Source organism: Bos taurus, chromosome 21 (genome assembly GCF_002263795.3).
Source record: "Bos taurus isolate L1 Dominette 01449 registration number 42190680 breed Hereford chromosome 21, ARS-UCD2.0, whole genome shotgun sequence".
Classification (NCBI taxonomy): domain Eukaryota; kingdom Metazoa; phylum Chordata; class Mammalia; order Artiodactyla; family Bovidae; genus Bos; species Bos taurus.
The window spans coordinates 30,637,811-30,926,168 of record NC_037348.1 but is presented as its reverse complement, the minus strand read 5'-3'; the positions used below and the strand labels follow the sequence as shown (position 1 = coordinate 30,926,168).

At 44.0% G+C, this 288,358-nt stretch overlaps 6 protein-coding genes, 1 long non-coding RNA gene, 1 other non-coding gene and 1 pseudogene across 19 annotated transcripts in view; 3 read left to right on the top strand and 6 right to left on the bottom strand.

Annotated features, from left to right (window-relative positions):
- The window catches only part of PSMA4 (proteasome 20S subunit alpha 4), a 7,851-nt gene extending 1,685 nt beyond the window's left edge, over positions 1 to 6,166 (bottom strand). Inside the window, exons 1-8 of the mRNA NM_001034381.2 lie at positions 6,105 to 6,166; positions 4,085 to 4,111; positions 3,541 to 3,583; positions 3,122 to 3,284; positions 1,785 to 1,862; positions 1,328 to 1,416; positions 731 to 861; positions 118 to 241 (exon numbers count right to left, since the gene is read on the bottom strand). Of these exons, the coding sequence (NP_001029553.1) occupies positions 118 to 241; positions 731 to 861; positions 1,328 to 1,416; positions 1,785 to 1,862; positions 3,122 to 3,284; positions 3,541 to 3,583; positions 4,085 to 4,087 (631 nt within the window). The 5' untranslated portion in view covers positions 4,088 to 4,111; positions 6,105 to 6,166. The remainder of the gene's footprint in view (positions 1 to 117; positions 242 to 730; positions 862 to 1,327; positions 1,417 to 1,784; positions 1,863 to 3,121; positions 3,285 to 3,540; positions 3,584 to 4,084; positions 4,112 to 6,104) is intronic.
- Positions 6,167 to 11,113: 4,947 nt separating this feature from the next.
- HYKK (hydroxylysine kinase) lies at positions 11,114 to 40,167 on the bottom strand. Of its 7 annotated transcripts, none has more exons than XM_059879086.1 (8): positions 40,071 to 40,167; positions 37,119 to 39,913; positions 36,304 to 36,387; positions 35,791 to 35,955; positions 33,736 to 34,086; positions 32,048 to 32,187; positions 23,143 to 23,326; positions 11,114 to 13,107 (listed from the first exon to the last, which is right to left on the bottom strand). In XM_059879086.1, exons 5-8 carry the CDS (start codon positions 34,079 to 34,081, stop codon positions 12,647 to 12,649), a joined length of 1,131 nt encoding a protein of 376 aa, XP_059735069.1. In that variant the 5' UTR covers positions 34,082 to 34,086; positions 35,791 to 35,955; positions 36,304 to 36,387; positions 37,119 to 39,913; positions 40,071 to 40,167; the 3' UTR covers positions 11,114 to 12,646.
- A 4,150-nt stretch (positions 40,168 to 44,317) lies between these two features.
- Positions 44,318 to 97,517, bottom strand: IREB2 (iron responsive element binding protein 2). Its single transcript, XM_024982032.2, has 22 exons — positions 97,475 to 97,517; positions 95,906 to 95,995; positions 77,515 to 77,680; positions 74,358 to 74,495; positions 73,252 to 73,470; positions 70,880 to 70,949; positions 70,193 to 70,376; positions 69,073 to 69,212; positions 66,763 to 66,934; positions 64,609 to 64,709; positions 62,722 to 62,838; positions 61,486 to 61,645; positions 60,132 to 60,267; positions 57,398 to 57,482; positions 56,895 to 57,051; positions 56,460 to 56,584; positions 54,409 to 54,513; positions 54,168 to 54,310; positions 51,624 to 51,771; positions 51,417 to 51,539; positions 48,147 to 48,332; positions 44,318 to 47,418 (listed from the first exon to the last, which is right to left on the bottom strand). The coding sequence occupies exons 1-22, from the start codon at positions 97,491 to 97,493 to the stop codon at positions 47,308 to 47,310; spliced, it is 2,895 nt and encodes a 964-aa protein (XP_024837800.1). The 5' UTR covers positions 97,494 to 97,517; the 3' UTR covers positions 44,318 to 47,307.
- TRNAC-GCA (transfer RNA cysteine (anticodon GCA)) lies at positions 90,937 to 91,008 on the bottom strand. The gene has a single exon. It is a non-coding gene; the product is annotated as a tRNA-Cys (tRNA).
- Positions 97,518 to 127,899: 30,382 nt separating the features above from the next.
- Positions 127,900 to 175,887, top strand: LOC786346 (POU domain, class 5, transcription factor 1-like; annotated as a pseudogene).
- Positions 175,888 to 185,576: 9,689 nt separating this feature from the next.
- CRABP1 (cellular retinoic acid binding protein 1) lies at positions 185,577 to 192,772 on the bottom strand. The gene is given in 4 exon segments (NM_181028.2): positions 185,577 to 185,854; positions 189,535 to 189,648; positions 191,696 to 191,874; positions 192,416 to 192,772. Coding segments are annotated over 4 exon segments (414 nt in total). The 5' UTR covers positions 192,486 to 192,772; the 3' UTR covers positions 185,577 to 185,803.
- Positions 192,773 to 235,544: 42,772 nt separating this feature from the next.
- On the top strand, positions 235,545 to 254,625 carry SKIC8 (SKI8 subunit of superkiller complex). Of its 2 annotated transcripts, none has more exons than XM_005221931.5 (11): positions 235,545 to 235,658; positions 238,555 to 238,605; positions 239,302 to 239,329; positions 241,142 to 241,247; positions 241,614 to 241,786; positions 248,302 to 248,450; positions 248,667 to 248,760; positions 249,870 to 249,963; positions 251,746 to 251,838; positions 252,578 to 252,656; positions 254,409 to 254,612. In XM_005221931.5, exons 2-11 carry the CDS (start codon positions 238,594 to 238,596, stop codon positions 254,496 to 254,498), a joined length of 918 nt encoding a protein of 305 aa, XP_005221988.1. In that variant the 5' UTR covers positions 235,545 to 235,658; positions 238,555 to 238,593; the 3' UTR covers positions 254,499 to 254,612.
- Positions 254,626 to 256,298: 1,673 nt separating this feature from the next.
- On the bottom strand, positions 256,299 to 273,018 carry DNAJA4 (DnaJ heat shock protein family (Hsp40) member A4). Of its 4 annotated transcripts, none has more exon segments than NM_001102120.2 (8): positions 256,299 to 258,272; positions 258,453 to 258,553; positions 261,882 to 262,112; positions 263,045 to 263,272; positions 264,180 to 264,284; positions 266,231 to 266,411; positions 272,254 to 272,392; positions 272,770 to 273,018. In NM_001102120.2, coding segments are annotated over 8 exon segments (1,281 nt in total). In that variant the 5' UTR covers positions 272,850 to 273,018; the 3' UTR covers positions 256,299 to 258,056.
- A 235-nt stretch (positions 273,019 to 273,253) lies between these two features.
- LOC132343357 (uncharacterized) lies at positions 273,254 to 284,371 on the top strand. 2 transcript variants are annotated; one of them, XR_009492150.1, is made up of 3 exons: positions 273,254 to 273,338; positions 274,656 to 284,022; positions 284,165 to 284,371. It is a non-coding gene; the product is annotated as an uncharacterized lncRNA (long non-coding RNA). The 2 variants fall into 2 exon arrangements; XR_009492149.1 differs by having other exon boundaries at positions 273,292 to 273,373.
- The last annotated feature ends 3,987 nt before the right edge of the window (positions 284,372 to 288,358 follow it).

Genomic DNA, 288,358 nt, shown 5'->3' with positions numbered 1-288,358 from the left:
TAACTTAAAAAGGCTGCTGTTTCAATGAACTACATAACATGTTAAAGGCCTAACACAAGAGCCACTCAATTACTTCTCTCACTAAACAAACAAGTTATAGGAGCGCACATAAATTACCTTTTTCAGCAGACAGCTTACTAACATCCATGGTCTTATTTAGGACTTTGATAGCTAAAGCAAGTGCTGACTTCAAAGTCATTTCTCCTTCTTTGTAGTCTTGTTTTAACATTGATACAGCTGCCTATAAAACATAAAGAAGAATCAACATAGAGAATTTCCTTTAAAACTGTACATTTTTAGGAACACGAATAATGCCAAATTATTATTGGCATTATAACCAATATAAACAATTTCGATGGCAGGGAGGGTAGACATGGGATAGGGGTGTGAAGGAGGGAGGGTGATGATCTATGAATGGACCCCAGGGATCCGTGACAGAATTCAGGGAGTCTGTGACTATTCTGTGGGAAAAACCCAAAAAAACTAGATCTTATTTTCACAACTTCTAACTGAAAACTGGTACTTCCTTTCGTTATTATTGTAGGTAATAAATCCTAGCAGTATTAGTACTACCTGTGACTTTATCACCAATAGAAATCACGGAGATTTTCATATCATGTTAAGTTTGTTGCAGCTACTTTAAAATGTTGTTTACACTCATCACTACTTTGTAATTATGGCAGTGATTAGACCTTTTGCTAGATTTTTATAGCAACACAAAAATACTCACAGCACTATTGTTTCCAATGCATGTGGCTTTCCAACCTCCATAATTTCCACTAGGATCGCTCTGATAGAGCTGAAAGCCATAGTGCTTATCCCAGCCAATGTAAAGCAATGAAACACCAAAAGGACGTTTTCCTTTAACAGAGAAAACAAAGTCACACATATCAACACTCTAAATTTAACATCACTATGGTTACTTGAGCTCAGTGAATGTGGCTAACCCCTCTCCTGTGAAGTTAAGCATTCATAAACTGCTCATGTTCTGGCCACCACAGATAAGCTCCATCAGAAATTCCACTTTTGTTTCTAGGATTTGGATGCGGTGAGGAGAGGGAATACACAGATGACCAGTGCTGAATACCATTACTATTACGTAAAAAGTCATTTGTTTTCTGATTTTAACATGTTATTTTGGCCTTTCAGTAGTCTATTAATAAAATGTTTGATAGTCTACATAGTAGAAGCCAGTTAGTTCATGAAGCTGGAATGTATGAAAAGTGTCTACTTATTTCATTTTCAATTTCTTTTTACTGTTTCAAAAAGGTTATTACTCATAAAACGTTTTAACTCTTGGGAATAAAATTTCCAAAGGTTTCAGTACCTCCAAACTGTGTATAAGCTTGTTTGATATCACACAGTGCTGTGACCAACTGCTCACAAGGAATTGGCTCCTGATACTGTAATAAATACCTAGGATAAAGAAACTGGCATATTAATAGTTTTCTCTGAAACACTACACACACTAAGCAAAATATCCTTTTAAAAATATCTCTGCCATGGGGACAACATAATAGTTGTAATCTGAAGGGGGAAGGCAGAGGGTATGGCAACGCTTAATAACCTTACCGTAAACAATACTGGGTTGGCCAAAAAGTTCGTTCAGGTTTTCCATAAGATGAATGATCTTTTTGGCCAACCAAATATTTTACAAGTTTGGTTAAAGAAATAAACTGTAATTTTCAGTTAATAGGTTTTTAATTACTTTAATCTTTAAAAAAAATGCATTCTTCTTAGAAACATCAAAATTAACTTTACATATCAATTATTTATGACCATACCTTTGCGCAATGAGCCTCAGTTCATTGGTCAGAACATTAGCATCAGAAGTTATGCCTGCCACGCTACAGGCCATATCCCTTGCAGAAAAGAAAGACATTTATCTGTAATTAGGGAGGATGCTTGCCAGAGGTATTTTACAAGTTTTACAATACACTAAATTCTATTAGAAATTCACCATGCTTACTCACAGGTGCTACACCCTTCAGGCAAAAACTACATGAGTTTTATCTTTGTTGGAAACTTTCAACTTGTTGTCATTCAACACATAAGATAAAAAATGCACCCTTGAGTTCTTCACAACAGATGCATTTACCATCACCACCCTGTGAACAGGGCAAGAGAATAAACACTAGGAAGCTAGGGTAAATCCCAAGAAGATTCAACCGCAAGGAAGAAAAATGTTTAGCCAGACAGGAAGACAGACTACTTCACATTCTTGGGAATAAGTATTCTTACTTTCAAAGGCTTCACTTGATGGGGGTGAAGATGAAGGGACCCGAAGGGCAGGATATTTTTGAGCCTGACAAGGAAGCCCAGGGCTAGGCTCACTGGGAGAGTGCATTTTCTTTATCTACCCTCCGTTTCCTGAAGGCTGCCCCGGCTCTCCTACAGCCTTGACTCCTCTGGCACTGTGCCCAATCAAGCCTGCAGGCTGCTTGAGAGGGCCCGACAGTGACTGTGGAGGGATGACACTTTCCAGGGTGGGTGTATCAAAAAGGCCCTACAGCCAACATTCACATGGCGCACCACAGAAGGGAGGGTCTCCAATCAGCAAATCCACTCTGCTAGCTGCAGTCCTGTACACCCAAGTATAGCAGAAATTTCACTAGTGTACAGGCCCTGTCTAAACTTTTCTAAGACCTCCAGGAGGCATGGTCTTTGTTAAGATTCAGTATAATTAAAACTAATTCCTCCTAACCATTCTAAACAATACCTCGAAGTCCTCCTATATTCCTAACACTGTGCTAGCTTATTTCACTCATTCATTTTATTTCACTGAACTGCCACAATGACTCCAGTAGGCTCTACTGGAGGCCCAGAGAAGTTAAACAATGGGTGTGAAGTCACAGCTTGTATTGGTGGAACCTAGATTAAACCCAAAGCTGAGTGACCGCCATGCCTGTACTCTCATCACTGTACAACGTTTCTCCACTGAGTACCTGGCCCTGCATTTATGGTCGTGGGCTTCAAGGAGGTTTCAAGCAGGTTACGTTAAAACCAGGAATTTTCAAAAGTAAAAACACAACAAACTGTTCAATTGTACCGTGTCATAGTGCATAGCCCTCCCAAAATATGATGAGATGTTTTCAACTCTCTTCCCTAAGATTGCACTTACTCATTCAGTTTATAAATTTTTTCAGAAAAAAAGACTTCATCAAGAAGCTTGTGGATGTTGCGTCTCTCTGCTGCAAGCAGAACACCATCGTTTGCTAAAATTCCCAAACAGGTGCCTGCGTGTCCAATAGCTTCCATGGCATATTCAACTTGGTACAAGCGACCTACAAGACACAAGCAGAAAGAAACCAAGACTCTCCTCCTTGTTCTCGCACCACTGGTTCAAGAGCAATCAGCAACAACACTAGAGAGCTACAAACAACTGTCCCATTTTTACTAATAGTCCTATGAAGCCTAGTGACCATAACTATTAACCTAGTGACCATAACTACCTCAAAGTACAAAAAGGATGAACAACTTAACACTTAAAAAAATTTTTTTTTTTTTTTTTTGAGACAGATCAAATAATTTATATTTTACCTTCTGGAGAAAATATAGTGGTCCTGGAGTCATATCTTCGAGACTGCAAAGGAAAAACATACAAATGATTTCTACCCACTAAAAAAAGTCAACCCCTGCTGCTGCTAAGTCGCTTCAGTCATGTTCGACTCTGTGCGACCCCATAAACGGCAGCCCACCAGGCTCCCCTGTCCCTGGGATTCTCCAGGCAAGAACACTGGAGTGGGTTGCCATTTCCTTCTCCAATGCGTAAAAGTGAAAGTGAAGTCGCTCAGTCGTGTCCGACCCCTAGCGACCCCGTGGACTGCAGCCTACCAGGCTCCTCCGTCCATGGGATTTTCCAGGCAAAAGTACTGGAGTGGGATGCCATCGTGTTCTCTGAGTCAACCCCTGCAAACCCACAAATCATTTTACAGAACACATCCTGGCATGCAAAATTCAGCATATGGGAGGAAACTGATACGAAGACATCATTCCATTTCAATTTTCTCATGCAAGTTGGTAAGATGAGTACAAGCAATTTGATGTATCAGGCAACAGTTTATTGTCATGTATATTAACTCACCATGTTTTCTTAAGTTTATGATAATTCCTGTAAAAAGAAAATAAGGTAATTATTAAATGAAACCTACAGTTTAAAAAGCATTTCTTGACTTGAAAAAAATCTGTTTTGTCCACTGTCTTCATTCAGCCAACATTATGGTGCACCCAGGCACTATGCTAAATGCTGAAATACCAAGATCCTACCTATGTACGACCAATCCCTTTCCTGAAGAGTTTACAGTGAGGGAAGCAGACACAGAAGGACAATTATAAAGCAGTGTGGAAACAGAGGCACCAAGGGTAGAGTGGGAACAGGTTGGAGAAAATCCAGGAAGTAGTTTTTGTGAAACAAATACAGAATATGAGCCCATATTAGAGGCAGGAAAGGCAGAAATAAGGCTGAGAACATTCAGGTCTAAGAGGAAGAATGGGGGAAGAAAGAAGGAAAAGGCATTCCAGGCAGAGGAGAAAGCATGAACAAAGGGCACTGAGGCAGGATAGCTCAATGGGTAAGACAAGTTGCTGAAGTTAAAAAAAACATACATATGACATGGAAGCAACCTAGATGTCCATCTACAGATGAATGAGTAAAGAAGCTGTATTCATAGACACAATGAACTATTAGTCGGTCATAGTAAGGAACTAATTGGAGTAGGTTGAACCCAGGTGGATGAATCTAGAGCCTGTTATACAGAGTGAAGTGAGTCACAAAGTGAAAAACAAATATTGTATATTAACACATATACAGGAATCCAGGAAAATGGTACAGATGAACCTATTTGCAGGGCAGGGATAGACACAGATGTAGAGAAGGGACTTGTGGGCACAGTGAGGGGCAGGAGGAAGAGGTTGGGACGAATTGAGAGTAGCACTGAAATACACACACCATCATGTGTAAAACAGGTTAACTAGTGGGAAGCTGCTGTATAGCACAGGGAGCTCAGCCTAGTGCTCTGTCAACCTAGAAAGGTGGGATGGGAGTAGGTGGGATGGGAGTGAAGGGCTCAAGAGGGAGGGGATATATGCATACTTATGGCTGATTCACAACTTGTAGAGCAGAAACCAATACAACATTGTTAAGCAATTATCCTCCAATTAAAATTTTTTTAAAATATACAGATATATGAAAAAACTAAAGAACTAAACAAGTATCTAGATCATGTAGAGCTTTGAATGCCAAGCTAAGAGACTTAGGCTTTCTCCACAGGATGATACCGGGGTCCTGAACCATGAAAGGGAGAAGCGGGACAGCAATCTTGGGCATTATTACTATTTCTACAGAAGACAACATTGGGGCTCTGCGTGACTTGGTTGAAAAGCCAAACTTCGGCTTCCAGAGCCAATTTTCCCAAATCCTGGAATATTGAGAATTAAGAATGGAAAAATAAGCAGGGATCAGGCCCCGAAGGCCCGCATGCCCAGGTAAAAACTGTGAATTTTATCTCTTAAGCAATGGGGCTCCAAAGAATAATGCTGGGCCAAAGAGCCACAGAAGCTGACTGGCATTTTAGAAAGATCGCTCTGGCTGGTGAAGACTGGGGCAGAATAACCAGTTATGAGGGTACTGCAACAGGCAGCTGAAAGGTAAGTGTGGCCCTGAGCAAAGAGCCAGGAGGGCACAGAGAGGAGACCCGCCGGGCTTCTGATTCGCGCGAGAACACAACTTTCTCATCTCCACGCCGGTCAACCGCCCGAGGCGAGTCACCCGCACCTCCTCTCCCGCAGCTTCATTTTCGCATACGAACTCTTCCTGGGACCGAGGCAGCCCTACCACTCTGTCCTGCCCACCAGGCCCGCGCCCGCCCCGCCGCCCGAGCGTCCCCGGCCCCGCGATGCCCGCTCAGCGCAGGGAAGCCCGATGGAGGCCGGCCGGGGCCAGTTCCCCGGCGGGTCCGTCACTGACGAGCCGGTGCAGAGTCATCGTGCCCACGGCTCCTCGGCGGCCGCTGCAGGCCGGGACCCGCTCTGCCGCGAGGCTCACGGCTCCGGCCTGCAGGGAGAGCGGCCAAGCTTCCGAGGATGCGCAACGGGTAAAGGCTCACCGGAGGGAAGACGCTGAAGAGTGGAGACCGACACCGAGCACCTTTCTCCACGGGAAAGACACTACTGTGCCCGAGTATCCGCTGCTAATATGGCCCCCGCGCGTGCGCAGAACCGCCGGGGGTGGGGCAGCCGAGGACGCGGAAGTTCTTCTGGCGGGGCGGAGCGAGAGTCTATTGCCCTAACGGGCGCTGGGGAATTGGGGTACGAAGGCACTGGTAGGGGTCTCAGCCCAACGAAGGGGCACTAGAACATGAGGAGGAGGGCAGGAAGACGCTGGCCAAGGAGGAAGTGGAATTATGGCTCATGACCCTTTCCCACGCTTTGCGTTCTATTTTCACTTTCACTTTCGGTTCAGCACTAAGTCATAACCTCCAGCAAAGCAATGGTGTTCAGTTCAGTCAGTTCAGTCAGATCAGTCGCTCAGTCGTGTCCGACTCTTCGCCCCCATGGACTGCAGCACGCCGGGCTTCCCTGTCCATCACCAACTCCAGGAGCTTACTCAAACTCATGTCCATTGAATCGGTGATGCCATCCAACCATCTTATCCTCTGTCATCGCCTTTTCCTCCCGCCTTCAGTCTTTCCCAGCATCAGGGTCTTTCCCAATGAGTCAGTTCTTCGCATCAGGTGGTCAAAGTATTGGAGTTTCAGCTTCAGCATCAGTCCTTCCAGTGGATATTCAGGACTGATTTCCTTTAGGATGGACTGGTTGGATCTCCTTGCAGTCCAAGGGACTCTCAAGAGTCTTCTCCAACACCACAGTTCAAAATTATCAATTCTTCAGTACTCAGCTTTCTTTATAGTCCAACTCTCACATCCATACATGACTACTGGAAAAACCATAGCTTTGACTAGACGGACCTTTGTTGGCAAAGTAATGTCTCTGTTTCTTAATATGCTGTCTAGGTTGGTCATAACTTTTCTTCTCAGATGGTAAAGAATCTTCCTGCAATGCAATGCAGGAGACCTGGGTTTAATCCCTGGGTTAGGAAGATCCCCTGGAGACGGGAATATGAACCCACCCCAGTATTCTTGCCTGGAGAATTCCCTGGACAGAGGAGCCTGGTGGCCATAGACTTTGGGGTCGCAGAGAGTCGGACAAAACGACTGAGCAACTTAACACTTTTACTTTGCCTTCCCTGGTGGCAATGGTGTGGGATTGCCTGTTAATTGCTTGCTTTTCCTGCCCTGTTCTCAAAACGGGCCCAAGCACCTCAGATTTTACCCTTCACCCTCCCTCTTATCATCTCCCTTCTTGAATATACCTTCCACTTTCATTGCTAATACATGTATTTTTATACATATAAAGCAAATTATCATGAGGTTTACATCTTTGGGAGAACTTTCACCTTAGTATCCTCCTCTGCCTTTGACGTCATTGGAAAGGATTCCTCTGACCAATCTTGTTAAAGCAATAACCTACCATAAGCATACACACCTGTTATGTTCTGTACAGAAACTATGTTTATTTGCGTTTTCATTATCCATCTCTCTGTTCCACCACTTTTTAAAATATGGCTTCAGTCCCTATGTAAACTATCTACTATTTATGTTTTAAGTTTCTTCAAGGGAGACGATTGACTAGGTCTGGATTAACGTGTAGTCATTTGCTCAGTCTCCTCCAAGAAAAGGTCCACAGGGTAGGGACTTTGTCCTCTTCATGTAGGTAAAAAATTTATTATTCAGAGTTCTGGGCTTTGAAAAGGAGGTAGCTTGAGAATGAGTTGTGGTTTGAGGTCTCTCCATTTCTGCTTCCCAGGCACATAGGAAGGAGAGCCAAGGCAAGATGGCAAGAGCCACATCCAGACGGTGTTCTGAAAGCATGCTTAGGTGGCAGCGTAACTTTTGCGATCTCTGAGGATCCCTGCCACCTTAGTTCATCCTGCAGAATTAAGCATTAAGAATTTTAAGTGAGAGGTAGAATTTATTAGGTCAAAAGAAGAGGGAGCCATTGAGATAAAAGGGCAGAAGTAAAAATGAGTTTAACAAGTGGCTGACAGAGTAGTTCGGTCTGGCCAGAGTGAAGCAGGCAGTAAACGAAGGAAAAGAGGAAAGGTATTTTAGGCCAAATTTAGAACACTCTCAATGATAGAATTTTTTCTCTATAGGTAGTGGGAAAAGAGGATTAAATTGATGTTTTAGGATGATGAAGCCTCATGATCTTCCATCCCACATGTTCCTCCTACAATGTGGCATGGATGCTTCCCACTGAGAGGTGCTGTGTCCCCTTGCCCTGAATCTGGGTGGGCGTGTGACTTCAATGGAAGTAATATCATATGACTTTCAAAGGCAGGTCATAAAATATATGTTCCTGTCTTGTTCTCTTGGGCAGGTGTTTCTTGGAACCCCAGCACCATGCTGTGAGGGAGCAGAGACCAAACGGAGAGATGTTCCACCAACAGCCCAGATGAGGTTCCAGCGTGTCCCGCAGATTTGTGAGTGAGGATTCCTCCAGATGATTTTAGTCCTCTGTCACTGAATCTCCCCCAGCCATGAAACCTTCCCCAGCATTCAGGTTTTCCCAGCTAAGGCCTCCGACATCGTGGAGCAGAGACAAGCTGTCCTAATGCCTGTCTGAATTCATGACCTGAAGACACCATAAGATTAAAAAACATTATTGAGCTTTTAAGCCACTAAGTTTTTGGTTAAATTGTCACACAGCAATATAATGTAATTAGAGTTTTTATCTGCCCCTACCTAATATGAAGGATATAGCCCGCCAGGCTCTTCTGTCCACGGAATTCTCCAGGCAAGAAGACTGGAGTGGGTGGACATTCCCTTCTCCAGGGGATCTTCCCGACCCAAGAATCGAACCCAGGTCTCTTGCAATGCAGGCAGATTCTTTACTGTCTGAGCCAACCAGGAAACCTTAATATGAAGGATGTAGGTTGGATAATAAGACCAGAAACTAAAGCCCTGTTGCAGTCGAGAGGGGCTAAAAGCCTGGACAGGAAAAGATACTTGCAAGAGTAGAGTCTTTGCTGGACAAATGGTATTAATTCCCAAACCTAGAACTGGATTTTCTCCTCATTGGTGGAAAGAACCAAAGACTGGCACCTGTAGATGTGCGTTCATTCTAACAGTTCATCAGAGAGACCTTTATTAAGGGTGTGCTAGGGGCTGGGCAGGGAACTTGGTTCTGAAGATAATGAAATAAATATTATTCAGTTTATGCCACCAAAGAGTTTATAAGCCACATTGAACTGATTGACTGGAGATAAGCTGCAGCAAACCCCAAATAGTAAAATAGCAATGCAAGGCAGCACATATTTAATTGAAAGGGTGCTCAGTAATATTTGTATACATAATTCAAGGAAAGAGAACCCATGTTAACTGGAGGACCAAACAAGTAGGAAATCTTGAACTCTCAGAAACCTAAGAGTTTCACGGTGTAAGAAAATGAATAGTGGTCTGGGAGTGAAATACAAGTTTTAGTTCAGTTTTCTAGTCCCCAGTTTCCTGAATGGTCAAACCAGATAAAAATCACAACCCCTTAAATTTGGGAAGCATAAGTATCTTTCTGTAAATCATCTCATTTGATTGTTCTAACACAGGGTGTGTGTTAGGTGGGCCCACAGGGAGGAGAGGAAGGGGGAGAGAGGAAGTGGTGTGGGTACCTGGTTCTCTTGGAGTAAACTCCTTCAACTTTTTAAGCATCTATTTCCTCATCTGAAAATGGGAATTAATCATAAGAGTACTTCTCTCATGGGTTTATAGTGGAGATTAAGTGAGATAATGCATGTAAAGTACTGTGATATAACATAAAATATATGTTTGGTCTTTGTCCCCTGTTTTAAAGCCTTTAAAACTCTTGTAATTTTCTGAGTGGTAGGGGAGAGAGGAGTGTCTTTTTTATTCATAATAAGCTGCTTTCAGCTACATCTGAATTTATGCTAACGAGGTGAGTCATGAAGGATGGGGGCTGGTTATGAACAGAACCAACCAAGGGACTAGAGGACTGGAACTTTCCCCCTGCCTTCTGGGGAGGGGGAGGGGAGGGAGATTGATTTAACCACCAGTGGTCAATGATTTGATCAACGATACCTACATAATGAAGTCACTATAAAAGCCCTAACCAAAGAGGTTCAGGAGCTTCTGGGTTGGTGAGCAGATCCACATGCCAGGAGCATGGTCCTCTGCAACTCGAGACAGACAGAGCTTCAGTGCTTAGGCCCCTTCTGGACCTCATCTTATACGCTTCTTCCTCTGTTCATCTTTTATTATTATACCCTTTATAATAAATTAATAAACATAAGTAAGCATTTCCCTGAGTTCTGTGAGCTGTCCTAGCAAATTATAGAACCCGAGGAGGGGGTCATGAGAACCCCCAACTTACAGCCAGTTGGTCAGAAGCACAACTTGGGACTTGAGGCTAGCATCTGAAGTGGAGGCAGTTTTGAGGGACTGGGCCCTTAACCTGGGGGGTCTGCTCTAGCTCCAAATCAGATCAGTCGCTCAGTCGTGTCCGACTCTTTGCGACCCCATGAATTGCAGCACGCCAGGCCTCCCTGTCCATCACCATCTCCTGGAGTTCACTCAGACTCACGCCCTTCGAGTCAGTGATGCCATTCAGCCATCTCATCCTCTGTCGTCCCCTTCTCTTGCCCCCAATCCCTCCCAGCATCAGAGTCTTTTCCAATGAGTCAACTCTTCGCATGAGGTGGCCAAAGTACTGGAGTTTCAGCTTTAGCATCATTCCTTCCAAAGAAATCCCAGGGCTGATCTCCTTCAGAATGGACTGGTTGGACCTCCTTGCAGTCCAAGGGACTCTCAAGAGTCTTCTCCAACACCACAGTTCAAAAGCATCAATTCTTCGGCGCTCAGCCTTCTTCACAGTCCAACTCTCACATCCATACATGACCACAGGAAAAACCATAGCCTTGACTAGACGGACCTTTGTTGGCTGCAAATAGTTAGTGTCAAATTGCTTAATGTGAGGGGAAAACCCCACATGTTTAGAGTGAGAATTATTGTGAGAGTAGAAAGAGTTTTCTTTTAAATACTTAATACTCAATAAATATTGGTTTTTATTGTACACTGCTAAACAGTACAGCAGGAAGGATATGGATTTGATCGTCATTTACTGATCTAAAATTCTGATTCCTAAGAATCAGATCACTGACTGAATATGAGAGGCAAAAAGAAAGGTACTCCAGTATTCTGAGTTTGGGTAACCTGGTTCATTCACTTAGTAGACATTTATTAAGTCTTTTATATGTGCCAAGCCCTGTGCTGAGAACTTTGCATTAATCGCTAAGAAATCCTCACACTTACTCCTTCAAGTAAGTGTTACAGGAACTGTAAGATAGGTGCTACTTCACCTTCACAGACAAGGAAACTGAGGCACAGAGAAGTTAAAGATGAACATAAGAATGATACAAATGAGTGATACAAAATTCAGAGACCTAGTTTGGAGAGAATAGATAGCTCTGTAGGTAGGTGGTTAGATGGTTTTACATATATATTCTCATATATATCAAAAGAGATAACTACCAAAAAGGTGTTTGAATGGCCAGGGTTCTAGACTTGAGTCGTCCACAGAGAATGGAGAGCTACAAACGACAAGACTAAGTAAATGACTATTTACTGTTTATCACACTAAGGGAGACATGACCAGAAATCAGTGAAGGAAATACAGTGTATGAATAAAGTCAGGTTTACATAAGCTATGTTCTCCAATATTATATATTCATATGAAAAGAAACATAAATGGTAGAGGATTTTAAAATATCTGCTTGGGGTCTTTCTTGGTATCAGCGTGAAAACTGTTTAGATACCTCATGAGTTAGTGGCCTTGTCTGGGTGTCTTATTTGCTTACTTGCAGTTCCAGTGAGTGCTGGCATCTGCCTCTGGAGTTTCAGTTTCAACTGCCCTCTCAGACAAGTTAAAGCTTTCTCTTATGAATACTACATCTGTTTTCTCCTAAGGCCTCTTAGTGTGTGCCTTATTTTCTCCAGCCTTTCTTCTAGGATACATTAATTTGAAAATATTTTTAAAGACCATGGGAAAGGCACTATACCAGTGTAAGAATGGATGAAAGACAAAAAAACAATGTACATGGTTTCTGCCCTCAAATAGCTCTTAGACTAGATGATTATACAGCCATCACCCATGACACCAAGTGATGTACTGTACAAAAGGCAGAGTTCAAAGAGATTCTGAACAATGAAGAGATGGGAGAAGGCTTCACAGAACTGGTGATATGTTAACTAGGTCTGTATGTTGCATTCACTTATCTAAAATATGTGAATATATCTATACATATATAGTCCTTTCAAAGTTAAAAAAAATCATTGATCTTGAGAGATTATTTGATTCAAAATATCACTCTGCATGTTTGATACACAAGGTAAGTGAAACCCATAGAAAGACATGCTTTCTCATGCAGTACTTTCTTAGGTTAAAAAAATGGTCATGAAATTATTAGAAGACCTTAGTGGTTACATGTGCATTGATATGTTTCATCAATTCATCTTTAACTGTGCAGGAAAACGGTCCTATTGGCTCTTCATTACCCAAGTTAATGTGAATTTTTATCTAGTCACATGGAGATCCCAGATTCATAGGATTTGGCAGTTTCAAACCAGATTTCTTCTACAGCTTTCCGGCCCATGTCAAACATTTGCTGTAAGTGCTTCCACCCGGTTTTTGCAGTAATCATGAGATATTCTTCATTCTCTGGGTATAGCTGGCAAGAGTATGCAGCTAGGACAAGTGACTGACAAAAACGACTGCATACAAGTAGAAACAAAGCACCTCTCTCCACAGGAGTCAGTGGGACCACACTTTCAAACCCAGCAAGGACATGGCCTCCTACTTGTATAGGAGTCTTGCTTTCAATCATCATGTACATGATGGTGATCGCCACTTCAAACACGTAGTAACCGTAGCTCATGTCATCAAAATCTAAAATCCCAGACACCTGATATACGGCATCTCCAAAGGCTGACTCGCTGGACACTATTAAAATGTTGTGGTCGTTAAGATCTCCGTGATTGATACCTGAAAGGAGAAAAATTAAGCCAAGTAAAAACAGTTGTTTAATACCCGAATTCATTCTCTTTCCATTACTCTTTCTCAGATGGTGATGGTGGTTTTGTTACTAAGTCATGTCCAACTCTGCGACCCCATGGACTGTAGCCCACCAGGCTCCTCTGTCCGTGGGATTTCCCAGGCAAGAATGTTGGAGTGGTCTGCCATTTCCTTCTCCACTTTCTCAGGTTTGGGCATTCAAATAATTTGATGAGCAATCAGAGATGAAGAGCTAAACCCTCTTTTTCTTGAGAAATAAAACAACTTCCTCTGAAAAGGATAAAAGCAGTTAATTTGGTGGTTGCTTTTGCTTTTCATCAATACAACAACAGAAGAGGGAGACTGTAGTCATTGCAAACACCTAATTTTGGCTCTGAGCCAATGAAAATTGAAATGTTTCATCAATTCATCTTTAAGTTCTTTACCCTTTACTTGTCTAATATATATAGATATATGCATATATACATTCATGTTATTATAAGAAGCAAAGAGTCCTAGAATGGACCAGATGTGCCTTTATTTTAACCTAGAAAAGAAATTTCTGATGACAAAGTAATTCTGAATTTCTCTAGTCTTCTGATAACTGGAATAGATGATGTTATTTTAAGTCAGTACCACTCAAAGTGGGGGCCTGTGGCTAGTGCTGGCCCACAAACTGTTATTAGTCTGCATTAGAATAAAAACAGACATTAAGACTGTTTTATTTTTCATCAAAGAGTATGACGGGGCCTTATCTCATTAACAGTATAGCCCAGTTTGGATGTTGTCAAACTCGCATGGTAAATCATGTGTGGTATGAGCCATGAACTAATCTTGAACAGTAGGGCCAAATGTATCAGGCTTCAGGGAGTTGGGAGAAAAACCCAAACTTGTCTTTTACAATGGAGAGTTTGAGAAGCACTGATTTAAACCACTGAGTGAGGACTGGGAGGAGATGGGGATGTCTGTGCACACTGTCACGTACTTTATAATAAGTACATGATACAAAGTCCAGAATATTAGCTTTTAAATATAACACTGATTTCTTCTCTATGACTTCAGATCAGATCAGTCGCTCAGTCGTGTCCGACTCTTTGCGACCTCATGAATCGCAGCACGCCAGGCCTCCCTGTCCCTCACCAACTCCCGGAGTTCACTGAGACTCACATCCATCGAGTCAGTGATGCCATCCAGCCATCTCATCCTCTGTTGTCCCCTTCTCCTCTTGCCCCCAATCCCTCCCAGCATCAGAGTCTTAGGGTTGTGTAAATCATGCTTAAGTGATGTAGTACAGTTGGTGGCCTGTAGAAGCAATGAATATTAGTGTAAACTACATGTTTCTGATATGATGGTGGGCAAGAATCCCTTAGAAGAAATGGAGTAGCCATCATAATCAACAAAAGAGTCCAAAATGCAGTACCTGGATGCAATCTCAAAAATGACAGAATGATCTCTGTTCATTTCCAAGGCAAACCATTCAATATCACGGTAATCCAAATCTAAGCCCTGACCAATAATGCTGAAGAAGCTGAAGTTGAATGGTTCTATGAAGACCTACAAGACCTTTTAGAACTAACACCCAAAAAAGATCTCCTTTTCATTATAGGGGACTGGAACGCAAAAGTAGGAAGTCAAGAAACACCTGGAGTAACAGGCGAATTTGGCCTTGGCGTACAGAATGAAGCAGGGCAAAGGTTAATAGAGTTTTGCCAAGAAAACTCATTGGTCATAGCAAACATCCTCTTCCAACAACACAAGAGAAGACTCTATACATGGACATCACCAGATGGTCAACCTCGAAATCAGATTGATTATATTCTTTGCAGCCAAAGATGGAGAAGCTCTATACAGTCAGCAAAAACAAGACCGGGAGCTGACTGTGGCTCAGATCATGAACTCTTTTTTGCCAAATTCAGACTTAAATTGAAGAAACTAGGGAAAACCACTAGACCATTCAGGTATGACCTAAATCAAATCTCTTACAATTATACAGTGGAAGTGAGAAATAGATTTAAGTAAGAAATAGATTTAATCTAGAAATAGATTAGATCTGATAGAGTGCCTGATGAACTATGGATGGAGGTTTGTGACATTGTACAGGAGACAGGGATCAAGACCATCCCCAAGATAAAGAAATGCAAAAAAGCAAAATGGCTGTCTGAGGAGACCTTACAAATAGCTGTGAAAAGAAGAGAGGCGAAAAGCAAAGGAGAAAAGGAAAGATATACCCATGTGAATGCAGAGTTCCAAAGAATAGCAAAGAGAGATAAGAAAGCCTTCCTCAGTGATCAGAGCAAAGAAATAGAGAAAAACAATAGAATGGGAAAGACTAGAGATCTCTTCAAGAAAATTAGAGATACCAAGGGAACATTTCATGCAAAGATAGGCTCAAAAAAAGAACAGAAATGGTGTGGACCTAACAGAAGCAGAAGAGGTGGCAAGAATACACAGAAGAACTATACAAAAAAGATCTTCACAACCCGGGCCACAGGACTGGAAAAGGTCACTTTTCATTCCAATCCCAAAGAAAGGCAATGCCAAAGAATGCTCAAACTATCACACAATTGCACTCATCTCACACGCTACTAAAGTAATGCTCAAAATTCTCCAAGCCAGGCTTCAGCAATACGTGAACCATGATCTTCCAGATGTTTAAGCTGGTTTTAGAAAAGGCAGAGGAACCAGAGATCAAATTGCCAACATCTGCTGGATCATCAAAAAAGCAAGAGAGTCCCAGAAAAACATCCATTTTTCCTTTATTGACTATGCCAAAGCCTTTGACTGTGTGGATCACAACAAACTGTGGAAAATTCTGAAAGAGATGAGAATACCAGACCACCTGACCTGCCTCTTGAGAAATCTGTATGCAGGTCAAGAAGCAACAGTTAGAACTGGACATGGAACAACAGACTGGTTCCAAATAGTGAAAGGAGTACGTCAAGGCTGTATATTGTCACCCTGCTTATTTAACTTACATGCAGAGTACATCATGAGAAACGCTGGACTGGAAGAAGCACAAGCTGGAATCAAGATTGCCGGGAGAAATTTCAATAACCTCAGATATGCATATGACCTAGATAGCATACTGAAGAGCAGAAACATTACTTTGCCAACAAAGGTCCGTCTAGTCAAGGCTATGGTTTTTCCAGTGGTCATGTATGGATGTGAGAGTTGGACTGTGAAGAAAGCTGAGAGCCAAAGAATTGATGCTTTTGAACTGTGGTGTTGGAGAATACTCTTGACAGTCCCTTGGACTGCAAGGAGATCCAACCAGTCCATTCTAAAGGAGATCAGCCCTGGGTGTTCTTTGGAAAGAATGATGCTAAAGCTGAAACTCCAGTACTTTGGCCACCTCATGCGAAGAGTTGACTCATTGGAAAAGACTCTGATGCTGGGAGGGATTGGGGGCAGGAGGAGAAGGGGATGACAGGGGATGAGATGGCTGGATGGCATCACCGACTCGATGGACGTGAGTCTGAGTGAACTCCGGGAGTTGGTGATGGACAGGGAGGCCTGGCGTGCTGCGATTCATGGGGTCGCAAAGAGTCGGACATGACTGAGCGACTGAACTGAACTGATGCAGATGACACCACTCTTAAAGCAGAAAGTGAAGAAGAACTAAAAAGCCTCCAGATGAAAATGAAAGAGGAGAGTAAAAAGTTGGCTTAAAGCTCAACATTCAGAAAACTAAGATCCTGGCATCCGGTCCCATCACTGCATGGCAAATAGATGGGGAAACAAAGGAAACAGTGGCAAACTTAATATTTTTTGGCTCCAAAATCACTGCAGATGGTAACAGCAGCCGTGAAATTAAAAGATGCTTACTCCTTGGAAGGAAAGTTATGGCCAACCTAGACAGCATATTAAAAAGCAGAGACATTACTTTGCCAACAAAGGTCTGTCTAGTCAAGGCTATATAGTTTTTCCAGTGGTCATGTATGGATCTGAGAGTTGGGCTATAAAGAGAGCTGAGCACCAAAGAATTGATGCTTTTGAACTGTTGTGTTGGAAAAGACTCTTGAGAGTCCCTTGGACTGCAAGGAGATCCGACTAGTCCATCCTAAAGGAAATCAGTCTGTTGCTGAAGCTGAAACTCCAATACTTTGGCCACCTGATGCGAAGAACCGAGTCATTGGGAAAGACCCTGATGCTGGGAAAGACTGAAGGCAGGAGGAGAAGGGGATAACAGAGAATGAGATGGTTGGATGGTATCACTGACTCAATGGACATAAGTTTGGGTAGACTCTGGGAGTTGCTGATGGACAGGGAGGCCTGGCATGCTGCAGTCCATGGGGTTGCAAAGAGTTGGACACAACTGAGCAACTGAACTGAATTGAACATGTTTCTGATACGGGGATTCATCATGATTGATGGTATGTCATAGTTTCACTGACAATATTTTTTCTTCCCTAGAGGTTCATAAAACAATTTGATATTTGTACAGTGAACCGGTATTTTAGAATCAATGAAATAAATTACTTCATGAATGCAATCTGTATATGTGGAAACCTCTCTTATTTCATTGCTTTTTTTTCACATGTCCAGTGGCCTATTAAGAAATGATACAGCTACTTAGTGCTTGGAATAAAATAACAGAAGTAGCTGAATTTGAGAATTAATAAAAGGAAAGAGTTCTGATCAAGGTGGCAGAGTGAATTCATACTTTGATGACCCCAATATACATATCAATGATAAAAATAAAAAGAGAAATCAATAGATATACAGCCAGCCTCAAAACCAAGATAGATTTATACACTACAAACAGAAGAGAAATGCCCAGCACAAGTGAGCAGTCAGCGGGAATAAAGCCGCAGGCTTGCCTATTGTGTTCCAGATCAGCACTATGCCTTCCCCTTTGAGAGAAGGAACTTAAAATGCTACCTGCTGGGTGGGAAACACGCTCACCACATGAAACTGGAGGCAGTGAAGAGGGCCTCCTGACTCAGAAAAGCAGGACCCGATCTGCTGCCAGCCCACTGCTTAGACTGCTGCAGTTCCAAGGAGGGAGGAGGACGGAAATAGAGCCTTGAAACCCGATGCCAAACCTGGGTGCTATGTGAGTACATCCTGTGCCCAGTTACTGAAGTTACTGAAGTCTTTGGTTTAGTGTCTATGGTCAGTTTCTTGTTCTTGCTCATGGTAACTTATTTACCTGTGCTGATATAGAGTATGGCCCAAGGCAGTTACTGTAGAAAAGTAATCAAGAAGAACTTCTAAAACTGAAAAATACAATGAATAGATTAAGAACGCAATGCTTGGGTTTAAGAGATTAGACATAGCTAAAGAGATTCAATAAGCTACAGAATAGGATAGAAACTTATCCAAATGCAGCATGGGCAGAGAAAAAGAGAAGGTAATATACACAGAGGATTCAATGAGAAGGCGTAATATGAGCTTAATTGGAGTCTCAAAAGGAGAAAAAAGGGATGAAGATGCAGAGGCAAGAATTTTCTATAAATGATGAAAGACAATGTTCACACACAGGTTTGAAAAACCCAAGTAAGGTTTAAAAAAAAAAAAATCTGAAAAGCAACTCAAAGGAGAAAAAGACACATTATCTTCAGAGAAACAACAGACTGAGAGCTGGCCTCTCAGCAGCGATGGAAGCTAAAAGACAGCAGAATTCTAAAATTCTAAACCCATGAGATCTAAAATTCTATAGGCTGTGAAAATATCCTTCAGGAATGAAGACCAAATAAAAACATTCTCAGACAAAATCAGAGAAAGTTCACCATTAGAGAACTGCATCAAAGGAAATTCAGAAAGATGTATTTTGGGCAGGAAGAAAATGATTCCAGACAGAAGGTTTGGGGTGCTGGAAGATAAACAGTGAATTTATAAGTAAATCTAAATAAACTTGACTCTAAAACAAAAATAATAATGTTTTTGGTGGTGAAAATATATAGAATGAAAGTTTACTAAAACAGTAGCATATGAGTCAGGAAAGAGATAAATGAAATTAAATTATTTTAAGGTCCCTGTATCAGACTTTGATAAGTTGAAGTAGCATGTTAGACTTTATAAGGTAATCATTCAAAGCATATAATTTTCTGGAGAGAGAGGAAAAAAAGACAAAAATAATTAGCACAAAAACAATTCACTCAAAAGAAGGGAGAAAGAAAAGAAAAAATGTGAAAGAGAGAAAAAATCAAGTGAACAAAAAATAAGATGGGATAGCTATATAATGTCAGATGGAGTGGATATTAAGGCAAAAAAACAAGATAAATAAAGAAGGATACTTTATATTGATAAAAGATTCAGTTTTCTAATAAGATGACAATTCTAATTTTAGGTGCACAGTGCCTTGAAATATATAAAGCAAAATTTGACAGAAATACAAATAAAAATAGGCAATTCACAGTTAGAGTGGGAGATTTTAAACACACTTGTCTTGATCATTGTTAGAGCAAGCAGACAAAAAGGTAAGCCAATGGTATAGAAAATTTAAACAACAAGATTAATGATTTGACCTACTGGACATATTTGTACCCAACACCTACTGAATACATTCTGTTTAGCATACAGGGAGCACTTAAAAAAATTACCAAATGCTTCACTATGAAGTAAATGTTAAGAAATTTCAAAGTACTGAAATCATATAGAGCTGTTCTGCCCCACATGATAGCCACTGGTCGTAAGTTGCCTTTTAAATAAAATTGAAAGTTCAGTTCCTTAGTTGCACTAGCCAGATTTCAAGTGCTCAGTAGCCACACAGAAGCTATTATATTAGATAGCACAGATACAGAACATTTCCATTTGTTGAAGAAAATTCTACTGGACAGCACTGATACAAAGGATATTCTCTGACCATAATGCAACAGTAGAAATCAACAGTAAAAGCATAACTAAAATTTTCATCACATGTATCTTTTATTGGTCTATATAAATGGAGAGATAGACCAATGTTCATGGATTAGATTACTCAATCTTATAAACACACACATTTTCTCCAAATATATATATATTATATTTATTCAGTCCACATCTAGCCAAAATCTCAACAAAATTTTTCTTTAAACATGACAAGCTGATTTCAAAATTGATATGGAAATGTAAAAAGACCAAAAAAAAAAGTCAAGACCCTCTTAAAGAAGAACAAGAAAATGAAAGGACATGTTTTATCAGGTATGAAGACTTTAAAAGTTAAAGAAATTAAGATAGTGTAGTAATCTTTAGGGATGCTCAAAGATTCCAGTTATCTTCCTTCCAGTAACATGCTGGGTTGTCAGTTCCCTGTTTTCCAAAAGTTGTTAGCAGCAGTGTGGTATTTTTTGGCCACTACATGTAACAGAAGTGACATCACTTCAGGGCAGATGCTTTAAGATTCAGCATATAATCTGCTACATTCTCTTTCTCCATACTAATATCCCAGCTGGTGAAAGTTTTATCAGTCTAACTCCCAAAGTAAGAATACACATAGACCCCGTCAATCAAGACCTGCAGCTTGTGTTGGAACTAAACCTTTGTTATTTAAGTCCACAAGAATTTGGGGGTTATTTGTTACTGCAGCATAACCTAGCCTAGCTGATACACAATGTGTTATGGGTGCAGAGATAGACAAATAGACCAATAGGGCAAAATGCAGTCCAAAATCATATTTGATTTACAATAGAGCTGGTACTGGAAAATAAGGGGAAAACTGCTTTTCAATAAACGTTGGTGAGAAAATTTATCAGGCTTAAGAAAAATCACACTATATAAAAACAAATTCCAGATGTATTAGAGTCCTATTATAAAGGAAAAAAAATTTTTAATTTTTTTGGGCTCCAAAATCACTGCAGATGGTGACTGCAGCCATGAAATTAAAAGATGCTTGCTCCTTGGAAGAAAAGCTATGACCAACCTAGACAGCATATTAAAAAGCAGAGATATTACTTTGCCAGCAAAAGATCTGAATAGGCACTTCACAAAATAATTTATCCAAATGGCCAGTAAATTGGGAACTACACATTAAAACCACAATAAGCAAACATTAACACATCAGATCGGCAAAATTGAAGTCTGATGGTGCCAAGATTGTAGAGGAATAAACTCTGCTAGTAGTAGTACAAAGTCATAAAGTGGTTTGGCATATCTCTGAAGTTGAATATGGACATGAACTATGGACCTAGCAATCCTACCCCTGAGCTCATGAAGTCATATACCCAAAGAACTCATGAACACATATACCAAGAGACACAAGAAGATTCATAGAGCACTGTTCTTAACAGACTAGAACTGGAAACAACTCAAATATCTTTGAAGAGAGGAATAGCTAATGTGTGGTATATTTATGAATCACGTGCTCTACAATAATAAAAGTCACATGCGATAATGCAGTAATAGTGCAGTCACAATGCAGTAATAAATGGTCACATGCAACAACATGGATAGTCTTAGAGAAGTAATTTTAAGCAAAAAAAAAAAAAAAAAGGCGGGGAGGAAGACACAAGTGACTATATACTGTAGGGAGACAGACAAGAGCAGGGAGACCAGTTAGGAGGCTACAGCAATAATCCTTAGTCTTTGGTGTTTTTTTAATGGCAGCCTGAGCCAACTAATACAGAAAGCAGAGGACGAAAGGATGTGCACTGCCTAGCCTCAGCTTTGCAAGAGACGCCCCCTTTGTTCTTTGCCCTTTGACTAGTACTTCATGTTGGGTCAGAAAGCTCATTACACCCCAAAGAAATTGTTGCCCATGTACTTAAGGAGATATGCCTTGGCATGCTCATTGCAGCATCATATATATATATATATTCACTACTGTATCCCCACATTAAGAACAGTGCCTGGTATATAGAATGCACTGCTCAAGCAATATCTGCTGAATAGATGAATGCTCTTAATATAGAAAATTCTAGAATTGGAAAGGCCTTTAGACATTGACCACACTATCTAAAGTTCTAAATGACTTTGACCATCAATGAACAAATGGGGAAGAGCTCAGAGAAAAATGACAAGTTGCCACTATCAGGCTGAGAGAGGACCCCTGACTCCAGTCCAGACCTCTTTCACATAGTATGTGTCTGAAAGTGACTTGATGGCCATCCAGAGGAGTAGCTCTCAATTTTTTTTCCTTTAAAAAAAAAAAAAAAATATATATATATATATATATATAAAGGAACCAACCTAAAAATCCACTAACAAGAGAATAGACTCCAAAAATTACATTCAAACAAATCAGAGTATACACACACACACACACAATGGAATATTATTCAGCAGTTAAAACTCATCAACTAAATGAACTAGAACTACATCTGTTAAATGGATCAATCTGAAAAACATAATGTTGAATAAAAAACCAGTTTGCAGGACGATAATATACAGCATGATGCCATTTATCTAAAGTCTGAAAGTATGCAAAATACTATAAAGGTAATTTATAAATACATATGTTATAATATTAAAGGGCTTCCCTTGTGGCTCAGCTGGTAAAGAAGCTGCCTGCAATGCGGGAGACCTGGGTTCGATCCCTGGGTTGGGAAGATCCCCTGGCGAAGGGAAAGGCTACCCACTCCAGTATTCTGGCCTGGGGAATACATGGACTGTATGAGTCCATGGGGTAGCAAAGAGTTGGATACAACTGAGTAATGTGAAAAGATGTATGCAAATTTAGTAGGGAGGGGAGAGGCAGAATCATGTAAATTTAGAGGGGCTTCAAATTTAGCAATTTTAAGGGAGATGAAAGTGTTATTCTTTAAAAGCAATAGGACCAAATATGACAAAGTCATTTGAAAAGACCCTGATGCCGGGAAAGATTGAGGACAGGAGGAGAAGGGAGCGACAGAGGATGAGATGGTTGGATGGCATCACCGACTCGATGGACATGAGTTTGGGTGAACCATGGGAGCTGGGGATGGACAGGGAGGCCTGGCGTGCTGCGGTTCATGGGGTCGCAAAGAGTCGGACACACTGAGCAACTGAACTGAACTGATTAAGACTGATAAAGCTAAGTTGTACCTCCATACTTTTCTGATTGTTTGAAATTTGACACTTTAAAAATTAAGAAATACACTTACTTGATTGGGGGGGTGGGGTACTCACATTCTCTAAAATGACTTAGACTGGTCATCACTTCGTCCTTGAACAGCTGAATGACCTGTTCAACAATCTCTCGATTCCGATTCTGGCCCAAGGCATAGAGGTATTTCTCCAGAAGAGGAACACTTTTCAGATTCCAGATGAAGTTCTCCCGATGAAGACTACTTAGCTTTGGGTGATGGAATTTCTAAATCAAAAGCAAAGAAACTCTTAGACTCTTTGCCAACACAAGCACTGCTGAAGAGTTTTGCTGTGGGCTAGAAGACTACACCCTCTGAAGGGTGGGCCACGTGGGCCTTTGGAAGAGGGTTGGCATTCTCTCATGGTCACTGACTTGCTTAATTTACCTTAATCCACAAAGTGGTCAAAATATATTTGCCCAGGATCTCACAGTTTTGAGAGCACATTCCCCTCCCCTCACTGCCCATCCTCATAAGTGGGAGAAGGTAGGATTACCATCTGCAGACTACAAAGGAATGGAAGCAGCTCTAAAGAGATCTGCCCCGGGCCTCTGGTTCCCTGTTGGACTTCATCTTTGACAATGTTTTTCCACTCTCCTTCAACCACACTGACCCTGACCTCCCTGCTTTTCAAGGAACACTCCAGGCACTTTCCCATCCCTTTTGTATCTGCTGTTCCCTCCACCTGGGGATCCCAGGAATCCATATGGCTAGTGAGGGGCTTTCCTGATGGCCCAGTGGTCAAGAATCCACCCATCAATGCAGGAGGCTCGAGTTGGATCCCTGATCCAGGAGGATCCCACATGCTGTGCAGCAACTCAGCCCGTTGGCCGTAACTATTACGCCTGTGCTCTAGAGCCTGGGAACCGTAACTACTGAGCCCACGTGCTGCAACTACTGAAGTTTGGCGCCCTTGAGTCTGTGCTCCGCAACAAAAGAAGCCACTGCGAGAAGCCTGCACAACGCAATGAAGAGTAACCCCTGCTCGCTGAGAGAAAAGCCAGTGCAGCAACAAAGACCCAGCACAACCAAAACCAAATAAAATTTTTAAATTATTAAAAAAAAAAAACAAAGACACGAAGTAAATAAAGATTTCATACATAATAGGTTCTCAGTAAATGTTTGTTGAATGTGAACTTTGCAGCTGATGTGCTTGACTTCTCTGGCCTTTCCATGTTCTGGCTCGATGCCACACCAACCTGAATTTCTGGTAGTTTAATCACTACTCTTTATTAGTCTGTCTAAATCTACCTCTTGTCATCTTCCTCACTCTACCTCTCATCCCAATTCCCATTTTTCAAACACCTTGTTTCCTCTACCATAAATCTGTGACTATACTTTTAAGCCTGCCCAGCATTTTCTTCTTTCTTGTACTTAAATGAATCTCCTGAGACTAACCTCCAGCTCATCTGTGAACAAAGCAATCAAATTCCAGTACAGGTCAGTTGGTGTCTTTACTTGTGAATGCCTTGACTTTGGCAATGACCACCCAAGCGCTCCTTGTACTCTGGGCCCCCTAAGCCTACCCACCTGCTGGAAGCTTCAATGCCCCAGCCACCTCCCCAGCAAAATAAAACAGTCACAGTCTCTGCCACCCCTATGGGATTAAAATTCTTCACCTAAATGATATCTTGGGCAGACTCCATGGTTCCTAGTGTTTGTACAGAAAGTAAGAACCTACCACCTGCAAAGCCCTGGGGTGAGGTTAGGTGAGGGCATGAACAATGGGAATAAAGCATGATAAAATGCGTTATAATACCTAGTGAGGAATGCTTCTCTTGGTTTCCTCTAGAACTCTCCTGTCCTATATGAGACAACTTAAGTTGCACAGCAGAACAGAAGGTGGTTAACTACACATCAGAACTCACTGTCAGCAATGGTGTGGTGCTATCTCCGTCTTAGAACCGTAATTGTGATTTCAGAATTTAGAGGTAAAAATTGAAACCTCAACCGCAACAGGCACAACAATGCAGGCCACAGGGAGCGTAGAAAGAGAGGTCAATGATAAAGAACTCTTATGGAACAGATGCTCATTTCAACAGCTCATTTTATAGATTTTATTATGGGGGTGGTTGAGAGACTTTCCTGAGCATTCCAATCAGTTCAGAGGTTTCTCTAAATAAAAGTAATATCTGAAAACAATTCCTAAATATATACTGAGTTGAGGAGGCAGAGCAAGTTGCCACAGGTTGCTACAGAGACAGAGAGAACTTTACAGATCTGTAGATGTCTGCCTTGAAACCTGGCAGATATGTATGATCAGTACAGAGGATGAGGAAAGGTACTCAAAGCTGGGGAGAGAACCACCTGAAAGATTAGAGGGAATGGTACTTGGACAACACAGGGTCAGGAATACTGCCTGTTCCACCAATCAGGCTCACAGTTCATGGGACATTAGGTAGAGACTCAGAAGGGTCTTGCATTAATAGTGGGAATAACCATCCTACACTAAACCCATTCCTGGTCCCACCCATAAAGTATGAAGTTCAGTTCAAATTCAGTCGCTCAGTTGTGTCTGACTCCTTGTGACCCCATGGACTGCAGCATGCCAGGCTTCCCTGTCCATCTCCAGCTCCTGGAGCTCACTCAAACTCATGTCCATAGAGTCAGTGATGCTATCCAACCATCTCATCCTCTGTTGTCCTCTGCTCCTCCTGCCTTCAATCTTTCCCAGCATCAGGGTCTTTTCCAATGAGTCAGTTCTTCTCATCAGGTAGCCAAAATATTGGAGTTTCAGCTTAAGCATCAGTCCTTCCAATGGATATTCAGGACTGATTTCCTTTAGGATGGGCTGGTTGCATCTCCTTGCAGTCCAAGGGACTCTCAAGAGTCTTCTCCAACACCACAGTTCAAAAGCATCAATTCTTCAGCGCTCAGCTTTCTTTATAGTCCAACTCTCACATCTATACATGACCGCTGGAAAAACCTTGCTTTGACTAGATGGACCTTTGTTGGCAAAGTAATGTCTCTGCTTTTTACCATGCTGTCTAGGTTGGTCATAACTTTCCTTCCAAGGAGTCAGTGTCTTTTAATTTCATGGCTACAATCACCATCTGCAGTGATTTTGGAGCCCCCCCAAAATAAATTATCTCACACTTTTCATTGTTTCCCCATCTATTTACCATGAAGTGATGGGACCGGATGCCATGATCTTAGTTTTCTGAAGGTTGAGCTTTAAGCCAACTTTTTCACTCTCCTCTTTCACTTTCATCAAGAGGTTCTTTAGTTCTTCTTCACTTTCTGCCTTAAGGGTGGTGTCATCTGCATATCTGAGGTTATTGATATTTCTCCCGGCAATCTTGATTCCAGCTTGTGCTTCCTCCAGCCTGGCATTTCTCATGATGTACTCTGCATATAAGTTAAATAAGCAGGGTGACCATATGCAGCCTTGACATACTCCTTTCAAGATTTGGAACCAGTCTGTTTTTCCATGTCCAGTTCTAATTGTTGCTTCTTGACCTGCATACAGATTTCTCAGGAGGCAGGTCAGGTGATCTGGTATTCCCATCTCTTGAAGAATTTTCCACAGTTTGTTGTGATCCACACAAAGGCTTTGGTGTAGTCAATAAAGCAGAAGTAGATGTTTTTCTGGAACTCTCTTGCTTTTTCAATGATCCAACAGATGTTGGCAATTTGATCTCTGGTTTCTCTGCATTTTCTAAATCCAGCTTGAACATCTGGAAGTTTTGAGCATTACTTTGCTAGCCTGTGAGATGAGTGCAATTGTGCGGTAGTTTGAGCATTCTTTGGCATTGCCTTTCTTTGGGATTGGAATAAAAACTGACCTTTTCCAGTCCTGTGGCCACTGCTGAGTTTTCCAAATGTGCTGGCATACTGAGTGCAGCACTTTCACAGCATCATCTTTTAGGACTTGAAATAGCTCAACTGGAATTCCACCACCTCCACTAGCTTTGTTCATAATGATGTTTCCTAAGGCCCACTTGACTTCGCATTCCAGGATGTCTGCCTCTAGGTGAGTGATCACACCATTGTGGTTATCTGGGTCATGAAGATCTTTTTTTGTATAGTTTTGTGTATTCTTGCCACCTCTTTTTAAAATCTTCTGCTTCTGTTAGGTCCATACCATTTCTGTCCTCTGTTGTGCCCATCTTTGCATAACATGTTCCCTTGGTATCTCATTTTCTTAAAGAGATCTCTAGTCTTTCCCATTCTATTGTTTTCCTCTACTTCTTTGCACTGATCACTGAGGAAGGCTTTCTTATCTCTCCTTGCTATTCTTTGGAACTCTGCATTCAAATGGGTATTTCTTTCCTTTTCTTCTTTGCCTTTAGCGTCTCTTCTTTTCTCAGCTATTTGTAAGGCCTCCTCAGACAACCATTTTGCCTTTTTGCATTTCTTTTTCTTGGGGTTGGTCTTAATCACAGCCTCTTGCACAATGTCACGAACCTCCATCCACAGTTCTTCAGGCACTCTATCTATCAGATCTAGTCCCTTGAATCTATTTGTCACTTTTACTGTATAATCATAAGGGATTTGACTTAGGTCATACTTGAATGGTCTAGTGGTTTTCCCTAATTTCTTCCATTTAAGTCTGAATTTGGCAATAACGAGTTCATGATCTGAGCCACAGTCAGCTCAGATGTATTAAGACACAAACTATGAAATATTAAGACAGAAAATCACCAAACTGCTTCCAAGTGACTTAACCGCACCACTCAAGAAAGCTCAATGAACACCAAGCACAGGAAACATCATGATCAAATTGCTCAAAAGTAGAGACAGAGACAATCTTAAGACACACACACACACACACACACACATACACATGACATACATATTAAATTCAGAGGAACGATCTGACAGCGGATTTCTTGTCAGAAACAATGCAAAAGAAGAAAGTAGTGGCGTGTGTTTAAAGCACATTGGAAAAGACAGTCAACCTGAAAGTTTATGTCCAATGAAAATATCTTTCAAAAATGAAGGTGAAACAAAGATATACAAAAGCTGAAAAAATTCATTATCAGCAGCCCCACACTATAGGAAATGTTAAATGAAGTCTTTTAGGTAGATGGGAATAATAAGGATGGACAAAAAGTGTGAAGAGCACTGAAAAAGGGAACCGTACAGGCAAATATATAATTTTTTCCTGATTAAATCTCTTAGAAGATAATCAAAAGTTTAAACAAAAATAACAATATATAAGTAAAAAGTATGACAACAAAGGTATAGGGCTTCCTGGGTGGCGCTAGAGGTAAAGAGTCCACCTGGCAATGCAAGAGACACAGGGAGCTGGGTTTGATCCCTGGGTCAGGAAGATCCCCCTAGGATAGGAAATGGCACCCCACTCCAGTATTCTTGCCTGGAAAATTCCATGGACAGAGGAGCCTGGTGGGCTACAGTCCATGAGGCTACAAAGGGTCAGACATGACTGAGTAACTGAGCATGACAACAACAGAATAAGGACAGGAAGGAAGAAGCAGAAGTGTACTATGTCAGGTACATATACCACACATGAAGTGATAAACTTGAAGGCAGACCGTGATCAGTTAAAGATGTAGTCTATAAACCCTAAAGTTACCACTAAAGTCAACAGTTATAGCTAATAAGCCCACAAAGGAGGTTAAATGAAATCATAAAAAATACACAAGCCAAAAGAAGGCAGAAAAAAAAAAGCAAATTAGAGAATAAAGAACTGATGTGACAAAAAAAAAGCAGATATCAAGATGACAGGCTTAAACCTAACCATACAAAAATCACAGTAGATATAAATGCTCTAAACATCCCAACTAGAGAGCACAGATTATCAGACTGGATTTAAAAAAAAAACAAGATTCATATATATGCTGCCTATAAGAAACACACTTTTACTATAAAGCAGAAAAGAATTTCTTCCCTCATTCCCAGAAAATAGTAAATATCAAGTCTTTTGGGGTAGAGAGAATTAAAAAACCCTCCTAAAACTTCTTGTTAAAGTGTTCTCGGCCCTGTCTCATCTCTCACTTAACTCATCTAAAGGCTCTGTCTTACTCTTCTCTAAAGCACCGACCAGATAGAAAAAAGACAGACAGACAGAATCAAGGAATGGAGTAGGCAAGCTGATCCCAGCAGACCCTAGTGGAGCACATGTGGAATGCATAGAGGCTGATCTGCTTTTCTGTATGGCTGCTGCTGCTGCTGCTAAGTCGCTTTAGTCGTGTCCGCTCTGTGTGACCCCATAGACGGCAGCCCACCAGGCTCCCCCGTCCCTGGGATTCTCCAGGCAAGAACACTGGAGTGGGATGCCATTTCCTTCTCCGATGCATGAAAGTGAAAAGTGAAAGTGAAGTCGCTCAGTCGTGTCTGACTCTAGCGACCCCATGGACTACAGCCCACCAGGCTCCACCATCCATGGGATTTTCCAGGCAAAAGTACTGGAGTGGGGTGTCATTGCCTTCTCCGTTCTGTATGGCAGGAAGCCTTAAAAAACTTTCACAGATTTCAACACCTTCTAAACCCATGTCTGATACTCTTCCCCGTCCCATCCCTCCAGTCCTTTGTTCCAGGCTGTGCAGGTGACTCCAGGATGGCTACAAGGGGAGAATCCTGCCTATTTCAGAATGGAGTTTTGTCCCAGCAGATCCAGATTAGAATCCATGTCCTGCTCAGCCCTTTCCTCTCCTCCATCCTTAACATTAAATCAATCATCAAATTCAGTTGGCTCTGTCGCCTAAATATATTTTGAACCTTTTCTTTGTTCCAGTCCTCAAACAGCTTTTTCTTGATTACTGCATTAGCTCCCTAGATGCAGTCCCTGCCTCCATTCTGGCTTTCTGCCAATCAAGCCATCATATTGGCACTAATTGGGCTATAAATTAGAATGTTTTTCCTGTTTAAAAAGCCTCCAAGTCTCCCTACTGTCCAAGAAAATAAAACAAAGTCCAAACTCCTTATGATAACATATTTTATAATCTGACTCCACTCTATGTTTCCAACTTCAGCTCCTATCTCTCTCAGGTGTAAACCCTATGTTCCAGCCACAGTAAATTATTCAGAGGTTCTGGAACATGGTCATTGTTCTGCCATGATTTCTTGCATGCTCTTTCCTTTCACTGAATACCCTTCCTCCTTTTCTCTGACTGACTGATGGATTCAAGACTTTTAAAACCAGCTCATAAGCTTTTTTAAATTAAAAACTTTTTATGAAGCCCTCCTTGAATATCTAATATGTATTTGACACTGCTAGACACCAAGGAAAAAAAACAAATAATTAAGATGTAGACCAATTTCTCTTAAGATCATTGTTTCTTATGTAGCATATGTAACAGGAAGTACAAGCAACTAAATTACAATACCATCATGGTAGACTGTTACCCCAGTGGCCTCCCATGAACCATGCCTCCTGGTGTGCATGCCCTTGTGCAGCTTCTCCTACTTGGGATTAGACATGTCACTTGCTTTGGCTAATGAAATGTAAGCTAACATGAATCAAGTAGAGTCTTGATAAGCAGTCGTCCACTCGGGGCTTGTCATTTTGAATCTGTCTCAGAAGCCAGCAGTCACGTTGCAAGGATGCGCAAGACCATCCTGGAGGATGAGACACCACATGAAGAAAAAAGGACACATGGAAAGGATCTGAAGCACTGCAGCCAAATAGAGCTGCATGAGTGACCCCAATTAATACCACGAAGAGCAGAGGGACCCTGTCAGTCAACCCATGGAATCATGTGAGTTGATGGATGCACAAGTTCCAATGGAGCAAACAGCAGGAAGTGATCCTCTTTGCACAGCCTGGGAAGAGAAAGGGACCAGGGAAGATTTCACAGGGGAAGTGATTCCTGAGCTGTGTGTTCAAGGATAATCAGGAATTTTGCAGAGCAGGGGAAAAGGTATTAACGGTTGAGAAGATAACAAAGGCAGAGATGCATGAAAGAGAAAGGCACATTCGGGGGACGATGAGAAGTTCTACTTTGGTGAGAGAAGCATGAAAGGGAAGACACGGACAGCGAGACTGAGGGGGCAGAGGCAGGGATGAGGCCAGCGGGGCCTTGTCTGAAAGACGCTGAGGGCCTTGGCCTTTACTTTGAAAGCAGTGAGAGGCCACTGAAAGATTTTAATTATGGAACTGACATGGTCGGATCTGTAATTTTAAAAAGTAACTCTGATTGGTATAAAAAATAAACTGAAGGTGAAAAAGATCTGAATGCAGGGAGGGATAGTCAAGGCAGGAATGGAAAGGAGATGGATTGTAGACATCTGAGAGGTAGACTGGCCAGGATTCAGTGGGTAATTGCAAATGTTTTACTCATACAAACTGCGGTTACTTTTTCAAGTGTCTGTGTGTCCCTTGGAACACACTCCTCTAGGACAGGGGAATCCCTATTGTCTCCCCCGTTCCTGGCATAGAATGGGTTCTCAATGAACATTTGTTCATTAAATGAAGATGTTTTGTGGGTACCTTTGGAAAAATATTTGTCCAACAATGTATCTTTTCTATACAACAAAAACATTTTTAATACAAGTCATTTCAATCCATTTGTAACATAGCTATTGTTTCATACAGAGCTCTGGCTGATTATGTCTTGTGAAAACTTTGGATTTTAATTTGTGAATGCAGACTGTTTTCAGTGAGCAGCATAGAGGATATCATGAATTTCTAAAGATGTAGGTAATCTTGCCACGAAGCTAATAAAGTACAGACCTGGGCAAAAATAAACCTGTCAATATTCATGCATCTAATATCTTATTTTCTTCCTAATATCAGATTGGGTTGGCCAAAAAATTCATTCATGAATTTCATTCATTCATTTAGACCTATACAGAAAGGTCACATTTTTCATATTCACCAAGAACTGTATTGAACAACATATTCACTAACCAAAACTTTCTGGCCAACCCCAATACATGTTAAGAGGCACCAAATAAAAAGAGTCTGAGCCTGGGTGTATTTAAAATAAATCAAAACCAACAAAGAACAATTCTGATAAACAAAATAAAATCCCAAATCTTACCTCCAGTGTTTTATCCAACTTAGCAGCTAGCCTTCCAATTTCATATAAGAGCTGAGGGCCAATGGGAATCTCAGCTATGGGTCTTCCTGGGAGGTAAGTCAGCAGCCTCACCAAGTAGCTTTTGACTTCAGAGCCGCTATCTAGATGGATGGAAAGATATATTCTGTCAACTATTCTTGGGGGGAAAAAAAGATTAGAGGCTATTCTGCCTTTGCAATTATTATAGCAAGGAGTAATACAGAACAAGCTTTTTTAAAAAAAGGTGCTAACACAGGACAAGTCAGCAGAATTCTATGAGGCAGGACTGGATGGATCAAGCCAGCAAGGAGAACAGATAGACTTCAGAACACTGGGGCCAGCCATTTACATTCTAACATGACTGTAGCCCCAAGTCTGCTGGCCTTAACTCTAAATGTAAATTATCTACTCTGGCAAATGAATGCTTAAAATACATTTTTAATACATTTACAGTGGGGGAAGTTGTGATAAAGAAATGACTTCCAGAATCACAGACTTATTTAGGGACAAACTGTTGCTTGGAAAATTCTATGAGATACATCTTAGCACTTAGAATTGAAAGGGACCAAAATTCACAGATGAGAGCTCATAGCCTTAAGAATTTAAGTCATGTAAACCATAGAAAACTAAGATCATGGCATCTGGTCCCATCACTTCATGGGAAATAGATAGGGAAACAGTGGAAACAGTGTCAGACTTTAGTTTTGGGGGCTCCAAAATCACTGCAGATGGTGACTGCAGCCATGAAATTAAAAGGTGCTTACTCCTTGAAAGGAAAGTTATGACCAACCTAGATGGCATATTCAAAAGCAGAGACATTACTTTGCCAACAAAGATCCGTCTAGTCAAGGCTATGGTTTTTCCAGTGGTCATGTATGGATGTGAGAGTTGGACTGTGAAGAAGGCTGAGTGCCGAAGAATTGATGCTTTTGAACTGTGGTGTTGGAGAAGACTCTTGAGAGTCCCTTGGATTGCAAGGAGATCCAACTAGTCCATTCTGAAGAAGATCAGCCCTGGGATTTCTTTGGAAGGAATGATGCTAAAGCTGAAACTCCAGTACTTTGGCCACCTCATGCGAAGAGTTGACTCATTGGAAAAGACTCTGATGCTGGGAGGGATTGGGAGCAGGAGGAGAAGGGGACGACAGAGGATGAGAAGGCTGGATGGCATCACCGACTAGATGGACATGAGTTTGAGTGAACTCCGGGAGTTGGTGATGGACAGGGAGCCCTGGCGTGCTACAATTCATGGGGTCGCAAAGAGTCGGACACAACTGAGCAACTGAACTGAAATGAAACCATAATTACAGAGCTGGGATCTAAAATTCCTGATTCTGTGTGCTTTCTACTATATCACAGCACCAAAATACACAGCTGATCTGATAAATAAAACTATGTAATTATTTTTCTAATTAAAAATAAAATTTCCCCTAGTGTTCACACATCCCCTTAGTTACTCATCCATCAGATCCTTTGCAGGCAGAAGAGTTACGCAAATCCCAGCCCTAACCACAGCCCCAGTTTCCACTTTGGTGATGCCGTAGCTTCTCCCAGCTGCTGAAAAAGATAACCATCTTCACCTTGGAGTGACGTACCTGTTCCTGACATTTCTACTGTAGTCAAAATGCAGTAATGTACATGGACAGGCGATGGCCGTTGGTGGTCTCTTACCTACAGACACGAGAGAGCTTACGTTGTCTCCTTTAGTACGACACACAGAGGCTGTTGGAAATCCAGCCGCTCTCAGAAACATGATGATATGAGTCTGCACTTCAATCAGGTCTGGAGTTTTGCTAGATTCAGTGTTGCTTATTTTGAGGACACATTCATTTGGGCCATCTGTAGTGACTTTGGTTCTTGCAATGCATACATGGAAGTTTTGGTCATCATAGCTAGGAAGTGGCTGGATCTTGGAAACTTTTAACCCAAACACTGATTCCACTAATGCAGAGGCTTGTACCTCACTGAAAGAGGGCTTGGTGAGAGCCTGTGATTGCTGACCATCTCCACTTGACATTATTTCTAAGGAAACAAACAAACAAACAAACTGGAAAGGGGACTTATATTGAATATACTTACTTAAAAGAGTTTTCTTAAGACAAACCAATAATGTTTTCCAATACTGATTCGGTACGTCTCTTGTGAATTTTCACTCATAAAGTTAAAAAAATCAAATGAGTAATGAGATTTAAAAAGTAGATTAAAAGCATAGTCCTGCCTCATCCCTTCATATTTATGCAATAACTTTGTTCTTTAATTTCCAAGAGGCATGGTAGGCTAGCTGGTCCTGATGTCATCTACTTTATATCTATTTCTCTAAGATTCCAGGCTTTCTATTAAAGGTAAAGAGGGTCTTTTTAATTTGTTGTTTTAGTATTTATTATCTAGTGTTTGAGGATCCATATTTTAACATACATAGATTGGTAACATAGATTGGTAAATATATTTATTTTGATTACAAATAGCCCTAAATTACAAATAGCTTAAACCACTGTGACTTTTGGATATTCTGGAAGGAAAACTCAATTCTAAAACAAGTTTTCACAAGCTCAAAACCATAATGTAAAAATAATATATATCCTTTAAATGTAAAATTAGGTAGTCAAGGGTGACATTTGGTAAGGGCAGGCAACAGGTCAAGGACAAGAAACTTGACCTGGTTAGGACTTTATCAGACATCTAATCTCATTATAATAAATCAATGAAATCAATTAACAGAATACTTATATTAATAAGCTACATGTTACAATAAACATGCAGACTTGCATCATTCTATATTCAGTATCCCACTTAATTTTCAGTACAAACTGGAAAGTAAAATTTCTCATACCTATTTACAGATTAGAAACCCAAAACTTATCCATAAGTCTACAAGCAATAAATGCTGGAGAGGGTGTGGAGAAAAGGGAACCCTCTTACACTGTTGGTGGGAATGCAAACTAGTACAGCCACTATGGAGAACAGTGTGGAGATTCCTTAAAAATCTGGAAAGAGAACTGCCTTATGATCCAGCAATCCCACTGCTGGGCATACACACTGAGGAAACCAGAAGGGAAAGAGACACGTGTACCCCAATGTTCATCGCAGCACTGTTTATAATAGCCAGGACATGGAAGCAACCTAGATGCCCATCAGCAGATGAATGGATAAGAAAGCTGTGGTACATATACACAATGGAGTATTACTCAGCCATTAAAAAGAATTCATTTGAATCAGTTCTAATGAGGTGGATGAAACTGGAACCTATTATACAGAGTGAAGTAAGCCAGAAAGAAAAACACCAATACAGCATACTAACGCATATATATGCAATTTAGAAAGATGGTAACAATAACCCTGTGTACGAGACAGCAAAAGAGACACTGATGTATAGATCAGTCTTATGGACTCTGTGGGAGAGGGAGAGGGTGGGGAGATTTGGGAGAATGGCATTGAAACATGTATAATATCATGTATGAAACGAGTCACCAGTCCAGGTTCGATGCACGATACTGGATGCTTGGGGCTGGTGCACTGGGACGACCCAGAGGGAGGGTATGGGGAGGGTGGAGGGAGGAGGGTTCAGGATGGGGAACACAGGTATACCTGTAGTGGATTCATTTCGATATTTGGCAAAACTAATACAATATTGTAAAGTTTAAAAATAAAATAAAATTTAAAAAAAAGAAAAGAAAAAAAAAAGAAAAAGAAAAGAAACCCAAAACTTAGAAAAATTGAGTAACTTGCCCCAGCTTGCACAGGTAGTAAACTGTAAAGCTCAAATTCAAATCAGATTTGCTTGAGTCCACTGTTGATGCCTTTTCTCTTATAGTGACTGTGGTTTATTAAAATAATTTATTCTTCATATTTCTTTGTATAAATGTGAAATTTTCCATTTTTGAATTTAAAAACCTAAAAAAAAACACACAAATAGATTTAAAAAAGTAGCAACTCAAAGTCCTTGTACCATAAATAATGTCTAAACTCACCTCACAAGCTAAATGTATGATTCCAGGCACAAAATGCACACTGGGAAAGCACCTTGGTATCACCGGTTTCTCCACCCCTCCCAGCAATATCAACTTTATTTAAAGGAGGAATGTAGGTCCTAGGAGGTTAAGTGTCTGGCCCAAAGTTATATATAAAGTTACAGTGAGAACTCAGCACTCGACTCCTAATTCTTAAGTACGTCCTTTGGGTTTAACCCTTTATTACCATCACATTGGGTTTAAAATGTAAATTCAAATACAGTGATCTTACTTTTCTGTGTTACAAGTATCATCATCTAGCTTATTGCTCATAAGTCAAAGGGTGGGCTGATGTGCAAAGCATTCCCGAGAAGCCCTGTGGGAGATAGGAAATTCAATTAGAGGGCTCTGAAGTTAGCTCACTGTCACAGATATCCTGAACAATGAAAAACTTAAAAGGTGCCCAAAACAAGTTACAAGGCAGTAACTGATAAACTAATAGAATGCCAAAGAAAACACTGAATTAAGTATAAACTTGATGAAGTGACCGAGTTTGCCTTAAATTGTGAAGAATAAATTTTCTGGGATTTCCCTGGTGGTCTAGTGGTTAAGAATCTGTCTTGCAATGCAAGGGATGTGGGTTCTATCCCTGGCGGGGGATCTATTAATAAGATCCTACATGTTATGGAGCAAGAAAGCCCATGTACCATAACTAGTGAGCCCACACGTCAGAGCCCGTGCACTGCAACTATGTCTAAGACCCAAGGCAGCCAAATAAATAAATACTGGATTTATTTTTCTACTGCTAAGCAGAACAGGGGCTTAAAAATTAAGATTGCTTACAGAAAGTAAAGGCACATCTGAGTTTATGACCTATGAAATTAATATCTGCCAAAACTATGACAGAAATTTAGAGAAGAGAGAAATTACTACAGCCTAATGATACTCTTGAGAAGATGGATTTGAATTGAGCTATAAATATGAATTGGATAAACAGGATGGGGGAGACTGTTTTCTTCCCCTTGATAATGCCACTCTCTGCTACACATATTTTGCATATTTCCTGAGTGTGTGTGTGTGTGTGTGTGTGTGTGTACACATACTCACCATATATATATGGTGGTGGTGGTTGTCGCTATGTCATGTCCAATTCTTCAACCCCATGGACTGTAGCCCACCAGGCTCCTCTGTCCATGGAATTTTTCAGGCAAGAATACTGGAGTGAGTTGCCATTTCCTTCTCCAGGGAATCTTCCCAACCCAGGGATCAAACCTGGGTCTTCTGCATTGTAGGTGGATTCTTTACCCAATGAGCTACTAGGAAAGCCCATATATATATGGAAGGCAATGTTGGGCTTCTAAATATCCTTTAGGAACCAAATATTTAAGATCCTTGCAATTTCACTTCCCCCTTTTCCCAAGATAGCTTTATTCCAATCCTTTCTTCATACTAAATTGTAAATAATTAACAACATCTTGGGGATGGATTGCATTTTGGGCTGCATGCGATTTCTGTTCAAAGGATGTAGTGTTATATAAAAAGAATCTCATGAACAGTTAGTGCTTGTTGATAGAAATCAGCACAGCTGTTGCTTCTGGCAAGACGGTGGCATGAGGGAACTTTTTGGGAGGAAAATGTTCTATATCTTGACTAGGCTTTGGTTACATGGGTGTAAACATTTGTCAAAACTTAGCTTAAAACTTAAGTCAGCATAAGATCTGTGAATCTCACTGAATGTAAATTTTACTTTAAAAAAAAAAGAAAAGCTTTGTGAGAGACTGGCTAGGACAGGCGGTATGGGTGGGGTCTTAGGACTTCCTTTTGTGCGTTAGAGCTCCCCAAATCAGACCATATGCCTGTTAATGTCTAATCACTTCAGATCTATGACAGCCAAAGTCCAACTTAGTCCAGTGAGGGAAAGGGGATAAATTCAGGGAGGTACACTAGGACTCTCCTATATGGCCCCGTTTCTGATTCAGCTCCAAGGCTATAGTCTGATGACTTGTGATAAGATTATAACCCCCAAACGCCAGTCTCCTTCCCAGACTCTCCTAACCTAAGTGATTTCTCCTGCCTTTAAACTTTCATAGCCCCTGTGCTGCTGGTAGATTTCCACCACGTGTTATTGCATTCTTGCCAGTCACTCTCCATATCTACTTTCTGACTAGGGCATATGCTTTCAGAAGCAAATTAAGTCGTTCAGATTTTGTTTTCTAAAGACACTGTGACAAAGCCTGAATGGAGTTTAAAACAATCTCTGCACCTGAAACTTCTGGGAACCAGTACGTCCTGTCACACTGCATATGGGTTTAAGGCTTTACATGGGATTTTAACATTCTTTCTGCAGATTTATAAACAGGTGTCAGGCCCAGATTCAGAATGTAATATGAACTAAAGCTTTACATTCAAGACAAAATCCCAGAGTAATTTTTTAACACCTAAAGCTTTAAAGATATCAGGATAATTTTGAATTCAATATGAATTAGAAATCCTTACAGTTGGAAGGACACTTAGAAGCAATTAGTGAAGGCCAATCTGCTTTCCAGTCTAGAAAATGTCCCTGTAACATTCTTGAATGGGGTTTGTTAACCCTCTACTTAAAGCACTCTGTTTTCTACAGTAATGTTGGCAGCTCTAGCCATTAAAGACAGCCTGTGTAATAAAAAGTTGTGCTGGCTAAGTGTATTTTATCACATTAAAAAAAATAGAATAAAATAGTTTATATGCTGGGAGAGATAAGACATTTTATAGGGAACCTCTGAAACTTTGCACTATTCACATCTCCTCTAACAGGGAGTTGGACTAGATTATCCCTAAAAAGTCCTTCTAGTGCTAACATGGTTTCTAAAGCTCTTTCTTTTTGAGCTTAAATTTGTTTTTTTTTTTTTTTTCTTTGTATACAAATACTCCAAATATGGAACTAATGCCACAGATCAAGTCAGCACTCGTGCACCCCCTGGGAAGCCCAGGTGAGTAAATCCGGAGAAAGAAAGGTGTTGATCAGAGATGGCTGTCTTAACCAAATGTCTTTTGTATGGGTGGAGGGGGTGAGGAAGGGGACTCAAATCCTATAGGTAGTTGCACTGTATTTCCTGCCAGCAGTGTTTTACTTGGCTTCTGAGAAAGTGCTCAGGAAGCAAATGTTTTCCAACTCCAGGGCTTATGCCAGAATCTCAAAACCTTTGTCCTACAACCTGGGGGACTGGACCCTAAACTCTGCACTTGGTGTGAGGTATACCGGACAAGAAACAGAAATCATTCTTGATTCTTTCTTCTCCCTCACTCTCAAAGTTTTACAAAGTCTAGTAAATTCTACCTTAGCATGTCTTCCAAATCTGCCCTTCTTGTCCTGTAATTCCTTCTGCTGTGTCCTACCAAGGTTGGAGAGCAAGGATTATATTCAGTAAATCTCCGTATCCCCAGCCCAGATTCTAGCCTAGATTATTATTAACTATCAAGAGGAATTAATGACAGAAGGGTTACTTTCATTCCACAGGCTCATGAGGGCAGTTTACCCTCAAAGGGTTTCAGGAAACAGAACGGTAGGGAACTAGAGTCTGTAGTTTTTAAAAAACAACAACAGTGGGTGCCCTGAGTGTTTTCCTTCTGGGTGAGAAGGAACAGGTGGTAGAAGAGCGGCTGCAAAGGGGTTGCTGATCCAAGAGACAGGAAAATAAGGGAGGAAGAGGGCACATTAGTCGGGTTCAGAGTGTTATTATGCTAGTGAGGTCCAGTGGAGCCCAAGAAATGGGGAACACCCACTAGACACCTGGCCGGGAGTGCCAGGCGCCGCACAGGTTGGACCAGATGGCTTCTCAGGTGCCACACTCCAATTCTGGGATCTCAGCCCAGCCTTCTGGGTTGTAGGTGCGATCCAGCGAGGAAGGTGACTTGCGCATCACCTGAACAGAGAGTATGAAGTGGATTAGGGGCTGGAGGCGCTGGAGGGGCCGGAGGCTCACGACTCCTGGCCCCGACTCTCAGTGAACCTCCTTGCTCACAGGGCCGCCCCCTCCAGAGGGTTCTAGGGTTTGTCTCTGCTTTCCCCACCCGGCTCACCCGCAACGACCCGAGGTCCTGACGTGGATCCCGCTCTCGAGCAGCCGGGGACTGCGACCGCGGTCCTGCGCTCCCGCTGGGAAGTCGCGCCCAACTTGTCGCGTCTGGGTCCGCCCCTCCTCCGAGCGCGTGAGTCCTGACTTCTGATTGGCTCCTCGAGACCCCCCCGCCGCCAATAAGCGAAGACTCTTGGAAGGCGAGGCTCCGCCAGGTCGTTCGGGGCTATTCCCGCCCAGTCCCTGGGCTGCAGAAGAGGCTACGAATAGAGAAATTCAAAGATCAGGCTTTGGATGGATCTGCAATCCCGTCCCGCCTTCTCTCAGCGGTCACCCCAGTCAGAACGCGACTATCTCCCTGTCACTGGACTTCTTCTTTCTGATTGGCTCTTAGAAATTCCGCCCCGCCCCTTGGAGGCTTTCAGCTCTTGAGTGGCATCTTGCAGTTCCTCCCAGTCCATGAAGCTGTGCAGGCGTCGTGGCCTGCTTCACTCGGGATTCTCTTGTTTGGGTAGAATTCGCGTCCTCAATTTTCTCCCTTCCCTCCCTTTTGTTGGAAACACGTATGCCAGAGGCTTCGCAAGCGTTGCCGAGGTGGCCTCGAGCCCCTCCAGTCCCCTAGAACTGCAAGAGGACTGAGGACCTGGGAGTTTGGCCTGGCAGCGTTCTGCACGGGACCTAGCTCTCCCGGCATGCAGTTAGTAATGTTAGAACGTAAAATTGTCTAAGTTATAGGATAGATCCACACGTTCCTTGTACTGATGGGGAAACTTAAGTCAAAAGGGCACAGAGCCTCAGCCAGACCTGGTCACCCAACTTCGAGTTTAAGGTCTTGTACGGTGCCGAGTTTTCTACTCTCGAGCCATTAAATTCAATATAATAGATGTAAAGGAAGCGTGAAGGCCCCTCAGGGGGCTGCGATGACCACAGTTCAGGTCTGGTGTGATAAGTGATTCATTTACACTGAGAAAATGAACTGGTAATTGGGTCAGAATCCTGAATTGGGAGTCGATTCTCTCTCTGCAACGAAGCGCAGAAACCACATGACTATCAGAACGCTGCCTCCTGATCAAAGTGTTAGTCACTTAATTGTGTCGGATTCTTTGCGACTGTAGCCTACCAGGCTCCTCTGTCCATAGAATTCTCCAGGGAAGAATACTGGAGTGGGTTGCCATTCCCTTCTCCAAGGATCTTCCCAAACCTGGAATTGAAGCCAGGTCTTCGCATTGCAGGCAGATTCTTTTCCGTTTCAAGCCACCAGAGAAGCCCATCTTGGGAATCCTGGCATTAACAGCCAGGTTAGTTGCCAGATCTTAATTGTCAAGGGCATCAGGCTCAGGTAGCAAGTTTCATATACGTCTGCAGCCAAGGCGAACCTCTCTGATAGTACAGAGCACTCTCTATATTGGAGGAGAATTCTAGACATCACTCATTACTGCAAGTCGGTCTGTTTCAATCCCTGCGCATCTCACTCTCTCACTATGCCCACCCCCCACCCCCCACAGAATATAGCACAGTCGGCATGTTTAGTCACCTTGATTGATTGATGTTTCCCAAACTTCCATCAACCACATATTGAGAGATCTCCTCTTATCTGCTTCAGTTCTAACTTCCAAGTACCGGGGCTTTTTTATGCCCCAGGGTGGAATTCTTACTATGTTGTTTTCCTTTAGGGTGTTAAAGATTTGATTTCCATTATCTGTAGCCAGAATTTGACTCCATTGGTCCTCTTAGGCATCTCTGTATGCTCTTTCCTCAGGCAGATCCTGAATTCTCTCCACCCTCTCACTATTCCACCTCTATTAGTCCAGTTTTTTTTTTTTTTTTTTTTACTTTTAATTGAAGGATAATGGCTTTACAATAATGGCTTGATTTCTGCCTTACATTGGTATGAATTAGCCATAGGTGTACCTATTGTCCCCTCCCTCTTGAACCTTCCTTCACCCTTTCCCACCCCTCTAGGTTGTTACAGAGCCTCTCTCCATTCATCTCACCCTCTCCTTCCTCCCCATCACCCTTGTGCATGTTTGTTCTCTATGTCTGCATCTGCACTGCTGCCCTGCAAATAGGTTCATCAGTACCATCTTTCTAGATTCCATATATATGAGTTAATAGACAAAATTTTTCTCTGACTTACTTCACTCTGTATAATAGGCTCTAGGTTCATCCACCTCATTAGAACTCACTCAAATGCATTCCTTTTTATGGCTGAGTAGTATTCCAGTGTATATATGTACCACAGCTTCTTTATCCATCTGTCGACGGACATCTAGGTTGCTTCCGTATCCTAGCGGTTGTAAATAGTGCTGCAATGTTTGTTGTTTCTACTTTTCTTAGGATTAAGAGATGGGAATGAAGATCAAATCTGGAAGGTATGGTGAGAATTGAAGAGACGGGACTCTAGATCCACAATTACTTCCTCCAGCAAGCATCTTTCCACTCACTGAACCTTTTTTAGAAATACATTTTGCCACTTGCCTTTTTCACTTTAAACAAGATTTCCTTGTCTTTAAGAATAATATTCTTACACATAAATTTTTTGTCCTTTATGAGTCTTTAAGATACACTGCTCAGTCATACACTGAGTATGAGAGAATGACCATTTCTAAGGCTCTTAATACATGTGTTTTTTTTTTTTTAATAATGCCAAAATTGGATACCATGATAATGAATAAAGCTCCAATCCGATAGACAAGAAATGTCATCACTGTTGTACTAACAATTTTTTTCATGTTCCACCTGGCCACTAGGACACTTAGGTAGTGGTTCTCAAAAAATTCAGTGCAAAAAATTGGAGTGAAACAAAATGAACAATGTGCAGGGTGAGATTATATATATGGTTTTATATTATGATATCCTATAAAATGGCCCACTAGTCTTATGACACAACTATATACCTACATTGTCTAAAATGCTAAAACCTAGTGCCGTCCCGTGAACACAAATTCACAGACAACACAGTTATCAGTATACAAGCAAGTTTTGTGGGGATTAGACACACATCTGCTTCTGCAATAAATGCTCCATTTTTGAAGTATATAAACCACAAGCTTTATAATCTGATATTTTGGAAAACTTATGAGCTAAACTCACATTAAATCAAAACAAGCTGAAGCTAAATTATTTTATAATTAAAAACCGGCATCAAGTGGAAACCATAAATTAACAAAGTACAACACTGGTGTTGCACTAGGCTTCCTTGAACTCTGGGTATTCAAACTACACCATGTGCCTGTCTTGGTACTGAGCAAACAAATTTCTTAGGATACTGGAGTCCTTAGAATACTCCTAATAATGTACCAGTTTTAATTTATGAATATCAAGTTTTAACAAACTTTACTCATTTAGGTTGCTGTTGAGGAAAAGGGCAGTATTTTTAGGTCAATGGGCAGCTGACCATATTTACAAAACATTTATCATAGAGACTCATGGTCCTGGTTCCCTGCTCCAGATGACTCACTTCACGGGTGCTTCATCAGTGCTGATGAATGGCCAGTGGAAGGAGGAAGTGACGCCATCAGCTAGATCTAAAGCATGGAGGCTCATACAAACATAGCACTTCCATCCTGCACCTCTCAAGGAAAGGCCCTTTCCTCCAGTAATACACAACTTCGTAGCATGAGATGAATTTAGTCCTAAATGTTCACTTTAACATAAGTTACCATTAAAAAAAAGATCTATAGTATGAAGGTTATGTTCAGAGCAATTTGTGGAGGGTCTAACTTATTCATTAAATTTGTATTTTATATATAGTTGTACTAAAGCACTTTAAGAGGCAAAGACAAATTAGGGAGAACTAGAATCAGTAGGTATAAGCTACAAGGAGGTGAGTTCAGCTTGAAATAAAATTTAACCATCAAAACTCAGTCAGTGGGCTACCAAGTGCAGTAGACAGTCTCCCATCTCTTGAATGTTCAAGAAAGGATTGCCCAGTTACATGATGTTATTTGTACAAAGGATCCTGCTTTGGGTGAGAGATGTCTTTTCAACTGTAAAATGTGATTTTATGAATCAAAGTACCTGTTAGAATGACCTTTGAATCAACTTCAACTTAATTGTTTCCTCAAGGCGATCCCTATTGCAAGCTTTATCTTGGCTTTCCTTCTCATTTACCAGTCATACTGGGAATAAATCATATCTGAACAGCTAGATAACATGTTTGAAGAGAAATTTCTGGATGGCATCCTATTTCTTAAGTTACGGTATTTTATTTTCAATTATCACAAAGTATTTTATAATAAGAGTCAAATATGTGATAATACAATTTTCTTTATTAAAAATAATTTACAGCATCAGTAACATATACACAATTGTCATCAACTGAACTTTGCCTCCAATATATTTCTATACAATACTTAACATTACTGAACTTAAAACTGTTATACTGTTTTGTTGGCTTTAAATAATAGACAATGATTTATAGTTACTTAAGTGAGATATATGGTTTCATAATGACATACTATGTGTAAAACTGATAAACATCGGCACTATCACACTTCAGGAAAAAAGTCACTAAAGAAGACTAAGTCCACCTCCTTCCCCTCTCTTTTATTTAGTATTCCAAATCAAACTAAGATAGGGTCAACATCCAGTATCTTAGCACTTTCTGCTAAACCTAAAGGCAAAAGAACGATGTCTTTTAATTCAACTACAGAAAAACGTTAGTCAAATAATTTCTCCTCATCCTGTCACTTAACACTGAGCGGGTGAATGCGCACAACACTGTTTCCCTAGCTGTAAACAACTAGAATTTTCATTTAGGTCTTAGCTGTGCTTTTTGTCCTTTAGTACCAATGAAGTTTGATTCCCAGTGAAACACTGAGCACTTTGCTAAAGGGATTCTAATACCTCTCATTCAAATGTCAGCTTGGAGATACAACAGGAAATAACAACTACTATCTCCGAAACTTTTTAGGTATATTAATGGCATCCAGTGACTGGATGACATTTTCACCAATTAGAAAAACCAAAGGCATGAAATAGTGCAATGGTATGTAGCATAATGTTTTTTAAAATATGACATAAATGCTGTTGTTGATAATGACCTTTGAAATTTTACTTTTAAGTTCATAGCACTAATTTGCTTATTTCATGGGCCTATATTTCTTCCCACAATATCTGTGTATTTTTTTAAAAACACAAAATTATCCAAATATAGTCAATAAAGGAGATATGAAAAACAATAAAAACCAAGAGGTGCCACATTTTTGCAAACACAATTTGGCTGGAGGAAGAATTACAGGTGCACTCAGGGTCATACACCCACAAGTCTCTCCCCAATTGATAGCCACTGCTTATCAAGTTTTTTGGTTCACTGTATATTAACAAGAGATTTTAAGAGAACCTTTTTTTTTTTTTCCTGAAATAAAAGATCTGCTTGTACTTTTACTGGACTAGGTAGACTGGAAACATAAATCCTTAATTCATAGCTTGCTAGCTTTATCATCTCTTCATTTCCTGGATCTGATGTCCAGGCCTCTGACCACAGGCTACACATTGTATTACAGAATGGCTTAGAAATAATACAGATGTTTTCCCCACACACAATCTGGATTATCATCTCCTCAAAAGCCTATAACTGATATTTTAACTTTCAACTTGTAAATTCTCCAACCTTAATTCATGTTTTCATGTAAATTAAAAACACATGCACTGACAAATACACAGCATAATAAAATATCAAGAACACAATCTGACTTGAAAGTACCAAAGAAAATACTTATAAAAATTTTTAAATAAAAGGGAAATCGTTTTACCAAACTCTAGTCCATCTAATTGTCTAAACACAGAATATTTTCGAAAGATTGTATGACGGATTATGTGCAAAGTTCTCAGTGGTCTTTACCCACTGGTTTGGTAGTTTCAGCATTTTAGCTTAAAACAATTTATTTTGTGCAATGTAAGCTAATTCTGAATTGCAGTAACTTAACCAGGTCATATGATGATCTCCATGTGGGGGTTGGGGGCGGAAATCACTACAATGAACCTTCTGCCTGCTAACTTTAACTTCTTAATTTTTTAAAAAAGGTATAGGACTTTCGGAATTAATTATCCAACCTTTTCTTAAAAGTCACCAAACTTTTTGTTAACAGAACATTTGATGTGGTAAACAAACATGCATACAGAGAAAATATGGTATTCAGACAGCAATAATGTAAGTGTTTTATCCTAACGGTCAGCAAAAGCATATATAATTAATAGTATCATGCATCCCAGGTAAAATGATGACTCAAAATGACAGGAAATTGATTTATATAATTAAGAAGAAACCAACATTTAAAAAATGTTTAGGGTTGAACAACCATATAATTTAGGGTGGAAAATTTTAAAATCTAGAGGAAATCATGTTAGTGTTTAATGATTAAATAAAGTTCTCCTTAGCAACTGTAAATGAGTGTGGAATTTTGGTTAATGATACCTAAAATATAGGTCATAGAAGTTACAGTATCACATAAAGTGAGCAAAGTAATCTAATCCAATTAACATAATGCCATCTGAGACTTGCCAGGGTCACAGGAGCAAATTACTGAAAAAATAAGGGCTGCATATGTGGTACATATTTTCACGGCTAATACATGGTGCTGCACAATCAATTGTATTCTGTAACAGTCCATCTTCAGATGTGGAGGGAACCTCGACTGGATTGGACAGAATGATTGTGTCCAGGGCAAGTTCTATCCTTTGACTGAGACTTAGGAAAACCCTGGCTTATATTACAAATTAAGAATGCCACTACATCCAGCTCAATTCTGGAAAGGAATGAACATATCTGAAAGTCCATTTATAAATCAGATTTCACTTTCCACAATTTTAGAATTATCTGGCTTCTTAAATTTCCATCCACTACTCTTAAACCAACAAACAGTAGTATACAGTTTTATAGGTGCAAAACTAAACAGGAGACTTCAGGAAGGTTATTCATATAAGAATCTTCAACACAAGTTCAAATTCTGCCTTTATTTACAAAATGGTCTGATAAAATATTCCCCCTTACTTATAAGCCTCTTCCACAACACACTTCACACACTGATTTTAGCAATGTTATTAGCACCATTCGTATATTATTTAAAATCAAGATTTCATTTCAGTCACTACGTTGATTCATAATCATTTACATCCATGGATGAGATAAGTGGGCATACTGGGACTATCTGCAGCTCCATGGTAAGGATTCCTGGGTCCAGCACAAAAGGCTTTGTTTGCAGTCACCAGTTATGAAAGGTATTCACGGTGAGTAGATACTATGAGAATTTCCGTGCCACAAAGTTTAATAATCCTCCATGTTTGTACAATGTTATCTCCACATCATTTTCAAATGAAGCAATCACGCTGAATACTTTTCCAGTGCTTGTCTTTAAACAAACAAAAACATCTCACATGAGTGGTAAAATCTTGTAATGTTACTTAGTGGTTAAGACTATTTGTCTTCCTATTCAATGACTATACTCATCACATATTCTGTCTGAGAAACATTTCTCTTGCTTGAGAAACAAGTAAGATACCTAATTATAGGCTTCACAGCTAAGTAGAAAAACAAATATTTCATCCCTAATTCTAAAGAACAAGTACTGTTATCATTTAAAGTATTAAATCATTCAGATTTTGACTTACTAGTTAGGGATGTTATACTAATTACTCATGTTCATTTTGTTAAAAATCAAATATTCACTGCATATAATATCTGCTACTCATTTTCCTTTTTTCTTAGTTGTAAAGTCTGTGATACTCTAACCATGAACACTCAACTCTGGCTTCTAATGAAGTGGTGTACATGCCTGGACTAAAAATTACATTATCACAGAGAGCTGATAACAAGGAAAAGGAAGTTGAAACATGTAACTGGAAGTTCATGGTTTTTTTTTTTCTGGACTAAGTATATACATTTTCTACTTTTCCTCAGAGACCAACTATATTAACACAGGTTTAAGTACCAACAAAATAAAGCCTTCTTAAACTACAATTTGTTTACTAGCTGACATTAATATGTAATTTACAGACATTGTTTATTACTCAGTTTACAACCATCTAGTTAAACATATAGTACTGTACATGATCATATATTTGAGAAATTTAGGTATACCTTTATATTTAATGTAACTCCAGGAGACAGTTCTTCAGGAAATGTTAAAGAAAATGTTTCTCTGCCAGAGAGGCCCAGGGAATCTGCACTTTCTCCTGGAAGGAACTGAAGTGGAGCTATGCCAATTCCAATCAAATGATCTTTGTGAATTTTTTCATAACTTTCAGCTAAAACAGCTTTCACACCCTGTAACAAACATGCATTTTATTTCCTTCATTCTACTACACAATTTTAAAAGGGAAAAAACTCTACTTTTGGCTTTTCTGTAAAAACTTCAAACCCATTACCCCATATGAAGGTCAATGTTATATCAAAGTATTTAAAGAAACCTTTTACAGATTATTTTCCTGTATCTCTAAGTAGCTCCTTAACTCTAACTGCCCCTCTGCCACTCCAGGATTAAGTACCGCCAGTGCCTACCACATACTAAATGTTCTCCATAACTGGGGGCAGTTGCTTGAAACTCAAAAAGGGCTAAAGCGGATTTCTGTTTAATTATGGTAGATCTAACATATGTGTTTATCAACACTCCCTCTTAAACTGCCATTAAAATAAGGGAATAGAGAAGTATAAATCCACAGCAACAAAGAGAACAGGATGTGCAAATTCTGTAAATATTTAGAAAACAGAGATGGGTGACTGACTTAGCAGAGAATGTTGAAACTACAGATTGACAAACTGAAATTAGAGTGATACCCAATCTAAGGTTTGAGTCACTCTGCAACAAAGAACCTAGAAATGGCTTGAGGCTCAGAGGCATAAGGTTCTCAGAATACTGGGATACTAGTGAGAAGTCTGTAAAAAGAAGTAAGATCTCCAGCTCAGTCCCCACTCAGAAAGAGTGGAGGTTATTCTCTGGAGAAAATAAGCTGAAGACTTGTGTATCTCTCCTTTTTTCCATTATCCTCCTCCTAAGGAGCCTTTTTTTTTTCTTTTTTAAGACATTTCCCTTCTAAACACATCTTTCTCCTATCTGCCCACCTCCCAAAATTTAATGTCACAAAGATACTGTGTATCTGTTTAAGTATATATATGTGTGTGTACTTTACACATACAAAGAGTAAGATTTTGTGTCACCCCTTGGGAGTGCACCACCCTGTAGAGCAGGGGTGCTCTCCACTGAGGAGGAACACCAGGCTCACAGGAAGGCCAGGTGAGAATATTATCAGATTCGGGGCAGGAGTAAGTCTGTTTCTTCAGTGGGTCTCCTTCCATGAAGAAACTGCATGGCCTCAAGTGAAAATATTTACAGATACTGATATACAGGGCTCTCTCAATGAAAAAGGTAGCTTATAATTAGTAAGGCCCACTAACAAAACCCAGCCCACAATCCCAGCTTGTAATCATTTTTTTTTTTTTAACATCTAACTGAATAGACAGCCAGGATCAACAACTATATGAGGAAAGCCTGAAATATTAAAAAACAAAAAAGGGGGGGGGGGCTAAAAAACTCCAGAAAAAGAGAACTTATAATTAATATTTGTGATACAGGAGATACCACCTTTTTACCGAGCTTTCCCAATAGTGCTTTTTTGTTCTATTTTTAAAAATTGAAGTTTTGTGGCAACTCTATGTCAATCAAGTCTACAGGTTCCATTTTTCTAAGAGCATCTGCTCACTTGTCTTTGTCACATTTTGATAATTCTTATACTACAAATATTTTCATTATTATTTTATTTGTTGTAGTGATCTGTGATAACTGATCTTTGATGTTACCAAACGACGCTCAAATGATGGTCAGCGTTATCATTATTTTTTAATTAAATGTACAGTTTTTTTGATTCAATGCTGTTATACACTTAGTAGACCACAGTATAGTGTAAACAATTTTTATATGCACTGGGAAACAGAAAAACTTGTGCAACTTGCTTTATTGCGATAACTGCTTTACTGCAATGGTTAAGAACCAAAACTGGACTATTTCTGAATTATGTTGGTACTTAAAATTATTATTTTACAAAGATGAAAGAATTAGGCTTATTCCTGCAACTCCTTAAGAGTATCCACATTTTAAGGAGGGAGAGGTTAAAGATTAAAACCAAATGACATTTGTACGATTATGAGAGCTAAGAAGGCTATATCTTGACCAGCCTTTTTCACAAATACAACTGTAAAGAGAAACACAGATAAGGAATGGCAGAAAGCACGTATCACACGACCATTCTCCCCAGCAGATCCCCTATTTGCCCAACAAAGAAATGGTCTCAAGAGAGAGGTCTTTTAGCTGATAGCCAGGGACCATCATCCTCTATTTGAAAACAAAACTAAATTTTGGCTCACTATCTCTAAGTCTGTTAACCCTTCATGGAGCAAATCAGAGAAAATTAAATGAAAAAGGGGCAAGTAAAACTACCAATAGGTATAATTATTATTATAAAGCAGTAAGCTGAGACAGAATCTCCTTTCCCTCTATTATATTTATTTTCACAAATAAGACTGATGTAGGTTTAATCAAATTCAGAGTACTAAGATGCAATTAGGGACTTCCCTGATGGTTCAATGGTTAAGAATCCACCTGCTAATGCAGGGGACACAGATTCAATCCTTGGTCTGGGAAGATTCCACATGCCAGGGGGCAACAAAGCCTGTGCACCACCAGTGCTGAGCCTACGCTCTCGAGTCCTCATGCTGCAACTACATAATCCCTGCTGCTGCTGCTGAGTCGCTTCAGTCGTGTCCAACTCTGTGCGACCCCATAGACGGCAGCCCACCAGGCTCCCCCGTCCCTGGGATTCTCCAGGCAAGAACACTGGAGTGGGTTGTCATTTCCTTCTCCAATGCATGAAAGTGAAAAGTGAAAGTGAAGTCGCTCAGTCGTGTCCGACTCCTAGCAATCCCATGGACTGCAGCCTACAAGGCTCCTCCGTCCATGGGATTTTCCAGGCAAGAGTACTGGAGTGGGGTGCCATTGCCTTCTCTGACATAAGCCCTAGAGTCCTGCAAAAAGAAAAGCCACGGCAATGAGAAGCCCACACACAGCAACTAGAGTGCCCCCCATTTGCCACAACTAGCGAAAAGCATGCACAACAACCAAGATCCAGTGCAGCTAAAAAGAAAATAATAAAATACATGAATAAAATCTAAAAATTTTTAAAGCACTAGTACAATGCATATAAGATCACCTAAAAAAAAAAAAACCTATAAATGAGATCCAAGTAGACATAAAAATAAAAAGTCTAAATAAGCAAAATAAACTTTGATAGAATGTTACTGACAAAAAGGAATATTTAAAACTCTTTGAACTTTAAGATAAAATTTAAGAAGCAATACCAGCAGGTATGGTCCTTTGGCAGCCCAATCTCTTGAATTTCCTGAACCATATTTCTTCCCTGCTAAAATAATCAGTGGGATACCTTCCTTCTGGTACAGCTCTGCAGCCTCAAATACATCCAGCTGTAGATTAAAACAAACATAAAAATTTTAATACAAATTTTAATCTAGTTAGCAACTGCTTAAACACTCTGTATGTATCCTTACCGTCTGTCCTGATGGAAAATGAATTGTTTTGGGAGCTGGTTTTCCAATAAACTTATTAAAAAGCTTGATATTTGCAAAAGTGCCTCTTGTCATTACAGCATCGTTACCTCTTCGGGCTCCGTAAGAGTTGAATTCACGAGGGGTAAGGCTGCAAGAGTGTTAGTTTTTATTTCAGATGGAAAATAATCACATTATTTAACTGTAAAACATTTAAAAAAACCACTTTTTTATCAAGATATCACATTTTAACTGGACATGTTTCAGTTTGTTTCTCTAAAAGATATGGACTTAAAAATACTACCTTGATACAAATAAACAAAACCTCTAAACTTCTTAGTATCAGCTAGCCAGTAAATACTCAAATCTCCCTGGTTTTCCTTTTTAGCTGTTGGTTTGCTCAAATCAGATCCAGGTATGTTTTATAAATTCCTTCAGTTTTCTCAAGACTTTTTTATAATCTGTATGTTCCTTTTCCCTCTTTGTCCCCTTATATACTTTATGTAAAGACATAAGGTCATTTGTAGTACAGTTCCTATATCTAGACTGCACTGACTACATCGCCACACTATCATTTCATATGTTGTTTTCCCTCCTGTATTTCTTGTTAACCAGATGTCAAATCTAGTGACCTGCTAAGAGTCAGGGTTTATATTTTTGCAATGATGCTTTATAGATCTTACTTCCATTGCTTCCATGATACCCACTTTTCTTTCTGAAATGCTACCAGTGACTGATCATCATCATCTAGACTGCATTAGGGACTGCAAAATGATGATGTTGTATTTCCATTATTCCTTCATTTTTCAAGCTGGAAAACCTCTATAAAGACAAACTTTCCTTCATCAATGATTTGGTTATATTGAAATACATTCCATACACAAAAGCCTTTATTGTTAAATAATGAGATGGTTCCTCATCATCTTCCAAAGGTAACTTGGTGTTTTTAATTTTTTTTCTTCTAGTATCATTATGAACTCATGGATTTAAACATATTCATTATGTTTCAATCCACTCCAGTTATTCTTTATTGATGCTCAATATATCCCATCTTTGAGCAGTGACAGATTTCAAGTTGGGTCCTGAGACCTTTTGACAGAAAGCCTGGTAGTTTTTCATAGCTCTTGCTCTTTCTTGGTTTAAGACATAGAATCAGCTTGTACATTTTCCAGTGCCAAATCTGGAATCAACCATTTCTACACGAAGAACTGGTTGCCTGTACTAAGAATTGGTATTTAGACAGCATAATCTGTGTGCTGTGGGTGTTTTTTTGCTACTGGATTGGTCACTATATAAATGAACTTTTAAGGACAAGAGAAAACTAGGCACAAGCATCTCAGCAACCAACAAGCAACTTCCATCTATCTTTAATTTCCTCTTTTATGTTAAGACAACAACTGTTCTTCTAATTTAAATATCTTACCTCAGGATGTGCATTTAAACATTGGTGGTGGGGGGTTTGAGTGTCTTTTAAAAATAAAAATTCAAACTGACGACTACTGTATTAACTATGCTAAGAAATCCATACCAGAAATTACAAAAAATATAAAAATTGTGTATTTGAGAGACTTTTTTTGGGGGGTGGGGGGAGATGGAATCTATATCACAATTATGACCAAGATGGAAATTACAACCTATTAAACAATATTTGGGAGAAAGAAAATTTTTATTTCTCACCATATAAAAAGCCATATGTAAAACAATCTGATTTGTTTTCACTAAATCACACCAAACAGAGTTGCTATTAGCGATTTCTACCAAAGTGCTTTAATTTACACCAAACTACAATTAACTAGAAATTCAAACACAGATTTCACAATAGGACTAATGAGATTATAATAAGAGCTATGCAGTATTACATGTCAAATCAAGCTGTCAAATGTAGCACTGATTTTTATTAAGATATTTTCAATGAAAATGTCGTTTGCATAGCTCAGGCATCAAAAAGCTGATCAGGCAGTGGTACCACAAGTTCTACCTTTACCAAAACTTTATCTCTGGTGTCAAAATAATTCTTTGAAGAGGGAGCAACTCTTACGTTATTAACCATGTAGAAATGAAACAAAACGTTTCTAGTTTTGGGTTTATATATCCTATGTAAACGATTTTTACATTCACATTTATTATTCTTGTGAAATTTTTCAGCTCAAGAAGATCAAGCCTAGCCTATGCATGTATATTTTTATAGCCCCCAATACACATTTAAACTGTGCAGTCCAACAATGGAAGATGGTTAGCACCATCAGGCTTTATTTGGTAGGTGAAACCAATTCGACTTTTCAACAAAGTAGCACTGAAAAAGAAAAATCTTGTTTCCAATCATTTGTTTACTTGAGGACAAGGGCTCAATTTAAGATCGGAACTTCAATTTCTAAAGTTACAAGCAAAAGCAAATACAACAGGTATTCCAGTTATTGCTTAGGTCAAATACACTGACAATCAGACACCCATGATAGCATGTAATTTTCTGAATAAAGGAACATGACGCAGTAGAAGTCTCTTAATAAGGATGATAAAACAAAACAGTCTATAAGCATACACACATACCCTCTGTTTGTCAAATACTTAGCAGCAGCACTACTCCTAGCGATGCTTCCAGCAGGTGATATGTGATCTGTTGTGATAGAGTCTCCCAGGTATAATAAGACATGGGCATTTTCAATAGGCTGGAGTGCAACTGGCTCTTTGGTCTAAAAAGTAAAAAAATGTTGAAGGCGATTAACTCTTCATGAGGTTTTTTCAACTTCCTAACAATTTTTTAAAGATTAAATAGTAAAGCAGTACTTACAAGCTTATCAAAAAATGAAGGACATCTGATATAAGTAGATTTTAAATCCCATGGAAACAAAACTGAATCTGGTGCTTCTAAAGAATTCCACCGCTTATTTCCCATCTGTGAATATGGTTTTCATTGATAAACCAAAAGAAAGATAAAATGGAGTCAGAAAATGAGGGTTATGAAAACAATCAAGAAAATTAAAACAGTACTTAAGCTAGAACGAAAAAAAGAAAACAGGCCTCATCCATTTGCAAAGAAAGCCAAGATGGTGCATTCTATAGAATTATGACATCTTTGGACAGAATGGATAAAATCTGCTCATCAAATGCCAGCACATCAGATTTTCAGGAATACCCAAAGAAATAAATTTCAATACAAAGTGAATGTGAAAGGCTTCACAGAACTCCAGAAAATCCAAAGAATTTAGAAAGATCTAAACATGTTGCTAAAGAGATTAAGTGTGTTTTGAGGTATACTTTCAATCTTTAAGAATATTATCATGGAGAAGAACTTGTGTTTTTCAAAATATCTGTCCTATATCACTGCATTATTAGTCCTGCCTTCAAACTATATTCACAACTTCACCATTCACCACCTCCATTTGGTACCTAAAATGTTCCATCCTATTACCATTTTTTATTTTGGACTACTACATACAACAGGTTCTCCTGATTCTATCCTTCTCATCACCCAACCCTCCTGCCCCAAGATATTTTCAATTTCAAGACAGCAATCTTTTTTGATTATGACACACCTGTTCCACACTTTCCAATGACTACCCATCTCTCTTCAATCAGAGTAAAAGACTAAATTTTAATAATGGCCTGTAATTCCATATATAATCTGGACATCATTTCCTATCACCATCTTTCCTATTCCCTATGTTCTAGTCACACTGCCTTCACTACGGTTCCCTCCCTAAGGCCTTTTACACTGGTCCCTCTATCTGCTTAGTCCCATTCTTTGTTTAAATATATGACTAACTGTTTACCTCTTAAAAACTTTGCTCCAATACCATGTTTTCAACTATCCTATATATAAAACTGCAATCTACTTTCTGAATTTTACACAATTGGTTCTTTTTACCCTGCTCTTTAATTTTCTACAGCACTGATTACTTTCTAACATGCTGTATAATTTACCTAATTATTCTGTCTACAGTTTGCTACCTGCCTCTCCCCTTCAGAACTTTGTGTTTTCTTCACTGATACACTGCAAACAGCTAGAAGAGTGCCTGGCACATAGTAGGGGCTCAATAAGTATTTGTTAACTGACTAAATATCATTTTTGCTCTCATATTTATATTCTAAGTTCTTTTTAAAAAGTATGAACATACGTATTTGCTTGTAGATACACAAAACATCTCTGAAACAACGCTTAAGAAACTGACATAAACTTGTTGCCTTTGAGGAGGTAAACTAGATGGCTAAGGAATGGGTGGGAGAGAGACTTCACTGTCTGCTCGTATTTCTTTTGAACTTTGAATCATGTAAATGGGAACAATAAACAAGGGCAGTTTCTATGAAGTGTGTCCATGTTCAGGATGCCAAATATAAATGGTTGCTATACATTTCTAATAAGTAAATAAAATCAATTCTGATACTCTAAGTCTCTTAGATATTAGAGATTTCAGATACAAAATGACCATCATTCATCAAAAACTGTGTATTCAAAATAATATAATTTTAATTTTGATCCTATTCAGAAAGATGTATAAAATAAACACACACTGCCACTTCACTACGGAGAAGGCAATGGCAACCCACTCCAGTACTCTTGCCTAGAGAATCCCATGGATGGAGGAGCCTGGAAGACTATAGTCCATGGGGTCGCTAAGAGTCCGACACCACTGAGCGATTTTACTTTCATTTTTCACTTTCATGCCCTGGAGAAGGAAATAGCAACCCACTCCAGTATTCTTGCCTGGAGAACCCCAAGGACAGAGGAGCCTGTTGGGCTGCCATCTGTGGGGTCGCACAGAGTCAGACACGACTGATGTGACTTAGCAGCAGCAGCAGCAGCCACTTCACTAAACTATTTAAGAAACAAGTGAGTCTTACCTCTATCTTCTCTTTTAATGCTTTAAACATGGATAATACAACATGTTCTTCCTCTATCTGATGAACTTCTTCTCGACTAGGCCAAATATCATGCAGGTAAATGTTCTTGCCAGTAGGGTCAGTACCTGGTTAAAATTTTTTAGTATGAAATTCAGTATAAAAAGTAATTACATCAAAATGTTCACATCTTTTCAGACATATAGAAACCAAGTATATTATTCAACAGAGTGCTTCAGGCATACACAGCTAAAAAAACTGATTACTTGTACATTTTATATTCTTCATATGAATCAAAAATTAATAATGCATGCATTGTGATAAGATTTCTTGAAATAGTTCAAAGAATGAATGGTCTAGGAAACATTTCAAAAATATAACTTTTGGGGAAAAAAGTATGTGCAGGGTATATATGCATACATACAAAGGAAAACATACCTAAAGGCTCTGTCTGGAAATCTATATTCACTGTGCCTGCTATGGCATAAGCTACCACTAAGGGTGGAGAGGCAAGATAATTGGCACGAACACAATCACAAAGACGACCTTCAAAATTTTTATTTCCAGATAAAACCCCACAAGTAACCAAATCACCCTAAAAAAGAAAAACACACACACAAACAAATATATTCAAGAGATGGTACAAATGTGGATACACACATATAAGCAATCTCAAAATATTATATTTCTGAGGAAAAGATAACCAAAAGTCTATTTCTAATTATTAGGCACAGAACTATCAATTCTGTAAACCAGGAAGGAATTATTTCAAGGATCTAAAAATGATTTCAAAGAATCATTTTATGATTGATAAGTTACTTTTCTCAAGAGATGCAAAGACTACAGAAATATAAATACATCAATATGTATATGTGATAATTTAATAGTGAAATACAGTTAAGGAAAACCATTTGGATGTCCTAGTGATCCACATAGTTTACCTGTTTTACTGCATTTAAAACTGCTTCTGATAAGGGTGCTGTATTTCCCACACATGTTGAACATCCATAGCCAATGATTTCAAATCTGCATTTCAAAAAATACAATGTGATTGGATAGAAAAATCACAACATTTTCTGGTAAAGAAAGGACCAGTCTTATCTTTCATTTGCAGCACTATAATAAGATTGTTGAAGAGAATATTAACAACACATGAACCTTCATCAACATGTTCATTTCAGAGCTCCTGAATAATCCAATCAGACTCTCAGGCATGCTGTCTGTACTGAATGCAAACTTCTAAAGAGCTGATACTTAGGACTCGCCCTAGTTAGATTTGGTTAACTAAATCTGACACAGAAATTAGCACACTACACAAGAAAATTCCTCAAATATTACCTGCTAGGAATATAACGTGACCATTCAAAAAATGGATATTCTACTTCCCTACAAAGAGGTTTAACTGTCAAATATCAAGAGAACCTGTCTGCAAAAATTTGACCAAAGGACCCAAAGAGGCACTGTAATTGGGTACTCTGATAGGAGTAATTTTCTAATTCTCAACCAACTAAACTCAAGGAAGTCCCTGACAAAAATTCCACGATGATACTAGGTTGGCACAAAAGTAACTGCAGTTTCAGACTGTGAATTTTAAATCATTACAACTAGGCTTAAACACATTTTTATTAAAATCAAAATAGGAACAATTATACCAACACATTTTTGCCTATGAGAAATAAGTTGGCTTATTCCTGCAGTGTAAAAATCCATGTTTCAGGATTTGACGAACTGGAAGCATTTTCCCTGTAAAAAGTTGTCAAGATGTTTGAAGAAGTGGCAGTCAGTTGGCAAGAGGTCAGGTGAATATGGCTGATGAGGCAAAACTTCATAACCCTATTGGCTCAACTTTTGAAGCACGTGGCAGGATGTTGTTGTGGAGAATTGGGCCTCTTCTGTTGACCAATGCCAGCTGCAGGCGTTGCAGTTTTCAGTACATCTTATTGATTTGCTGAGCATACTTCTCTGATGTAATGATTTCACCAAGATTCAGCAAGCTGTAGTGGATCTGATGGGCAGCAGACCACTAGTGACCATGATCTTTTTTTTCAGAAAAGTGCAAGTTTGGCTTTGGAAAGAGCTTTGGAGCTTCTTCTTGGTCCAACCACTGAGCTGGGCGTCACTGGCTATCGTATAAAATCTACTTTTCGTCACACGTCGTAATCCAATCGAGAAATGGTTCGCTGTTGTGTAGAATAAGAGAAGATGACCTTCAAAATGACAATATTTTTGATTTGCAGTCAGCTCATGAGGTACCCAGGAGAAGGTAATGACACCCCACTCCAGTACTCTTGCCTGGAAAATCCCATGGACGGAGGAGCCTGGTAGGCTGCAGTCCGTGGGGTCGCTAAGAGTTGGACATGACTCTGCGACTTCAGTTTCACTTTTCACTTTCATGCACTGGAGCAGGAAATGGCAACCCACTCCAGTGTTCTTGCCTGGAGAATCCCAGGGATGGCAGGGCCTGATGGGCTGTGTCTATGGGGTCGCACAGAGTCGGACACGACTGAAGCGACTTAGCAGCAGCAGCAGCATGAGGTACCAACTTAGCCTAGCTTTATCACCTTTCCAACTTGCTTAAAATGCTCAATGATTGTACAATGGTCGATGTTGATTTTTTTTGGCAACTTCTGGTGTAGTTGTAAGAGGATCAGCTCTGATGACTTGCACTCAGTTGGTCACTATCAACTTCTGTTCCTCATCTTCAAGGCTCTTGTCTCCTTTACAAAACTTCTTGAACCATCACTCCACTGTATGTTCATTAGCAGTTACTGGGCCAAATGCATTGTTGATATTGCGAGTTGTCTCCACTGCTCTATAATCCATTTTGAATTCGAATAAGAAAATCATTTGAATTTGCTTTTTGTCTAACATCATTTCCACAGTCCAAAATAAATATAAACAGCAAGTACAAGTCATTAGAAAAAAAATGAAGCAAGAAATGTGCATTAAATGATGTATAACATAACCATATTTATTTAAGAATGTATTCCAATATCGAATGGCAAATTTCAACAATGTAAAAACTGCAATTACATTTGCACCAATAACTGAAAAACTGTACATATAATCCTCAAAATTACTTCCAGCTACTCTTCTAAACAAAGAAAAAACCCTAAAACCCTATCAGTTTTGCTTTATGTAAGACCATATGTTTCTTGATACACAGTGAAAACATTGCTAGCATCAATTATTTTTTTGAAGTACTTAAGAAATATAAGAAAAGTTATTTTCTCCAATGTTCAGGGACAACTTAACCTATGCTTAATGGATCAAATAATCTCACAAAACCACAATTAAGACAATTTACTCATTAATAATGCAACCTATTAGATTTCACTCAGTTCTGAAAACTGATCTACATGACTCACAGAAATCATGCCATACTGTTACCATCCCTTATCCTGTCATTGTTACTTGGCTTTACTTGTCTGTCTTGTGTTTCTATCCTTAAACTAGAGATCACATCTACTTCTCTGTAGCCAACACACTGCCTTGTTGACTAAATACACCCAGTAAATGCTGCATGATACAGCCTCAAGGATTTTCAAGCAATGGCAAGGCAACAAGTAGAACCCTAAGTGTTTTTTCCAATCTTCTTTTTGCATAAAAAAGCCCTAACAAGTAGCTTCAATCACTGCTGAATACTAATATTAAAAAGTGGTAACCATCACTTACCCAAGCTTACTAAGATACGGTAATACTCCACTTGAACTGAGGTAATGTGTAACCATCCCACTGCCTGGAGATAAACTTGTTCTTATATAAGGTTTAACCTGTAGACCAGCTTCAACAGCTTTTTTAGCCAAAAGACCTGCAACAGTAAATAAACAATAATTTATTATGGCAAAGTTTCTCTCCCTCTTTCCCTCATATTAAAGTACAAAGTAAGAACGGGTTCATTCTACAGGTAACCTCCAATATAGGTTAGGGTGAAAGTCTGACATTCACAAAATTACTGTCATTATCCTGTCCATTTTATTCTACTGATTTATTTCATTTAAACAAAAGTTGTGGTAGATATACTAGTGCCTTTATGTTATACATTGTTAAGATATGGTTGGATATCAAGGCATCATGCACACAAATGGAAGAATATATAATAATATCATCCACACATGATATTAATGTGTATCATGATTTAATGGTTCCAATTTAATTGGATATCAAGGCATCATGCACACAAATGGAAGAATATATAATAATATCATGTACACATGATATTAATGTGTATCATGATTTAATGGTCCATTAAATGAACCATTTTAAATGCTATAATCATAATGCAGAAATGGCAATTTAACATTTATTATACTTGATTTTATAAAATTTGTGAACTGTTCTATGTATATAGTTGATTTCATGTATATTCCTTGACAATGATCTTTTAATTCCTTTATATCTCAGTGGAATCTAGCACACTGCTATGGTAAATGTCTAACAGATTATCAAGAGATTTACTAATTAAATACACTTCTAAACTGATAGAAAAAGTAGATATAACCTAAAACTCAGATACATAAGTTACAATTTTGAAAATTTACCTTCTTCGTAATAAAAATAAAATAACATAAATCAATCTTAGGCTCCTTTAGACCTAATTAAAACCTCAGAAAGGCTCTCAAAATCAAACATAGAGGACTTCCCTGGTGGTCCACTGGTTAAGAATCCAGCTGCCAATGGAGAAGACATGGGGTTGATCCCTGGTCCTGCAAGGTTCCACATGCTGCAGGGCGACTAAGCCTGTGCACCACAACTACTCAGCCTGTGCTCTAGAGAGCATGCTCCACAAGAGAAGCCACTGCAATGAGAAGCCTGAGCATTGCAACTAGAGTAGTCCCTGCTCACTGCAACTAGATAAGAGTCTACATGCAGCAATGAAGACCCAGCACAGCCAAAAGAGTAAATAAAAATTATAAAAAAAGAAAAGCATCTTCAAGAAAACAAAATCAAGACACCTATACTTATGCATAATCTAAGAAACAGAATATGAACATAACAGAACACTGTCTGGATATAAACCACAACCTACCTGCAGCAAGCATGACAGATGGATTGCAATTATTGGTACAACTGATGACGGCAGCAATGACCACAGATCCGTGAGCCAGCTTATAGTCACTTCCTTCATAATGAATAGAGACGATATCATTTTGCTTTTCAGCTGCAATTTGGAAGCCTTTAAATCCAACCTACACAAATTTGCACATAAATATATAAACTAAATATTCTTGATATGTATAGAAAAAAAAGATGGGTAGAAAATATAGCAGATCCTTGACATCTGATAAGTTCTGACTATTTGGGAGTGATGCTGAAGGCCATGACTTTCAGTAGTTATAATTCAGTTGAAGCATGAATTTGAATAATTGTGACAGGAGTCTGGTGGTACTCCTAAGCTTTTATCTACTGAGTGAGTCCAGCCAGCTACTCAGGACCCAGGTTCTACTTGGCTTTGCTGTTCTTTATTTATTCTAATTAACAGGAATTCTCAAAAGATGGTAAACATTTTTTCTTTGTTTGAAAATGGCCCTGAAGATTTGCTTCAAAAGATCCTTATGTCTACAGGTGTGTAGAACAGATGAGGTAAGATGGTAATTGTTTAAGGGAGGTACATGGGAATTCATTACACTATTTTATTCCTGTAAAGTTTTAACATTTTCCACCAAAAAAAAAAGGAAGAAAATAAAGAAATTACAAAAGGCTCTGAAAATAAAGCCAGCTATTAGTTCTCATAATAGAGAAAGTGACAAGATTAAAGCCATGATTCTTAAGACAGAAAGTACAAACCCCAAAAGTCAAAGAGGTCACCTGGTATCCAGTTACTTTACCAGATTTAAAGACAGTCATTGCAACAATATGGTAGTTTTTTCCTAGTCTGGGAAATCACAGAAAGTCTAGACCACTGCTGCCCAACAGAACTTTCTGTGATGATATAAATATTCAATTGTTATGCTGTCCAATACAAGAGCCATGGCTACATGAAGCTATTCAACTTAAAATGAAGCTATAGTGACTAAGAAACTCAGTTTTTAATTAACTGAAATTTTTATTTAAATATACCCAATCAACCTCTGGTCCTCACAGTGAATCTGGGAACAATCTCATGAGATGTCTGACTGACTTACATTTTGGACAGAGGAACAGTGAGCTGCTGGTGTGTGCCATAATATATAAAAATATAGCAGTAGATTGAGTTCATAGATCATCCTGCTAGTTCCTGGCTACTTACTTAGCACAAGGTGTACTGACAAATAAGGTAATCTACCTTTTCATTTAAGCAAGCTTGGAAATCACTTTTCATATCTGTCAAAGCAACTCTATCCTGAGGTCTTTTTGGACCACTGACAGATGGAACTATTGAATTCAGATTAATCTGGATCACCTAGAAAATGAGAGAGAGAGGGAGAAAAGGAATTAGAATTCATAAGTACAGATTCCAACTTGAGTGCTACTTTCTGATGCAGAATGAGTATATTCATACTCGTTTTAATATAATCTGTTTCAATGATGACATACACTCCCAAGAAATAAATACATTAAAACCTAATTTATGAAACGTATAAAAATTTGCTAAAAGACTAGACCAGTACACAAACTACCGCAACACCAACTGTATATAGTCTACATAAAATATTTTGTTTCTCAAATGTTTTTCCCCCGACAAAGGTAAGACTGTCTTCACAGATGCCTGGTGATAAAGTAGATGCTTGTGCCAGCTGTCACTTTATTGCTTCTGATGTCCAAATTCATCCTTTGCCTACTCTGTGATAACATGGGTAGCCTTGGTAAACATTTTTCTGTTCTCAGCTTGCATGATGTTAAGTCTGGTCTACAGAGGGTTCTGGGGGAACATAGCAGAAAAAGGGGTTTGCTAATCCTGGTTCTAATGCATCTAGCCAGCCAGGCCCCTGCAGACCATGCTTTTATTCCTTTTTTTTTTTTTAAGTCATATTTTATAAAAATCCCACCTCCCAGCTAGGTTTCTGTTTAATTTCTTCTGGTATTTCTACCATTTTCCAATATACATTTCATTTGGTATAATAAATTCAAATTAAATTTCTCTTCACTATGGCTTTCATCATTATTTAACAGCCCTGTTTATTCTGGTTTATCACAACTGAAACATCTGCTTTTTTTACACCTTTGTTTCACCAACCCAGGTGATCCTAGTCTGTGCCTTTAGTATGTGAATTTCTCTTGAAATGAACATTCTGATGAATTTTAATTCTATTTCTTATAATATGCTCAAGTTTTTTAATAGGCAAATTTATCCCATTTCACTATACCACCAAAATTTTTCCTTTAATTACGTCTCTAAAAAAAATGTGGACAAAGCACTAGATTCAATAAACAAAGCAGAAAGGGACCAGAAAATAATCAAAGAAGTTCAAAGATTTACCCAAATGTCCCACAAATTCAATTCCGATGGGTTCTATCCAGCATTCAATATACCTATATATATTCACTAATTCACCTGTTACTGAACATCCGGCATTTATGTGCCAGGCATTTTTTTAGGAGCTAGGGATAGAGTGCCAAACAAAACAGGTGAAGTTCCTGTCCTCATGGGGCCTACTTGTATTCTGGCAATGGAAAGACAGGCAAATAATCATACAATTTAACAGACACAAGCTAGGAAGCAGGGACACAAGCTATGAAGAAATTAAAGCTAAGAGAGAAAACGGATTTCCCAACAAAAAAGAGCTTAATAGTTAACCATACCAATGATAACACCAACCTGATTTAGATCCCTGACACACTTTTAGAAAGTGAATTTTATTAAAACTTTCCTGCAAGTAAATTCTACCTACCTCAATAGAAGTTTCCAACAGAGAAACATTTGCTTAGACTATAAAGATATGTTTAACATTAAAGGCTACATAACTATCTTCTTATTAGATAATAATTGTTATCATTTATTGAGTACTTACTATGTTCTTAAAACTGTTATAATGAATTTGCATTTAACCTCTTAAAAATCCTGAGGCAGATACTATCCTCATGTTTCAGAGATAAGGAACTGAGGCAAAGAAGCTAAAAAAGTACCCAGGTTGCATAGCTGGTAAGTCTTAGAGCTGGGATTCAAACCCAGGAGGACAGGCTCTAGAATTTACAGTCTTAACTACTATTAGGTGGGTTATTTTGTAGATACCTGGGAATATTCAGGTTCTCCTAAATTATCTTGCTCATTTCGAAACAATTTCACAGCTTTAAGGTATGCTTCCATTGACTCGAGTTTGGCTTTGTCAAAACCTAAAAAGACGATTAAAACAAAAAAAACCCTGTCAGGAATTTCTGAATCTTTAGGAGTAAGGATGCTGAACTTCAATGATGAGTAAGAAACAGATGTTACTTATAACTAAGCACTCAGAAAAGATTTCTTTACAAATTTATAATATTACAATTACAATATTGATATTATAAATTGATAATAACAATAGCAAAAATTTTGCTCTTCATGAAAACTCTACTTTATAAAATACATACCAGAACCCCCTTTTAAAAGTTACTCAATCACTCTGGTGGTCCAGTAGCTAAAACTCTGTGCTCCCCATGTAGGGGGCCCAGGTTTGATCCCTGGTCAGGGAACTAGATCCCGCACACTGCAACTCAAGATCCTGCATGCTGTAACTAAGATCCAGCACAGCCAAACAAATAAATATTTTTTAAAAAGAGCTACTCATCACAGACAAGGTAAAAAATACTGAGCCAGTTATATAATACTCACAAAAATATTGTTTGCAAGAGAAAAACCAGTGATGAAATTGAACCTAATAAATTACTCATAACCACCACGAAAGATGAAATTCCGTACTTTCCCTAAACAACAAACACCGCTAGTGTACCAGTCAAAACGAAACCAAGTAAATGAAAGAACAGTTTTAGAGAGCAGAGAGATTTAACAGCATCTTCCAAAGGGTTCAAATAATTTAGATGTTAAGAATAAAAGCTTCCGATTAAACATTTTGGTAGTTATCCGTAAGCCTGATGAAAAGTAACTGTGGTAGATTATATTTGCCAATTACTACCACAATATATATCCCAAGATATATGTTCTCTTACAATGTGACAGAGGCAGAAAATATGTTCATTCTCCAAATGCAGGCAATGTGATTTCTAGCTGGCTAATGCATCCTCTCTCTCTCCCCCAACCCTCCTCTCTCGGGTTACTAACCCTTGAAAAGCCACCATGAGAGAAAGCCCAAATTACATGCAGAAACCACATATGGGTGTTCTGGCTGACAGTCCCGGCCAAGTTCCCAGCTGACAGCTAGCATTCACAGCCAGACATGCACGTGAACAAGCCGTCAGGATTCCTGGCCCTGGCTTTTTAAGTCTTACAGCTGAGGCTCCAGACATCACCAAGCAGAGACAAGCCATCCTGGCTGTGCCCTGTCTGAATTACTGATCCACTGAAACTGTGTAGCAATAAATGATCATTGCTGTTTTAAGCCACTAGTTTTAGGACAATTTGTTACTCAGTAATAGTCATTACTACATTAATTCATATTAATGTGAAGAATGAGGCATTTCTCTCTTGAACCACACTATAACCCAAAGAACAGTTTAGAGAAAACTCTGCATTCTATGAGAACCATTCCCTCCAAGGTTTCAAATGACCAACCATCCATTTTGCCATTTGATTCAAAACTTAAAATAATCCACCCCCAAACTGAATACTAGAACATATCTCCCCAATATACTTAATGATTAGAGATTAGTATCAATAGTTTAGTAATGACCTCTTGAAAAATACAGAAACTGACTTTTAAAGAACAGGGGTCTTATAAAACCAACACGTTCTCATTTTGTACGTATTTTCTATATTAAATGGTCAACAGAAGAGTGGTCAAAGTTGCCAGTCAAGTAGGCTACAATAAGAATTTGGAACCTGTAACCCTATGCTGTTTTACACAAAATTAAGTGCTGCTTATTCTTTAGAGACAGCACTGGTTCTCAAATAATCTTGTCTTGTGACTCCTCTCTTCCTGGATGTAGAAGACAACAATGGTGAATGTGGGAAAGCATGACTTACATTAAACTGCAACGTCTGATCACTAACAGGGTGAAGGTATCCATTATTATGGGGAAAAAGTGAAGCAAAGAGCAGCAGTTTGAATAATTTCTCTAAACTGTTGTAATGGGTCACAGTGGACTAGTTTGAGGATACAACACTCTTTAAGCACAGCTGATGCAGTTTATTTCAAACTTGCTATTTCAAAATAAGATCATATCATGAATATTAAATAACATGTACACGGTAGTAATTTATTGTAAAATATTTCCTAGTCATCTTACATCTTACCTGTATGTTCTAAATGTTTTAATGTCACATTGTCAACAGGGAAAAAGCTGAGGATAGCACCATATTCTGGACACATGTTTGCTATTGTAGTTCGATCTACTATAGATAATTGTGAAACTCCACTTCCAAAAAACTCAACAAACTTTCCAGCCACTCCTACTTGCCTGAGATGCTATATAAAGAGATAGATAGAAACACATACAAAATTAGCATGGATTCTCTGAAAACCATAAAATCTAATTTTTAACCCATTACTAGTGACAGTGAAGGAAAGAGGTCCTCTGTTATTTTTATGAAACATCAACTCACTCTGGTTTCCAGCTAAAAGCAAATAGTCAATAGAAGAGTGGTCCAAAGTTACTAGTAGGATAAAAAGCGCTTGAAAATTCAAAATGTCTCTGATATCAGGGTATACCATAGACTCTATTATATATCTGCTAACTGGCAGTCTTCTTTTTTTCTTAGCTTCTAGCCAATGAAAGCATCTTAGATTTAGTGAAATACTAATATACTGATGAAACTGTGTATTTAAGTTTTAAAAATTATATACTGCTATAAAGATTCTTCAAATTCCAAATACTGGTCCAAATATTTACAGCATCATTAATTATAGGTAAATTTCATTTTGACAGAATTTAACATATGGCTTCAAACTTAATTCCTTCTAAAATTATTTTTATTACCAGGTAACCAAAACAGCTACCCAGCTTTTCTGAATTGTAAAATGGTTGCAGAATGGCAGGGAGTGTGCTCAGGACAATGACTAAGTATGAAACAACCTTCAGTCTATGAATAATATTAAGCTCTAACATTTTAGAAGCACTAAGGATCATTTAATCCTAACCTTTTTATACATGCAGAAACTCAACCCTAAAAGAAACATGTTTATTTTCACTGTTGTATTTTTGATGGTAAAAGCAATATAGATTAGAAATACCAAGTCAAATGCTGCTTTCACCAAATTTATGAGGTACCACAATATACATTTTGAAAAACAATGATTAATTCTATAAAGATATGACTAGAACAGGACCTCCAAAAAGGGACAAAATATTCAAAAAAGTACACACACATATAGATTTAACTTTCATTATCAATAAGCAAAAATGTCTAAAGTAGATGTATAACACTGTTAAGAAAAAATACAGCCAGAGCAATCTAAAAAGCAGCATTAGTTTTCAGGATATGCGAAGGAAAAGAATTGATTTTTCTAAAAACATAATGGGCTATTCCTTTCCTCTAGGAATAATCCTTCAATTCTCAATTTAACTTCTTGATCTTTTGTTACCATACACTGAATCAATCATTTCTGCAAGATGTCAATTTTTTTTCTAATTAGGGAAGAAGGATCAATATTAAATGGTGAGAAGGAGGCAATACCGTTTTCTTTCCCTGCGGAGTATTCTAAAAGCCTTCAGCCCAGAAATCTAACCAAAAATGCTGAGACTCTGGGATCCAAATATGAATTCTATTTGGAACATTTGCCAGGTTCCTTCATTTAATGAAATGGGACTTAATCATAACAATAAAGTTAGTGAAAATGAAATTTAGGGTGGAGAGTTACAAATTATTGTCTTTAAGAAACCCTAGATTACATGTATTAAACGCATGCAGCCAACATTTTAAAAATTCAGAGAAAAAGTTTCTATAGTTTCTTTTTATATTGAAATACAGTTGATTTATAATGTGTTAGTTTCAGGTGTAGGGCAAAGTGACTTTATAAAAATGTTGAAACAGTCAACAGAAAAATTTGACACTACCACACTTTTACCCATAGTTTTTAGTATTATCTAACACAGTAATAGTTCCCAGAAGACAAATGATTCAATTAAATATTAAAGGAGATGCAATTAGACATTTCCTAAGTGGGATTTTTTAAAATTCAAGTAGGCAACAAGTATTTACTGAGGCAATAAGGCATAATGGTTAAGAGCATGGACTTAACAACCTGACTGCTTCGATTAGAATTCTTGTTCTATACTTAATATTCAACCCTATGACCCTCTGGTTAAGTCACTAATCCTTACCTTGTCTCAGAATTAAAATGAGGATACTAACAGTACAATCTCATAGGCTTGTAACGAAGAATAAATGAGTTAACACTTCAAGGGAACGATGACACAACAAACTGCTTTGTACTTACCAGTATAAAGTATTACTATGGTGACAACTACAATGACAAAGCTAATACCAGCACCAGAGTGCTGAGGATAAGGGGATAAACTGAAATGCCTGCTCGCATGGGGCTCTTCCACTTACAAAACAAAATCATGTCTACTGAGTTATACAGCTAGTAAAATTCTAGCTTACCTTTGTAATACCAAGAACAACATCTATGGACGTAACAAAAGGATTCGATGAACCAGTTAATTCACATCCAACCACCTCTGGTAAAGTAAGAGAAACTGGCAGGCCAAGCATAACTGCTTCTGTTTCAATGCCTCCAACCCCTAATGTAATAAACACAGGTATATGAGTATGGTGCATTGAAAGATAAGTCATCTTTTCAACATCTAAATCTCTAGTGTCTCACGAGTTTGTCTTAACACAGTACCTTACACAGAATTGCTATAATGCTATCATTGTAGATAATGAAACTCAAGTCCTCTCAAAAGAATGACTTCACTCACAAGGTTGAAAAAATTTTACTTTTACCATTATTTTAAATTCAGAAAACACTTAGTGTCTACAATGCTAGTTACTGTACTGTGCTCAAGATACAGATATGAATAGAACCCAGCCCCCCTCAATCTCAAGAAGCTAAAAGCCAACAATTTAAAAACCCTGTAAAAGAGTAAATGCACTCTGAAAAAGGGAACAGCTGGCACAAAGCCATGAGGTGTAAGAGCACAGCCTACTCAGAGAAATAAACAAGCCTTTAAGATGTGTTTGGGTAAATGGCTAGGGGCACCAAGTTGCCAAGGACCCTATTAAAAACGTGAAGAAATTTGGATTTATAAAGAAGGCCAGGAAAAACCACTTGAAGGACTTTGAACAAAGGAGTAGCCACATCGCCTTCACAGACATCATCATCATTAGAAAAGTGAAGTGTTTCTCGCTCAGTCCTGTCCAGCTCTTTGCCACCCCTTGTACTGTAGCCCACGAGGCTCCTCTGGCCATGGGATTCTCTAGGCAAAGATACTGGAATGGCTTGCCATTCCTTTCTCCAGGGCATCTTCCCGACCACCATCACTAATCACACCACAAACGGCAGTGCTGTGCTGGTCACCGTGCACTGTTCTTTTCATAAATTCTCTCTTACGCCACACTGTCCACAAACACTTGAATTTAGATTTAATTTTTGTTGTTAACTGTTATAGGTGAAAAAACAGCCTCAAATAGGCTATAAAGACCCTGCTATTTACGTTCTTTTATAATGTTCCTGACATCCTCTCTCAAAAGAATTAAATGTATTTAGTCATTTACTTACCCCACCCCAGAATCCCCAAACCATTCACCATGGTTATATGAGAATCTGTGCCAACAACACTGTCTGGGAAGAGGAGGTCCTTCTCTTCAAAAACCACTCTTGACAAATACTCTAAGTTTACTTGATGAGCCATTCCGGTTCCAGGAGGGATCACAGCCACATTCTTAAAAACTCTTGAACTCCACTATATTTTATTCAAATTTAAGAAATCAACTGTTAGCATATATCTGAATTCAGTTCACAATTAACATATAAATAAATATTGAAATGGAAAATATTTTACCAATGTTCATTATGGTCCAAGTTTACAATACATAAAAACAAATATGCAGATACTAAACCTACATGTATTCATTTTGCAGATTATTCAGACAAAATAAAGTCAAAGAATAATGTTCTAACAGTCCAGATAAACAGCAGCTTTCAACTATGTTCCAAGGATTTTGAGGGATAGAAAAAGGGGAAGGCTCAAGTAGAAGACTCTGCAGGCTCACCTGAACTAGAGCCACTGTTTTTAATATTTTATTATATACTAGGGTTTCTGATTAAGATTTTACTTGAAGGAAAAAGGCAAAAAAGGGTTCTACTGCTAATATTTAAAATTTTCTGGTCTAAAGATATTAAAAAATTGTACCTTTCAATATTTTATAAACTTCTATTAAAAAATTTCCCCCAAATCATTTATACCTTGAAAAATTGAAGCCTCTCTCGATTTCTGCCAAATTCTACTTCTTGGTTTTTTAATACTGTTTCAGGTCTAAAAAGAAAAAAAACTGGCATTAAATGGATGTATTATAGAAAAGAGCTGTCTTGTTTCTAAGTCTTCATTCTTATGCACTTACATACAAACACATTTTTAAAATTCTAGAATAGTAATTTACTAGACTTTTCAGAATCAGTTATTTTCTTTTCAACAATGAAGTTCTGCTTTAAATAAGACCAGAAAGCTATTGCAAGGGCTTAATATTTAAGTCACGTCCACACCAGTGTCCCAAACTGTACTTAATATGCATCACTGTGAGATTTGGCTAAAATATTAGAAGTAGCATGGTAAGCTTTGTTGGATTTTCTAGTGCAAGGAAAAAGGAGAGTAGTTACCTTAATGAATATACAATAAGCATGTATGTTTCCACCCACTTGACACTTATACCACTTTAACTAGGAGATGATTGTTAATTATCACTATGTGGCAGTGACAAACAACATCATTTTATAAGTTTAAAAAGAGTTTTGGGCAAAAATCTTGTATTCATCCCACCACAAATTGAAGGTTCTACTTTATGTAAAGTTTTAGTTTAGTTTACATGGATTATATTTTATATAAATTATTTAAACTAAGAGATAAAAACAATTCACTGCCAAGCAGTAAACATACTGCCATTTTTAGGAAACTATTTTTATCTAATGGATATTTTAAAAAAATGATTTCTAACGGCTTTAAGTTGTTTATTTCATCTGCCAGCTGGTGATTTAAGTTTTGACTAGAATATCAATATAACCTAAATTATACATGTCCTCCAGGGTTCAGATAATTATAGTTGTTTAATTGTCAACTTTTTTTAAAACAAAGATTAATAATTCATTGCTGAGTGATCATCTGAAGCCATAGCAGACCTTAATGAGATTTTTCTTAGGACCTCAGGGAACAAAGCTTTCTAGAGCCATTCCAATTATTTTAGCTTTCCATAGTACATGAAAGCTACAAAGTACTTTACCAACATTTATTAGCTCATAACCTGACTCCAAATTAAGCAATGATTTCAAGTGCCAGGTGTATGCTCTGAATTCTCTACCCCTCCATTTTCTGTCTACAATACTTCATTGATGCATTAAAGCACGTGAAAAGAGTTACTATTTTCATACAGCGAGACAATATCTAGTTTTAATATTTTGCAATTTAGAGTTAAAATTAAACAGAAATGTTATACCAGATTGGATTTTTAGAAATAAAAACATACCACCTTAGGGCTTCATACCATTTATAAAAAGATAACCAAGAAAAATCAATGGTTTTTTGAATTAATAAATTTTCCTTTTCAGAAAATTAATTTCTAAACAAGAGACATCAATCTCAAAAGTTCAACAAGTCCCTAAAAACCAGGAAAATTAGGTAAGAGGAATAGAGTACTTACATAGAATTGACATAGCAAAGGACCCACAGACTATACTCAATTCTTAGGAAGAGCATCTGAGGTCACTTATAACCCAAGGTTTTATAACAATACTGAGCATAAAACTGAGAACCACCTAAACTTGAAAGATCTAGTTTAGGGACAAATGACTTAAATGTTACTATTTGGCACTTATGATGAAATATGCATTCATAATATCCTTAACCTATACCTTAAATTTGCTGAATTTTTTAAACCTGAAAAAGTCTAAGTTATTTTTAACTAACCTTTAAAAGATTTGATAGTATAATAACAATGGGACAAACAACATAACTCTCTTGAAGACTTTGGAAACTTTATAGTATACAAAAACATATCACGGAGCTTTTATTACTTTGAAAAAATTACATAGTAGGAAATTTAACCAACTCTTAAGAAAAGGATTCTTTTCCAGGCTGGTTTACTACTTTCCATAGTACCATTTAGGAAACTGCTTTTCTAAAACAGCTCAGTAAGTCTGTGACATGTGATAATGAGAATATTCTTAACACAGAGGTCCCAATGCAATAAGAAAGAATAAGAAATCTCCTAGAAGGAAAATAAAGCTAAAAAATATAAGTAGGGATTTCTACAAAAGAAATGTGAATGAATAATGAGCATGTGAATGAATGGTATAAATTCACTAAAATAAAAAACTCAGTTTAAGATATTTCTCTGCCTACATTAGTTACAAAAATTAAATATATTTATAGAAAATTCTTAAAAGTTTTCTTCTGAAGAAACAGAAATAGATTATGGTATTTGGAGACTACCATTTTAATTATTTTTGCTTCTTTCAGTACAACAGGAAGCACAATAAATATGAAGGCAATGTAACTGGGATCAGGAGGAGAAGGAGAACTGAAAAATAACTTGGCACTAACAAATATTTTAAAAAATATGTCATACTCAGGCACTGGTTGCAAATGAAAAGGACATAGGATGGGTGTGTTTTCAATCTGTGAAGAAAATTTTCCTGAGTTTCGGCCTAGTTCTCCAGAATCACACGATCCTCGGCAGGTAGTCTGGCCTCTGCAGGGAAGCTTCTTAGGCTGCACTCTAAGTGGAGAGAGCTTTCCTGCTTTCTGTAGGTCACCACCTCCAGGATTTGGAGCATTCTGTATTGCACTATCATTCCAAAAAAAAAGGAGACAAAATAAAACCATTTAAAAGTGACAGAAATTTAGCTCTTCAAAAAGCACACACCAGCAATGCTATCTGGAAGTAACAACTGAATGTTATTCAAAGGTTAAAGTATCATTTAAATCAGGTTTTAAAAGCAAATCTCAGATTACAAAAAGGAGGGGAGTTAATTTACGACGATTAAAAAAATAATTCTAAGTGCCCATTAAAATCATTTTCCTACAATAACTTGTGGCAAGTAGCAAAATTGATCTTCCCCCCCATCTAACAACTTAAAAGAATCTGGGAGCCAGAGTTTAACCTACAGCAAAAGCTTTAATGAATTGTCTTATTCCATTACTCCAGGGAAACTAAATAAGCTGGTGCATGAAAACATAATCATGTCTTCTCAAGTTTGATTTTGATCAAAAGGATCATTTAAATGTAAGAAAATTTATTTCAGTGGAAGGAAAATACAACTGTAGTAAGCTCAGTGTTTACAATCATCAATTTAATATAATTAAAGACGTCCATCACTCATATCTTTAGAGTCTCTCTGGAAGGGAAATTAAAAAACAAAAAGGAAATGAAGGCTTTTTTCAGATACCCACTCTTTGAAAAGCAGGTTCTAGGCTGATACATTTCTATAAAAATGGCAGCAGAATACACAAACAGGAAAATCACTTTAAACTCAGACTTAGTTAAATATAAATTTCACCAATCCATCAATTTTCACCAATTTTTCTTTTTGTATATTAGTCAGTATTAAATGTTGCAAACTTTACTCTGGCACAAATTATCTCTATTCCCTTTCCTCTATACCATATACTCCTAGTGGACTGGCTGGCAGTCAACTTGCATGTCTGTTTTTATAAATATCAGTATTAAAGTACCATTTGTTGAAGTCAATTTGCAAGGAATGGTCAACCGTGAGATCTGTCGGACAGGCAGGATGGACTTTCTTAGGGTCACCTCCAAGAGTTTTCACTGCCTCCCTCATAGCAGCAAAATCCACCATTGCCGGTATTCCACTAAAAAATAAGGAATAATTAACTTCTAAGTCTTCTTTTATATGTGCTCAAGTGACCAATATGCATTTATTCATTTTTAAATTTAAAAAGTATCCCTTTTTAGTTTGCACTCATGTTTGATAATGTATCCAAAGTTATATGTAGCTTAGTTTCATGAGAATATTAAATATTATCTGAGAACTTGGGTGCTAAAAGGTCATGTGCCAAAGGTAATACAACAGATGATTCTTAGAGGCATAAGGTAACTTCAAGGAAACTGCTGACGCGAGTCCTTTTTCTTGTCTTAAATTTTAAGATATCCCGTCCCTTTTCCCCAGCTCCAGCCTCTTCACTCCCAGTGCCTTGTCTCCAAAGTTATTCACTAAACATAGCAATCTATAGATAAGATCTGTATCTGCATACGTATCTCCAGCCAACTATATAACAAGCATTTACCAAATGACTTTGAGGTGCTAGACACCAATAGTACAAGGCTAAATAAATAAGGGAGAGTAACTGTTCTCAAGGAATTTGTAGGAAAGATACAGTAGCAATTACAGAAGAGTATTTATACACAGGGTACACAGAGAAGTAACATACTAACCAGATACAGGTGAGTGGGTAAAGAAAATGTTCTTATTTGTTTAGCCAACTCCTACGCCTCCTTCAAAACTCAGCTAATGGTTAAGTCTTCCAATAAATAATTCTTGGACACCCAAATTAGGCAAAGTCTTTCAAGCTATAGTAAAGACTTCAGATTTTATTCTAAGTGTGATGGAAGCCTACTGGAGAATGGAGGAATGATATGACCTTTATCAACATTTTTTAACCAAGTCACTTCACCTACTGCGAAAAGATAAAACTATCCAATCCAACTGTGGAAGCAGGGATACTTGTTCAGAGACTATTATAGTCATAGTCCAGGTAAGTGAGAATGGGGTTAGAATGAGAACAACGGAGGTGTAGATGGTAAAAAGCATTTGGATTAAGGACATGTGTACTTCAAAGGTAAAGCTCACAGAACCTGCTGATAGACTGGATGATGTATGAAGGAAAGAGTGGAAGCAAGGTTAACTTCTAGGTTTTTGCTCTAAACAGCATTATTCACTATGATAGAAAAAACTTGAAAAGGAGTAAGTGAGGGGGCTGGGCAATGACGTTTAGGACATATTAAGTCTGAGAAGCCTATTGGCTATGACAAGTAGCTTATTGGGATGACAAGTAGCTTATTGGGATGACAAGTAGGCAGTTAGGTAGAAGCAGTTTTTAAAATAAATGGCTACAGGAAAATAAGCTTCTAATTTTTTGAAAAAACTTTTAATTTAGCATTGGAATATAGCTGATTAACAATGGAGTGAACAGTGAAGGGATATATGTGTGCGTGTGTGTGTGGTTGTGTGTATCCATTCCCCCAAACTTCCCTCATCCAGGTTGCACATAACATTGGGCACAGTTCCACGTGCTATACAGTAGGTCCTTACTGATTATCCATTTCAAATATGCAGTGTGCACATGTCCATCCCAAACTTACTCTCTCTTCCCCTCAGCAACTGTAATTTTGTTCTCTAAGTCTGTTGAGTCTGCTTCTAAGTTCATTTGTTCATTTCTTCTTAGATTCCACTTATAAGGGATGTCATACGATATTTCTCCTGCTCTGTCTGACTTACTTCACAAGTGAGACAAATTGCTTTAGTTTCAGTTCAGTTCAGTGGCTCAGTCGTGTCCAACTCTGCGAGCCCATGAATCGCAACATGCCAAGTCTCCTTGTTTATCACCAGCTCCCAGAGTTTACCCAAACTCATGTGCATCGAGTCAGTGATGCTATTCTAGCCAACTCATCCTCTGTCATTCCCTTCTCCTCCTGCCACCAATCCCTCCCAGCATCAGGGTCTCTTCCAATGAGTCTACTCTTTGCATCAGGTGGCCAAAGTATTGGAGTTTCAGCTTAAGCATCAGTCCTTCCAATGAACACCCAGGACTGATCTCCTTTAGAATGGACTGGTTGGATCTCCTTGCAGTCCAAGGGACTCTCAAGAGTCTTCTCCAACACCACAGTTCAAAAGCATCAATTCTTCGGCACTCAGCTTTCTTCACAGTACAACTCTCACATCCATACATGACCACTGGAAAAACCATAGCCTTGACTAGACGGACCTTTGTGGCAAAGTAATGTCTCTGCTTTTGAATATGCTATCTAGGTTGGTCTTAACTTTCCTTCCAAGGAGTAAGCATCTTTTAATTTCATGGCTGCAGTCACTATCTGCTGTGATTTTGGAGCCCCCAAAAATAAAGTCTGACACTGTTTCCCCATCTATTTGTCATGAAGAGATGGGACCAGATGCCATGATCTTAAGTTTTCTGAATGTTGAGCTTTAAGCCAACTTTTTCACTCTCCTCTTTCACTTTCATCAAAAGGCTTTTTAGTTCCTCTTCACTTTCTGCCATAAGGGTGGTGGTCATCTGCATATCTGAGGTTATTGATATTTCTCCTGGCAATCTTGATTCCAGCTTGTGCTTCTTCCAGTCCAGCGTTTCTCATGATGTACTCTGCATATAAGTTAAATAAGCAGGGTGACAATATACAGCCTTGACGTACTCCTTTTCCTATTTGGAACCAGGCTGTTATTCCATGTCCAGTTCTAACTGTTGCTTCCTGACCTGCATATAAGTTTCTCAAGACGCAGGTCAGGTGGTCTGGTATTCTCATCTCTTTCAGAATTTTCCACAGTTTATTGTGATCCACACAGTCAAAGGCTTTGGCATAGTCAATAAAAGCAGAAATAGATGTTTTTCTGGAACTCTCTTGCTTTTTCGATGATCCAACAGATGTTGGCAATTTGATCTCTGGTTCCTCTGCCTTTTCTAAAACCAGCTTAAACATCTGAAAGTTCATGGTTCACGTATTGCTGAAGCTTTAGTTTAGAGAAGGAAAATTTTAAAATTTATAAATTAATCTTTACAATTAAGAGACATCTAGGAGTATGACTCTAGAAAGAAAACGCTCTGAAAATTCATCATGAAAAATAAACCTACTACTCACGTAAAATCTTGAAGAAGAACACGGGCAGGGAAAAAGGGCACTTCAACATTGCTCTGTTTGGTTTTCCAGTCTAAAATGTTCATAACATCTTCCTTTTTCATTAAAAAGCCATCACAATTTCGCACAGCAGCTTCCAAGAGGACCCGTATCGAGTAAGGCAGAACATCTGATTCAAGAGAAAATATTACTATTAATAAGGGAATAATCTTAACTACATACTGTAAAAATTATAATAGCAAAATGTCAGATAAAGACACAGATGTACTGTTTCTCAATTTAAAAAATTTTAGTCAATAAGAAATAACGATTTGCTGTAGAGTACAGGGAATTATAATATTCAATATCATATAATAAACTACAATGGAATATAATCTGAAACATATATATAAAACTGAATCACATATATAAAACTCTGTATACCTGAAACCAACAAAATACTGGAAATCAACTATACTCCAATATAAAAGAAGTTTTTAGTCCAGTAAACAGGAAGTAAAACACCATTCTTGTTAATATGAGGCTTTCTATAAATCTGACTTTCCTGTATGTAAGCTAAGACCCTGAAAAGGCAGAGATAAAGCCTTTACCTATACTTTAATAAAATAACTGGAAAATTAATTAATTAAAGAAAACCTTTACACAAGAGCTGCACTAACTTGGGCATATAAGATTGACAAATACTTAATTCAGGAAAGACACAGAAAAACTGAAAAGCACAGATAATTAGAATGAATACAATAATGAAAACATTTCTATTATGTTAAAAAATTGTTAGTTTGTAATAAATTTAAAAGAATCTTTATAAAAAATAGTTAAGGTTTAAAAATAAATCAGGGTGCTTAAGTGAGCAAAATTCATTTCACGAAAATTGTCACTTAACTCTTGATTACTAGTTTAAGAATACTAGAGAGAAATAAATTTCAATATTTAAAAAATTTTTGATTATATTAAATTCTCACAACAGATTTTGCCACTTGGAAAGTATTTCCTTAATACTGAAAGGAAAGACTGAATCAGTATGAAATTAAGGAATTATGCTAAGCCACGGTAACCCACACAATGGATTACTATGCAGCTGTTTAAAGGAATGATAATCTCTAAATACTAAGAAGTGATCTCCAGACTACATATTCATTAAGAGAAAATTAATGCAAAACCATGTTTATAATATATACCTTTACAGTAAGAGTAAAAAATCAAGTATAAGAATATGAATGTATTAAATATAAAATTAAAAATTATATAATTTAAGTGTATTATATCTAATTTAAAATATTACCTATTAAAAATGTAATAATGTACATACACCCCCCCAGAAAGAACAATGAAAAGATAAACTAAAAAAACTCAGTATGTATTCCACACAGTATTTTGGTTGCACAGTATTTCATTGTGGAACATATACTAGGGGCAAAAACATCCATAAAGAAAAAATTATATTCAGTTATTAGTATTGTTATCTGCAATTTTGAAATTCTCATATATAAGAGAAGAAAGTAAAAAGTTACTTTCTTTTTACCATTTTTACTATGGTTGGGAACCAAGATTTAAGAGTAATGACACAAGTGTAAAATCAGAGTAGCTAAGTTAAAAAAAAAAGAAAAAACCTTACATTTTAATTTGTATCATCAGTACAAATTCATGATTGTTTCTTTAAAAAGAACATGTACTGCTTACCTCTGATCAATGAAAATGCCTAAAATGATGACAATCCAATAGTAATGAACCGCTAGCAACTCAGCCTGCTGTTTCTAAATATTATTTCCCATTATAAAAAAAAAGAGTTCCTTGCAGAAATGATTGGTTCCATATTCGGAAAAGGACATGCACAAAATGAGCCTGGAACATTTGGTATCAGAAACCAAAGAAGTTATCAAAAGCTAACAGGGACACTAATGGGTCAATCTGAGCAATAAAATGAGTAATGACTGTAACACATTAAAATATATCAAATATATAAATAGCCCTTAGTTCATAATGACTCTTTTGCTACAGAGAATACTCCAAAAACTGACAAAGAGGGGAAAATAAATCGTCAACCCCATCTTTCCTGATTTCAAATAACAAAATAGTTAAGAAGAGAAAGTTTCTTGTAATAGAAGAATTGCAGCTAATAAATGTAGAAGGGCAGTGATATAATTAGAAAAATCACCAATGTGAAGCATCTAATGAAATAATAGATCTATACAAGGATCATAAGTGGATGATAAAATCATGAGGTAATATACGAATGGGGAACTTATAATGGATGGATCAAGCTGAGAACAATTACACCCAACTCAGCATCACCAAAAGTAGGACATTATAGATGTTAAATGCCTCTTGATTTAGCAAGAAGTACAAGCCCCCAACTATGAAATATTCTTTGCAAAAATAATAGAAACATGAATCTAATCAAACATCCAGTTACCAAGAAACATGGGAGATAGTACGACAATAAAATGAAACCATGAAGAAGCAATCAAATCTACAATGTAGTACATTCTACAGAACAAAGAACCTGTTTTTTTCAACATAAAAATGGCATGGAAAAAAGAGAGAGGATGAATATTTTTATTAAAAGAGATTTAAGAAACACAAAGACCAAGTGCCATGTGTGGACCCTATTTGGATACTGTGTGAATAAACCAACATTTACATATTTCTTATAGAAATATATAAGAATATACTTACATAATTATATAAGAATATATTTATACCAGGGAATCCACATTAAACCAGAGAAATGTGAATATGGACTGGATTTTAGAGCATAATAAAGAATTATTGTTAATTTTGTTAGTTACAAGTCCTTTTGTACATCGGAGATACATACTGGAGTACGTTTACAGATTTTTTAAAATGGTGGAATATTTGAAACAAAAGACTGACAAATGTTGTAAGTAAAGAGGATAAAGGACTACATAATCAGAAATACTAAATTCAAAGCCACTATTTGCTATCTGCAATAGGTATGACTTTTGGAAAGTGACTCAAATTGATGCATTTTCTCATTTAAAATGGGGATGCCAGCTACATAGCAGATGTGAAGAATACCTTACTTCATCATCTATCTAGTACATGTAAAACCCTCTAACAAACATATGACAAATAGTAAGTACTTAACAAATATTCATTTCCATTTTTCCTCAATCAAAAATAATGAAGCCCACCCCCCATCTCCCCCGCCTCCAAACCAAGAGAAATTACAGAGGGGACATTTTTACAACAGAGCATTTGGAAATAACAAGAAGTAAAATTTATCACAGAAGCCAACACACAAAATTAACTTTGGTTAATTATTCTGGAAAAATATATCCTCAGGAAGCTTTTTTGTTTCAGGTATCTTCATAAAAAGCATTTTGTCAGATTACTAGCAAAATACGGTAAAAATAAACACCAGTAATTATCTCCACTCTCTCCTGAAATCCACTAGGGTTAACAGTAAAGAAAGTTATAAACCCACAAGAACAAAGAAACAGAAGCAAAGCTAACAAAAATTTTGGAAGATGGTCCTTAATTGACTGGTAATAGACTGAGCAGATGGAGAAGGCAATGGCACCCCACTCCAGTACTCTTGCCTGGAAAATCCCATGGATGGAGGAACCTGGTAGGCTGCAGACCATGGGGTCGAGAAGAGTCGGACACGACTGAGCGACTTCACTTTCACTTTTCCCTTTCATGCATTGGAGAAGGAAATGGCAACCCACTCCAGTGTTCTTGCCTGGAGAATCCCAGGGACGGGGGAGCCTGGTGGGCCGCCATCTATGGGGTTGCACAGAGTCGGACACGACTGAAGCGACTTAGCAGCAGCAGCAGACTGAGCAGAAAAGAGAAAGCCGAAACTAAATGCCCACAAAAGGAAAAGGCAATCAGAAACAAAGACTAGGAATCAGGATAGCCTGCAATAAAAGAGGAATGTGAAAAACTAGAAGGCAAAATCCCTTCAAAATCCCAAGTGAAAATAACTTTCAGCCTAGAAATCTGTAAATAGATAAACTATCAATTAATTAGGCAAGGTCTCTGTACAGCACAGGAAACTGCTCAATGTTATGTGGCAGCCTGGATGGGAGGGGAGTTTGGGGGAGAGTGGATATATGTCTATGTATGGCTGAGTCCCTTTGCTGTCCACCTGAAACTATTACAACATTGTTAATCAGCTATACATACGCCAATACAAAATAAAGTTTTGAAAAAGAAAAACAGCCAAGCAGTGGCAAATTAAAAAAAAATTAGTCACAGGCACCCTTATGTAGGAAGCTATCAGGATATGGTCTATAAAATAAGGAACTGGAGAGTAAAAAATCATGAAATTTAGGAAACAGTCTAACATAAGAAAGAGCAGAGACTCTTCTAGGGCAATACTGTAAGTGAGCCACAGTGCGGTCAGCCTCAAATGCAGCATAAAATGAAGTCCAGATGGTATGCTGCCAAGAGATGGTTATACTTGGTTATACCAGGAGTTTAGTTCTTCTGGAGAGCATGGAGATGAATTATTGATAAGGACACAGAAAACTAAGCAAACAAAAAAGGACAATCATTAATTCCAGAAAAAAAAAATATACAAAGTTGTAGGAGAAACGAGATGCAATCGTCATTTACTACATGGACTGGTTGAGAATATTTATAGTTATAAGTACCAAAATCACTGCAGATGGTGATTGCAGCCATGAAATTAAAAGACGCTTACTCCTCGGAAGGAAAGTTACGACTAACCTAGATAGCATATTAAAAAGCAGAGACATTACTTTGCCAACAAAGGTCCATCTAGTTAAGGCTATGGTTTTTCCAGTGGTCATGTATGATGTGAGAACTGGACTGTGAAGAAAGCTGAACGCTGAAGAATTGATGCTTTTGAACTGTGGTGTTAGACTCTTAAGAGTGCCTTGGACTGCAAGGAGATCCAACCAATCCATCCTAAAGGAGATCAGTCCTGGGTGGTCAACGGAAGGACTGATGCTGAAGCTGAAATTCCAATACTTTGGCCACCTGATGCAAAGAGTTGACTCACTGGAAAAGACCCTGATGCTGGGAGGGATTGGTGGCAGGAGGAGAAGGGGACGACAGAGGATGAGATGGCTGGATGGCATCACTGACTCGATGGACATGAGTCTGAGTGAACTCCGGGAGTCGGTGATGGACAGGGAGGCCTGGCGTGCTGCGATTCATGGGGTCGCAAAGAGTCGGACACGATTGAGCAACTGAACTGAACTGAACTGACTGAGTATTGTTTTAACCAAAATTATAACTATATTAGGAAGAGGTACGTGGTATATACGCAGAAGAAAAGTGCCAAATTCTCATTTTCCACAGTAAAAAGTCAGTAAAGTCTAAAACTGAAAGATCAAGAAACAGCTGTATAGGCAAGGGTATTTAATAATATGGAGGAAATTATTAAAAGAAATGACCAAAAGGATTAAAAATAGTATTCTCTGCAGAATAAAAATTTAGGGCAGAGCTACTCTTTCAGTTATAGTTTCAGTGGTCTTACTGTTTTTTAACTCTCCCATTTGAAAACTAGCATTAAAGTAAAAAGCAATTATCAAATAAAGAGTGTGCTAAGAGTAGACATTTCATCATTAAGGAGTACTGACTTGCAGATCTGTCTAATTTCATGAAAACTACTAGAGGCCCACAGCAAGGAAAGATGCAAACAACGCCTTCTCCCACAAACAAAACAATTTATTTCTTATTTCTCTCTGCAGTCACCAGCCTCCAAGATGATACCAGTAATCTTCACCTCTCAGCATTCATGCTCTCACACAACCTACACTGAAAATCAGCTGTTTGTGTTACCAAGAGTATGGCAGAGATGACAGTGGGTTTTTCTTTCTTTCTTGCATTGAAGTACAGTTAATTTACAATGTTGAGTTAGTTTCTGGTATACAGCAAAATGACTCAGATACACACACACACCATTATGGTTTATTGTAAAATACTGAATCTAGTTACCTATGCTATACAGTAGGTCCCTCTTGTTTATCTATTTTATAAATAGCAGTATATATCTGCTAATACTAAACTCCTGATTTATCCCTCCCCCGTCCCCTTCCCCACTAGTAACCATAAGTTTGTTTTCTATGTCTGTGAGTCTATTTTTGTTTTGTAAATACGTTCATTTGTATCATTCTTTTAGATTTCATATACAAGCAATAACATTCTGTACTTGTCTTTCTCTGCCTGACTCACCTCCCTTAGTATATATAACTGCTAGGTTCATGACAGTGCATGACTTCTAATGCTAGGTTACAAGTATTTCAGCATCAGCCTTCTTCTCTTGGATAGCTCACTCTGGGAGAAATTGGCAGTCTGTTATAAGGACAATCAAGAAGCACTGAGGAGAGGCTCATGTGGAATAAAACTGAGGCCTCTGTGCCAACAGTAAGCCCGACTTGCCAGTCATGTGAATGGGCTGCACTAAAAGCGGGTCCTCTAGCCCATCAGGCCTTTAGATAACCGCTGCCCCAACTAACACCTAGCTGTAACTTCATGAGAGATCCTGAGCCAGAACTATTCAACTAAGACATTTTTAAATTCCTGACCCATAGAAACTGTGGGATAATGTTTACTTAATGCTTTAACCACAAAGCCTTTTGATTTAAAATGTATTATGCAGTAACAGAAAACCAATACAATTTTCTTCTTCAACTTTTTAGACAGTAATATCTATAGTTATTCATTTAAGATCTACTATGGCTGTATATTGTCACCCTATTTATTTAACTTATATGCAGAGTACATCATGAGAAACGCTGGACTGGAAGGAACACAAACTGGAATCAAGATTGCCGGGAGAAATATCAATAACCTCAGATATGCAGATGACACCACCCTTATGGCAGAAAGTGAAGAGGAACTCAAAAGCCTCTTGATGAAAGTGAAAGTGGAGAGTGAAAAAGTTGGCTTAAAGCTCAACATTCAGAAAACAAAGATCATGGTATCCGGTCCCATCACTTCATGGGAAATAGATGGGGAAACAATGGAAACAGTGTCAGACTTTATTTTTCCGGGCTCCAAAATCACTGCAGATGGTGATTGCAGCCATGAAATTAAAAGACGCTTACTCCTTAGAAGGAAAGTTATGACCAACCTAGATAGCATATTCAAAAGCAGAGACATTACTTTGCCAACAAAGGTTCGTCTAGTCAAGGCTTGGTTTTTCCTATGGTCATGTATGGATGTGAGAGTTGGACTGTGAAGAAGGCTGAGCACCGAAGAATTGATGCTTTTGAACTGTGGTGTTGGAGAAGACTCTTGAGAGTCCCTTGGACTGCAAGGAGATCCAACCAGTCTATTCTGAAGGAGATCAGCCCTGGGATTTCTTTGGAAGGAATGATGCTGAAGCTGAAACTCCAGTACTTTGGCCACCTCATGCAAAGAGTTGACTCATTGGAGAAGACTCTGATGCTGGGAGGGATTGGGGGCAGCAGGAGAAGGGGACGACAGAGGATGAGATGGCTGGATGGCATCACGGACTCGATGGACGTGAGTCTCAGTGAACTCCGGGAGTTGGTGATGGACAGGGAGGCCTGGCGTGCTGCAATTCATGGGGTCGCAAAGAGTCGGACACGACTGAGTGACTGATCTGATCTGATCTGATCTGATGGCATATGTATCAAGGTGTTTTATATACATTACCTCATTTAATTCTTAAAGTATATCTATAGGTGGATACTCCAGAGCCCTAACAGCACAGACTAGCTACCTCGGCTTCTTCCTACTTTACACATAAGCCTAGATACCTCTGGATTTATCCTTTTCCCAATTAAGAAGGCAGCTGTGGACCTCTTCCTACCAAATGCCAACTTACTATAGGAGCTCTGTATGCAATTCCCAGTTACACATTAGGACTCATCTGAGATGAGTCTAACAATTTTCTCACCTTTCCTCTCCTTTTCTATCCTTGAACTGGATTTTTCCCATCATCATTTAAAGTTCCTACCTCCAGTTTCACACAAACTTGTGTACACAAGTACACACACAGTTTCCAAGTACTGCTTTCTTCAAACTCTCAACCAAGTTTTTTGAGTCCCTCATATTCCCAATGTCCACTTTCCTACACATTTCCTCTTATACTTCTAAACTTCAGCCCAGACTAATCTGATTTCTCAAAGTATCAATGAAAGAGTTCTAACTAGAATTACAATATCTTCTCTACAATATTCAACGGAGCTAACAATTTCCTCCTCTTTGAAACATTCTTTTTCTACTGACTTTCACAATACCATTTTCCATGTCTCCTATCTCACATTTCTGCACCACTTGCAAGCAGAAGCGATGACTGGCTTTGTTCCAGACTGTCTTTAAAAAGATGTTAATATAATGACTAGCCTTGGGAGATAAACACAGTGTCTCTTATTGGAGCAAAGGGCAGGCATGCAACCGTCCGTTGTGAAAGATTTGGGTTCCCTAAGTCAGATTTCCTCTTCGTTAACACAACCTCGTGTGCAGGTTTTACCTGGCCCTCTTCAACAAATGCTGGTACCAAGCACACCGCTTTGCTATGGGTAATAAACTATCCATTGTCTCTGATCCAACAGTTTTGTGTCTTCTGCCAGCATTTAGCAAACTGTCAGTTTAACTTGCAAGGACAGCAAACTGTTCGCTCCTTTACAGTTCTTAACATTTTCTGGCAGCCCTGTTTTGGTTTCCTGGCCGACCTCTACTCCTTTGTCGTTGTTAAGTCACTAAGTCACGTCCAACTCTTAGCGACCCCACGGACCCCAAGCCACGGCTCCTCTGTCTACTATCTCTCGGAGTTTGCTCTAATTCATGTCCATTGAGTCAGTGATGCTAACTAACCGGCTCATCCTCTGATGCCCCCTTCTCCTTTTGCCTTCAATCTTTCCTTTACCTGATCTTCAAATGTAGGAGTTCTTCAGAGTTCACATCTAGGCTCACTTCTTTTCTCACTCCATACTGTCTCCTCTTAGGAGCTTCAGTTGATCCCGTGGCTTCAACATACTATCTCCACAGTAATACCAAAATATTCTTCTGCAGTCCAGGTCTGTCGCCTGAGCTCTAGAACCATGCAGCTAACTGCCTCACAAACATCTTTACCTGAATACTGGTATGTGCCCAAGCTCACTAGTACCTAAACGGGACTCAATGATCTTCCCTCTGCCCTGTCCCATATCACTATCATCTTCTGTGTTCCGAAGCTCAGTGAACAGCACCACCATCCACCCACATGCTTATGCCAAAGCATCTAGGCATCATCCTTAAGTTATTTGCTTTTCCCACCATTTTGACATATGTACTGAAGGTTCAAAAACAATGGTGGATAAAACTGCTGGTGCCTTACAGGACTCAGAGCAATGGCACCAACTGTACTTGTACTCACTGTCTTCTTCATTTTCACTGTATTGTTCACTTTCATACAAAATACCAGGTTCACTTAAGAATGTCCTTGATGAAGCAGAAAAAGTATTAATTGTATTAAATCTCAATCACTGAGGTCAAGTCTCAATATTCTGTGTGGCAACAATTAAGTGTATAAAAGCATTTCCGCTCAAAACCAAAGTACAATAGTTGCTTGAGGGAAAAACACTTGTGTGACTGAATTACAAGCTAAATTAGCCAGTTTTCCCAAAGAATACTATTTTTACTTGAAACAACAACTGACAAACTCTGGTTATTCAAACATGGATATCTGGCTGACCTTTTTTCAAAAATGAATGAAGTAAGCCTGTCTGTCTCTTATCTAGTCCCATCAACATCTACTCACTGTGTGCACTGAAGATCTTTGAGAAATAAAGTTTCACTGAGTTATACAGATCTGTCAAATGCAGACACATTTTATTATACAATATATAAAAAATGCAGACATACATCTTTATTAGTATCACCACAGCCCCCCTTTAACATGGGCACCGAGAGCCCCCAGGCAGCTATGCACTCTGAAAGACTCCTGCCTGTGCCAGTACCTGGATCAAGAAGCTCCACACAGAACAGCCTTTGCCTTGCCACTGCCTGCACTTTCCCTGCAAGCTGCCTGCAGGGTCACACAATGAGCAGCTGCTGCTTCTGCAAGCCCCCATGTGTCCCATGACTCTGAAGGACTCTTGCCCCCACCAGCATCTGTTATCCATACACATCTCCACACCACCAGATGCGGCTTGCCCAGTCCCCTGCCTGATCGAGGATGGCCAACTGCTTGTGCAGCAACTCCAGACCAGCTCCAGCCTGACCAAAGCAGCAAACGTCTCTGCTATCTAATGAGTTAAACCACAACTTCTCCAGTGATCTCTGACTCGCTTCCAATCTGCTGTTCCTTGGGTATTCTCTGTCAGCCTTACAGTAACATATAATACAGCATTTCCGAACATCTTACAGTTACTCTTGTATCACAGTTAATAATTATTTATATTATATTTCCCTTTCCATTACTAAACTGTGTGCTTTCTTAAGCACAAAGATACCATCTTAGCCATCTTTCACTCGCCAAGAACATGTCAGTACTCCATGCTAACTGAATAAATTAAACAGGGTTGTTGAGAGATACATGCACCAAGCAGAGAACTGGGCTGGATTAATGCCACCTGTTCTAACCAGGAATTTCTAGAATCCTATCAATCTGGAAAGCTAATCCTTTAAGGATAGGTAATCAAAAAGACACCTGGGGAACCAGAACAAGCTGGTGACTTAAACTGAAAAAGTACAATAATGTGTGTTATCATACTTCTGAAATGAACTGATAACAATAGATATCCTTTTGATCAATTACTCAGTAGATCTCAGAGGTGGTTCAACCTTTAAAAAAAAGATGCTGAGGCCTGCTGTTTTACATGGGAGGCGGCTGATGAAAAGCGTCTCCAGGACTGCAGATCTTACCACTGAAGGTTAAGTGGCTGCTACCAAGATTAGGCAATATAATGCATCTCTCAGTGCCGGGCTCAGAAACCGGCCTACAGATACGTTTTGTTTTACACAGAGTTTTAACATTTTAAAGTTCAACTGCCAACACTGAAATATTAGAGATTTTTTTAAACAGGAAAACCCAAATTTCTGGCTCCTTAAGATAAAGAGAAAATTTTATAACTCCAATCTCACATTTTTGCTGGAACTGAGTAGCATTTACTCCTTTATATAGGGCATCTGCTCTCCAGTGTAACACAATTACAGCCAGAGCCACTCTGCTTGTATATGGTGCCTCAACAGTCCTGTAAGCGCGAGCATACAACCCCCAGCACAGCAGTTTTACACACACAGGCTTTGGATTCACAGGTCTCTGTTCAAACTTCTCCTCCACCGCTTATTACGTAATACTTAGGAGCAGTATCTTGGCCAAGTGGATAATAACAGAACTTATCCTAGAGTGAACACAGTAAATAATAAACACTAACTAGCACTTTATTAATGCCATTAAATTGGGAAACAGAATGGTATTAAGGGAGGTGGACACTGGTCTGAAATCAGAAGATACAAGTCTAAGACTAAATCTTCTCACTTAGAAGATATGTGATCTTAGGCAATTTATTCAGATTTTTAGTCTAATTTCTTTATCTGCATAAAACTATCTTCCCTGCCAACCACAAAGCAATGTGGTGAAGACAGATAATGTAAAAGGGTTTTGTTATTTCTCAAAAGTGATCATTCCAGGTTTAAACAGTAGATGGAGAAATTACCCATAGGAGATACCAGTATTAACAACAGGCTTTAGGTAAACTAAATATGAAAGAGTAATATACTGAAGACTGAAGCAAGGAGAAATTACTCAAACACTCTAGGCCTGCCTAAAGCCTCATAGAGGGTATCTTTGGAGTCCAGACTAAGAGAGTAAGGGGACTGGTAAGAACCTGCTTGAGTAGCTTTAGGGTAAACCTAAAATCCCTGTTTGAGGCCAGGAGCCTGGAGAAAAGATTAAGAAACTCTTTTAGAAGGCCCTGTAACCCCAGGTCTAAGAGGTGGTTCAACAACAATGATTTTGCAACAGTATTAACTCACCCCCATGTCTCATTAGTCAAGGTATTGTTTCTCTCTCCCTAACCAGTACCAGGCTGGATGGGATTGATTTCCAATAAACAACTCTGACCTTTGCTGCTGTTGTTTTAATTTTGCTATGGAGCACCTAAGGCGGCGGAAAGAGAAAACAGATTCCTGCTTCTTTAAGATTTTTTTCTTGGCACTCACTGACAAAGGTAGAGAAAACCAAACAAAACAGTATCTATTATTGACAAAGGTACAAGCAAACTCACTCTTCTCATCTGCTCCTGGTAAGCATGTGATCTTGCACTATCTGCTAACACAACAGGCGGACTTCATGATGCCTGTCCAAACTGCCAGCTGTGGAATGGAGAGTGCTCAGTGTCCCATTACCTCCCTGGCTATAGCACTGAAGCAAGAGCCAACCCCTTGGCAGGTAAATGACCAATGGCCTAGTGGAAAAAATACACTAGGACAATTAGATTCCTCTCTCAGGAATTTGCAGTCAGGACACAGACTGAACCAGAAAGTTGTTAAGCACTAAGCTAGAGACAGAGGCTGCCATTTGTGGCCGTGTATCAATGTAGCAAGCGGAGGCAGCTTGTCTGCAGTGGAGCAGAAGAGTGGAGAGGGGTCAGGAAGCACTGAGAGGAACATTAAAGAGCTCTCTTAATTCCAGGCCCACTGCCCATTTTCTTGAGATACAGCCACCTTTCATTGCCTGGGAGCTCTGTAATATCAGAATAAATCTTTCTTCACTTGAGCTAGTGGGTGTCTGTTCTCTGCTACCAAAAGGACCCAATCCAGAACAGAAACTATCTACAAAAGCACAGTTAAAACCAACAGACCACTGGACAAAATATGGAAGGCTGGTGAATGCATGGTTATAGATGGAATAGAATCACATTGTGCTAAGTCGCTTCAGTCGTGTCCGACTCTGTGTGACCCCGTAGACGGCAGCCCACCAAGCTCCCCCGTCCCTGGGATTCTCCAGGCAAGAACACTGGAGTGGGTTGCCATTTCCTTCTCCAATGCATGAAAGTGAAAAAGTGAAAGTGAAGTCGCTCAGTCGTGTCCAACTCTTAGCGACCCCATGGACTGCAGCCTACCAGGCTCCTCCGTCCATGGGAGTTTCCAGGCAAGAGTACTGGAGTGGGGTGCCATTGCCTTCTCCTGAATCACATTAGGTAAAGGTAATCCTTAGCAAGTTATGCCTTGTGTATAAACATTATAAGCAAACTATTTCATTGCTTACCCAACTTACTGCCCTTTCCAGAGTCCATGGGAGAGACAAGATTAGAAAACAAGGATTTGTGCTCCTGTCAGTAAGATAACTGACCAGCAACAGATGTCTGATTTGCCCAGTCAAACTATAGGTTAACTGTAGTCGCTCAGTTGTGTCCGACTCTTTGCGACCCCATGGACTGTAGCCTACCAGGCTCTGAGGAGCCTCTCAGTCCATGGAATTTTCCAGGCAAGAGTACTGGAGTGGGTTGCCATTTCCTTCTCCAGGGGATCTTCCCAGCCCAGGGATCAAACCTGGGTCTCCCGCACTGCAGGCGGACGCTTTACCATCTAAGCCACCAGGGAAGCCCTTAAAACAATAGGTGAAAAAGTCATTTGGGGATATAGGCATTAGCGGGCTGGTAAGCCCAGCATAACATACAGAGAGGGCTGGCAGTGGGAATACTGTCTATTACACAATACCAGTAAGTAAAGTGGGCTACAGAGAGAGAAGACTGGAGAGCAGACATTCAAAAAGAAACAAGGATCCATCAACAGAAGCATGGATAAGGAAGATGTGGTATATGGAGTACTACACTTAGCCATAAAAAGAACAAAATCTTGCCATTTGCAACAATATGGATGGACTTGGAAACTATTATGTTAAGTGAAATAAGTCAGGAAAGATAAATACTGAATGATATCACTTATATGTGGACTATCTACGCTAGAGAATACAACTAAAACAAAACAAGAAACAGACTCAAAGGCAGAGAACAAATTAGTGGTTACCAGTTGGGAGGGTGACGTGGATAGGGGCAAGATAGGAGAAGGGGATTAGGAGTCACAAATTTAAAACAGAGGAAATATGGCCAGTATGTTACATTAACTATTAATGGAATGTAACTTTTAAAAACTGAATCACTATGGGGTACACTTGTAACTTATATAATTCTGTGTATCATCTATTCATCAATAAAAAATGTATAAATAAATATTTTAGAATAAAAAAAAAAAAAAAAGAAAAAAAAAAAAGAAACAAGGGTAAAGAGAACAGGCAATCTCCACATGACAGAACGAACAGCCTCTGGCTTAGAAATTCTAGTTCCCATGAGGCCTGACTGAGCTTTCTTCCTTTGCCATTGGATGTCTGGAAACTGCAACAGCATCTTCTTTCTTGAATGCTGAGTTAAGTGAGTTTTTGTTCCTTATATTGACTGAAGGGCAATGACTGGAAGAGACAGTACATATACAGTACCAGTGAAAAAGAAAAGTACCTGATGGGGATGGAGGAAACAATAATGTCAATCCAATAATGCTATATAATGAGCTGGCATCAAAACTTAACTACCTCACACACAGCTTTGTTTATAAATACAGAAAAGATGGTAACAACTTCAATATTCAAAGATCTGGTAACTAAACCATGAGGCTTTCATATAGACAATACTGTGCAGCCCTGAGAAGCTGTAGAAAAGTGTATATAACCCTTTCTACTCAAAACTCACACTCCCTGGTTCATAAACCACACAGACTGAGAGAGCAAGGGATACTTGTATTCAATGACAAACAAAGATGTTCGTGATATATTAAATTAAAAAAGATTACAAAATAATACACACTGTATTTTTGTTAAAGTAGCACATTTACATATATTTATATATGCACATAAAAATGAAACTGTCTCTACACTGCTTATAATGTTTCTGTCTGTGATTTTCAATCCCAACCTAACTTCTTATAATCAATAAAAACTCTCCTAAAAAATTAAATACAGATTTTCTTTTGGAAATTGTAAGGTAGGATTTGGAAAACCAAGTCCTAGCTCCACTACAGGATTGAGCAGTACTACGGTTACAAAGGAAGCAATTAGGAAGGGAAAGAGAAAGATGAATGAGATAAAATGAGATAAAGAAGGCAGCCTGAGGCTTTATACCAGCCTGAAAGCCCTTTTGCCCAATAACAGCCACTTGCTAAAATATGTTTCACTAGAGCCAGGCCAGTGTCTTCACCGCCCTCCTCCTCACTCATTTTCATTTATGTCTTCCATTATGCTTGCCAGCCATTCTAAATCCCCCAAGTGTTAACTGGCCTCTGTAATCCCTCTGCCATTCCAAGCAACAGTGATTTCTCTCTTCCTGGGAACCAGGTATATTTTCAAATTCAGAGATCTACTTAAGAAAATCACTCAAAATTTCTAAGGTTGTAGTCAGTGCACTCAAGTGCCAGGTAAACAGCTCCAGATGGTTAAAACAGCATTTTGCCACTAGTGAGATTATATAAGTTTAAAATGTGATCAATATGCATGACGTGCATATTCCACTACTGTAAGGTAGTCGCCAAGTTGTGTCCGACTCATTTGCAACCCCGTTTGCTAGTCCTGGCAGGACTAGCCTGCCAGGCTCCTCTGACAATGGGATTTTCCACTCAAGCATACTGGAGTGGGTTGCCATTTCCTTCTAATGGGGATCTTCCCCACCCAGGGATCCAACCTGAATCTCTTGCACTGGCAGGCAGATTCTTTACCACTGAGCCACCCAAGGAAGCCCTTCCATAAGGATCCGTTGAGTATAAACTAGAGAAGCAAAAAGGTAAAATGGCAATAAAAAAGCAAAAATCAAATAATTTGTGTTGTATTCTATCTAAGAACAGACTTAATAAAGGGAAGCATTGTTAGTGAGTCAGACAGCCTAGGCTAGTTCACTCACCACTCACTCCCAACCACTTTTCCCTTGTCTTTCCCTATTGCAAAAGTCAGAAAACGGAATCTTTCAGGCTTTAAAGTTGAGAGAGGTAAGAAAATTTTGGCCAAGGAGATAAGCTCCTGGGGAGGGTTTTTCTTCCTGTTTTGCCCTTCCACCTGCTTATAATATGTACATAATGCCTGGAGGTACAACAGCTATTTGCAACCCGCAAAATGAAAGCAAACAGAAAAAAAGAGAAAAGCCTAAGTCCCTGCTGATGTTGGTGCTATACAGTCCCAGTATGTCCACACCCAGACTTCTTATTAGATGAGAAAAATAAACCCCTATTTGTTAGAGTCACTGTACAGGAGGATTCTGGTTCCTGCAGCTGCAGGCATTCCTGACACAGTTAGCAGGGAGCTTAGAAGAGTGTTCTAGACTACCTTTTCTCCCCAACACGTAAGAGAGCCAGAACGTTTTCCCTTCATTAAGTTACTCATTACAGCCATGATTCTCAGCCTGGTAGGTATTCGAACGTGGGAATCAGAGAACACAGTGGTCGGGAACCGTCGTGATCACCAAAGTGAAAGTGAAGTCCCTCAGTCGAATCCAACTCTTTGCGACCCCATGGACTGCAGCCTACCAGGCTCCTCCATCCATGGGATTTTCCAGGCAAGAGTTCTGGAGTGCGTTGCCATTGCCTTCTCCGGGTGACCACCAAAGCAATGTCTCTTAAGCACAGGTCTGGGAGGCCATTCAATTTGGTCCCTCCACAAAAATCCAACAAGGATTTTTCTGTTTTTCTACTCAAGTTTCTCCTTTCTTTCAATATCAATTCTTCCAAATTTTATTCCCTATTAAACACTCATTAAGAAATTATTTTGGTAACTATACAATAAACCTCTCATAGTAACCATTCTATTAAAAAAAACAACAACAATATCTTAACCCCAGAGAAATAAAACCCAAATTTCTGTTTTAAAGGCATTTATATATACAGGCGTTCTATTATTATATTTATCATGGTTATAAAAACCCTGGTACTCTGGAATTCAATTATGTACAGATGCTCACAACAGCTTATTTTCCAGAGATAATATAGCTCTTACACTATTGATCATTCTCTCAACGTATTTTATAGTTGTTTTGATTTCCTGCATTTGGGAAATACAGGCTATCTTCAAGTAGGCACATTTCCACAAATTATCCACAGAAAGAACTTATACTCAAAACTAAAAACATCCCCACATATGTTCTTTTACTTTACTAAGCTATAAAATGTGGGTTAAGAAATTTCCAGGCCAGAATCACTAGATATTTGAGATAAGTGAAAGTCACTCAGTCATGTCCAACTCTTTTTGACCCCATGGACTACAGTCCATGGAATTCTCCAGCCCAGATCAGAATACTGGAGTGGGTAGTGTTTCCCTTCTCCAGGGGATCTTCCCAACCCAGGGATCGAACCCAAGTCTCCCACATTGCAGGTGGATTCACCAGCTGAACCACAAGGGAAGCCCAGATATTTGAGATAAGTACAGTGGGAAAAAAAAGATCTTTCATGTATATAATCAACTTAGCTGTTCCCTTTTCAAAATTAATACAAACTCATCAGTGAAAAGATAAAATAAATGTGAATGAACAACACATGGCACTAAGAAAAGATAACCTCTCAAATCACAGCAACTAAATAGGCAGAGTAAAAGATTTTGGTGAAATGTTTATTTTTAAATGGCAACCTAATTCTCAGACAGGCATCTTCTCCAAAATACACTCTAAAATATCTAAATCTTCTCAGAATACACAAGAAAATACTGCTAGAGTATAAAACCTACAGAAAAATCAAAAGCAATCTTCTTAACCAACACAAGAAGGGAAAAAACAAAAATAAAAAATCCCAAGGTTAAAGAAAACTTTCCAAAACTACAACAGATTTGGCATTTAATTTCTCTTTTCACTGAAAAGTCAGAAAAGAATAATCTAAATTACTCTTTCAAACATGTCTTCCCTTTAGTAGCCTGGTTGAGAAAGTTACTCAGTTGTCAATAAAGTCAAGGCTTCATCCAATACTATGCGGTTCCGCCAAATTCACTCTTCTGAGGCTTCAGTGAAAGGTTTGATCCTGATCAGGAGCCTGCAAAGGTCTGCCAAGAGGGCTGGTGCACAAGCCTGGGCAAACCATGCCCTGGTCAACAACTCAAATCAGTGGGCCCTATTGATGATTCCTAATAAAAGGACACTAGATAAAGAACTCTTGGAACTGTTCACTTGAAAAATTAAAATATACATTTAATAGCTCTAGAATATCATCAGTCAGGTTTTTATTGCTTTTAAAAATGTATTAGTAGTTTCTTCAGGGAAAGAAAAAATCATTACAAAACTAACTTAAGATTTGAAAATAAGAAGCTACGGTATGGGCTTACATCCTCCTCTCACGAAAGCTGTCCCAATGTTAGAGATATGTGTAGGTGTGCCTACTATGACATGGTGGGAATAAACTTAAAATTTCTTCAACTCAGCTTGACAAATGCATTTTTATTATTAGAAACTAAATAAACCCAAGAAAATGTAAGCAACATTACCATACTTGGTGCCTCCAAGTCTAGGAACATTGAAGAACTTCTTATGTGAACTGTCATTTAATGTTTCAATAAGGTACTCAAAGGCATATCCTGGGAAGAAAAAAAAAAAAACCTTTCATTATACACTGTTACAAAGTGCCTTATTCAAAGTGAAAACACCTAGAAACCAGATTTGTCCAACAGAATTTTCTCCAATGGCACAAATGTTCTGTATCTGAGCTGTTCAATAAGGTAGTCATTAGACACATGGGGCCCCTGACCACTTAAAATGTGGTTACAGAGACAGAGGAATCCTTTCAAATTTTATTTAATTAATTTAAATAGTCACACGTGCCTTGTGTCCACTCTACTGGACAGTACAACTCTAAACCATGACTCTGTCAAACAAAAACTGGCAAAATAATTAACTCCTGAAACGCGATAATAAAGAATACCTGGAAAGGGACAATAAGAATGATTTAAATGATGTATACACACGTTTGTGAAGACATGTCCTGAAAATTGCATAAATACAAACAGGGCAATTTGAGAACACCACAATTATGTTAGAACTGATTTTTTTTAAATAATCAAAAGATAGACATTTACACAGCATTCAACAACATGAACAAAATCAAAAGCAAACCAAACAACTTATCAGATAAGACCTTAATAGGCCTTACGCCTAAAGGTAAAAGTGAACAACAAAATATCTGGGTAAAATAGCAGATTTTCCCTAAAAGACCCGTCTTTCTGGTTATGCACGAATTGAAGCTTATCTACGAGGACCCACGGGTCTCATCTGAATGTGCCCCTGCTTCTAAGGTTCTTGGGGGAAGTGGCAGAGAGGCACCCTTGAGGTTACAGAACCTTGAGATCTTTTGTGCAGACTCACTGCGGTGGGTGGGCAGGACCCCCAACACTGTTAGGACCTTGGTCTGAAATGAGATGCGATAAGCATAGCCCACTTTCTGAGAGTACATAATGTTTTTCTTTTTCTGCTGAGGGGGAAGAGAGGAAGGTGGATGGTGGGGGAGGAGACCGAGCTCTGCAATAATTAATGGTCAGAGAACCGGCTGACCAGTGATCGGCCTTGACCACCCCCGACCCTGCTACTAGAGGCAAAGAAAGACGGAGGGGCTTGAGTCTGGACAGCGGAATAAACAACTAGCTGCGTGAGACCCAAGCGATGAGACACTGGCCCCCATCCTCATCTCTTACAAATGGGGGCGGGGGAGGGCGGGGAGAAGAAGATGGTGGGCCTTTCCTCGACCTTAGGGCCACTAAGGAACATAGGGAAGCCCTGGCAGCCAACAGCGGCGCCAACAAGCTGAGGCCGCCAAGGGTCAAAGCCAGCGGCGGAGCAGACGTCCCCGGCGGGGTCACGCTGAGGGGCGAGGGCTGCGAGGCCGGACTCTCGCGGCCTAGGCGCAGAGAGTGCGGCCCAGCAGGCAGGCCCCTGGGGAGCAGGACCTGAGCTCGGAGGGCCCCCGCGCCGGCCAAGCGACTCCAGGCGACAGAAGCAAAGAACTCGGAGCCCGGGTAGCGCGCGTCTCCACTGCCAGATCCAGTTGGCGGACTGAAACTAACCTGCACTTGGGGCGTCCATCGCCGGAGACCATATTATCCCTGCGGGGAGGGGGCCCGCGGGGGAAGGAGGGGGAGGCCGGGCGGGGAAGAGGGGGAGGAAGGCAAGCGGACCGGCACGGGAGGAAGGAAAAGAGCAGTCTCGCGCAAACACCGCGAGAGCTGCAGAGCCGGCCCCAGGTCTCAGCTCGCGGGATTTGCCTCCCAACTCTCGCGAGATCCTAGGACGTGGAAACAAAGAGAAGGGGCGGAGCGAGGCGGAAGGCTAGTCTTTGCGCAGTAGCTTCTGTTCGCGCAATTTGGGGCAAAAGGCTGGAGAGGCGGTGGCGTAGGCGTCACTGGCTCTGCCGTCTTAAAGATCTGTTATATAGTTGTAGCCTCAAGTGTCCAGTTGAGGTTGTGAGGTCCAGCGGTGTATGGGCTCCTACAGGGTATCCGGTGGGGTGTATGTGTGGAGGAGGAGGAAGGTCGGAATTGGGACTCTTAAGAAAAACAACAGGGAGAACCGCTTTCTCCTGAAGATAAAGCTTTAGGTTAAATCTGTCACATGTGTAGCTTGTAGGTCACTGGAGAGGGGGGTAGGACTGATAGGCACGTAGGAAGCGCTCAACTAATTGTTGAGTGAGTTTTCCTTACATTCTTGTAGCTTCAATCTCTCCCATTCTACTGACTTCTTCCTAGTGGCACCTACATGCTTAAGTCTATCCCTCTTCTGCCTCAGCTCCTCAAGTCCCTACGTTCTTGTCTTATCTCGTCTTATCTCCCGTTGGCAGCCAACTTGACGGAAAGAGCTGTTTGTGCTTGCCGTTGCCCTCCCACTCCTTATCCCTCTCCAATCTGCCTTTCACCCCCTAGAAACACCTCTGGTCAAAGTCAGCCACAACTCCATTTGCTAATCTCACGTTTCTCAATCTTTACTTGACCTCTCCCCTTGTTGAGAAATATTCTTCCGTCAGCTTTTGTGATCTCAGACGCCTATTCTGTTATTTTTTTCTTCCTATCCTTTAAGGGTGCTCCAGCTCAGTTTCCTCTTCAGGCCCCTCCTTCTCTTCCCTAGCACATCCCATCTTCTCCTTTGACTTCAGTGATTGTATACTGTTGCTTCCCTGTCTACCTGCAACTTAAACACAGCGCCTGAGCCCAGAGGTGTATATTTTAGTACCTACTACATGCCTCCACCTCCCACAGGCACCCAGACTCAAAATCTCCAAAATGGAACTCATCATTTCCTCCTTAAACTCCACTGCTCCTTTTGTATTGCCTGTATCAGTGAATGGCACGTCAACCACTCAGTTACCTGTGCCAGATACACATCATTCTTGATACTGTACCCTCTACATTTAATCACTGATGCAACAAGCCCTGTGGAAGTAGACCCCTTTATGCTTCCTCTATTGATGTGGGGGCTTCCCAGGTGGAGCTAGTGGTAAAGAAACTGCCTGCCAATGCAGGAGATATAAGAGATGTGGATTCCATTCCTGGGTTTGGAAGATCCCCTGGAAGAGGGCATGACAACCCACTCCAGTATTCTTGCCTGGAGAACCCCAGGGACAGAGGAGCCTGGAGGGCTAGAGTCCATAGGTCGCAAAGAGACCTGATTGAAGCTACTTAGCACAAACGTACAGCTTAAAAGCTGATTCTGGGCTTTCTGTACCCAGCCATTTTAGATTAACATGTTATTATAGGCTTCCCTGGAGGAGGAAATGGCAACCCACTCCAGTATTCTTGCCTGGAGAATTCCATGGACAGAGGAGCATGGTGGGCTACCGTCCATCGAGTTGCAAAGAGTCGGACACGACTGAGCGACTTGGCACACATTTATGTACCTTTCTAACCATTTCTCCTGCCATCACCCAAGTCTAGATTTGAACATTTCCTGTATAGGTGATTATGACAGTTATCCTCTCAAAAAGAGCCTAGGACACGAGTACTACCATAATCATCGTTTTCATGATGATGAAACCGAAAACTTAGGAATGGTCAGTGGTTAGTTACCAAGTGACTGAGTCAGGACTTGATCTTGTATCTCATACCTATCGTTAATAACCTTTTTGGAAAACTTCCTTTAGGCAGAATCACTTCTATGTGACTCTCTAGTATCTCTCTTGCTGTTCCCTCTTTATGAAACACCCTACTGTGCCCTATCCTGCTAACCCCATACTCATACTTCAGGTCTTGGTCCAAATATTTCCTACAGGAAATAGTCACAGCCCTGCAGCCCCCAATTTGGGTTGGGAATGTGATGAAATGCTTCCCTATCTTCCCATAGTTCAATTAGATCTCTTTATTACACTCCGTTGTAATTGCCCATTTACTGTATTCTCATATCCTGGTTAGATATATACTTTAAGTTGCATGCAAGAGAATACCCAACTAACAGTGACTTAAACAATACAGACCTACAATTATCCACGGGTGGCAGTTCGAGGATTAGTGCAACAGATCGATGACACCATCGAAAACCCAGGCTCTTTCCTTGTTTTGGTCCCATGCTCCTCAGCAATTTGTTTTGTTTTGTTCCCTAGCATTTTAATTTTTATTTCTCAGACTTGTTGCCACCTGGTTGCAAGATGAGTGCCTCATACAAAAGCATCATGTTGTCCTAGAACTTCTGAAAGAGTGAGGGAAAGTCATGCAGAGTCCCTCTCTTTTTTAAGCAAAGAAAGAATTTTCCTAAGGATTCTCCACAGACCTCTCGTTGAACAGAAATTAGACCAGTAGTTCTCCCCTCTGTCCCAACACCCCCTTTTCAAGACAGATATTTTGTAATATCTCCTTTACTATCCTGGCATGAAATCATAGATAATATCATCTTCAAAAACAAAAAATAATCTCTATAATAATCCATGTATGCCCTAATGGCAATATAGAGGAGAAATAAAATGAATTTATTAGAAAATAATATGTATCACAATATGCAGGCACACAGGCATATCTATACTATACAAAAAGATGTAGTCAGATGCTTGCACCTGTTTATAATGATTTCACAGAACATAATATTTAACCAAATGTAGTCAATGTTTTTTTCTTTTATTTTGACATTTCAAAATATATCATGCAAAAATATATATCATGAATGCATATGTATAATAAATGCATTTATATAATTATATGTGCATATATATTGCAAATGACTATATTAAGTTGAGGCTAATGGACTGTATTGGTGACTCAAATATTATTGGAAGCACTGCCACTGCTAATTTTCTGGAATGATAAACAATTCTTGGCAAAGTTCCAAATAAAACAATAATCTCTCTTCTTTTAATAGGATATTTGCATTCCTGGAAAATTCAGAGTATATTAAAACCATACAGAAATTACCTTTGCAGTTATTTGTAAATGGGATTAAGGTCTAGGTTCAGATAAGTATACATGTTACTGTTTTTGTTTGTGTGTGTGTTATTTACATGTTGTTACTGTTTTTATGTTTGTGTGTGTATGTGTGTTATAAATAAAACTGAGCACTGAAGAATTGACGCTTTTGAACTGTGGTGTTGGAGAAGACTCTTGAGAGTCCCTTGGACTGCAAGGAGATGCAACCAGTCCATCCTAAAGGAAATCAGTCCTGAATATCCATTGGAAGGACTGATGTTGAAGCTGAAACTCCAATACTTTGGCCACCTGATGCAAAGAACTGACTCATTGGAAAAGACCCTGATGCTGGGAAAGATTGAAGGTAGGAGGAGAAGGGGATAACAGAGGATGAGATGGTTGGATGACATCATCGACTCAATGGACATGAGTTTGAGCAAGCTCTGGGAGTTGGTGATGGACAGGGAAGCCTGACGGGCTGCAGTCCATGGGGTCACAAAGAGTCAGACAACTGTGTGTTATCTCCCTGAATATCTGGCAGCATGTTCAGTGGGGGAGGCTGTCTTATTCTTCGTTGTGAAATTCTTTCCTATGCAATATGGGAATCTCATCCTTTAGTTGCTAAAAGTGCTCCCCTCCTATGGTGACAATCAACACACCTTCCCCATTTTCTGTTGTGCATTTTTTAACAGCTTTATTGAGATTTAATTCACCCATTTAAAAACCTTTTTATTTTGTGATAATTGTAGGTTTACATGCAGTTATAAGAAGTAAAGGAACTAAAGAGCCTCTTGATGAAAGTGAAAGAGGAGAGTGAAAAAGTTGGCTTAAAACTCAACATTCAAAAAAAGATCATGGCATCCAGTCCCATCCCTTCATGGCAGATAGAAGGCAAAAAAGTAGAAGCAGTGACAGATTTTCTTGGGCTTCAATATCACTGCCAATGGTGAGTGCAGCCATGAGATTAGAAGATGATTGCTTCTTGGAAGGAAAACTATTACAATCCTAGACAGCATATTAAAAAGCAGAGTCATCACTTTGCCGACAAAGGTCTGCATAATCAAATCTACAGTTTTTCCAGTAGTCGTGTATGGATGTGAGAGTTGAACCATAAAAAAGTCTGAGCCCTGAAGAATTAATGCCTTCAAATTGTGTTGGTAGAGAAGACTCTTGAGAGTCCCTTGGACTGCAAGGAGATCCAACCAGTCCATCCTAAAGGAAATCAGTCCTGAATATTCATTGAAAGGACTGATGCTGAGGCTGACGCTCCGATACTTTGACCACCTGATGGGAAAAGCCAACTCATTGGAAAAACCCTTGATGCTGGGAAAGATTGAAGGCAAAAGGAGAAGGGGGAGATAGAAGATGAAATAGTTAGGTAGCATCGCTGACTCAGTGGACATAAACTTGAGCAAACTCCAGGAAATAGTGGAGGACAGAGAAGCCTGGTGTGCTACAATCCATGGGGTGGCAAAGAGTCAGACACAACTTAGTGACAGAACAACAACAAATAAGAAGTAATGGAGATTTCATACAACTCTTCGCCCAGTCTTCCCCAGTGCTTACACAGATTTAAGAAGTTTTACAAGTGCTCCTTTGTTGGGAGCATATATATATTTAATTTTTATATCACATGTGTAGGGTTGTGTGACCACCACCATAGTGAAGATACAGAATATTTCCAAGGATCCCTCCTGTTTCTGTTTTATAACCATATCCACATTCCTTCTAGGCTGTACTTCATCATCCCCTAACCCTGATCATGGAGTGTGATCTCAGGTGGGCCTTAGGAAGCATCACTATGAACAAAGCTAGTGGAGGTGATGGAATTCCAGCTGAGCTATATCAGATCCTGAAAGATGATGCTGTGAAAGTGCTGCACTCAATATGCCAGAAAATTTGAAAAACTCAGCAGTGGCCATAGGATTGGAAAAGGTCAGTTATCACTCCAATCCCAAAGAAAGGCAATGCCAAAGAATGTTCAAACTACCGCACAATTGCACTCATCTCACACACTAGCAAAGTAATGCTCAATATTCTCCAAGCCAGGCTTCAACAGTATGTGAACCGAGAACTTCCAGATGTTCAAGCTGGATTTAGAAAAGGCAGAGAGGGGAGGAGCTAAGATGGCGGAGGAGTAGGACGGGGAGAACACTTTCTCCCCCACAAATTCATCAAAAGAACATTTAAACGCTGAGTAAATTCCACAAAACAACTTCTGAATGCCGGCAGAGGACATCAGGCACCCAGAAAAGCAACCCAAGTCTTCGAAAGGAGGTAGGAAAAAATATAAAAGACAAAAAAAAGAGACAAAAGAGGGAGGGACAGAGTTCCGTCCTGGGAAGGGAGTCTTAAAAAGAGAGAAGTTTCCAAACACCAGGAAACCTTCTCACTGCCGAATCTGTGCGGAGCTTTGGAAGCACAGAGGGCAAAGTAACTGGGAGGAAAAATAAACAAACAATTAAAACCCGCAGATTACAAGCCCTACGGTAACTCCCCCAGCGGAGAAGCGGCGCAGACGCCTGCACACGCCATTAGCAAGCGGGGGCTGGGCAGGGAGGCGCGGCGCAGGCTGCATCGCTTAGAGTAAGGATCTGGCCTGAATACCCCGAGAGCTATCTGAGCGAAATAATTTGGGCTAGCAAACCAGACTGTGGGATATCTACCACGCGAAAAGCCAGCCCTAACCTAAGACACCGCCAGGCCCGCGCACAGAACAAAGGACTGAACAGAGATAGCTGGCTGCAGACCATCCCCCTCCGGTGACAGGCAAGCCAGAGCCGGAAGGGGGCAATCACAGCCCCAGAGAGACATTATCTATAAAACTGTAAGCAGGCTTCTTTGCTAACTAAGACTTCTTGGGGGTCTGGACGGTCAACATCTGCCTGAGAATGTGCTCCGGTTGTACATCTAGATAACTGAGTGGCGGGGAGGCGATAAGTCACAGCAATCGTGCTCGCCAAACACCTCATCACCTGAGCTGCTCGGACCTGGGAAGGGCACAAAACGCAGGCCCAACCGAGTCTGCGCCTCTGAGAACTACCCGAGTGCCTGAACCTGAGCGGCTTGGACCTGGGGGTGCAAGCAGCCCAGGGCCGGCCACGGACGGTTCCCAGCGGAGCAGCCTAGAGCCTGAGCAGTGTGGGCAGGGAGGCTACACGCGCCGTGAGCGGGGGCCGACCCAGTGTGGCTGAGGCACTGTGAGCACACGCCAGTGTTATTTGTTTGCAGCATCCCTCCCTCCCCACAGCGCGACTGAACAAGTGAGCCTAAGAAAAAAAAAAAAGTGTCCTCCACTGTCCCCTTTGTGTCAGGGCAGAAACCAGACACTGAAGAGACCAGCAAACAGAAGAAGCTTTAACAGAGGGAACCGCCTTGGAAGCTACAGGCAATAGATTAAAACCCTGTGGTTAGTACCGTCTACATAGGAAGGGGCCTATAGATCTTGAGAAATATAAGTCGGACCAAGGAACTAGCCGAAAATGAACTGAACCCACAATACCGACAACAAAACCAGAGAAAGTCCTAGATATATTTTTACTATTTTTACGATCATTCTTTTTTTTAATTAAAAAAAATTTTAAGTCCTCTATTATTCCTTTAATTTTCACTTTTATAACCTATTACTTTGCAAAAAAAAAAAGACCCTATTTTTTTTTAAAGCAAACTTCATATATATATTTTTATAATTTTTTTTGACCTTGTTTTTTTTTTTTTCTTCTTTTCTTTAACATTGTATTTTTGAAATTCCAAACTCTACTCTAGATTTTTAATTTTAGCTTTTTGGTATTTGTTATCAATTTTGTACCTATATATATATATATATTTATAATTTTTGTGACTTTTTTTTCTCTCTTTCTTTCTCTTCCTCTTTTATATAACATTGTATACCTGAAATTCCAAACTCAATTCTAGATTTTTAATTTATGCTTTTTGGTATTTGTTATCAATTTTTTACCTATATTTTCTTTATAATTTTTGCGACTTTGTTTGTTTGTTTGTTTGTTTTCTCTCTCTTTCTTTTCTTCTTTTTTTTTAACATTGTATTTTTGAAATTCCAAACTCTACTCTAGATTTTTAACTTTTGCTTTTTGGTATTTGTTATCAATTTTATACCTATATTTTCTTTATAATTTTTGCGACTTTGTTTTTGTTTGTTTGTTTCTTTCTTTCTTTCTTTTCCTTCTTTTCTTTAACATTGTATTTTTGAAATTTGAAACTCTACTCTAGATTTTTAATTTTTGCTATTATGTATTTGTTACCAATTTCATACCTTTAAGAACCCAATCTTCAGTACCCATTTTTCACTAGGGAGTGAGATTACTGGCTTGACTGCTCTCTCTCCTTTTGGACTCTCCTTTTTCTCCACCAGGTCGCCTGTGTCTCCTCCCTAACCCCTCTCTACTCTACCCAACTCTGTGAATTTCTGTGTGTTCCAGACGATGGAGAACACTTAGGGAACTGATTACTGGCTGGATCCGTCTCTCTCCTTTTCATTCCCCGCTTTTATCCTCCTGGCCACCTCTGCCTCCTTCCTCCTTCTTCTCTTCTCTTTATAACTCTGTGAACAACTCTGAGCAGTCCACTTGTGGAGTGCACATAAGGAAGTGACTACTGGCTAGCCCACTCTCTCCTCTATTGATTCCACCTCATCTCATCCGGGTCACCTCTAACTCCCTCCTCCCTCTTCTTTTCTCCATGTAACGCTGTGAACCTCTCTGGCTGACCCTCACGGCAGAGAAACTTTTCATCTTTAACGTAGATGTTTTATCAATGGTGCTGTATAGAAGGAGAAGTTTTGAAACTACTGTAAAAATAAGACCGATAACTGGAAGCAGGAGGCTTAAGTCCAAACCCTGACTCCAGGGAACTCCTGACTCCAGGGAACATTAATTGACAGGAGCTCATCAAACGCCTCCATACCTACACTGAAACCAAGCACCACACAAGGGCCAACAAGTTCCAGGGCAAGACATACCAAACAAATTCTCCAGCAACAAAGGAACACAGCCCTGAGCTCCAAGATACAGGCTGCCCAAAGTCACCCCAAAACCATAGACATCTCATAACTCATTACTGGACACTTCATTGCACTCCAGAGAGAAGAAATACAGCTCCACCCACCAGAACACCGACACAAGCTTCCCCAACCAAGAAACCTTGACAAGCCACCTGTACAAACCCACACACAGTGAGGAAACGCCACAATAAAGAGAACTCCACAAACTGCCAGAATACAGAAAGGATACCCCAAACTCAGCAATTTAAACAAGATGAAGAGACAGAGGAATACCCAGCAGATAAAGGAACAGGATAAATGCCCACCAAACCAAACAAAAGAGGAAGAGATAGGGAATCTACCTGATAAAGAATTCCGAATAATGATAGTGAAATTGATCCAAAATCTTGAAATCAAAATGGAATCACAGATAAATAGCCTGGAGACAAGGATTGAGAAGATGCAAGAAAGGTTTAACAAGGACCTAGAAGAAATAAAAAAGAGTCAATATATAATGAATAATGCAATAAATTAAATTAAAAACACTCTGGAGGCAACAAATAGTAGAATAACAGAGGCAGAAGATAGGATTAGTGAATTAGAAGATAGAATGGTAGAAATAAATGAATCAGGAACAAAGAAAAATGAGTTAAAAGAAATGAGGACAATCTCAGAGACCTCCAGGACAATATTAAATGCTACAACATTCGAATCATAGGGGTCCCAGAAGAAAAAGACAAAAAGAAAGATCATGAGAAAATACTTGAGGAGATAATAGTTGAAAACTTCCCTAAAATGGGGAAGGAAATAATCACCCAAGTCCAAGAAACCCGGAGAGTCCCAAACAGGATAAACCCAAGGTGAAACACCCCAAGACATATATTAATCAAATTAACAAAGATCAAACACAAAGAACAAATATTAAAAGCACCAAGGGAAAAACAACAAATAACACACAAGGGAATTCCCATAAGGATAACAGCTGATCTTTCAATAGAAACTCTTCAAGCCAGGAGGGAATGGCAAGACATACTTAAAATGATGAAAGAAAATAACCTACAGCCCAGATTATTGTACCCAGCAAGGATCTCATTCAAATATGAAGGAGAAATCAAAAGCTTTACAGACAAGCAAAAGCTGAGAGAATTCAGCACCACCAAACCAGCTCTCCAACAAATACTAAAGGATATTCTCTAGACAGGAAACACAAAAACGGTGTATAAATTCGAACCCAAAACAATAAAGTAAATGGCAACGGGATCATACTTATCAGTAATTACCTTAAACGTAAATGGGTTGAATGCCCCAACCAAAAGACAAAGACTGGCTGAATGGATACAAAATCAAGACCCCTACATATGTTGTCTACAAGAGACCCACCTCAAAACAGGGGACACATACAGACTGAAAGTGAAGGGCTGGAAAAAGATTTTCCATGCAAATAGGGACCAAAAGAAAGCAGGAGTAGCAATACTCATATCAGATAAAATAGACTTTAAAACAAAGGCTGTGAAGAGAGACAAAGATGGTCACTACATAATAATCAAAGGATCAATCCAAGAAGAAGATATAACAATTATAAATATATATGCACCCAACATGGGAGCACCACAATATGTAAGACAAATGCTAACAAGTATGAAAGGAGAAATTAACAATAACACAATAATAGTGGGAGACTTTAATACCCCACTCACACCTATGGATAGATCAACTAAACAGAAAATTAACAAGGAAACACAAACTTTAAATGATGCAATAGACCAGTTAGACCTAATTGATATCTATAGGACATTTCATCCCAAAACAATGAATTTCATCTTTTTCTCAAGCTCACATGGAACCTTCTCCAGGATAGATCACATTCTGGGCCATAAATCTAGCCTTGGTAAATTCAAAAAAATAAAAATCATTCCAACCATCTTCTCTGACCACAATGCAGTAAGATTAGATCTCAATTACAGAAGAAAAACTATTAAAAATTCCAACATATGGAGGCTGAACAACACGCTGCTGAATAACCAACAAATCATAGAAGAAATCAAAAAAGAAATAAAAATTTGCATAGAAATGAATGAAAATGAAAACACAACAACCCAAAACTTGTGGGACACTGTAAAAGCAGTCCTAAGGGGAAAGTTCATAGCAATACAGGCATACCTCAAGAAACAAGAAAAAAGTCAAATAAATAACCTAACTCTACACCTAAAGCAACTAGAAAAGGAAGAAGTGAAGAACCCCAGGGTTAGTAGAAGGAAAGAAATCTTAAAAATTAGGGCAGAAATAAATGCAAAAGAAACAAAAGAGACCATAGCAAAAATCAACAAAGCCAAAAGTTGGTTCTTTGAAAGGATAAATAAAATTGACAAACCATTAGCCAGACTCATCAAGAAACAAAGGGAGAAAAATCAAATCAATAAAATTAGAAATGAAAATGGAGAGATCACAACAGACAACACGAAATACAAAGGATCATAAGAGACTACTATACAATTATATGCCAATAAAATGGACAACGTGGAAGAAATGGACAAATTTTTAGAAAAGTACAATTTTCCAAAACTGGACCAGGAAGAAATAGAAAATCTTAACAGACCCATCACAAGCACGGAAATTGAAACTGTAATCAGGAATCTTCCAGTAAACAAAAGCCCAGGTCCAGACGGCTTCACAGCTGAATTCTATCAAAAATTTCGAGAAGAGCTAACACCTATCCTACTCAAACTTCCAGAAAATTGCAGAGGAAGGTAAACTTCCAAACTCATTCTATGAGGCCACCATCACCCTAATACCAAAACCTGACAAAGATCCCACAAAAAAAGAAAACTACAGGCCAATATCACTGATGAACATAGATGCAAAAATCCTTAACAAAATTCTAGCAATCAGAATCCAACAACACATTAAAAAGATCATACACCATGACCAAGTGGGCTTTATCCCAGGGATGCAAGGATTCTTTAATATCTGCAAATCAATCAATGTAATACACCACATTAACAAATTGAAAAATAAAAGCCATATGATTATCTCAATAGATGCAGAGAAAGCCTTTGACAAAATTCAACATCCATTTATGATAAAAACTCTCCAGAAAGCAGGAATAGAAGGAACATACCTCAACATAATAAAAGCTATATATGACAAACCCTCAGCAAACATTATCCTCAATGGTGAAAAATTGAAAGCATTTCCTCTAAAGTCAGGAACAAGACAAGGGTGCCCACTTTCACCATTACTATTCAACATAGTTTTGGAAGTTTTGGCCACAGCAATCAGAGCAGAAAAAGAAATAAAAGGAATCCATATTGGAAAAGAAGAAGTAAAACTCTCACTATTTGCAGATGACATGATCCTCTACATAGAAAACCCTAAAGACTCCACCAGAAAATTACTAGAACTAATCAATGATTATAGTAAAGTTGTAGGATATAAAATCAACACACAGAAATCCCTTGCATTCCTATACACTAATAATGAGAAAACAGAAAGAGAAATTAAGGAAACAATTCCATTCACCATTGCAACGGAAAGAATAAAATACTTAGGAATATATCTACCTAAAGAAACTAAAGACCTATATATAGAAAACTATAAAACACTGGTGAAAGAAATCAAAGAGGACACTAATAGATGGAGAAATATGCCATGTTCATGGATTGGAAGAATCAATATAGTGAAAATGAGTATACTACCCAAAGCAATTTATAGATTCAATGCAATCCCTATCAAGCTACCAACGGTATTCTTCACAGAGCTAGAACAAATAATTTCACAATTTGTATGGAAATACAAAAAACCTCGATTAGCCAAAGCTATCTTGAGAAAGAAGAATGGAACTGGAGGAATCAACCTACCTGACTTCAGGCTCTACTACAAAGCCACAGTCATCAAGACAGTATGGTACTGGCACAAAGACAGAAATATAGATCAATGGAACAAAATAGAAAGCCCAGAGATAAATCCACGCACATATGGACACCTTATCTTTGACAAAGGAGGCAAGAATATACAATGGATTAAAGACAATCTCTTTAACAAGTGGTGCTGGGAAAACTGGTCAACCACTTGTAAAAGAATGAGACTAGAACAGTTTCTAACACCATACACAAAAATAAACTCAAAATGGATTAAAGATCTAAACGTAAGACCAGAAACTATAAAACTCCTAGAGAACATAGGCAAAACACTTTCCGACATACATCACAGCAGGATCCTCTATGACCCACCTCCCAGAATATTGGAAATAAAAGCAAAAATAAACAAATGGGACCTAATTAAACTTAAAAGCTTCTGCACAACAAAGGAAACTATTAGCAAGGTGAAAAGACAGCCTTCAGAATGGGAGAAAATAATAGCAAATGAAGCAACTGACAAACAACTAATCTCAAAAATATACAAGCAACTCCTACACCTCAATTCCAGAAAAATAAATGACCCAATCAAAAAATGGGCCAAAGAACTAAATAGACATTTCTCCAAAGAAGACATACAGATGGCTAACAAACACATGAAAAGATGCTCAACATCACTCACTATCAGAGAAATGCAAATCAAAACCACTATGAGGTACCATTTCATGCCAGTCAGAATGGCTGTGATCCAAAAGTCTACAAGCAATAAATGCTGGAGAGGGTGTGGAGAAAAGGGAACCCTCTTACACTGTTGGTGGGAATGCAAACTAGTACAGCCACTATGGAGAACAGTGTGGAGATTCCTTAAAAAAAACTGGAAATAGAACTGCCTTATGATCCAGCAATCCCACTGCTGGGCATACACACTGAGGAAACCAGAAGGGAAAGAGACACGTGTACCCCAATGTTCATCACAGCACTGTTTATAATAGCCAGGACATGGAAGCAACCTACATGCCCATCAGCAGATGAATGGATAAGAAAGTTGTGGTACATATACATAATGGAGTATTACTCAGCCATTAAAAAGAATTCATTTGAATCAGTTCTAATAAGATGGATGAAACTGGAGCCTATTATACAGAGTGAAGTAAGCCAGAAAGAAAAACACCAATACAGTATACTAACACATATATATGGAATTTAGAAAGATGGTAACAATAACCCTGTATACGAGACAGCAAAAGAGACACTGATGTATAGAACAGTCTTTTGGACTCTGTGGGAGAGGGAGAGGGTGGGAAGATTTGGGAGAATGGCATTGAAACATGTATACTATCATGTATGAAATGAGTCGCCAGTCCAGATTCGATGCACGATACTGGATGCTTGGGGCTGGTGCACTGGGACGACCCAGAGGGATGGTATGGGGAGGGAGGAGGGAGGAGGGTTCAGGATGGGGAACACATGTATACCTGTGGTGGATTCATTTCGATATTTGGCAAAACCAATACAATATTGTAAAATTTAAAAATAAAATTAAAAAAAAAAAGGCAGAGGAACCAGAGATCAAATTGCCAACATTTGTTGGATCATCAAAAAAGCAAGAGAATGCCTGAAAAACATATACTTCTGCTTTATTGATTATGCCAAAGCCTTTGTCTGTGTGGATCACAACAAACTGGAAAATTCTTTAAGATATGGGAATACCAGACCGCCTTAACTTGCCTCCTGAGAAATCTGTATGCAGGTCAAGAAGCAAGACTTAGAACCGGACATAGAACAACAGAGTGGTTCCAAATGTTGAAAGGAGTACGTCAAGGCTGTATATCGTCACCCTATTTATTTAACTTATGCGTAGAGTACATCATGCGAAATGCCAGGCTGGATGAAGCACAAGCTGGAAAAAAGATTGCAGGGAGAAATATCATTAACCTCAGATATGCAGATGACACCACATTTATGGCAGAAATCGAAGAGGAACTAAAGAGCCTCTTGATGAAAGTGAAAGGGGAGAGTGAAAAAGCTGATTTAAAACTCACCATTCCAAAAACTAAGATCATGGCATCCGGTCCCTTCACTTCATGGCAAATAAATGGGGAAACAATGGAAACAGTGAGAGACTTTATTTTCTTGGGCTCCAAAATCACTGCAGATGGTGACTGCAGCCATGAAATTAAAAGATGCTTGCTCCTTGGAAGAAAAGCTATGATCAACCTAGACAGTGTATTAAAAAGTAGAGACATTACTTTGTCAACAAATGTCCATCTAGTCAAAACTATGATTTTTCCAGTAGTCATGTATGGATGTGAGAGTTGGACCATGAAGAAAGCTGATCGCCGAAGAATTGATGCTTTTGAACTGTGGCATTGGAGAAGACACTTGAGAATCCTTTGGACAGCAAGGAGATTCAACCAGTCAATCCTAAAGAAAATCAGTCCTGAATATTCATTGGAAGGACTGATGCTGAAGCTGAAACCAATACTTTGGCCACCTGATGCAAAGAACTGACTCACTGGAAAAGACCCTGATGTTGGGAAAGATTGAAGGCAGGAGGAGAAGGAGATGACAAACGATGAAATGGTTGGATGGCATCACCGACTCGATGGACATGAGTTTGAGCAATTTCCGGGAGTTGGTGATGGACAGGGAAGCCTGGCGGGCTGCAGTCCATGGGGTCACAAAGAGTCAGACATGACTGAGCAACTGAACTGAACTGATACAGATGGAATCACACTATTTTATAACCTTTAGAGATTGGCTTTTTTTTTTTTCACACAGCATCATTCCCTGGGGATCCATCCAGGTTGTATCACTAGGTGGTTCCTTTTTTATTGCTGAGTGTATTCCATGGTATGGTTGTGCCATAGCTCGTTCAACCATCACTGAAAAGCATTTAGGTTGACTTACTTGAGTTTGGGGCTATTTATGAATAAAGCTGCTATGAAAATTCATGTACAGGTTTTAGTGTAAACATAAATGCTCACATTTCGTAAATGCCCAAGAGTGCAGTTGTTGACTTGTATGGTAGTTGCATATTTAGTGCTTAAAGAAACAACCAAACTGTTCTAAAGTGACTATACCATTTTACATGCCCTCCAGCAGCATCTGAGTGGTCCGCTGATCCAGTTTTCCTACTTCCTTACCAGCATTTGACGATGCCATTATTTTTTATTTTAGCTATTCTGATAAGGATGAAGTGATATTTCATTGTGGTTATAATTTCCAGTTCCCTAGTGACTAAGGAGATTGAACACCTTTTCGTGTGCTTATTGCCATCTCTATATCCTCTTTGGTGAAATGTATGTTCATGTCTTTTGCCAATTTTCTAATTGGAGTGATTTTTCTTTCTTTTTTTATTAATACTTTTGAGAGTTCCTTATACATTCTAGATATTTCAAATCCTGAAAGATGATGCTGTGAAAGTGCTGCACTCAATATGCCAGCAAATTTGGAAAACTCAGCAGTGGCCACAGGACTGGAAAAGGTCAGTTTTTATTCCAATCCCAAAAAAGGGCAATGCCAAAGAATGCTCAAACTACCGCACAATTGCACTCATCTCACATGCTAGTAAAGTAATGCTCAAAATTCTCCAAGCCAGGCTTCAGCAATACGTGAACCATGAACTTCCAGATGTTCAAGCTGGTTTTAGAAAACACAGAGGAACCAGAGACCAAATTGCCAACATCCGCTGGATCATCGAAAAAGCAAGAGAGTTCCAGTAAAACATCTATTTCTGCTTTATTGACTATGCCAAAGCCTTTGACTATGTGGATCACAATAAACTGTGGAAAATCCTGAAAGCGATGGGAATACCAGACCACCTGACCTGCCTCTTGAGAAATTTGTATGCAGGTCAGGAAGCAACAGTTAGAACTGGACATGGAACAACAGACTGGTTCCAAATAGGAGAAGGAGTACGTCAAGGCTGTATATTGTCACCCTGCTTATTTAACTTATATGCAGAGTACATCATGAGAAATGCTGGGCTGGAAGAAGCACAAGCTGGAATCAAGATTGCCGGGAGAAATATCAATAACCTCAGATATGCAGATGACACCACCCTTATGGCAGAAAGTGAAGAAGAACTAAAGAACCTCTTGATGAAAGTGAAAGAGGAGAGTGAAAAAGTTGGCTTAAAGCTCAACATTCAGAAAACGAAGATCATGGCATCTGGTCCCATCACTTCATGGGAAATAGATCGGGAAACAGTGGAAACAGTGTCAGACTTTATTTTTTTGGGCTCCAAAATCACTGCAGATGGTGACTGCAGCCATGAAATTAAAAGACGCTTACTCCTTGGAAGGAAAGTTATGACCAACCTAGATAGCATATTCAAAAGCAGAGACATTACTTTGCCAACAAAGGTCCATCTAGTCAAGGCTATGGTTTTTCCTGTGGTCATGTATGGATGTGAGAGTTGGACTGTGAAGAAAGCTGAGTGCTGAAGAATTGAACTGTCTTGAGAGTCCCTTGGACTGCAAGGAGATCCAACCAGTCCTTTCTGAAGGAGATGAGCCCTGGGATTTCTTTGGAAGGAATGATGCTAAAGCTGAAACTCCAGTACTTTGGCCACCTCATGCGAAGAGTTGACTCATTGGAAAAGACTCTGATGCTGGGAGGGATTGGGGGCGGGAGGAGAAGGGGACGACAGAGGATGAGATGGCTGGATGGTATCACTGATTCGATGGACGTGAGCCTGAGTGAACTCTGGGAGTTGGTGATGGACAGGGAGGCCTGGCGTGCTACGATTCATGGGGTTGCAAAGAGTCGGACATGACTGAGCGATTGAACTGAACTATACATTCTAGATACTAGTCCTTTGTCAGATATGTAGTTTGCAAATATTTTCTCAGCCTTTAGCACACATGGCTTCCCCTCCCCACATACATTGCTCTTTGCACAAAATTGGAGTCTTATTAACAAGGAAAAAGAGGAAATTTCTGTAATGTTGGCAATCCCTAGTGTCTGCCACATATCACTGCTCTGTAAACTTCATGTAGGCAGGTGCCATATTTGTGTTAGTCCTTGCCAAGTCTCCAGCATGTAAACAGTACCTGGCACCAAGTAGGTACTAAGTAAATGTTTTTGAAAAGTATGAAGTGACATTCAAAGTTGTACAACTGGCAGAACCAGATTAAAAAGAGAGACTAGTAATTTGGTTCTCTTTTAAACATTAAAAAAAAAAAAGTAATTAGTTTCTATTTAGAAAAGAGACCAGGGAAGTGCAGAGAAGGAGGACCTTCCCAAAGAATCCAAAAATGATGGTAACTATCTATGGATCCTTCACTTTGTCCTTAAGAACTTCATCTCTTGAACACAAGTGAGTTGTCCAAGAGTTTTTTTGCAACCACATTTGTAGTCTCTGAAGAGAAGTTTTCACAATACATTGTTTCCAAGTTACATTTCTAATTAGATTTTAAACACTCCAGTGATATTTCAGCACCTTTTTAGATCACTGTCTTGGGTAATGTCTAGGCTGGTTCACCTCTTCTTTTTTAATTCAACTTTTTATTTGAAAAATTCAAAGATACAGAAAAGTTGTAAGAAAATTATAATATATTTTCTTATACATATTTCACCTTGATTTATTTAATGTTAACACTTTGCTACATTTGTTTTCTCCCTCTGTTTACATATGACATAAAATCCTCATTATTTTGGGGGAGGTTATTTCATTGAGATACAATTGACATACAGCACTGTGTAAGTTTAAAGTGTGCAATGTGATGATTTAATTATATCTATCTATCTATCTATATGGAACTTCCCTGGTGGTACGGTGGATAAGAATCTGCCTCTCAATGCAGGGGACACAGGTTTGATCCCTGGTCTGGGAAGATTCCATGTGCCTCGGAGCAACTAGGCCCACGGACCACAACCACTGAAGCCCACACACCTACAGCCTGTGCTCCACACGAGAGGAGCCACCTCAATGAGAAGGTTGCGCATCGCAATGAACACCCAGCACAACCACAAAGAAAATAAATAGAATCATAAAAAATGATATATACATTGTAAAATTATTACTATGATAAAGTTGTTTAACACATCCATCACCTCACATAGTTACTTTTTTTTCTCCTGTGGTGAGAGCCATTAAGATTTACTCTCTCAGTGATTTTCAAATATCAATATAGTACTGTTAAGTATAATTACCAATCCTCATTATTTTTAATTCTAGTTTTCTTTCTGAACAATTTAAGAGTAAATTACAGAGATTAAAACCCTTCAACCCTAAATACAATATGTATCTCCCAAGAACAAGGAAAATCTCTTATACAACCAGAATACAGTGATCAACTTCAGGAAACTTAAAATTGCTACAGTGCTATCATCTAATTTATAGCCCATATTCAAATTTGACCTATTATCCCAATATTGCTTTTTAAAGAAACGTTTCCCACAATTCAGAATCTAACTCAGGATTGAATGATGCATTAGATGTCACGTCTCTTCAGTGTCCTGTGATCTGAGACACTTCCTCTGCCTTTCGTTTTCTTGTATGACATCGACATTTTTGAAGAATACTGGCCTGTTATTATGCAGCACTTTAATTCGGGCTTGCCTGGTTGTTTCTTTATGATTAAATTTAGAGTATGCGCTTTTGGCTGGACATGAATTGGAGCAAACGCTGTGAGACAGTGAAAGACAGAGGGTCCTGGCATACTGCGGTCCATGGGGTCGCGAAGAGTCAGACACAATGTAGCAACTGAACACCAATGTGCTTTTGGCAGGGGTACTGTATATGCAATGCTGTGTCCTTTGCAGTGCATCATATCAGGAGACACCTGATTTTATTCAGTTCTCTTTTTGGTGACTGAGGCAACCGTAAAATCAGGGCAGGTTTCAAGCCCAAGTCTGCGGGACTCTAGCAATGGTCTTTTTACCCTTCCACAGTTTTGTGGTTAAACATGTTCTCAGTTACTGTGAACGGAGGGGGGTCATGCAGGCTCCCACATCTTTCTAAATCTTCTCAGTAAGGCCTCCCACTAGCTAAGTCCTGAGTATCCTTCTAATCCACACTTTAATTCTAAACAGGAACACCTCTTTGATTATTAATGGCTCTGAAATAAAGACCATGTCTTAGAAAACCAGCATCATGATGAAGATGAACACTTGCCATTCGGCAGCTCACCTTGGAAGCCACAGCTGAGCCTGATGACAGGTAAAGTAAGAGCAGTTGGCTGCCTGCCCTTGGGATAAGAAATCGAAGGGAGCCATTGTACACCCAAAGCAGGTAACCACGTGTTCTACCCATCTAGTCAAATGGAACACAGTTAAGAGTTTCTTACCTTCAGCTGACAAGAGTAGACCACACAGTAAAAGTTTTTGGAAAACTCACCCGTATTCTTGTCTCTTGCCAGCAGGTGGTTAAGAATATCAGTGCAGGCTTGCAAGGGCAGAACCCTATCCTTGGAACTGAGATAAGACATAAAATAAAAAGAAAAGACTCTTATTCCTCAGATCCATATTTCCTTTTCCAAGGGAAAAGGCAGAATTGCCATCAGTAGAATGACATAGGACTTTCAGAAGTAGTGTTATGAGTTGAATTGTGCCCTGCTCTCCAAATTCGTATATTAAGTCCTAACCCCTAGTACCTCAGAGTGTGACCTGATTTGGAAATAGGGTCATTGAAGAAGAAATTAGTTAAGATGATGTCGGGCATGGTAACCTACTCCAATATTCTTGCCTGGAGAATCCCCATGGACAGAGGACCCTGGCTGGCTGCAGTCCATGGGGTCGCAAAAAGTCAGACACAACTGAGTGGCTTACAAGCACACACGCATGCACGCACACATTCTGGGGTGGGTCTTATGATTGTGTCCTAATGACTATGTCTCCTGTGGGGACCCCAATGACTGGTGTCCTTATGAGAAAACAGGGACGTGGATAAACACAGGGGAGGCAGCCGTATGAAGAGAGGGACACACACAGGGAGAACGCCACGTGACAGGAAGGCAGAGATCAGGACGATGTGCCTACGAGCTAAGGAGAAAGGCTGGGAACAGATTTCTGCTTCACAGCCCTCTGAAGGGACCCATCCCCTCAACACCTTCTTTTCAGGTTTCCAGCCTCCAGAACCGTGAGACAATACATTTCTCTTGTGGAAGCCATCCTGTTTGCTGTAGTTTGTTATGGTAGCTGCTGGACACTAACACAAATACCTTCTTGGAATATCCAAGGTGCAGTGGAACCAGCACAGGAGAATAGTCAGGAGACTAGGATTTCAGTCCCAGCTCAGCCCCAAACCCACTGTGTTGTCATATCCAAATGAATGAATCTATCAGGCCTCAGGTGTAAAACTGATTGGTTGAAGCAAGTGCTCTTCCAGGTTAAAGAATTATTTTACATAGTCTGTGACTGTATGTTTCCTCTTAGGACATATACACTTTCCTTTGTTCCTCTCACAAAAGGAATCAGGGTGTCCTATCATATTAGACTTCCTAAAGGTCTCTGCTTTCAAACTGTGGTGCTGGAGAAGACTCAGAGTCCCTTGGACTGCAAGGAGATCCAACCAGTCCATCCTAAAGAAAATCAGTCCTGAATATTCACATTCATTGGAAGGATTGATGCTGAAGCTGAAGCTCCAATACTTTGACCACCTGATGCAAAGAGCTGACTCATTGGAGAAGACCCTGATGCTGGGAAAGATTGAAGGCAGGAAGAGAAGGGGACGACAGAGGATAAGATGGTTACATAGCATCACTGACTCAATGGACATGAATTTGAGCAAACCCCAGGAGGTAGTGGAGAACAGAGGAACCTGGCAAGCCATCTAGTCCATAGGGTTGCAAAGAGTCAGACACGACTTAGTGAACAACAACTATTTGGATTATGAAATGACTCAGCTTTCAAAAGTAATTTTCTCCAGGAATTTTGTAAATAGCAAGCTATCCTATAAATTCGAAACTATAACTCACATTTAAAAATTCAACTGATGGAAACGAGCCTTATAAAGTGGTGCCCTGGATACTTTCATTTGGTTCAACCATTATTTAAGTATTACTTACCGCATTCAAGAGTGGGGAGGAGGACTTCCCTGGTGGTCCAGTGGCTAGTACTCTGTGCTCCCAATGCAGGGACACAAGTTCCATCCCTGGACAGGGAACTAGATACCACATGCCACAACTACGAGCTCACATGCTGCAACAAGGATGTGGTGCAGCCCAATAAATAAATAATAAAAAAGAAAAAAGAGGGGGATGGATTCAACCTGCCCTTGAGAAGCTCGTAAATAGATAATGTCACTGTAAATGGTAATAAAAGTCATAATAACTAATACCCATTAAAACTTGTTAAGTAGTTTACATACATTAGCTCACTTATATTTTCAGAACATCCCTATAAGGCATTTGTATCAGTTAGGATGTTTTTGTATGCACATGTGCTAAGTCGATCCAGTAGTGTTCAACTCTTTGTGACTCCATGGACTGTAGCCTGCCAGGCTCCTCTGTCCATGGGATTTTCCAGGCAAGAATACTGGAGTGGGTTGCGATGCCCGCCTGCAGGGGGTCTTCCCAACCCAGGGATCGAACCCACATCTCATGTCTCCTGCAATGGCAGGTGGGTTCTTTACCAATAGCGCCACCTGGGAAGCCCCAGAATGTTTCTACATGCAAACAAAAGAAACCTCCAACGCAAACTGGGTTAAATTCAAGCCACTGCTTATACCCATTGAAGTACTTGCATTTTCTCAGAAACATTTAGCCTGCGTGGGCGTCATCATGACTCCATACAGAATCAGAAAAAGGTAGCACTTCCTGAACGGTTCACAACTCTGGAGCGAGCAGCCCCAGTGACCAACAAACATTTATCTGGTGGTTGCTGTCAGCCAGGCCCTGGGCTAGAAGCTGGGGACAGATGACAGACAAGCCTAGGATGACTCCAGGCTTGTCCCTTAGTCTCACTGAAAGGTAAACAGACAATGACCAAGTTCCCAGAGTCAGAAAATGACTTCACTGGAAGACAGTAGTGTTTGAACTCAGAGACTTTGTGATGGACCTTTCCCAGTCAGCGTTGTTGATATTTGGTATCCATTTCCTGGCTCTCCTGCCCAGATGACTCTGACCTCCTTTTGGGCAATTCAACCCTTCCCCACCACCCCCATTCATAGGTCCACCGTGAGGCTCAGTATTTAGTCCGGAAATTGAGGATTAACATAATGAGAAGCAACAAATCACTACAAGAGTTTTGCTGGGCTATCTGAAAAAAGGAAGCTTTCTTTTTTCCTCTAGAAGTTACAGGGAGTGAGGTTGTGACATCTGGAACTGCTGCAGCCATTTTTTGCCACCACAGTGGTGATCCTGGAGCCATGGGGTTCGCTGTGTGAAACCTGAGAATAAAGCCAAGACTGTGGAAAACAGACACAAGAGACAGAAATACTGAATCTTGGTGTCATCCATTTGGGTTGTGGATCAAGCCCGGCCTGTTCTCCACAATTGCCTCCTCCGGAAATTTTTTCGGTTATGTGAGCCAATAACCCCCTCTTCATAGGTTGAAGCAATCTGTGTTTTGTTTGTTTGTTGTAACGTGCATTGAAAGACCTGATAGCTATTTATTAGCTGTGTAACTTTGGACAAATTACTTCCCTGAGTGGCAGCCTTTCCAGTTGTAAACTGGGAACAATAACAACAAGGACTTGGATACTTGTGCCAATTAGATGTATGTGAGGGATTGTATTAGTTCCTAACAGAGGCTGTAACAAATTACTACAGACGTTGTGGCTTAAACAACACAATTTTATTGTCTTAAAGTTCTGGAGTCCAGAAATCTGAAATGGATTTCACTGGGCTCAAATCAAGGAAATGGTAGGGCTGCGTTCCTGTTGGAGACACTAGGGAAGAATCAATTTTCTCACCTTTTGCAGTTTCTAGAGGCTGCTCTCGGAGAAGGCAATGGCACCCCACCCCAGTACTCTTGCCTGGGAAATCCCATGGACAGAGGAGCCTGGTGGGCTGCAGTCCATGGGGTCGCTAAGAGTTGGACACAATTGAGCGACTTCACTTTAACTTTTCACTTTCATGCACTGGGGAAGGAAATGGCAACTCACTCTGGTGTTCTTGCCTGGAGAATCCCAGGGACAGGGGAGCCTGGTGGGCTGCCGTCTATGGGGTCACACAGAGTCAGGCACAACTGAAGTGACTTAGTAGCAGCAGCAGCAGAGGCTGCTCTCATTCCTTAGCTAGGGGGTTCCCTTGCATCTTTAAGGCCAGCAATGGTCTCACTCAGACTTCTGGCTTCTATCATCACATCTCTTCCTCTCACTCTCCTGTACCCCTCTTTCACTTTTTAAGCAGATTTGTGATTATATTGGGCCAACTGGATAATCCAGGATAATCTCCCCATTTTAAGGTCAGCTGATTAACAACTTAATTCCATCTGCAGCCTTCATTCCCTCTTGCCATGTAATATAACGGGTTCTAGGGATTAGCATGTGGGCATCTTGGGAGGTAGGGTGGAGGGGATTATTCTGCTGACCACAGGAGTCTACCCTGTTGTGGGCGTATATCCAGTACTCAGTGAATTACTTCCATAGACTCTGAAGCACAGATGCTAAACATTTAACCCCACTTGGTGGGAATCAAAGATTTCTTAGAGAAGATGACATATAAGCTGAGTCCATTCTAAACTAATGTCTGCCATTTATCAAATACCTCAGATGTTCTGCCAGATGGTTTGCATAAAGAATTTTGAATCCTCATAATAATATTGAAGATAAATCTTATCATTAGCCCTGTTGTACAGATTTAAAAACCGAGGTTCCAGAAAAGTAGAAAAATAAGATTCCTTGTTGTCACTCATTAACTGATGGAACTAAGAGTGGTCAGTTTTGATGCAAGCAAAAGAAGAAAAAAATGCTCCAAAAATCTTGGGGGCACAAGACAATCTCTGGGCATGCCAGGAAAGGCAAGCCCAGAAGGAGCCTTGTAGTGTGGTTTTGCAGGTTTCCTTGGATGCCAGAAGGGATGTTTGGGGAAAGAGTGAGGAAGGGTGTAGGGATGTAAAAGGAATCAGGAATGATATGGAGACCATATTCTATTTAATATATAGATTTCATAAGCCGTTTTACCAGGTCAGAGGAAGAAGGGAAAATGGAAAACTGTCCAGTTTAAGGGCTTGCTGTTTGAGCATGGGTCTTACTGGAGTTCCACCAGTGAGTTATCCAGTGAGATGAGAGCCTAGCAAAATGGGAAAACAGGGTCCCCATTCCCACATCCCTTCTGGAAAAGCAGGCCAGGTGCCCTGGGGCTGGGCATCTTAGAGTCACCCAGGGCTCTGCTGTGCTGCTCTGCACATGGATCCGATGGTTTGCGCCCAGAGAACACACGGTGTCGTTCTGGAGGCGTGTCGTTCTGGAGGCACGACGTAGGCTGCAGTTAGGCAAGTAGCCTCTGGGGGGCAGCAGCATGAGGCATTGTCTGCGAATGCTACAGCGACAGTAAGATCTTGGCATCAGTGGTGAATGAAACACTGAGGGAACAATCAAGGAATGGAGTTCCCAGTTGTATCCTCTAATCCTCTAACACGGCAATGAATACTGCTTTTTTTTTTTTTTTACACTTAGGACACCCAAATGGCCCATTCAAAGCAGCCATCCTACTAGGCTTGATAATCTATTCTAAGAGTTTGTCCCCACTCGAAACACTGCATCAACCCTTCTTGCAGAATGGCTTTCAGAGCCCAGGGCTGGACTAGATGGGTCAGATTTAAGGGAGAGCATTCATCTGGGGGGTGTTCATCTAAAGCTCATGTTGTTAAAAGCTAACCTTTCCTCCCTAAGTCCCAGGCCCCCTGGGCCTTACTCCTGCAAACGTCTGTTCTTGCCCCACTGATAAGAACTACCACCAGATTATTGTAGTGGGCTCCTGACTGGTCTCAAAACAACAGCCGGAGGGAGTCTGTCCAGAGGGAGCTAGCTCTTGTCACCCTCTGCTCAGAAGTCTGCACTGGCTCCCATCTCGGGGTAAAAGCCAAAGTCCTCACTGTGGCCTCCAAGGTCCTATGTGATCTGCCCCCCACCTTTCTAAGAATTATTTATTTGACTGTGCCAAGCTTAGTTGCCACACAAAGAATTTTCAAGCTTGGTTGCCACGTGCAGTATTCTTTTTTTTTTTTAGTTGCAGCAGTGCTAACTCTTGGTTGTAGCATATGGGATCTAGTTCCCTGACCGGGGATCGGATCCCAGGCCCCATGGAGTCTTAGTCACTGGACCACCAGGGAAGACCCTGCTCCCTTTCTTGACCTCCCCACCTCTCTCCTCCCCCATCGCTCCACATCAGCCTCACTGGTTTCTTTGCAATTTTTCAAACACCAAGCACAGTCCATTCTCCAGGCCTTTGCTCTTAAAGGTCTCTCTGCCTGGATCACTCCTCCCAGATATCCGTATGAGTTGCCCTTCACTTTCTCTGGCTCCTTGCTCCATTTGACCTGCTCAGTGAGGTTCTTCCTGACCACCCAACACATTTGGCATATCCCAGCTCTCCTGATGCTCATTACTCTGCTTTATTCCTCTCTGTAGCACTTATAATGATCTCACATGCCATACATTTAACTCACTGTTTCTATCTGCTGCTAGAATGTGGGCTCCATGGGGGCAGGGACTTGATCCCTGGTGCCTAGACTTGGCACATGGGAGGGGTTCAGTTAATATTTGTGGAGTGGATGCATGAATCAATTCACTGCACAGGCGAACTCGAAGAGCATACTTAACTTGTTTTTCTGAATGCAGAGTGGAGAACATCAGAGGCAGGGACCTCCACTGATCTCTGGTCGAATCCATCTCTGTGTCTTCAGTTAGCTGAGCACTTAAAGGTTCAAATTGGAAAGGTTTTTACCAATTGAAGGTATGCCTTGTGGTGTCAGCAACAGCGATTCTGGGAGATTGTTTAAAAACAGAAGCTAGGGACTGCCCTAGTGGCCTAGTGGTTAAGAATCTGCCTTGCAGTGCAGGGGATTAGGGTTTGATCCTTGGTCCGGGAACTAAGATCCCAGGTGTCTTGGGGCAGCTAAGCCACAACTACTGAGCCTGCACTCTAGAGCCTGTATCGACAATAAGAAAAGCCCACATGCCTCAAGGAAGACCCAGCCAAAATAAAAAAATAAATAAAAGCAGAAGCCAGACAAGCTCCCCAAATCCATGCAGCAGAGAGCCCCAGAGCTCGAGGAAAGGCATCTCAGTTCTGGGCCACATGAAAACTCACACTGCCCCCTAGTTTTAGGACCCAGAATACCTTTGTATGTCTCGGAAATGGGGTGACTTGGTCCTGACATTCAGAAAGAGCTCTAGGGAATCAATATAGTGTTGCATGGTAGGAACTGAAGTTTGACTTCCAGGTCCCTGGGACCTGACTGATCTCTAACCTGAGTTCCAACTTGGCCTTCTAACCTGGCATCCACCTGCACCCCACTGCCCAGGGTTCCAGAATCGACTTTGATTACAGTAATTTTCCTGCTTAAAGTTCCTAGTCTCTACACAAAGGCCAAAGTCTCTAGTCTGATATTTGAGCCCTCTGGTACAGTTCGGAACACCTGTTTCCATTCTTGTTAATGTCTCACCTTTCCGGCTGCATCATCTCACATGGCCATCTAACAGGTCCCCAAGCTTCCCCACCTCAGCATTTCTGCTTTGGCTCTGTTTCCCCACCTCCCACTTGTCTCCCATGCCAGAACACCACCCCCATCCTCCCCAGCTATCCAGACTCACCCAGCGCCCAGTGTCCTTGATTTTCTGAAGTCTTCCCAATCTTCCACATCTCAATAGGATCACTTCTCCCTCAACATGGATGACATCCTTTTCTGAGCCTTTTCTAAAAGATCTCTTTGCAGACTTAGGGGAAGGGCCCTTTAAGCCCAGACAGTGCTGTGAGGAAGGGTGGTTGGATTGAGAGGGCTTGACAGGGTGGCCGAAGAACTCTTCGGCATGGCTGCTTCACTTTGGCCTGATCTCTGGAATCCCTCTTCCAACATGCTGGCCTTTGACCTTTTGGAGCCCCACTGTACACATTCCCCCTGCTTCTGGCATCAAGCACCATTCCCTGTCCTTCCTCTGGTCTTTGCTTTGCCTGCCCAGCCCTGGGTCTATCCCCTCAGTGGAACTCAGTACTGTGAGTATCAATATCCCAGCACTACGTGTGTTTATAGCCCTGAACATTTTCTATTTTCATACAACACAGTCCCCAGACACAAGACCACTACTGTATCTGGTGTTCAAATATTCCAAACTAGAAGAAAAATTGGCTGTACTGATATTATTGGAAGATGATCTTGTCATGCAATGAGTACATAACTAGGGATTTTCAAGGGTAATTCTGACTGCAGAGGATTTTACTTTGTGCTGACTTTAGAAACTAGACCTATACAAGCTGTCAGTCCAATGTGTATAGATCATGGGATCATTAGGGATAAGACTCTGGACAAACAGCTGCTCTGCACAGGCAGGTGCCTTTGTATATTGTCTCCTGAGTCGCAGGATGTCTTTCCCTTAGAGGGTGAGCCCACTGCTAAGTCTCAGAATCATAGATCTGAGCGCTGGGAGGGAGATGGGGGCTTGCACCAGGATAGAGAGTCTTCTATCCTTTTTTTTTCTTGGTGTGGCACAGGGGACCTGTCCTCCCTGCAGTGGAAGTGCAGAGTCTTAACCCCTGGACCTCCAGGGAAGTCCCTCCAGCTCTTTTTGTTAGATGAGGCAGCTGAGGCCCAGAGAGAGAGAAAAGGGGAGGGGGGACCCAGTTTTCCAGTGATTCTTGGGGCACATCTCTTTTCTCTGAGCCCCACCAGTTGTCCCTGGAAAGAATAAGAAAGAAGACAGGATTGGGAGAGCACGTGTTCCCCATGGGAAGCATCAAACTGCCCTAAGTTAAAGGCTTCCTGTGGTTTAGCTCCAAGTCATACCTCTTCGGAGCAATCTCAGCCAGTGTGTGCTCCTGCGACAGGTCCTGATGGGCCTCTCTTCTGCTTCATAATGAATCAACACCAAAGTTTTGGAAGGCACTAAACTTGCCCAGGATTCTCACCCTCGGCAGAGCTGACACTGGGGCATTTGCCTGAAAAATTGCCAACATCAGAATGGGCCTGGAGATGCTTGCAGGCTTACACAGCAACTCAAGGGTTAAGTTTCCATGGCAAAATCAGAATTCTTTTTTTTTTTAATGTAATTTTATTTATTTATGGCTCTGCCGGGTCTTCATTGACATTCAAGGGCTTTCTCCAGTTCTAGAGAGTGGGGGCTACTTCTCTGTTGGGGGCCCTAGGGCACACAGATTTCAGAAGTTGTGGCTCACGGGTTTCAGCTGTGAGCTGTGGCTCACAACATGTGGGCTCTTCCTGGACCAGGGATGGAACCTACATCCTCTGCATTGGCGGGCAGATTCTTATCCACTGTACCACCTGGGAAATCCAAAATCTGAGTATTCTTAATTCTCTTGCTCTTTAAGGAAATACTTTCATATTGCACAAAAATGTAATTCCTTGTTAACTGAATACCAAAGAGCTGGGAATCACAGGACTAACATTTATTGAATACTTACGTGCCAGGTGCTTTTGACATGTTAGTCGTTGCAAAAAACAATTAAAACAGGTGTTAGGAGGAGGAAACTGAAGCTCAGAGAGGGTTAGTGACTTGTCTAAGGCCACACAGGCAACAGGTAGCAGTCAGGATTTGAAACCAGGTTAGCCTAACTCAGAGGAAAGAAGTTTTCCAAATCCCATAGTTTCTTCTTTTTGGAAAAACATTATAGATACCAGGACCCTGGTTTTATGTGGTCTAGACTCCAAACAAATGCAGGAATTTCTTCCAGAACTGCAGACGGAGAAAGTGGAGCAGGTAGACAGGGCACTGAGATGGATGTCTGTATTCATGGATTATGATTTTTGACTCCGTCTTGGACAACCCAAGTTCATCTGTCTCTGAAGGCTGAACTAGTCTCCTAAGAGGTCTCCCAGCCCTAAAAGTCGGTGATTCTGTAGCAAACACTGTGGACTGACTCACGTGATTCCTTTCTGGACTGTAGGGGCTGAACCACCAATGATTACATTTCCAAGCTCTTCTGTAAGGCAGGATCTGGTTATAATTTACAGTCTGCTGGTCAAATGCATTCATCTGAGACTCATTCAGAACTGAATCATGGGGAGAAAGAGGTGGGGCAAGGACATCTGTTTTGCTGGCACAGAAAGGGGTACAGTTGGCCTGATTCTGGGGCGAGCAGGGGAGGACAGCGTCCTGATTGTCACGTAATAACAATGCCCGCAGTTGCTCAGCTCTGCAGAGTAGTTTTGTGAATTGCACTTGTAAACTCAGACTAGACAGCATCCCAGTGGTTCATTAGGCTTTATGTATCTCTTTGTATCAGCAAGCACTCTCTAGTAGAGGACAGAATCCCTTCGAGTTCATTTAAGCAGAAAATGGCTCACTACAGGGTAGGAAAGGGCTTAGAGCTGAAAATACCTCATAGGTTGAAGTCACGTGAATGACTCCGAGAGGGTCCGGGGGAGCTGCTACCTCGTCGATCAGGACGCCAATGACTCCAGCACCACACGGATGCTGCCACCGTCCAGAAGCCTCTATGGTTATCAAACTGTCACAACCAGGAGGCCACCATGATCAGAAACCACAACCACAGTTGCAGCTTCAGAGGAGGCACACTGTGCCCACTAGCCTCTGCCAGTGAATTTGTCATACTCTGCTTCCCAATACTTAACAAAGTTAGTGATTGGACACCGAAATTTCTGCAAGGGCTGCTGAAAAAATCGGTAGACCCAGCAAACTTGTGGCTTCCTCCTCATCTCTACCTTCTGTGCCAGCCCACCTGCAAGCCTGGCAAACACAGACTAGCTTTCCAGTCTCGTCATTAGAGGAAGACAAAGAAGACGGCGGAACTGATGCTAAGCACAGTCTACCATTATCAACCCTTTTCTGTTAAAACTCACTGGAGGACATTCAGATGTCTACACACCAAGACCCCTCACCAAGCAGGCTCTGTCTCTGGTGCCAGGGCACTGACCACGAGATGCCTGTTGATTATGTGAGTGTGATTTTGGAAACGTTTTCTTTTATGTTTTAATTTTTTTTAATTAAACATCTTACTTTGTATTGGGAGTATAGTCGATGAACAATGTGGTGATAGTAAAACATTTACTTTTTCTGTTGTGCTGAAACCTGCACTCCTTTGCCTCACCTGGCCCTGGTTTGCTTTCTGGCACCAAACAGGATGAGTCAGCCCCCTATGTTCGCATCCAGAGATCTAAGGATGGTGACGATGACATTCCCCACGCTGCACAGCAGCACCAAAAAGCCTGACTTTCAAATGAAAAACTGTCGAGGAGAGCCAAGCACCAAAGCAAAGGCAGAGATGGCCCAGGATGAAAGAGATGGCAAGGCTGACCACCAAGAGATGTATCCATGGCAGCTCAGAAGGCAAAACCACAGCCATTTGGCAACTCCCAGTCTTTTGAGAGGCTGAAGAAACCAATTAATTCAAAATGTATTATATACTGTATGCTAAATTGGTCACTAGAGGGAGTCTAGATATAACAAGTTCTTTGGCTAAAACCGTCATTATAACGGTTAGTATCTGGAGAGCTTTCCCCCTCTTCTTTCAACTAAAGTGCTCCAAGCACCTTGCCACCCCTGGTCTCATTACAAACAAGTGCCTCCGTGAGCTAGGCAGGTGGCCAGTCTCATTATCCCACTTTTTAAAGAAGGGCACCTAGAGGTCAAGTGACTTTTTTCCACATCATGCTAATTAAAACCTTCTGTAGCTGTTTTTGAAAGTTCATGGGCTCCTTAAAAGCTTTGTCAGTGATTTAAAAAGCCAAATTCACTCACGGACTGCTTTGACACTCTCATTAAGGAGAGGAGTCAAAAATGAAGAGAAAGGAGGCAACTTCCCCTCATTTTGGGTATGCTTAAAGGTTAAATAATTTGGTAAAGTAAACTAACCACCTTTAGAGCTAGAAATTATTTATTCATACTTCTTGATTTCCCATGTTGAATAAATATTATGGACTATATAGAGATTGAAAACTTGATCCCTCAAGACACACAATCCAGCTGGGAAGGGCTGTATGCGTGAGCCATTTCTGGCTGGGCTGATGCAGAAAAGCTTCATTAAGAGATGGCAAAGGATAGGAAACACAACATGATACAAAGTGGTGGACCTGCTCTCCTTGCTGCAGGAGCCTTCTCAGGAAGTGACCAAGGAATTCTGGATGCCCTGGTCCTTCTCCTGGCCCTTGCTCTGCTCCCAGTGTTCCCATAGATTCAGGGGCAGTTCAATATCTTTCCAGTAAATTCCATTTTGGCTTAAGCTCGCTGATTCTCTGGCTGATAAGGAATACTTTCTGGGCAAAAGCAGGGAGTGAATCATGTCCTGGAGAAAGGAAAGACCAGGCTTTTCAGGGAGGGATGAAACATAAGATTTGAATGACAAGGTTTGAACCACTAAATCTTCTTTTTATACTAGATCCTTGCCAGATGGTACAAGTACCAAACACATATTTTAGAAGTGTGCTACCCAAATGTCAAATATTACCATGAGAGGAAGCTGGGTAGAGGGTACACAGGACCTCTGTATTATTTTTGCAACTTTCTGTGAGATTACAATTATTTTAAAATAAAAGCGTTTTTTGTTTGTCTGTTTGCTTGTTTGTTTTTAAAGCACATTGTTTTTGATATGACTAGTGGAGACTGAATTCCCACCTCTTCTCCTAAGGTGTGTGGTTGGGGGAGGTTCACAGTCAGGGAAAGGAAGAAGCCGACACCAGAGTTGTAAGCTTAACCAAAACCACACTGGGGAGCTGGCTGGGGGCCATGTCAGGAAGTGGAGGAAATCCAGGAGCCTAAGGTCAGGATCAAGCCAACTCAGCGTGCCAGGCATTCAGGACCCGGGGGAGAAGGGGAGGGCAGAATAGTTTGGAGCTTCAGGCTGAGACGTGAGCAATTACCTCCTGGGTCCGCTACTGTCTGAAATTTGCTCTTCCAGGCTGCTGGGGTGTGATGCAGGGGTGTGTTAGCCACAACTTAAAAAAAAAAAAAAAAGCAGCAGAGAGATGAAGACACAAAGATAGGAAGAAGGATACAAGGATAAACTGGAGAAGAGAATGCTTGCTGACCAGACACGAGACACTGAGCCAGGTCATCCTGTGGATTTCATTTAACCTTCATGTCACCTCTTCATGGAAGGTGATACCATCTTCAGCGAATAGATGGAGAAAAGCAGCTCAAAATGACTTGCGTTAGACAGTACAGCTAATAGGTGGCAGAGCAGATCTGCCAGACTCTAAGCCCTCTGGAGTGATGCTCTTGAAGCCAGGAGCTGCTCCCCACCCCAACCTCTCTGCAACTCTAGTGGCATAGAACTCTTTCCCCTCAGGGTACTAACGATGTCCGTCACCTCACCCACAGCACAACCGGTTCTCGGTGAAGAGGCCTCTTGTCCACTCTGCCCTCAAGTGGGCGTGCTGTGTTTTATACAAAGAAACCCCGGGGTGGTTACTTTACTGGAAGATAGGCCGTCTACAACTGGCTATGGCTAGAGCAATTGCTGGACCCAAGGGCATGTACATCACTGATTCTGATGAATCTTGCCAAGCTGCCCTCCTCAGAGTTTGCACCAGATGCTCCCACACCCTTTGATACCCACTGTCATCAGGGTTTTTGATCTTTTCCAATCTTGGGATAATTTTTTTAAAAATCAGCATTATTGAGGTATAATTCACGTCTGAGACTCAGGGCAGTTTTGATCACACTTTCCCCCTTTAATGGGCTTCCCGGGTGGAACAGTTGTCAAGAGTCTACCAGCAATGCAGGAGTCACACTCAGTTTCCATCCCTGGGTCTGAAAGATCCCCTGGAGGAAGAAATGGCAACCCACTTCAGTATTCTTGCCTGAGAAATCTCATAGACAGAGGAGCCTGGAGGGCTCCATGGGGTTGCAAAGAGTCGGACATGACTGAACACACATGCACTCTCCCTCTTTACAAGTGTGGCTTCCATATCTTCATATGGTTAAATGATGGGGCAGGCATTTAAGGTCCCTTCAGTGAAGAGAGTTCTGCCCTGCTTGGTATCTTACTTTAGCACAAATCCCCCATTTGTGTGAGACAATCATACTTCCTCTCTATCCCCATTAAAGTGCCAGCAGTTGTCACTTGGGTCTTTTCTGGTTTTAAACCAAAGACCGCATGAGCGTCATGTACATTATCCTGTCTGATGCTCACAGTTCTATGAGGTGTTTATTATTTCCATTCTAGGAATAAGGAAGTGGAGGAGACACAGTAAGCCAGTGGCAGTGCTGGCTTTAAATTCAGGTCAGAATCCATAGCCCAGACTCTTCTGACTCTCTCTCACTGTGATTGTTGGACTTGGTGTCAGACCACCAGGACTTGCATCCCAGTTCAGCCATCAGTTGCTGCAAAACACAGAAAATCTTGTCCCCTCTCCAGGCCTCTATGCAAAGAGTGGTTGGAGTTGCCAACTTCCAGGACCTGAGTGGGAGAATGGGGCAGGCAATAATCTAAGATTGTCTAGACCCCAATCTATTTCATTACTCATCAGAGTGAGTGAGCTGCAAAGCAGAGGAAAAAGCAAAACCTCTGCTCCTGCAACACAAAACAGCAGCACTTCTCGATGCATTCAGTCTTGAACCCTGGGGACGGGTGGCTAAAGGGGGAGAAGGTCCATATTTCAAGTATTTATGCAACACATGTGAGGCAGTCCAGCTTGTCAAGAGGCTTTTCTTGTCCCAGGAACCAATTATGAAGGCAGGTGGAAGTAGTTATGCTTGTTGAGAGAAACAGGGCACAGGAACTCGCTCAGAGGCCCTGAAAGATGATGAGAATGAAAACCAGATTCCACGGGGTTATGGGAGAGAGTAAACTAGAGCTGCCATTTAGTTTTAGAACCTGGGGTAGGGAGAGGGGGGCACGCACTTAAAGGGGAGAATGAAGCATAGACAGTCAAGTGTTTCGCTCAAGTTCGCACAAGCGTTACGACTTGAACACAGATTCCCAATGCAATTCTTACCATCTCCCTACACCCCCCTGCGACCAGCCAATCTGCTTTCCCACCAACCCACAAGGAGACTTGGGAAGGCCTATCAGGCTGGAGAGGAGACAGGGAATGGAGTTAAGTCGTGGTGATGCTAATAGGATACATCTGCCGTTGTATAATTACCTTTGGATATTTGGTTACAATGACTCTGTGTTTTTTGCTCCACAATTTGCTGGAATCTGCAGAGACAGAACTTTACTATAAAGAAGATAAATGAAACATTCCAAAGATGTGGTTCAGCCTAGGACCACGTGATTTTTACCCAGAGCTTGTAAAACATCTCTGTCCTTTTAAACCCCTCTCAGCTGTGCAGCACACGAACTTTGCTTCCTTAGGGAAGCTTGGAGACCAGCAGTCTCTGAAATGTGCTGGTCTCCACGTTGGTCACAGTTCTGGTTATATTTTACCACTGGACTGGGTGAGGGAGCTATGCTGGGCAAAGTCTGGTGGTGCTTAACAGTCAGTCGTGAAGTATATTGTGAGAAATGGGGGTAGGGAAGGAGAAACGGCAGCAGGAAAGCCAGCCCACAGGCTGCTGAACATTGGCTTGGCCACCTTCTGTTGTTACTATCCATTCCTTAGGTCGCTAACACCTGGGAAAAAAGATATAGATTTTTACTGCAGTTCTGAACCAAGATACAAAGGTAGAACCCCAAGGCTTTGGAGTCACAGTTCTGCTTATCAGCTTATCAGTTGACCCTGGGCAAGTTACTTCACTTCTGAATCTGTTTATTCAAAAGCAAAATATGAACAACAGTACATACATTATAGGGCTATTAAGAGGATCACATGAGATAATATAAGTAATCTTTTTAGCACATTATGAGGACTCAGAAAATGACAGTATCATTACATGTTTCATCAAAGCAATGATGTCATCAATTGTAAGAGGCACCATTTTCTGGACCACTAAAAAAAAGAAGAAATTCTACCTTTAACACAAGGCTTTCTCATGTAGAATTTTAAACATGTCTGTAATAAAAAAATCTCTATTTAGACATGGATGTTTGATAATATATTACTTTTGTACCTGCTGCTGCTGCTAAGTCGCTTCAGTCGTGTCCCACTCTGTGCGACCCCATAGACGGCAGCCAACCAGGCTCCCCTGTCCCTGGGATTCTCCAGGCAAGAACACTGGAATGGGTTTCCATTTCCTTCTCCAATGCATGAAAGTGAAAAGTGAAAGTGAAGTCGATCAGTCGTGTCCGACTCTTAGCAACCTCATGGACTGCAGCCTACCAGGCTCCTCCATCCATGGGATCTTCCAGGCAAGAGTACTGGAGTAGGGTGCCATTGCCTTCTCTGACTTTTGTACCTACATAAGGGGAAAAAAAGTAAGCAAAATGAATTCCCTTCAGAAGAGAGTCACTTGTTAATTCAGCATCACTAATGACCATATTTTCACATAATATTGTCCTCTGAGCCATCAAGAATGAGTGACACACCATTTCTTTAAAAAGGTGGAGAATCTTCTCTACTGTCTCTAGAATTTCCTTCCAAGCCAAAGATCCCCATGCCCAAGGTTTATGCACGTGTGAGGACAGAGAGAGCTGTGTGTAATGGCCTGCCAACCATGATTGTATTGTGTATCCAGAGTGCAGACACATCAAAGTGTGCGGAAAGTGTGCATCTGAGAATTCATAACATCTGGTATCCCCAATGTGTTACAGTCAGTTGTGACGTATATTGTGAAATATTTGTAACTATTAAAGCTTTAAGCTTGTGAAGGCTTCCTTAAAATATATCACTGTGTCCAATATAACTATTCTTCATGGCAGAGTTACTACCAATTATTATTACACCAACATAACAGTCTCTGAGTGCCATTCACTGACATGAATTATTAATGTATTTAATTATTAATGCATTTAATTCTCACAGCAACCACGTGAGGTAGATACAATTGTTATGCTCTTTTTACAGATAAGGACTCTGTAAACTGACACATAGAGAGGTGGAGTAACTCAGCTGAGGTCACGGAGCTTGTCTTTCTAGAGTCTATGCTTAACTACTAGACTGGGGTTTCTCAACTTTGGCACTATGGACACTGGACTAGATGAATATTTATTGTAGGAGGGTTGTCCTGTGCTTGTAGGCTGTTCAGCGGCATCCCTGGTATCTTCCCTCTGGAGACCAGTGGTGCCCCCACACACCCAGGTATAATGACTGAAAATGTCTCTGCTGCTGCTACTGCTGCTAAGTCGCTTCAGTCGTATCCGACTCTATGCGACCCCATAGACGGCAGCCCACCAGGCTCCCCCATCCCTGGGATTCTCCAAGCAAGAACACTGGAATGGGTTGCCATTTCCTTCTCCAATGCATGAAAGGGGAAAGGGAAAGCGAAGTCGCTCAGTCGCAATCCCATGGACATTACCAGATGTGACCCCCGGGGCAACATCGCCCCAGGTGAGAACTACTGCATTATACCTGGTCCCTCAAGGTCGCCACTGAGGAAGCCAGATCCCAGGTCCTGTTTCATTCAAGCCCTGAAATGATGGGAGGCCCAAGATTCTGGGCGAGTGACCGGTCAGCCTCAGGTAGAACTGTGGATCTGTGGAGGGTGGATTGCTGTGTAGTGCCAATGGCAGAGCAAGTGTTAAGAGTTTGGGACCAGAAAGTCAAGAGAGTCTCAGAGATGCATCAGATGCAACTGACATGACAGCCTCACTTCCGGAGAAAATGAAGTTCTCTTTGTCCTTGAAACCCCTCCTCACTCCTTTTCCGCCTTCTTAAGGACAACCTCTGTCACGAATGTGGCATGCTCCTTTCAGTTTGTTTGTTTTGCTTTTAACATTTATATACATCTGTGATAAATACATAATACTGATTTTTCTATTTGAGAATTTATATAATTACAATTTAAAATTTATACCAAATATCAATTTTTGTTTTAATTCAACAATATATTTTGGAAATCTATTCAAAATGACACATATAGATTTAATCCGTTCCTTTTAACTGCTGCGGACTATTCCATTATGTGAATATACTATATTTTGCTTAGTCTCTCTCCTATTGATGGACAATTGAGTTGTTTCCAGTTTGACATGAATACCAACATCCTGTACTGAATCTCCTTGGAGGTATTTCCTGTGTACATGCTGAACTCCTCTCTGGCACATCCTTCAAGATGGAATTGCAGGCTTATAGGAAATTGCAGGCTTATAGGAAATACATGTTCCATTTCATCAGGTGCAGCCAAATTGTTCTCTATTGGGTTTATATCAGTTTATACTCTTGGGGATTTCCCTGGTGGCCCAGTGGCTAAGATTCCACATTCCCAATGCAGGAGGCCCAGGTTTGATCCCTGCTCAGGGAACTCTAGATCCCACATGCCACAACTAAAGATCCTGCTGCAACTAAGACCCATTATAGCCAAATAAGTACATAAATAAAAATAAATATTTTTATAAATTTATCCTCTCACTGTGCCGTGCTGTGCTTAGCTGCTCAGTTGTGTCCACCTCTTTGCGACCCCATGGACTGTAGCTGGCCAGGCTCCTTCTGTCCACGGGGATTCTCTAGGCAGGGATACTCTCACTTGCAATGTATAAAAGTTAACCTTTCCCATCAACACTTGGTGCAGCCATTTTTTTTTTTACCATTTTTGCTGATCCGAGGGAGTCTATTCCCATTGCGGGTGGGTCCAGCATGTGGATAAACAACATCCATCATGTGTGTCTCAAAGGGGAAAAGGTTGGGAGTCACTCGGTCTGTGAGAATAGTCGTGTTTGACCACAAACATCATACCGAGGTTCAAAAGTTGATGAATTGCCTAACAGCTCCTCAGAGTAATTCACCTTAGCCAGTGAAACACAAACTGCTCTTAAAACAAAGCAGTCATCAAATTAACTGCTGTGCTGAAAGAACTTCCCGGTGGACTTCATAAATTCGGTCTGAAGTCTGTGCAGTGGGTCCCTGTGGCTGTGCCTTGGCAATGGAATCACACTGAGCCTGGAGGTCCACCCTGCATTCCATGCGGCTCTGCATGTGGGCAGGTGTGAGATGAGGGGCCTTGGCAGTTCCTCTGGGATACTCCTCCCGCATCCCCCACTGCTTGACCAAGATTGGTGGGCAGACGGTTGATGGCCTGCCAGTCAGCCCACCAGCGGAGAGGCCAGGACTGGCCCAGCAAGGCTGCTTCAGAAAGGGAGGTTTGCCAGGGTGGGAGCTTGTCTGTACTGAGACCCCCCTCCCCCAGGCCTTTCAGACCTTCCTTGCTCACCTGTTCCCTCCTAGTCACGTACCTCCACCCCTCTAGAGTCACAGTCTTCAGGGTGTAGATAAAATTCAGCAGGAAGCCAAGGAATCCAATCTGGGCTCTACTCTGCCCATCACCCAGTGACCAGGGAACTGCTGTGTTCAATGGGGAGGGTCCCTTTCCTGGGGACTTCTCAGGGTTAGTGTGAGGAGTACCACTGGTGACAGGTGAAGTGGGGAGTACTTGGTTTAGCAGAGGAGGCTCCAGTTGGGCTGTTCAGCAGCCTAGGCTTCATCACGTAACCAGCTGAGTAACTTCAGGAAGCCTCCTCTGTTCTCTGGGCCTCCGTTTGCCCATCTGTGACATTACTGCACTGGGTCAGATCAGCACTTCTGAAACTGTATTCCACCCAATGTTCCACATGCTCCATGGAAAAGGGATTCCGTTGTCTGCTAAGTCTGGGGACACTGACTGCCATAACTGCCCTGGTAATCACATTGCTGCTGCTGCTGCTAAATCGCTTCAGTCGTGTCCGACTCTGTGCGACACCATAGACGGCAGCCCACCAGCCTCCCCCTTCCCTGGGATTCTCCAGGCAAGAACACTGGAGTGGGTTGCCATTTCCTTCTCCAGTGCATGAAGGTGAAAAGTGAAAGTGAAGTCGCTCAGTCGTGTCTGACTCTTCACGACTCCATGGACTGCAGCCCACCAGGCTCCTCCGTCCATGGGATTTTCCAGGCAAGAGTACTGGACTGGGGTGCCATTGCCTTCTCCGATATGAACTTATAGAATAGTATTTATTATAGTATGCTAAGTCGCTTCAGTCGTGTCTGACTCTGTGAGACCCCATAGATGTCAGCCCACCAGGCTCCCCCGTCCCTGGGATTCTCCAGGCAAGAACACTGGAGTGGGTTGCCATTTCCTTCTCCAAGGTAATCACATTAGAAGGTAGCATTTGAAGGTTTGGAGATATCTGGCAGGAAAGAAACATGACATTTCCCAAACATCTTTGGTTTTGGAACACTTTTCCTGTTGAATGAATAAAGCTTTTTTAACATCTCTGAAATTACAGATGTGTCTCACAATTGATGCATTTTGAGAGACTTTGAAATATGGTTTAATAAATAATAGCTATTGGGTAGCAACTAAATGTTGGCACTCGTTAAGTACTTAACATGTAGAATTGATTTAATGTTCCCAGTAATCCTGTAAATTCGGGACTATTATTATTCCCACTTTGCAAATGAGGGAACTGAATCACAGAGCAATTAAGAAACTCAAAATCAGAAAGAGAAAAACAAATATATTATGTTAACATGTATATGGAATCTAGAAAGATGGCACTGCTGAACCTATCTGCAGGGCAACATTGGAGACGCAGACACAGAGAACAGACCTAAGGACATGGGGTCAGTGCGGAGGAGAGGGTGAGATGAATGGAGAGAGTAGAGGAAACATATGCACTACCGTATGCAAAATAGATGGCCTGTGGGAATTTGCTGTATGACTCAGGGAACTCAAATTAGGGCTCTGTGACAACCCAGAGGGTTGGGATGGGGTGGGAGGGAGGAGACATGTATACCTATGGCTGATTCCTGTTGGTACATGGCAGAAACCAACACAATATCGTAAAGCAATTATCCTTCAATTAAAAATAAATTAATTTAAAAAAACTCACTCAGGATCATACATCTAATAAATAGGGAAGCTGGGACTTAAGCCCTGATGATCCTGAACGCTTAACCACATACCCCTGATCTTTGGAATCAGATTTATGATGCAGTGACTATGAAGGACATAGGCAAGGTCATCAATGGCCTTGAAGGGACTGCTTTCCATGAGAAAGAGCAGAATCATAAACGGGCAGAGGCTATTTTAGTGCAAGTATCAGAAGAGAGGAAGCTGCTTCAGGAATGTCTTTGAGTGAGTGTGAAGAGAAGAGGGGACCGAAGTTGGGAGAGCTCTGAGAGGGGTCCAGATATGATCTTTCAGCAGATTTCATATTGCAGTCTTGCAGGGTAGAGAGATCAGACACCTGGTCGACCTCATAATAAGGACTGTGCCTAGACTTGTGGTCTGCTCGGAATCCTGCAAATCCTGGCAGGCCTTAAATCACACCTGCAGGGGAGGTGGGCAGGATTATGACCCTCATCAGAGAAGGCTGCTGAGGCCCAAGGAAAGTGAATTTCAGACATGTTTTCTTGCGGCTTTTTCTCACTGGAGTCTGTGGGAGCCGTCAGTTCTCCAGACTCTGCAACATGCAGGAGACAAGGCAGGCAGAACTTCACCCTGAGAAGGTGAATTTCTAGGCCAGTGTGTTTCTAAGGAAGGCACACACTGCTTCCTCTCTTCCCCTCCTTCATGGTCCCTTTAGAACCTGGTGCCCTCCCTGGGTTCCTAACATCCTGTCCCCCAAAACAATCTAAAACTCACTCCTGTTGGAGTGTCTCTGACTGATGTCAGCTGTCTTCCTCCTTCGAAGGGGATTTGCATCATTGCAAGGGAATGCAGCACTTATAACCAGACATGTTTCTCAAACTATAATGTGCAGACCAATCCAGGGGGGTCTCGTTAAAATGCCGAGTCTGAGTTGGTAAGTCTGGGTCATACATAATGAGCTTCCAAATGGATGCTGAAGCTGCTGGCCCAAGGACCACACTCTGAGTGACAGACAGTGGTTTGGTGGAGACTCTGGGGTCAGGATGGCTGCCCACTTTTCTATCCAGCTGACTTTTGGAAAGCTACTTACTTGCTCCTCGTGTTAGTTTCCCCATCTGAGTAGTTGTAGTAACTACAAAGAGCTGACTCACTGGAAAAGACCCCTGATGCTGGGAAAGATTGAAGGCAAAAGAAGAGGGCAGCAGAGGATGAGGTGGTTGGATGGCATCACCAACTGAATGGACTTGAATTTGAGCAAACTCTGGGAGGTAGTGAAGGACAGAGGAGCCTGATGTGTTACAGTCCATGGGGTCACAGAGATTTAGCAACTGAACAACAATAAATGAGTAGCAAATACCTAATAGGATTTAATAAATGCCTAGTTATTATTGAAAACCCCAAATAGTGCTATCTACTTAATGGAATTGTTAAAAAGGATTAAGTGAAAACAGTAGGTACATAGTACTTAATCCAGAGCCTGGCATGTAGTAAACCCTCACTAAATAATAATTAGCAGATGTTATTAATGGGTATGGAAAGACTAAACAACAACAACACGGAAAGGCTAGTCTGGTAGAATCAGGCACTGGGAAGCCAGCAGGAAGATGGGGGAGAAAGCCATTCTTTCTGGTGTCATGAGGATAAAGCTATTTGTATTCTGGTTTAGAACCATCGGAGGCGAGTTTCTCTCCTGTACTTCATCACCACTGCTGCCCTGCTGGTTTCCCTGGAAAGAATGAGAGCCCAGGTCACCCTGGGCAGATGGGATGACAGGTCACGGATCCAGCCTCCTGTCTCAGCAGCTTTGTCTTCCCAGGAGTGTCTCTGCGGGTCTTTCACTTACTTGCAGCCACCCTCAGCTGCTTCTCCTTAAATCATCTCTGCATCGCAGAGGGTTGGGAGCCTGCCTGCATCTCAGGGGCTCCAGCTGTCTGCTGTGGACTATGAATAGTGCCTGTCGGGCTATTTGTCTCGTCACCTTTGCAATCTGCTTTCTGCACAATGTCTAGATGGGGCATGTTTGCAGGCTTGGTGAAGCCATTGTTTTTCTCAGTGACATTTTCTGGGAGAAGCATGGATTCATGAAGAGATAAGGACAGTCCTTGTTTATGATGGGAACTGTGTGGCCCACTTGTCATCTGCATCTATTTGTCCTACATACCTGTGCACACTCAGACTGCAGAATCAAAGGGTTGGAGCTCAGCAGTCAAACTGCAAGGTACAAGTGAACCTCCTGGGGATCTTGTTAAACTGCAGTCTGGTTCAGCAGGTCTGGGGTCAAGCCTGAGATTTTTGCATTTCTAACAAGCTTACAGGTGACCCAATGATGCTGGTCCATGGACCACACTTTGAGTAGCCAATGGATCTCAAACTTTAGCATGCATCCAAATCACCTGTAAGCTGGTGTAAAACACACACTACTGGGCCCCACTCCCAGATTTTCTGTTTCTGTAGACCTAGGGTGTGGAGAAGGAAATGGCAACCCACTCCAGTGTTCTTGCCTGGAGAATCCCAGGGACAGGGGAGCCTGGTGGGCTGCCGTCTCTGGGGTCGCACAGAGTCGGACACGACTGAAGCGACTTAGCAGCAGCAGAAGCAGATCTAGGGTGGGACCTAATACTTTGCATGTCTAAGAATTTCTCAAGAGAACCTAATGCTGCAAATATAGGCAATGCACTTTGAGAACCAAAGTCTCCCAATCTTTTCATTACTTTTATTGGTGTCTTTTGAGTTCTGTTAGTCTGTAGTCCTACCTGCTTGTGACAATGTAATGGTACTAGTCTGTCATATGCATAGCTGGCAATGCCCCAGACTTGGCCAGTGATGCCCTTGCGTTCGTTACGACTCTGCCTTGAACTGGTTGCTTCGACTTGCCTTACACTCTGCAAGTTTGCTGGCCTCATTTCCCGACAGCCTCTCCTGGTCCTTTTGACAACAGCAGCTCCAGCCTCGGTCTTTGTACCACTGCTCTGCCACGCCTAGACCTCCTGCCTTGGCTGCCCTGGGCAAGCAATGCTCTCCTGTCTGCACCCACTCACTGCCTTAGGGTACCCCTTCTCCTTTCCTGGTTCCTTTAAGGACACCAGGCAGCTGCCAGGGGCCTGGCATGTGAGGCTGTGCCCAAGGAAAGCAGAAATCATGTTGTTAATTAAACCAGCATGGACATACTGCCCCGGAACTCAGGAGCCTGCCCTCTCCTGCCCCCTCTGACCAGAGCCTCACAGAGCTGGAACGAGTTAGTTCAACCTTCTCAGTTGATGTCATTTACGAGGTGGTTGTGCAATCCTTTGTTTAACAGGACTGGTTTCTGGGCCCGGCCCAAGGCTAAGCTGGACTCTGGCAGGCATCCATGTCCCCAGCCCTTCCTGCTCCCTTGAACTTCCAGACCCTGGCCATTGCCCCCTGTATACCAGGCTGGCATTATCTTGTTGCCAGCATCCCTGAACTCCTTTGCCTCCCCGGAGGAATCCAAGGACAATGCCTCTGACCTTTCCCTGAAGCCCTGACTCTGTGGAGCTTTCTGTTTTATGAGCTGTCCTTTCTTGTCTAGAGAATCCGTTTCTGTGTTTGTAGTCAGAGCAGGAAAAAACTGCCCAGAGAGGCTACATGGCTGTCTGGGGGTCTGGTAGCCATATCTCTGTGATTAAGAGTCTTTGGCCTCCAGGATGCAATCTTCTCTCTCTTCCTTGCTATAGTTCCCAAAGTTCTTCCTAACCTTGTGTGACAGCTTCTGCCTCAACTGTAGCAGGCTATCTTTCCTGAGCCCAGCACACTGGAAGGGCAAAGGCTCGGTGTCAGATTGGCCTGGGTTCAAATCACTTCTTCACTGCTTTTCAGCTGTGTGACTTTGAGCAAGTGACTTCTTTGAGCCGCAGCTGCCTTGTCTGTAAACTAAAGAACACGATTCCCACCGCCTCTGGGGGCAGTCTAGGGAGAGGATGTGGTGAAGGACGGGCACAGTGACCAGCAGACAAGGTTGTCACTGGTCCCCACAACCCAGCCCTAGCCCCCATCGAGGTCTAGGCTTCCAGTGGCTCAGTTCTTCAGACAAGGAATGAGTGGGTGCAATTCCAGGCCGGCTTGGTTCCCTCTTGGCACTAAACCGGCTGAGGACGGCTGGGTGGGCTACCACCACCAGGACAGAGGGCCTGAGACCCAGGCCTGGCTGAGCCCCTCCCAGCCTGTATGATGTCAGGTAACCCACCTCCTCCCTCTCTTTCGTGTAATGTAATGAGGCAGCTCGAATGTGAAACCCAAGTTCTCTCCAGCTCCATGATTTTAAAATAGGTAAACTCAATAAACACATTCAGGCAGGGAGATGGGCCTTGCAAGAGATGTGGGGTTGCTAGGGTGGACTCTGGGCCCTTCTCAAGCCTCACCTCTTGGAGAATGCTGAAAACTAAGACCTGATCTCTCTTCCCCTGGGCTCACCCTTCAGGGTCCCCATCCCCATCACAGAATTCTCAAGCCCCGCCCTGCTGAACTGTGCTGTGATGGAATCTGTGTTTTGCATCTTTCTCCTCTAAGTGCAGCTTCCTGGTGAGCCCAACATCTTTCGAGCCACATGTGGGACAGCGGTGAAAGGTTTCAGGGCCTGTAGGTGGTCCCTCCCCAGTGGGCTGGTAATCACTTCCCGGATTCCAGAGGCTCATTATGTGAAATCTAAGCTGGACGCCCCAGCCGGGGTTTGCCTCTCCCATCTCAGCTGTCAGCGGGTGCTTGAATTGTTTACAATTATTCCAGGGTCGAGAAAGGAGGACTGAGGCTCAGGAAGGTCTGTTTGCAACCCCCTCCCTCATGCTCTCCCTGTTGATGTTGGCCCCACTGGAGTCTCCCCCAGAGCGGTGGTCCCACCCCCTGGGTGCACCTGCTATGGGGGCCTGCCAGCCCCGCTGGGCTCGGGGGTTTGGGGGGGATGTGTGTGGGTGAGGGTGGAGTATTTGACTTGGGCTTGACCTTCCCATTGGGAGGTGGGGGCTGCGGGGCAGAACAGGGGATTCATCAGCCAAGAGCTGTTTGACAGTGTGTTCACAATCCTAGAATTGAACTTGAAATGGGTCTGCAACCCTTTCTACCATTTCTTCCATTTTTCCTTTACATAAAGAGGGTGAAAAGACTCTCACAAACCCAGAGGCAAGTACTGGGATGGGGGAAGAATTACCACGCACAGATCTTGCCTGTAAGGAAAGAACAATCTAGAGAGAGGTCAGAGAGAGTCGTTCCTCCATTCATTCTTTTGTGTTCTGGGTGAGTAATTAGCCACCAAGGCCCTTTCCTCCCCTCGAGCCTCAGGTGGAAATGGGTAAGTTTGGGGGTGGATGTGGAAATTCTGAAGCTGAAGAGAGGCTGTTTTCCTACTTCCACTCCTTTCCTGGGGGCTGGTGCAGACAGGAGACACTGAGATGGGAAGCACAGCCCCTGCCTGGGGTTGCACAAGGCCTAGTAAGTACAGGAAGAGCTACAATACAAGGCTGACTCCTATCAGAGCCTTCATGAGGCAGAGAAAGAGAACCAGGAGTTCCCAGGAGGAAAGGGCCACACCCAACTAGTGCTCCCAGAAAGCCTCCCTGGAGAAGGCCATGAGCTGGGCCTGGAAAGATGAAGGGTTTCCACAGCTAGAGATGGAAAGGGCGGGATTAAGGGTACTGGCAGTGTGTGAGAAACCCATGGGAAGGCTGGAAAAAGCAGGAGATACTCAGGGAACAAGTTCACTGGAAATTAACTAGGGGAGATTCCCTTTCTTTTAATGGCTGTGTGGTCTTGGACAAGTCCCCTAACCTCTCTGGGCTTGACAGCTTTGTGTACACAACACAGAGAAGGCAGAGAGCTGCTGTGAGGCCTTTTCATCTCATCTTTCTTTCCTAAAGCAGTGAATAAGACTGACAAAATCCCTGCCCTCATGGGGTGGGGAGAAAGAGAATAAACAAATAGGACAGATGGTACTAAATGCCTTGGAGAATAATAAATTAGGGAAGGGAATGGAGAATAGGGGATTGGATAACAAATTGAAATAAGATAATTAAGGAAAAACAGTGGTAAGATAACAATTGGTCCAAGATCTGAAGGACCCAGCCATGTGGATACCTGGGGAAAGAGCTATAGAACAGAAGAAACAGCTAGTGCAAAGGCCCTGGGGTGGTTGCAAGCTTGGTGTGCTCGAGGCCCAGGAAAGAGGACAGTCTTTCTTCCCGAGAAAGGAAGAGCAGTAGGTTTCCATAGAAACTGGTTCTAGGAGGATGTATATAGCTGGCTCTCTCTCTGCCATGGCTAAGTACCATTGTGTAATCAGAATCAGCTTGATAGGGCTTGTTAGCAGGAAGCACTCGCAATGCTAGCACCAGCAGCTGGCAGAGTGCCCAGGGCACCTGGCGGCAATCAGCTGGACCAATTGGCTGTGCTGAGAGCATGCTTCCTGACCCACCAACTGCAGGGATTCTCAAGTGCTCCTGTCTTTGGTCTAAAGGGCTCTGAAGCTTTATCTGGAGTGTATCAGGGGTACAGCGTGGTCCTGCAGCAGCAGGCCTCCAGCACAAACAGTGCTATCCCCACAACCAGACACTAGCCCTGAGTGCAATCTCCAGTAAGGCGACAACAGGTTGGGAGGAAAACCACTGACATCATAGCTGGGCCCATTTTCCCCAACCCCCAACACTTCCATCTCTTGATCCTTCCCCTTCCACCAGTCAAAGGAGTCCTCCCTTGCTCCCTGATGGAAGAGGTGATACAGTAGAACCCCCAAAACAGTCCTTTCAGCTACTGAGTCACAAATACTAAGGTCCTGGAGATATTTATGGGACTAAGGCATGAGGATAGAGGAGAAGTAAGTTCATGGTTGGGAGGTGGGAGGGGAGGGAGAGGAAAATGAAGATTGGATACGGGGAGGGGGAGGGGCCATTGAAAGGGGTCTGTGTTCTGCCCTCCTCTAGATCAAGTGCCCAGTGTGGAATGGGGGCAGAAGGGGTGACTGTGGGGTATGTCCAGGCCAAATGGGGTTCAGGAGAGTCTTCCCCAAGCTCTCTGGGTCCAGCTTGATGCTGGTACCACATTTAGCCCCGTGTGATTAAAAATGGCCTGGGTGGGGTCATGGAAACCAGAAAGACCCACCAGGAATGGTGGGAACACATCAATGTCAAACTTCCATATAAAGAGGCTGCTGCTGCTGCTAAGTCGCTTCAGTCATGTCCAACTCTGTGCGACCCCATAGACAGCAGCCCACCAGGCTCCCCCGTCCCTGGGATTCTCCAGGCAAGAACACTGGAGTGGGTTGCCATTTCCTTCTCCAATGCATGAAAGTGAAAAGTGAAAGCGAAGTCGCCCAGCCATGTCCAGTGACCCCATGGACTGCAGCCTACCAGACTCCTCCATCCATGGGACTCTCCAGGCAAGAGTACTGGAGTGGGGTGCCATTGCCTTCTCCACCATATAAAGAGGAGTAGGTATTTATTGTATATAGCATTTATTCTAAAGCATTAACTCATTTAGTCCTCAGAACAATTCAGTAAGGTAGGCACTTAATCATCCCCATCTCATAGATGAGGAAACTGAGAGGTTAAAGAAGGTCCCACCGCCAGTCAGAGACATGGCTAGGTTTTGAACAGGTAGTTTGGCTCTGGAATCTGTTCCCTTAATAACCACTCCACTATATTGCTAAGATCAGGCCGCCTTGCTGGATGATGCCCACGTGGATCCTTGACCACACTGAGGATCAGATTCCATACCAACCCCCTCCCCACTCCCCTCACCACCACTGGTTCTCCATAAACCTCCCCAGAGCTTAGGCACCGTTCAGATAAAACAGGGAGGGAAAATTCCAAATTGACTGCGATTAAATTTCTACCACCTGATAGAAGAGGGCTCATCAGTGAAACTTAGTTCAGTTACAGACCACTGTCAGTTATGGACTAAGTTCACCCTCATTACGATAACCTCCTAGGACCGGAGTGCCTCTCCCTGCTATTGCTGCTTCTCCTGCACTGTCACCACCATCAGGCCACCTGCCGAGGAGCAGGAAAGGGTGCCACCTCACCTAGGGTGAGAACAAAGATATACCTACTACTGGGGATGTGGCTTCCTCTTCCTTGGTCAAGGGTTTCTGATTTTTAGGTTGAGCCATTCCAAGTGGGTCGGGTTGGGGCATTTCTCTTGACTCCAGCAGAAAGCGCTCTCTGATTGGCTGGAGCCATCAATCACCCCACTCACTCATCCAATTATGCCTGCAGTTCTACCCTCATCTGGAAAGAATGAAGGCAGCAAAGCACTATGGTCGTCTAATGCAAACCATTTGTGTAGTCAGAAGGAAAATGGGACGTGATTCACACGGACTTTCCAGCTTCTTTTTTAAGAGGCCTGCTGTCAATAAAGTGAAGGCAGGGCATTTTGCAGAAAAAAGGGACATTTCTGGTCAGCCTGGGTTCATTCTCCCGCAACCATCTCTGGACTTCTTTGGGAAGCAGGGTCTGATCCATTCTTGGTTCCCTGCAGATGAGCTATGTGTGTGTATAAAAGGTCAGGAGTTTTAGAAATTCCAAGTGTGTGAGTTTCACATCATCTTAATTTCTCACAAGCCATGTGCCAAGATGCAATGATGTATTTCACACACCAAAGAACACAAAGGAAACATTTAACAGTTATCATGTTTTAGTAGATTGTAAGCTCCTTGAGGGCAGACATGTTTATGATTGGTTTGACCTCCCAGACCTAGCACAGGCCCCTAGGAGGCAGATGCAGAGTTTTATCTCAACACCCCTTCCAGCCTCTCATCCCTCCATGTATCCTCTGCCTCAACCATCCTTGGACTGCCACTCTTCTGCCACAGGACCTTTGCACATACCTTCCTTAAGCCTGGCGTGTCCTCCCTCCCTTACTTACCTAGTTAACCTCTGTAACTTCTGAGCTCTCAGCTCAGACATCACATCTTCAGAGAAGTCAGCCTCCCTAATTAGGCCAGTTTCTGCAAGACAGATTCTCATTCCAGGCTGTCACCTTCCTTGTTGAATCTGCCACGGTTGTCATTTTATGCTTTTTCACGTGTCTCTTTGATGAAGGTCTGTCTCCCTCTCCACTTTGCCAAGTCTAGGAGGACTTACCACCATCTCCCCCACTGTCCTGCCTAGCTCCTGGCACTTGGTAAGTATGGAATGTGTTGGTCAGCCTTCACTGAGCACCTGGTCCTATGTACCAAATGCTGAATAACCCCCCCCAATGGGTATTACCCTCCCTTTGCAGAGAAGCAAACTGAGGCCCAGAGAGGAAAGAAGAATTGCTCAAAGTTCCATGCTTTGTAAGGGCCAGAGGCAGGCTTTGAATCCAGTTTTTCTGACCCAGGTCCCAGCATTCTTTCTGCTGCCTCTCTATGGGTTGGCTGAAGGACTGACCTGACTACTTGGGATGGACGGCATCAATCTTGCATGTGAAGCTATTGAGGAAAGGCTGCGGTTCCAATGCAAATTAGCAGAGGTTTTGCCCAAGGAAGGAGGCTGCTTGGGTTCAGCTCCAGGCCAGCCTTTCCCTGCTTAGCTGGAGACAGCAGTTCCCCAGCCAGACAGCCCCGTTCTCTGGTCCTTTCCTGCCCTGCTGGGCCATGAACTCTGTGGGCGGTGAGGGAGGCATTTCCGGGGCCCCGGGTTATACGCCTCTCGGGGGTGATAGCTACAGCTGGCCACATGTTCACCAACTGCACTTTGGTCAATTGCCCCAGGTCCTGGTTCACAGAATTGCCGGGAAAATGACAGCTCTGGGCCCACATGAAAGGCATTCTTGAAAAATCTCTCTCCCCTCCCTCCTTCCCCTGCTGGAGAATTTTGTGCTGTGAGTTATTGCAGCAATTGGCAGTCCGGATGGGTTTGAGTAGAGGGGGCTGGGCTTTCTCGTTGCTTTATTGCTCCAATGTGTGCGGAATCAACTCAGTCCTCTGGCAATCTTTCCTCCCAGCCTCTTCATGGAATGAAGATGCTCAGAGAAGTGGAAGCCATAGACAAAGAGCCTCAGTTTCTTTGCAGTTTGTCCTGTAAAGCAGGGGTCCCCAACCTCCAGGATCTAATGCCTGATGATATGAGGTGAGGCTGATGTAATCATAATACAAGCAAAGTGCACAATAAATGTAATACACTTGAATCATCCTGAAACCATCCCCTGCTACCCTGGTCTGTGGAAAAATTGTCTTCCACAAATCTGGTCCCTGGTGCTAAAAAGGTTGGGACCACTGCGGTAAAGCTCCCCTGCACATTGCAGACCTCCTAGCAAATAGAGAGGGTGAGGGAAGAGACTGGGGTTGGGGGGGCAGGTTGCAAATCTTTGCACTGAATCCCTGCTCCATGTCTCCCAGAAGTGACGGCCATGGTCATGACCAAGGTGCATCCACAGTAGTGGGCCTGGCCATGAGGAAGAGAAACCTGCAATGTCAGACCAAGGACTTCATCTGGACAAGAACGATACTTAATGCTTATGCATTTGATCTCAAGTAGATTTTTATCTGTCCGTGGCCACTCCAGGGGTGTCAGGGAATGTCACATATCACACATTGCAGGGGGGCAGGGGGGGGTAATTGTATTTCCAACACCTTCCTGTCTGAAGAGCAGGGCTATCCAATAGGACTTCTTCGAGGAAGAAAATGTTCAATATCTGTGTCCTCTTAGGATGGAAGGCCCTGGTCACATGTGGCCCCTGAGCACTTGAAATGTGGCTAGTTTACACTATGTCTTGAATTTCAACTAATTTTAATTAGTTTGAATTTAAATAGCCACACATGGCTAGGGGCTATCATATTGGAGAGGGTGGTTCTAATGACTAGCAACATCAGCATCACCTGAGAGCTTATTAGAACTAAGCCCCACCCTAGATCTGTTGAATCAGACTGAGCATTGTCACAGGATCCCAGGTGAAGCATATTAGCAATTGAGAAGGGTTTCTCTGGAGCACAGTCAAGAACAAAGGAGGTGAGAAAACAGAAAGCAAGGAATAAAGCTAGTGGACAGAAAGAACAACTATCATCAAATCTTTGTATCTTTCACACAGCATTTATCTGGGGGGTATTGATGCTTACTTTGGAGTCCATTCTCACAGCACTGGCTGTGGGATTTTTTTTTTTTTCCCCAGTCTGCAGTAGATTGGAAGCAGCAGTAGAGGCACCATGGGAGCATCTTTGCCGTCTCTAATGCCACTTGTTTAATCAGCATAAAGTGTCTGTGAATATAAGGATCACGATAACCAGAGCCATTTGGGAAGGTGAGGTCTGGACCATCTCCCTAAGACCACACTGGAGTCTCTCAGCTTGAATTCTGCAAGCCAGGGCAGCATTTCAGAATCTCATTTTTAAGTGCACGTTAGTGTCTGCTGTAATGAAACACATGCCGTAGACTGATGAAATTTAATGTTCAAGCTAAATAATAAAATCTTTTATTTATGGGCAAGTTTTACGTCTCCCTGAGGGGAGATAAGCTAGTGTACAAGTCTTTCCCACTTTCCCTGGGTCTGATGTGAAGCCAGCTTGTTCCCCCTTGACATCACAGGGGAAATATGAGTCGGAGGGAGGTGGAAGGTCGGGGGAGAGGAGGCTCTATATTTACAAGCCTGTGGTATGATGCAGCCAGATGCAGATTCTACTGGGTTTGTGGGTGTGAGGACATTGAGGGAAGTAGTTAAATAGGACTTACCTTTCTGACCTCAGCCAAGTCTCCAGAAGGACTCATGGGGAGGGTCGCACTGGAGAAATTTTAACTCTAAAGAGACCACAGATGATCAGACAATGCTAGAAAGGGCTCCCAGCCCTCACAGACCCCATCCTTCACTGATAAGCTTGCTCTTTCATTCCAGGAGTCTATCAGCAAATAAGAATTGAGCTCCTTCCATGTGCCAGGCACTATTCTAGGTGGTAGGGGATTAAACAGTGTGAAACAAATCAGAGAAGCCCTGTCCTCAATGAGTCTGCCTCTGAGTGGGACACAGACATGTACACAAGTAATTTCAGGAACTGAGAAGGGTTGTCAGGAGGATAAAATTAGTAGAGAGGCATGACAGCAGTCCAAGAGGGCTTCATGGAGGAAGTGACATTTGCATTATATCCTTAGAGGTAGTGAGAAGAAGGCAGTCCCTGAAGGTGTGAGGGAAAGGCACTTCAAGGAGGATAGGAGTGGGGGTCGGGGGGATGGAGTGAATCATGCCAGGCCAGAGTGGTGGGATTTTATTCTAAGCGAAATGGGAAACCATTAGAAGGCCATGTCTTAAGAAGAGGAGTGGTATTTCCTACGCTTACTGTGGTTGCCATATAGAGACAGGACTATAACTTTGGGGGGAAGAGCAGCAGCAAGGAGAACAGGGAAGAGGCTGTTGTGTTCCAGATGACAGAGGATGGAGACTGGGTTGAGGGTTCATAGTGGAGGTATAAGAAGAGGCTGGATTTAAGATATATCCTGAAAGAGGGGCAGACAGGTCTTCCTGTGACCTGGATGCGTGTGGGAAGGTCAAGCTCAGGTGCCTGAATAAACGGGTGAATGATGCCATCACCTCTGGAAAGGAAAATGTTTGGAAGAGGAAATCAGTGTTTCTCTAAATCTGAGATGCCATTAGGATATCCAGGTGGATTAACATTTAGGAGTCTGGTGTGCAAGTTCTTGAGATTTTTAAAATGTGGTCGTAGTCAGAATATAGAAAAGATTGGGAGCTACAGGACTACCAGAAAACAAAGAATGCCTAGGGAGGGATAAGATTAAAGACTGAGCCTAGAGGGACACCACCACCTAGAAATCTAAATGAGATGGAGGAGCCCACAAAGGAGACTGGGAAAAAAATGGCCAGAGAGAAAAAGGGAGAAAAGATAGTGGAAATAGTAGACCACATCAAATGCTGCTGAAAACTTGAGTAAGATGGAGACAGAGCTGGTCTTTGACTCTGGCCTGAGAGAGGTCACTGTTATGGGTGGACATAAAAGTAGATTTAGAGTGAATTGAGGTATTAATATTTACTTCTACAAGGAATAAGAAGAGAGGCCTATCAGTTGCCTCTAGGGAGGGAAACTGGGTTGTTGGAAGAAGGGAAAGGGGACTGCCTGCTTTTTCACTAGATATCACTTTGTGTGTTTTATACCCTTGTTATAAGCACCTATTCAAAATGCCCCAGCAGATTGAGGAAAGAATGGGCAGTAAAACGAGTGGGGATATCAAATATAAATGACACTTGGGAGATATTTTGCTGCAAAAAGGAAGAGAAAAATGGGTCGTTGTGGGGTCAAGGAAAGGTTTCTTTAAAGGATGTTTATACATTGGTGAGCGTGGTCAAGCTCACAAGTGGGAAATGGGTAAGACAGGAAGGGGAGGGGATGGCTGCAAGGGCAGGATCCTTAAAGAGGCCACAGCGAGGAGACGAGCTTTGAAAGTGGGAGCTGGCCTGAGACTGACAGTTCATTTCATGGAACAGGAAGGAAGGTGGGGGTGTAGGTTTAAGCACAGTGGGATGATGAATAGATGGGAGGATGGTGAGACTTAAATGTCAGTTAAGGGTGATGGGGGGTGTGACAGAAGATACTGGAGGGTCAAGGAGAATGTATGAAATGGTTATTCTAGGGAGTGGAAAAGTAAATTCCGAGGAAAACAGTGACAGTTTTGCTCGGCAGTACTGAGCACCCACTTGAAGTCTGGGGTCGTAAAACTAGAGTGAAATAGTTGAGGGGAGGGTGTGTCTGGAGCAAGGAAGTGGAATGACTTTATTTGCGTCTCTCTGCATTTGGAGGCCTGCTTTGATTCTTCTTTGGCAGAAAAGTCTTTCATCTGTGCTCTTTTGGCACATTGGATACTTTTTGGTGGGAAGGCATTGTCAGAAAGTGGGGTGCCATCGAAACACATGAATGTCATAGAGCTGGGATTACCAGGCATTTAGAAGAGCAGCTGGCGGCAAAGGACCAGCTAGTTCCTGGAAGAACTGTTGGTGATGGGGCAGTGGAACATATTGGTAATGGGATGGATGTGTGGATCTGGGAAAGCTGGCTTTGGATACTGGTGCTAGCTTGGTGGTGATGGCGTGTGGGCAAAGAGGTGTTGGCACTGGGGTGTTAAAGGGGCAAGAATAGCTGAGGGACAACAAGAAGGGCTGCCATTATGAGGTACAACCCAAACTGTGACTTTGAAGAAAGAGATCAGAATGAAGCTTAATCTACAGAGACAGAATAGCTTAGTGGTGGTCTGGGGCTAGAGGTGGGGCCAGAGATTAACTGTAAATGAGATCTTATTGGGGGTGATGAAAATGTTCTAAGACCGGATGACGTTGATAGTTACACAACTCACTAAATCTACTAAATATCATTGAATTGTATACTTGAAATGGGTGAATGTCATGGTATGAAAATTATACTTCCATAAAACTGAAAACAAAAAGAATGACAAGATAATGCTTGGCACATAGCAGGTCCGCAATAAATAATTGTTGAATGAATGGACTATCTCTTCACCAACAAGTGAAAGAAAGTCAGAGTTCAGTCGCTTAGTCGCATCCGACACTTTGTGACCCCGGGCTCCTCTGTCCGTGGGATTTTCCAAGCAAGAATATTGGAATGGGTTGTCATTTCCTTCTCCGGGGAATCTTCCCAGCCCAAGGATTGAACGCAGGTCTCCTGCATTGCAGACAGATGCTTTACCATCTGAGACACCGGGGAAGCCCCTCACCAACAAGGAGAGATGCCAAAACACTGGCCACGTTTGTTAAAAGGAGCATGTATTATGCTTACCATCAGAAGATAATGGAGGGTTTTTTAAAACGGTGGGGGCCCTTGGCATTCTCAGTCCTCTATTCTCATTACAAGGTTCCCTTCCCGTGCCGAGCCCTTCGGACCTGGGTTTCCACTTGTACCTGCCTGCTATCAGCACCATGTAACTCAGCCGGGTCTCTGCTCTTGAAATCTCATGTTCCCAGGCTCCATGTTTCAAACATACCCATCGTCTCCATCCCTTCCACCCCACCCCCACCTGCTCCTTTTCCTCTTCTCCGCCTCAGTGACTATTCTCACCCTCCACCCTGTGGTCGAACCTGGAATACTCCTGGACTCCTCCCAGCGCATCCAACACACCACCATGCCCTGACATCCACCTCACACCCGCCCTCCCCTCCCCACTGCCACCCTTGGTCTAGGGCACCCTCTCCTCCCCACCGTCTCATTCCTTCTCCTGGTGTCTGCCTCAGCTGCCTCTGCATATACTCCTGCCTTAGCCAACCCCTCCTCCACACTTCAGCCAGAGTGATCAGCCCAACGTGTAAATGTGGCCACCTGACACCCCTTCTTCAATTTCTCTGATCCTCACAGCCCACAGGATAAACTCCAAATTTCACCCCAGGGCTATTCAGGGTTCTCCACCTCCATCTCCTCTCTAGTTCAGTCCAGTTCAGTCTCTCAGTCATGTCTGACTCTTTGCGACCCCTTGGACTACAGCATGCCAGTCTTCCCTGTCCATCACCAACTCCTGGAGCTTACTCAAACTCATGTCCATTAAGTTGGTGATGCCATCCAACCATCTCATCCTCTTTCGTCCCCTTCTCTTCCCACCTTTAATCTTTCCCAGCATCAGGGTCTTTTCCAATGAGTCAGTTCTTTGCATCAGATGGCCAAAGTATTGGAGTCTCAGCTTCAGCATCAGTCCTTCCAATGAATATTCAGGACTGACTTCCTTTAGGATAGACTGATTGTATCTCCTTGCAGTCCAAGGGACTCTCAAGAGTCTTCACCAACACCAAAGTTCAAAAGCATCAATTCTTTGGCACTCAGCCTTCTTTATAGTCCAACTCTCACATCCATACATGCTGCGGCTGCTGCTGCTGCTGCTGCTGCTAAGTCGCTTCAGTCGTGTCCCACTCTGTGCGACCCCATAGATGGCAGCCCACCAGGCTTCCCCGTCCCTGGGATTCTCCAGGCAAGAACACTGGAGTGGGTTGCCATTTCCTTCTCCAATGCATGAAAGTAAAAAGTTAAAGTGAAGTCGCTCAGTCATGTCCGACTTTAGCGACCCCATGGACTGCAGCCTACCAGGCTCCTCCGTCCATGGGATCCATACATGACTACTGGAAAAACCATAGCTTTGACTAGATGGACCTTTGTTGGCAAAGTAATGTCTCTGCTTTTTAATAGGCTGTCTAGATTGGTCATAACTTTTCTTTCAAGGAGCAATTTTAATTTCATGGCTACAGTCACCATCTGCTGAGATTTTATTTACCGCTCTCCAGATCCTCCCCTGCGAGGAACGCCTCCAAGCCTTTGTGTCCTGTCTGCCTGGAACTCCCTTTCCCTGTCCAACTGGGAAACTCCCAGCCTTCAGGGGCTCAGCTCTGTGAACCTTCCACAGCCCATTTGCATGGAAGCCCGATGCTCTCCTCTGGGTTCCCTATCACCGTGCAGCCTTGTATATGTGTCCCTACCCCAGCCTCAACTGTGAGCCATCTCAAGGACAGGGGCCCTGCCTCCTACTTGAGCAGCCTAAACACCTGGTACTGGGCCTGGCCCAGACTTGAATCCCGACTTCCTGGGAACCTGCGTTAGCTGCCCACAGCCAGGCTGCCCAGTGACTCTGGGAAGAAGAGAGTATTAGCACCTTGGAGGGGGCCTCAGGTCTGCACCCTATAGGTAGATCACACCGCCTTGTTGTCTGCCACATCCCATTGCCCAGTACAGGGCCTGACCATAGCTATTGTTCAGTCACTAAGTCACGTCCTGCTCTTTGCAACCCCATGGACTGCAGCACGCCAGGCTCCTCTGTCCTTCACTACCTCCCAGAGTCTGTTCAAATTCATGTCCATTGAGTCACTGATGCTATCTAATCATCTCAGCCTCTGCCACCCCCTTCTCCTTTTGCCTTCAATCTTTCCCAGCATCAGGATCTTTTCCAATGAGTCAGCTCTTCACATCTGGTAGCCAAAGTATTAAACTTCAGCTTCAGCAACAATCCTTCCAGTGACTTAGGGTTGATCTTCTTTAGGATTGACTGGTTTGATCTCCTTGCTGTCCAAGGGACTCTCAAGAGTCTTCTCCAGCACCATAATTTGAAAGCATCAATTCTTCGGCGCTCAGTCTTCTTTATGCACCAGCTCTTACATCCATACATGACCATTGGAAAAACCATGACTCTGACTGTACAGACCATCGTCAGCAAAGTGATGTATGTTTTTTAATACACTGTCTAGGTTTGTCATGGGCTTTCCAGGTGGCTCAGTGGTAAAGAATCCATCTGCCAATGCAGGAGCCACAGGAGATGTGAGTTTGATCCCTGGGTCAGGAAGATCCTTGGGAGGAAGCAATGGCAACCCACTTTAGTATTCTTGCCTAGAGAATCCCATGGACAGAAGAGCCTGGCAGTCTACAGTCCATAGACTGTAAAGAGTTGGACATGACTGAGCATGCACACACATCTAGGTTTGTCATAGCTTTCTTTCCAAGGAGCAAGTGTCTTTTAATTTCATGGCTGCAGTCACCATCTGCAGTGATTTTGGAGCTCAGGGAAAGAAAATCTGTCACTGCTTCCACTTTTTCCCCTTCTATTTGCCATGAAGTGATGTGAGCAGATGCCATGATCTTAGTGTTTTTTTATGTTGAATTTCAAGTCAGCTTTTTCACTCTCCTCTTTCACCTTCATCAAGAGGCTCTTTAGTCCCTCTTCACTTTCTGCCATTAGAGTGGTATCATCTATGTATCTGAGGTTATTGCTATTTCTCCTGGCAATCTTGATTCCAGCTTGTGATTCATCCAGCCTGGCATTTTGCATGATGTACTCTGCATAGAAGTTAAAAAAGCAAGGTGACAATATACAGCCTTGTTGTACTCCTTTCCTAATTTTGAACTAGTCCATTGTTTCGTGTCCAGTTCTAATTGTTGCTTCTTGACCTGCATATAGGTTTCCCATGGTAAAGTGGCCTGATACGCCCATCTCTTTAAGAATTTTCCAGTTGGTTGTGATCCAAAACATTCAAAGGCTTTAGCATAGTCAATGAGGCAGAGGTAGATTTTTTTTCTGGAATTCTCTTGCTTTTTCCATGATCTGATGAATGTTGGCAATTTGATCTGGGGTTCCTCTGCCTCTTTGAAACCCAGCTTGTGCATCTGGAAATTCTCAGTTCATGTACTGCTGAATCACTTGTACTGCTCAATAACCACTTGTCAAAGGGACAGAGGTTTACAGGCATGAATGAAACAAACCCTCATGCCTGGAAAGACCCAGGGGTCATTTGGCCTGACCTGTACCACCCACATGTGTCCCAAACAAAGAAGCTGAAGTCCCCCATGGAGCAGAGGCTTGCTCAAGGAGAAGTAGTGGCCTCTCCCCACCAAAAGACTAAAACCCAGATATCCTTTCCTTCAAATGCAAGATGGTTTCCTCTCCAAACTCTATAAAGGAGAAGGCTTCAGGAGCAGGTGGGGTCTGCTACTAACGCTGCCCACCATGTCTGAGCACATGCTGCGTGCCAGCTTGGTGCTGGGTGTCTTCATATATCTACTCACATAATCCCACGTGAGCCCAGAGGGAGGCACTTTTGTTACCATTTTACAGCTGAGGAACTGGAGACTCAGACAACCGAAGCTGGTGAGAGAGACCTAAAGAGAGAATTTGAATCCTGATTTATCTGCCCCGATGATTGATATTCTCAGAAACCACGTCCTGCACCAGGATGGTTTGGAAAGGAGTGCCTGAGGGGTGGAGTTGGCTGAGCAGTGTGTCCTGTGTGAGGCAAAAAGGCCCAGCAGGGTGATGACCCCTCGAGGACATGGCCCCTGGCCCCTGACCCCTGGCCCTTGGGGGCAGAGTTGGGAGGAGGTAACACTTAGAACCCAGGAGACAAGGCCTCCCTTTCTGAAATACTAACTGCACAGGTGCAGGCCTTTCTTCACTCTGGCCTCTGATGGTCTTAAAACTGGAGCGGATTTTTAGGGGGTTATCCTAAAGGACTTCATTTGGGTGCAGAAAAGATAGATTCTAAAGGAGAAGTCAGGTCATGGCCTGAGCTGACACCCCAAAACCATGACATTTGAGACCTTTGTCAGGGGCTATGGGGGCTCTTCTTCTATGTGCTTTGCTTCCATCCAATTCCTTCTTAACAAGCTAAACAGGCCCACTTCTGGCCCCAAACTAGCAATGGTTGTTGGCTGTCAACTAGCCCAGATATCTTACTCTGGCATTCACGGTGCTCTTTGGCCCCATCCTTGACTATCTGTCCTACCTCATCTCTCTCCCCAGTCTCTTAAACAAGCTCTTTGCAAAATTACACTGCTTACTATGCCTCTAAACCTTCCTGCTGCCTTTCTATCTCTGAGCCTTTGTCCACACTATTCCCTCTGCCTGGAATGCCCTCCATTCCCATCTTCTCCTATGGAAATCTTACCCTCTTTTCAAAGTCCAGTTTTATTGGCACCACCTCCTTTCATGGATTTTTCCTTCAGCTCTCAAACCTGTTGTTGTTATTGTTTAGTTGCTCAGTTTATCCGACTCTTTGTGACCCCATGGAGCCTGCCAGGCTCCTCTGTCCATGGGATTTTCCAGGCAAGAATGCTGGAGTGGGTTGCCATTTCCTTCTCCAGGGGATCTTGAAGGGCTATTTTTCTCTGACTTTCTTAGGACCCTTAACTCACTGCCTCAAGTGTAGATTATCTCTGTGTGTGGCCTTCTCTTTCTGGACAGTGTATGTGCAAGGGTCTTATCCATCTGCCTACCCTCGAGGGCCATGCACACAGCAAGTGCTCGATGAATGCATACTGGCCAAATAAAGGCATGAATGGTCTTCTAAAATCAGTCAGAAGTATTTCTGGTCCAGGGGTATTTGCATCTTAATAGAGATCACCACTTACCCTAAATTAGAGAAATTATCCAAAACCTAGAATTAAGACAAAAATGTGCCCTTTAAAAATCCTCCTAGATCTAGAAACAGAGAAGGCAATGGCACCCCACTCCAATACTCTTGCCTGGAAAATCCCATGGATGGAGGAGCCTGGTAGGCTGCAGTCCATGGGGTCACTAAGAGTCAGACACGACTGAGTGACTTCCCTTTCACTTTTCACTTTCATGCATTGGAGAAGGAAATGGCAACCCACTCCAGTGTTCTTGCCTGGAGAATCCCAGGGACGGGGGAGCCTGGTGGGCTGCCGTCTCTGGGGTCACACAGAATCCGACACGACTGAAGCGACTTAGCAACAGCAGCAGCAGGTCTAGAAAGATGGTACTGATGAACCCATTTGCAAAGCAGCGATGGAGACACAGACACAGAAAACAGACTTGTGCACGTGGGGGGGGAGGGGGAGGGGGTAGGAAGGAGAGGGTGGGGTGAATGGAGAGGTTAGTATGGAAACATACACACTACCACATGTAAAGTAGACAGCCAGTGGGGATTTGCTGTATGACTCAGGGGACTCAAACTGGGCTCTGTGACAACCTACAGGGGTGGGATGGGGTGGGAGGTGGGAGGTAGGAGGGAAGCTCAAGAGGGAGGGGACATATATAGACCTATGGCCGATGCATGTTGATATAGGACAGAAACCAACACAATATTGTAATTGTCCTTCAATTAAAAAAAAATAAGGGAAAAAAGCATTTTCTAAGGATTGCCTAAGGGTTACTGACTCTAGGGATGTAACCTCATTTGAATTACTATTTATCATTAGTCAGGGCCCAGATTTTATAAACACTGATGTTAACTATAGAAAATTGATAAGCTACAAAGGATTTCCAGACATTCAGAAAAAAAAAAAAAAAAAAAACAGCCCTACAGGCTATGGTTTGACTGTCCTGTGGGACATGAAGCAGTTTTGTATCTAATTTAGCCACCTTATTGCAGCTTTCTTTCTTTCAGTAACTATATATACCCCCGTGTCTAGTGCCTTCCTTTGAACCAGCTTTGCCATTCTGCTGGTTTCAATTCTTCCCCCATTGCCCTCATTCATGAATTCAACAAATCTTTGACATATGTCCATTACATGTTTGTATGAAAGCTCTGTGTTATAGATTTTTGTTATAAGTTTTGTGTACATTGACTCAACCTTGGGGGCATATTAGAATGATCTGTGGGGGCAATTAAAACTTTTAGATACCCAGGCTGCACCTCTGTATTCCGATTCAGAAAGTCTTGGGTGAGGTGCTCATGTCTATCTATTCTTTTGACACTCTAAGGGACTTCTAATTAATATTCAGAGTTGAGGACCTCTCTGCCAAAGGGTGTTGACCAGATGGTCAACACCGAAATCAGATTGATTACATTCTTTGCAGCCAAAGATAGAGAACCTCTATACAGTCAGCAAAAACAAGACCGGGAGCAGACTGTGGCTCAGATCATGAACTCCTTATTGCCAAATTCAGACTTAAATTGAAGAAACTAGGGAAAACCACTAGACCATTCAGGTATGCTGCTGCTGCTGCTAAGTCACTTCAGTCGTGTCCGACTCTGTGACCCCATAGATGGCAGCCCACCGGGCTTCCCCATCCCCGGGATTCTCCAGGCAAGAACACTGGAGTGGGTTGCCATTTCCTTCTCCAATGCTTGAAAGTGAAAAGTGAAAGTGAAGTTGCTCAGTCATGTCTGACTCTAGCAACCCCATGGACTACAGCCTACCAGGCTCCTCCATCCATAGGATTTTCTAGGCAAAAGTACTGGAGTGGGGTGCCATTGCCTTCTCCCATTCAGGTATGACCTAAATCAAATCCCTTATGACTATACAGTAGAAGTGAGAAATAGATTTAAGGGACTAGATCTGATAGAGTGCCTGATGAACTATGGATGGAGGTTCATGACATTGTACAGGAAACAGGGAGCAAGACCATCCCCAAGAAAAAGAAATGCAAAAAAGCAAAATGGCTGTCTGAGGAGGCCTTACAAATAGCTGTGAAAAGAAGAGAAGCGAAAAGCAAAGGAGAAAAGGAAAGATATAAGCATCTGAAAGCAGAGTTCCAAAGAATAGCAAGGAGAGACAAGAAAGCCTTCCTCAGCGATTAATGCAAAGAAATAGAGGAAAACAACAGAATGGGAAAGACTAGAGATCTCGTCAAGAAAATTAGAGATACCAAGGGATCATTTCATGCAAAGATGGGCTCAATAAAGGACAGAAATTGTGTGGACAGAAGCAGAAGATATTAAGAAGAGGTGGCAAGAATACACAGAAGAACTGTACAAAAAAGATCTTCACAACCCAGATAATCATGAAGGTGTGATCACTCACACTCACCTAGAGCCGGACATCCTGGAATGTGAAGTCAGGTGGGCCTTAGGAAGCATCACTACAAACAAAGCTAGTGGAGGTGATGGAATTCCAGTTGAGCTATTTCAAATCCTGAAAGATGATGCTGTGAAAGTGCTGCACTCAATATGTCAGCAAATTTGGAAAACTCAGCAGTGGCCACAGGACTGGAAAAGGTCAGTTTTCATTCCAATCCCAAAGAAAGGCAATGCCAAAGAATGCTCAAACTACCACACAATTGCACTCATCTCACACACTAGTAAAGTAATGCTCAAAATTCTCCAAGCCAGGCTTCAGCAATATGTGAACTGTGAACTTCCAGAAGTTCAAGCTGGTTTTAGAAGAGGCAGAGGAACCAGAGATCAAATTGCCAACATCTGCTGGATCATCAAAAAAGCAAGAAAGTTCCAGAAACACACCTATTTCTGCTTTATTGACTATGCCAAAACCTTTGACTATGTGAATCACAATAAACTGTGGAAAATTCTGAAAGAGATGGGAATACCAGACCACCTGACCTGCCTCTTGAGAAATCTGTATGCAGGTCAGGAAGCAACAGAACTGGACATGGAACAACAGGGTGGTTCCAAATAGGAAAAGGAGTAAGTCAAGGCTGTATATTGTCACCCTGCTTATTTAACATATATGCAGAGTACATTATGAGAAACGCTGGGCTGGAGGAAGCACAAACTGGAATCAAGATTGCTGGGAGAAATATCAATAACCTCAGATATGCAGATAACACTACCCTTATGGCAAAAAGTGAAGAAGAACTAAAGAGCCTCTTGATGAAGGTGAAAGAGGAGAGTGAAAAAGTTGGCTTAAAGCTCAACATTCAGAAAACGAGGATCATGGCATCTGGTCTTATCTCTTCATGGCAAATAGATGGGGAAACAGTGGAAACAGTGGCTGACTTTATTTTTCTGGGCTCCAAAATCACTGTGGATGGGATTGCAGCCATCAAATTTAAAGACACTTGCTCCTTGGAAGGAAAGTTATGACCAATCTAGACAGCCTATTAAAAAGCAGAGACATTACTTTGCCAACAAAGTTTCACCTAGTCAAGGCTATGGTTTTTCCAGTAGTCATGTATGGATGGAGAGTTGGACTATATAGAAAGCTGAGCACCAAAGAATTGATGCTTTTGAACTGTGGTGTTGGAGAAGACTCTTGAGAGTCCCTTGGACAGCAAGGAGATCCAACCAGTCCATCCTAAAGGAGACCAATCCCAGATGTTCATTGGAGGGACTGATGTTGAAGCTTATACTCCAATACTTTGGCCATCTGATGAGGAGAGCTGACTCATTTGAAAAGACCCTGATGCTGGGAAAGATTGAGAGGAGGAGAAGGGGACAACAGAGGATGAGATGGCTGGATGACATCACCGACTCGATGGATGTGAGTTTGAGTGAACTCCGGGAGTTGGTGATGGACAGGGAGGCCTGGCGTGCTGCAGTTCGTGGTGTCGCAAAGAGTCGGATGTGACTGAGTGACTGAACTGAACTGAACTACCAAAGGGAGACAGGCTTTAAATTAAAGCACTTAACCACAAGCCTGGCACATAGTAAGTGCTTATTAAAGTTAGCTATTATTTCTGGTAGCCTTAACAATCGAATTTTAGACACTGTGAGTGAAGGTTTGCCATAGGGCCACCATCGGTGTTCCTGAAGTCATACTACCTCCGACCTCTTAGATTATGATGTGCAGCCAGGTTTATCACTGTGTTTTTGTTTCTTATTGCAGCTGTAACGAATTATCACAAACTTAGTGGTTTAAAACAGCACAAATGTATTCTCTTACAGTTCTGAAGTTCAGACGTCTAGAATGAGCCTTGTTCAGTTGCTAAGTCTTGAGTCCAAGTGTTTGCGACCCCATGGACTGCAGCACATCAGGCTTACTTGTCCTTCACCGTCTCCCAGAGTTTGTTCAAACACATGTCCATAGAGTAGGAGATGCCATCTCATCCTCTATCACCCCCTTCTCCTCCTGCCCTTAATCCTTCCCAGCATCAGGGTCTTTTCCAGTGAGTCAGCTTTTTGCATCTGGTCAAAGTATTGGAGCTTCAGCATCAGACCTTCCAATGAATATTCAGGATTGGTTTCCTTTAGGATTAACTGGTTTGATCTCCTTGCAGTCCAAGGGACTCTCAAGAGTTTTTTGCAGCACCACAATTCAAAACCATCAATTCTTTGGCAGTCAGCCTTCTTTATGGTCCAACTCTCACATCCATACACGACTACTGGAAAATCTAAAGCTTGGACTATACGGATCTTTGTCGGCAAAGTGATGTCTTTGCTTTTAAATACATTGTCTAGGTTTGTCATAGCTTTCCTTCCAAGAAGCAAGCATCTTTTAATTCCATGGCTAAAATCACCAGGGCCATTTCTTCCTGCAGACCAGGGGAGAATACATTCCTTGTCTCTTCCCATTCCGGTGGCTTCCAGCACTACTTTGCTCAAGGCCTCATCCCTCCCATCTCTGCTTCCACGTTTATATGACCTTTTCCTTTTACCTACTCATTCTGATCTCCTGCCTCTTCCTCCTATAGGATTACATCAGGCCCATCTGAATAAACTGGATAATTTTCCCATCTTAAAATCCTTAATGTAATCACATCTTCCAATTCCTTTTGCCATAAAAGGTAACATTCACAGGTTCCAGGGATTAGGATATGGATATCTGGGGGGAACGTCATTCAATCTACTGTAGTTCCCAACCCCCTGAGCCCCTGGGACCCAAGGAATCACCACTTGCTGAGCACCAGCTGCTGTTTCCCCCAACCACCACAACCCCTATAACCATGGGGGACTGAGTCTGTTCTGTGTTGGGGGTCAGAGAAGGCAAGTGGAAGCTGTGCAAACCTCCCAAACTAGGATTTTTATACTGAAAACTATAATATATTTGGGACTCAGGAAGTCAGGAAGGAGAAGTTAAGGCAGCTCTGATGCTCAAGTTGCCTGTGGGTTGTCCACAAAGCAAATGTGACATCTCCCTGCCACACAGCCAGGTCAGGGCCACCTCTCTTCAGTACTGGACGCTCTGCTGCCTGGACTGCAGCTGCGTTTACTGTGTATTAAGCTGTTAAAACCTATCTACTTTTTTTTTTTTTAATTATCTCTATAGATAATAATAGACACAAGTTGAGATTGTTGCTGTTATGTGTCCATTAAACAATTATAATCTAAGAGCTCCGCAAAAGTCCATTAGAGAAAAGGTGGAGGAGGTTCATTTCCTTCCCTCTAGCTGGACATGGCCTAGGTTTGCAAGGGTAGGCAGGGACACTCTGCACCATGAAAAGGCATGCCCTTCACGGTCCTGTGCCAGGGTGAATGACTCGGCAAGCAGAAGACGCTGGATGTCTGGTGAGACTCCCTTGAAGAGTCAACAACATGTAGATTCGGACATAGCAGCCCTGCTCACCCAGCTGCATCCATCTCCCCCTACGCCCACCATATGTGAATTTATTTCACAGAAGCTCAGTCTTTACAAACTCTCAAAGCTTTCCCCCACATCCTCTCACTCAGTCCTCACAACAACCCTAAGACATTGGCCATGTTGGTACTACCGTCCCATTCTAGACACGAATGACTTGCCAATGTCAGTGGGTGAGTACGTGCTGCTGGATGTAGAAGCGCCACCTGTGTGACATCACTCAGTCTAAGGGGGCCCTGGGGCAGGGAATGGGGCATGCATTTCAGCAGGCAAGGTTTCCATCTTGTCACCTGCTACCAGAGGCCCAGCCTTTAGGAGGTTCCTTTTTAGGAAGCTACCCACATTCTCCACCCCTCCCTGCCCTCCTCAGCATTCTCACTTTTTCCACTTCTGATGGATCACACCTCTAAGACACTCAGCAAACACTCCCTGCTGCCCCCAACCATCATTACATCAGTTTCCACACTACAGGCCTCAGGGCAGATAAATCACAATTACTTACTCAAAGGAGTAAGGGAATTAACATGCTCTGAATGGATTTTGCCTTTAATTGAAGAAGCCAGTACATTTGCTGTGGGTCTAACTAAAGAGCCTCTTGATGAGGGTAAAAGGAGTGAAAAAGCAGACTTAAAACTCAACATTTAAAAAACTAAGATCGAGATATAAAAAAATAAAATAAAATAAATAAGTAACTAAGATCATGGCATCTGGTCTCATCATTGCAAATAGATGGGAAGAAAGTGGAAACACTGGCAAATTTTATTTTATTGGGCTCCAAAATGACTGTGGGTGGCGACTGCAGGCACAAAATTAAAAGACATTTGCTCCTTGGAAGAAAAACGATGACAAACCTAGACAGTGTATTAAAGAGCAGAGACATCATTTGGCCAAAAAATGTCTGTATAATCAAAGCTATGTTTTTCCCAGCTATGTTTTTCCTGCATATGTTTTTTTACATGCAGTTGTGAGAGTTGGACCATAAAGAAGGGTGAGCACTGAAGAATTGATGGTTTCAACTGTGGCGCTGGAGAAGATTCCTGAAAGTCCCCTGGACTTCAAGGAGATCAAAGCAGTCAATCCTAAAGGAAATCAACCCTGAATATTCACTGGAAGGACTGATGCTGAAACTGAAGCTCCAATACTTTGGCCACCTGATGCAAAGAGATGACTCATTGGAAGAGACCCTGATGCTGGGAAAGATTGACAGCAGGAGAAGAGGGTGACAGAAAACAGAGGATGAGATGGTTGGATGCCATCACCGACATAAGTTTGGACATGAGTTTTCGCAAACTCCAGGAGATAGTGAAGGACAGGTAAGCCTGGAGTGCTGCAGCCCATGGGGTCACAAAGAGTCGGACACAACTGAGTGGCTGAACAATGAACAACAACTAGACTGAGGCCTGTCCCATCAGGGCAGCAGCTGGCTGGCCTTTCACGGGGCATCAGGGCCAAAAGCAGATGAAGCTCAACTGCACTGACAGGAGGAATAGGCAGCCAGGTTGGAGGACTTGGAAAACAACTTGGTCCTTTGTTTCAGCATAACTGGAAACTTCTCAAACTGGGAGGCCTGGGTGCCCCCGCTTTGCTGAGCAATGCTGATTTAATGATGCTTTCTCTACCTGCACCTCATGAAGGCAGAGATTAGAGAGGCATCCCACCCACCCTTTGCTTAAAAACCTTTTGCCCTCAGGTTGGCAGTAGATCCTACCTGGAGACTTGTAGTAAGAACAGACCAAGGAATCCTGTCCAGGGGTCCCCAACCTCCAGAATCTAATACCTGATGATCTGAGGTGCTAGGGGCTCAGTCACTTCAGTTGTGTCGGATCCTTGTGAACCAATGGACTGTAGCTTGCCAGGCTCCTCTGTCCATGGGAGTCTCCAGGCAAGAATACTGGTGTGGGTTGCCATGACCTCCTCCAGGGGATCTTCCAGACCCAGGGATCAAACCTCCGTGTCCTGCATTGGGAGGTGGATTCTTTACCACTGAGCCACCAGGAAAACCCAATGGTCTGAGGTGGAACTGATGTAATAATAATAGAAATGAAGTGCACAGTAAATTTAATGTGCTTGAATTATCTCAAAACCATCCCTTCCTCCCCTGGTCCATGGAAAAACTGTCTTCCATAAAACCAGTCCTTGGTGCCAAAAAGGTTAGGAACCGCTGCAATGATTAGACAAGGGACCCACTGGAGCAGGTTGCTCACTGGACCACAGACTTGCAGATAGAATTCAGGGGGGTCTGTAGACTTAGACACACAAAAATGACACCTTTGTTTTCTCTAACCTCTAAATGTAATTCAGCATTTCACCCTATGGTGAATGCAAGCAACAAACCCCAATAATATTGGCAGCACTTGGAATTCTGTCCCCACAGAAATCACCCATATTTTCATATCATATTACAGTGGTCACAGGTATCTTAAGATACAGTTTGTGCTCTTCACTACTTCAAAATTAGGGTAGTTGTTGGATGCACTGCTAGGTCCTAGTGGATGGCTTAAAAAGAAACATGCATGACATCTCAGAATTCAAAAAATATTTTGATTTACCATATTCCAATATAATTGATTTTCATTTACAATCCTATGTATTTTATTTTAGGTATTTAAAGACATTACGCTGAGAAGGGGTCTATGGCACCAAGAAAATAAAAGCATTAAGACCTCATACGTCCAAAGTAACCACAGTGGACAGAAGTTGCAGATCACATCACCAAGGTGGAGGGGTTAGAATACAGATTCACAAGATGGGTTCTCTGGGAATCTTACTCTGAGAAGGGGTTTAGAGTTCAGAGTTCAAAAGGAAGTACCTTTGGGATCCATACCTGAGGAAGGGAGAGCGAGGAAGAGGGACTGGGCAGAGGGAGAAAATGTAGTCTCCATGGAGGTCTCGGCCTGCCCCTTGTGCAGTTCTGGGCCTGGGACGACTCTGCAGATTTGTTGGGGTGTCGGGGCCAAGCCAACTGTTGACTACTTATTAGAAACAATCATTCCTGGAAAGGGATAAGATCTTGGGCAAGGCTGCTCTTGCAGCCAAGACATTTTCCAAAGGGAGCCTGCAGCTGAGGGCTCCCTGCCAGCAGAAGCCACCCATCCTTGAGGGGACCTGGTGATGGCTCACAATCCGCCAGGGCCTCTACCTCAGGCCCACGGCAGCTGGATCCCCGCATGGAGCCCAGGACCTGTCATTTTTAAAGCTCTTCCAATGATTCTGATGCTCTACACAGTTTGGAAGTCCTTGATCCCAGAACTGGAAGGGTGGTGGCGGGGGGAGGGAGGGTTGGATTCTGAGATCCTGGCATCCAAGGGACTTGTTCAAGGCCAGGAGGCTGCTGATCTGGCCTAGTCTATTGGCAAATTTCCATTTACTAGTTGTACTACGCTGGGCCCTGGGGGTCCGTCAGTGAGCAAAAGAGACACAGTCTGCCCTCAGGACGCTTATAGTCCAGGGTCTCACAAACCTCTCAGTACAGGAGGCTGTATGGGGAACTGAGCTGGCACAACTTCTCTGCAGGGCAAGTTGGCAATATTATCAAAATTATAAAGGAACCTACTCAGCATATCTACTTCTAGGTATTTATCCTGCAGATAGATTTCCACATGGGTGAAGTGACAAATGTAAAGGATATTCACCAAGAAATTATTTATAGTAACAAACAACTGGAAAACCTCAGTGTTCAATAGAGGCTGGTTGAATAAATGTAGTGCACACAAAGGAATCCTATGTTGCTATTTTAAAGACAGGTAGCTCTGTATATGTATACATATGAAGAAAACCAACAACAACACTACAAGACATATTAGTAAACGAAAAATAATAATAAAAAGGAAGATGCAGAACCATATATGATGTCAAATTTGGGGTGGGAAAAAAGGGGAAATATTTATGTGGATCCATGAGTTCTCAGGCTTCCCTAGTGGCACAGTGGTAAAGAGTCCGCCTGCCAGTGCAGGAGAGGTGGGTTCAACCCCTGGGTCGGGAATATCCCCTGGAGGGGAGGAGGAAATGTCAACCCACTCCAGTATTCTTGCCTGGAAAATTCCATGGACAGAGTAGCCTGGTGGGCTACAGTCCTGGGGTTGCAAAGAGTCAGACGCAACTGAGCGGCTGAGCACGTACGCCTGAGTTCTCAGTTGCCCAAGAGTTTTTCATTTTAATGAGGGAATCAGTCTGTCCAGTTAGAAAAACAAACCACCAAAGGTTTCTCAGACAGAGAGAATTTAAATCAGGGAATTGACTAGACAAGTGATGTAAGAGCTGAGAAGCCACACAGGGGAAGGCAAGGCAGCTCAGAAACTACCAACTCAAAGAAGCCGCTGCACCTGTCCCCTGGAAGGACCAAGGGATGAGGCTGTTCCTGGGCTGGAGGAGCTGGAGTCCCAATGGGTCTGGAACCCTGGCAGATGCATCCCTCATCCACGGAAGAGACACAGCTGCTGCTGAGAATCCACACACAGCAGAGAAGGAGGGGAACAGAGGACCTTTTTTCTCCTCTGTCTGCCCTTTATTTCCTGCTGGGTGCCTGCCCTTGACTTGTGCTCCACCTGAAGACAGCCAACCCAGGATCTTAGAAACGGTAGCCTGTGAAGAACAGCGTCTTCCATTACAGAGAAGAGCAGGGTAGGCGGGATGTGGACTTGTGGGCTGGCGTAACAATGGATGAGCATAATGAAAATCAAAAGTGTTAGTCACTCAATCATGTCCAACTCTTTGTGACCCCATGGACTGTAGCCTGCCAAGCTCCTCTGTCCACGGGATTCTCCAGGCAAGAATACTGGAGTGCGTAGCCGTTCCCTTCTCCAGGGGTCAAACCCGGGTCTCCCGCATGGCAGGCGAATTCTTTACCATCTGAGCCACAGCAGTACGTGCTTATAAAATGCACATAAGAAGTAGTAACAGCATGGCCTCTAGTTGCTGGGGATTGGGAGGGAAACTTTACATTAAGTTCCCCTGGTACTTTTCAATTTTGTCCATGTGCTCGCATTGCCTTTTTGAAACAAGATGCCTGCCTGACATTCCCTGGAGGCACAGGGAATATTTTGTACATCAGAAAGGGCAAGGCTGTTAAATTTTTTCATTGAAAAACATCCAGGAAAAATAGTGCCAGCAAAATCTCCCCCCAAATCTCCTGTGATTACACCACCCACCTCCTGCCAAGAGAGCACAGCCTTTATTCTGTGGGTCTTTCTTACAAGTGTCCTCTTCCAATCCCTCCTTTCACGGCCCCATCCCTGAGAGGAAGAAGCATGGCCCTGAGCGGAGGCAGAGCAGTGGGGAGAGCGAAGAGATGTGGGGAATATCTTTGCCTCTCATCAGCAGCTAGCCGGCTGCATGATCTCACACCACAGCTGTAGCCACTTAGAAAACTGCCAGCGGAAGACCTCAGCTCACGGCTTAGAGCTGCGCCTGCCTGCCAGAGCACCGGGCTTACCACCTCCTGGCAGTGGCGGCTGCTCCAGAGTGGGGCTCTCACCCTCCCCCGGGGAACAGCACACACTGGCTGCCGCCACCAAAGCCCCAGATGCCTACAGGGAGGATGGCACAGGTCCCTGTGCTCTTGGGCTCTGCCCTTGATGGATGTCACATTCTACATTCAATACTCCATAAAGAAGGGCAATGGAAGAAGGGAGGGGCCCCTTCTTCTCTGAAAATTTACCCTCGTTGAACTCTGTGACGGGAAAGCAGAAGCACACGAAGTGTAAGTGACTTTCCCGAGGTCACACTGCTTGAGTGTGGCAGAGACAGGATGCAACCCGATTCTGGGTGGGACGATGAGTCCAGCCCTCTCACTGAAGGACAGGAACTCCAAGGCCACCAGGGAACTCACAGAGATGTCGGCCCAGGGTCTGTGCCCTTCTCTGCTGCCTCCCTTGACCCTTTTGTTGTTCAGTCGCTCAGTTGTGTCCAACTCTTTGCAGACCCCATGGACTGTTACATGCCAGGCTTCCCTGACTTTCACTGTCTCCTGGAGTTTGCCCAAGTTCATGTCCATTGAGTTGGTGATGCCATCCAACCGTCTCATCCTCTGCTGCCCTCTTCTCCTTTCTCCTTCAATCTCTTCCAGCATCAGGGTCTTTTCTAATGAGTTGGCTCTTTACATCAGATGGAACTTCAGCATCAATCCTTCTAATGAGTATTCAGGGTTTGATCTCCTTGTAGTCCAAGGGACTCTCAAAAGTCTTCTCCAGCACGACAGTAGCAATTTCTCACTAAAGCTCTCTGAATCTTAGTTTTCTTGGCTATAAGATGGGACCACTAATACACATCTAAAAGGTTTTGATGAGGATTGTTTGCCGAAGACAGTAATGCTTCAGGCACATATGTCTCAACAAATATGAGTGCCCTTCTTCCTTCTTTTTAGCTTGTCCTGAAACCTCACAGATGGCTTGAGGCTCAGACAAGAACACTGCCCTCCCTCCAGAAACCTCGGGTTTTGCCAAAATCCCTGGGCAGGCCTGGGAGCTAGGCTCTGCATCCTGCATGCTTCTGCCCTGAAACCCAGATCCAAATTTGCTTGGCTTGCCATCCTAACTCAAGGCAGCGAGTGCAAAAGTTGGGTTAACTTTCCCTGTTATTAACATTTCCAGGACTGTGTTCCCAAGTAAATTCTGAAAAATTTTCCAAAAAAAAGAAAAAGAGATGAAATGCTCTGTCATCTTGAGCCTCCGACTCCTCAAAGGCAGGGCTAAGTGGGTTCTCTGGCAGATGGACTTGCATTAGCACATCTGGGACTCTGCTCAGCTCCCCCATATCTGCCCCTCTTCCCCAACCCCCACCCCCAATCATGATGATCTAAATAAGCAACCGGATCTATTACTGAATGGAATGGCTTATACCTGTGCTTCTAAGACAAGTCTCTCTGGCGAATGTCCCAGGCCTGGCTCCTGGCCCCAGAGTTCTCCTTTCTTTTTTTTTTTTCTTCTTAAGTATTTTTATTATTATTATCTATTTTCTGACATTTTTAAAAATATAAATTTATTTATTTTAATTGGAGGCTAATTACTTTACAATATTGTATTGGTTTTGCCATACATCAACATGAATCCGCCACGGGTATACACGTGTTCTCCAACCTGAACCCCCCTCCCACCTCCCTCCCTGTACCATCCCTCTGGGTCTCCTTTCTTTATGACGGAGCCTGCTCTCATCGTGGGCTCCACCCCCTCCAGCCTCTGAGACTGAGGTTGTCAATGGTTGGTACCAATGGAAGGAGCCCGAGGCTGCTACTTACCTGGGGGCTTAATTTCAGATCTTCCTTGCTACGGGCCTCACTGTGACCTCCCACCTGGAGTGCTACCTCTACTGTGTCAGCTCCCATAGCATCCTGCAGCTGCTCACTTGGCTAGACTTCCCTTGTTGCCTGTAACAGTTGGGCCGGCTGTCAGCTTCCCTGAGCCATCCTCATTCTCTCTTTCTCTCATCTGCTAATGTCTGCTCTGTGCAGCTCCTGGGCATGGAGATTTGGAAATGAAGGAGATACAGCCCCTGGTCCCCTAAGTCCCCAGGACTAGCAGAAGAGACAGGCATTAATGAGACAGCTACAGCCCAGGGTGGCCAGTGCTCTGTTGGAGCAATGCACGAGGAACTCTGGAAAAAAACAAAACAAATAAGGGAAGAAGCACTGAAGTTCTCTCAGAGGAGTCAAAGGTGGTGTTCCAGTTATTTCTTGCTCCAAAACAAACCACTCTAAAACTTAGTGGCACAAAAATCCATGCACAATTACAGATTATAGAGGTCAGGAATTTGGACAGGGTGCTGTGAGGCTAGCACTTCCCTGTTCTATGATAGCATATTCAAAAGCAGAGACATTACTTTGCCAACAAAGGTTCATCTAGTCAAGGCTATGGTTTTTCCTGTGGTCATGTATGGCTGTGAGAGTTGGACTGTGAAGAAGGCTGAGCGCTGAAGAATTGATGCTTTTGAACTGTGGTGTTGGAGAAGACTCTTGAGAGTCCCTTGGACTGCAAGGAGATCCAACCAGTCCATTCTGAAGGAGATCAGCCCTGGGATTTCTTTGGAAGGAATGATGCTAAAGCTGAAACTCCAGTACTTTGGCCACCTCATGCGAAGAGTTGACTCGTTGGAAAAGACTCTGATGCTGGGAGGGATTGGGGGCAGGAGGAGAAGGGGATGACAGAGGATGAGATGGCTGGATGGCATCACTGACTCGATGGACGTTAAGTGAACTCCGGGAGTTGGTGATGGACAGGGAGGCCTGGTGTGCTGCGATTCATGGGTTCGCAAAGAGTCGGACACGACTGAGCGACTGAACTGAACTGATGATACATTGGGCTTCAGCTGGGGTGACTCTGAAGGCTGGACGTGACCTGAAGATTGGGTGTCTGGGCTGGGCTGGCTGAAGAATGGGCTCAGCTGGGACTGTTGGCCAGAGCACCTACTTGCGGCTTCTCCAGCTTGGTGGTCTCAGGGAAGTTGGGTTTTTTACATGGTGTCTCCGGGATTCCAGAGTGAGTGTTCTCAGTGAACAAGGTGGAAGCTTCATAGACTTTTTGACCTAGCCTCAAAAGGAATGCAGTATTACTCCCGACTTTTCTATGGGTCAAGCAGTCATAAGATGGGTCATAGAATCCATTTCTTCATGGGAGGAGAAGCAAAAAAAAAAAAAAAAATTGCAGCTGTGTTTCAAACTGCTACAGAAGGTCTTCTGAAAAAAAAAAAGAAGGTCTTCTGGAAGAGACACTCTTTGAGCTAAATTTTAAAGGCAGAGTAGAAATTCGCCAGACAGACAAAGTGGAGAGGGTGTCCCAGACTGAGATATCAGCATATGCAAAGGCCCAGGGACACAAGAGTAGGTTGTATTGCATGAAGTAAATCAGATTTCCTAGGGGCTCAGCAACATATCCTGCCTGTCTCTCACCAAGCGGTTATTCTCTGCTGGTCCTCCCCAGACTGCCAGGGCCCACTGTGCCCCAGAGTTCAGACACCAGCTCCCCAACTGAGGGCTCATCTCAATTAGGGATTTAAATGGCATATCTACATCCCAGTGATCCCACCTGGCTCCCCAGGCCATTGTGAGCACGCAGGGAGATGCCACCTGGAAGAGGCTGGAATACAGTCTAGCCATTCCCCACACGCATGTTCTCATCTTCAGCTCTTGATTTAGAAGCCCTTGCAGCTCAGCCAAAACTTTCTTGGTTTGGTTTCTTAAAGCACTGAAGGCTCTGTGTCTGTTGGCTTGAATCCCAGCAATTCTTTCCATAATGGTTATTCCTTTTGATTGTGGGCATAAAAACTCAGACTAGATTAAACAAAAAGGGGAAAATATTGGTTCTTGTAACTAAAATGTTCTAGAAGTGAACTGTGGAGTTTAAACAGTATCAGCATTCTCTCTCTTCCTCTAAGCTTCTTAACTGTACATTTTCTGTATTGACTATTTTCAGGCAGCATCTCCACAAAAGTAATGACCATTGGCTTGAAAGCTCTAGGCTTAATAAATTCTGAGAGCCAGAAAACCCAGCCAAAAGAGGGTTCCTCTTCCCTGGGGCCCCTTCCTTCCCAAAGAGGGTTCTGATTGGCCCAGCTCTGATCACATGCCCTGTCCCAGAACCAATCACTGGAGCCAAGAACATGTCATCTTCTGACTAGCTATGACTGAATCAAGCTAAATAGGGGTTAAGGGTTACCCCTGCAGTAACCACATAGAATCACTTCATTTCAAAAAATAAGGTTTCTTTAACTAGAATGGAAAAGGAAAATGTGAAGGGCAGGCAAAATTTAGCTGCGATGGTCCCAGGGCCACTAGAACAGTTGCCCAGTTTGTGCACTGTGCAAGGGAGGATGGGGTGCCTTCTGTATTTGCCCAGAGAGCATTTCTTTCTCTAATTCACACAAAAGTGGACATGTGGACTACTGCCAGGCTTTGCAAAGTCGATCACACACTCTGCATTTCCCAGTGTTTCAATACTGCCTGGAAAATCCCTCCTTCTTCTTCATGTCCTTGTTCAAATGCCTTCTCCCCCCTGAACTGACTGTGATGAATCATGAGTTTTCCATTTGTGCTAAGCTGCTTCAGTCATGTCCAACTCTTTGCAACCCCATGGACTGTAACCCATCAGGCTCCTTTGTCCATGGGATTCCATAGGCAAGAATACTGGAGTGGGCTGCCATTTCCTACTCCAGGGGATCTTCCCAACCTGAATTCCCCACAGGCTCTCAGAATTATGGCTTCTGCCTCAGTTCAGGGTCATACAGTTGAACAGTTTTTTCCTCACCTGTATCTCCTCACCTGGCCAAAGACGGGCTCCAGGAAAACAGGGAGTGGGTGTGAGCTCCCCTCTCTGGCAGGCAGGAGGGCTGCAAAGGTGGGATCTGTTCAGTGGATGGGAAGAGACCAGAACAATCCTCCTTGCTGCCTAGTCTCTCTCCTAGCTGTGGCTGCAGCAGCCAATTACAGGGGAATGCAAGTCTGGCACTTTGGTTATAAAATGACTGTTGGCCTAATCCGTGCATCTTCCATCTCCCCTCTCCTAGCCCCTGGAAACCTTGCCCAAAGGAAGGGGCCTTGAATGGTGCGTCCAAAGGGCCACCACCCAAAGCAGGGGCTCCAGAAATCTAGCACCTTTCTCCAGGAGGCCTCTGAGGAAGAAAAGGTGGCTGGGCTCCATCGGGGCCTCACTGAGGACTGCCAGGCCACTGCTCCAGGGTTCAGCTCTAGCTCCTGATTAAAACCAGATCCAGGAGCTTGGAACCTTTGGTGAAACTAGATACCTATCGATGGAGGCAAAGGAAATATACTGTGGGAGGGAGGGAATCTGGCCAGCAGCCCAGCAGCCCCGGGCTGGGCAGCAGGTTGAGCTTTCCTTCGGAAAGGTCCCCAGGAGCCCTTGCTATGTGAGGTGATGACAGCTCTAAGAAACTGGAGACAAGAGGAACACACCCACTGCTCTGTCACTTGCTTACCGCTTCTTCTCTTTGTCTGCTTTTCTTCTTCAGACAGAAGGCCTGGGCTCAAACCCACTACCAACATTTGGGGTAGAGTTCTTTAACCTCTCTGAGGTTAAATAAACCCACTACCATCCATTTGGGGTAGAGTTATTTAACCTCTCTGAGATTAAATAAACCCACTACCATCCATTTGGGGTAGAGTTATTTAACCTCTCTGAGCCTCAGTTTTATCATCTGTAAAATGGGGATGAAAATTGTACCAACTTGATTAGTTTATTGTAGGATTAAAAGTGATACTGCTTGAAAAGTGCTTAGCACAGAACTTGGGACAACGTGTGTCCTGTCAGTCGCTCAGTCGTGTCCGACTCTTTGTGACCCCATGGACTGTAGCCCACCAGGCTCCTCTGTCCATGGGATTCGCCAGGCAAGAACACTGGAGTAGGTTGCCATTTCCTTCTCCACGGGATCTTCCAGACTCAGGATCGAACCCGAGTCTCAAGTCTCCTGCATTGGCGGGAGGATCCTTTACCACTAGGACCACCTGGGATGCCTTGGGACAGAGTAAATCCTTATTAAATGCCAATTATTGTTATACTGTCTTTTTTTTTTCCCCTATGAGAAGCCATTTGGTATCATTAAACTACAAACACTATTTTGTAGTCCCTTGAAGAGCTCTCATTTTCCTAGGCCCTGGGCTTGGGGCACATTCCTCCCCCACAGCGGGACACCTGGCTTCTGACTTTGCCTTCTCACCCCGGCACATGGTGGCAGGCGACAGGCTGAGAAGGCTGAAGCCAGGCTAGGAACCTGGATGAGCTTCCAGGGGCTTCCTTGGGTGGGAGATGGGGCTGGGGGTTGGGCCTGGTGCTCAGGTGTTGGGGCTTACCCTGTGCTCTTGCCCTATGACCTCTGTGGAGGAACCGCCTGTGCCCCTCAGGTTAGAGTGGAGCGGGTGCCCCAAGGTAGCCCAGAGACCCCTCAGCCTGAGGGCGAGACAGAAGCTGAGATGGAGAGCAACCCCAGCTCTGAGGGAGCCTCTCCGGAACCCTGCGCCACCCCCGCTGGCGCTGTGAAGCTGCACAAGAAGCTGGAGCTGAACCCCAAGGAGTCCCAGGACATCAAAGCTCTTCAGAAAAACCCCGAACAATCTGCCAAGCTCGTAAAGCAGAAGAGGATCACCCTGGAATCTACTCAGGCTGCTGTGGGGCTCACCCTAGGGGTTCTCTTTGGGAAGGTGTTCAGCTAAATTACAATCTGCTGTTTTGAGGTTTTGAGGCTCAGTTTCAAGGACATGTATAAGCTGTGGCCCCTGCTGCAGAGGTGGGTAGAGGAAACTGACAAGAATGAGAAGCTGCAGGAGATACGCAAGGCAAAACCCCCCATGCAGGCCTGGAAGAGAAAGCAAGAGAGTATGGAGAGCTGAGTGAGAGGCAACCTGGACAGCAACAGGCAGAACAGAGGCTTCCTGCACTGCCCAAAGCCCACCCTGCAGCAGCCTAGTGGCCCAGCATTTGGGGCTTGAGAAGGATGTGGTTCTGCAACCATCGCCAGAAGGGCTATCAAGCAATGGCTGCTCATTCCCAAGGAGAGGATTTTGAGGTTGCTGCAAAATCCTTGAGGTCTCTTTTCTCAGGGAGACCAATACCTTTTCCTGTGGTGCGGGGCCCCATTTTGGTACCCCAGGCTATGGGGGCCCTCACTTCACTAGTCTGTACTCCTTGGTCCCATTCCCTGAAGGTGAGGCCTTTCCCCCAGGAGTCTGCCACTGCTCTGGGCTCTCCTGTGCATTCAAACTGCAAAGCCTGCCCTTCCTAGGAATGGGGGGCAGAGGAACAGGAGAGCTAGGGAGAGAACCCTGTGGGTTTGTACTGGGGGGTGGGGGATTAAGTTCTTCATTCACTAAGAGAGGAACTGGGAACACAAAGGGCTTGGGGGCAGGGAGTTTGGGGGAACTGGTTGAAGGGAAGGTGAAGTTCAGTGATGCTCTTGATTTTAATCCCCACATCAGTCATCACTACGTTCTTCCATAAAGAAGTCTGGGACCTAAAAAAATGAACACGATCTCTGGTGATAACAGTAAGGGAAACATCTCGTGTCACCAGTGATAGAAAAAGCATTGGCTCTGGGGTCAGACAGCCCAGGATTGTAATCCCAGCTCTGCCATTTACAAACTGGGTAACTCACTCCAAGGACTTAACCTTTCTAAACCTCAGTGCTCCCACCTATAAAATGGGACACTGGTATTACCTGACTTGCCTACGTCCCAGGATTGCTGTGCATGTCACAAAGGATACATGTATGAAGCGGTACTGGACACTGGACACAGCCATACACCTTGGTCATTGTTATCTCTGCTTCCGATATTGTGGCTTTTTGCTGTCTTCTTTTCTCTTCTTTGGTCCTTCTCTTCCTTTCCCCAAAGTCTTGAGTCAAAAAACTTCATGGGATCATAGTGTTAGGAGCCAGGAGATCTTTGTGATCATGGGTTCAGTTTTTCTATTAAAAATCACTTGGGGAGACACAAAGAAATTCAGATTCCTAGGCTCTATCCCAAACCTTGACAAGAATCAGTATTTCTTACTCTTATTTCTTACTGATTCTTGACAAGAATCAGTATTTCTTACTTGTAATTTAAAATGAAAATGTTTTAAATTACAAAAGTAATACATACTCTTTCTAAATGAATTCCAGCAATACAGAAATAATGAGAGTTAAAAACAGCCAATTCTCAGAGGGAACTGCTATTTAGCAGTTTGGTGTGTGTCCTCGAGGGTTTTGTATTTGTCCTGAAAAGAGCTGACCATGTAGCTTTTATTTTTCCCATTAAACAAGATCATCACTCATTTTTAAAAACGATATAGCTTGGACATCTTTTCACATCAGTACACATGCACATGCCTCATTCTCCTTGACAGCTGCAGAGAATTCCATGCTGTGGTTTATTGTAGTTGGTTTAACCATTTCTCTGTTGGTGGACATTTTGGATTCCCCCTGGTGATTCATATGCAGCCAGTCCTCCCTCTGTTCACATTTGGCAACCTCTGGTTTGCACAGATGGGGAGTGAGAGCCTCAGGGAGGGGATGTCAAGAACAAGAGCAACTTACAAAGCAAATTAGTGGCAAAGCCAGGCTTACAATTATGATCCTCTCATGTGGAGAAGGCAATGGCAACCCACTCCAATACTCTTGCCTGGAAAAACCCATGGGCGGAGGAGCCTGGTAGGCTGCAGTCCATGGGGTCGCTTAGAGTCGGATATGACTGAGCGACTTCACTTTCACTTTTCACTTTCATGCGTTGGAGAAGGAAATGGCAACCCACTCCAGTGTTCTTGCCTGGAGAATCCCAAGGACGGGGGAGCCTGGTGGGCTGCCGTCTATGGGGTCTCATAGAATCAGACACGACTGAAGCGACTTAGCAGCAGCAGCAGCAGCAGCATGTGCTCTTTGCATTGAACTATATCATTACAGTTATTTTTTTTTTTTTAATGACCAAGGGAACTTAATATTTTTCTGAACCTATTCCTGATAGGAAGAGAAAAAAGAAAAAACAAACTCAGTGTTAATTTTGTTGTGTGTATGAATTGGGTTTACCCCCAAACTTTCTCAGAGTTTTCACATTTCATTATGTTCTCTGTAAAAGTCCATGATTCAATGATTTTTTCTTGCACATTGTTTGCAAAGCCAACTTTTTTTAATGCTACAATCCCCAAATCTCACTTCCCCTGAGTATGACTATTCTTGGAGACCCTGATAAAATTCCACTTTAGGGACCCCTAGGCCCTCCCCTTCACTCACCATAATTGATGAGTTTTCCTCTCCTGGAAACAAATGGAATTATACAATTGTGACTGTCATCTATTTTCTTATTAAGTAAATTTCTCCAAGTCCTGTAGGTAACTTTCCCAGAAAGATAAATTACCCAGTTGTAACAAATATGATGCATAATATTTGCAGAACCCTTGTGAGAATTTGCCCTTTGCCCAGAAATTGTGCTTAATTTTCAGACAAAAGGATGGAACATTAATCCTGCCTCCCATGGAGTAAAGAGAGGTTTGATTGGGAGTGACCACTGCAGATCAAGTCACATGCTGTTTAAAGCAGATGCCCTCAGAGCTTGGTGCTGAATTGCATACAGATGTTTCCCAATCTACTGCCTCTACTACAAAGGTGTTGGTCAGAAACTACTCAGATTTCTGAGTAAAAAGGAAGAGATGTCCTTCTCAGAAAACTGACCACAGACAGCGTTGGTAACATCTGAATGTTGTTTAGCACTGTCCTGGGCAAAAGATAAAGGAACACAGGACTACAGAGTAACTCTTTTGTCTAGTACTTGCCTCTTGGGTCCTAGAACTCTGGTTTCCAAATTAGACCCCTCCCCTGGCTCCTAAACTGTGGCTTCTATTGATAAATCCCATTGCCTTCCAGAAGGACTGGAGTTCTTGAAGAAATGGGTGATTCCAGGTCTGGAGCAGGAAACACACCGAATGAGCCTGGAACGTCATGTCATACCAAACAGCAAGGAATTTACCAAAGATGACCAGGGCCCTCCTGAAGGCCTCAAGAGTCAATTTGAAAAGGCTCTCACTGGCCAAAGATAGGCCACTTTCAGCATCTATAAGGATAGCAACTGCAATGAATTAAAACACATCAACTATGTTTAGATCTACAAATCCACAGTGACTTTCCAAAAGAAAGCAAAAACAGGGACTTCCCTGGTGGTCCAGGGGGCACTTTGAATGCTTTGAATGCAGGGGGCACCGGTATGATCCCTGGTTAGGAACTGAGATTCCACATGTTGCATGGTGTGGCAAAAAAAACAAACAAACAAACCCAAACCAACCAAACAACAGACAAACAAACAAACAAAAAACTCATCAAAAATACATTGCTCTCTTTTAAAGGATGTCAAGAGGACCAATACATTGCTTTGAAAACTAGTAAATACAGGGAAAGAATCAAACATTGATTCTGCCTTTCCTATATAAGGGCTTCCCTGGTGGCTCAGACAGTAAAGAATCCGCCTGCAATGTGGTAGACCTTCAATCCCTGACTTGGAAAGATTCCCCTGGAGGAGGGAATGGGTACTCACTCCAGTATTCTGGCCTGGAGAGTTCCATTGACAGAGGAGCCTGGCTTGCTACGGTACATGGGTTCACAAACAGTCAGACTTGACTGACTGACTTTCACTTTCTATATAAACTATACCTCATGATAACCACATAGTGGATGAGAGGAATTATCTTTCAATGGAATATTCCAGCTCAAAAGTGAAGAAACAATGATAGAAGTAGAATAGCCCTAGGTTTCAACCTCTAGTGAAACCATGACCCTAGGCAATGGTCACTAGTGGCTGCCAATATCACAGAGAGGGAAACAGACGTCATGAGTCCACTGAGGGATGGACAGCAGACCCATGACCTCTGCAGTATTCTTGCCAAGAAAATCAAACCAGAATCTAAATGAGCTTGTGGCTCTAACTACCACTTCTCAAGAAATACAGGAGAAACAAAACATGTTAAACAACACCATGGAAATTTAGACTATAGGAAAATTTCAAGACAAACAACCTGTTTCTCCCACAATACACTGTAAAAAAAATAATAATAAGATGAGGTAGAGGGGAACTTACAGATTCAAAGAGACTTAAGAGAGGTATCAATCAGTCACAAAGTATGGCTATTTCAATCCTGATTTGAACAAGTAGGAAGAAAAAAATTATGAGACAGGAAACTCTGAACACTGACAAGATATTTGATGATATTAGGAATTATTTTTAATTTCCAAAATGTGAGAATGATATTGTTACTTTTAAGGTAATTAATAACATCTAGAGACAATATACTGACACGCTTGTAAGTAGAATCTTAAAATGTCTGGAATCTGCTTCAAAATAATCCAGGAGAGGAGAGCATAGATGAAACAAGATGGAACACAGTGGTTGTTGAAGCTGGGTGGTGGGTATATGGGGAATCATTATACAATTCTATTTTTGTGTATGCTAGAGATTTTCAATAATAAAGAGTTAAAAAAAAAAAAAACCTCACAATCCAGAGAAAGAAGTCTTCCTGATCTTGACAAGCACCTACAATGATGACCCTGGGCAAATCATTTCTCCTGTCTGAGTTTCATCTCTTCACGGTTGAGAGCGCTTACAAGCAAAGCAGCCCTGATGAGTTGGGATAAGCACAACTGTCCAACTAATTTAAGGGTTTTCAGTCAGAGAAGACTTCAAATCTACTCTGACCCACATTTATCTGACCATCGGGGACTTTGTAAAGATTAATTTTTCACCCAGTGACATACTGCTTTTCTTTTATCTTAGAGGAGATGGTTTGCTGGACACTGGGGAGGGCAGATATAGGTGTAAGAGACATTTTTGAGAAGATCCAAGGACTTTACAGACACAAATGAGCTTTAAAGTAAAGGAGGGAAGAGCCCTGGAGTATACTGCCAGACAACAGATGGCTCTGAAAGCAGTGGGTGGGGTTAGACTGGTGGTTCAAAAGGTTGCATTGGCAGGCTGGTGGCCCTACATTTTCTTGATAACATCCGCTGTTCACTTGGAAATGTTGGCTGCCATGATGAGGAGAAGAAGATGAAGTAAAAGGGAATTTGAGGGACTTCCTGGTGGTCCAGTGGCTAAGACTCCAGTGGTCCCAGTGCAGAGGGCCTGGGTTCAATCCCTGGTCACGGAACCAGATCCCATATACCACAACTAAGAGTTCACATGCCCCAAGGAGGATCGAAGATCCCACCTATTGCAACTAAGACCAGTGCAGCCAGATAAATAAATAAAATTTAAAATTTTTTAAAGTAAAAAAGGGAATTAAGAACAATGTTACAATATGCACAGAATCTTAACTGCCACAGAATATTTTGACATTAGTTTTTCCTTTGAGCAAGATGGCACATTGTCCAGTTCCATAGCACTGGTAGTCATCATCAAGACAAGACTTCCTAGAAATCTGCAATCCAGACGGGCCCCCGTCCTTTCCATCACCTCAATGTATCAGTTTGAAATGCTTTTACTTGCAAGTATGGAAACCACTGAATTAACAGGCTTAAACACACAAGGGCTTTTTCCTTTTTTTTAGATCACATGGCAATACATCCAAAGAGAGGTAGGGGTTGCACTATCTCAATGAGTCTGAGCTGACATCTCTTTTCCTCATGGTTATAAGATGGTTGCACCAGCTCCAGGCATCACAATCACATACCATATTGAGAGGCAGTAAGATGTTACCTTCTCAGGCTCTCCTCTCTTGTCAGGAGGGAAAAGTCTTTCCCGGAAGACTTCTGAAAGACTTACCTTTATGTTTTATTAGCCAGAATTGGGTCACATGCTCAATGCTAGTTACAATGCAGGCTGGGGAAAAAAGCATTGACTTTCCCAGCCTCTACTGTGGGAGGTGGATGGAAGGGGTGCTGGGACAAGCAATCAGTAAGTTTGCTTCTTCTAAGTTTTCCTGCTCCTGAACAGGGTTTCCTGCACTATTCACACTTTTATTTCAAATGAGTCTTGCAATCGCTATCCCCCTGCCTCTGAGATATAATATGCTATGTGTATTATATATCCTACCTACCTAAGGGATTTCTCTTATTGTTGGATGGTGTTTGAGTTGAGAACTGCTGTTTGTGCCCATATGTCTGCTTTTCCTTGCAGACATCCATTTAGGAAGGTTTGGATCTTATAAAAAATGTTGGCCCTTCATCAGTCAGATAATCAGCACATGTTTACAGAGTTATCCCCATTTGCCAAGCCCTGAGGTGGGGTAGTAGGGGGTGGTGGGGGGAGGAGGCAGAGATGGTTAAGCAGCCATTCCTGGCCTCAGGGACCACACAGGCTGGTTGGCGGAAAATGTCAGAAACCTAGGAGATGTGGAATGACAACACAGGACCACAATAGAAGCCCTTCAAGCACAAGGCAGCCTGTAATTGTGAGCCTGATGTTGGCACAAAAGACGTAGAGAGAAGATGCCCTAGAGGAGGTGAATGTGGGCCTTGAAAATATAAAAGATCTGAGAGACTCAGAGGACTGGGAATCAGGGTCTGGACCCATGTGGCTACAGGGCAGGATTGTGTAGAAATCTCAAAAGCTCTTTTGTTGTTCAGTCGCTAAGTTGTGTCTGACATTGCGACCCCATGGACTGTAGCCCACCAGGCTTCTCTGTCCATGGGGTTTTTCAGGCAAGAATACTGGAGAGGGTTGCCATTTCCTTTTCCAGGGGATTGTCCCCACCCAGGGATGGAACCTGTGTCTCCCATGTCTCCTGTATTATTAGGCAGATTCTCTACCAGAAGCCACCAGGGAAGATAAATATAAAGCTTTTAGTACTTTACAAATCTTACTTCCACTAATCTCCACACCAGGCCAAATGGATTTTATTGTCCTCATTTTACATAGCAAGGGACTAAATAATTTGTCCAAGGTTTGCTAGCCAGCATGGAGGATGGCTTAATCAGTTCCTTCCTGCTGCTGCTGCTAAGTCGCTTCAGTCGAGCCCATCAGGTTCCCCCATCCCTGGGATTCTCCAGGCACGAACACTGGAGTGGGCCGCCATTTCCTTCTCCAATGCATGAAAGTGAAAAGTGAAAGTGAAGTCGCTCAGTCGTCTGACTCTTAGCGACCCCATGGACTGCAGCCCACCAGGCTCCTCTATCCACGGGATTCTCCAGGCAAGAGTATCAGAGTGGGGTGCCATTGCCTTCTCCAGTTCCTTTCTACCCAGTTCTTTTCCCCCTATTCTTCCTTTTCTAAAAGGTTCTGCCCACTAGCCCAGGAGAGGTCACACGTCTTAGGCCTGGCCAATCATTGTACTGTGTTTCCCTCAATTGTGATTGGTCCAGGGGTGGTCATATGACCTGAATCAGTTCTATTAGGAAGTCAAAATGGAGTCAGAGATGGAGGGGTAGAGCTCTATCTAAGGCACAGCTCCTGAGGCTTTTGCTTGAATCCTGAGAGTTTCCCCAGCATTCTTCACAAATTCAGTGGTTTTTTGTATGTTTGTAGAGTTGTGCAACTACCACCACATCAATTTTAGAACATTTTCATTACCATAGGCCCCCCCACCCCAAAGAAACTTTTTACTCCCATTTCCTCTCTTTATGTCCAGCCTTAGGCAACCACCAATCCATCCTGTGTCTTGGATTTATCATTCTGGACATTTCATAGAAATGGAACCATTCACTATGAGGTCCTTCGTTACTGGCTTCTTGTACTTAGCATAACGTTTTCAAGGTTCAGCTGTGTTGTCGCAGAGTATGTTCCTTTATGCTGGGGCTGGTTGGGGTTGGGTTTCTTGTATTTGCAAACCAAAGGTGTGGCCAGGAGTTGAAGCCAGGTGTGACAGACGCCAAAGCCCTCATTCTTTGTTTCGCCTGGTGAGACCAAGACATGGAGGGCGCCGGAGAGTTTGACCTTTCTGTCGCAGACCGTGGGTTTGCTGAGCAGATAAGTGACATGTTTAGAATAGTGTCATAGTGAGGTTATTCTGATGACAGTGGTATTTTGTGTAGGTGTTCATCCTACATGTATGTGTAAATTATATATCATATGTAATGTGTCTGTGAGTTGCTCAGTCGTGTCCGACTCTTTGCAACCCCATGGACTGTAGCCCACCAGGCTCCTCTGTCTGTGGACTTCTCCAGGGAAGAATACTGGAGTGGGTTGCCATGCCCTCCTCCAGGGGATCTTCCCGACCCAGGGATGGCAGCTGGTTTCCCACGTTGTAGGCAGATTCTTTACTATCTGAGCCACCAACGTGCGTACACATATTTAAAGGTTGAAAATTACAGCAGCAACTCCCATATTGGGTCCCATGCTAATGTCCTGTGAGCAGTGTTCCAAGAGAGGTGAGCAACACTGTGCCTTTTTCTCCGGAAAATGAAGAAGAAAAGGATTCAAAAGAAACAGGCTACAGCCTCTGTTCTGAGTAAAGTGGTGCTCCAGACAGTCCTGGTGCTCCCCTTCCTTAGAGGTGCCACTCCAGCCCCTTTCCTCCAAGAAAACATTAGGCCACTCCTTCTACATGTAAGTAGTAGAATCTTTGAGAAAGAGCCAAAGTTCCCATCAGCAAAGTAGGGTTCTGGACTGCGGAGGTGTGATGAGTCAGGTAAAGGTGTCCTCGTTTACATACAGGTGGTGGCACCTGGGCCTTAGGTGTCTGCCCGTCAGGGTGTGAACTCTTTGAAAGTGAAAGTATTAAGTCGTTCAGTCATGTCCGACTCTTTGCAATCCCATGGACTGTAACCTATCAGACTCCTCTTTCCATGGAATTCTCCAGGCAAGAATACTGGAGTGGGTTGTCATTTCCTTCTCCAGGGGATCTTCCCCACCCAGGGATCAAACCCAGGGTCTCCTGCATTGCAGGCAGATTCTTTCCCATCTGAGCCACCCAGGGTGAGCTCTTTAGGGTCACCTTAAACCAGTCATCTAAATTGGGCCTCACCCATGCCCACCCAGCCAACTCTGGCCTGGCTTTGCCAAGAATCCCTGTGCCTAGGACGTCAGGAAGAGATGCCCAAGAAGCCAGGCGAGCAATGCAAATGAGGGCAGAGGCAATGGTGGAGCCCATGGGAAGGCAGAGACTGTAAGTTCCACTTAAGGGGGAAAGTTGCTAAGCCAAATGTTGCCCTGTAAGAGATGCCAGATTTTTCCCATTTTTCTAAGGAAATAGAAATGCAGATTTGCATATGAATTCTCCTGATTTTTCGAATGTTAGAGTTGGTGACTGTGGATTATTGTCCTTTTGCATGTTGGGATCCATTCTCCTCTTGGCTATGTCCTAGGAGGGTAACTCTTGTGGGCAGTACCCTCCTCCCCCCCCCACCTGCCCACTTTTTTGCCCTCTAGATTCCAGATGGGTTTGGCCAGTGGACAGAATAAGTAGATCAGATTGAAAGTTGGGTAGTCAGTATATTTAACCCCCTTGTTCCAAGCCAGAGACTCTCCCCCACCCTCTGAAGCCCCCTCTGCCCACATCCTGGGGCTTTGGCAGTGACCACATTCTTCTGTGTACTCCACAACTCTCGTACGTAGTGGTCTCTCTTCCAGGCTCTTGTGGTCTGATGACCCCTCTGTCTGTCTCTCTAGGGGAGTATACCAGCTCCCTACTGCTGGTCTCTGAGTACCTTACCATCCTTCTTGGTTCTCTTCACCCCGCCCATGTCAAGGCCTGTGTAAAGAGTCCCTTCATTCTGAGCTCTCCTCAATTAACCCTTTCAAATGTGCCCTCCCTTTTCTGCTGGGAACCACCAATATATCAACTAATTCAATCAAAACACCAGCATAGTGAGGTCTAAGCACACCTGGATCTTCAGTGTGAATCCTTTCAGAGGAAGCCCAGCTTGCCACCCTTGCTGTATGCTCCAAGCTCTGCACCAGGGCAGCAGGTGGAAGCCGAAAGCCCCTACACAGACCAGTGCAGAGCTTGGGTCAGCAGGATCACTAAGACCTTTGTGGAAACTGAAGAGGCAGTCCAAAGAAGGAGAAAGCCTTGAGGTGTGTACACCCAGTTTAATGACTGATGAAACCATACAGATGCCAGACTATGGAGCGCCAGGGAGACAGAGGCACAAAGCCTTGGGGAAAACACTACAGCATTACTGGGGGGACATCGGGATCACCTAACGTTAATACCGGGGAAGAGGAGGTCCACTGGCGGCTCAGAGCTATGACATTCCTTGGGGGAACATGCATCCCACCCCCAAAGCTGGAGCAAGCTGGCCGCCTTCATTCCCGAACATAAATCCTCGTGCAGACCACGTCATCGGCGCCGAACGTCTGCAGGGAAGGAAAACCAATCAGTGCAGATGCCTGTGCAAAAATGTTTAAAGCATATCGCTAATAAGGCCACTTACTGCCCTGTTAAAAACTCTTTGTAACAGACATTCAATTTCCTGTGCTGTGTGTTCATGCTCAGCGCTAAGGATTTTTTTTTTCCCCTCCCTTGAGCTCTGCACTGGCAGAGAGGCAGCGAAGGTATAGAATTATATTGTGCGCAGTTTTCCTTTGCTTCTGGAACCTGGGAGTGCTGACATAAAAAATGCAAGTTTCCTGGCTTTGGTTTTTTAAATTAAACTGGAGTGGGGGTGGTGGTATGTCATACTGAACATTTCTGAAGTGGTTCTGTCTCTTTTCAAGTGATTTCAAGAGAGCAATGGGCCCCGGCCACTGAGCCCTGGGATCCAATAATGAGCAGTCAGGTGGGATATCCTTGGAAAGGGTATAGAGGTGCCTTCTAGGAAGTGGCTGTCCATCCTGAGAGACACCTGAGATACTCAGGTGTCACTGATACTCAAGGAACCTGTGAGCTAGAAACGTGGTCTTGGCTGCAAGAGCATGGCATAGGCCTCCAAAGCTAGGCCTGCAATTCACAGCCAGGTGAGCTGGGGCACTGCTCTGGTCTTTTGGACAATTCAGAGATGGAGCGGCAGGGAGTTGAGGGCAGGAGAGCAGTTGAACAAGATGATCCCAATTCTTTCAGCTACAATTTTATGACCCTTTGTTTGTTTGTTTGCTGTGGAGAGGGCACAAATCATTCCACAAATGGAGGACTATTTTCTTCTGGCCTCTGAAAAGATATCCCTGTAAGTAAGCTGTCTCCACTCTTCCAAAAACTGGCAATTACACACAAGCCTGCTCTCCTGGGTCTCTCACAGATAACTGGGACAGAAAAAGCAATATGTATATTAAAAAAAAAAAAAATTTAAGACAAACAGGATGTCCCCAGTCTGTCAACTGACATAGATATGTTTGTTTGCAGACATACATTTTTCTGTGGGAGAGTCCCTATCTTTCAAAATGTCAAAAGGGCCTTACGTTAAAAACCCTGAACTAAGAGCGTGAATGGGCTTCCCTGGTGGCTCAGTGGTAAAAAAAAATCCTCCTGCATTGCAGGATCCACTGGAGACATAGGTTCCATCCCTGGGTTGGGAAGATCCCCTGAAGGAGGGCATGGCAACCCACTCCAGTATTCTTGCCTGGAGAATCCCATCAACAGAGGAGCCTGGCAGGCTACATAGTCCATGGGGTCACAAATGGTTGGACATGACTGAAGCAACTTAGCACACATGCACGCAAGAGCCTGAACATACTTGTAGCTTCCCCTGGGTCACTCAGTTGGTCATGAGATGCTCTCAGAGAACATGAGCTGGGACATTATTCTAATGTGTGTTTCAGGGAAATACTAGTCATTAGTGATTATGAAGGAATCAAACGCTCATCTCCAGCCTAAATAGGGAACTGCTGATCATACCGGCACAGCTGTGCCTGCTCTGGACACTTTCTTGGTCTTCCTCCCTCTCCTTATTAGTGAGGGATTAGCAGATGATGCTGGGTGCTGGGGGAGGGTGAGGCAGGGGTTCTCATAGCAATTCACCTCTCAAATGTCCAGACTTCTCAGAACCATGTCAGTTTTCCAAAACTCTTCCAGCTTTCTGGCCATGGAGTATCCCATGGCAGGCCAAAGTTTGGGGATTGGACTCTTTATCTGTGCTAGATTGATTGACACCTCACCCAGGCCATCAAATGGCTTCACGAAACAAGAAGAAATGGCTACATTTCCAACCACATTCAAAATGTCCTTCTCAGCCCGCAGACTATTATGAGAGGTTCCTGAAAGAAACTCTCCGTAGTGTTCCAGAGTGGTTTAAGGGACTTCGCTCAGTTTTCAAAAGAAGGCAAGTTACAGCCCAGGGTTGCTGGGAAAGCTTATTTCAAGTTAACCAGAATAAATTGCCTCTTGTTTATAGAGACAGCATCTCCCTACATTTGGATTTATTAATGATAATAACCCTTGGAACAAAAGCCCGTATTTTAGATCCCAAATGCCAAGAATTAATGTTCCCTTTGAGGCTCGTATGTATGTATGTATATGTCTGCTGAGCCAGGGAGAGAAGCACGGGTGGAGATGTAGTGGGGGAGTTGGAAGTGGGAGAAATCTCCTAACAGAGTCAAGCCAGTGTGCGGGCTGCTCAGATACTACAGAGATTAATAAAATCACACTTTCTCACCAAGCACACTGAGCCTACTTAACCCTCAGCTACCCTCAAGAACTCCAAAAATCATCTCCCTCTTTGCTTCCCTGGTCCCAAGGAATATGTCCCTTTTTCTCTTAAATTTCCATCTCTCGGCCTCAAATTGCTCCCCCAACCCCATCAATGTATTCCTGCCCTGGAAACAACATTAACCAGGTTGCAAATGAAGCCAGTCCTTTCTGTGTGAAAGGAGGAAGTCTGGGAAATCATCTCAGGGAAGAACAAGAAGGCAAGAGTGAGATCAAGCAGCCTCCGCTGAAGTAACAGAAACAGCTCAATTGAGGGTCTTCCTACAGAATAAACATGTAATTTCAGGGCTAAGAGGGACCTGGGTGGGGGGTGGGGACCAGGCTTCAGTCCAAACCCTCATTTTACAGCTTGGGGAGGGAAGGGCCAGGCCTGGGTCACAGTGAGTCCTGTCCTAGCGTTCCTTGCCACCTCCTTCCCCGACTTTTCAGGGTGACGCTCATTAAGACAGGGCAAGCAGGCAGTCTTAGAGGGAAGATGTTAACAGCAGGCCTGATGGAGAACAAAGGATATCATTTCCTGGTTACCCACAACAGCTTTCCCCTTTTCTAGTGTGGGCATGAGGGTGGGGTGGGGGTGATTGGGGGGAGTGAAGAGGCGGGCAGGGAAGGCTGTTGTCAGGAAAGCTTGGTCTGTTCTGAAACACAAAGGGAGCATAACAGGGAGCTGTCCTTCACTCCTGCCCCCCTCCACTTCCTTTGCTCCCCTAAGTAAAGGGGAAGGAGGTGTGTGATTTAACTACAGAGGTTTCTAACTTGGCCTCAGCAGGTATATTTTGCATGGTCAGAGATGTTTAAAATACTTCAATCTGATTCCCTGATTACCCTCTCCAGTTAACCCTCAGACTGTCTTAAATTAGCATTTCTTGTCTGTCTCCCGGAAAGCCATTGGAGTCTGTAAGTCCGGGGGCGGGGGTGGCGGGGTGGAGGGGTGGCGATAAAAAGACTTCCAGTGCAGGCGTACTGAAATTTCTGAAATCTTTCCTAGGCAGCAAAGTGGAGAATGGTGAGGTGAGGAAAACCCCTTCTGCAGAGTGAACTCTGGGACCTCGCAGAGCCCACGCACGCTGAACCCAGCTGGAGGGGAGGTTGGCTTAAGCAAGGCAGCTAGTCACCGCGGGATGTGTGGGTTTGGATAGTGGCCGGCAGCGCAGCATGTCTCTAGCCCCTACTCTGCCCTCTGAGCCACTCCGCTCTCCTGCCAACCATCGAACAGTGATTTCCTTTGGCCTAAACTATCATCTCGAGCTTTTCTACTTACATTTTAAGCCAGGGCATAGAGTGTCTCTCCCTGAATGGGCGAGTGAGGACGACGTTGGTGGGGCCCCGCTGTGAGCAGCAGCTGGAAACCTTCGAGCTCCTTTCAGGGTTGGGGGGTGGGGGTGGGGGTCTCACTCACCAGGATGAGTTCGTCGTTGGCCAGCTCGCGGGTCCAGTAGGTTTTGGGGCCGTCCCCCTCCAGAAGAGTTTGTGTGCAGTGGATCTTGTTCTCATTCTCCCAAGTGGGTAAGCTCTGCGGGCAGGAAAACCATTAGTGACATTAATTACAGTCTTGGCAGCGGGGAGCAGAGACAACAATGAGCACAGGAGAATAATTGCTGTGCAGAGAAGCAACACATGGTCCCTGTCAGCGGCGCACAGAACCTTCTCTGCTGTGCCTTATCAAGCCCAAATTCAGAGGGCTGATCACAGATTTTATGGGAGTATAAATATACCTTATATTACACACACACACACATACACACACACACACACACACACAGAAGCAGCAAAGCCTCAGGCATGCCTTACATCTTCAGGAATAAAATTGAGAGCATAAAATGATTCATTTATGTCAAAATGGGCTCCCCCTTCAAGCAATTTGGCTGTTGAGGGCAAAAAGCTTCACAACAGAAATACAAAATTTTAGAACGGTTAAGACACCATATTTGTGACCACATCTAGTCAGCAAATCAGGACCTGTTCCTTGCACGGATTTGGGGATAATGCCTCGCTTTCTGTTTGCACTCAGCAGATGCAGTACACAGCCTGCTCTGATAATCCTGAGTTTCTCTGACTCTGAGAATAAAAACACTGCCACTTCCCAGGTTACATGTCTCTAGGAAAAAAAAAAAATTTTTTTTTAAGATCCGAAGGGTCTTCATGCTGTCAGAGGTAGGAGGCAAAGAAGGGATTCCCCTGTAGTTTTCCCTGGCTTCTGCATGAAGCAAAATGCTATACAGTTGGGCGAGGCGGCTGTACTGAATGTGCACATACTGGGTTTTTAACTAACACACGGGACACGTTCACTAGGCAGGGTGGGGATGGATAAAGCCCCGCTCCCCAGGCTGTCCTGTGAACCTTTGATTTCTGATCAGAATTACTGTCTCCAGCAGTACTCACTGTTGGATGTACCCAAACTGAGTTCTGCCTATTGCCAGGCCTTTTACCTTAGACTCCCAGACCTTCCCTCTACGCTGAAGAGATGTCCTGCTCTTTTGTTTTTGCAAACAGAGCAGTGGCTGAGGGCTTGGATCTTGCCAGCTCCAAGCCCAGATATCATTTTCAGGCTGTGTCAACTCTGGGGGTCAAATATTGCTTCGTGGGCCAGGATGCTTCTGGGGGGCTGTGTCTCTATGTCCTCCCAAACCCAGTGCCCAGAGAGTCTCACTCTAGATCAGACAGGCACGGCTCCGGAAAGGTGAAAAACAATTTCTCACTCTCTGGAATGCTATGAGTTTTTCTTTTTTCAAACCTTGGGGGAGAGGAGGGAGACATTTTGTCACTTTTTAAATAAGTGGTAGCATCATCGATTGTTTTTCCATCTGTCCTCAAAATACATGGGTAGCCAACCTTCCATTCTATTCCAGAGACCAACCGAATGCGACTTTGCCCATCTAAAAAAGGGATTTACAACCTCTTGCTTCAGTCCACCGATTCATCCCTGGGACCGATAAACGGAGAGAAACAGAATTCTTGCCCCTGAGGACTAAAAGAGGGCACTCAGTCCATTTTCCGGGCAGAATCTGCCTTGCTTTTGGAAAGGTTTCGTCTTTTCCTTTAAGGAACCTAACTGAGGGAGGGCAGGAGAGGTACCGGGGCCATCAAGACTGCTGAAACTGGATCCAGAGCATTCCCAAGGGCCCAGGGACCTGGGAGGGCGGGACGCAAGAGCTGCGGCTCCACCTGCGACAGGAAACGTGGCAGCCGCACGGCCAGGCAACGCGGCCCAGCCACCTCCTCCTCCTCCCCAGCCGCCTGCGCTCGCGCGAGGATCGCTGCAAAATGCCGCAGAAACGCCTGCAGGGAACGCGGTGTAACCCAAAGCCCGCGCTTTAAGCGCGGCGGTTAGCACCCCGGGAGGCAGTTTAGGGAGGAGGTTGGGAGGGGCTGGGGTGGGACTTTCTCCTGAGCCCAGGGCAACGAGTTGCACAGATCCTCTGAGCAAACAGCCGGTGCACACGCCCTGCAAGGAAGGCGCGCCACAGGCTGCAAAAGGAGACGAGGGTCTCATCTGGCTGCAACGGTTCCTGAGTAGGGAGCAGGGATCTGGGAAGGCTGCCCAGACTCTGGGACCTCACCCTGCACTTGCGTCCGTCCACGGTCTCCTCCTCAAAGCCTTCTCCGACCTTGAAGTTGATCTCGGTCGTGCGCACCGTGGTGGACGTCTTGATGTAGAACTGGTCCCCGTCCTGGCGGATCTCCACGTGCGGCTTGGACGCAGCCGCCACGGCCACTTTCCTCAGCATGGCGTTCACACCTGCCCCGGGAAGAACGGGGAAGACCCGGGTTCGGGTCACGGGGTCTCGTCACCCGCCCATTGTCCCAGAATTGGCCCGACATTTCCCAAACCCTCTGACTACAGAAGGGGGACTTACAAATGAACCATTCCTCCCCCGGCTCTCGCCCTGATTTTCAAGATGAGAAACTGAGGCTCAGAGAGGGTAAATGGCTTTCCTTCGGTAGCACGTGGTAGGGCCTGGTCTCAAAATGAGTTCCCAAATTTAAAGTCCCTGACCCTCCCAGGATTTCAGTAATAATCTCTCCTCGCGATGATCTAGCGCGAGATAAAGACCGAGCCGTCGGGGAAAGCGCCAAGGATCCAGCAAACGTTCGCTGGATGAGTGGATCCCGGGCTCTCCTCGCCACTTCTAGATGAGATGCTCCTTGGAATTCGCCCCGATCTAAGGCACCCAGGACTCCCTCCTGCCTGGTGTTGGTCCCTAAAGCCGACTCCCCGCGGGCCCCTGGGCGCCTTCGGCCGCTACTCTCGTCGGGGCGCGCTGCCCGGGCCAGCTTACCCAGCGCCTTGAGCAGCTCGTCGAAATTCTCGCTGCTGCGCATCTTCCAGGTGCCAGCGAAGTTGGGCATGGTGGCAGCGGTGGCGGCGGCGGGAAGGCGGCGGCAGGCACGGACAGCTGCGGCACAGCGGGCACACTCCAAGCTGCAAAGGCGGAGACTGCAGCTCTGCGCTCAGCCCCACGCGCCTTGAGTCACCGGGAGAGCGCCCCCAACCCCCTCGCCGCTCCAAGCCCCGCCCCGCTAGCCCCGCCCCCACCTCCCGGGGCCCCTACCCAGCGTGAGCCCCTCTCCCAGCCCTACAGTGCCCGCGCTCTGCCTCTTGGCGGTCCATTCGCCAGGGGTGCAAGCTTGGTACCAGCTCTCCTACAGCTCTGGGTGGGGGGAGTCTCTGCCACCCCCAGGCCACCCACATTCTTCTTTAAAGTGGGTGGTGGGAGAGGGTTAGATGTAACAAAATTGGCCAAGAGGAGAAAATCGTTGAAGCTCGGCAGTTGGGCTTGGCGAAATCATTATACCACTCTCTCTACTTTCGTATATGTTTGAGAATATACATAATAGAAAGTTAAAATAAGTGGGTAGTAGGTCCACCAGGCGGAGAAGGCAATGGCACCGCACTCCCGCACTCTTGCTTGGAAAATCCCATGGACGGAGGAGCCTGGTGGGCTGCAGTCCATGGGGTCGCGAAGAGTCGGACACGACTTAGCGACTTCCCTTTCACTTTTCACTTTCCTGCATTGGAGAAGGAAATGGCAACCCACTCCAGTGTTCTTGCCTGGAGAATCCCAGGGACGGTGGAGCCTGATGGGCTGCCGTCTGTGGGGTCGCACAGAGTCGGACACGACTGAAGCGACTTAGCAGCAGCAGCAGCAGGTCCACCAGGGGATGACAGCCACCCTGTCCCCACTCCCAGGCATGCCTTCTAGATGCGCCCAGTAGGTCGCCTCCACTCCCAGTCCTGGATCCTATTCCGCAACCACCACCAACCCACCTAACTTCCGCACCACCACCACCACCATGAGCAGGACCACGGAAGGAAGTGGCAGAAAAGCCTCAAACCACTCCAACAACCGCCCCGCACTGCTGCGCGGAACCCAGAATCGCGCGAGATTGTGGGTCCCCCGCGTTGGTGTGGCGGGAGGGAGCCCAGGCCGCTGCACCCTTGTGGGTAGCTCAGAGAAGGGTGGACTGAATAAACTCCAGAACCCTGGATATCAGCGGCCTGTCTTGCAGAAAAGTGAGACTTTGCACTTGCCGGCAGGCTGGGAGGGCCAAGTGGAGGAAATCGCCTCTTTTCTCCCTTTAATCCGAAATATGGCCCAAACCTAACGCCCCCTCAGTGCCTCCGCTACGAAAGTACCAACATTTCACCACAGCTCTTAGAGCTTTGCACGCAGACCCTATAATTCCCTTCCAGTCTCTTCCCACTCTTCTGCCCTCAGTATGCCTCGGCAAACTGCACAACCCAGGATTCTGGGACCTGCCAGGCATCTTCCCACCTCTAACATGCCTGCTGTGCAACCGTAGGGGAAAGCCCTTTTCCTCCTCGGGTAAATAAAATCTTGCTCACTCACGGAAGTCCACCTTTATGCCATCTCTCTTGAAATTCAGCTTCCTAATCAAATATGATGATTTTTCTCTGAACCCACTGAGTTCTGTGTTTGGTCCTGCTCTTGTTTAAGGTTTAATCCTGCTATTAAACTGAACTCCTGGAGGGCAGTGATTGAGCCTTTGTCAACTTGTCCTCTCTTCCACAGGCTTAGCCAGGTGGGGCTCAGTCAATAAGCATTGATCTGAGGAGGGTGTATGTACCCTGCAGCCCAGAGGTAGTGTGGGGGTGAAGATCCCCAGAGGGACTGCAGGAATTGAGTGCCTGCTGAACAGGGCTCTGGACCTCTGCGGGTGCCTGGGTCTGGGGTCCTGCTCTCAGGCCCTGAGGAGCTGATCTAGAAAGCAGCTGAGGACAGGAGAGGGGAGAGGGGCTGTCCCCAGCTGGGAAAGGGTGTGGGAAGGGCCTCTGTGTAGTCCACAGAGCCATGCATTTAGGAGGGCCTGGCGTTTGGTTCAGTGCTCTCCTACTGCCATCTTGAAGTTATTAACCACTTTTGGGCAAGGGGTCCTGTATTTTCATGTTGCACCGGATCCACAAATTATGTACCTGATCCTGAGTGTGGGAGGCAAAGGCTAGGGCTGCCACAGAATCAAGCCCACTTTATGGAGGGTCTGGTGTCTGCACAGTGAGGGGGCAAAGTGGAGGTGCCAGTCAACTAACGCAGACCTCTGCCCCCATCTAGCTCTCCTCCCCAACATGGCCTCCTCAATCTTCAGACCAGGCTGGGGAGGGGTTGAAGCAGGACAGTGGAGGGAAGTAAAGTTGGGAGTCAAAGCCAAGGGAAAGCCTTGAAGTGACTGGCAGGTATTGCAGCAAAGGCACTGAGTGGGCAAAGAGGGGGAAAGGAAAAGAGACAGGATGGGGAGTCGTGGTGCATTGCCCAGGCACTGAGCAAGGGTGGGAGAGGGTCCAGGAAGAGGAGGGGACCGCTAGTTCAGAGTGCAAGCTGGTCCCGGGGTCCTGTGAACCCACTGTCCTTGTTAATGAAGTTCAGAGGTGGCCAGGGCAGACAGGAGGAGCTAAGACTTCTTAGATGCCCCAAACCTTATCAGAGGGCACATGGAGAGGGGGGAATGCAGCTCCCTCTCTGACCTGGCTACTAGGGGAATGTCAGAGCCTGGGGGGCAGCACAAACCCCACGAGGGTGGTATTTCTGAGAACCCAGCCTGAGAATCCAGAGCAGAGTCCCTGCTAAGGAGAGGTCAGTTGGTGGCCTGGGCCAAAGGACAGATAGGCAGAATCACCCCGACTTCTCTGGGCCTCTCTGCTCTCCTCCATTCCTTCTCTTATTTTACTCTTCCATCCACTAATCTTGCTGAGTTCAGCTCTGGGGATGGTGACCAATCAAAGTCCAGGCTCTGTCTTAAGGGCCCACCATTTACCTGGGGGGGAAATCCTAGGAAATCTGTTGTCCCGTGTGGGCTAACAGTGCCTAAGGGGCAGGCTTTTAGCCCAGCGTTTGTTGAGCCTTTAGAGTCAATCCAGAGGGGCTGAGGGAGTGAGGAGGTCTGATTAGAAAGAGCAACGTGTGCAAAGCCAGGAGCTGTAGAACAGGGCTGTGGGTTTGAGGACTAATTATCCTTTGGGGCAGCTGGAGTGCATCATCTGAGGAGAGGGGAGTGAGGCTAGAGGTGATATAGGAGGTGAGCAGAAGTCACTCCACCAAATGTGCATGGCTATGAAGTGGGGTTCTTGGAGGGGGCATATAGAAGGGTTTTAGGAGAGGTGAGCCGTAGTCCTGTAGCATTTTAGCTTCAGTATGGAAGATGGATCAGATGGGGCAAGCAGAGGTGCTTTTGGCAGTGGAGATTGGCAGGGGACAAATCAGAGAACAGTGGTTCCTAAATGCCAGTTTGGGACTTGACCCAGGCATCCCAGCAGGCTGGAGGGGCTTTCTAGGAACTCAGATTCCTAGGCCCAGCCTGGGAGCTTTGGATTCAGTAAGTCAGGGTAGGGCCGCTGGAACTGTGTTTGGCAAGTTTTCTCCTCTGTACGGTCAGGTTGGCTCTGCCATACTGTATGACTGGCTATGCCTGGGAGGGAAGGAGAAGTGGAAGGAAGGGACCAGGGTGACCCTAGTGTCTGGGTTGTGCACTGGATGGTCTCATTTGCTGCTGGGGGAGCAGCAGGAGATGAGTCCTCAGGATGTGTTGGCTGTGAGTTGTCTGGCGCATCTAGGACCCAGCAGACAGTGGGCAGTGTGGTCCCAGAGTTCCAGAGAGAGGTCTGAGATAAGGACAGGGGTGTGGGTGGTCGCATGCTGGGGGGCAGTTGAAGACATGAGTGTGGATGAGATGCCCAGGGACAGGGCACACATAGAAAAGAGCAGACTACTAAGGTGGAGCTTGGAGACTCTCAGCGTGCAGGGGGCAGGTGAGCAGGGCAGAGTCAAGCGGGAGGAAAATCAGGGGCTCATGTCCTACCAGCTAGGACACAGCTGTGTACAAAAGAAGGCATGGCCCATCAGTGCCAGCTGCTCCAGGGAGGATCGTGAAGGCAAGGCAGTGAACGCATGAGTCAGGTAACTCTAGGCGACTGCGACCAGAGCAGTTTCAGAAGGTGGTGGAGTCTGAAAGGCTGCAGTGGGTTGAGTCTGGAATGGAAAGAGTGAAATGGAAGTGGAGAAGGTAGACTCTTCTTTAGAAAAGCAAGGCTATATGGGGGAGGGGAGAGAGGGCTTAGCAGTTATGAGAGGAGGCGGCATTCAAAGGACTACTGAGGGGGGGTTCGTTTGCATGTTGGATGGAGGAGTTTGATATTTATAGGCTGAAGGTAGAGACTAAAGCAAAGGTAGGAGATATAGGAGAAAGAAGATAGATACAGGTGGTAAAGGGGAGAGAGGACTAGATGCAGAATGTAGGTGGAGATGTCTGCCTTCAGGGGGAGGCAGGAGGAAAGGGAGCCAGACATGAAGGGAGTTCCTAAGTTCTCTCCTTGCCCCATAAGTAGGAGATGGTCTTCTGCAAACTTAGAAGAGCCCCTTCTGAAAATGGGAGAGGTGACTCAGGCTGCACAAAAGTGATGCTGGGCACGAGGCAGGGTACCAGTGAGGTCTGACAGGACTGGGGCAGAGAGAAATGGAAGGGCTTGAGTTCTGGATGTCCTGTGAAGCTGAAGAACATGTGTACTGGGGGACAGCAAGAAAGTGGCCATGGTCAGAGAGCAAGATGCTGGAGTTTAGGATGATGAAGCCATCTTTTAAATTTTTATTTATTTTTGGCTGTAGTGAGTGTTCGTTGCTGCTTGTGGGCTTTCTCTAGTTGTGGTGAGTGGGGGTACTCTCTTATTGAGAAGCATGGGCTCTAGGGCATGAGGGCTTCAGTAGCTGTGGTGCACAGGCTTAGTTGCTCCATGGCGTGTGGAATCTTCCCAGAACAGGGATTGAACCTTTGTTCCCTGCATTGGCAGGTGGATTCTTAACCATGTGGGAAGTCCTGTAGCCATCCGTAAGATGCTAATGTACATTATGAATCTTAAAGAGGGGCATTGTGTACAGCATTTCCTGAATCTTATGTCTATGAAATATCCTGCAGGACTGGTGTGGTGCTAAACCCACTGTGATCAATTCCACTGAAAGCAATGGGAGCCATGGAAGATTTTTAAGGAAAAAGTGACTTGATCAGATTGCATTTTAAACAGATCCCACTGGTGACCTGTATGGAGGATGAGTCAACGGAGATTGAGAGCTAATGCGTGGAAGCCAATGAGGAGTTTACTATAACCGTCCAGGCAGGAGATAAAGAGGGCTCAAGCCTGAGAAGGGAGGAAATTGAGAAATATTTAGAAAGGTAAATCAGTAGGGTCAGGTGACTGAAGAAGGATACATCTGTGTGGGGTTTTTAGCTTAGAGGTGGCGTGGAAGGTGAGAGCCCCAACCCAGACTGTGGTCGATGATTTTCATGCGAAGGATGTTGACCTCCACCTTGGATGATATAAAAGCTTTGAGGTTCATGGGGATGCACAGATGGAACCGTTAGGAAGTGGAATTCCATAAAGCAACAAGAGGGAGCATTTGGGAAGGCCTCTAGGATGAAGAATTCAGTTTGCCATAGTGTGAGGGCTCTGGGGTAGAGAGACAGCCTGGCAAGAGATGAAGGTCTGGGTTAAGATGGATCACAATATTTGAATTTCAGGCATCTCTGCTGGGGATAGTGGGAGGCCAGGGGACAGGGGCCTGGAATTCCGGATGGAATTCTGGTGACAGATGGTCTAGGAAGCGGGCAGTGCCCTGCCTGGGTGGCCGAGAAAGGGGGTCAAACTCTGGCTCCTTACTCTTAGTTGAAGGAGATTCAATTGGCACTGGCAGGTAGACAAAGTTGGCTTCTTGGCTGAGCATAGCTACATCCTGCTGGTCAATTCTTCATTTATGCGATTCTAACAAATTCCCAGGGTGCCCTGTGTAAATGTTGCATGCTCACACACACATGTTTACAGTCAGGGGCCTCTTTTTGTTTTGATCTTCGAATCTCTAGAGCAAAAAGACTCTTTTGGAACATAAGACCCATTGGTAGATTCATTCACTCAGCCTTTCCGGAGAGAAAGGCTGTGGACCAGGCACAGGGTTCAGAGGTGAAGAGACATGGTTCCAGAACTCACAGCCTGGTAGGGAAGATAAAAGCACCCAAGAAAGTTTGAGACAATGTGGGAAGTGCTCTGAAGCAGGGAGGGGAGGCACTTTGGGAGCCCAGGTGAGGACATCTCACTTCTAGGGCATCTGAACTTCCCTGAGAAGGTGGCATTAAGCTGAAGCAGGGCTCTGAAGGGTGAAGGGGGTTTGGACAGGCAGACAAGGGGGAAAGACAGCAGAAACAGCAGAGGCAAAGGGCTGGAGCCAAGCAGCGCTCTGAGCCCCTTACAGCTCCAAAAGGAAACAGGTCTCTCTCCCTCAGAGGCAGATGGCCTCACTTTAGAATCCAGGGATCCCAGGGTCCAAGTTAAAAGTAGGCATCAGCAGCAGCCTGAAGTTTCTTATGCTCTATGGCCAATTCCTGGCCTTTCCTCTCTGGTGTAGATTTCTCAGGGGCCGGGGCTGGAGCCTGGGCCTTCTCTCCAAGACCCTTTTGTTCTCTGGCTGGCAGCCCTTGCCTTTGCAGACCCCTTATTGCCAGCTCCTCCCAGGCCACTGACCTGCATCCTTGTCGGGATATTTCTGCTGAGCTTTGCTACTTTTGCCTGGAGTCATGCCAGAGCCTTAGCCTCCCAGGGGCCCTGCTGGCCCAGCCCCATGGCCTTAGGCAGGCTGAATTCATGCTGGAAGAATGGAGGTCAGAGTTCAGTCCCCCAAAGCCGGGGACTCTGACAGGGTCCCAGTGGGGGTCTTCAGGACAGCGTTCTTAGTGGGGGCTGGGGCTGCTCAGCCAGGACAATCTGGGAGTCAGCAGAACAGGACAAAGAAGAGCTGGATTCTTGGGGAAGACTGGGGGTGGGGCTGCCCTTGCCCTGCTGGGTGGGTTTCTTCTAGGTTAATGGAGTGGAAGAAGCAGTGGACTGGGAGTCAGAGAGCAGGCAGGGCCAGGGCTGAAGGGGTGCTGGGGATCGTGGAGACCCACAATAGAATAAAGACAAGTAGCTAACATTTACTGAGCGTTTACTATGGGCCAGGCACTGTAGTAAGTGCTTCATGGCCATTCATGTTTTTGCCACTGTCCTGTGAGAAGTTCTGATTTATAGATGAGAGAACTGAAGCACAGGAGATGAAGCACCATGTTCAAGGTCACTGAGCTAGCTAAGATAGATGTGAAAGGTGAACCCAGGTGGGCTAGCTGGTTTATTGCACAGATGGGGACCTAGAGGCCCAGAGAGGGGTGCCTGGGCCCAGGTCAAGCAGTGGAGCAGGCTGCAGCCCTTGTCCTGGCCCACCAGCCCCAGGGGTCTTGGGCTTGTGGCACTCTCTGCAGCCTGGGATGTCTGACCACATGACTGCTGATGAGAACAACTCTGCCTAAAACCAGGACCAGGAGAAACAGGTGCAGTAGATCTGTATGTCTGTCGACCAGGGCTTTAGCCACTGAGGGGCTGTGCAACATGGAGTGACACAATGCTATGAACCTCAGTTTCCTCCTCCTAAAATGACAGTGAGAATACCAACCATGCCTGCTGAAAAATGGAAAATGAATTAATATGAAATTCAAAAGATGAAACCATGTGAAAACAAAAGATGAAACAGTTGTTGGCCGCTAGAATCTATACTCAACTCACTCCTAGCATTTCATCAGCCCCAGTGGGAGCTCTGCGGAGAAGGCAATGGCACCCCACTCCAGTACTTTTGCCTGGAAAATCTCATGGACGGAGGAGCCTGGGAGGCTGCAGTCCATGGGGTTGCTAAAAGTCGGATATGACTGAGTGTCTTCACTTTCACTTTTTACTTTCATGCATTGGAGAAGGAAATGGCAACCCACTCCAGTGTTCTTGCCTGGAGAATCCCAGGGACGGGGGAGCCTGGTGGGCTGCCATCTATGGGGTCGCACAGAGTCAGACACGACTGAAGCGACTTAGCAGCAGCAGTGGGAGCTCTGAGGACTTCTCCTTAGAGTGATTGTTTCACTCATTTAACAAATATTTATTAAAGTACCTGTTATGTACCAGGTTCTGAAATTCTCAAAATAACGCTGTGGGTTTTGTTATATCCTTTTTATAGATTTTAAAACTGAGGGTGAGAGGTTGGGTGAGTTGTTCCAGGTCGCTGAAGCCAGGCAGAGCCAGAAATTGAATCTGTGATTGCCTGAACCTCCTAGGAGCTGATGAGTGAGGCTGGTTCCCAACTCCCATGGTGCCACAGAATAGAGGAGAAAGGGGAAGACAGAGCAGCAAGCAAGTCTAATAAGTACCCTGAAGCTGGCACAATGATAGAAGTGGGGCATGGGGGCAGTTCTAAGAGGTTCAGGAGCAGGAAGGAAGGATGGCGCCAGGGGCAGTCCAGGAAGGCTTCAGAGAAATGATGACCCCTGAGCTGAAGCTTAAAACTTCGTTTGCCGGGAGAGCATTTCAGACAGAGGGAACTGCAAGAGCACAAATCTGGTGGCTTGAAAGGCAGGGAAACATTAAGGGAGGGAAAAGAAGGGAGAGGAGGGTAAGAGGAGGGAATCTTGTAGCTGTGGTGGGGAAGCAGGGCAAGCTGAGAGCTGGGAGGCAGACCGCAAGGGCAGCAGGGAGGTGTTGGAGGGTGCTGCAGCCTGTTCTGGGGCACAGTTTCTACGGGAGGGAAGGTGAGCAGCCCAGGCACAGATGTAGAGCATGAGGTCCCCACAGTTTGCTCTAAAATCGAAGACATTGCTAACATTAAAAAAATCAGAAGATTTCACATGTAAGTCCAGACTTCTGGCTCCTCTTGAAAACTCAAATGATCTCGTAAATTGGGGCTCACTTCTTATATAACAAGCTGTTGTGGGTTACATCATGTTCCCCTAAAATCATATGTTGAAGTCAAAATGAGGTCGTTAGGGGGGACCCTTATCCAGGATGACTGGTGTTCTTATAAAAGGGGAAAATTTGGACACAAACACCCACAGAGGGAAGATGATGTGATGAGACACAGGGAGGACGGCCATTTGCCAGCCCTAGAGAGAGACCTGGAGCAGATTTCTCCCTTCACAGTCTCCGGAAGGAACCAGCCCTGCTGAAACCTGATTTTGGGCTTCTCATCTGCAGAACTGTGCACAGCAAATTTCTATTGTTGAAGCGCATCAGTGGCAGTACATTATTACAGCAGCCTGAGAATGAATGCTGGCCGAGCCTCCCCTTGGCCCTGTCTGGTCCCTGCCCTGGCCTGGTCCCTGCCATGGGGGAGGTGGAGACTCGGCCTTTCAGCCCATGTCTGTCCCACTGTGATGCAGGGCCTCTGAGGACACGCTGGCATAACCTACTTCACTGGGGAGGTGCAGAGGGATGGAAAAACCTGGTGGGCCTGGTTGGTGGGCTGGTGGCCCATCATGAGAGTGAGGTTTCACAATCAGTCCTTGGAAGGAAGGGAATGAGCTCATTAGATCATCTGAGCCTGAAGGGACTTCCTAAAGGACTGAGCCCTGTGGTCTGAGAACAGGAAGCATCAGAAGCACCTGGGAGCTTTTTTGGAAAATGCAGATCCCAGGCCCCAGTGTAACCTGCTGAATCACAGTCTGCATTTGAACAAGATTCCCAGGCATCATTTTCAAGGTTGAGAAGCCCTGGTTCTTAATCTGGCTGTGCACTGAGATCTAGGACTCCAAGTGAATGCTAATGCCTGGGTGCCTCCATCAGAGGTGCTGATAAAATTGTTCTAGGATGTGGTTTGGACATCAGATTTTAATGTTTTTATTTATTTGTATCCATTTATTTTTTATGGATCATAGTCTTGTCGTGGTGAAGGGCCTTGCATAACTCAGTGAAGCTATGAGCCATGCTGTGCAGGGCCACCCAAGACGGACAGGTCATACTGAAAAGTTCTGACAAAACGTGGTCCCCTGGTGCAAGGAATGGAAAACCACCCAAGTATTCTTGCCATGAGAACCCTATGAACAGTATGAAAAGGCAAAGAGATATGACATCAGGAGATGAGCCCCCAGCATCAGAAGGTGTCCAATATGCTACTGGGAAAGCAGAAGACATCTACGAATAGCTCCAGAAAGACTGAAGTGCTGGGCCAAATCGGAAATGACACTCAGTTATGGATGTGTTTGGTTGTTAAAGTAAAGTCCAATGCTGTAAAGAACAATATTGCATAGGAATCTAGAATGTTAGATCCATGAATCAAGGTAAACTGGAGATGGTCAAGCAGGAGATGGCAAGAGTGAAGACTGGTATCTTAGGAATCAGTGAACTACAATGGATGAGAATGGGCGAATTTAATTCAGATAACTATTAACTATTAGTGGGGTGGCAATGGCACTCCACTCCAGTACTCTTGCCTGGAAAATCCCATGGACAGAGGAGGCTGGAAGGCTGCAGTCCGTGGGGTCGCTGAGGGTCAGACATGACTGAGTGACTTCACTTTCACTTTTCAGTTTCATACATTGGAGAAGGAAATGGCAACCCACTCCAGTGTTCTTGCCTGGAGAATTCCAAGGATGAGGGAGCCTGGTGGGCTGCTTTCTATGGGGCCGCACAGAGTCGGACACGACTGAAGTGACTTAGCAGCAGCTTAGCACTGTGGGCAAGAATCCCTTAGAAGAAATGGAGTAGATCTCACAGTCAACAAAAGAGTCCAAAATGCAGTATTTGGATGCAGACTCAAAAATGACAAAATGAACTCGGTTTGTTTCCAAGGTTAACCATTCAACATCACAGTAATCCAAGTCTATGCCCCAACCACTGATGCAGAAGAAGCTAAAACTGACCAGTTCTATGAAGATCTATAACACCTTGTAGAATTAACACCTATATGTCTATATATATCTTTTTCATTATAGGGGATTTGAATGCAAAAGTAGGTAGTCAAGGGATACTCAGAGTAACAGGCAAGTTTGGCCTTAAAGGCTAACAGAGTTTTGTCAAGAGAACAAACTGGTTGTAGCAAATACCCTTTTCCAACAATCCAAGAGAAGACCTTATGCATGGACATCACCAAATGGTAAATACTGAAATCAAACTATGTTCTTTGCAGCTGAAGATTTAGAAACTCTATACAGTCAGCAAAATGAGACCTGGAGATGACTGTGACTCAGATCGTGAGCTACTTATTGCAAAATTCAGTCTTAAATTGAAGAAAGTAGGGAAAGCCACTAGGCCATTTAGCTATGATCTAAATAAAATCCTTTATGATTATACAGTGGAGGTGACAAATAGATTCAAGGGATTCAGTCTGTTAGACAAAGTGCCTGAAGAACTATGGATCGAGGTTCCTAACATTGTACAAGAGGCAGTGACCAAAACCATCCCAAAGAAAAAGAAATTCAAGAAGGCAAAATGGTTGTCTGAGGAGGCCTTAAAAATAATAGAAAAGAAGAGAAGCAAAAAGCAAATGAGAAGGGAAAGAAAGATATACTCAACTGAATGCAAAGTTACAGGGAATAGCAAGGAGAGATAAGAAGGCCTTCTCTTTTTTTTAATTAATTTATTTTTTATTGAAGGGTAATTGCTTTACAGAATTTTGCTGTTTTCTGTCAAACTTCAACATGAATCAGCCATAGGTACACATATATCCCCTCCCTTTTGAAACTCCCTTCCATCTCCTTCCCCATCCCACCCCTCTAGGTTGATACAAAGCCCCTGTTTGAGTTTCCTGAGCCATACAGCAAATTCCTGTTGGCTATCTATTTTACATATGGTAATATAAGTTTCCATGTTACTATTTCCATACATCTCACCCTCTCCTCCCCTCTTCCCATGTCCATAAGTCTATTCTCCATGTCTGTTTCTCCATTGTTGCCCTGTATATACATTCTTCAGTACCATTTTCCTGGATTCCGTATATATGTGTTAGAATCTTTCTCTTTCTGACTCACTTCACTCTGTATAATAGGTTCTAGGTTCATCCACCTCATTAGAACTGACTCAAATATATTCCTTTTCATGGATGAGTAATATTCCATTGTGTATATATACCACACCTTCCTTACCCATTCAAGAAGGTAAAGAAATAGAGGAAAACAATAGAATGGGAAAGACTAAAGATCTGTTCAATAAAACTGGAGATATCAAGGGAATATTTCATGCAAGGTTGGGCATGGTAAAGGACAGAAACAATAAGGACCTAACAGAAGCAGAAAAGATTGAGAAAAAGTGGCAAGAATACACAGAACTATATAAAAAATGTCTTAATGGCCCAGATAATCATGATGATGTGCTCACTCACCTAGAGCCAGACATCCTGGAGTATGACGTCAAGTGGGCCTTAGGAAGCATTACTACGAATGAAGCTAGTGGAGGTGATGGAATTCCAGCTGAGCTATTTAAAATCCTAAAAAGATGATGCTGTTAAAGTGCTGCACTCAGTATGTCAGCAAATTTGGAAAACTCAGCAGTAGTCACAGGACCGGAAAAGATCTGTTTGCATTCCAATCCCAAAGAAGGACAATGCCAAAGAATGTTCAAACTATCATATAATTGTGTTCACTTCACTTGCTAGCTGGGTTATGCTCAAATTCCTTCAAGCCAGGCTTCAGCAGTACCTGAATCAAGAACTTCCAGATGTACAAGCTAGATTTAGAAAGGGCAGACGAACCAGAGATCAAATTACCAACATTCACTGGATCATGGAGAAAGCAAGAGAATTTCAGGAAAACATCTACTTCTGCTTCACTGACTATGCTAAAGACTTTGACTGTGTTGATCACAGTAAACTGTGGAAAATTCTTCAAGAGATGAGACTACCGGACCACCTTACCTGTCTCCTGAGAAAACTATGTGGATCAAGAAGCAACAGTTAGAACTGGACATGAAAGAACTGACTGGCTGTAAATTGGGAAAGGAGCACAACAAGGCTATATATTGTCACCCTGCTTATTTAACTTCTATGCAGAGTGCATCATGCGAAATGGTGGGTTGGATGAATCACAAGCTGGAATCAAGATTGGGGGAGAAGTGTTGACAGCCTCAGATATGCAGATGATACCATTCTAATGGCAGAAAGTGAAGAGGAACTAAAGAGCCTCTTGATCAGGGTGAAAGAGGAGAGTAAAAAAGCTAGCTTGAAACTCAACATTCAAAATATTAAGATCATGGCATCTGGTCCCATCACTTCACAGCAAATACAAGGAGGGAAAGTAGAAGCAGTGACAGATTTTCTTTTCTTGGGCTCCAGAATCACTGCAGATGGTGCCTGCAGCCATGAAATTAAAAGATGCTTGCTCCTTGGAAGGAAAAGTATGACAAACCTAGACAGCATATTTAAAAGCAAAGACAGCACTTTGGCAACAATGGTCAGTATAGTCAAAGCTATGCTTTTTCCAGTAGTCATGCATGGATGTGAGAGTTGGACCATAAAGAAGGCCGAGTGCTGAAGAACTGATGCTTTTAAACTGTGATGCTGGAAAAGACTCTTGAGAGTCCCTTGGACTGCAAGGAGATCAAACCAGTCAACCCTAAAGGAAATCAACCATGAATGTTCATTGGAAGGACCAATGCTGAAGCTGAAGCTCCAATATTTTGGCCATCTGGTGTGAAGAGCCGACACATTAGAAAAGACCCTGATACTGGGAAAGATTGAAAGAGGAAAAGGGGAGGACAGAGGATGAGATGGTTGGATGGCATCACTGACTCAATGGACAAGAGTTTGAGCAAACTCTGGGAGGTAGTGTAGGACATGGAAGTCTGATGAGCCGCAGTTCATGTGGTCGCAAAGGGTCAGACATGACTTAGAGACTGAAAAACCACAGCAAATTTATTTATTTGTTTATTGCCTACAAATAAAGGCATGTAAAAATATTACTAGTGCATATAACTGAAGTTCTGAGAACCAAGTACAAATAAATTCTCACTGTTAGCTCTCAATTCACCAATATCACTAGCATCAGAAATAAATTTCAGGAACTTCCACGATGATCCAGTAGTTAAGAATCCTTGATTCTACCTCAGACTGTGTGGGTTCAGTCCCTGGTTGGGGAATTAAGATCCCACATGCTGCACATGTGGCCAAAAAATAAAATAAATGGATTTCCCTGGAGTTTCAGCAGTTAAGACTCAGCCCTTCCAAAGCAGCAGGCACAAGTTTGACCCCTGCTTGGAGAACTAAGATCCCACATGCCTGTGGTGCCAGCCAAAATAAATAAATAAATAACAAAAAAATTTTTTTAATAAAATAAAAAATAATTAAACTTCCCCCATCCTCATTATTGTCTAACATCCAGAGGATGCTCTTCCTGATCTGGATGCCTTCCCCTCCACTGTCGTAGCTGTCCTGGGATTCTATGTAAATATTACCTTTAGTGCCCTTCTGGACACATACTGGGGGATAACTTCATCATGTGTTTGTCTAGAGCCACTTTTAAAGTACAGTAAATAAACTAGCTTAGCTAGGGTGGAAAAGATTAAATATCAATAGAAAAGTTGCCTTTATAAGTCTCCCCATTTTGGTGGAACACAATTTAAGTGTTTCTTTCACCTGTATCTCCCAGGCTTCAGTACTAACAAACCTTAAATAAATGCTTCTTTATTAAAAAATAAAGAAAAGAAAAGAAAATCAAAAGAAAAACAGTCGAGTAGAGGGCTTCTTACTCAAAGCAAATTGAAAAGGACCTGTAAAGGAAGAGAATGGAGAGGGAAATGGCAACCCACTCCAGTGTTCTTGCCTGGAGAACCCCGTGGACGGAGAAGCCTGGTAGGCTGCAGTCCATGGGGTTGCACAGAGTCAGACACGACTGAAGTGACTTAGCAGCAGCAGCAGCAGCAAAGGAAGAGAAATGGGGAAAGAATCAGTTGAACCACAAAACAGTTTGTAAGAATTAAATGAAAATTTATTAAGTGAATGAATAAAACTTGACTATACATTGCAATTGCTGGGGACACCACGTGCTACAAATGCCTGAGTGCCTCCCCCAGAGGCTCTGATGTAATTACTCTAGGGTGTGGCTTGAACACTTGATTCTTAAAAGCCTCCCGGGTTTATTGTAATGTGCAGCCAAATATGGGAACTGCTGTTCTATTGTAGGTCTTTACACTAACTCCCTTTCCCATCAGAAAACTTTTACAGCAAACAACAAAACCAGAGCTGGGAAGTCCCAGTAGAGAACACCCAAATGACCCTGGCCGTCTGGGGAGGGGCCAATGCAGATGGTCCCTGACCAGTGAAGGCATGGTCGGGGTGCTGTTCAAGTGAGTTGAGAAGGCTCTTGGACTATGTGGCATTTAAGTCCTGGGAGGGACTTGGAAATATTGCCTAAAGCCCAACTATGTTAAGTAATTTACCCAAGAGCTCGTGACTATTCTTGGCCGGGCTGGGACCTGAGGGTGGGTGTCTGGGTCCTTGTAGGAATACTTTGCTGCTCAAAGTCAAGGTTATAGTCTGTCCCCTGGGGCCCAGAAACCACTGTCCTGTGTACCGTCATAAGAGGTTCATGTCCTGAAGCACTGAGCCAACTCTGGGCTCCTGTTGTGAAACACAAGCTATGTCCAACACTGAGAACTTCAGGAAAGGCAAACAGGCTGCTACTGACTCTGAGGACCAGATGGTTATAATGAAGGTAGAAGGGAAAAAAACATTTCTTCTCTGAAACCAGCAAGGGACCAGTAGAAGGAGTGGAGGCAGGACCCTGCTCCCAAATTTGCAGGGGTTCCCAGTCCAACCCCTGCACTCTGGACATTAGTCCATGTGATAGGCAGCTGGGGCCTTCAGCTCGTAAATGTTGAACTTGAGGTTGAAATTACTTTCCTTTTGCTTCCATTGATGCCCATGAATGTTTTTCACCAAGTAGCTGAGACAGTAGAGGGTAAGGGAGTGTAAGGGAAAGAACGTGGGCTCTGGAGTCCTGGGATCCAAGGTTTGAGACCCAGTTCCTCATTAACTAGCTGTGTGAACTTGGGCTAGTCACTCAGCCTCTCTGAGCCTTGGTTGTGGGTCTGTGAACTAGAGGTAACATTGATACTCGTAGACCTCCCTGGTTCTGGGAGGGTCACATGAGATAATGTATGTGAACATGTACTGTTAAGGGTGATGCCTGTTGGACAGACACCTATGCTTTGCGTACTGTTAAGGGTGATGCCTGTGTCTGCATGCAAACACACACGTAACGATATACCATCTATCTGAATTCAAAGGTGAACAGTCCATGGCCCCTTATTTGAATCCTTTGGGACCAATATGTTTCAGATTCTGAATTGTGCACATTTTCAAAACTAATATGATTTCCCATAACCAAGCACCTTAACATTCTCACAGAGACACAATATTGCATATTCACACAAAATTGGATAAACAACGTTATGTCAGTTTGGATAAGGTTGTGCCTCCTAACCAGTTAGGAAGAGATGTTCTGTTTTCAGTAAGTTTGGGGTTTCAGAAATTCAAAACAGGGACCAAGGATCTGTACCATAACAGTTGGGATATATTGAACATAACCCTCTGTGTGCCTGGCACTATTCCTGGTGCTTCACACACATTTACTCACTTAATCCCGCCCACATTGTGAGGATGGAAGGTGGTGTCCAATTCATGGGGTGAAGCGCGTGCAGGACGCTCCGCTGTGGACTTGGCTAGCTGAGTCGGGTTGGAGAAGCTTCCCTTGCAAGGAGGATTCTGGTGTGGGCCCAGACCCAGGAGTGGTCTGCTTACTCCTATTCTTCCCTTCCCAGAAGCATTTCTTTACCATTAGAGCAAGGCCCACCTCCCATTAGTCTACTGATTCAATGGTTGATTTTGTTCTTTCTGAAATCTGCTTGGCCTTTGTTTTATTGGCTTTATTATTGTTCAGTTGTGTCTGACTCTTTGCTACCCCATGGACTGGAGCATGTCAGGCTTCCCTGTCCTTCACCATCTCCTGGAGTTTGCTCAAACTCATTTCCATTGAATTGGTGATGCCATCCAACCATCTCATCCTCTTTCACCCCCTTTTGCTCTTGCCCACGATCCTTCCCAGCATCAGGGTCTTTTCTAATGAGTTGGCTCTTTGCATCACATGGCCAAAGCATTGGAGCTTCAGCTTCAGCATCAGTCCTTCCAATGCATATTCAGTGGTTTAGGTTTTGGCATTTCTCTTGTTCAGTAGGTGTGTGTGTACATGCATGCGAGTCAGCCCTTGTGTGTCTGTATCTGGGTGTGTGTTTGTGTGTACTTGGTCCCTGGGGTGGGCTGGGGCATGTCTGGGTGCCTTGAGTCCCTGTGCTCTGTGTGTGACTCCGTGTGTCCGCCCAGGTGTGTCTATGCCTCCATGTGTGCAGACACCTGTGCGTTGTGCATGTCTCCGTGTTATGGTGACCAACTCTCGTCCTAGTTTGCCTGGGACTGAGGGGGTTTCCAGGACATGGGGAACGTGGTGAAACGGTAAAATGGAGAAGTCCTGGGAAGACCGGGATGAGTTGATCACCCTAGTCTGACCATCTGGATATACATGCTCCGTAACTGTACTTCATGTGCAAGCTTCCTCTGTGTGTGTGCAAACTGTGGCACATCTCTGCGTGCCCACGTGTCCCAGTCTCTGCTAGTTTGTATCTGCATGCTCTGCGGGGCGTTCTCTGTGTGGGTTGGTCTCTGCCTTGAGTCTGTGAACCTCCCTGCCTGGGAGCCCATGTCTGGAGGGTATGTGTTCTCGGGAGTAGACATCGTGTCCCTGCTGTGGACTTGTTGCCAAGCTAGCCCCTCCTGTGGCTCAGTCGCCCTTTTTTCTCATCCCCACTCCCCAATGAAGCTCTTTCTCAGTCACCTTCTCTCCATCCTCAGGCCTGGGCCCAGCCCAGAACCATCTCAACAGACAATTCACTGTCCCAATCCATCCTTCGAGGTTCAAGGCGTAAACGTTGAACTTGAACATATACCAGTTCAGTGCAACCTCGGAGGCTCCTCTCTGACACTGCTGTGCTCTCAGGCACCTCTCAGTCTCCTGCCTACGTCCCACCTCCCACTTCTCAGCACCCTCCATCCTGCATTAGCTATTTCCTCATATCTCTGTCTCTCCCCCATATTCCATGCCCCTAAACCCCCAATTTCCCCCAACCCCTCTTCTAGAAGTCTTACCTCGAGGTCCCCTGCTCTGTGACTCCTTCCCTGTCTAACCCCAGGCAGAGTTGAGCATTTCTTCCTCTGCCCTCCCACAGGCCCGGGGAGGGGAGGTTTCCTACAGGTGGAGGGAGTCAAGGAGAAAGGGAAGGAATTCACCCTTTACTGAGACCACCCCCAGGGGCCAGGCGCCAGGCTAGGCCGGTGCTGTATTGTCATTTTATTCATTTCATTCTTATGACCATCCTGTGAGGTAGGCGTTATCACAGCTGCTTTGCAGGTGAAGCCACCAAAGCTCAGAGAGGCTGAAGCACTGGCCCAAGGCCACACAGCTAGGAAAAGCTGTTCCAAAGTACAGACTCCTCCCACCAGGCCCCCTTTTTGCTGCCTTTGGTAATCTGCCTGCCCCACTGGCCCATGGGCCTTTTGTAGGCTGAGACTAAGTCCAGTATGTCTCCATGGCCCCAGGGCTCAGCACAGGCGTGGGCACCCAGCGGGCATGCCATAAGGTTTACGGAGTGAATGCCTGCTCTTGAAGATGACAACCTCGGCTTTCATTAGTCTGATTTATACAAGTGCTGGGATCTTCAGGACTGCAAGCCTGGGGAACGGTTGGCTATAATTTATCAGAAAACATGGCAACTGTTCCAGCTTCCCTTTCAGTGCAAAGAGAAGGTAAATTGATGGCCCACAGCCCTGCACTGGGAAGGGCCCCCGGCCCAGCCAACAGTGCACAGCACGTGATACAGAGCTGGCCCCCGATTGTCCCCCACTTGGGCCTGTCCACCTGCTGCCTGGAGGTGGCCACAGGGGGGTCAGCTGCCTCTCATCGATCGCCCTGCTCGGGATACCAAATGGTGCCTTTGAAAGTTCACAAAGGAAGAGACACCCGTTCATCCCTGATCAATTACCTCTTGCCGCCCCTTGCCCGGCACGTGCGGGCGCAGCACAAAGCCTGCTCGTCACGGGTGCTCGATCACTGTAGCAGGATTAATGGTTCTTCAGATGAGAGAAACGCCTGCCTCCTTCTCCCTCATCCCCAGACCAGGCGTCTCCAGGACAATGCTGCAATGGCCCCAGCAGCCCCCAGCTCCCTGCTGCCCTCCTTGATCGAGGTTGACGGGTGTGGGGCGAGTGGGTCTATAGAAGCCCCCAGGCTCCTTCTGCGGGGCTGATGGGCAGGACAGCTGCCTCAGCCCTCCCAGATGTCCGGGAGAATCCATTCTCTCCTCCCCATCAACAAGGCAGCTGGGCCAGCCCTGGGAGCATCAAAAGGCAGCTGGGCGAGCCCTGGGAGCCCCACCTGAGGGGCCTTGGGCCTCGGGCCTTGGGGTCAGACCACATGGCCCTGCACAGGCAGGCCTTTGATCCTGAGAGCTGGGGGGCTGGTTTGCTTCTCTCTCGTCACCCCAGTGACAAGCTCAGTGCCCCCCTCTGCCTCCTGAGGCTGCCCCAGCCTGGGCTTTGAGTGATGAAGAGGGTTTTCCTGGCCTAGGAGGATGATTGCGTTACTGCTGATAACTTGAAAATTAATCATCATAATAAGACCTGCCGGCTGCTGAAGGAGACGGATGGCTGCCTGCATTCCGGCAGCACGGCGCTTCCCGCTGGGCTGCAATCATGTCCTCATCCTCACAGCTCCCCGAGGCCCTGCAGGATGTGAATATTTAATTAATGTCCTTCTCCTGCTCACTGGAGTGTTTGTAAATATGATTCATGGCCGCATTGTTACCTCAGCAGAGCTCTGCTCTGCCCGCAGCATCTCTCGGGCAGAGTCAGCCACCTGGCAGCTTAACACCCCCGTCCTCGTGGGTCTGTCCACACCCTGTGTCCCTGCAGGATTTGGGAGCAGTAGGGGCTCCAGGCCTGGACACAGCCCGCCTTCCCTTCCATGGAACCCAGGCTGGAGATCGGAGGCCACGCTTCATGTTGGGTTTGGACCACAGTTCATTAACGGGTCTTTGAGGAGGCCCACCCCCCGCCCCGGGAGCAGAGGCCTGACTCATGCTAGTTATTCTAGGGAGCAAGGGACGACCCCATGGGAAGGCCTGTCTCCTCCCTAGCCCCACTCAGAAACAAACACATAGGAGAATAGTGGACCATAATTACCAAACATCTTCCCACCAGCGTGAGCAAGGCAGATGGCGTTGCTCTGAGGGAAGGGCGTCAGATGGAGGAGCAGGAGCCCGGGGTTCTTTTATGGGCTCTGCTGCCATGTGCTTCCTGACTTTGGGTAGGTCATCGGGCCTCAGTTTTAGCATCTACATCGTGCACACATTAATACCTATTCCATCAGTCTCATGGGATGCTGCAAGTGCTGGGGAAGCCGTAAAAAATTCTGTGCATTTTGAGGAATGTAACACACAGTCAAGGCTGGAAGGGCTAACTCTCTCACCATACAGATGAGGAAATCGAGGCTCTGAGAGGAAAAGGGACATGCCTAGAACACAGTCAAAACTGGGACTGACTGTGAATCGGCTTACTCTCAGCTAGAGGTTTTTTCTGGAACAGAGTTTGGAAATGGACCATTTCATTCTTTCAGCTCAGTTCCCAGATTGGCTCAGAGGTTCTCACCCCGGGGGACCAATGGTGGGCACTTCTCCCCGAGATACAGTGCAGGCCGGGAATGTTCGTGTGTTCGCCCAGGGTGGGGTGGGGTGCTGCAGCCTGGGGGCTGGTGGTCACATGCAGGGGACCAAAGGCAGCTGGCTGTCTGGGCAGACCCTCAGTCTTGGGGTCTGGCGTGGAAGACTATCTCAAGCTGCCCCTGCGGCTCTCTTAGAGTCCAGGCAGGGCTGACCTTGTGGGGTACCCACCCAGCAGATGAGGACAGGCCCTGGCGACACTACCATGGATGGCCATCTCTGTCCTCACACCTCCCTGTGTGCCCTCAGCCACTGCCCAGGCCAGGCCTTGTCCTGATTCTTAGGGGCAGCCTCCATGGGTCTCCCAGTTCTCAAATTAATCTTTACTCAGCAGCTCACAGATTTGACTGTGACCTCCACTGCCTGAAACCCTTCTAATGTGGCCCCCAGCTTCAGAATCGAGTCCTCGCCCCAGCTTCAAGCGCCTTTGTGATCTGGGTCCCTCCACCCCACCTCCCCTCATTTCCCTGTATCTGTCCCACTTTTCATTTCTGTTTTACACTGCTCCCCCTTCTATCTGCTTGACAAGACTCCTTTGTTACAATCCAAAACCCAGCTCACCTGTCCCCAGTTCTGAAATCTTCCCAGACCCTTGCCTCTGGCACCCAGCAGCCCCCATCATACCACTCTCAGAGCATCACCATCCTGTATATTTATACCTCTGTGTTCTGCCTAGTCTAAGAGCAGCTCTGGTTGAGTGTCCAGCCCAGGGCACAGTACAGAGCAGACTTTGGTGATGTCCAATGAGTAGATAGGTCGGTGATTGAATAAGAGGACTTCTATAGGTGGGTTCTTGGCTGATTCCACAAGTATGCATGTCCATAGAGCAGCTGTTCTGGGGGCTGCACACGTCCCTGCCTTCCCAGGCCTTTGTCTGCTGTGCTCCTCAGGGCCAACACCCTGGAGATGGGGGTGGACAGGACAGAGGAGGAAAAGGCAGAGGGGGAGGCTGGAGCCCCTTGCATCTGGGGCCCGGTTCCAATCAATGCTGCTTCTCTGGAGTCCAGTGGGAGGCCCCAGGATCTGATGAGCTTATCAGGCTCCTAATCTGTTCCCCTCCCCTGGGGGTGGGGCAGGTGGTAATGGTGGTTAGGGGCTTTGTCCGAGGCCTTTCATCATTCTCTGTGTCCTATTTTCCCCACGGTAGAGAGAAGCAAAAATATGATCCAAGAAGTGGGGCAACACCTGTTTCACGAGGCAAGTGAGACCCTTGGGATGGAGTTCCTGCCTTCACCTGAGTTGGAGGCTCTTCTGGGCCCAGGTGACCTCACACTTTGGCTGGAAAGGCCTTTACCCACCTCCTGCCCTTTCCCTCTCCTTGAAATGCGGCCATTATTGATGCCGCCTTTGGCTTGTCCCTAACAAAGCTCAGATGCCTCTCTTTCTATTTGGCATGGGTGCTTCAGAGGTGGGGAGAGTGGATCTTACAAGGGGAGGTGGGGGTTCCCTGAAAAGTCATTTCGGCGGAGGGCGGGGGCATAAATGAAGAATAGTAGAGACTGGGCTGCTGGCCTTCAGGGAGGCTAGGCCCCGCAGTCATTAGAGCCATCCGCCCAGCCCACAAAGGGGGTATCAGACTCACTAACTCATTAATCACGGCCCACCCATCTTCTTTCTCTGCCTTGACACATCCATCGCCCCTGACAGCTGACATGACTGTCCTGGAGGCATCACCCTCAGTGTGGGGATGGGGAGTGGGATTGTTGGGTGGGAGAATAAAATGTCTGCTTGGAAATTTGTTTTAACCGCTAGAAAACCACAGAATGCTGTGGGGTCACCAAGAAGCCTGTTGGTGCACTTGTGCGGCAGACCCAGGTTTGATGTGGGCTGTATCGCTCTCTTGCCATGGGGCTAGGGCCAAGTCAGTTCCCTTCTCAAGGAACTTCAGCATCCTCCTCTATAAACTATGGAGTCCAACCCCTCCTTGGATGGGGTGTGTGTAAAGTTAAAGTAAGACAATGGATGGGGATACTGGTGCTGCCCACTTTTTAGATGCCAGGATTGCTAACCTGGAAATGACAACCCTGTTTTGCTGTTCATATGCGCACTTTGAAAACCCTGACCTGACAGCTTCACATCCTGGGCATCAAGCCCGTATGCATAACTTATGAAGAGCCTTAGGAAATCTCATCTAGGCATTGCCAACTTTCTGGAGGACGACGGAAGAGATCAGTAAATGATGGGCTGTTTCACGTTGCCCAGCTGTCTGTGGTTCAGTCACCAAAATGGGGCTCTGTTGACCCTTGTGTAGATGTGGCTTTCGGCTGTCGAGCTGTTCTGAGTTGACTTGTGCTGGGCCTCTTCTCCCCAACCCACACCAGCCCTTAGCACTGCTCACCAGAGACCCTCCAAGAGGCAAGTCCACCGCCAGGCATCAAGTGGTGTGGGTGGGTGCAGAAGGGCTCCTCAGCCCATGTGTGGAGACGTCCAGATTCCCAGGCTGTACACCAGACCCTCTCCACCGTTTGTGCATTCTGCCTGCAATTCCTAGGCGTGCCCCCTCCCAGAAAGCCCAAGCTACTGAGCATCAGCGGCACAGCCTGTGAGATGCCCTGGCTCATCCACCTTTCCTCGCTCAGCTGGTTCTGCCTTTGTGGGCTCTGGCCTCAGCCACAGCAGCAATGCAGACGTTTCAGCCAGAAGGTGTGACTGAACTGTGCCATCTCCTCCCCAAGATTCCTGTCCCCAGCACCCTCCCTAGTCTTTTCTGATGAAACACATTTGAGTTTCTTCCTTACCCTGGGCTTCATTTTGGAGATATGTTCTCCTTTGTCAATGTCCTTCTTTTTAAAAATATGTGCACATATTTTAAAGATTAAATTATTTTACAGAAAAATTATAAAATCGAAAAAAATAATCCCTGTTTGTATTTTTACATTTCCTTCCAATTTTCCCCTCAAATAGGAACTATATATATTTTCTTACTTTTATAGCATAAGCAGTTTCCATGTTGCAGTATGGTGTTCACTTTACTTTTTTTAAATTTTCAAAAATAATGCAATGGGATGACTCAATATCATATAGTTTTCTACCCTAAGATACTCTATAAATTCAAATCTAATCAAAATAGTAATAGGATTTTTTTATATTTGGAAGGCTGTCTCTAAAATTTATGTGGAAGAATAAATATACAAAGATCACCAAAACAATTTTAAAAAGAAAAAGCAAAGAGGAGGAACTCATCTCACCAGACATAAAATACTTTGGAAATCTTTAGTATTTTAAAATCTTGGGCATTGGCATAGGCATAAACAGATCAGTAGGACAAAATTGAGAATCCAGAAAATTATCATCAATGTGTAGGTAGAAAAGCAGTAGATCAAAAAGTGACCCTTCAAGGACTCGTCTGGCAGTTCAGTAGTTAAGAATCCACCTTGCAATGCAGAGGATGTGGGTTCGATCCCTGGTCAGGGAACTAGGATCCCAGATGCCATGTGCTGCAGCTACTGAGTTGGTGCACCACAAGGAAAGATCCCACATGATGCATCAAAGACCCTGTGAGCCACCACAAAGACCTGAGGCAGCCAAATAAAATTTTTTTAAAAGGTAATGCACTTCAGACGTAATGCACTCACATAATATTCAAATGTTCCAGAATTAAATACCCTCCTCCTCTTCCTTTTTCCTCCCAATGTCAGAATATCCAGAGTGGAGAATTCCATCATGTGGATGTACACTACTTTACTTAACAAGCAGTCCCCTTCTATTAGACATTTAGAAAAATGTCTTTAACACCATGAAGAGCATTGCAACGAGCATCTGTGTCTCTGTAGGTTTTTCCCCTTCTGTTTTCGGATTACTTCCTTAGAAACTGTTCCAGGAGTGGGATTGCTGAGACAGAGGGTAGGGCCATTCCAGGGCTCTTGGCACATATGCCCGAAACACTTTCCTGAAGGGTTGGGCCTTTAGTCATGTTCTTCCTTCCTTCATTCATTGAGCTCCTCTGCTGGTGTTGGGACTGGGGAACCAGGTCAGGCACTGAGTGTATGTAATTCAGTCAAAGGAGAGGCATGGAAATGATGATCTTTACTGACATACTGCTTAAAACCAGGCAGTATGTCAGCCCTTGGAACAGTGCACTTTGAGAGTCTAGAGGAAGATTCCCCAGGGCCAGTGGCACTGAGACCAGCTGCCTTCCTGAGATGGGCACATGAAGGGGGCAGAGGGCCTCGGGCACCAGGTCAAGGAGCTAGGACTGTGCCCCAGCTCCATGGGAGGTAGGTGAGCTATAACAAGCTGACGGAGGCAGGCTGGAAGCAGCTGTCTTGGCTTCAGGTCCTCTGTTCCCATCTCTGCTGGGCTGCTGGCCCTGCCTCAACCTCTGAAACGAGGCAGCCTCCCACATCTAGAGGCCACCCCAGCCTCAGGCTCAACTCTTAAAGGCCCAGAAATGAGCAAAAGCCACATTCTGCCCTCTGCAGCCCTTGGGAACCTGAACTTCAGGGTCATTGGGGGTGTGTTGAGCTGGCTCTGCACCAAATGAAGCGGGGGTATCTATGGAAGTTCATCACAATAGTTCATGTCCTGGTTCTGCTGCTGATTCCTGAAGCCCCCTTGGGCAAGCCCCTGGCTTTCTCAGGCCTCAGTTTCCCCACCATATACTGAAGACTGTGAATCAGCTGGTCTGAGGATTTCGTCAGCCTGGACTTAACCCAATGCAAATGGAACCCAGTTCTATCAAGCGTCAGCTGTAATGGGAGAAGCACTGGCACAGGCCCAGCAGAAATGCCTCCAGTCAGCTTGTGTGGCTTTTCTGGTGTGCCTCGTCACTACTGCCTCCTCCCAGCTATCTCTGTTCAAGCCTCTTTCATCTGGTTCTGTCTGCAGAGGTGAGTGCAGGCCACTTCCCTCAGTATCCAGCCCAGGGTCTGTCTCAGACCCCTGATTTCCCCCAGGCAGCAGAAGCCTAGCGACAGGCCTCATTCATCTTCGCCACCACCTCCAAGACAAAGGCCTAATGTGTGTGCAGATGGGCCTGCCCTCCATCATCCCTTACAACCAATGGCCGATAATGGGCCTCCAATGAGTCCCCTGTGGCCACCAGCTGACCAAGGGGTGGCCGGGCAATGGCGCATGCAAATACAGGGACCGGATGACAAAGCAAGCCTCTTGGGGGAGGGCATAGAGCTGGAGGCATGATTGTGGCCCCATGGCGAATCACATAACTCATTTCTGACACAGATACGTTATGCCTCTCAAAGACCACTTGCCCCTGGACACTGAGCTGCCAAATTAAGTGACAGGGGGTCTGCTGAGGCAGCCACTACAGAGCAGGAACCCCCACCCCCAGAGGCCTGGCCCCAGGAACCATCACTTTCTGTGAGGACAGAACCATCCCCTGCCAGGCCACTGGGCTATTGAAGATCTTGGCCACCACAGAGTGCCTGTATTTGTGTGATTAAGAAAATGGGGTCTCAGGAAGAGCCACGATGTGCTCCAAGCACATGGCTGGTTGGGGGCAGAGCTGAGGCTAGAGCCCAGGTCTCCTAACTGCCCTCCCAAACCCATCAGAAGGGCTCTGATGCACAGTGGGGCCTCCCGTCCTCTGAAGGGCAAGGCCAGTGACTCCAGCCCATCCTCCCATAGAGCCAGCACAGAGCCTAGGCCTTCCCTGGAGCCCAGGGCCTGGTCCCCCACCTTGGCAAAACCCCTGAAGGCCAGGCCCTTCTTAAAAGCAGATACAGAGCAGATGTGGAGGGTGGGAGATGGGATGGAGGAGGCGCCAGCAGTCCTGAAGTCATAGCTGGCCCCTCACTGAAGCCAAAAAGGGCTTTGGGTGGAGTAGGCTCCAAGAGCTCAGCTGTGCTGCTGGCCCGTCTCAGAGTCTCTGTCAGACTTGCCCTCTCTTTAGACCTCAGTTTGCCTTTCAGCAAAATGAAAGATGACGCAAAAACTAGTGACTCAACTCCTAACGGCTCCTATGTATGGAGCGCTTGCTGGGAGCCAAGGCCTGTGCCAAGTGTGGCGTAGTCATCGCATCAGCTGAATCTTCATAATCACCCCAAGAAGCTCTCGTCTCTTACAGATGAGAAAACTGAGACATAAATAGCTGAAGGCACTTCTAACAGTAGTGGCCAAATCCAGGTTAGAACCCAGCCTGACAACGAAGTCGGTTTCAGGACATCAGGCTGCCTGTGGCACTCCTCTGGCTTGGGGACAAAGAGAGAGGAGGGCCAGGAAACAGGGAGGGACAGACTTCCAGAGGCCCAGCTCCCGCCAGGAGGGCAAGAAGCATGGTTCTAGAGTGGCGAGGCCCTGGGCGCCTGGGGAGAGGCGCAGGGTAGAGAGGACAGTGTGGCCTCTCCATTCTGAACTGCCCAGCCCACATCGCAGCAGGACTTGCTGAAAGCCCTCCATTCTCCTCATGAACCTCTGCCTCAGCCCCCTTCCCACAATAGGGAAAGCTAGACAGTATATTGCAAAACAGAGACATCACTTTGCCAACAAAGGTCCATATAGTCAAAGCTATGGTTTTTCTAGTAGTCATGTATAGATGTGAGAGTTGCACCATAAAGAAAGCTCAGCACCAAAGAACTGATACTTTCAAATTGTGCTGGAGAAGGCTCTTGAGAGTCCCTTGAACTACAAGGAGATCAAAGAAGTCACTTCTAAAGGAAATCAACCCTGAATATTCATTCATTGGAAGGACTGATGCTGAAGCTGGAGCTCCAATACTTGGGCCACCTGATGTGAAAAGTCGACTGTTGGGAAAGACCCTGGTGCTGGGAAAGATTGAAGACGGGAGGAAAAAGGATGACGGGGATGAGACGGTTGGATGGCATCACCGATTCAATGGACGTGAGTTTGAGCAGACTCCAGGAGATGGTGAAGGACAGGGAGGCCTGGCGTGCTGCGATCCATAGAGTCGGAGAGTCAGATGTGACTGAGCGACTGAACTACAACAGGGTTAGCCACATCCTGGTAGCCTCAGCCTGGTTGTCATGGAGATTTCAACAGCCCCCAACCCTTAGCCTTGCTTCCCCCACTCTATCTTTCTGGTTCCATGTCCTGAGGCTACGTCACGGAGTGAGGTCACCTTGTGGGGCACAGCCTCCAGCACCCAGACACCCCACTGGTCCGTCACCTGAGCACATCTAATCCTATCACTGCCCTCCCTCCACCTTCCCGTCACAGTGGCTTTGTCTCCACTCCTGGACCTGAACAAAAAGAGCCCCTGAAGGGGCCTCAGAGAAGGATTCCTGCATGGCTTGAACAGGGCATTGATGACCAGCTGGACTTGGAGACTGTGAGAGGAGAAGCCACAGTGAGGGGAGAGGAGTCTGCATGTAGGAAAAGCAACCACTGAGGCCAAAGAGGCAGGGCCACACCCCAGACTGAGGGTCCCACACTCAATAGGCGAGGACTTTAAGTGGACCCTACAGCTCTGCATAGCAGAAGTCCCCAAGGTCTGGGGGCTGTGAGTACAGGGTTGCCCAGGGGGAGATCCTGGTGTGGATTCAGTGGATTTGGGGGGATGGAGCAGCGCTGGGCTGAGAGTTTGTCCTGAGTCTAAGCTCCCTTCAGCCTTTTGCAGCCCTGCCGTCAGCAGCTCAGTAACAGGAGCAAATCCAAAGTGACTACAGAGGAGGAGACAGTACCTACAGGGCAGGGAGAGCCCCGAGGCTACACTGTGGTGGTCCTGGGCTCTGCTCTGCCAGTCCCACATCAGGCTGTTAGACTACACCTTGTACATCTTCCCCAGAACAAGAGGCTCACCCCTAGGAGGCAGTCCCTGCCCTGTGGACTGGTTGTGCTTGTGACAAAGAACCTTCTGGCTGGGAGTTCAGACACCCCTCTGTGGCCCCACCTTGAGGTCAGAGCCTGCATTCACTCCTCTGACCAGCACTGCCTGGCAGAAGTCTGTGGAGGAGGCTTAGGCACCACCACTCCCACTCCAAACCCCCACGTCTCTGCAGGTCAAAGATGCTATTATCTTGTTTTTGTTTTTCAATTTTTACAGTGTTGTGTGGGTTTCTGCCATACAACAATGTGAATCAGCTACCACCAGACATATATCCTGTCCCTCCCTAGCCTCCTCCTCCCCCTCCCCCATCCCAGCCCTCCAGGCCATCGCAGAGCGCCAGACTGGGCTCCCTGGGCTACACAGCTACTTCTCCCCAGCCAGCCACCTTACACCTGACAGTGCAGATAAAATGAGGTCTCTTTCTCCACTTGTCCCACTCTCTCTCCCCCGACCAGGGCCACAGGTCCATTCTCCACATCTGCGTCTCCATTCCTTCCTCGAAACACTATTGTCTTACGGCTAGCTGTTCCAGGGAGTATAACCTCCTCCCCGCACCTGAATACTGCCTCTCCTCCAGGAAACCTTGGCAGGGCAGAATCTTCCGTCTCATGACTGAGTGCCCACAGCTGGTATCTACTGCCTGGCACCCCCTACCCCAGCCTCATTCTCCCCGGTTCTGGAATTGAGGTCTACGGAGGACCTGGTCAGTTCCTCTTCATCAAGGCTTTTGTTCAGAGAAGAACTCAGCTCTGCATGCACAGGACACCTCAGTAGCAACGACCCACCCCTCTCCCCACCAATGTGATGAGGTTTCATCGTTTCATCAACACTCCTACCCACCCAGCACAGGGTCCTCATTGATCTCCCCTGGCTCCAGACCTTCCTCTTATATCCCCTTCCCCAGGGCTGAGCAAGGCTCCTCAGAGATTCCCTGGTTCCATGGGCCTTCTTACTCCTCCAAAAGTCATCTGAATGCAGGGGAATGAGAACTTCACTAGGACACGGAGTCACCCCCACTTTGTCAAATGGTGGATTATCCTCAGCCATGGGTCCTTGGAAACTCAGCCTGGATTCCCCCTCAGAGCAGAGCCTGAGGCCAAGACTGCCAAACTGGGAGCTTATTAGAAAAGCGATCCCAAGAGCAGGATGGAGAGAGAGGGGTGAAACAGGGGAGAAGGGAAGGCCAAACCAAGGATGCATTACTGGGCTGGCCCCCAGAGCCGGTGGCTGGCGTTTGACCCCGTGGGGCCTTTGAAGGGTCATGCAACAGGTGACTCAGAACTGGGGGAACACTTATGCAGTGGCTTCCCCTCACATTGGTTAGGGCCACCCCACCAGCCGTGATTCCCCCACCCTTCCTGGCGAATGTGGAGCAGCTCCCCAGGCAGGAAGGTGGAGAGTCGCGGAGAGGGGAGATGCCATCGGCTTCCACTTGGGCTGAGCTGACAGAAACCTGTGCTGAGCAGGGCGTGCGGGTGTGGCTGGACTGAGAGGTGAGGCTGAGGGATACTCAGAGCTGTGCAGAAAGTACCCCTCATGTGCAACACAGGGAGCTCACAGCCGACATGGCCAACCAGCCGGCAGGACACCTCGGTCCAGAACAGCCAAGGTGGATCTGAAGGTCAAGACTGGAAGGTGCCTCAGAGCCGATGGGCTCCCTGGACAGACAGATGAGGAAATTAAGGCCCAGAGAGGGCTCTGGCAGAGGCCAGCCAGAGACCTTCCCTTCTAGATCCTCTAGTGGCTAAAGGAGACAATTTGGGTGAAGTGCCAGCTTCATGCGTGGCATACAATAAGTGCTAGGAAATGGGAATTTTATCAATAACAAGGGCAAGAATGATAACAGTTCCCAGTGTGAAGTTCCCTGTCCTGGCTGCCACACCACACAGCTTCCTGGGGCATCTTTGATATAACTGCCCAGCAGGTTCTCTACGTGCTTTCTTTCTTCTGCTCTTAACTCTGGTGCAGTGGCAGACAAGGAAAATGTTGATACTTTCAGCTGAACGGAGCATCCCAGGAATGCACTTGAAATTCCTGTCTGGTGTGCGGCTTGGACCTCAGCTCCCTCCCTGAGTCAGGGCTGTGGGAGGTGGGGAGCTTTGTGGCGAGGCTGTTTTAAAGCTCCTTTTGTTTTTTTGTTTTGTTTTGTTTTATTCCCTTTGTCCTTCAGAAGTGCATTCAATACAGAATACCTGGTGCTTTCCCAAGCTTTCCAGCTTGGTGCTGGCACCTGTTTGTCCTGGCAAGAGATTCTGGGCTTAAGCTGTTGGGGGGAAGAGATCCCCAAGTTCCCCTGGCAGTGAGTTCTCTTCCCAGGGCTTGGTGTGCCCCTTTGCCTCCCAAGTCCAGGCCCCTCTGCTCAGCATTTCCTTCCAATCCTGCCTTCCACACTCTGCTATCAATCCTTACTGCCCCTAACTTTGCAAGTAAACATTCCTAAATTTCACAGTCCCTTACTCGGACGCTGCTTTTCCCAGAGCAGCCTCTGGAGTGGACACCATGGGATATGGACATCCCGGGCATACCCTGGGTCAAAAATCACCAGTGGTGTGCTGAAACCTCACATATCAGCTTACCAGAGCAGATGCTGTGCACTGATCAGTGACATCATGTCAGTAACTTGAAATCACCCACGGGAGCTATATTTACACCACAGTAATTGGCCTATGTTATGAACCAGGTTTTGATGCTTTCTCTGAAGAGCCTGTTGTTAAACATTCACCAGCGCATGGATGGAACCTCTGCTCCTCCTCCTCCTGCTCCTCTGAGACTCTCATCATCCAGGTAGACCCCCAGCCCTCTACCTTCCTCATCACCCTCACCTACCAACCTGTCCTGTCTCATTCTCTGCAGACTGTGGGACTGGCTTACAGCTTCCCACCCAATTCCCACCACATTATTGGACACAGAGCCTCCTCTTAACAGCCCACCATCCTGGCTTCCTTGGCTCATCCTCTGACACTCTCTGTTTCTTCAGCAGCCTGTTTCTGCAGCCTGACTTTGCTGCTTCCTGTGTCACTCGGTAAGTGCCCAGCTACAGCAGAATTCTAGATCCTACCGGGCTTGCCCAGCCCCTGTCTCTCCCTCAGCACAGCTGCACTCCCCCAGGAGTGTGACCCAGCCCCCTAGTCTACAGCGAGTTCGCCCCTGGCTCCTGCCCCTTCTTGAGTGGTGTGGGCACTGCAGGTAGTTGGAAGAGGTGGGACTCTGGCCCTCAGGGTCAGAGATACCACCTGCCCAGGGCCTCAGGGAGACTGGGTTCCCATTCCCATTTTTCCGTGGCTTTACTAGGTGTTCTGTATTAACCTTGTTCACTGTGCCAACTTTTCTGTAAAATTGTGTGCTGTGTGCTCAGTCATGTCCGACTCTTGGTGACCCCACAAACTGTAGCCCACTAGGCTCCTCTTTCCATGGGATTTCCCAGGCAAGCATACTGGAGTGAGTTTCCATTTCCTTCTCCAGGAAATCTTCCCAACCCAGGGATCAAACCTGTGTCTCTTGTATCTCCTGCATTGCCAGGCAGATTCTTCACCACTAGAGCCAGTTGGGAAGCCCTCTTCTATAAAATGGGGACTTGTCATTCCTAGACTTCTAAGGTAGGGAAAAGCAGACAGGCTATGGCTTTTCTGATTCAAAGGCTGATTCCTTTGAGGATGGTCTAGAAGCCTGGTGAGAATCACTGGGAGCAGCAGCATTTCCATCTGATGCCTTTGTGTGTTTCCAGCCTAACCCCATACAAGCCAAGCTGGTGGACATTGGCACAATAGCCCTGGGCAGGAGGTGACAGTCAACCCCTGGCCAGCAGCTGGTGAATTGAATAGAATAGAACCACGCTGGGCTGGTCGGTGCTTGTGTGCAAGGCCAATCAGTTCCCCAGGCCGTTCAGCAGGCTGCAGCCCTTAGGTCAGGTGTGTGCAGAGGGTGAATTGAATAGAATAGAACCAGTGCTTGGGTGCAAGGCCAATCAGTTCCCCAGGCCGATCCACAGGCTGCAGCCCTTAGGTCAGGTGTGTGCGGAGGGTGAGGGCCTCAGCTGCACCTCCCCAGGCTCTCTTTCCCTGCTTCTACCATCTGCTCGCACTCCCTTGGGGGATCTTCCTAGACTACACCTACAGGGATTACCAAGGGGAATCCCATAGCTCGGTCTCCAAGGCCCCTGAAGAAAATGGGGTTTCTATCCTCCTCCCTCCAGGCTTTGTGAGAACCACTACCCTGTTCCAAGGAGCATAACAATAATCCTTGATAGCCGGCTTCCTCCTCCATCTTCTCGTTTGGTTGAGATCAGTGGTTTGCACATGTTCACCTGTATCATTGTCACCCTGGAGGGCCCCTGACTGCTGGGGCCAGCCTCAGGTCTGTGATGGGGCCTGAGAATTTTGCATTTTGAAAATTTTCCAGGTGATGCTGATGCTACTGATTTGGGAACCACATTTTGAAAACCATTAGCGGTTTAGGACATGGTATTATGACCTCCACTTTCAAGGTAAGGAATTTGAGGCCTGAGACTCCCTTGCTTGGGGTCCCATAGCAGGGACTGAGCAGTAGGCAGTTTCTGCCTCTGGCATCTGGAGGAGCCCAGGACAGCCCATTTCAGCTACTCCATCCCTTTCTGCCTGCATGGGCCGAGTGACCAAGGGCAGGCAGTGACTGCCACCCTCTGGCCAACAGCAGTAAAGCCCCAAGCTGGTGGCTCCACAGTTCTGGACTGTGTTTTGGGTGGAGACTGCCCAGACTGGGTGGGGACTACCCAGGGACCCAGGTTGCTCTGTAGGAAGCCATTTTCCAGGAAGTTTCCTGACTCAGCCTCCCCAGACCAGCTGGAGAAGGAGCAGTGGGATCCCTGTGGGTTTGGATATGAACCCAAACTCCTGCCTCTGGCCCAGTAAGAGTTCTGTCCCCACCCCTCTCAGCCACCCCTGTCCTTCCTGTGACTTTCTATTCCCTAACTTTCCCTCTCCTAAAACTATGGACTTGGGAATAAAAAAAGATATAGCCATCTCCCAATTCAGCCTGGGTCTCAATCCGACTCTGCAATTTGCTGACTGACACTGGAGAAATCACTTTCCCTTTCTTAGGGTCAGTTTCCTTCTCTGTGTAAAACAGCATTAATCCCTCTGCAGCATGATCACAAGTATTCTGCGCAGTTGTGTTTCTCAGTGCATGGCTCCAGCCATACGTTCATCACTGCATCTCTCCAAATGTTTAAAACCAAAACAAAAATTTGGAGATGTTAGGATCTGGGATTCGTGTATACCAGAAAGTGAGCAATCCCATCCACTGGGATATGGAATGAAAATATTAGACCTCCTGATTATATTTATTTTTATTTCATCTTTTAAAAAAGAATTCATTTATGTATTTATCTGTGGCTGTGCTGAGTCTTCACTGATGTGTGGGCTTTCTCTAGCTGCGGCGAGCAGAGGCCATTCTCTAATTGTGATGCGTGGGCTTCTCATTGAGGTGGCTTCTTTTACTGCAGAGCATGGGCTCCAGGGCACACGGGCTTCAGGAGTTGTGGCACACAGGCTTAGTTGCTCCATGGCATATGGGATCTTCCTGGACCAGGGATCAAACCAGTGTCCCCTGGATTGCAAGGCAGATTCTTCACTGCTGGACCACCAGACCACCAAGGCCATATTTCATCTTTTTAAAATTCTATTTCTGTATTTGTTCTATAAGATACACAAATCTATTAGCAGAGTAGTACGTACACATCATTTATAAATAATAGTCACATATGGAGTTGCTCAGAGGAACTGCCAGGGCCCTCTGTCCATGGGATTCTCCAGGGAAGAATACTGGAGTGGGTTGCCATTTCCTTCTCCATATGGTGGTGCACAACAAGCATTTTTTAATGATGGGTATGTGAGATCACTGCTTTAGAAGATGAAGGGTCCTCATAATTTTCTAGAAGTTTCCTTGTGAGGAAATGCACACAGTAGATCATTTCTGGATGATGTCTAAGGGTTCCCCTGTCTATTAGCTTCAGAGATGCAAATATGTTTAGGTGTCCAGGGAGCCAGTGAGGGAAGAAGACCTTGATACTTTTGAGTTTCCTAAAGGTGATTTGTGGCTGTGCTGTATGTTTACAACTTCCCAGAAAATAATTGTAAGAGTAATAATAGCGAACATTTATTATTTGCTATGTGAGAGGCACTGTTCTAAGCCCATTATATGTATTAATTCTTTTAATCCTCATATCAACCTAAAAGGAAGGTACCATGATTATCCCCAATTTAGAGATAAGGGAATTATCTTATTAACCCAGAGATGTCATTTACCATAACCTCTTATGTATATTATTTACCATTTATAATTTACCCAGAGTTGCAGAGTGGAGCAGCCAAGATTGAACCCAGGCATTCTGGCCCTAAAGCCCAAGCTGTTTAATCCTTATATACCCAATCTGAAAACGAGAGGGGCCTGGGGGTCTGTCGGTGGGGACAAGGAGGACAGAAGGAAGGCAAGCTGATCCGAGAGTGGGAGAGTCTTTGGGGGTGGAGCGAGGGATCTGGCCGTAAGAGAAAGACACCATGTGACCAGACTGCAGGTTGGGCAGGAGAAGGGAGGACAACGAGGAGGAGAGTGAGGGGTCAGCTGTGGGGGCCAGTGGGGGCAGGCTAGGATAAACTTCACACAGCCTGACATGGGCTTCCTGACATTAGGCTTTGCCAGATGGGGTTCAGGGAAGGAACCACAGGAAGCCCACTTGGAGTTCCTTGAGAGCCCTCACAGGACAGACACAGCCCATAGATGCCCCCCTCCCTCTACCTGTGCTGACAAGCAAGACTTACACCCGCACCCTACTCCGCACCCACTGACTCAGGTGTTTCCTAGGAAGTTGACAAAGTCTTCCTGGAACTGGAGCAGAGGCAGCTCTTCCTCTCAAGGAAGTGGTGAGCTCCCTGTGTTTGGAGGTGTGCAACCAGAGGCCTGTTGACTCCATGATGGGGTTGTGTAGAGGGAGAGAGGTGTGGGGTAGACCTGCAAGGCTCCTTTCCCTTTTAAAATGCTCAGACCTGTGACTCTGAGTGAAGGGAAGAGGGGAGGAGTCGAGCAGGAAGTCACAGTGGGAACTGTGACCTTGTATCACTTTACTTACCTCAGCCTCAGCCTCTGGCTGGGTCTGGGGCTGGCTGGAAAGGCAGCAAGCCACTCTCCGGGAACAGCTCTTTCTCTGCAGGGTTGCTGCCTCTCAGGGTGGCCCCCTTATGCTCTGCAGAGCTTTTCAGGGCAGGCTGTACACCTGACTTATTTCACAGTTAGCTTGGATTTTCACTTGATTTTTTTCTAAAATCCTTTCCATCCCTCCTGATCTACAAGATCACAACTTATAGATATTTAAACGGCAGGCAATTGCATTAGCAGTTCTCTCCCGATTTGCTCTGCTTCTGGCCTTTGAAGGAGCTGTGATTTTTGGTAGAAAATAATTATATATTTTCTTTAACCTTTAACTAGACTTAATATTGGAGAAGGCAATGGCACCCCGCTCCAGTACTCTTGTCTGGAAAATCCCATGGATGGAGGAGCCTGGAAGGCTGCAGTCCATGGGGTCGCTGAGGGTCGGACACGACTGAGTGACTTCACTTTCACTTCTCACTTTCATGCATTGGAGGAGGAAATGGCAACCCACTCCAGTGTTCTTGCCTGGAGAATCCCAGGGACGAGGGAGCCTGGTGGGCTGCTGTCTATGGGGTCGCACAGAGTCGGACATGACTGAAGTGACTTAGCAGCAGCAGACTTAATATTTCCATTCATTATAAATGTAGGTAATAAGCGCCAGAAGTATTAGTAGTACCTGTGGCTTTGTTATCAATACAAATCACAGATATTCTCCTATCACATTATAGCTGTTGCAGATCATTTGAAATATTGTTTATGTGTATCGCCACTTTGAAATTTAGAAGTTATTAGACCTGCTGCATTCATAAAGAAGCACATATACTACTATTTCACAAATATTTTGGTAATTATTTTGACATAATTGGTTTCCTCTGTAATCTGTGTTTTGTTTTGATGCGTTTAAAAACGTCATGCTAAGACTTCATGAGATGCCAAAGATGTTTATGACACAACAAAGGCCAGCTAACCTATTTGCAGGGCAGGAATAGAGATACAGACATAGAGTACAGACTTGTGGACCCAGTGGGGGAAGGAGAGGGTGGAATGAATTGAAAGGGCAGCGTTGAAACATATACATTACCATATGTAAAATAGATAGCTAGTGGGAAGTTGCTGTATAACAGGGAGCTCAACCCAGTGCTCTGTGATAACCTAGAGGGGTGGGGTGGGGGATGAGAGGAAGGTTCAGGAGGAATGGATATATGTATACATGTATACTTATGGCATCACTGACTCAATGGACATGAGTTTGAGTAAACTCCGGGAGTTGGTGATGAACAGGGAGGCCTGGGGTGCTGCAGTCCATGGGATCACAAAGAGTCGGACACGACTGAGGGACTGAACTGAATTGATGGCTGATTCACTGTACAGTTTCTCCATCTTTGGCTGCAAAGAAAATAATCAATCTGATTTCAGTATTGACCATCTGGCGATGTCCATGTATAGAGTTGTCTCTTGGGTTGTTGGAAAAAGGGTTTTGCTATGACCAGCATGTTCTCTTGACAGAACTCTGTTAGCCTTTGCCCTGCTTCATTTTGTACTCCAAGGCCAAACTTGCCTGCTTTTCCGGGTATCTCTTGATTTCCTACTTTTGCATTCTAATCCTCTTTGATGAAAAGGACATCTTTTTCTGATGTTAGTTCTAGAAGGCGTTGTAGGTCTTCATAGAACTGGTCAACTTCAGCTTCTTTGGCTTCAGTGGTTGGGCATAGACTTGGATTACTGTGATGTTGAATGGTCAGCCTTGGAAATGCACCGAGATCATTCTGTCATTTTGGGGACTGCACCCAAGTACTGCATTTTGGACTCTTGTTGACTATGAAGGTTACTCCGTTTTTCCTAAGGGATTCTTGTCCACAATAGTAGATATAATGGTCATCTGAATTAAATTCACCTGTTCCCGTCCATTTTAGTTAACTGATTGCTAAGACATTGATGTTCACTCTTGCCAGCTCCTGCATGACCACATCCAGTTTGCCTAGATTCATGGACCCAACATTCCAGGTTCTATGCAATATTGTTCTTTACAACATCAGACTTTACTTTCACCACCAGAAACATCCACAACTGAGCATTTTTTCCACTTTGGCCCAGCCACTTCATTCTTTCTGGAGCTATTTGTAATTGTTCTCTGATCTTTCCCAGTAGCAGATAGGGCACCTTCCAACCGGGTATGAGAGCAGGGTGCTCATATCTTTTTGGCTTTTCATACTGTCCATGGGGTTCTTCAGGAAAGAATATTGGAGTGGGTTGCCATTTCCTTCTCCAGTGGACCATATTTTGTCAGAACTCTTCACTATGACCCATCCTTCTTGGGTGGTCCTGCATGGCATGGTTCATAGCTTCATTGAGTTACACAAGACTCTTTGCCACAATAGAAACTGAAGAGATTAAGAAAAGCTGGCAAGTATACACAGAACAACTACACAAGAAAGGTCTTAAAAACCTAAATAACCATGATGGTGTGGTCACTCACCTGGAGCCAGACATCCTGGAATGTGAAGTTAAGCAGGCTTTAGGAAGCATCACTACAAACAAAGCTAGCGGAGGTGATGAAATTCCAGCTGAACTATTTAAAGTCCTAAAATATTATGCTGTTCAAGTGCTGCACTCATTGTGTCAGCGAAATTTGAAAACTCAGCGGTGGCCACAGGACTGGGAAATGTTTTCATTCCAATCTCAAAGAAGAGCAATGCCAAAGAATGTTCAAACTACTCTACAATTGTGCTCATGTCACATACTAGCAAGGTTATCTTCAAAATCTTTCGAGCTAAGCTTTAACAACCAAGAATTTCCAGATGTACAAGCTGGGTTTAGAAAGGGTAGAGGAACCAGAGATCAAATTACCAACATTTGTTGGATCATAGAGAAAACAAGAGAATTCCAGAAAGACTTCTGCTTCATTGACTACACTAAAGCCTTTGACTGTATGGATCATAACAAACTGTGGAAAATTCTTAAAGAGATAGGAGTAACAGACCATCTTACCTGTCTCCCGAGAAACCTGTATGGGAGTCAAGAAGCAATAGTTAGAACCAGACATGGAATAACTGATTGGTTCCAAATTGGGAAAGGAGTACGATAAGGTTGTATATTGTCACTCTGCTTATTTAACTTTTATGCAGTCAGTCAGTTCAGTCGCTCAGTTGTGTCTGACTCTGTGACCCCATGGACTGCAGCATGCCAGGCTTCCCTGGTGAAATGCTGGGCTGAGTGAATCACAAGCTGGAATCAAGATTGCTGGGAGAAATATCAACAGCTTATGATATGCAGATGATATTCAACAGATATGCAGATGATACCACTCTAATGGTAGAAAGTGAAAAGGAACTAAAGAATGTCTTGATGAAGGTAAAAGAGGACAGTGAAAAAGCTGGCTTGAAACTCAATATTCAAAAAACTAAGATCATGGCATCTGGACTCATCAGTTCATGGCAAATAGACGGGGAAAAAGTGGAAGCAGTGACAGATTTTCTCGGGCTTCAAAATCAATGTGGATGGTGACTGCAGCCACGAAATTAAAAGATGCTTGCTCCTTGGAAGGAGAGCTATGACAAACCTAGACACAGTATTAAAAAGCAGAGCCACTTTGCCACAAAGGTTCGTATAGTCCAAGCTATGGTTTTTCAAGTAGTCATGTATGGATGTAAAAGTTGGACCATAGAGAAAGCTGAGTACCAAAGAACTGATGCTTTCAAATTGTGCTGGAGAAGACTCTCGAGAGTCCGTTAGACTGCAAAGAGATCAAACAAGTTGATCTTAGAGTAAATCAACCCTGAATATTCACTGGAAGGTCTGATGCTGAAGCTGAAGCTTGAATACTTTGGCCACCTGATGTAAAGAACTGACTCACTGGGAAAGACCCTGATGCTGGGAAAGATTGAAGGTAAAAGGAGAAGGGGGCAGCAGAAGATGAGATGATTAGATAGCATCACTGACTCAATGGACATGAATCTGAGCAAACTCCGGAGATGGTGGAGAATAGAAGAGCCTGGCATGGCGGTCCATGGAGTCATAAAGAGTCAGACACGACTTAGCAACTGAACAACAACAAATGGCTGATCCATGTTGTTGTATGGCAGAAAGCAGCACAGCATCATCAAACAATTATGGTCCAATTAAAAATAAACAGTTTAAAAAGGCCAGCTATCCTTGCATCACAGTCCAGATGTTTTTGTTGTGGGTTGCCGTTTCCTTCTCCAGGGCATCTTCCCAACCCAGGAATTGAACCCTCACCTCCTGCCTTGAAGGCGCATTCTTTACCGCTGAGCCACCCAGGAAGCCCCACAGTCCTTATACTAAGGCCAACTACATCATGTGCCTCAGGCTGTAGCAGTGTTCTATGGGTAAAAGGAGGTGCACAATACATCCTTTCTGAATGAATGATAGCATTTCTATCACAACTATAGAATTATAGAGTTGGAAAGTCTTTAGAGAGCAATGAATTTCAAACTTCATGGTCATAGCTCACAGCAGGAAAAACATTTTCCTTTGTGATCCATTACCTGTCTATGTGAAACAAGTTTTTTATAAAGCATGACATATCTTTAAATGCATGATACACTCCTATATCTCCTATTTTTCTTAATCTATTGTATTTCTTTTTGAGAGATGGTAATTAAATTTTTATTCAGAACAACTATCATGGCTGACAAAAATTAAATTAATCCCCAAACTATTTGCTTCAATTGGAAATTAATAGTAGTGGATTTGGAAGCAGGCACAAAAAGGTGAAAGCCTTAGTATTCTGACAACAGATAAAAGGCATGAAAGTGATCAGTGTGCTCTCAGAATAATCTAGAGGTGGAATATTTACAGTTAACGCAGAGAAAAAAGAAAAAAAAAACACATAAGCCCAAATCACACAAATTAAAATTCACTTAATTACATAGTTGTAAGCACTTTTCTGGACAAAATTTCACCATTCTTAAAGTAGGAGTGTTCAAAAATATTTATTTATATAAGCTAAAGTAAAGATGACCCAATTGCCCTGGTTAAGGAGAAGCCATATAATAATCAGTCTATTTTCAAAACCCAGAGAAACCCAGAAACTCTGCCAATAAAATTAAAGGGACAAAAACCAAGATTGGCCAAAACTGGCAACGAGTTGTACAGGAAGACAGCAGATCACTCCTCATTTCACTGTTAAAAGCCACTGCATTGGGGACTGATGTTAGGTCCTTTCCACACTCTAGTAACCTGGATCCTGGCCATTGCAGTGTCAATTTCTGTTTGTTGGGTTCTGTGGAATTTCCCTGAATGCTGTGGTCCAGTCAGCACTTAGGTCCTTATGATGGGAATTGCCTCCAGTTTGAAGACACGCTTCCTGGCCTGAGGGTATAATTTGTACACTCTTCTTTAGCTTCAGGGACAAATGTGCTCTGGTCAAGTATATCCAGAATGGTTACAGGGATAATGTGACTTTTAACAGAGGCTATGTAAGAGTTTTGACAATTCAAGGTTAACAACTGAAGCATGCTCATTGTGACCCAAATTTTCTAAACCTGTGACATGTAGGGGATCCACTGGGGCTGGATGAAGTTTCCATTGACAGACCTGTCACTGAAGGAATTACTGAGGACCAGAGAACAGGCACTGGGAGACTTGTGAGTGTATTTAGCAAATTTCTGGGCCATAAAATCTCCTCATAAGGCCCTCAAAGATTTTATCCAGTTGTATGGACAAGAGTTGTATGGTCTAACAGTTTTCTGAAATCATCATAGAACTCAAGATGTTTTAATAAACTAGATCCTGGGAAATTAACTTTTGAGGGTGGGCGGAGTAGGGTAAGGGTACATGGATATTTCAAGGGTTTACATTCACTGTGACCATACTTTACCATCATCCCCTTCTTCTAGACTCTTTTTGGACTTCTAAACCAGTTTTAATCAGGAGAGACTGTGATCTCTCTCTCATGATAAGCTGAAAGAAAGCTTAACCCTTCAGGGAGCTCCCCCGCCACCCAGAACTTCCACTCCCTACTGCCCAGAGAGATTGAGACAGTGACCAGCAGCCAGGAGGGGCCGGGCAGCTTTTCAAGGATGGGGTGCAGTGCCTTCACCCTTCCATCTCCTTTTAAAATGCTGGTCATGAGCTTCTAAACTGATATGCATCACAGTAACCTAACCGGTTGGGTCCAAAATCACCACGGGCGCTGACTGCAGCCATGAAATTAAAAGATTCTTGCTCCTTGGAAGAAAAGCTGTGATAAAATTAGACAGCCTATTAAAAAGCAAAGACACTACTTTACTGACAAAGTTCCGTCTAGTCAAGTGAAGTGAAAGTGAAAGTTGCTCAGTCCTGTCCGACTCTTTGCGACCCAATGTTTTATACAGTCCATGGAATTCTCCAGGCCAGAATACTGGAGTCGGTAGCCTTTCCCTTCTCCAGGGGATCTTCCCAACCCAGGATCAGGTCTCCCGCATTGCAGGCAGATTCTTTACCAGCTGAGCCACAAGGGAAGCCCATCGAGTTAAAGCTATGGTTTTTCCAGTAGTCATGTATGGATGTGAGATTTGGACCATAAAGAAGGCTGAGCACCAAAGAACTGATACTTTTGAACTGTGGTGTTGACAGTTGACAGCTGATTCTTGAGAGTCCCTTGGACAGCAAGATCAAACCAGTCAATCCTAAAGGAAATCAACCATGAATATTCATTGGAAGGACTGATGCTGAAGCTGAAGCTCCAATACTTTGGCCACCTGATGGGAAGAGCTAACTCATTGGGAAAGACCCTGATGCTGGGAAAGATTGAAGGCAGGAGGAGAAGGGGACGACAGGATGAGATGATTGGCTGGCATCACAAACTCAATGGACATGAGTCTGAGCAAACTCTGGGAGATAGTGGGAGGACAGGGAAACCTGGCGTGCTGCAGTCCATGGGGTCGCAAAGAATCAGACACGACTGAGCGACTGAACAACAACCGGTTGTGACTTTACAGTCACAAAACTGGATGCTTGGGGCTGGTGCACTGGGACGACCCAGAGGGATGGTATGGGGAGGCAGGAGGGAGGAGGGTTCAGGATGGGGAACACATGTATACCTGTGGCGGATTCATTTCGATATTTGGCAAAACCAGTACAATATTGTAAAGTTAAAAAAAAAAAAAATAAATCCTATCAAAAGGATTCAAACTTGAAAAAAAAAAAAGCTCTATTTCACTGAAAAAATTTTGAAGCAATACTTGCGGTCATCAAGTGTAGTCTATCTCAAAGTACAAATAAAGAAATTGGAACCCATCGGCAAGCCGGTTCTCCGTGGCCCCGCCCCGGGGGAAACCAAGGTGACCGGGGCGTGGCCTCTTCCCCTTCTCCCCGCCCATCCTCCTCCCCGCCCCGCGCGCGTTGAGGCAGAGGGCGCTGCGGCGTGCGCCTGCGCCTTGGGGACCGGCGCGATGTCCCGCCTCTTCGTGAGCTCATCACCCCGCGTCGCGGTCGCGCGGAAGCTAGCGTCAGAGGAGCCGTGGGGCAGTGCAGCCGGACGGTGAGGCGGTGAGTCGGTCCGCAGAGCCGTTGGGGGTGGCACTCGTCGGTGCCGATAACGGTCCAGCCTGGAGGGCGGGTGAGCGAGAGTGGGCCCGAGGCTACCTCTAGGAGGGTTTGCTCAGGAATGCCCCACGCCGCAGGGCCTGAGGGTGGTGGCTTCCGTGACTCCATTTACTCTGGCTGACTCTCGGGGTGTGGGGTCTGAGGGGAGAGGGGAGGTGGCCTCATCTTGCATCCTGTGGATGTTTTGTGAAGCCTCGAGGTTAGGGCTGGTCTCAGTGTCGATAGACAGAACTGTCTTAACCGAAGTCTTCCAGTGGTAGGCCACTCTGTCTTTTTCGGTAGCGAGCTGGACAGGTACAGGCACAGGCTGAGTTATCTTTACTTCAAGTACCATGTAGTATTGCGGGTTACTGACCTCCCTGAGTACTTTAATAGGGGCATGTGTAGTGTTCTTTGGAAACATTGAGGAAGCAATGAATTCTGCCTGGGAAATGAGAGGAGAGTTCTCTAAAGAAGGAAGGTGACAAAAGAGGCTTTTGGCGTCCTCTTAACGCTGAAATTATTGTAGGATAAGAAACTGATGTAAAAGGTAGTGTGAAAGTGAAAGTCGCTCAGTCGTGTCCGACTCTGCGACCCCATGGCCTATACAGTCCATGGAATTCTTCAGGCCAGAATACTGGAGTGGGTAGCCTTTCCCTTCTCCAGGGGATCTTCCCAACCCAGGGATCGAACCCAGGTCTTCCGAATTACAGGCGGATTCTTTACCAGCTGAGCCACAAGATACTGTAACCTATACTATAAGCTTGTATCCGCCTTCTCCTGTCAAACTAACCTTGGGGGAGGTCCCTTAACCTCTCTTGAAGTCTCACTTTCCTTATGAGGAAAGTAGAGATTATAATAAGAATATCTATTAAATGAGATGAGAGGGTTCAATGAGCTAACCTACATGTAATATGTAAAACGGTACATCATGGTACCCTGACTCATGGTACATCATCAAACATACATTCATTGATAGAAGCATACCTTTATTTGAGGAGCCTGGCTTCTTGGAATTTGACATCTTGCAAACCTTCCTACTCTTGTTTCTCCTTGTTGCAGGGAATTGTTTCTGTTGCAGGGATGTGAGGCAGGATTTGGAAGGGCAGAGGGTTGGTGCCCAAGAGAATTTGAATACTGTTTACTCCAGCGAAACTGGCTTGACCTCCTGCCTGTCTTTCCTACCCTTGCCAAGACACTGTTCTTGGGTCACAAATGAATTAAGCACTACCGCCTTGACTGAGATCTTCACAGGCAAAGGTTATTTAGAAATTGTTTGTTTTTTCTGTTATCCTTGGAAAACCTTCACAGTAGTCTTTTTGACTTTGCAAATTTAAAGCAAGTAACCTGGACATGGAAGCTTTAGATGTATGGTGTCCTCTGTCCATGGATAGAATTGAGGGGGCCATGAACTTGGATGAGAAGAAAAATTGCATCCTTATGTTCTCAAACTTCTAACTGAAATTTAGCATTTCCTTCAATTATAAATGTAGTCAGCAAACCAAGTATTAACAGGGTGACTTTGTCACCAATAGAAATCACACATATTTTCGTATCTTAGGATATTGTATAAGTTCATCATAACTTTGAAATTATGGTAGTTGTTAGATTTGCTGCTAAATCTTGTTATATAATGTGTAAATAAAGAATTACATATACTATCACAAAAACTAATTTTTGTATTTGGTAAAATTTTATTTCTGTATACAGTTGATCCTTACTATTCTCATGCTCTGTATTTCCAAATTCATCTACATTCTAAAATTTATTTGTAGCCCCAAAGCATCATTTGCAGCACTTTGTGATCTTGGACGTGTGCGAGGTGGTGAAAATTTTGAGTCAACTGACGCGCATTCTTAGCTGCAGTCGAACAAGGAAGCACTCTGCTTTCTTGTTTCAGTTATCATGCTGTAAACAAGTGTCTTTTTTTTTCAGTCTATTAGTGTTACAAGTTTTGTATTTTTGTGGTCTCATTGGTGACTTCACTGTTTAAAATAGCCCTCCAAGCACAGTAGTAAAGCTCTCTTAGTGTTCCTAAGTCCAAGAAGACTGTGATGTGTCTTATGGAGAAAACACATCTGTGGATAAACTTCATATAGGCATGAATTACGTCGCTGTTAGCCATGAGTTCAATATTAATGAATCGCCAATGTGAAATAAGGTGTCTTTAAACAGAAACATGCAGAAAATAAAGTTACTTACTGATCAGTTTCCCCAAATTTACCATAGTCTTGCAGGAACCTAATATAGTGTCTCCCCCAGAAGCAGTGGGTCAGTGTTCACTAACTCAGTATTCAGTGACTTTATGGAACTTAACTCCCTGGAATAACGAGAATGGACTATACTTGGTTTCCTTTCTAATCCTATGTATTGTATGTATTTTAAAACATCCTGACAAGGGGTTTATAGGCTTTACAGAGCTACCTGGGGTGTGTGTGTGGGGGTGGGGTGGGCACAGAGGATTCTATAGCACACACACAAAAGTTAAGAAGCCTTATTATAGCTTTGGGGAGACATGTAGTCTCCCTCTAGCTCACACCCTCATTTACACTCCTGCTGGCTCTTATATGTCCCTGCATGGACCATAAGAACTTTGCTCCCCCATATTTGCTTGTTGAGTTTTTAATAAAATAATATTTTAAATTAAAAGATCCTGTGGTTTTATCTCTTGGAAAAGCAGCAAGGAGGGAGACTGGATCCTCTCTGTAGTCAACTTGAGAAGAAAATATGAGAGGTGGTAGGTATTAGTTGAGAAAGAACACTGTGCCACCTGGTAGGGCTTGTGAACAGGGACCCTGGGATCAATCTGTAGAAAAGTGTCAGGTCAACTCTGGCCAAGAGTTGCCTTACAGTCTTGATCCAGGGGAAGCTTCTATAGCCCTCTATCCTGATGGCCACCTCTTACTGAAGCCCTGGTGTTGTTTCCACAGAGCTGTCTGGCCTTTAGCCCTTCATCCTTGGTTAAGGAGATGACCAACCAGGTAAGGCCTAGGGAGAGGGAGAGTACCAGTTGGTCTCTTTGGGGGTTCGAGCCCAATACATTGTCTGGGTTTGTAGTCAGAAAACTAGCATCTGATTCCTGCTCTGCTTCTGAAAAGGAGGGTATCCTGGGCACCTAATCACCAGAGGGTTAGGTGGCATTAGTAAAATGCACAACACTGAGAGAAGGGTAATTTTATTTCAGTCTGTACCACAGTTTACAAAGGGATTGAGGAAGCTTAAAAGAATTTGTACACAAAAACAAGAAAGGAAAATTAGGGAGAAACATGTCTTTGTAATAAAATTAGGGACAGAGTTAACAGGTTATTATGCAGGCTGTGTGGTTTTATACAACTACAAAAATTAAGCTGCAAACTGGACTCTGAGCTTCCTGGTGATCAGAGCAGGAAAAAGCACATAATTTATGACTCTTTTTTGGTGGGTGGAAGTAGTTAGAAGAGACTCTAGCTTCTTTAAGAAGTAATTGTTTTCTTTAAGAGACTATAGTTTCTTTAAGAACTAACATTACAAACCTTGCATGAGCTCACAGGAGGTCAGGCTGCAGCAAGGGAGGTACCTAACTCTGGTGATTATATCTGCTGGGGCACAAGGTGGTGAATTGGGGGGTGTTTTAGGGAAAGGATGGGACACATCTGAAATCTGACCATTGGTTTAATGTGTCTTCTGTTCTTTTTTAGTACAGTATTCTCTTCAAACAAGAGCAAGGTAAGCAGCTTGCCAGTTCAAGCAAATTCACCTGTGAAAAGCTGTTGCCCCTGGCTTAAGGTTTTTGTCACACTGACCAGACATGCAGTTCCAGCCGTACTCACTTTACATAAGAATTGGCAGGGGCAGCTGAAAACAAATACGCTTCAGAACGAACAACCAACAACAAAAAAAACCAACTACTAACTTAAAGAGCAAGAGGCAAATGATAGACTGCAGAACTCTGGGCTGAGAAAAATTTTTTCCACTTGAGGAAGGTGTGACTGAGCTTCCCGGCTATCAAAGTGAAAGAAGGAAACTCTGAGTCTCAGGACTCTGTTAATACCAGCTCACCTGGGGAGGTAAACTTGAGCCTGGCCATGAACACAGAGGTTCTCTTGGGAGCCTTTATTCAGGCTCCTCCACTTAAAACAAGTGTAGCGAGTCTCATAGAGGGCCTTTGACCCTCAATAATAGAGGAGGATTGAATAGGTGAATTTGTCAAGACCACTGAGTATATGGGTGGGCTAGGGGCTGTGCGGCTGTGGCAGTGGTGGGGATGGGAGAAGGAGGGAGGTCAGAGTCTGGAAGGTAGCTGGCCAGTGACAGCGGACTTCATACCTGGAAAGGAGGGTGTGCAGGGACTATTCACGTGTGTCTCATTTCTTCACCACAGCCTAGATAAGTTATGTAAAGCCTGGAGAAATTTGTGGAATGCCTAATAAAACTCTTCCACTTTAAGTAGTGACATTTAGGTAGTCTGAAGTTTAAACCCAAAGCATTCTTTCAAGTTAGCGAGCGTAGGTATGTAGCAGCTAGTCAGCTCGTCAGTCAGCTACCTTGTATGCACCTAATGCCATCCAATGGCAAGCTGGCAGACTTGGGTCAGGTGGGGATTGTAATGGAAGCCAAGATGCTATATGTAACTCACAGCTGTTTAAGTTGAATGTCCTTGTATTCATGTCTTGGAAAGGTGTCCCTGAAGAATTGCTGCCAGGTGTGAAGAAAGCCTTCTTGTTCACTTGTTACATTTGTATTCGTATACCAGGTCTGCAGACCCACCAGTATGGCCCGCCAGATATATAGCTTACAGACTTAGAATTTAAAGTGGACTTTAGTTAGTAGGGAGTTTAGGTTTCTAGGTTAGAATACCAGCTCTGCCTCTTCGTAGCTTTTGACTTTGAGTGAGCTACCAGGCTTCTCTAAGCCTCTGATTTTTATCTGTAGCTGCTGCTGCTGCTGTTAAGTCGCTTCAGTCGTGTCCAACTCTGTGTGACCCCATAGACGGCAGCCCGCCAGGCTCCCACCGTCCCTGAGTGGGTTGCCGTTTCCTTCTCCAATGCATGAAAGTGAAAAGTGAAAGGGAAGTCGCTCAGTCGTGTCCGACTCTGTGCATTTTCGGACCTGTACTGTTTACAGTTGACCTGCCTACTGGTTTCCAAAGATCTCTTAGGAAATTACTCTTAACAAGTTGATCTCTTTTGGGGGGTGGGTTTCACTTGAGCCAAGTGAGAGCCATTCCAATCTAATGCATGTCAGACAGCATACTAAAGTAGAAAGGACCCTGGACTACTCCAGTACTGCTCCCCAACCTGGTAAACCTGTGATTTGGGGCAAGCGACTTCTTCAGAACCTCTGGTATTCTTATCTGCCTCCACTGTTCTAATAAAAGCTGTGTGGGAAAGCCATCTGCAAAACAGTAAAGCAGACACAGGTGGATATTACCTCAAAAATCTCAGAATTGGTGTAAAAATCTCAGTATTTCTGCTTTATCTTAGCACATTCAGTTTAGAAGTTGCATGAAGACTTTATATGAATGACTTTCTGTTCCAGCCCATGATGATGCCATCTGGTCAGTTGCCTGGGGGTCAAACAAGAAAGAAAACTCTGAGACAGTGGTCACGGGATCCCTGGATGACCTGGTGAAGGTCTGGAAATGGTGAGTGCTCTTTCCTCTACAATACAGCCTTGGAAGTTGGGGTTTTTCTTCTGGGCTCCCAAGTTAAAATCAGAAAAGTATTGACTATTATCTACGCAAGAAAGCAATGGCGATATGGTGGTAAAAAGGCTGACTCTTTTTCTCACTTGTTTTCCTGTTATTCACCATTAAGGCCTTACAGTTGAAAGAAAAAAATGCTATGGTTAAAAGTTGGCCGCATTTGGTGTTCTGTGGCTCTTCATTTCCTCTCTTGATTCTGCATTTCACAGACCTCTGATAATGCATAGTTACAGGAGCCCAGAATTTCAGATGCCGGGTACCATGTGTTGTGTGTGAAGAAATCCATTTCTCTGTCCCCCATTGAAGGCGTGATGAGAAGCTGGACCTACAGTGGAGTCTGGAGGGCCATCAGCTGGGTGTGGTGTCTGTGGACATCAGCCACACCCTGCCCATTGCTGCATCCAGTTCTCTTGATGCTCATATTCGTCTCTGGGACTTGGAAAACGGCAAACAGATAAAGTCTATAGATGCAGGACCTGGTAAGAGTTTTACTCTTAGAGAGGATACTAGAGGTTTACAATCCCTTTTTGATATCTTTAGGGAGAGATGTATTTTAGTGTTTAGAAGTTTTTGGATTTGAGATTGGTAATATGGGTGTATGAACTGCATGTTCTGTAATACCTTCAGTGGGACTTGGACAGCACTCTAATCAAATACTAGTATCTCAGCAACTAAACATGAGTATTTATACTAGGAGATAAAGATAAGCTATAAATAGCCTTGTATCAGTTCTAGTTTTATTGCCAAGTGAATTTGGGTACTAAAATTATTTCTAAAAACTCATAGTTTTTATCACCCTTGAGTTTCAAATTGCTGACTTGGGATTGTGGACCTGTGTTTGAATGGTCCACAGGTTCTCTGTTTGCCATATTCTGAATTGATCTACTCGTCACCTTATAGAGGTCTAGAATGTAAAGCACTGTGTCCTCCTAGATCTGTGTCATGGTAATCTCAACTAATTATGATTAAAGTGCCTATTTCTAGTTTATGCTTGATACATGAAACTTCTAAAGAAACAAATAGATTTTTTTAAAGTTCTGTAGGACAGCATAGTCTTGTCCATTAGCCTTAATAAACATCTGAAGTAATGGGAATTAATAATTTCAATGGGACAAGCAACATGACATTTCAGATTCCTTGTGGCCCTGTATTTACTTGTATATGAGCATATAGCTTTCATGAGCAGAGCCTGTTCTGCCAGAATGGGTGATGACTGGAAGGAGTACAGAGAGCCTGGTACCTCTCTGGCACACCCCTCCATGGAGTGATTACAGAACTGCTCAGTGCTTTACTTAACATAATTCCCTGGATTGGAGCCCCAGCATATTTGCTTCCCACCAGTTATGTTCAGTAGCATTCTATAGGTTGTACTTATTTTGGAAAGAATGATGTTCCCAGGGTTTTAAGGACTCTGTGTTGTCTGAAAACTGAGTTCATTTCCCCTCAGTGCCAGTATTTGACATCTCTGAGTCTTAACTGTTGGAGCTTTTTAAGGAAGACATATGTTGTTGTTGTTCAGTTGCTCGGTCATGTCTGACTCTTTGTGACCTCATGGACTAGCATGCCGGGCTTCCGTGTCCTTCACTATCTCCTGGAGTTTGCTCAGACTCATGTCCATTGAATACATATGTCCAGTTCCTATTTTGGATCCACTGAATCAGTTTTGGGGTGTGTGGGCCAGGATATGTATTTGAAAAAATTCACCCAAGCATTCTGACTCCCCATATAATTGTTTTTGCATGTGTCCTTGCCCTATTGTTATCTTTTACGAAGGACCTGGGTCCCCAAACTAGTGCACAAAGTCTGTTAAGCTGAGACGAGGAGGAAGAGGTGGATCTATTGCTGCCTCTTCATCTTGGGCACCTAAGCCCTCCCATGACGCTAAGGACACTGTGTGGCTTTGTAGCCCCGGGCACACCACAGTTGAAGAAATGAGTGCTGGATTGGTTCTAAGGAAAAGGATGAAGTCTGTACCCAGCTTGCCTTTCCTGACAAATAATATCTTAAGCTACATGTTGGTTCCAGTTGTGGCAAGTGATCATTGAAAGATTACTGTTAGGAAAGAAAAAAGATACTGAGATGAATATAAGATTGGATTTATTTTCTTTTTTGGATAGGAATCTTCATAAAACTATACCAGACCATTAAACAACAGTTATTTGAGTAAATAATAAAATCAAGCATTGCTACTGACAACTAAGGAGCAGCTCAGTTGAATTCACCTAAAGGTAAAACTAGTAAGTCTAGGTCTAATGAATTTAGGCAAATGGACATTTACATTATACCAGCCTTGAAAATATGCCTGGAGAATGTGAGAAGAGGAACAAAGTAGGAGGAAAGAGAAAGATCTCAGATCCTGAAGAAGAAAGGGAAGAAGTAGAAGAAAGGGAAGATGACGGGGAAGATCTTTCATCTGACGCCTCACCCAGGCTGTGGCTGCAGCAAACTGATGTTGAAGATGTCGAAGAAGAAAGTGCAAGCATAGGGGCCTCTCAACATCAGGTGGTTCAGGATGTCCCAGTGTAAAGAAGAGTTACTCTCTTCACTGATGAGGTGGAACTTAGTGATTAAAATAAATATTATGCAAATGTTAAAGTAAATTTTAGAGTGCAAGGTTAAATTGAGGAATAAAAATTCCTTCAATTTCGAGGAAAAGGACATTCACCACTAAAAGTTTTGTATTATCAAACAGCTAATAAGGGAAATGTAAAAGTAATTCAAAGTGATTTTACTAAACTTCAAGGAATCATAATCCAATTTTCTAATAACCATTATTCCTGTAAACTAATTATAATAGGAATAAGAGAATATAATCCTGTTGGAATAAATGGTATAGTCATTAGATAGATACTAAAAAGCAGCCTTGTGAGAGATTGGTTATAATAAAAGCTTTTTTAGATCTTCTTGGTTGGTTGAGTACTTTTGAAGTTAATTTCCTTTTTGAAGCAAGTATTTCTTAAGTGATAGAGGTAAATTAATTACTACTTTGAGTATGTGTGTTAAGATTTGCAAGAGATTTTTATTTTAAAACTCACTCTGGTATATGGTACTGACCCATCTGTCCTCGGAGCCCCTATCTGCCATGAGTCAAGTTCAGGGAGACCTCTCTTCTGTGGGCTGAGAAGGGCTTGACCTCTTTGAGCCCTGCCCTAGGAGTAAGGAGAGTGACTGGGGAAGGAGCCTTTCCTCTCCCTTTGATCTTACAAGCACTGGGCAGGTACAGGAAGGGCAGGACTTAGGGAACGTTCCCGTATAAGACTGGCCACGGGCAAAGGGACCTCGACCAGCGCTGGACAACTGGATTGTTCCTTGCTCTCTAGGCTCTGACCCCAGAGGCTCCTAAAGCTCTTTGAGATTGCCCATGAAGAGTTTCCCACATAACTGAAAAGAGAAATGCTGAAATATCTTCAGTGGTCCAGATGGAAGTATAAAGCACATGTGCTTACCCAGGCTGCCCAGGAGTCTGGAGACCTTTACACAGAAGCACTGTAATACAGAAATAGCATCTGAGTAGAACCTTTCAAATCAGGTTGTGTGATGTAACTTAAAACCAGTTGATTAAAAAAACAACAACAGTGCCTCTTCCCAGGCCTTATTCTCTGGCTAATTCGTGATAAATACTTTGTCATATTATAGTTTTATATAAGAATATTTCTGGTACCTCTTCATTTATTTGCAGCTTATTGAGGTAGACATTCACCTCTATAATTACACTCTGAAATCAACCCATTATACAGTTTTAACAAGTTTTAGTAAATTTCCACAGTTGTGTAGCCATCACTCCAATTCAGTTTTAGAACACTTCCTTGTCCCCCAGATGTTCCCTCATGCCCATTTATAGTTAACCTGTGCTCCCACCCTCAGCCTCAGACAACCACTGATCAGCTTTCTGTCTCTATAGTTTTGCCGTTTTGAAAGATTTCACATTAAGTGAAATTGTATTGTCTTACATATCTTTAGCATAATGTTTTTGAGGTTTATCTATCTTGTAGTATGTATCAGTAGCCTGTTCCTTTTTATTGCTTAGTAGTAAGGATTCGGTTATAGGGCTATTCCACATTTTGTTCATTCATTCATCAATTGATGGATATTTGGATTCTCTCCAGTTTTTGAGTATTCTTAATAATGCTGCTGTGAGCATCCAGGTTCAGTTCTGTTCATGAAGATGTGTTTCCATTTCTCTAGAAGTGGAATTGCTAGGTATTATGGTGTGTGTTTTCACTTCTTCAAAGTAGCTATACCATTTTATTATATTCCCACCAGTGTATGAGGATTTTGGTTTCATTACACCCTTGCTTTTTTTTTTTTTTGCATTTCTTTTTCTTGGGGGTGGTCTTGATTCCTGTCTCCTGTACAATGTCATGAACCTCCATCCATAGTTCATCAGGCACTCTGTCTATCAGATCTAGTCCCTTAAATCTATTTCTCACTTCCACTGTATAGTCATAAGGGATTTGATTTAGGTCATAACCTGAATGGTCTAGTGGTTTTCTCCACTTTCTTCAATTTCAGTCTGAATTTGGCAATAAGGAGTTCATGATGCAAGCAACAGTCAGCTTCCAGTCTTGTTTTTGCTGACCCTATAGAGCTTATCCATCTTTGGCTGCAAAGAATATAATCAGTCTGATTTCAGTGTTGACCATCTGGTGATGTCCATGTGTAGAGTCTTCTCTTGTGTTGTTGCAAGAGGGTGTTTGCTATGACCAGTGCGTTCTCTTGGAAGAACTCTATTAGCCTTTGCCCTGCTTCATTCTGTACTCCAAGGCCAAATTTGCCTGTTACTCCAGGTGTTTCTTGACTTCCTACTTTTGCATCCCAGTCCCCTGTAATGAAAAGGACATCTTTTTGGGGTGTTAGTTCTAGGAGGTCTTGTAGGTCTTCATAGAACTGTTCAACTTCAGCTTCGGCGTTACTGGTCAGGGCATAGACTTGAATTACCGTGATAGTGAATGGTTTGCCTTGGAAACGAACAGAGATCATTCTGTCATTTTTGAGATTGCATCCAAGTACTGCATTTCAGACTCTTTTGTTGACCATGATGGCTACTCCATTTCTCCTAAGGGATTCCTGCCCAGAGTAGTAGATATAATGGTCATCTGAGTTCAATTCACCCATTCCAGCCCATCTTAGTTCACTGATTCCTAGAATGTCGATGTTCACTCTTGTCGTCTCCTGTTTGACCACTTCCAATTTGCCTTGATTCATGAACCTAAAATTCCAGGTTCCTATGCAATATTGCTCTTTACAACATTGAATCTTGCTTCTATCACCAGTCCCATTCACAACTGGGTGTTGTTTTGTTTGGCTCCATCCCTTCATTCTTTCTGGAGTTATTTCTCCACTGATCTCCAGTAGCATATTGGGCACCTACTGACCTGGGGAGTTCATCTTTCAGTGTCCTATCTTTCTGTCTTTTCATACTGTTCATGGGGTTCTCAAGGCAAGAATACTGAAGTGGTTTGCCATTCCCTTCTCCAGTGGACCACATTCTGTCAGACCGCTCCACCATGACCCATCCATCTTGGGTGGCCCCATACGACATGGTTTAGTTTCACTGAGTTAGACAAGACTGTGGTCCATGTGATCAGATTGGCTAGTTGTCCGTGACTGTAGTTTCAGTCTGTCTGCCCCCTGATCCTCTCTCTCAGTGCCTACCGTCTTAGCTGGGTTTCTCTTACCTTGGACGCGGGGTCTCTCTTCACGGCTGCTCTAGAAAGCTCAACCGCTGCTCCTTACCTTGGATGCGGGGTAGCTTGAGCTGAAATCAAGATTTCCAGGAGAAATATCAACAACCTCAGATATGCAGATGACACCACCCTTATGGCAGAAAGTGAAGAAGAACTAAAGAGCCTCTTGATGAAAGTGAAAGAGGAGAGTGAAAAAGTTGGCTTAAAGCTTAACATCAGAAAACTAAGATCGTGGCATCCGGTCCCATCACTTCATGGCAGATAGATGGGGAAACAGTGGCTGACTTTATTTTTCTGGGCTCCACAATCACTGCAGGTGGCGATTGCAGCAATGAAATTAAAAGACGCTTACTCCTTGGAAGAAAAGTTATGACCAACCTAGACAGCATACTCAAAAGCAGAGACGTCACTTTGCCAACAAAGGTCCATCTAGTCAAGGCTGTGATTTTTCCAGTGGTCATGTATGGATGTGAGAGTTGGACTATAAAGAAAGCTGAGCGCCGAAGAATTGATGCTTTTGAACTGTGGTATTGGAGAAGACTCTTGAGAGTCCCTTGGACTGCAAGGAAATCCAACCAGTCCATCCTAAAGGAAATCAGTTCTGAGTGTTCATTGGAGGGACTGATGTTGAGGCTGAAACTCTAATACTTTGGCCGCCTGATGCGAAGAGCTGACTCGTTGGAAAAGACCCTGATGCTGGGAAAGATTGAGGGCAGGAGAAGGGGACGACAGAGGATGAGATGGTTGGATGGCATCATCGACTCGATGGACATGGGTTTGGGTGGACTCCGGGAGTTGGTGATGGACAGGGAGGCCTGGCGTGCTGCGGTACATGGAGTCGCAAAGAGTCAGACACGACTGAGTGACTGAACTGAACTGACACCCTTGCTAACATTTTGTATTGTTCTGTCTACATTTTTAGTGAAAAGTTAAGAAACCCTTACATTAAATTGGTATAGAATTAATATCTTTACAACATATTAATGTTGGGCATATTAATGTTGGGCTTCTGACTGAAGCACCTGAGCAGTGCAACTCAGTGACTTAACAGCCGTTAAAGATGACATAGTTCATGGAAACCTGTATGAGGAGATAGGAGACAGTGATTCTCCAGCTTAACAAGGGTCTCTGAATTTCAGGCCATGCTATGCCCATATTAATACAGTTGATATCTTTACAATGTCCTGTTATGAATCAGGACACTATTCCTCCAATTTTAAAACATGTATCTTTTGGTAAAGCTTTAAAGTTTTTAAAATTAAGGTCAGATCTTTTCTCACTATAGTTTTTCCTTTTTTTCTGTTCAGTGGATGCCTGGACTTTGGCCTTTTCTCCTGATTCTCAGTATCTGGCCACAGGAACTCACGTGGGAAAAGTGAACATTTTTGGTGTGGAAAGTGGGAAAAAGGAGTATTCTTTGGACACAAGAGGAAAATTCATTCTTAGTATTGCATATGTAAGGAAATATTGCTTTGTTTCTATCTGATTCTTTCAGTTTCCTCTTCTAGCCTGTTGTATTCCTTGATAAACATTCTGCATTGATCTCACTAGGAAGCTGCTGGCTTTGTTTGCCAGTCAGCCAGTTAGACCTGGAACCAGCAGATTACTTGTGTTTGAGGGGGGATGGCTTAACAACATGGAGTTTCAAATGATTTTCGTATGTTCTCTACAGAGTCCTGATGGGAAATACCTGGCCAGTGGAGCCATAGACGGAATCATCAATATTTTTGATATTGCAACTGGGAAACTTCTGCATACGCTGGAAGGTGTGGTTCATCATTTAGTGCAAACTGGGTTATCAGATCACAAAGGAAGACTTACTCTTTCATTAAAATGCTACTAAATGGCAAATGAGCCTTAGATTTGCAAAACGTCACTGTCAGTTGGAAATCTGAAATGCCTCTAAGGTTCACTTTTGTCACTGTGCTGCTGCTGCTGCTAAGTCGCTTCAGTCACGTCCGACTCTGTGGGACCCCGTAGATGGCAGCCCACCAGGCTCCCCCGTCCCTGGGATTCTCCAGGCAAGAACACTGGAGTGGGTTGCCATTTCCTTCTCCAGTGCATGAAAGTGAAAAGTGAAAGTGAAGTCGCTCAGTCGTGTCCGACTCCTAGCGACCCCATGGACCACAGCCCACCAGGCTCCTCTGTCCATGGGATTTTCCAGGCAAGAGTACTGGAGTGGGGTGCCATTGCCTTCTCCATTTGTCACTGTAGTTATAACCTAGACATATTAGTTTTTGTACCAGTGTTTTAAATGCTTATTTTGGTGAACAGGCTTACTTTTTATTTATGTGTTAATATATCCTAGCTACATGAGTGTCATATTTCTGTTATGTTTGACTCTAAAGAACTTTGTGATAGGAAAATAGCCCCTTTTTGTTGATAGTTTGAAGGTAAATGAAAGTTCTGTGCCCACTCTGCACTGGTGACCTCTGGGCAGGGGGATGGGATACTAGGACAGGGGAAGGGCTGGAGGGAGGCCTCTTCTGTGCATCCTTTACCCTACAAGAAGGATTTGGTAGGGAACTAGCATCCTGTTTGTTCAACATGCAAATCAGAAACAATGCATATTTCCATGTTTGGCCATATCTGTAGGGGCAGAGGAGTTTTGTCTAAGCAATGTATCCTGAGGTCCAGTTGGTCAGGGAAGGGATCTGAGGAGTAATGACTCCCAGGAGGAGGAGCCTGCGTTTTGTGCATGTTTCTAGAGCATTAGGAAGAAGGGTCCAGTCTGTAGCTCGCGTCTGACTGAAGCACTGAGCAGTGCAACTCAGTGACTTAACAGCCATTAAAGATGACATAGTTCGTGGAAACCTGTATGAGGAGATAGGAGACAGTGATTCTCCAGCTTAACAAGGGTCTTTGTGAATTTCAGGCCATGCTATGCCCATTCGCTCCTTGACTTTTTCCCCGGATTCACAGCTCCTTGTCACTGCTTCAGATGATGGCTACATCAAGATCTATGATGTGTAAGTTACCTGTTGGGTTTCAACACTTCTCTCTTAATGTCAATGCCTGTTTGTCTCTTATCACTAGGAGGAGCCCTAGCAACTGAGCTGCTCCCTCTTTATGTCTAGGAAAGACACGTGTTCAGGTCCTGTCCCTGCTTTGAGCTTAGGATGTTACAGAGGAAGACGTGCGTGGGTTACCAACTAGAATCAGCTACTTGCTACTTCTTTTCCAGCATCCTGTCTCTTGTGGGGCACGCTGGTTTTAAATTTTTTTAGACAGGTGAGTAGTGTACAGATGAACAGATGGAGCCATGGGCTGTAGCTAGCTTGAAGTAATGATGAAAAAATTAGAACATTTGTTTTCTGAGGGTGTGACGTTCTAGAAGGCATTCTTCTGCCCTAGTTAGGGAGTTGTCTGTTTATAAGCCAGCTTATAGCAGGTCTAGATAAGGGAGCTTTTTTGTTGGTGGTTTTTGACTGCAGGTATAAAGGTGAGTTAGTTAATCTTCAGTTGACAGCTCACTTTCATTGTAAGCCTATGCACGGGCCCTTTCTCTTTTTCTTTTCTCCTTTATTTCTCAGTCCCCACCCTGTTCCCCACTGAGGTCTCCCCTATAAGGTGTTTGATGTGTGTCCCTGATTCTTTGACTCAGTACTGCAGTGTGCCTGGCTTCTGGCTTCCGAATGTGGCATTCTGATCCACTGGGTGCATCCCTTACCCTTCTCTGTGCCCCAGCGATGGGTGCCACACCATGACCATCCACGTGCATGTTACTTTGTGGGCCTACGAGAGTTTTGCAGGAGTTTAAACTTGGGAGATTTTGGACAACAGAAAGTTGTCAAATAGACATGGAATTAGAACTGCAGTTTCTGGAGTTACAGCTGAATGAGCTGTTAGGGTCCAAGAGAAAATGCCTGTCTCAAGTTGTGCTTGCTTGTCAACAGCAGGGCCAGTATAAATACTAGCAGTTTCTTAAGTGTTCAGCTCTCTTTAATAAGGCTTTCACTGTTACAGTTTCATCATCTTCCCAACTACCGGTGAGGTAGCACAGGTTAAGGTCCCAGTCATATTGCCGACGAGGAACCCAAGCTGAGGTGGTGGTTTGGCCAAGGTGCTGATACTGAATGAACACCTGGGACTTTTACCTTCTCATGGTCCCCCAGCTTTCTACTGAGGCCACCTCTCCTCTTAACTGGGGTCTGCTCTACTCCACTGGCTTCAGGGGTGAAACTGCTGACCTTAGTCAGGTCTTAGGATTGTTTTCCTGCCATAGGTGATTTGATTTCACTTTTTTAAAAAGTGAAAATGACTATAGTCATTAGACCTGTCTTATTCTTGGTTAAGTTAAAAATGGTCTGTCCAAGTCACACCTGTTGTAAAAGAATACCTTTTGATACCTTCCGTAGACACAGGCACTGGCTCCACATGGAAAGGACGCTAGGTGGGCAGGGCTCAGAACCTGCAGCTACTCTGAGATGGCTCTTTGCCTGCTGGTTCTGTTTCCTCACCTTAGGAATTGGCTTGCTGAGCCTTCTTTATTTTGAACTGCTAAACTCTGCTTGTTTAGGATCCTATTTTTGGCTCTTGTAGGCTCTGACATATTTGGGGTTAATGCTATTGAAGATTTTGTTTCTTCAGTATGTGATGCTACTTTAGTGAAAAGAGAATGTCTATGTTAATACTGTCATTTCAAGGATAGCAGATTTGGTCCAATTAAATGGACACAGTACACCTTCCGTTTCAGTGATTATATTCCAAAAGTTAATGTCTCCATTTTATTTGAAACTTTCCCATTTCAGACAACATGCCAACTTGGCTGGCACATTGAGTGGCCACGCATCCTGGGTGCTGAATGTTGCATTTTGTCCTGATGACACACACTTTGTTTCCAGGTACTTATGACTCTTATCAGTTCCTAAAATGTTAGGAAGATGAAGATGGTCCTCTTGTATGAATTGCCTTAAAATTTGAAGATGGTGTGACTCTTTTCTCATTCAGGTAGCCTTTGTTTCCTGCAGTGTTTTTTAAATTGTCAAGTTAATTGTTCTTAGCTGGAACAAAGATGGATGCTTTTGAGCAACTCAGTTCTTATTTCTTCCTTATAAATCTAGGCCTCTACCTACAGTAGGTAGGTATCCCTTATAAGGATACCTGTGTTCCAATAGTAACTATAGATATGAACATCTGTAAAATGTTATGCTTCGAGACCCCAATGTTGTTTAGGCCCAGGATGGCCAAGACAGTTGAAAAACAGGAGGTGCATGGCTTAATAGCACTGCACAGAGGCTTGTAGAAGACTCTGAGAGCCTTTATTTTGAAGCTTTAACCAGTCTCCCTCCCATCCAGAGGGAGCCTCTCATCTGAGACTCCTGACAAGGATATTTGATATGAGGGCCAAGCAGATCAGAAGTTTGGGGAAATAGCTGCTCTGTGAGTGGGGAATGCCAGCCAGTTGTGTCAACATTCTTGACCACCTTTTGGGGACCAGGTCAGCCGCTTGTACACACACACGCACCAAGGGGGCCTCTAGGTAGGTTGAGTCAAGGAGTGTGGAATTTTTGGTCAGATTCTTTCCAACTTCACACCGGTCTGAAAAGTTTTCTGATACTGATGTTTCCTTTTTTAAAATAGTTCATCTGACAAAAGTGTTAAAGTTTGGGATGTTGGAACAAGGACTTGTGTTCACACCTTCTTTGATCACCAGGATCAGGTATGGCATAATTAACATTTAAATTCCTTTGTCTTTGGATTGCTAGCATTGTCTGACTGCTATGCCAGAACTCACTCATTTTCCTAGCCTCCTTGCTGAGGTTGTCAAGATTGGATGACCCTCAGAGCTGAGCTGCTCTGATTGCTTGGATGTCCATCCAGCCCGTGTTCCAGTGGACACTCTGGGGTGCAGAGGCTGGGGATGTGTTGTCAGCCTGGAAACCCACAAGGCATGATACGTACCCATGATATGGGTAGACCGGAAAACTTGCGCTAGCTGCACAGCCTTTGAATGACTTCTTCGAAACATGTTGCAGCAATGCCTAGGGCATGCCTGGGCCTTTTTCTGGGTACAGCTGGGCCATGGCTGTCTCGGGAAGGACCTGCTTGCTCAGGAGTTTCCATTCCATCCCACAGCTGTCACTTTCTCTTCTGGAGCTGCCCAAAGAAGTGATGTGGTTTTTTTTTTTTTTTCCTTTGAATATATTTGAAGCCAGAAATTCTTAACAGGTTGTTTGACTTTAAAGATATTGGTAAATTTTATTTCAGCCTTTAAATTAGGAAAAAGAGGCTCTCTTCTCACAGGAGTCTTCCGGTGAGATGAATGTGAAATGTTAAGGCATTCCAGGGCAGGGCTTCTGAGTCTTTAATGTACCCTGGGGATCTGGTAACAATACAGATTCAGTAGGTCTGGCCTGCGCCTAAGTTTCTGTCCCAAGTTTCAGGTGAGACTAGCACTGCTAGTTCCAACCACTTTTGAATAGCAAAGGTCTTGGGGAAGCAGTATAAAAAATAAAATACCCATGGCAGTATAAAGTCATCTTTTATTAAGTATGTATTTTGTATGTTCTTAGGATGGTCTCATAGAATCTCTTTGGAATGCATTTTAAAGTTAACAAATGTTCATGCTTTTTTACACTTAATCTTAACATTGTTGCCAATGAAGTTGAGAGGATTTAATCTTGACATTTCCCTCCTGGATTTAAACATTGTACTCGGGAAGGAAGTCCTGGCTGGCTATGTTGCTTTCTGTGAGTGTCAGTGTGTGGTGCGGTCCTCAGAGGAAGACATTTGGAGTGGATATAAAGCCATCACCTGGCCCGCTCACAGCGCTGAAGTGAGGGCTAGAACACCCACCTCAGGGATAGAGTGACAGGCTTGACCTGATGAAACTCCTACCACATCAGTTCTGCCTGGGAAGGAGGTGTGAATGTGTTAATTCAACATGTAGCAAATGAAATCAATGACTCGCAACACCAGGTTGTCTAGCTCCTGGGGACAGGCAGGTTTCATAGGCCTCTAATAAGAGAGTGAGAATTACTGAGGTAGGTTGTGGGCACAAGGAGGTGGACGAGGAGCACAGTTTGTAATTATCCCTGTAGGCAGTGACCTCAGGGTAGCTGTGGGGCCTTTTCCTTCCTGGAGACCTGGGAACCCGTGCTGGTCCCTCGTGGGTTCCATCTTCACAACATTAGGTCACTTCCTCGATTGTGAATCTTTGAAAGGTTTGTGAATACCTTGATTTATGTTTAGAAATGAATTATCTGGAGTTGGGAAGTGAGTGTGATGATAATTAAACAGTAGTAATAGAAGCTGCCTGATTAAAGGAAAAGCCCCATTCTTACTGTTGAGAAAGCATGAAAACACCCTCATCCTATTGTTTTTCTGGATTCAGTATAATGAGAGTAGGGTAAGGGTATTTGTTCCTAAAGAATAAAGGTGTTAGTAGAACTTTTTCTCTTTTTATTTACAGGTCTGGGGAGTAAAATACAATGGAAATGGCTCAAAAATTGTGTCTGTTGGAGATGACCAGGAAATTCACATCTATGATTGTCCCATTTAAACATCAACATTTTCCAGGCTAATGCTACAGAGAGAACGTATAGATTGATTATGACATTCCTTACCTTTCTAGCTTGTTAATATAGCATTTATTAAAAAGTTTATCAAAAACAAATTTTGTAGATACATATAAATCTTTTCATGTTTTATTGGAAATGCCATTCATAGTTTAACATAAAGTGTTCTTAATACAAACACTCATGTTCTTCAACAAGCTTCTTTCTCATTTGCCCTGTTACTAATAGAGCAGTAAGAGGAGTTGTCATCATTCTGTGACAGTGAGTACTGCCTCAGGAAAGAGGACATCCAGGCATGTACTAAACTCCCCAGGATAGAAATTTAGGCTCACCCTTCCAGGGGATGAGCCGTGCAGAGGCTGTGATAGGAGGCTAATCTATTTCAGAATGTGATCCTGAAAGAAACAGGTTATTTGACTGGGTGGGAACATTCTTTAGTCCTGTCTGAGCATTCTTCTATTTGGTAGATTAAAAATGCCCCGTGCCACACTCTTTTTCACCCTGTTAATTTTAGAGAAGCCTGTAACCTGCTGGTGGTGTTTACAGGCTCAAGCCTGTACCTACTCTGGTTGGCCTCCAGCCCTGCTTCAGTTACCCCAGAGCTCCTACACTTCAGTTTTCTCAGTGGCCCACTTGAGACGTGGTCTGCACGTAACAGGAGAGGTGTAAGTAGCTAACACTCCGAAGTTTGCTGCTTTTTACTGATCGTAACTTCATATGCTTCACGTCAGGTCCCGTGCTTTCCCTCCAGACTCCCCACAACCCTAAATCAAGCCCATCCTCTCTTCTCTCTCCTGCCTCTGCCTTGTTCACCTTCCTATAACTGAGGCAGGAAGTGGACAGGCCCCCAACCAGAGTAAAGCAATTGGAGATTCATTCCCTGTGGACTGAAACTCCAAGACAAGAGAGCAGGATTATTAAGGGAGGAAGCTGGGCCCTGGTCATACCACATATTTCTCATTCTCCAAGTCAGGCGACCTCCCTGACCACACATGCACAGAAAGGCTCCTTGGAGGTCAAAGGGGAGGGATGTCAAGGGATGTTGTACCCATAGCCTCTTCAGTAGACTCCATCTTGGCTAAGAGATGTGTGCACACACACAGAGGAAGATCCTGAGATACACCAAATATGGACTGTGAACCGGGCAACTCCAAACGACTGGCCAAAGGAAACCCAGAAAAATGCCCCTTAAAAGGCATTCAGACTGTCCGGAGAGTGTGACTCAGGGACTCTCCTCTGAGTCTGCCCATGTATCTATCTACACGTACTGTACTTCCCCCCCACCACCAGCTTTTTACTTGCTTTACTGTTTTTTGCCTTTGTGGAAATTCTTCTCTGTAAAGCCAAAGGGCCAGGGCCCCTTGCATTGACCTCTGGTCCAGTGGTTAGGATTTGGTGCTCTCCCTGCGTGACCTGACCTCAATCTCTGGGAACCCAAGCCCCACTTCAAGATGCTGCAGCCTGAGGCCACCCGAGATCATATCCACAGAGCCCTGGCCATTTCCTCTGCCTTCCTCAGATGTTCCTTCCTCAGACTTCCACAGGTCTTGCTGCTTTCAGGTTGTTCTCTGGTGTCCGCTCCCAGTAAGAGGCCTTCCCCTCGCCCCTTTCCCGTTATTCTCATTCGTCACTGCAGTCATCATTGCCTGATGGATTTATCCCCACCCCAAATATAAGCTCCATGAGAGCAGAACCTTCATTCCATTTTATCAACCAATATGAGGCAAACTTGCACCTTAGCACTAGTCATTGGAAATAAAAGTAAATAAAAACAAAACCATCTGTCTCATACCAGCTCAATTTTAATTTTAAAGTGACAAATGTACAGGTGGAATAAATTTTAAGCAACACCCTCCAGATCCCATTTACCATGACAAGGAGCTGAATGCAATTTTGCCTTATCATCAACTACAGGAGTTTTCTGGCAATAATTCTTCAGGAAGTCACAGCACAGAAACAGAACACCCTGGAGTTGTGGTCCATTTGTAACCTGATTTTCATACAGGCTTAGCTGGAAGAGTAGATTTTCTTTCCTGACTAATGGTCAGTGGGACAGGCAGGCTCCTTCTGTACCTTTCTTGAGTAAATTATGCCCACCCACCACCGCTGTGTTCTGCTAGAGTGCGGTCCATCCGCTGAACCTACCTGCCATGGGTCTGATCTGCCCTTTGGCCCTCCTGGCGAGGTCCCTGGTCTGAGTCAGACTTGCAGGTACTATATGACCAAGTAAGGGTGGATCTGAAAAGTGGCCTCTGCTTTAACCCAGCAGCTGAGAAGGCAGCAGTTTTTCTTTGTGACTGTTATGCAAAGGAAAGGAGCAGTAATAGCTGAAGGTTGAGGAATCTAAATTTATATTGTAGTCTACCTGCCAGGAGTAAACAAGTAACTAATATCTTTCTGAACAAGTTATCATTTACAGTGGTAGCCCATACAGACTGCGGTCCAGAGTAGAACTTTTAAGTTTTCGCTGAAACTTTATCCCTTGAGCAGGAAGCCCTTTGTGATATGGCTGTGCAAGGAGATGAACCATCCATCCTTTGGAAGGGAGCTGAATCTGGGAGAATGAGGGAAAACACCGAGATATCCCCTGCCTTTCCAGAGCCTCAAGTCATCCAGGATAACTGGGCAGGCAGGGAGACTGGCTGTGCCACGGGGCTGAGTCACCAGCATCTCCCACGGCTTCTGTTGCTGCACTAAGGCTGCTGGGGATGTGGATGGTTTCATTTTCTTTACAAGTAAGCACTTTGGTGGAACAGCACTGCAAACGCTGTCAACAGAAAACAAAAGGCAAGGTGCAGGGGTCGCAGGCAAAAGTATCATCAGTGTTTCATTTAAAACACTCGTTTGTCCTCACCACAAGGCCTGGAAGGCTCAGGAAGCTTCCAAAAGAGATGATCAGACCCACCCCACTCCAAACACTCAAGGGCGTAAGACAGTAGGAACCAAGTTGGCCCTGCAGCCCACTCAGTGTGAGCCAGGCACTGCAGCCAAATCCAGCCCACAGATGTGCTTTTATTCTTGAGAACCATCTAGAATCTAGATTCGGAAATGTAACATTAGCAGCCCTGAGATCATGCCCTCCGTAACTTTGCCTTGGGAGGCAGGTGCGGAGGGGAAGAAACTGCAGAGCTGGACGTGGGCCAGGTCACCCACTTCGCGCCTGGAGGTTTGCTGGGGGGCTGAGTGCTCCTGTCTGGGCTGTGCTTTATTGGTGGAACTGAATTATGGCAAAGCCACTAGAAGCACAAAGTGTCAGTGCGTTCACTGGCATCTCAAAAACATCCTGAAAATGTAAATAAACAGATTCCATATGCAGACTAGTGATTTACACTTAAAACATTTAAATATAAATTAAGCTATAACTTAAGTTACAACCAAAGAAAAACAAAAGAAAAACCAAAAGACACTCAGCAGTTGAGAATGCTGAACACATACACAGGACTCCCCAAACACGAGGCCGTTAAAGCGATGCCATTTTTCATTGTGCCAACTTTACATTCATGATGTGCTAGTCCCGCCAGGCCACACTGTACGGGGCCGCGTCATGCCGTCTGGCACTGCACTCCAGCCCGCGGCCCGTCATCGTCCTCTTCATAGGCTTCCCTGTGCTGCCGCCAGTTCTGCTCGTTGGGATTAAACTCCTTCAGCTCCACCTGATCCATGTCCTCTGTAATCCTGACTTTCTGTCGAGGTGGGAGCAGAGCTTCCAGCTGGGAAAGCTTGTCTTGGGGAAGCCAGTGTTTTTCAGGAAAAATAACCTGTAAAGAGTGAGGTGGGAAAAAGTTGTTTCTTCCCTTCCCAATTAAGGCATTTAATTTTATGTCCCATGGAATAACACACACACACACACACACTTAAAACTGACACACACACACACACACACACGTACTTACTAAAAACTCACACACACACACACACACACACACACACGTACTTACTAAAAACTGTATGATCAGAATCCCTTTCTCCAGAGGTGATTTGTAGATCGGCATTCCTTCATTACGTACACATTTCAGGTCCCCGTGCTTTATCACCTCACCTGTCACACACACACACACAAAAGGTTTACTTATGAAATAGGAAGATGGACAACGGCCTGGAGCCTGGGGCAGGCCCGAGCACCCTCACAGCAGCAGGCTAAGGCAGGGGTCATGGAGCATCTGACTAGAAAGCTGGTCCCAGCCAAAATGGTCCCTGTCAGAGGAACTGGCTGGGCAAAGGGGATGAGAGGAGGGTGGGAGTGGAACACTCTCTGATCCATGTGCTGGGATCCTGCAGTGTATCCAAGGAGAAGGGGCTGGAGCCTCCATCATAAAGCAGGTTTAAAAACGTGAACTAGGAATCAACACTCAGTTTGGGAAAACAGGGCTATTATGTTAGCCTGCCTCTTCAGATATTACAAAATGACTTTCCCATGAGTGGGAGGAGATTCTCCTCCTCACAGACTCGAGCAGAGCTTGGAGCAAGAATCGGCCTCGAAGGAGCCCAGCAGGAGAGCTAGCCTCCTTGGCAGGGAGCTCAAAAGGCACAGAGGTCTCCTCACACACCCGTGGGATGGAGCTGGCCCGGCTTGCACTTGCTGGGTCTGACGTTTCTACACTTTTTCAGAAGGTATCATGGGAGTTCAGCACCCACAGAGCACTTGCTGCTGCTGCTAAGTCGCTTCAGTCATGTCTGACTCTGTGTAACCCCATAGACGGCAGCCCACCAGGCTCCCCTGTCCCTGGGATTCTCCAGGCAAGAGTACTAGAGTGGGGTGCCATTTCCTTCTCCACCAGAGCACTTGGTTCATCCCAAATTTTAAAATATTTTTTCCTTCCAAATATGAAGAGAGAGAAAAGGGTTTCTTTTTTTTTTTAAGTATGCCTTTCAGCTCAGTAATGAAAATGGGTAAAGAAATAAATACCCAGGAAAAATATGAACGGGGGGTGGGGGCAAACACTTATTTATTCAGCATCCCACTCTCCTGGATGAATGCTCTCCAGAGGAGATCTATTGAAGTATCTCATGGGAATTTTTCAAAATAAAGCATGTGGAGGACTCTATTCTTGAGGGTCATTCAGCACAGGGCTGTGTGGCTCACACAGGGCCCTTAGAGCTGCTGATGGCAGCCTTAGCCAAACAGCCCCATGCTACTGGGCTTGTCATGGTTTTCATTTTGTTTTTAAATAGCTTTCTGTCTCTCTGTTCCTATCAGGTGTCACTTCTTATTGCTCTCAGCACAGCTCCTCAGGCTTCTGCTTTAACTCTCTGAGGGCAAGGAAACCCTGGGACCAAGTATGGACAACCACATGTAAGACAGGGAAAAGAGGATGACTTTTGACTCTTCTGGGAGGTACAGCTCCGCCTTCAGTCAGGGGGATCACAACCTGCTGAAGCTCTTAAGGTGCTTTTTTCTCTAATCTCCTCATTCTCAGCCATTTTCAAGACAGCCTAAGGGGCTCTAACGAGGAAGGCAGTACAATAGGAAAAGAAGGAAGAGGAAACGAAGGAAAGAGAAATAAGCCAAAACAACAGAAGAAGAGCTGAAGAGAAAAGGAGAGGACTCAAAAAAAAAAAAAAAAAAAGATAAATGGGCAAAACGAAAAAACAAGCGAAATCTCCAGCAGGAGGTTTCCCGGACACCCTGCCCTCCTTGTAACTAAGTAAAGAAATGGGTTTCTCAGGGTTCACCACTTTCTCCCTCTGCGGCTCGCCTCCTCTCTCCTGTCCTTGTGGCTGGGATTAGTTGGGAAACAGCAAGGAGCCCTGGGCTCCCATCCCATGGCACGGGCCCCAGCTCCAGGGAGCTCGGCCAAGGATGAGCTTTCCCAAAGAAGTCACACAGCATCCCAAAGATGCCACCCAGCTCCTATTTCCAGAAGGGCTGGAATAAGGGGTGAGGTAATGTTAGGGGACACTGGACATGATACCAGGGGTCTTGGGCACACACCCACTCACAACCTAGGGCTTTGTGCAAACTACAATCCTCAAACTTTCCTACACAAGTGAGGGGAGGAACTGGGTACCTTGGGAGGCTTACAAATGGAATCTAAAGGAAGATGCTGTATTTAAGTTTTTCATGGATATTTGTATTACAGTGCAGTGCTTTTCCTCAATCCTTAAGTAGATCTGTATGCAAACAGAACAAAAAACCAAATGCTAAGATTTTAACAACAGGCAAACCATGTATCGGTGGTCCTCGTGCTACTTTTATTTTCACAACTTTTTGTTAAATTTGAAATTGTTTCCAAATGTAAAAGACAAAAGAAAACCTCTGATTAAGATGGGGTATATAATTCCATTTCATCTATACCCAGAAAAGGAAGAAACAGAAAAAGCCGAAGAGGAAAGTGGCAGAGAAAGAGAACAGGCCAGAAAAGGGAAGAGAGAAATGGATACAGAGGAAGAAAGGCCCGGAAGGTGGTCGGGGAGACCAGGTGGCTCACCCCACTGGACTGCAGGGTCTTGATTATTTCCACTGCTGCTGGATAGGCTCACTCGCTGGCTACCTCCAAGCCCAGCCCTGAACCCATCCCATCTAGCTTTAAATCTCAGATGCCCACATGAAAAGTCAGACTCCCCAGTAACCCTGTGCCCAGCGAGGGGACCAGAACAGCACTGCTCATGGCCAGTGATGGGGTCAAGAACATCTGGGTGGCTCAGCCACCACTGCACCCATGTGGACACTCTTTGACATGGACAACTGACCTGAAGTGCTGTTCACAGGCAGCTACAAGTCGAGCGTCCCATCCTGGTCTCTCTCCCCTCTCCCCATGGCCCCTTCCAGGCAGGTGCTCTGAGGCCCTAGCTGCAGTGAGCACTAGCCCTCCTGGGAACTGGGAGCCTGGCATCTAGACACGTGCTGGCAGGCTGAACTCTCAGGCCCGTGAGAATCCTTCTGGTTCAGAGGCAGCTCCCTCCAGCTCCTGTGCACGTGTGCAGATAAGCAGTTCTCTAGATGCCACCAAGGGTAAGCTGGCAGGCGATGCCCTTTTTTCAGGAATATTCTATTTTAAAACGTCTCATATGTAATCGCAACACAGAGGCTAGAGGAATGTGGATGAATCAGCACAGATCACCACGTGATAGGGAAAAAAACCACCTATTATCAGCTGTGTTTTATTACACAAAAGTTAATTTTTTTTAAATTTTAAGTCAGATTGGCAGGTTCCAGGTAAAATTTTAGATCCCCATAGATTCCAACTCTGAATTTTTTTTCAAGCAGACTATAAAAGAAATTGACAAAATTCTTGAGTCTCTACTGATGACTTTAAATTTACAAAAAATCAAGTCACACTAACTTGAATGTGAAACCAAGGTTAAGTTGCCAGGATCACTAGGCCAAACACACACAACTACAACGAAACACACATTTGAAACATTACCTGATTTAGATGTAATAACAAGGACTCGATCATCCAGTGTTTTTATCGTCTTCTTGAAGCCACAAAGGGCTTCGGAAAGCTGAATTTTCATTTTCATGATCAAGTCATGGCCTCGTCTCTGAAAGACACTATGATCCTTCTGATCAAGCACAATTATGACATCACCAGGCTCCAGCTCGGGCTCCTGATCTCCTTCTCCATGAAATAGTATCTTTTGCCCATCCTTCATACCTATGAAACATCATCCCTTTCTGATTAGCCATTTCTTTTAAAAACCATACTTTCAACAAAGCTTTTGAAGAAGGCTCACAGAGCCCTTTGGGGGGTTCTTTACTCATCAAACCTCCCAACTTTGTGCAGGCCTGGGGCTGGGAGTGGTGGCTAGGAATACCACTGACAAAGAGGCCCACTCCACTCCACATATCCCGGGTCCTCAGCCAAACGTAAAGCAGGGAGAATGGGAAACGAGGCTGCCACCTCGAGCACCGTGCAACCGTGCACTGTCTGCCAGGCCCCGACACCACAGCTGACAGCGCGCTGTGAACACACGTCCGCTTGCTGATGCACAAGCAGTGCTCTAACAAGTCTCTGCGCACCCAGGCCCAGAGCCAAGTCCCTCAGCCTGGGTGTTGGTTTGGGTACTGAACTGTGTACTTTGGTCTCATCTCTCACCTTAAATATATTCTCTGGATTAGAAAGATACAAAATAATCAGGGGAATAGCTAAGAGGGGAAAAGCCCTTAAAATGATGTCCCTAGGCAAAATGAATAGCAGGGGGAAGGTGCTGGATTTGGGAGAATCTGCTGCAACAGAGGGGAAATGTGTGGAGGAAAGGGACTCACAGCTGTGAAGACGTACATGAGCTCTCACAGCCAATGCACGATAAAAGCCACTAGCAAGAGCACTCCAAATGACTCTAAAGGATGGCTTGAGAATTGCAAGCGAGGGCAATTAACCAAAATCAAGGTCAAGTGACTTCTGGAGCATTGGAAAACCTTAAAAAGAAATTGCTTTGGATCGGAAGAATTGATGGCCCACACTAAGGGTATCTAAACTCCAGCTGTGCTGTGGCTCCTCTCCCTGATACCTAACCTGCGTGCTCCATGCTCAGCACCTGAGGGGCACTTCTGCCAGCCTGGGGTGCTCGTGCTGCGCTGCCTCACCTTTCTCCACGTGTACCTCGATAATCTTCTTCTCTCGGATGACCTTGGCACCGTTGCAGCTTTCGCAGCGGTCCTTGGGGTTGATGCGCTCGCCCTGGCCCTTGCACTCGATGCACACGGTCTGGATCTGCTGCACCATGCCCGGCCCAATCTGCTGGATGTGAATCTGCATCCCTCGCCCCTTGCACACCGGGCACTTCTCCACAGACCCCTTCTTCCCACCAACGCCTGCAGGGAGACAGGAACGAGGCTGTACTCTTCCCTTAAAAGAGGCTCTGCTGGACGCCACCACAGAAGGGTGATGAGCCATGAAACAGGACACTGTGGTTTGAATTCTATTCACAATCATAAAAAGCCATGTGGGAGAGTCTGGATGATTCTAGCCAAGCAGACAATATCCAGATATTAACATGTGATTGCAAATATTTGTGGTTTTGGCTGTGCCAAGGCAAATTCATCACTTTAACGTCACCAACTATTTTCTTCCACCCCAGGGTGGAAAAACACCCATGCCTACACGTGACCGTGGAGGCTGGAGAACACATCCCTGCCCATAGGAGCGGCTACCCAGCCCAGCCACTTCTCTGTGGGACAGCGTGTGACGAAGTCACTGGATCTGACTTTTCTTGAAAAATTAAGATTTAAAAAACCCATGCTAATTACATTTATGTTTAAGTCAAGGACAGTAAACTATGGCCAGCTCCATGATTTTGTAAATAAATCTTAATTAGAAGACAGGTGCATCATCTGTTTATTTATCTGTTTATTTCCTGTCTATGGCTGCTTCTGCACTAAGAGTTCGATAGTTACGACAGACACGGTATGGCTCACAGAGCCCAAAATATCTACCATCTGGCCCTTTACAGCAAAAGTGTGCTGACCCCTAGGGCTGGGTGAACTATCTTCATTTTTATATTTTTAAAATAATTGACAACACATTAAATAAATGTGCAAGCCAAAGAAAAGATGTACAGGGCCACATAAAATGGGTTTGGCCCTCAGGCCACCTGTTTGTAATTTCTGACCTTCATATCTGAAAAGATCAATTGTTTTTCTCTGAATTGTAAAACAATAAGAATTGTTTCCAGATCTGAGGAACCAGAACTATGAGACTCATTCAGAAATGAATCCTTACCTTCACATTTCTCACAAATTACATTTTTCTGGAGAGCCAATTTCTTTGTGACTCCATTATATAAATCTTCAAGAGTTACAGACAACTGATGTACCACATTCTTGCCTTACGGAGGAGAAAGAAACCAATTAGCAATACTGTATCAGATGTACCACTGTATTAAACACCACCTATATGACCTTTAGTTGTATGAAATCTCCAGAGACTCAGACTGTGCCTGTTGTCATTCATTCATCCCCTTCCCTGGGGGAGGCAAAGCTTCAGTTACACCTGGCCCATCCTTCTGGCCCTCTGCCAATATGAGAACTAATATCTTTTCCAGCTATGAGTTAATTATTCAGTCATTTATAGATGTCAACAAAGACTTTCCATCTTTATTTTCTAAAAACAAATCTGAGAATGAGAGATCAATGAGGAAGCCCATTATGTTAACCAGTGAGACTGGTGAAGCAGGTTCCCAGGAAGAGAGACCTTTCCTTACAGATGACACACGAAGTCAGACTCTGGACCTTCTACTGAAACTCTTTCTTGAACATAATGCCCTTTACTTTTTGAGCCCTTCTGTGACTTGTGACTGACTGCAAACTCTTTCATCTGTGGAAATCTTGTCTGTTCACGCAGGACAGTGGCCTTTCATCTTCAGGGAGGGCATCTGTCTGCTCTGGTGCCATCCCAGCCTCTCAGGATCCACAGCATCAGGTCCCCTCTGCCGCCCACAGGGCTCTCGAGGTCTGAGAGATGGACTGAGATGAGTCCTCACATCAAGGACTGAGATGCTGTCCTTGGCTATTGGCTGTCAACCTTGAGAGATGACTAATTAAGGGTGTGAAGTTGTTCATCTCAAGACAGTGAGAGAGCTGGGCAAGAGGGTACCCAAAGGTTTTAATCACATCCACACTGTCAATTATATGAGCAGGCAATGCACCCAGACAACAGGGTAAAGATTTTTGCCTAATAAACACTTCATGATTTTTAGCACACTATATTCACAGAATTGACAGCCAAGGTTTTCAAAGCCCAAAGTCAATTATAATGTGAGAATTGGTATAGCCTTACTCATCCAGGGGCCTCTTGTTGACACCAAACAACCCTTCTTAAACCTCAATGCAGAGATTGTTTATTTTGATTTCATTCAGGATTGAAATAAGCTTGGCTATCTATCTGGTTTTGAGATCTAAAGCAGAGTACCAACTGTAAGCTGGACAGGGGAAGGAGGCTATAAGAGACCACTGGTAATAGTCAGAGGTGACAGCTAGAGCCTGTCATGAGGTAAGAGATAGAAAAATTAGGAAGAACAAACCCCAGAATTAAAAAACAGAGCCCTGGGACCATTCCACCAAGAGCTAAGTTCCTCATTCACCTCTGGGGATGAAGCTGCTAGTCCTAATGCATTCTGAAGAGATGGGCAAGGTAGTTTCTTTTACAAAGATGTTCAAACATCAAGGGGTGAATTTTGTTACCAGAGAATCTCCTGAGGAGGCTGAGGAAATGACGCTGCACCCTGAATGACAGAACACCAGCCAGAAACAGAGCCCGCCGGCCCCACCGGGTCAGGAGACTCAGGGAGGAGGCGCGCGCTCGGCAGAGTCATCAGCACTAACCACAGGAGCGGCCATCACGGCTCTTAGGACACTGGGAGTCTGACCCCAACAGAAGAGAAAAGGAGGGCAAGGTAATCTTGACCTTCCTCCTTCCTTCTCACCACCATTTGCTCCTTTGGGGGGTGGGTCGGGGGGTGGAGCACACCACTTGGGGGACCTTAGTTCCCCAACTAGGAATTGAACCCAGGCCCCGAAAGTAAAAGGGCAGAATCCTTAGCACTGGACCACCAGGGAATTCACCATCTGCTCCTTTATATGTGGGGTTTGGAGAGCGTCAGGCAATTAACTACTAGCTGTACTAAGAGCCTCTGGATACTAGGCAAGTGATGAACTACTTAAAGTTAATGATTTCCCAAACACGGTAACTACACCCTTTTAAGGCAAGATCCCTCCTGATTCCAGTAACACATACAATTTGGAAACAAAAACTGGCTTAATGTCTTTATTTACCTCTTCTCTCTCGAGCCATCCGTCCTCCGCCACCAAAGAACATGTCAAAGATGTCCATGGGGGAAGAGAAGCTGGGGCTGCCTGAGCCTCCTTCCTTAATGGCCTGTTCGCCACCCTGGTCATAAATGTCCCTTTTCTTTGGATCTGAAAGCACTTCATATGCCTGGGATATGAGCTTAAACTTTAAAAGAAAAAAAAAAGATTAAAGAGAGAGAGAGAAGGTTTGAGTTGTTTACGAAGCAAACTCACCATACAAATGCAATAACAAAGGGATTCTGCATCCAACCCCCCAAACTGGTGGGTCTATAAGGTTATTTGGAACCTGACTTTTCCATTCAATCCCCTTGTAGCGTGGGATACATAGGGCAAGCATTACTACAGGATGAGAGGCAGGACCACTGCCTCTCTGCAGAGGGTAAAGGATACAGAGCAGTAGGAAGGACTTTCTGCCTCCTTGGGCTGCACCAGACAGGAAGAAGTGGAGCAGAATTAAGATGCCATGAGACCAGGCCAGGGCTTAACCTACAACCAGAAAAGGCCCAGAGCTCCCAGCATACTGCTGGCTTTCCAGCTCAGGAGGGCTGCTTTCCTAGTTCACTAGCATGAAATTTGACTACAAACATTTTGTGAGCAACACTCCGCATTTGGGCTGCAGACAGCGTGCATGAAACTGTCCTGATCGCCCCTCAAAGTCCCTCCCCTCTTGCAGTCTCCCCCCTTGCAGTCTCCCCCATATCTCACTTATTGACAATGCCAAAACCTCATTTCCTCTCCCTCACATCTCATCTGTCAACAAATCCTTCTGATGCTACCTTCAAAAGTCTATTTCCAGTGCCCTAAGACAGACAAAACACCCAAGTCTGTCAAAACTATACCTTGTAATCCAATTGTAAGAAAAGAATCAGAGAACCCAAACTGAAGTAGCAAAACTCCAGGTGGCACTAGGGGTAAGGAACTTGCCTGCTAATGCAGGAGACTTAAGAGACCCGGTTTCAATCCCTGGGTTGGGAAGATCCCCTGGAGGAGGGCATGGCAATCCACTCCAGTATTCTTGCCTGGAGAATCCCATGGACAGAGGAGCCTGGCAGGCTACAATCCATGGGGTCGCTAAGAATCAGACATGATGGAGTGACTTAGCATGCATGCACGCACACATTGCAAAACTAAAAGACAGGAAAACGAAATGTAACGTGTGACCCTGAATTGGATCCTGTGTTGAATCTTACACTGGAGAAAAAAATGGCTACAAAGGACATTGGAACAACCGGAAAAACAGGAATTTTTTCTCAATGTTAATTGGATAATTTCTCAATGTTAATTTGATAATGGTACTATGGTTATGTGGGGCTTCTTAGTTGGTGCTAGTAGTAAAGAATCCGTCTGCTGATGCAGGAGATGCCGGTTCGATCCCTGGGTTGGGAAAATCCCCTGGAGGAGTAAATGGCAACCCACTCCAGTATTCTTGCCTAGAAAATCCCATGGATAGAGGAGTCTGGCTATGGTTTACATAACTATGGTTATATAAAAGATATTGTTTTCCCAGGAGAAACATTTAGGGCTGACAGGTTATGATGTGTGCAACTTACTTTCCAAAGCTTTAGCAAATAGTAATAGAGATGGGGAAAGCAAATGTGGCAACATATTTATAATCAGTGAAAGTGGGTGAAAGAAACACACGTTTGTTGTACCATTCTTGTCTTCTCTGTAGATACAGAGAAGTTTTTAATATAAATCACTATAAAATATCCAAAATCCATCCCTTCTCACCATCACTATGCCTGCCCAGGCACAGGCACCCTCTTGGCCTGGATAACAGCAGTGACTTCCCAGTGGATTCCCACCTTCCACCCTCACCCCGGCTTTCAGTCTTCTGCACACAGCAGCCAGAACTTGCCAGCTAATCATGTCAACCCTCTGCCTTGAGCCTTTCAAGGGGCCCATTTCACTTGGAGTAAAACCTAATTCTTATTCCCATCTGCAAGCTCAACTTGACACCACTGCCTCCAGCTCCCTGAAATTCTGCTTGGGCTTTACCAGCCTCCTCACTGTTCCCCAACACCTGAGCACTTACTGTTGGGGTTGTGTCCCCCACTGCAATGTCAGTTCCCTGAGGACAGGGAGTTAGGTCAGCTGTGTCCACTAGCATATCCCCAAACCTAAAACGCTGCCGAGCATGTAGAAGGCACTTGGGAAATACTTGTTACATGAATGGCTCGATTCTGGGAATTGAGAAATGAATAAATGAGACAGAGTCTTGGTTCTTCAGAGGTATGGTTTAGTCTGTGAGACAGATGTCTATATAAACATCCTATAATGCAGCTGGCTCCAGAAAGCATGCAGGAAAAAAAGTGCTCTGAATATACAAGTATGGAAATCACAGAGACACTAGGTTTTCTCCTGTACTGCAGATCCCGGATGGAAATCTAATAAGTAATAATAAATAATAGATGATAGCTAAAAAGTAATAGCTAACAACTGGGTAATTTAAAAAACTGTCTCAGAGACATCAGAGTCATACTCAAGGTAGTTAGGTCTTTTGATATATTGATTCTTGCACACCATTTCTGTAAAGAAAGAGGTAGCACTCACCACTACTCCCTTCCACAGCAGAAAAAGAAGGTTTAGGGATGAGGTGCGAGGCACGGAAGATCAGAAAGCAATCAGGCCAGGCTGCCCCGAGAGAGTTCCTGGGGTCTGCACTAGGTAAATATACTTCCTGAAGTATATTCACTAGCTAAATATACTAGGTAAGTATAGTCACTAGCTAAATATATTAGGTAAGTATAGTCACTAGCTAAATATACTAGGTAAGTATAGTCACTAGGTCAATACTCACTAGGTAAATACACTTCATGTCCACTAGAAACGCTCACCAAATATTATGGATACTTGAAAAGACACTTGGTCTTAACAGAACAGATGACTAATCTACAAAGGAAAAGGAATGCCCTTTTCCTTGTGGCATTCAACCAGAAGCCAGATCTCATGTGGGCATGGGGCTCCCACAACCCCGGGGGTCTCAGCACTCCAGTCTAATTCAGGGCCGTGCCTGACCCCGTTCTCACAGCAGGAGATTAGTACTCTGTCCAGCTCACCTTTCAGACAGTAATAATTTGTCATAGGACTGTTTTGGTTTTTTTTTCTTTGGTCTCTGTTGCAGCATGTGGGATTCACAGCCTTGTGGCATGTGGGTTCTTAGTCCCCTGACCAAGGATCCAACAACCTTCATGCCCTGCATTGGAAGGCAGATTCTTAACTACTGGGCCACCAGGGAAGTCCCTGCCATAGGACTTTTAATAAGATTATTATGCAGCTGGAAAAATGGCTTTAGAGACTATGCAGCAACTTGGGAAAGCATTGATGGTAAAATATTAACTGGTGAGGGAAAAAGACCTCTGTGCCCGGATGCCCTTATACAATCACGCTGGAAAAAGGCTGGAAGGAAGCACAGCGACAGCAGTTAGGCTCATGTGTACTTGGTGGGTTTTCCTCAATATCCTGACATTTCCTGTACAGTGCTGCCCTCTTAACATTTTTGAATTTGCATGTCTGTCATTCAAACTAAAAGTTATGATGAAATTGGCCAAAAGAGCAAACTCATCTCTAAAGCTGGCTGGGGTTAACAGCGACGACTCTAACCCCAGTCACGGCCCCCGAAAGGGACTCCCTGACCGACACACTGCCTGTGTCTCTTTCAGAAAACCAGCTGCAGAAAAGTAGAGACTCCACACAGGGCACCTGACATCAAACACAGGCACCCAGTGCTTAGCAACACAGGACAACAAGGCACAAAACAAAGACCAACACCCAGCAGCCTCCTCAGTGGCCCGGGGCAAGGAGGAAGGGACTGGCTTAGTCTATTTTGGAAGAGATGTTAATACAGTGACTAACTTAGCAGGAAAAAAACAAAAAAGGTTCTGCCTATGGCAGATAAAGTAGACAAGAACTATTTAGACTTGCACACAAAAGCAAAGGCCTACACGCTGTGCCCAGTACACAGAAGGCCCAGAAAGGAGATGTCTGGTGAACGAACGCATGAGTCCTCTCTAGGCAACCCATAGTAGAGTTTCTATAAACTGTGTCCCCAGTCTCCTCAACCCCTTTCGTTGCTGGGGAATATGGGCAGCATAATAAAGAAGGTTGAGGACAAGTGGTTCACACTATGGTCAGAGGCAGTCCCCTGGAAGAAGTTTTAGCTGAGAACTAAATTAAAGGGCTTTATCCCCTTCATGGATGGTGGGGACAGAGAAGTACTGTATTCCTGAAACATCACAGAACCCCTCCCCCACCCCCCTAAGCTGAAAGGGACCTGTCAGACCCTTCAAGAGCCTCATTTACATGACACTAATTCAATACCTGGTTGTAAATATTAGTTTAAAACAAATCAACCACCTCTGCTCAGACAGGTATACATATATGCAAGGCAACACCTACAGAAATGTATTACCGGTCAAGTCTAATTTTAAAAAAAGCTTCAGAACACCAGCAGCCGACTGACTCCAACTGCAGGCGTACAGCCATGACTTACGCTTGGACAGCGCTCTGAGATCTGACCTGAACCGGGGTCAGAGACTGTCCCACACGCTGCCCCTGAAACGTGAAATTAGAAGCCTGGCTGTGCTCTCCTTAAAGGATGTTCTCACAAACAGCCTACAATGAATATAGGGAACAAATCCATGAATCACCAACACTACATAAAAAGCCAGTGACTTTCAAAGCTACAGTAAGCCACCTAAATATAGATGAGAAAGAACACAAGTAACAGACAAATGGTCTTACAGGAAAGCATTTTAAACTTGTGACAGCCACACTCGGCACATGTGGCTAAATATAAACATTCTATCACTGTTGCCACCCAGCCAACCTTCTTAGGCAGCTTTCTCCAGCTTGCAAACGCTCCCACAGACAGGTATTTTGATACTAGCGCTGTTTCGGGCAAGTCTAAGTGCTAGACGAGTGAACTACGGCCTCAGAAGTGGCCCAAGTGTCATCGCTATCACCTACTACAAAACCCCACCTCCCAACAACCATCCAGGACATCCCAGGTTTTATAAGACAACAGCAAGAAGTCAGAGGAGGAGTGAGAAGGCCAATAAGCTTTCCCAAGGATAAATGCCTCATGCTTCTAATCACCTACTCTGGTGGGTAATGAGCCTCCTTGGGCATAAAAAGCAGGTTGATTCTTCTATGAACAGGATGAAAAAGTTTCATTTAGGCCTTTCATTTATGTGTGCAGAGCATTTTTCAGCCTATTATTGGTCCTTAGGGTCAACTGCGGGTCATCAGTCACAGAAAACCTGGAATGTTCATATAAAATGATGTGTCAGGTTAAAGATCTCCGTGTCCCTGTTTAATAAAGAAAAGGTGATTATTCAGTGTCTGACAACCTTGATCAAGCAGGAGACAGGCACACAGGACAAACTCAGTCAGCCATTCTCCAGAGGGACACCGGGATGTCCAAGGTCCTAGTTCAGATTAAAGAAATTCATCTCCAAGGCTTGTGCATCAACAGGGAAAACCAGAACAAGACTAATTCAAATCCAGTCGTTCCCAGCAGGAACACAACTTCTGATCGCATGTGCCTCAGTTTCCCTGCGTGCTGGCAGCCTTTCCTAGAGTAATGTCCGCAAACCCTAGGAGAACGGGCCCCTCACGTTTCCGTCCCGGCCCTCCCCGGTATTCGGAGGCGCCCCCTAAACACTTGTGGAGCGAACAGAGGAATGAATGGGCCGAGCGGGGAGTCGCCAGGGGTCACCAGTCCCGATACTCCGCCCTGCGAGCCTGGGGCTCGGCGAAGTGCCCTCCATCTGACCGCGCCGCGCCCCCTTCGGCCTCGGGCCACCCCAGGCCCCAGCCCGGCCCCGCGGCGGGGTGCGCGCGGCACCTGGCGACCGCCTCATCAACAAGCGTGGCTCGGGTTCCCCGCCGCCTTCAATAATTCACAGCCCCCGAGCTGCGGGCTGAATAATTGACGGCGGGCCCCACGCGAGCCCGGCCCGCGCCGCCCCGAGCCCGGCCAGCACCTTCTCGCCCTCATCCGGGTTCTTGTCTGGGTGGTACTTGAGCGCCAGCTTCCGATAGGCCTTCTTGATCTCCTCCGGGGAGGCGCTGGGCTTCACCCCCAGGATGTCATAGTACTGGGTCTCCTTCACCATCTTGTCTCTGCGGGGTGGGGCGGGCAGGACGGTCAGCGAGCCCCGGACGCCCCCGCCGGGCCCCTGGCCCGCGCCCCCGCCGCCCGCCCGCGCGTCACGGTCACGGCCGCAGCCGCCGCCGCCGCCGCCGCCCCCGCCCTCCCGTCCGCCCGCGCCGGGCCGACCTCCGCGCCCGGCACCGCCGCACTCGAGCCGCCGGCTCCTCCGCGGCGGGTTTTATTCGGCGCCGGCGGAAGGTTCCGCAAGGAGACAGTGACGCCACAAAGGCCCAGAACCTTCGCGGAGGTTCCGGCGGCGCCTGGACCTGGTGGGCTGGGGCGCGGCTGCAGGTTCTCGGCCTGGACTCCCGACGCCCCGGCCCGGCGCGACACCCCTCCGGCTCACCCGGTATCCTCGGTCGTCTGCTCCTCCGGCCGCCCGTCTGACTCTCCGGAGCTCCAGTGCTGACTGCCGCCCCGGGCCATGTTCGGGTGTTTGGAAGACGGCTTCGGCGTGGAGGGCGCCTTCCGACGGCCGTCCCGCCGACCCGAGGCCGTCCCCTTTCCCTTCCGCGGGTCCGTGGATCTGGCCGGCTCGAGGATCGGGTGGCCTGAAGGGCAGCGTTCGCGGGAACCCTGCCCCAGGGGGTTGGACTGGGAGGGCTGCGCCCCGCGTTCCCCACCCGGCCTCTCCCTGGGGGTGTGGCCGTCCTCTGTTTGGTCATGGCTGGGATGCGCCCTGAGGCCTGCCTCGTATTGTTGCATTTTTGAGGGGTTTTGAGTGGGTGGGGGCTCTCTACGGTGCTGGGGCAGCATTTCCCAAGGCCCTGCAGATGCTGGCACCCCCCGGGGCATCTTCAAGGCTGAAGTGAGCCCAGGCCCTTCCAGATGCGTACAGTGATGCTTTGCTGGCCCCAGCTGTGGATGGTGGTCTCTCAACTACCCACGACTGGGAACCCCTGAAGTCTCCCAAGAGTAAGCAGTGACGTCCCCCAGATGACGCCCGTTAGGTAGGAGCAGTGACGTCCCCCATGTCTCCCAAAGGTGGACAGAGACCCCTCCCCTCGGAACCATCGAGGTTGATCCAGACTGGTGGGCGCAATGGGCATGGGGAGTCGGGTAGGAGAGTGGTTCTGGAGACTGCAGCAGGACCCTCCCTGCGGTAACAAGACCCTGACTTCTTTCCTCTGTGCCCAGCTCCCAGTGGGTGCCTGGGAGCCAGGATGGCTACTCGCTGTAGTGACTTGGGCGTGGCAGGCAGCACTATCAGAGAATTGCAGGCCTTGGCTTCTGCGGGTGGAACGCTATCAGGGAGGGGAGGCCGCTGCTCACCTGCCTGAGATCCCTTGGCCTCGTTTTGGGTCCTGTGGCTGAGGCGAGCACCATACCCTCCTCCAGGTAGTCAGTGGGGGTGAGAAACGACTTTTAACTTCCAAGAGAAATTAAGCTGCTCATTTCTGTTCTTGGAAACATTGCTTTTTCCCTCTCAATTAGACCACTGGAGAGCAGAGAACTCAGAGCTGGAAGTCAACAAGCTTGATTGTATATCTGGATGTTAACTAGATAAGCTTAGCCTCTCTGAACTTGTTTCTTCGTCAGCAGGACATGGTCGTTGCCACTTGCTGCCACCCCCACGGGGCTCTTGCAGGGATCAAATGGGATGATGACTGTGAAGGCTTCTAAGACAGTGGATCTCAAACCTGGCTGTTCATGGGGATCACTTGGGCGCATCTAAAAATCCCTGTGTCCAGGCTGCACCCCAGACTAATCGCATCCAAACTTCTCTTGGTGGAACCCAAGTGTCAGTCCTTTTCAAGTTCTCCAGGTGATTCCAGTGTGCAGCCAGAGCCGAGAACCACTGCCCTGCACCACACATTCACCCGGATTCAGTAGTCTGAACCAGTGGCAGTGGCAGGAAGGGCCTCTGTGAGTGGTCAGAGCCTAGATGCATAGAATGGGACTGTGAACTCTGGGACCAGTGAGACCTAGGTTCCAGTTGCTACATCAGGCTGCCTGCCCTTAGGCAGGTGATTTAACTGAGCCTTAGATTCCTCAGCCTTTTAATTGGGATAATATTAACAGTATCTGCCTCACCTCCTGAAGCACCTGGCACATAGTCTCATCACACCATGATGCATTTTGTTCTTTTTGCTTTTTTCTAAGCTGAAAAGTGTTAGTCATTCAGTCATGTCCGACTCTTTGTGACCCCATGGACTGTAACCCACTAGGCTTCACTGTCTATGGAATTCTCCAAGCAGGAATACTGGAGTGGGTTGCCATTTCCTTCTCCAGGGGATCTTCCTGATCCAGGGGTTGAACCTGAATCTCCCACATTGAAGGCAGACGCTTTACCGACTCAGCCACCAGGGAAGACCTATCTAAGCTGAAGAAGCTGACAAAGATTCTTTCCTTTGTGAAACTCTAGCCAGGCTCCTCAGAGCCCTTTTCTCAACTTTGGCCTCAACCTTGACCTGTAAAGACTTGAACAAGTACTAACATAGTTTCTAACTGCTCAAAACTGCCTCCCTAAGATGACACCAACACTGCCCCAGACTGCTTGCCTGAGAAAACTCAAGGCTGCCAAAGATTTTTATTGTCTGTTCCAGCCAGCCCCTGAGGACAGGGCCTCTGTCTTCCGATCTCCGTGGGACAATTGAATTCTAACTTCAGTAATATCAGCTAGCAGACGCTATTGGCCTAGTTGAATTTACACTTGACCTTTGGTAATTTTTCACTTCTCTGACTCTGCTGAGCACTACCCCCCCCCCCCCCCGCCTTGCCTCCCTCCCTTCTCCTTCATTTTCACTTTAAAATACCCAGCTATTTCTGTGCAGATTAAAGCAGAGTTCAGTTCATGCTGATCTCTTTTCCTTATTGCAATAGTTACTATTGATTAAAGTCTCTCTTTACCACTTCAGCTAGCATCCAGGTTTGTTTACCTTTGACCATGCCTTTGAAGTTCTAGGACATTTGTTTCCTTGAATTATGCATGGGAGGATTTGAGGCTGTGCATAGACATTTCTTACTCTATTGGTTCTGTTTGTTTTCAGGGTTCACTTTTTCTTCATTGCAACCTTTATTGAAAATGACATTGGTTTTTGAGTCACAGAAAGCAATGTGAAGTTTCCTTTTAATTTGTTTTTTTATTTAGGTTAAACATGTAGATAAATATGTAAGGTAAGTAATATTGATGGCATCACTGACTCGATGGACGTGAGTCTGGGTGAACTCCGGGAGTTGGTGATGGACAGGGGGGCCTGGCGTGCTGCAATTCATGGGGTCTCGAAGAGCCGGACACGACTAAGTGACTGAACTGAACTGAACTGAAGTATGTGATAGTGCAGGTGGCAGAAGAAGAAAGCAAGAATTGTGGTACTTGGAAACGAGGGAAATGCCGATCCAATTCCACCCCCGTCACTTTGCAGCTGAGGAGACTTCTAGATGAAGAGGCAAAACTAAAAGGCATAGATTGGGCATTTTCCCTGACTTCCAGTATCAGAGTCCCCTTGTGACCCAGGGTGGAAGGAGAGTCAAAGCAGGCAGAGAAGTAGCTCTCACCAAAGCTGCCTGGAACAGGTTCTCCATGGAGTCAGCTGAAGTGGGAAAGTCACCCATGAATGGGGAAGGGGTCTGGAAGGACTTCTGGGGGAGGGTCTGAGCCTTAGACCAGGGACTGAGAGCTGCCCGGCACAGAGGTGGGAGGGAGGGGTTCGTGCTGAAGGGACAGTAGAATAAAGGCAGAGAGCACAGTGCTGGCCCGGATGAAGGCTTCTGATTTGGGAGAGAAGTGGAGACGGGTGCCGTCGAGCCCTGAGTGCCTCGGGGAGCAGTTTGTGAGTTTGTTCCTCTTCTGATAGCTCCTGGGAGCCACTGACGGTTTCAGAGCAGGAGCAGCCTTCTGGGAGGAATAAGCAGTAGCTGTCACCAGGGGCTGGGAGAGGTCTGAGTTGGACATGCAGATTGAGAGTCCCCTTTACGGAGTTGACAAAGGCTGGCCTAGAGAGAGAATGTGTAGAGGGAGGAAGATAGTGTCAAGGGGAAGCCGTGAGGAATACCTGCTTTTAGGAAGTGGGAGGAGGAAGAACAGCCATCAGCGAGCAAAAGGAGCAACCTGAGTGTGAAACAGAGCTGAAGCCATGAGAGCAGGGTGATGAAAGGAGCAGAGGGCCACTGCCCAGGTGGCACCCAGGCCAGGAACCATGAAGCTGGTGCTTGGCGTGGGGAAAGGGGCAGGGGGTCACAGGGTTTCTCCAGTGGGAGGATGTTAATTTGTTGGCCCCCAAACAGTGTCAGAGTTTATTTTGGGGGGCTCCAAAATAACTGCAGATGGTGATTGCAGCCATGAAATTAAAAGACGCTTACTCCTTGGAAGGAAAGTTATGACCAACCTAGATAGTATATTGAAAAGCAGAGATATTACTTTGCCAACAAAGGTTCGTCTAGTCAAGGCTATGGTTTTTCCAGTGGTCATGTATGGATGGGAGAGTTGGACTGTGAAGAAAGCTGAGTGCCGAAGAATTGATGCTTTTGAACTGTGGTGTTGTAGAAGACTCTTGAGAGTCCCTTGGACTGCAAGGAGATCCAACCAGTCCGTCCTAAAGGAGATCAGTCCTGGGTGTTCATTGGAAGGACTGATGCTGAAGCTGAAACTCCAGTACTTTGGCCACCTCATGCGAAGAATTGACTCATTGGAAAAGACCCTGATGCTGGGAGGGATTGGGGGCAGGAGGAGAAGGTGACAACAGAGGATGAGATGGCTGGATGGCCTCACCGACTCAATGGACATGAGTTTGAGTGAACTCCAGGAGTTGGTGATGGACAGGGAGGCCTGGTGTGCTGTGGTTCATGGGGTCGCAAAGAATCAGACCCGACTGAGCGACTGAACTGAACTGAAACTAGCAGTTGTCACTCCAGGCCATTGTTTGACTATCCCTAGGGACTTTGCTTGGAGAGGCTCGGCCTCTCACTGGGTGTGTGCCTTTGGGCAAATTACCTCTCTCTGAATCTCAATTCCCTCCTCTGTAAAATGAGGGTAAGAACACCAACTTCATGGGTTTATTGTAAAGAGTCATAGGGACAAGTATATATGAAGTACTTAATGTGTTCCTGGCAGAGAGCCAGTGCTCTCAAGATGGAATTTTTTGGTTGCACCAAAACAGATGGTTGATGTGCACGCGCTGTGTGTCTGGCTCTGTGCTGCGCACCAGCAGTGCAGCGCTGGACGCAGGCTGGGTCTGCCCTGGAGGAGCTCACAGACTGGCCAGGCCTGAGCACCTGAACCCAAGCACTCTGGGTGACCCTCAGCATGGGCCCGTTTTGCCAGCACTCCTAGAGAGTTTTTCTAAGAACTCATATTGAGATAGGTATCTGCTACCATCGTGCTTTAACAAACAAAACCCAAGCTCCTGTGACGTTTGTGTTTGAGGGCATGGTCTCCGAGAGCCCACTTCCTCTGGAACTCAGCCTGCACACAGAGCAACTGCGAGGTCAGGGCCGCCTCCCATCGTGGGGGAGAAAGAACTAAGAAAGTGAGGGAGTGGTCAGCCTGCCCTGTATTTATACTTTCCAGTGTTCCCACCAGGGCGCCCCATCTCGTGTGGTCGCAGAGCCCGGAGAGGAGATGTATCCATGCTTTCATGTGTCAGGACAGTACATTCTGCCTCCCAGCACTGGGGAGGATGAGAAAATCCAAGAAGAGACTCAGAGCCCACACGGGCCGGTGGGGAGGTAAACCTCCGCGTCCGAGTTGTGATGAGAGCCATGAAGGAGGAGTATTCTCTTACTGAGTGATCATGGAGGTCGCACACGCGCACGTGTGTGTGTGTGTGTGTGTGTGTGTGTGTGGTGTCATGTTCATGTTGAGACCTAGAGGTTGAGAAGGAGACTGCCCTGCAGTGCCAGTGGTAAAGAGTTCCAGGCATAGACAACGGCCCAGGTGAAGGCTTCAAAGTGTGTACGAATTTGACCGTTTGAAATAATCAGTGTTTCTGGAACAGAGATGGAGTGGGGTGTGGACCAGTGGGCTGAGTTGGATTTTCAGAGTTAAAGCCCCCACAGGGCTTTAAGTGGTGTACTTTAAGAAACTGTTGTATATTTATTCCATCATATTTATTGTTTTCCTTCAACAAAATTGCTATATTGTTATAAACAGCCTCACTGCATACTTGGTGTTCTATTTTCAGGTATGCCAGATGACAAAACATCTCAAGTCATTGTGGCTCCAAGTTTTAATTTGGAGACACTTTGCTCTTCTGAGCAAAGCAGCACTTAGATTCAGAAGTGAATCACAAATTTTATGCATCATACTCGAACATTGCAGTGGGGTCACAAGAGTTCCTGTAGAAATTACAAATATTTTAATTTCATCATACAGTTATCAGTTTTTTAAAGCAGCTTTATTGAGGTGTAATTGACATACAATGACTGGCGCGTAGTAAAGTGTACCATTTATAAGGTTTGATATATGTATATATCGATGAAACTATCAACCTTAAGGTCTTGAACATTCATCATGGTCCACCGTCATGAGGGCATACACTTAAAAGATGATGTGCCCCACCTTGCACTAGTCAGCTGCTGAGCTGGGCCCAGAAGCCTATTCTGCTGTGTCCTAATTTTGTTCTTTTCAGAAAATAAACCCATTAGCACCGTTGGGTGTGATTCTCGCTCTGCCATTCTCTAGCTGTGTGACCTTGGGCAAGTTACTTAACTTGACTGCCTCAGTTTCTCATCTGTGAAAGATGGTCTGTGAGGCATATATAAAATTATATATATGATGATACATGCACATATATAAATTATCCAAATGAAAAGCCCTTAAGACAGTACTTGGCACAGAATGCAATAAATATTGGCCCTTGCTGTTTGATGCAGAGAGCTGTGTAAATGCATTTGCCTAGAAGTATCACGATGGGGAATACAGAAAGCCTAGTAGGATGGAAAGCTGAAATCTCTCTCCCTTCTCCATGGGAATTGAACTGAGACACTCACCAAATGATGATGCTGTTGTCGGACACCCTGGGTGTCTAGTTAATGCCACTCTTAATAGTTTCTTCAGATCTGTGCATGTCCTGGGCTGGTCCCATCTCATGTTAAGTATGGTTCCTAGCAAATTACAGACTCTCCCAGACCAGGAGGGAGGAGCTGGCGTCTCCCTTAGACACTCAGGCTGTCATCAATTCCTCTCTCTCTCTCTCCTTCCCCATTACCAGAAGTTGTGGCTACTGCTCAGAGAAGTCTCCCAGCTCTGTCCTCTGGCTTAAGGCAAGCCCTGTCCTCCTTGCCTTGCCCTCTCTAAGCATTCTCCTTCCTTGCCAGCAACTTAAAAATGATGAAATTCCAGAAGCTCAGTTCTGTTCCAGTCACAGCCTAGCTCTAAAGCGTCTGATGGATCCCTGAACAGGATAATCAAATCCAAATCCTTTCCCTTGGCATTGAAGTTTCTCCATGGTCTTAACCCGGCTCACCCTTCTTGGCTCCACGACCCACTCAGAGCCCTTATTTGTACTGTCAGAACAGCGCAGTGCTGTTCCCCAGCTCAGGACTTGGGAGAACAAGCCTGGAATTTGTTCAGAAGCAGAGAGACGCTGCAGTTCTATTATGATGACGGGGACATAACATTTAAAGAAACATGAACATCTCAGTACCTGGCTTTGAGCTGTTCTCAGAATGGAAACCATATGAAAAAAATATGTTAGGAAACACATTAGAGAGGAGTTTGAGATTTTCTGGGCAGGGCCTTAAAAGACGATGGGAAATCACCTGGCGTGACACACAGGACGACTTTTTACATCCTGAGGAAGGAGTGTGGAGAAGAGAAGAGGGCAGAGAGCTGATAAGATCAAGAGTGGCTTGAATGATGGGGGCTGTCAGCACCTCTGTCTCTTCACCTCCTCCTCACTCACCCATCTTTAGTCTGCTAAACTCTCAAACTTTGGGGGGGGGGTGGTTGTGAGTGAGTATACATGCATGCATGTGTGCAAGGGTGTGTGTGTGTGTGTGTGTGTGTGTGTGTGTAGGGTAGATCTGGAAGAAGGGGTTGAGCATATTATACAGGGACCCTTACTTAGCCTCTGGAAAGCATAAAAATTTTTGGGAGAGCTCTAGAATGCTACAGGCTGTCCAGTTTGGGGGATTTGAACCTATTTTACCTGCATTAATGATCATTTAGTTTCATTTATAATTGTTATTTTTGTCATTACCAAAAAAATACCCTCTAAAAACCTCCTGGGAGAAACACAGAAGAAAAAACAGAATTTTGCTGCAAAAAAGAGATCCTTTAGAAATGCTTGCTTGTCAGAAATATATTTTTCTTTTCTGGTTAGCTGACAAGTGGTTTGTGGAAGAGGGCCCTAGAAAACATGAGGCTCTGAACAAAAAAACGAAAATGGCCAGTAACCATCCTTCAGAAGTTGAGCCTCACCGCTCATCAAAGAAATGGAAGTTTAACCAGCAGCAAGGCATATTGTTTGCCAGCAAGGGCCAGGAGAGGCTGAATCTCTGCAGAAACCTCTGGTCGCTGTGCAGTGGAGAGAGAAAGTGCCATGAGGCCAGGTGATGGGTGTCCCAAACTTGGGTCCACGTCCCACTCGCAGCATTCACAAGAAGCACATCCCGCTGCACACCCAGAGCCAGGGGGCAGAGCTCAGAAAATCCCCCTGTTAACCTGAGCGGGACCATCGTAACCCCCCAAAAGGCCAAACTTTTATCATATTAAGAGTTTTGTGTACTTCATTAAAATATACATTATACATAGTAAAATTCACAGTCGACTGATCAGTGACTTTACACGTGTATACCGTGTGACCACCACCCAGATGGAGAGAGAAAATTTTCATCACCCTAGAAGGTTTCCTCATTACAGTAGTCACGCTTTACCCATGGTTTCACTTTCCACCATTTCAGTTAACCTATGGTCAATTATTTAATGTCCAAAAATTCCAAAAATAACTCAAAAATTTTAAAGTGCATGCCATTTTGAGTAGCATAATGAATTCTCACACCATCCTGTGTATCCCACCTGCTAGTCACTTAGTAACCATGTCTGTTATCAGATCAATTGCCATAGTGTCGCAATGCTTGTGTATAGGTAACCCCTATTTTACTTAATGGCCTCAAAGCCCAAGAGTTCAGTTCAGTCACTCAGTCATGTCTGACTCTGCGACCCCATGAACCGCAGCAAACCAGGCCTCCCTGTCCATCACCAACTCCCAGAGTTTACCCAAACTCATGTCCATCGAGTTGGTGATGCCACCCAACCATCTCATCCTCTGTCGTCCCCTTCTCCTGCCCTCAATCTTACCCAGCATCAGGGTCTTTTCCAATGAGTCAGCTCTTTGGAACAAGTGGCCAAAGTATAGTGATGCTGACAATTAAGATAACACCAAAGAGAAGCCATAAAGTGCCTCCTGAAAGGGAAAAGGTAAAGGTCTCAATCAGGAAAGAAAAAAAAATTGTATGCTGAGGTTGCTAAGATCTAAGGTAAGAATGAATCTTCTATCAGTGAAATTGTGAAGAAGGAAAAAGAAATTTGAGCTAGATTTGCCATCACCCCTCAAACTGCAAGAGTTATGGCTGAGATTTCCCTGGTGGTCCAGTGGTTAAGGCTCTGAGCTCCCACTGCAAGGGGCACAGCTTTGATCCCTCATCTGGGAACTAAGATCCCACATGCATTGCAGCATGGTCAATAAAATAAAATAATGTATTAATAATAACAATATCCTTTTAAAATAATTATAAAAAAAGAAAAAAAAAGACTTAATGGCCACAGTACATGGCAAGTCTTGGTGCAGGTGGAAAAGGCATGAAATTTGTACAATAAGGAATTTTGAGAGAGAGAGAGAGGACGTTCACAAAAATTTTACTATAGTGTATTGTAGCCATTTCCTTCTCCAGGGGATCTTCCTGACCCAGGGATCAAACCCAGGTCTCGTGCACGGCAGGTGGATTCTTTACCGTCTGAACCACTGAGGAAGCCTTAAACATGTTTCCATCCAGTTTCAAACTGGGGACATTTTGCTTGTGAGACAAACAATAACTACTACACTATGGAAATGCTCACCTTAATTGTATTTTATTATTACTTTTATCAATCTCTTCATGTGCCTAGTTTATAAATTAAAGTATCACAGTTATATATGCATGGGAAAAAATAGTATATGTGTGGCTCAGTATTGTCTATGGTCTCAGGCATCCACTGGGGATCTTAGAACGAACATACCTGCAGGTAAGAGGCAACCACTGGATCCTGAGCTGTCACCGCAGATTGAGTCAGCTTACTGTTGAACTCCACATCCATGGGGCCATATAGTATGTATATTTTTTGGTCTGGTTACTTTTGCTCATTGTATATTTGAGATTTATCCATGGCTATATATGTATCAGTAGTTCATCTGCATTGATGAGAAGTATTCTGTTGTTCGGATAGAACAGTTTGTTTATCCATTATTCTGATGATGGACTTTTGCACTGTTTCCTGTTGTAGTCTGTCATGAATACAGCTGCTGTACAAATCTTTGTTTAAACATATGTCTTCATTTCAGGGCCTCGCAGGTGGCGCTAGTGGTAAAGAACCCAACTGCCACTGCAGGAGACACAGACTCAGGTTCAATCCCTGGGTCGCGAAGATTCCCTGGAGGAGGGAATGGCCACAAAACACTGTAGTAAAATTTATATGAATGTCATCTCTCTTAAAATCCCTTACTGTACAAATTGCATGCCTTTTTCACTTTCACTAAGCGCTCCAGTATTCTTGCCTGGAGAATCCCTGTGGACAGAGGAGCGTGGCAGGCTACCATCCATAGCGTCACCAAGAGTCAGACATGACTGAAGTGACTTGGCGCGCACACACGCATGCACATGACTTCATTTCTGATCAGCAAATACCCAGGAGTGGGCTTACTCGATCATAGCATAGGTGTATGTTTAATTGCTAAACAGTTTTTCCTAGTTACTCCTTTGTGGGGCTTCTCTGTTGTCTCAGCAGTAAAGAATTCTGCCAATGGAGGAGACAAGGGTTCAGTTCCTGGGTTGGGAAGATTCCCTTGGAGAAGGAAATGGCAATCCACTCCAATATTCTTGCCTGGGAAATCCTTTGGACAAAGGAGCCTGGTGGGCTATACAGTCCATGGGGTTGCAAAGAGTTGTACACGACTGAGTGAGTAAACAACAGCAACCCCCGTTATATATGCCCACCAGCAAAGTGTATGAGTTCCAGTTGCCTGTGTCTTTGGCAGCACTAGGTTTTGTCAATGTTTTTAACTTTAATCCTTTTTGGTGAATGTGTAGTCATACATCACGGTTTTAATCTTCATTTCCCTGAGAACCAAAAATGCTGAGCAACTTTTTACGTACTTATTGTTTCAAAATTTACTGGGGTGGATCAAGGACCCAGAAAATAATGGAGTGAGATCCCCTGAGGGCAAAACACCTCCAAATTGAGGAGTGGATTTTCTTTTCTATCCCTTTTGCTTCTATGCAGTGATCCCAGGAGCCAAGGGAGGACTGGAGGCAATTCTTGGCAGCCGTGGTAGGGGTGACAGTGGCCAGCCTGCCTGGCTGTGAAGTAGTCAGCAAATCTATTGCTCCCTGCTTCTTTGCTCCCTGGAGCATCTTGAAAAACCTCCTTCTCAAGGCTGGGGCCCTCCATCCTGTCAGTTCTGTAAGTCCGTCTATAGCCTTCCTGTTGAGTGGGGCAACATTACTGATTCCTGGCTAATGGAAAGTGAAGGGAAGGTACAGACACAACTTCAGGCCCACAAAATCCTCCTGTGTAATCCTCTACTCTCTTTCTCTGTCTGCAGGCTGTTTATTGACCGCTGACCTCCTCGGAAGCCACGTGTGGAATGGTGGAGCTACCTTAGGCCTGGACATCTATACTGCTGTATGAAGCAGAGTTCCCCTCCCCGCCGCCCCCCGCCCCTGCCCCCGACACACATACCCATACCTCTCAGGAACAGCCGTTTGAGGCTTTATATGTACAATAAGTAAATCTATGCTATGTAAGACGATTGAAATTTGGGGATTTTCCTAATACAGCAGCTAACTATATCCTAACTGATAGAGACCACCAGAGCCAATTTCTGTTGCCTGCCATCAAAAACTCTGACTGATAAAACGTATCTGGCCAGGAACTTCAGAGAGCCCATTGGATTAGCAAAAGTCATGACCCTAGGCTCTAGAGTCTCCCCTGAGCTACGCTGCCCCCACCCCAGCAGTTCCTTTGGCTGTCCCTCATATGTCAAGATCCTTCCCTGCCCCGCAGGACCCTTCCTCAGAGTTCTGTTTGTCAACAGCCACTCAGAGCAGGGCCCAGAGCTGAACACATTGTGAAAGGCTGGACCTCCTGGCACCTGTGGTTAGCACATCTACGAGGCACTGGGAAGTCCACAAACGCAGGCCCCAGGACACTGGCCTGTGCCCCTCCCTCTGTTCTGATCCCTGTCCAAGCCCCAGCCTCCGAAGGCCTCATGGGCAGGCCCCTGGGTAGAAGGACCCCAGGACACAGTCTCTGCACCACCCATAAAGGAGGGCTCATGGCTCCCTGTCCATTTTACATATGCTTTGTTTAGTTTGGATCAGCAAAGTGTCTGAATGGTCAGATAGACATCTTCTTTGGCCTGGTCCCAGCAGGACACCTAGCTAACCCAGGGACTTCATGGGGTACAGGAAAAGCAGATACGCCTACTAAGGGCTGGGTACTTTTTTTTTTGGCTGTACTATAGGGCATATGGAATTTTAGTTCCCCAACCAGGGATTGAACTCGTGTCCCATGCAGTGGAAGCGTGGTCCTAACCACCGGACCACCAGGGAAGTCCCTGGGCACTTTTTACTTAACCTTTGTACCTGCCCAGAAGAGAGGGGACACGCACTTCATTTCACCAGTGAGGAAACTGAGACTCAGAGAGTTTCAGTAGCTTGTCCAAGCTCACACACAGCTAAGACAGGAACACTGCCAGAACTCTAACCCAGACTAAATGATCCCAAAGCCCACCATGTTCTTTCCAGGCCACCTCACACCTGCTTCTGTGGCCAAGGTCAGATAGCTGGGCCGTAAGTAACAGAGCCAAATCTTCACATGACGACTGTAACAAGGGAGCAGAAAAACAGCTCCAGCTCTGACCAAATCTTAGACTCTTTTCTTTCTTTTTTTTAATAAGGAGTCAGGTTAACCACAGTTCAAGCATTTTGCTGAGTTTCTGGAAAAATTGTATAATTCACATACATTTCTAATTTTGAAATAAGGAGCTGAGACCTGAAAGGAGGCCATAGCCTGCAGGCTCACACACCATCTTTGTTCAGGAAGGTAAAGTCTAGAACCTGAGCCTTGTAATTCCCAGCCACCAAAATACCCTAATTACTATAGTATGCTCATGAATAATCTAAAAAACAAACTTCTCATTGCAATATAATACATCCCTGCTGTTGCTATTTATTGCTCAGTCATGTCTGACTCTTTGCAAACCCATGGACTGTAGCCTACCAGGCTCCTCTGTCCATGGGATTTCCCAGGCAAGAATACTGGAGTGGGTTGCCATTTCCTTCTCCAGAAGATCTTCCCAACCCAGGGATTGAACTCCCATCTCCTGCTTGGCAAGCAGATTCTTTACCACTGTGAGCACCTGGGAAACCCCATAATATACCGATAGAAAATACAGAAGTCCCAAGTGTGCAGTCCAGTGAATTATCACAAAGTGAGCACTTGTTTTTTTACCCCTGTCTAGAATTGGAACATTGCCAGCTCTCCAGAAGCACCCTGTGGTGCCTCTCAATCACAATGCACTCCCACTCCCCCAGCCCCCAGGGGAACGAACCACTATTTAGACTTCTGAAACAGATCCGTTTTGCCTCTTTGTAAGCCCTGTATCAACAGAGCCAGGTAATAGGTATTCTTCTGTGCCTTGCTTCTTTTGCTCAATTTTAAGTTGGTGAGAATTATCAGTGTTGCTGGTTTAACAAGAGTTTATTCATTCTCACTGCCATCCAGTGTGTGGTCCATTCTACCATAGTAGCCATCTGCTCTACTGTTGATGGACATTTGGGGCACCAGAGGTCATTGCCGTACTGCCATGAGCATTCTGGTGTATAAGTTTTGGTGCATGTATGTTCATACTTGTGTTAGGTACACCCCTAGGAGTGAAATTGCTAGTGGGCTGGGGGTGGCTTGCTCCTCTTGCCTTCCCCCTGCACATCGCCCCCACCCCGCTGCCGCCCCCCCGCCACACACACACAATAGAGACTCCTACTTGTTGCTTTGAGAAATCCCCTGTGGGCCCTGCCCACACACATCCCCCGTTGCCCATGAGACCCTCAGGCTGCACTGTGGAGACTTGGGCACAAATTTGCTGCGATGCAGCCATACCTTTTCTATCTCTCACACCTTTGTTCCTAGAATTCTCACACCCCCAACCCCCTGGCTGGGTATGGCACATCTGCTGAGAAGTGCTCTCCTCAGAGCTCTTCAGATAACTCCTTTTAAACAAAGGCCCTGCAATTGCCAGTCGGGAACCAGTCCTGTTCAGCCTGCCAGTTAGTGATAACTGCAGCTCATCTTACACCAGCCTCTACCCTGATATGGAGCAACTGTAGCTCCTCCCAGGGCAGGGACTGCAGAGTTCCTCTTGCCATTATCTCCCTGCGGCTCATCATGGTATGTGGGAGGTGCTCATAAACTTCTGTGGAATTGGATCCAGCTTTCTAAAATGACAGTGGGGTGATGCTGCTGAAAGTCCTGTGACCTGTGCTGTGCTTGGCCTCACTCTGTGTCTGTCTGCTACAGCTGCTGTAACAAATTGCCACAGATTGAGTGGCTTCAAACAACAGGTATTTATTCTCTTCCAGTTATGGAGGTCAGAAACCTCTGGTTTTGCTGAACTAAATCGAGATATTGGCAGGACTGCATCCTCCTAGAGGTTCTAGGGGAAGGATCCATTTCTTCATCTTTTCCAGTTTCTAGAAACCGCCTGCATTGGCTCATGACCCACTCCTCCATCTTCAAAGGCAGCAGCACAGCGTCTTCAAATCTCTCTCCGTCTTCTTCCATCATCACATCCCCTCCTCTCATTCTGGCCTTCCTGTCTCCCTCTTATAAGGACCCTTGTGATTAGAGTGGGCTTTCCTGCATAATCCAGGATAAACTTCCTGTCACAAAACCCTTCACTTAACTCACATCTGCAAAGTGCCTTTAACATGTAACATATTTTCAGATTTGGGGTATTAGGACATGGACATCTTCAACAGCCATGATACTGCCAGCCACAAGCCCCAAACCCTTAGCCTGCCAGTCAGGGCCGCAGACCTATGCACTTGCATTTCCTTCTGGTCAGGCCACACCCACACCCTCTTCTCCTGGCCCACACGCCCCTCCTTGGTCATTCTCCACACGTGACACTTTTCTACCCCCACACTTGTGTTCCTAGAATTCTCACACCCCAAAGCCCAGTGCCTCTCATCCAGTCTCTCCTTCAAGCCCCCACTGAAAATTCAGCTTCCCAGGAAGCCATTCCTGATCCCCCAGATGAGAGTGGCCTCCTCTCCTGGGTCACACACGGGCGATGGCTCTGACAGGTGGCATTGCTCAGGTTCAAAGCCTGGCTCTCTCATTTGCTGCCTGTGTGACCTCAGGCAAGTTAACGTCCGTGTGTCTTAGTGTTTCTTCATCTATAACATCTATAATTTAGAAAAAAATTTAATGAATAATAGTGGTGCTTTTATTAGATTGTATAAGGGTTAAATGAGACAATGTACATAAGATGCTTCAGCACAGAGCCTGGTATGTAGTAAAAACTTGATTTAAAAAATAGTCCTGGGGACTTCCCTGGCTGTCCAGTGGTTAAGACTCTGCACTTGCACTGCAGGGGATGTGGGTTCATTCCCTGGTTGGGGAATGAAGATCCCGCATACTGCACAGTGCAGCCAAAATATAATAAAAATTAATTTAAAAAAAAACTTGCATTATTTAAAAGGAAAAAAGGAAGTCCTATTTCCATTGTTACTGG

Bases quoted from the DNA above. Each gene is read 5' to 3' on its own strand.
- IREB2 (XM_024982032.2), bottom strand. The intron at 70,950-73,251 runs GTATGACATATT...TTTTCTTTTTAG, and splicing joins CATTTGCAACCAGTGCCTGA to ACCTGAAACAGTATTAAAAA. The intron at 70,377-70,879 runs GTATAAATGATT...AATAAAATATAG, and splicing joins AGAGGCTTCAATTTTTCAAG to TGGAGTTCAAGAGTTTTTAA.
- SKIC8 (XM_005221931.5), top strand. The intron at 239,330-241,141 runs GTAAGCAGCTTG...TTTCTGTTCCAG, and splicing joins TCTCTTCAAACAAGAGCAAG to CCCATGATGATGCCATCTGG. The intron at 248,451-248,666 runs GTAAGGAAATAT...TGTTCTCTACAG, and splicing joins TCATTCTTAGTATTGCATAT to AGTCCTGATGGGAAATACCT.
- HYKK (XM_059879086.1), bottom strand. From the start codon at position 34,081: ATGTCAAGTGGAGATGGTCAGCAATCACAGGCTCTCACCAAGCCCTCT. The intron at 32,188-33,735 runs GTAAGAGACCAC...CCATCCATCTAG, and splicing joins AAGCTCTCTCGTGTCTGTAG to ATAGCGGCTCTGAAGTCAAA. The intron at 13,108-23,142 runs GTGAGTACCCCA...TTCTCCTTTCAG, and splicing joins TCTAAGTCATTTTAGAGAAT to GTATCAATCACGGAGATCTT.
- DNAJA4 (XM_024981823.2), bottom strand. From the start codon at position 272,385: ATGGTGAAGGAGACCCAGTACTATGACATCCTGGGGGTGAAGCCCAGC. The intron at 266,412-272,253 runs GTGCTGGCCGGG...TTTCTTTTAAAG, and splicing joins ACCCGGATGAGGGCGAGAAG to TTTAAGCTCATATCCCAGGC. The intron at 263,273-264,179 runs GTAAGGATTCAT...GTCTCCCTGCAG, and splicing joins AATTTGTGAGAAATGTGAAG to GCGTTGGTGGGAAGAAGGGG.